At 37.9% G+C, this 236,756-nt stretch overlaps 8 protein-coding genes and 1 long non-coding RNA gene across 23 annotated transcripts; 4 read left to right on the top strand and 5 right to left on the bottom strand.

Moving 5' to 3' along the window:
• Positions 1–33,550: 33,550 nt before the first annotated feature.
• LOC129452643 (uncharacterized) lies at positions 33,551–38,596 on the bottom strand. Its single transcript, XR_008647200.2, has 3 exons — positions 38,171–38,596; positions 34,674–34,735; positions 33,551–34,558 (listed from the first exon to the last, which is right to left on the bottom strand). It is a non-coding gene; the product is annotated as an uncharacterized lncRNA (long non-coding RNA).
• On the top strand, positions 38,212–81,349 carry crlf1b (cytokine receptor-like factor 1b). Of its 10 annotated transcripts, XM_073862051.1 has the most exons (10): positions 38,228–38,312; positions 39,482–39,607; positions 76,012–76,079; positions 76,218–76,290; positions 76,448–76,577; positions 76,658–76,824; positions 77,631–77,788; positions 79,267–79,435; positions 80,095–80,276; positions 80,782–81,349. In XM_073862051.1, exons 2-10 carry the CDS (start codon positions 39,517–39,519, stop codon positions 80,803–80,805), a joined length of 1,062 nt encoding a protein of 353 aa, XP_073718152.1. In that variant the 5' UTR covers positions 38,228–38,312; positions 39,482–39,516; the 3' UTR covers positions 80,806–81,349. The 10 variants fall into 10 exon arrangements, with proteins under 10 accessions (XP_055072602.1, XP_073718152.1, XP_055072601.1 ...); XM_055216627.2 differs by having other exon boundaries at positions 38,212–38,305; positions 76,012–76,290; XM_055216626.2 differs by having other exon boundaries at positions 76,012–76,290.
• Positions 44,588–72,692, bottom strand: tmem59l (transmembrane protein 59-like). Its single transcript, XM_055216632.2, has 8 exons — positions 72,408–72,692; positions 70,217–70,322; positions 68,970–69,064; positions 63,620–63,772; positions 53,984–54,092; positions 53,687–53,801; positions 46,356–46,473; positions 44,588–46,207 (listed from the first exon to the last, which is right to left on the bottom strand). The coding sequence occupies exons 1-8, from the start codon at positions 72,570–72,572 to the stop codon at positions 46,049–46,051; spliced, it is 1,020 nt and encodes a 339-aa protein (XP_055072607.2). The 5' UTR covers positions 72,573–72,692; the 3' UTR covers positions 44,588–46,048.
• Positions 81,350–83,090: 1,741 nt separating the features above from the next.
• Positions 83,091–87,368, bottom strand: rex1bd (required for excision 1-B domain containing). Its single transcript, XM_055218738.2, has 5 exons — positions 87,215–87,368; positions 86,838–86,920; positions 86,549–86,753; positions 84,582–84,670; positions 83,091–83,780 (listed from the first exon to the last, which is right to left on the bottom strand). The coding sequence occupies exons 1-5, from the start codon at positions 87,215–87,217 to the stop codon at positions 83,708–83,710; spliced, it is 453 nt and encodes a 150-aa protein (XP_055074713.1). The 5' UTR covers positions 87,218–87,368; the 3' UTR covers positions 83,091–83,707.
• Positions 87,369–89,271: 1,903 nt separating this feature from the next.
• Positions 89,272–156,738, top strand: cpamd8 (C3 and PZP like alpha-2-macroglobulin domain containing 8). Its single transcript, XM_073861445.1, has 43 exons — positions 89,272–89,807; positions 92,225–92,376; positions 92,752–92,774; positions 92,878–93,043; positions 94,363–94,415; positions 95,137–95,154; positions 95,788–95,842; positions 96,720–96,840; positions 97,058–97,135; positions 97,220–97,328; positions 98,179–98,406; positions 98,512–98,682; positions 98,869–98,997; positions 99,101–99,296; positions 99,390–99,565; positions 99,662–99,811; positions 99,896–100,054; positions 100,946–101,088; positions 101,186–101,248; positions 101,524–101,755; positions 102,168–102,321; positions 105,884–106,023; positions 106,131–106,182; positions 106,294–106,592; positions 107,377–107,602; positions 109,790–109,966; positions 110,111–110,192; positions 114,563–114,719; positions 116,240–116,314; positions 119,820–119,985; positions 120,071–120,157; positions 121,652–121,788; positions 122,160–122,315; positions 122,592–122,654; positions 128,663–128,910; positions 129,236–129,323; positions 140,589–140,663; positions 143,025–143,130; positions 143,305–143,415; positions 143,615–143,827; positions 145,202–145,276; positions 155,277–155,469; positions 155,728–156,738. Coding segments are annotated over exons 1-43 (5,589 nt in total). The 5' UTR covers positions 89,272–89,721; the 3' UTR covers positions 155,729–156,738.
• A 9,441-nt stretch (positions 156,739–166,179) lies between these two features.
• On the top strand, positions 166,180–169,921 carry cimap1d (CIMAP1 family member D). Its single transcript, XM_055216594.2, has 3 exons — positions 166,180–166,518; positions 169,036–169,149; positions 169,290–169,921. The coding sequence occupies exons 1-3, from the start codon at positions 166,506–166,508 to the stop codon at positions 169,766–169,768; spliced, it is 606 nt and encodes a 201-aa protein (XP_055072569.2). The 5' UTR covers positions 166,180–166,505; the 3' UTR covers positions 169,769–169,921.
• A 1,574-nt stretch (positions 169,922–171,495) lies between these two features.
• Positions 171,496–173,422, bottom strand: cks2 (CDC28 protein kinase regulatory subunit 2). The gene is made up of 3 exons (XM_055217889.2): positions 173,194–173,422; positions 172,204–172,331; positions 171,496–171,981 (listed from the first exon to the last, which is right to left on the bottom strand). The coding sequence occupies exons 1-3, from the start codon at positions 173,256–173,258 to the stop codon at positions 171,938–171,940; spliced, it is 237 nt and encodes a 78-aa protein (XP_055073864.1). The 5' UTR covers positions 173,259–173,422; the 3' UTR covers positions 171,496–171,937.
• Positions 173,423–175,421: 1,999 nt separating this feature from the next.
• Positions 175,422–201,096, top strand: shc2 (SHC (Src homology 2 domain containing) transforming protein 2). 3 transcript variants are annotated; one of them, XM_055216584.2, is made up of 14 exons: positions 175,422–175,583; positions 178,855–179,094; positions 183,851–183,921; positions 187,440–187,500; positions 189,859–189,978; positions 190,215–190,268; positions 190,359–190,410; positions 190,947–191,073; positions 193,612–193,789; positions 196,671–196,764; positions 196,855–197,022; positions 197,228–197,517; positions 197,927–198,085; positions 200,353–201,096. In XM_055216584.2, exons 2-13 carry the CDS (start codon positions 178,954–178,956, stop codon positions 198,053–198,055), a joined length of 1,485 nt encoding a protein of 494 aa, XP_055072559.1. In that variant the 5' UTR covers positions 175,422–175,583; positions 178,855–178,953; the 3' UTR covers positions 198,056–198,085; positions 200,353–201,096. The 3 variants fall into 3 exon arrangements, with proteins under 3 accessions (XP_055072559.1, XP_055072557.1, XP_055072558.1); XM_055216582.2 differs by lacking the exon at positions 175,422–175,583 and adding an exon at positions 176,324–177,450 and having other exon boundaries at positions 178,308–179,094; XM_055216583.2 differs by lacking the exon at positions 175,422–175,583 and adding an exon at positions 176,368–177,450.
• Positions 201,097–207,612: 6,516 nt separating this feature from the next.
• ankrd24 (ankyrin repeat domain 24) lies at positions 207,613–233,448 on the bottom strand. 4 transcript variants are annotated; one of them, XM_055216577.2, is made up of 22 exons: positions 232,875–233,448; positions 232,133–232,263; positions 231,205–231,293; positions 230,765–230,829; positions 230,384–230,441; positions 230,215–230,285; positions 227,463–227,569; positions 226,424–226,602; positions 225,919–225,941; positions 225,643–225,726; positions 225,429–225,554; positions 224,880–224,999; positions 221,940–222,090; positions 219,244–219,407; positions 217,901–218,067; positions 216,938–217,659; positions 216,552–216,865; positions 213,995–214,228; positions 211,203–211,370; positions 209,939–210,097; positions 208,076–208,141; positions 207,613–207,982 (listed from the first exon to the last, which is right to left on the bottom strand). In XM_055216577.2, the coding sequence occupies exons 1-22, from the start codon at positions 232,935–232,937 to the stop codon at positions 207,911–207,913; spliced, it is 3,333 nt and encodes a 1,110-aa protein (XP_055072552.2). In that variant the 5' UTR covers positions 232,938–233,448; the 3' UTR covers positions 207,613–207,910. The 4 variants fall into 4 exon arrangements, with proteins under 4 accessions (XP_055072552.2, XP_055072550.2, XP_055072551.2 ...); XM_055216575.2 differs by having other exon boundaries at positions 211,203–211,379; positions 232,875–233,447; XM_055216576.2 differs by having other exon boundaries at positions 211,203–211,379; positions 225,643–225,723; positions 232,875–233,447.
• Positions 233,449–236,756: the final 3,308 nt, after the last annotated feature.

The following is a 236,756-nucleotide window of genomic DNA, read 5'->3' as shown; positions in this document are numbered from 1 at the left end:
AATTATTTCAGCTTTTTGGTGAAAATGTAAAAAAATATAAATAGGATGAAACTTTTTCCCGGTTTTGTTTGTTTGTTTATTGTTTGTTTGAAAGCAGAGGGTCTGTTCTTTCATTTTATATTTGTATGTTAATTTATTTAGAAGAAAATTTTCCTGGAAGGCATTTTGTGAAAAGTTTGTGAAAATCACAAAAAATGCGGGCGGGCAACTTTTCAAAAAATGGCTGGCGGGGAATGAGTTAATACATTTTTTCAACTTTATATTGAAATCCGATTGTCATTATAAATTCAATGATTGGCCTGTCAAAGTGTCTGTCTGTCTTTCTGAGTTTGTATGTTTGGGAGGCTGTTAGTGTGTGACATGATGACCTACATACATCCACATGACTGCTCATTAGCATAGACCCATAATCATCCTTCACATAATAAATAGTGTCATGCAGACAGGTCAATGAGAGAAGGCCATTTACAATATTTCCTTTATTTAACGGTCAGTCTTACAGACCCAGATGTTACTGGTCTTTCTGTCTGAATATGGTGTGCATAATTTTCCCTATTAAACAAATTAATAAAAATTGTGATAAATAAAATCATTCAATAGGAAAAATGTTGCGTCGACAGCATTTGCCAAGTTTAGACAAATTCCTTTTCAGAAGGTTAAACCTCTCCTTTCAACAAATTATTAAAAAATATACTGGTAACACTGTATTTTATGGTGTCTTTGTTACACATGTTAAATGTAATGTAACAGTAAATTATGCACAATTACATGCAACGTGTATAATGTATAATTACACCATAAAATAAAATGTTTGTTTTTTGTTAATCTCTTGGACAGATGATAGAATATTGATAGGTTTATTAGACAACACTGTTTCCATATCATCTCTCTATATACTGTGAGATAATGATAGTATGTTAATGAAATACAGTAATAATCTATATTTAGTTAGCGTTTAATGCCTTCAGAGATTTTGCTGAATATCTATTTTCACATAATGGCGTGTTATCAAATTAATTTATGTAAATATGAAGTGATTTCTAGTAAAACAAGTCCTTAATTTCTTTTAATTTAAATAAATGGAAACAATTACACTGATTTATATATAGATAGGACGGACGGATGGACAGATAGATAGATATAGACACAGTTAGATAGATATATACAGATATACCGATGGATAGATCGATCGATAGATAGATAGATAGATAGATAGATAGATAGATAGATAGATAGATAGATAGATAGATAGATAGATAGATAGATAGATAGATAGATAGATAGATAGATAGATAGATAGATAGATAGATAACTATACAGATAGATAGATACCCTACTGAAAAATCCAGCTAAAACCAGCATACAGATAGATACAGATAGATAGATCGACATAGATACAGATAGATAGACATAGATACAGATAGAAAGATATATACAGATATACCGATGGATGGATGGATGGATGGATGGATATAGATAGATAGATAGATACTGATATATACAGATATACCGATAGAAAGAAGTATGGATGGATGGATGGATGGATGGATGGATGGATGGATGGATGGATGGATGGATGGATGGATGGATGGATGGATGGATGGATGGATGGATGGATGGATGGATGGATGGATAGATAGATAGATAGATAGATAGATAGATAGATAGATAGATAGATAGATAGATAGATAGATAGATAGATAGATAGATAACTATACAGATAGATAGATACCCTACTGAAAAATCCAGCTAAAACCAGCATAAGCTGGTAGCTGGTTTTAGCTGGTTGTAGCTGGTTTAAGGTGGTTTATGCTGGTCCTCCCAGCCTGACAAAGCTGGTCATGCTGGTGGGCCAGCTGGTATTCCAGCATGACCAGCTAAGTCCAGCTAGACCAGCTTAAAATGTGACCAAAACACAGCTAGACCAGCTTGCTACACCAGCAAAACCAGCTTCCTACACCAGCAAAACCAGCCAAAACCAAGCCGGGGACCAGCTAAAACCAGCTCACCAGCTTATGCTGGTCTTAGCTGGATTTTTCAGTAGGGTATACAGATAGGTAGATACATATAGACAGATAGATATATACAGATACCGATATATACTGATATAAACAGATATACAGATAGATAAAAGGATGGATGGATGGATGATACATAGATAGATACAGATAGATATACCGAAAGATAGATAGATAGATAGATAGATAGATAGATAGATAGATAGATAGATAGATAGATAGATAGATAGATAGATAGATAGATAGATAGATAGATAGACATAGATAGATAGATAGATAGATAGATAGATAGATAGATAGATAGATACAGATATACCGATGGATAGACGGATAGATGGATAGATATAGATAGATAGATACTGATATATACAGATATACCAATAGAAAGAAGTATGGATGGATGGATGGATGGATAGATAGATAGATAGATATAGATAGATTGATACAGATATACCGATAGATAGATAGATAGATAGATAGATAGATAGATAGATAGATAGATAGATAGATAGATAGATAGATAGATAGATAGATAGATAGATAGATAGATAGATAGAGATATACCGATGGATAGACGGATGGATGGATAGATATAGATAGATAGATACTGATATATACAGATATACCAATAGAAAGAAGTATGGATGGATGGATGGATGGATGGATGGATGGATAGATAGATATAGATAGATTGATACAGATATACCGATAGATAGATAGACATACACATAGATGAATATACAGATAGATAGATATACAGATAGGTAGATAGATAGATATTATGCAGATATATACCAATATACCGATAGATAGATAGATAGATAGATAGATAGATAGATAGATAGATAGATAGATAGATAGGTAGGTAGGTAGGTAGGTAGGTAGGTAGGTAGGTAGGTAGATAGATAGATAGATAGATAGATAGATAGATAGATAGATAGATAGATAGATAGATAGATAGATAGATAGATAGATAGATAGATAGATAGATAGATAGATAGATAGATAGATAGATAGATAGATAGATAGATAGATCACTGGTGCTTCACCGGTGCTATATGGCACTAAAAATGGTTCTTCTATGATTACGATACAGATACCGATATATACTGATATAAACAGATATACAGATAGATAAAAGGATGGATGGATGGATGATACATAGAAAGATACAGATAGATATACCGATAGATATATCGATAGATATACCGATAGATATACCGAAAGATAGCTAGATAGATAGATAGATAGATAGATAGACAGACAGACAGACAGACAGATAGATAGATAGATAGATAGATAGATAGACATAGATAGACATAGATAGACATAGATAGATAGATAGATAGATAGATAGATAGATAGATAGATAGATAGATAGATAGATAGATAGATAGATAGATAGATAGATAGATACAGATAGATAGATCGACATAGATACAGATAGATAGACATAGATACAGATAGAAAGATATATACAGATATACCGATGGATGGATGGATGGATGGATGGATATAGATAGATAGATAGATACTGATATATACAGATATACCGATAGAAAGAAGTATGGATGGATGGATGGATGGATGGATGGATGGATGGATGGATGGATGGATGGATGGATGGATGGATGGATGGATGGATAGATAGATAGATAGATAGATAGATAGATAGATAGATAGATAGATAGATAGATAGATAGATAGATAGATAGATAGATAGATAGATAGATAGATAGATAGATAGATAGATAGATAACTATACAGATAGATAGATAGATAGATAGATAGATAGATAGATAGATAGATAGATAGATAGATAGATAGATAGATAGATAGATAGATAGATAGATAGATAGATAGATAGATAGATAGATAGATAGATAGATAGACATAGATAGATAGATAGATAGATAGATAGATACAGATATACCGATGGATAGACGGATAGATGGATAGATATAGATAGATAGATACTGATATATACAGATATACCAATAGAAAGAAGTATGGATGGATGGATGGATGGATGGATGGATAGATAGATAGATATAGATAGATTGATACAGATATACCGATAGATAGATAGATAGATAGATAGATAGATAGATAGATAGATAGATAGATAGATAGATAGATAGATAGATAGATAGATAGATAGATAGATAGATAGATACAGATATACCGATGGATAGACGGATGGATGGATAGATATAGATAGATAGATACTGATATATACAGATATACCAATAGAAAGAAGTATGGATGGATGGATGGATGGATAGATAGATATAGATAGATTGATACAGATATACCGATAGATAGATAGACATACACATAGATGAATATACAGATAGATAGATATACAGATAGGTAGATAGATAGATATTATGCAGATATATACCAATATACCGATAGATAGATAGATAGATAGATAGATAGATAGATAGATAGATAGATAGATAGATAGATAGATAGATAGATAGATAGATAGATAGATAGATAGATAGATAGATAGATACAGATATACCGATGGATAGACGGATGGATGGATAGATATAGATAGATAGATACTGATATATACAGATATACCAATAGAAAGAAGTATGGATGGATGGATGGATGGATAGATAGATATAGATAGATTGATACAGATATACCGATAGATAGATAGACATACACATAGATGAATATACAGATAGATAGATATACAGATAGGTAGATAGATAGATATTATGCAGATATATACCAATATACCGATAGATAGATAGATAGATAGATAGATAGATAGATAGATAGATAGATAGATAGATAGATAGATAGATAGATAGATAGATAGATAGATAGATAGATAGATAGATAGATAGATCACTGGTGCTTCACCGGTGCTATATGGCACTAAAAATGGTTCTTCTATGATTACGATACAGATACCGATATATACTGATATAAACAGATATACAGATAGATAAAAGGATGGATGGATGGATGATACATAGAAAGATACAGATAGATATACCGATAGATATATCGATAGATATACCGATAGATATACCGAAAGATAGCTAGATAGATAGATAGATAGATAGATAGATAGATAGACAGACAGACAGACAGACAGATAGATAGATAGATAGATAGACATAGATAGACATAGATAGACATAGATAGATAGATAGATAGATAGATAGATAGATAGATAGATAGATAGATAGATAGATAGATAGATAGATAGATAGATAGATAGATAGACATAGATACAGATAGATAGATATACCAATGGATGGATGGATAGACATAGATAGATAGATACTGGTATACAGATATACCAAAAGAAAGAAGTATGGATATATGGATGGATGGATGGATGGATGGATGGATGGATAGATAGATAGATAGATAGATAGATAGATAGATAGATAGATAGATAGATAGATAGATAGATAGATAGATAGATAGATAGATAGATAGATAGATAGATAGATAGATAGATAGAGATAGATATAGATAGATTGATACAGATATACCGATAGATAGATAGACATACACATAGATGAATATACAGATAGATAGATATACAGATAGGTAGATAGATAGATATTATGCAGATATATACCAATATACCGATAGATAGATAGGTAGATAGATAGATAGGTAGATAGATAGATAGATAGATAGATAGATAGATAGATAGATAGATAGATAGATAGATAGATAGATAGATACTGATAGATAGATAGATAGATAGATAGATAGATAGATAGATAGATAGATAGATAGATAGATAGATAGATAGATAGATAGATAGATAGATAGATACAGATAGATAGACACGGATAGATACAGATAGACAGATAAACATATATCGCTATACAGATAGATAGATATAGACAGACAGACAGACAGACAGACAGACAGACAGACAGACAGACAGACAGACAGACATATAAGTACATACTGGGAGGTCTTTAGTGTTTAGTGTTTTTAGGTCACTTGACTGAGAATAGTCCAGTGTTAATCTATTGCCTTCTTTTCTCTGCAGTCTTTCCCAGGACATTCATTAATCACAGACAGAAATGATAGATGTTCTGCACACCAGCAATACCATCTTACTATGCATATCCTTCTCTCTCTCTCTCTCTCCCTCTCTCTCTCAAACACACATTCTCCTTTGCAAAGACGCACCAGCAGAAAGATGCTGCGCTTGAAATTATAAGCAAGAATGATTATCCTGGTGTAATGGCGCATTGCTGAATCTTCACCGTTGCAACCAGGGATAAGAACTCTTGGTCAGTAGGAGAGAATGACATTTTTACATAGCACTAAAAAAACATGTTTTGTGGCCTTTAGTCTTTCGGCTTTGAAGCCATCCATCAGCAAGTGTACTTAAAAAAGTTGCCAGAATGATCTTTCAGGAGATCTTTAAAATGTCTCTCTTTTCCAGACCAAACCTATTGATGATGCACACTCCAAGCAATATCCACATCCAGATCCATTTTCTATTGCAATACTATCTATCTACGATGAGAACATGACCATGTGATGAGATGGCCATTTGTAAAAAAAAAAATAATGGTATAAATTGTTCATTTTGTCAGCTGTAGGGGTGAAATTCTGTCTTAATTGTAATTGAAGTGACGCCAATTGGAGTGGGTTTTGTTGTTCTGTTCCAAAAACTAATTGGTATTTGCCATTTGAAAAAAATATGTCCTGCCCCAACTTCCTGTTTTAAAAGCAAATACGTCAACGTGATAAAGAAAACTCAACTTTCAAGTGATTTAATTGGGTCTTTAACGTAATAAGACCCACCAACGTCAATTTACACCAATGAGCTTTCTTGCCAGAACTCAGGCATTTGCTGGGCCGCCTAACATGCTTCAATTCGATACACACGGGCTGATAGGTCACTTGGAGACCTCTACTCTCAGGGTGTGATTGTATGTTGTGGTCACCTAATGGTTTAATAGCTCCCGGGCATGGAGCTGCCTCGTTGGCAGCCGAGATATGTGGAAATAGCCTTAATAAAATACAGACGGATGTGTGTGTGTGTGTGTGTGTGTGTGTGTGTGTGTTTGTAACGGATGGTAGCTGAAGCACAGAATACACCGTACCGACAACAAAGGTTAAAACGACCCCTAACACCTCTATTTCTGTCTTGCTTTCCTCTTCGTTTGCTAGAGAGAGAGGCTTTCTTTTAATTCTAGTGGTTGCCGTGCTAAAACCGAAAAAAAAGATGTGCTGGCTCTGTTGAAGCTGTGTCCAATTACTCCGCTTGGGGGAGGGGCACTGCAGGAATCGCAAAGGGATTGTGACCCGCAGAGATCCGGCGCTCCGGTGTAGATTAGAAGCTAGAGATAGGGAATAACGTAGAGTGGGAGCAGTTTGTGAGGATTACTTACAACTGGCCCATCTCATTTGTTGATAGAGACTTTCTCTGGGCTTTGGGCATACTTGTTGTTTTATGAAAATGTTTTTTTACAGATCTGCATGACTTTCTTTGTTTTTTTAAGTGATTTTTTAAAGAATATCCATGCTTTCTATATAATAAAAGTGGGACTGGAGCTGTCAAACTGAAAAATGACAAAAAAACGATTTATGTATTTACAATATGTATTATACAGATTTTGTGTTACATAAATGAAGAATTTATTTTTTTTAATTTAGGGTGTACTGTCTTTCTAGAGAAATTTAAATATTGTCAATATATCACTCTGTTTGTTTTGTAAAACATCTCAAAGCCTCTCCCCGTGTCTTTCTACACTTACATGCAATCTTAACATGCTTAACATGTTTTACATGCAAGCCTAAAGACCGCCCCCAGCCCCTGTACCATAGCTCTCTATTTATCTCTTTATCTGCCAATCTGTCTCACTGCATGCACTACAGCATCATGTCTCTTCGGTATACCCATTACTGGGACAATGATACAGAATGGATAGCAAATTAAAAATGGTCCCCGTTTAATAAAAAACAATGCTTGAGTAGAGGACATCCCACTGAATTGTCCATATGCAATAATGAGACCGCAAACTTCCATCGGAATCTGGAGCATGCATGACAATAATCAACTCAATATGCTGGGTTATGTCCAAATAGATAAATCAAAAATAATTGTACAGCCAATTCTAGTTTACTAAGCTGAAGGTGGCAATTTAGGGCAACAGTGCAAAACAAAAGGATGCAACATTTTCATAAGTATGTGAAGATTTACTGCATCCCATTCGGTGTGAAACTATTGAGATAGAGCTAAGATACATAACTAAACCAAAAGCAGAAGGGTTTCAGCATGACATGGGGGTATTAACATATTTGCAGTCAATACGATACCACTATAGCTCGAGAGGAATAGGTTTTTTCTCCCTAGGACCCTTTTTTGAATAGCCGACTTTTCCAAATTGCACACTTGAGGATGTTTTCGATGACAAAGTATGTCTTAATTTTGTGAGAAAATGAAATCTTGAAATTGTATGTGCTCTTCTTGGTAAAGATTCAGAAGGAGGTCTAATTTTCAGACAGCAAAATGGCATACGGTAGTTACTGTAGCTCAATCAGTGTTGAGGGTAACGCATTCCAAGTAACGTGCATTACGTAATAATATTACCTTTCTGAAGTAACGAGTAAAGTAACGCATTACTTTATAAATGTACACATTAATATTTGAGTTACTTTTTTAAAAAAGTAATGCGAGTTACTTTTCAGTTTAATTCATTCAATTTAAAAATAAAATAACGTATTAATTGAAAATTAACGTAGAATTATGCACTCTGTGCGACAGTTTGAGTCAGAAACGATGATGGCAGGCCAGAGTTTGACATTTTTGCAATCATAAAAAACACCTGCAAGGCCTGAAAGAGATCAAGCCTCAGCCAAGTAAGAAAATGTAACGCAAAACTAACTTAAAAGTAACGCAAGCATTACTTTCCATGAAAAGTAACTAAGTAACCCAATTAGTTACTTTTTTGGGGAGTAACTTAATATTGTAATGCATTACTTTTAAAAGTAACTTTCCCCAACACTGAGCTCAATTGGTAGAGCATTGAGTTAACGGTGCAAAGGTCATGGGTTTGATTTCTAGAGACCACACTTAGAGGAATACACCACTGTCTCAACTTAGATGAATTAATACATACCTATCTTTTCTCAATGCGTGCACTTAATCGTTGTATAGCGCGTCGTGAATGTGTTAGCATTTAGCCTAGCCCCATTCATTCCTCAGGATCCAAACAGGGATGAATTTAGAAGCCATTAAACACTTCCATGTTTTCCCTATTTAAAGACTGTTACATGAGTAAGTATGGTGGCACAAAATAAAACGTGGTGATTTTCTAAGTGTAAAAATAGACCATATTTTGGCTTTTACTAATACTGTAAGTCAATGTGGATAAAAGTGCATGCATATAAACAAGCACACTGTAATAGTATTAAGTTTGTTTGTCTTTTGCAGGAGTAACATTTATATATGGCCAACACTTTTATCCAAACTGACTTACAGTCAGTGTTGGTGGTAACGCATTACAAGTAGCGTGCATTGCGTAATAATATTACTTTTCTGAAGTAATGAGAAAAGTAACGCATTACTTTATGAATGTACAAATTAATATTTGAGTTACTTTTTAAATAAAGAAATGCAAGTTACTTTTCAGTATAATTAATTAGATTTTAAAAAATGTACTTCATTAAACTGAAGTTCATAGTCACATATAATTACGCACTCTATGCATGCGCGCCTGAGCAAGAACAGTTCGAGTCAAAAACCAAGATGGCAGGCCAGAGCTTGACATTTTTGCGCTATAAATATGCAATTTCGAAATGCAGTCATTAAAATCACCTGCAAGGCCTGAAAGAGATCATCCCTCAGCCAAGTAAGAAAACGTAACGCAAAAGTAACTTAAAAGTAACGCAAGTATTACTTTGCATGAAAAGTAACTAAGTAACACAATCAGTTACTTTTTTGGGAATTAACTTAAAATTGTAATGAATTAATTTAAAAGTAACTTTTCCCAACACTGCTTACAGTGCATTACAAGCTATACATTTTATCAATATATGCGTTCCTAGGATCGAACCCATGATTAAGGCCCTGTCCCATTCCTACCCCCTTAAAACTTCCACCTGGTTTTGAGTGCCCTCAACAGTTAAGTCCCCTCAACGAGAGAAGTGGGGGTTCAAATCTTTCCCTATAAAATGGGACATCACTATATGGAAAGTAGTGTAATGAACGTGCTCACCTATGATTATCATGATTATTATTAATATGATTGAACTCTCGATAAGCCTGGGTTATATGTGTTCATGTGAATGCCGTAACACACATCCTGAATATTGACAAACTTCCCAGATCAGATGTATATATGATTATTGCGAAAATATAGTTGTTCTTTTCCAGGGGCGTCCGCCATCTTGGTCGAAAAGTTTGACTAGCTCGTTGAGCTCGCAAGGTATCCTGGGTAATTTCATCTACCACTTCGTTTGGCCTGCATCGGTCCTGATTACATTTTGAGGGTTGATTCTAAGGGTAAAATAGCACTCCGTCTCGCTCCCTAAAGTAATGGGACGCCCTACACGTGCACGCACAAAAGCGAGGGTTAGGGCAAAAATGTAGGGGAAGGGGAGGTATTGAGACGGGCCCTAACACAATGCTCTACCAGGTAAGCTACAGGAACATGTCCAATTTCATATTCACCCCTAAATGTCATGCAAAAAGTTAACAAATGTGATTGGTCGTTTTATGTGTCAGACAAGACTGCGGCTTCCTGCCTGAATGATGCTTTTTGTCGAAAATAAGATGAAAAATAAATCTGATGATGTTTATAATTTTAGCTTCTAATACCTTTGTTGCTGGAATTGTTATATATAATGCACATTAATCCAATGATCTGTTTTTGATCCTCAAACATCTTGACTTTATGTCTTTGATCGTGCTGCAATTATGAAATTGTGGAATCGCACAAAATCTCCACCCTCCAGCTAAAACAAGAAAATCTCAGACAGGTTGTGAACTTGTCTAAAGCCCAATGTTTCATAAGAGAGCGCTCAACTGCTTAAATTCATAGCTACAGGCGAACATGAGTGGAGGTGGTTACACATTAGCAGGCATCTAATTAATGCAGATTTTGAAGGTGGGGAGGAGCCAGGCTAATTAGAGATTAAACACGGGTTGTTATGTTGTTTCTGTTTGATGGGATTATTTACACACCGGCTTTTTAATCACTGCCGTCCAGATGTCATTGAAGGCACAACCTTTAGCCATAGCTGAGTGGTTGTTGAGACCAGACCTCTCAACCAAACCCTATCTAATTACCTCATTTCCCTTTCCTCTCTGGAGCTGTTCACGGGTTTTACTGTGTATGTGGTTCACTGAGCTGGCTTCGTTTCTCCGATGCTTGTTTGTTTTTCGCACCTGCCCGTTTTCTCAAAGGAGCGATCACAGATCGTTGATTGCAGTTGGAACGATTCTCTGCTCGTGAGCTGGATAACCTGCTTCATTCTCTTTTCTGTTTATAAAAGAATGAGAAATGTTGCAAAGGCATGTTTGTTGGTACAATGAGGCATATATTTGCGATAGAATGTCTTGTAAGGGATCAAAATGATCCTGATGCAGAAAAATTATATCGCTCATTGTTAGCAAATGCATTTACTAAAGCGTTAGTTCACCCCAGAATGATAATTTTGTCATTAATTACTCACCCTTGTGTCGTTCCAAACCTGTAAGACCTTCGTTCATCTTTGGAACACAAATGAAGATACTTTTGATAAAATCTGAGTTTTCGGAGCCCCTTTAGACAGCAACGCAACTCTTCTCTTTGCAACTATTAAGGCAACTAATTTTATTTCCAATACAACTTTTGTTCAAATAGTTAATGTGCCTACAGTGATTTAATCTTCATCTCATCAAGCAGCAAAGATGTTTTGGGTGCTCAAAAAGTTAATTTCTGACGCGTAGTAACAAAAGCAGCACACACATTTTAAACGACAACCATAGATATAAATATACCTAGATGCTACATCATGTGTCTACAGTGATTCAACATTCATTTCATGAAGCAGCAAAGATGTTTTTGGTGCTCAAAAAGTTAATCTTTGACGCGTAGTAACAAAAGCAGCACACACATTTTAAACGACAACCATAGATATAAATATACCTAGATGCTACATCATGTGTCTACAGTGATTCAACATTCATTTCATGAAGCAGCAAAGATGTTTTTGGTGCTCAAAAAGTTAATCTAAGACGCATATTAATAAAAGCAGCACACGTATGTGTTTTAAACGACAACCATAGATATAAATATACCTAGATGCTACATCATGTGTCTACAGTGATTCAACATTCATTTCATGAAGCAGCAAAGATGTTTTTGGTGCTCAAAAAGTTAATCTAAGACGCATATTAATAAAAGCAGCACACGTATGTGGTTTAAACGACAACCATAGATATAAATATAGCTAGATGGTCCATCATGTGCCTACAGTGATTTAATCTTCATCTCATAAAGGAGCAAAGATGCCTTTGGTGCTCAAAAAGTTAATCTCTGACGCGTAGTAACGAAAGCAGCACACACATTTTATACGACAACTATAGATATAAATATACTTAGATGCAACATCATGTGTCTACAGTGATTCAACATTCATTTCATGAAGCAGCAAATATGTTTTGGTGCTCAAAAAGTTAATCTCTGACGCATATTACTGAAAGTAGCACACACACGTTTTAAACGACAACCATAGATATAAATATACATAGATGCTCCATCATATGTCTACATTAATTCAATCTTCATTTCTTGAAGCAGTAAAGATGCTTTTGGTGCTCAAAAAGTTAATCTCTGACGCATATTAACAAAAGCAGCACACACGTTTTAAACGACAACCATAGATATAAATATACAAAGATGCTACATCAAGTGTCTATAGTGATTCATTTCTTGAAGCAGCGAAGATGTTTTTGGTGCTCAAAAAATTACTTTCTGATGCATATTAACGAAAGCAGCACACGCATGTGTTTTAAACGACAACCATAGATATAAATATACATAGATGCTCCATCATATGTCTACAGTGATTCAATATTCATTTCATGAAGCAGCAGAGATGTTTTTGGTGCTCAAAAAGTTAATCTCTGATGCACATTAACCAAAGCAGCACACATGTGTTTTAAACGACAACCATAGATGTAAATATATCTAAATGCTACATCTTGTGTCTACACTGATTCAACATTCATGAAGCAGCGAAGATGTTTTTGATGCTCAAAAAGTTAATCTCTAACACATATTAACGAAAGCAGCACACTACATAGATATAAATATACAAAGATGCTACATCAAGTGTCTATAGTGATTCAATCTTCATTTCATGAAGCAGCAAAGATGTTTTTGTTGCTCAAAAAGTTAATCTTTGACGCATATTAACGAAAGCAGCACACACGTGTTTTAAACAACAACCATAGATATAAATATACCTAGATGCTCCATCCAGTGTCTACAGTGATTTAATATTCATTTCATGAAGCAGCGAGGATGCTTTTGATGCTCAAAAAGTTAATCTCTGACACATATTAATGAAAGGAGCACACACATTTTTAAACGACAACCATAGATATAAATATACCTAGATGCTACCTCAAGTGTCTACATAAAGCAGCGAGGATGCTTTTGCTGCTCAAAAACGCATTAACAAAAGCAACACACGCTTGTGTTTTAAACGACAACCATAGTATACATAGTATGCGGCATCTTTGTAACATTGCCAACTACTAGCCTGGCATGCATAACACAGCATTTTTATTCGTTTTCACAGATCCATGTAAACACGGATCGTGTGGTGTGTACGTGAATTTTTTTCAGAAATACAAAGTATATGCAAGTTCAGTTTTTAACATCTTATGTTCTGCGTTTAGTATTGTTGTCGTGTAAATGTGCCTTTGTGTAATTTACAAAAAACCCCAGATAACCACAAGAGAGTAAAACAAAGGTCCTTGTTTCATCACAGCTAAAACGGCCACTACAAGTGGCAGGCATTGAATGTATAGCGACACAATTGAAAAACACCTCCTCAACCCTTCCAGTGTGCTCTATGAGTCCATTGTACTTCAATTGCCACGCGGTCCGACCTGTCTGTAGACGCTCCTGTTTGTCAATATTTGCATGTAGGATAATATCGCTAACAACATCCCCTGCCCTGCATCTCCTCATCTTATTCTCTTCACTGTATCAGATGTGTCAGTAAGGAGCTAATCCACACAGTCTACTTGGCCCCTTGTTTTGTTTGGTTTCTAATTTCGCCGCTGTTGGAAAATTGCACATAATTGCAGTCTACAAATGCTAATGCCTCCCTGCTATCAGCCAACCCCCCCTAAAAAAACACACACCCCATCCCCCTCGTTGCCTGTTTCTCCTCTGCAGCCTGTAATTGTTAGTGTTAAAGAAACTCTTCTTCAATAGAGACTATCCAAACAGACTCAAAACCAGAAAACCACGATCTGCTGATTGACAGGCTGGCTAGTGAGTTTGCTTTGGTATAAACGCGGCCATAATAACACTATATATTTGTATAGAGAAAATGAAGTAAGGATGCATAGATTATACCTTGGCGTAGTGTGGTCGACACTTAAATGTGAAATAAACTGACATTTCCCATCTATGAAATCTTACCCGAAAGCTCAACATACACTGCAAAAAATGACTTTCTTAGTATTTTTGTCTTGTTTCAAGATGCATTTTCTTGATGAGCAAAATGACTTAAAAATGTTAAAGTGAATTTGTGCTTAAAACAAGCAAAACAATCTGCCAATGAGGTAAGAAAAAAATCTTGCATTTTTTTTCTTACCCCATATTTGTTTAAAGCACAAATTCACTTAAAATGCATATTTTTTGTTTAAAAACTAGACCTATTTTTTAGGTCATTTTGCTCATCAAGAAAATACATCTTGATTTAAGAATTTGTAGATATTTGTACTGAAAACAAAACAAAAATACTAAGTAAGAAAGTCATTTTTTGCAGTGTATTAATCATTATTATGATCATTGTTATTATAATTATATTATTATGTTTATGCACTTGCTTAATAAAACATTAATTGTTTAATGTTTGTTTTTAACCCAAAAAGTTACAGATTGGAGCTGTACACCAAAGCGTTTAAACCAGACTGATCTCATGGAAAGTCGTGTTATAGTCACGCAAAATTTGATTAATTTATTCGTGTCCATGGCACAAAATTCACTTTTTTTGTGCCTTGAGGACAAATGTATTTTTCGTGACACTGAAATTTTATAAATAGTTTCTTGTGTTCGAGGCACAACTTTCTTTTTCGTTTTTATTTTATGGGTTAACTTAATTTATTGTTTTATCATTGTTTTTTCCTATTTTCTTACCATTGTTGCTTGGGGTTAGAATCACTTTCTGTTACATTTTTAGACATCCTAACCCAAACCCGAACACTAACCCCAATTCCAGCGAGAATAGTTTTAAAAGCGGGAGAAAAACATGTAGAAACCAATACATAAAATTACATACTAACCCAAACCCCAAATCTAACCCCAACCCCAAGCGACAATGATTTAAAAATAGGGAAAAAACAATGAGAAAACAATACATAAAATGACGGACACGAGAAACTATTTATAGAACTATTTATAGAAGTGTCACAAAAAAGACATTTCGTGCTCAAGGCATGAAAAAAGCTGAATTTCATGCTATGGACACGAAAAAATGTATTAAATTTTGCGTGACTATAACACAACATTCCGTGAGATCATGTTGATTTAAACACGGCTGAAAACGGCAGGCGGACGGCGATTGTTAGCTCATGCTGCGTTTACACCAGCCGCGGTAGAGGCGTGAAGCGCGAGTGATTTCAATGTTAAGTCAATGTTAAGATGCGTTGACGCGCGTCTGGAGGTCTCGCGGTGCGGATGAGGCATTTTGCGCGGCGCGGTAGATGCAATTCCGCCTCATTCGCGCGTCTAGTTCGCACAAATGGCGTGAATTGAGTGTTTGCCGCGGTATGGCGAATGGTTTTTTGTGCATTTTGCGTTTGAAGTGAATTTGCGGCTGACGCCCGAGTTTAAAAATTTGAATTTGAACATTGGGCTACCTGGTAAGTTGTAAATACATATTTCACTTTTGAGTCACGTGACGTTTATCGACCCACACCGTTTATTTTCCCCCTATATAAGGTAACTAAATACAAACCGGTAACTCTCTCGAAAAATCCACAACAACATCAGCCATCTTGCAAACAGACAACCGCATAGCACTTGCCCCTCCCACAAAAAGTGGATTTTGCCTCTGACGCGCTTCAAATGCTTGCTTTTTCCGCGCGTCTACTTCGCTCTAGATACGCGAATGCATTCAAACTGTTCAAGCGGCACAATAGGCACGGTAGACGCGATTTTGACGCCTCAAACGCGGTTGGTTTAAACGCAGAGCTTTGGTTGCTACTGTATAATACTTCTGCTTTGTTAATCAGTCGTTGAGCAATGCGGCAGTTGGTTGTTGTGATATTTGTCCCACCCCTCCTTCACTGTGATTGGACAGCCATGTGACATTGATGAGCTAAGCGTTTTACCCAAAGTATAACATTTTTCGTCTGAGTGCTTAGCGCGAAAAGAACCGCCAGCTGCTGCCATTTTTGAAAAGCATACCGATTCCATTGGAAACAATTAAAAACATACACCGGCCGCCGGCGCAAACGCCTTGGTGTACACGCCCCTTTAAAGCATCTACCTTTCAGTTACACAGAAGAGGTAAAGTCATGACTGGAACGATATGAAAGTGCCTGATTTTTCATTTTTAGGAGTAGCCTACTGTTTCTTTAATTCATGCACTACAGGTAAACATCTTATAAATGAGAATAATGAAATTAAGAGCATGAAACCTGACCTTGGAAAAGGGTTTTAAAAAGTCAGGTGCTGTGGGAGTACATTGAGACAGAGAGCGAGACAAAGAGAGAGTCAGTGAAGGAAGGCGTAAAGAGGTCATGAAAGTGGTTATGAAAGCAGTTCTGACCTAATCTTCTGTGTTTACGGCTTTTCGCAGTCGCTGAGAGTTTTTGCGGCCTGAAATTTGAGTGGGTGATGTCACAGAATCACATCAGAGACAACGGCAAGCAAAAAGTCATTACAGCTCACCGTCCCACTTGTTCCTACTGAATTAAAGTCAAAAAACAGCTGCATTACAACATCTCATTGTATGTCCATTTGAGAACTGCAGTTAACACGTAATAACATCGCTGCCAATGTGATTTTTTTCTTCTGTATGTTCTCACTTAAGGATTAACAGAATATACTGTAAGGACAAAGAAAAATACCAATATGTGACCCTGGTCATAAGTCACACGGGAATAGGTGTAGCAATAGCCAACAATACATTGTATGGGTCAAAATGATCGATTATGCCAATCATAGGATTTTAAGTATAAAGATCATGTTCCATGTAGATATTTTGTAAATTTCTTTCCGTAATAAAACTTTTATTTGTGTGACTGGATGCAGTGCTAAGGACTTCACTTGGACAAGTTTAAAAGCGATTTTCTAAATATTTTTATTTTTTGCACCCTCAGATTCCAGATTTTCAAATAGTTGTATCTCAGCCAAATATTGTCCTATTCTAAAACCATACATTGATGAAAAGCTTATTTATTTCATCTTTAGATGATGTATACATTTTAATAAAAAAAGACAAACCCTTACAACCTTTTTTGTGGTCCAGGGTCACATTATTAACTAACAGTAACATCACAAGGAATTGTGCACAATACGATAACAGACGTGTATTAGGAAGTTAATTAAAGGTGGGGTGCATGATCTCTGAAAGCCAATGTTTACATTTGAAATCACTTAAACAAACACGGCCCTACCCCAATAGAATCTGGACCTTCTTTTGATAGACCCGCCCCACACATACGCAACCCAGGCAACGATGTTGGTTAGTAGATATGCCCCTTACTGCTGATTGGCTACAAGTGTGTTTTGGTACTCCGCCTGATTCCCTTTCCAAAGTGTTTTTCAAAAATCATGCACCCCGCCTTTAATCAATTAATTATTAATTCATTGATCATGTATGCCATATCCCAGAATATAAATTAGAGTAAATATGAATGAGATATATCAGGGAAAAAAAACAGAATTGCATATGCCTGCGAGAGAGGTTTCGCTCTCCATCCGCATGCACTGTTGTTTCGAACTAATCAAAACCAGGTATTGCTAAGAGCAAGAAAAAGTCTTGCGAATAAAAAAAGTCCAACCACATTGTGGTGGACCACGCATGCCATTTCGGTGATGTAGGTAGATGGAACAGAGCCTCTTTGACTTAGAGCTGTCGGGGAAGAACAAGAGAACAATATTCTGTCTAAGGATGGCAAAAGACTCCTTAATGTCACGTCTTATTTTCTTGTATCAAATTATCAGTATTTTACCACGAATCAAATGAACCACAGGAATTTAAAATCCCAACGTCTAGTCAGCAATGAGAAGTCTTTTGCTTAATTCAACAAAGTATATTTAAGTTAAGGTTTTTAAAAGTTTATTGTCTGGCTGTATGGTTGCACAAATGCATCCACAAAACCTTTTTGTTGCATACAAGGTTAGAAGAAGGTTCTTCAGACTAAAAAAAAGATAAAAATAAATGGTAATCTTACATCTGCCTCCTGTGAGCACTGGTACAAAATTGGTCCTTAAAGGGGACATTTCACAAGACTTTTTTAAGATGTCAAATACGTTTTTGGTGTCCCCAGAGTACATTTCAGAAGTTCTAGCTCAAAATACCCCACAGATATATTATTATATCATGTTAAAATTGCAACTTTGTAGGTGTGAGCAACAATGTGCCGTCTTAGGTGTGTCCTTTTAAATACAAATGAGCTGATCTCTGCACTAAATGACAGTGCTGTGGTTGGATAGTGCAGATTAAGGGGTGATATTATCCCCTTCTGACATCACAAGGGGAGCCAAAATTGAACTTGCAGAGAATGGTTAACCAAAACTAAGTTACTGGGTTGACCTTTTTCACATTTTCTAGGTTTGTAGAAGCACTGGGGATCCAATTATAGCACTTAAACATGTTAAAAATCGGATTTTCATGATATGTCCCCTTTAAAGGTTTACAATAGGTCCTTAGGGTATAATATTTTACCTCAAAAGGTGCAACAATGAGATGGTCACAGGACCGGATATAGGGCTTATTCGATCTACGTCATCAATGTTCGTGGCGGCCATAAAAAAAATTGTTGACATAAAACTGTCAGTCTGTCAATTGACAAGCGAGGCAGCGTGGGTATTATGCATGGTATTATCGGTGTAATTTTTTTTAAACCGCGCGATGGTGTGTGGTGTAATACACGGATGTTCTAACAACAGCAAAAAGACCCCAGAATTACTTTTTATGCGATACCGACTGTCAGAAAACATGAAAGGAGAGGAGTTGAACCAGCGAAGGAGAGACTCCCAACAGCAAAGTCTGTCCCCATCATTTTACCCCAGGTAACGTTAGGGATATAGCCTATGCCTCACAGCAAAGTCTGTCCCCATAATTTGATCACATATGGTTAGCTGTAAGCAGTGGCTGAAACTGCTCTTTCAAATAAGCTGCCATAAATTGAGAGTGTTATTAAATTAGTATTAATAACTATATGAACATAATAATAGGTCTGGCATTGATACTAGGTAGGGAATTAAGGGCCGTTCACATAGTTTTGAAAATCGTTTTATATTAAACAGAATAGCGGAGCTCACACCAAAACTATAACGATACAGATACAATGAATGACATCATTGGGATCACTTTCTGAGCGATTTTCCCACCTGATGAAGGATAAACCATTGATAGCATTAAAATCTATTTGAACTTCAAGTGCACGGCCACTTAAAATGACAGTGAAGCTCATTGCTGAGCTCTATAACATTAGATTACCTCCAGTTGCTGTGAAAATTGACTACGTAATGCTTTTTAATCTATTACATTAACTAACTGTTATGCCAAAAGGTAAGAGATTACACAAACTATTAGATTCACTGTTAAGAGTTACTCGAAATGCAGCGTGTTGAGGACATCTGCAAAAGTTTTTATTACAGGCAATATTAAAGGCAAGTGATTTGCGCGAGTGCCGTGAGCGAATTAGCATAAACGTATTGTTTGGTGATGTGGACGATGATATAGTTATCGTTATCGTTATAATGTGAACTGCGCTTCAGTGCTTGTATGATGAATGCGGATACTGTATGAACGATATAGTTATAAATATCCGGATAAGTTACGGCTGGCAATAAGGACGGATCTTTACTTAAGGCTATTGGGTCTTTGATATTGTTCCACAATAATCAAGCTCATCTTCTCTTAATACAGACGAGATTGAGCCATTAGACTACTGCTCCCCTCGACTCAAATCTATGTGCGGCTAGGGGCAGGACAGATGTCATGTCAACAAGATGGTCGCGGCTAGCGACTTCCGGTGTTTGCGAATAAGCCCTATAGACGAGAAGTTGTGGTTTAAAAGTGCTTTTTTTTCTTGTCAAAAATGACAATTGTTTTGCTAGATGAGACCCTTATACCTCGTTTGGGATCATTTAGAGTCCTTTGAAACTCCGTTAAAACTGCAATTTTAAACTTCATTAAAACTGTTACGTGTTGGGGTCCATTAAAGTCCGTTAAAATAAGAAAAATCCTGGAATGTTTTCCTCAAAAACATAATTTCTTCTCGACTGAACAAAGAAAGACATCAACAGTTTGGATGACATGGCAGGTGAGTAAATTATCTGTATTTCTTTTAAGAAAAAGAACTAATCCTTTAAGGAAATATTTTGTACCAGTTTAATAGCGGTAGAAACCTTTAAAGGTACACAATAGATCCTTAAGGTACAGATTTGACCCTTTTTCTGACATTGTCTATGCAATTTATGCAAATTGTGTAGTTTTATATTTTTACTGTATACACTTTTATATTTTTACTGAATTATATTTTTTTATACTTTTTATCTGAAAAAGGTACAAAATCTGTCACTGCGGCGGTACCTTTTCAAAAAGTACACATTTGAAGAGTTTGGTTCTAAAACGCAATAAACAGCATTTTTAAAAATTTGTTACCGCCAAAATCAGTATTATATCAGGTCAATATTAAAAAGTAAATTCTTAATTTTACGCAAAATCTGATATCCGCCGTGTTATTCTGTCATCTTTTCTTCCTTTTTTCCAAACCGCAACAAAACCAGTCTTCCTTCTCTGCAGAATGCAATAAATTTGCTTAACTAATCACAGCACCCCATTCCACGCATTGTAAACAACAATGGTGCGCTTTGAATACACACCGAACCCTAGTTTTCCTCATCTACTTTGTACTTTGTGATCAACAAACAAACAAAAACAAAATAATAACTTGGGTGAAGGAAAAATGCCGGATGTTGCTTGTTCTCACAGGACAGCATCAAGCTTCTGTCATGCTAACACATTGACCACAGGGGATCTTATGAAAAACTTTCCATTATTTTGCGCAAAGTCAACGAAAATCAAGCAGGACAAAAACATTTTATAGCTGATTGCTGTCAAAAAAAGTTAAGCAATGACATCCCAAGTATAACAGCAGCAATGACAGTGTTCTTAATATGACAAAGTAAGCGTTTTTATTAATGCCATTAATGTTTATTTTTTTATTCAGTGTATAGCACTAGTCAACTAAATGAATATAACATGGCAAAGATGAATGCACTTTAATATATTGATTCAATAGATTTATAGCATTTTGGAAAAAAAACATACAATTTATTGCATTTTGCGGAAAAGATAAATTTTTATAATAAAGCTTCGAAAATCAAATGTTGGATTTGAATTTTTAATGTTATTATAACCTAAAGATGCACATTTTTACCGAAATTAGTCAAAATGGATTCATTGAATTTTGAAACCAAACTCTTTATTTGTACATTGGTACCTAAATGGTAAAAATAAGGACCTTTGTAAAGGGTACCAACCTAGTGACCGCTTTTGTACCATTTTTACTAAGAAATTTAAAGCAAATCTGAGACAAAATTTATTTGAAACATTAAACTCCAACTATTCCTGTAAACATAGCTTTGTATACTAAACTTATCTTTGACTCCTTTGACAAAATGTTAAATGCGCTCTCATGTGTAAGTTGCTTTGGATAAAAGCGTCTGGTGAATGAATCAATGTAATGTATCACCTATCCTAAGCAATGAAATCTTAATTTTTTACAATGTCATGTAAAAGCGCGTTTGATTTTCTTACAGGACATTGGCGAAGCAAATAAATTGAGCATATTACTCAAGGCTACATGAACAGAGCAAATCAAGTTTATGAACAATAAATGTTGGTGACATTCACCGTTGAAATGCCAGCTTAGGAATTAGGAATTTTCCCATCCTTATTTATTTATTTTTGCTGCAGTCTCGGCTGATATCAGCTCTCTTCTTAGTGCATTGTTGACTGCGTTTCCGTGGGTCGGTCCAGCTAACAAGATCTGCCTGTTCCCTTCCAGGGCCTCAACACCCCGAAAACTCTGCGCATACACACGTACACACATGCAACCCTCCCCCACTGCGCCGAGACGAGGCATGTGGACAAACCACAGGCAGGGAGAGGTACACAGGGCCAGAGCTGTACTCTGCCTGATTACTGCAGGAAAAATATCACTGCCAAGCCATTTCGCTCTCTCTTTCTTTCTCTCTCTCTCACACACACACACACATACACACAAACCACTAGCCTGCACAGACATGCGCGTTTTCTCCCCCGTTTTCATGCAGCACGCACACAAATGCCTTCACCAACACTGACAACACATAGACGCATAATTGGATACATGCATATGCTTACCCAACAGGCTACCAGCAAACACACTTACTGTACATACACACAGAGGTGTTCATTATTTCAACAGAATCACACACACACACACACACACACACATCACTCTCACATACTTCTACAGTGACGCCCGCTCTCATACACACCCTCCTCTTTGACACACTACAATGCTCACAACTATACACACCTTCACGCACTCTTATGACCAAAATGCACACGGAGACATTTAAGATTCACAAAATGCTTATTTTCTTCGGCACCTTTACACTTTCCTGCATAAACACACTGACACCTTTAATGACCATGCATTTTATACCACACAGCTGAGCTTACTTTGGCTGCATTTATTGTAATACAGTATTGAGGATGCACCATGAACAACAATGAAGCATGTGCACATTAACTCCCTCCCTATGTATATGCTTTTGCCAGATGGTTTTATCTGAAGCAACCAACAATGTATTTATCAGGGTTCCCACACCTTGGTTAACTTCAAATTCAAGGACCTTTCAAGGACTTTCCAGATCCAATACCTTCAAATTCAAGGACTAAATGTGGGGACACATTTCAAGTGAGACATCGTGTTACCTTTTTAGATTAATTGTTACAGTTTCCTTTCTGTGGTGACACTTTGGGGACGCATCTGAATGTGTATATCAAATTCAACCAATGGTGAGGCTTCACTACAAAGACAGGGTGACGCAGGAGCCAGGAAGTATATCGCTATCTGAAATATTGCCAAAGACGGCGTTACAGGGACGCAGGAAGTATGGCAATGGAGACGCAACATCTCATTCCCTTCTCAGGGAACAACAGTTACATAACGTAATCCGAGACGTTTTCATGTGTCAAACACAACTATGCAAAAAGGCATTTGGGTATAAATCAACATTGGCATACAGAAGATATAAGCATTTAAAGCGAACAGTTTAGCATGTGTGCTTAAAAGGGTAGAAACTTTATGATATTATCCTACACTACACAGGGAATAATATGGATTAAACTTCTTGCATAAAATAGATTCAAGCACTTTCAATGACCTGTATCTATGTATGTATATTTTCCCAGGGCCTTGAATTTTTCCCCCCAGATTCAAAAACTTTCAAGGAAAAACTGATTTATTTAAGACTACATCTTATCTGCATTTTCTGGAATTCGAACCTATGACCTTGGCGTTGCCAGCACCATGCATTATCAGCTACAGGAACACTATAGGAAGCAAACAGTGTTATTACACAAAAGTGCATTACATCTTTATTGCTTACAATGATACATATGTGTGAATCAGACGATGATAACCCAGCTATAGTAATTTTTTTGTGATTTACTAAAATCATCATACATGTAAAGAACATAAACATATAACATTGATATCTTTAATATTGACTGACAAAGGTCATGTAAAGATTTAAATCAATGATTGAAATCAAAATTTGATGCTCTTAATCTCATAATAAGATTATGAGACTTTAACCTGGACTTTACGGACAGGGTCACATTTATAACCAAACTAAGTAAAAAACCTAAAGGGGTGGCTTTGCCAAAAATGAAAATGTGTTATTTATTCACCCTGCATCGCTGTCTGGATCACTGATGGTTGTTTTCTATGACCACATCCCTCAGCCCTGTCACTGCCCTCCATAGACCTTTAATATGTCTTCCATCTTTATCAGCCCTCTGTGATTCATTCATTATGCCCACTGCGGCTCTGAACCTCCTCCGGTGGGGGTGCGTGCCAAATCCCAGCGTTCTTTTCCTTCTAGGAGTCTTCCGAAAGCATCACGTCCTGCTCAGTGTGCTCCACGCGTACATATTCACGCCTGTTTGCATATGCATGTAGGCATGTAAATGAGGGCGCGTGGATATGCGCTAGACGCGATACGCTGGGAATTGCCGTCTTGTGAGATTTGGGCCCATAATAGCCATAATCGGTTTCTACCCCTGCGCTTTTTTATGTATTCAGAGCTGGTTTGCATAAAAGTATTTTATCAGGTCGGCCTTTAAAAATGTTGGCTTTGCGAGTTTTCTTGTTCTCTTGAAAACTTCATGAAAGCCTCCTGCTCATCATTGCTGCCCCAGATGGATCATGCAGTGATTCGGTGTTCCGTCTGAATTTTCATGACTTCAAAGATGATTTAAAAAATATATATATATATTTAAAAATTTTTGGACTTTGAAAGTACTTTGAAAGTTTACCAGAAAGGAAATGAACTGATAAGTGTGGCTCAAAGCATTAATTGCTATAAAAGTAAATAAGCAAATGTGACACTCAAAACGGAAACTTGCGAATATGGTACATTTTGGTGTCCCATAACTTTTTTAAAGCAACAAAGACTGATTTTCGTTTTTTGAATGAACTACATTATCATGTTGACATAAGCTGTTTAAAAGTTAACCAAAAACCAAAAACATTACACTGTATGCAGCATGAAGTTTAAACAACTTCATTATGCATGTCATTTTAACCTACTTTTTTAAGTTTTGACTTGTGATACGTTGACATAACGTTAATTTATTAAAGGAGAGGTGAATCAAATACTCAATTTTAACTTGATAATTTGTTATATAAGAGGTCATTTCAGAACTGAAAACGTCCATGCTACTGAAATATAACAGTTTTTGGCACCAAGCCAGTACAAAAGGCGAGTGTGGAATTCGGAGAAATATGACGTCAGAGAAGAATTGAAGCACCTCCCCGAATCCAAATACAACAACCACTTTTGTAGCCCCACCCACAGCTTTGTGTGACACAGGTGTGGGCCAGGGACAAAAGCAAACCATGCAGTGTCTCAACAATCAGTAAACATGTCTTTAAAGATTGCCAAATGTAACCAAAATTACTTTTAAATACATTTTTTCTGAGAGACCTTTATTTTGACGCGGTGATCTGTTATGATAGAGTAACCATGGAAACGGAGGAAGAACCATCTATGGGAAGAACACTGACGCTGGATAACGAAGGCTCGGAACATAACATTACGAATGCGTGGATAAAGTTTGTTTTTGAATAAGTTCCAGCTCGCGTGGGGAGTGTTTGTTTATTTTGTGTACCGCAGATTCATTTGTAAAGAAGTCAATGCTGGATTTGCAGAGAGACTGTGATTAAACCACTAATATTGGATCTGACAAAAATGACACAGCAGTATACACAGTAAGTAAAACATTTTACTTTATTTAAGTTACTGCGTTTCACTATTGCTTTGTTAGAAGAGATTGCTTGATATGTCTGTTGTAACATCCGTGCCTAAACATGTATGTTTGACTGTTTTAATTTACTTAAAACATTAAACGATTAATAAAGGTGTAACAATAGAAATACACAAAGTTTAGTGATAAGGAAGGACTTACCAGCCGCAATTTAGAGTCTGATGCCCACTTATTGGGTTGTATACGGTAATTTTAGGCAAGTTGCGTTTGAACACTCCAACACTCAACAAAGCTTTTTTATCATATAACTGTGTTATGTAACGTTACGTGTATCTAAGAGCAACCTCACAAGCACAATAGAAATATACAAAGTTATTGATAAGGACTTATCAGCCGCGGTTTAAAGTGCGTCTTGCAGGTTAACCACCACTGTCGATTAATGGGTACATAAATCACTCAAGATATGTGGATAATTTTTAAAATGTCTCAAAAATGGTCTTAAAGACCACTTTTTTTACGTTTTTGGTATTAACGGTTTTTTTACGCAATTCTGCGATGACGTCACGTTGGGGAGAAGTGAAGAAAGCCTCAGCCTGAGCCATAGAGATAGATGAGACATTTATTGCTGTTAAATACTTACGTATACAATTTGGAAATCATATATACATCGTAGGAAATATATAATGTGTTATACTGCAAAGTTACCATGCTAATTATTATTTATGATATCTGTGGAGATAAATAAAACTACGCAAATCTGCTGATTTGATCCATTCATGTCCTGACCACCAGGCTAGAGATTTTTAAACATCCTTAATCCACACTTACTAGTCTATCAAATAATATCTCAAATATATTGTTTTGTGAAATAAAAGGATGCTTTGTTATATTGTTTATGCGATAACGAAACACACGATCATTTTATACGCAGCAGCAGCTGCAGCACACTCGGATCCGACCTCATACATACTGTAATAAACAGGCGTTCGGCGGCTTTTTACATCACGACAGAATATGCCATTTGAGGAGGAACCGCTCATTGATCACCGTATTTTTATAAATCCTGTACATGTTTGGACCTGCCGAACAAGTTGAGCACTTTCATATACTTTGTTGAGCAGAGAGGCTGCACTTGACCAGCGGGCTGCGGGAACCGGACGCATATCACGCCGCCAGACGGTGTTAACTCGAAATGTATAACTATTATCAGATCGGCCCACCGGGAAAGTCCCGAGTCTCCCGATTGCCATTCCGCTACTGGCTGTTAGAAAGTGAGTGCGTTTGGGTCGCTGGTCCCCGCGAACAGATGTGACGTGCCTCACTCAGCTTCCAGGATTAGAGACATGCTGCCAAAACCGTTTGTGCGGAAGATCGCATAAAGTTACACCCATTTCAGGCAGGATCATGGACCCCCTCAAGCCAGCATGCACGAGTATGTTAATTGTTTGTTTTCTTTCTACACGAAGATATGCTAACGTTATGCTATCTGGCTGTCTGTCTGCCTATCTCTCTATACTAGCCTATCCATCTGTCTATCTATCTATCTATGCGCTATCAGAACTGTACTTTACTCGTCTTTCTATAGTCATTCTCAATGCTCTCAATGCGGCTTTGGTAAATTCTCTCCCCAGCGTGACGTCATACAGTGCGTTGTGGGGGAAAGGAGAATCATTGCAAATTGCTGTACTTTTTCATACTTTTTCGGGTTTTGTGATACCCAACAACATAAAATACAATGGATAACAGTTTAAATGTTTATTATCAACAAGCAAATTGCACAAATTCGTTGAAAAATTTTACCTGCAAATCGCCCTTTAAATTCTGATGTGCGCTTACTGTGTTGTATACGGTAATTTAGTCACATCAAGTTTAAAGTTTTGTTTCTACTTTACTATATGCACTGTAAAAAATCCAACTTTAAAATGTTCATTCAACAAAGAACATTAAGTAACTTGAACAAAGATTTCTTTGATGAAGGGCGTCAATTGATTATTTTGTGTTCACTGAATGAAAAGAGCATAATCATTCAGCTAACAAATATTATTTTGTTGACTGGACTTAGATGTATAAGTTTTTTTCCAATTCGTTCACCCAACTTGCCAAACTGAGTAATCTGAACAAGCAATTTAAAAAATCAATGGTCGGAATGGTTCCCAGCATGCATTGTGACATGTTCACTTCTTTGGTTTATATTCACTAAAAAAGATGACTGTTTTAATTGTTGCTGGATTTATTTATGTTGTTATGTTGTTAATGTTAGTTATATGTTGTATTTAGAGTAATTTTTAAAGAATTATGTTTGTTCATTGTTACCATGATTGAGAAGTGTGTGTTCAGTGTAGAGGGCAGCACAATGAGTTAGCGCGCATTATTGTTGCCTACATTGAAAAAAATGATTCATTGAATCTAATCAATTTTTCAAGGTAAGTGGTTGCAATCAATTTATTCATATTTTATTTTACGTTACTAATCTTTTTTGTTTAAATGTAGCTTAAATAAATTGATTGCAACCACCCACCCCAAAAAATTGATCAAATTCAATGAATCATTTTTTTCAGTGTAACAGCAAAAAGGTCTCTGGTTTAAGTCAGACAAAGACTTTGTTTATGAGACCTTTCTGTGTACAGTCCGAAACATGTAGATTAGTTAAATTTGGATATACTAAATTAATCCAACTTAGTCACTAGTTGAGTAAACATAGAAATTTGCTTATTACCTAATCAGTTTAAGTTGGTTAAACTTTTTGCTGTAAGTTGACATTACTCAGTAATTTGAGTTAGGTGAACTACATCATCCAAGAGTTGAGTAAACTCAAAAAAGCTGTGCAGCAAGTTGCCTTGAAAATTTAAGTTAAGTCAACTTTCTATTTTTTACAGTGTGTATTGTCATTTATGTGTATCATCTTTAGCACCCAGAATCTTTTGTGGTTCAAATATATATGTGTTCGGCTGCTATTTTTACACATGAATGTTTTTAAAACATTTCCCCACATGTAATGACAGGGAATGAAGCTGTCCAATCATAGCAGTGGGCGTTTACATCCAGGTCTTCAATGCAGCCCGCCCCTTCAAACGAACCATTTCTCCAGAGAGCCACTAATCCATGTTACAAAATAGAAAATAGCCTATTACTTATTGCTTTTGATGTTTTTGAATGTAAAAACCACACGAACATCATAAGTAGACAGAATAAAACAACAAAATCGACAAATTCACCGCCCCTTTAAAAATTCTGTAGAAATGACAGTATAACTGGGTATTACTGGCAGCTAGTAATACCCAGTTATACTGTAATTTCAACTTACTGTAGATTTTACATTTATGTTATTTACTCAGTATTTTCAGTTCTTATCTTCTACAGTAAGTTACTGGCAACCAGCTGCATAATTACATCAAAGTTTTTACAGTGTAACATAAAAATATATATTGATATGATATAATTTTTTACAGTGTATGTGTAGCTCACATTTTGTATGCAACCTAATCTCATTACCTTTTTTCAATTTTTGACAGCATTCGGTCGAAACATTATTTTTGCTACCCAAGTTGTTGTAAGAAATTTTTCTTTAATTTTTAATACATTATCTTATATGTGACCCTATGAATGTTGATCTGCGTTTAAATCCCTGGGTCATAAAGCTGAACCATAACTTCTCGTTGCAATGACACGCGCGTCCTCACTACGGCACTCCCCTTACAGCATTTTTGCGGGGGGGGGGGTTCACACGCAATGTGGGGACTGTTTACGGGATGTTTGTGTTCACACAGAAGCCTGTCTGCCAATTTTACGGAAATTTTCTAGGACCAAAGTGATTTTGCCAAGTGGTTGATGTCCTCAGGGCAACATTTTGTTGACCCTGGGACAACATTTCAATCAACCAATCAGATTTCAGAAATAAGTTTACAGTTTGGTTTAAGTTTAAGCTTACAATCAGGATTAGCTGTTTCTAGACCATTGTTTTTCAGTTATCATGTCCCTCTGATTTTAGGGTTTGGTTATGGTTGGGGTTTGGGGTGGGTTTAGGTTTTATTTAGAAAAATGTTGTCCTTGGGTCAATACAATATGTTGCCCTGAGGACATCAACCACTTGGCAAAATCAGTTCGAGCGTGTGAATATGGTTATAATCTAATGATAAGATTAGGAGCATCAACGTTTGATTTCACATTGATTTCAATCTTTGACATGACCTAACTCAGTAAAGATATCAAGGTTATATTTTCCCACAATGTTCTTTACATTATGTAAAAAACAGTAAATCACAATGACTTTAGTTGGGTTTTTTTAGAAATATATTCATACAAATTAGCGTCGCACACCTGAAGTCAATGGATAGGTGCGTAGGATAAGACGACAAAAAGTCTCATAACACAACAGTTGCCTGATGAAGATCAGTTGATCGAAACGTTGCAACGCAACTATTATTAAAATTTTCAGCAAGCAGATAGTGTGCGGGAATTGTTTGTTGTAAGAAATATATTCATGAAAAGCTCCAGCGACAACTCCTCCTCCTTTGTATCCTCACTGTAATAAATGATTTGCTGCCTTAAATGTTTTAGTTGAATCTATTATTTATCTTAACTAGAAATTAGTTGTTATAACTTATAAAATATAGTCAACTTCATTTTATAAGTTGTAGCAACTCATCTCTTGTCAAGAAAAATAGTAACAGTAAGTTAAATGACTTGTAAATCTGAGTTGATTCAAGTAAAAATTTAAGGCAGCAAAGAATTTTTTACAGTGTACCATCAGTTTCATACAATTAACCCTGCAATTCCATCTCTTCCTACATCACGACAATCCTTTTAAACACAACCAAGCCCAAATTGATTATCGCCTCAATGTCCAGGTCCCAAATAATGAGATTTGGCTCAATTAGGCTCCTTTCAAGGTGTGACAGAGAAGTAAAGAGTCTCTGCGAGCCGGAGGCAGCTAATCCACACGACTCTTGGACTGAGCTCAGTGGATTAAACCCACTGCTGCTGTTTATCCTGTTCACACATCAACCGTCCACACCACAGATACCTCCTTGACAGATAACATCTGATCTGAAGACAGGGAATGTGTGTGTGTGTGTGTGTGTGTGTGTGTGTGTGTGTGTGTGTGTGTGCGTGTGTGTGTGTGTGAAATAGCAGAACTCAGGTTTCTCCTGTGACTCATCACAGACCCCTGTATTTAGCGCTGTCCACTTGCGACCGAATCCCAACACAGTTGTTAATACCAGATCTGTGATGAGTTCGCCTGTAAATACACCTGGTGTTAACAATCATTTTGGAATTCAATCACAAGCAGACAGAACTATAAACGGGTGTAAACGGGGTCCAAACCGTTTTGTGTTCCAATCACTCAAACCACGTATAGAAGACGTCGGTTTTCTTTACATTTACAGAGTATCATATATACATAATTCTCACGAAATTTTGTGATATAGTCACGTAAATTTTTGATTCTTTTTTTTGTGATAGTGTCACAAATTTCCTCGTTTTTTTCGTGACCGTATCATGAATTACTGTTTACGTGTCATTGTCACGTATTGGTTACTTAACTGCTTTTTCCTATTTTCAAACCATTGTTTCTTCGGTTTAGGGTTAGATCCACTGTTTGCGTTAGGATGTCACTTTAAGTATTGGTATATACAATTTTTTCAGATTTAATTTTTGGATTTTCTTATGTTTAAACCATTGTCGCCTGGCGCTAGGGTTAGAGTTGGGTAGGGATGTCATTTTATGTAAATCTAACCCTAAACCGAAGCGACAATGTTAAGAAAATAGGACAAAACAGCCGAGCAACCAATACGTGACAACGACACACAAACATAAACCTGCGATACGGTCACGAAAAAAAGCAGAAATTTGTGACACTATCACGAAAAAAGAAGCAAAAATTTACATGACTATATCACAAAATTTCGTGAGACTGGGCTGCATAGATGACATTAGATCAGATTGTTTGTGATTATTTGATTTCTTCTTTAAGTGTTGAAGAATGCGTCAACATTGAGTGATATGATTCAAATAAATAAAGATAATATAAATATAATGCATATTAATTCAGAAAAACACACAAAATGTCACTGAAAGTTAAAGGGATAGTTTACCCCAAAATGAAAATTCTGTCATCATTTACTCACCCTCACGTTGTTTCAAACCTGTATAAGTTTCTTTATTCTGTTGAACAAAAAATAATATTTTTTAATAAATGATGGTAAGCACACATTGACTACCACAGTTTTTCCTACTATGGAAGTCAATGGGTAATACATTGATAATGCATTATGCATTATTATGCATATTAACATGAAATAAGATTAATATGCTGTTGTTCATTGTTAGCTAATGCAATAGTGTTTTATGTGAAAAAACACACAAACGTTACCTCTTATTTAAAGATCCTGTATTGTGTGCGACATTTTTATAACTCAGTCGTGTGCTGCGCTTCTACATAGACAACATGACAGATGCCAAGGAAGACTGTTGTGTACACCCTGATCTGACGAATTTCCATGTTATAGTCACAGAAAATTTTTGCTAATTTATCTGTGTCATTCTCACGGATCTCTGCATTTTTTTGTTTCCGTACCACATACTTTCTTTTCCGTGTCAGTTTCACGTACACTGAAAAAATTATTCATTCAATTTACTCAATTTTTTGGGGTGGGTGGTCGCAGTCAATTTATTTAAGCTACATTTAAACAAAACTTTTTGTTTGGTTTTTCTAATTTTTTGTTTAAATGTAGCTTAAATGAGTTGATTGCGACCACTTACCTTAAAAAATTGAGTACATTGAATGAATCATCTTTTTCAGTGTATTGGTTACTCAATTGTTTTCCCTATTTTCTTAGCATTGTCGCGTGGGTTTGGGGTTAGAACAACTTTTTATTACAACCCAAACCCAACTCTAACCCTACTGTCAGGTGACAATTGTTAAAAATCCGGGGGGGAAATTGTATAAACCAATAGTTAAAGGGACATCCTAACACAAACCCAAATCTAACCGTAAAATCTAAAATAGGAAAAACAACTGAGTAACCAATACGTAAACTGACACGGAAAAGAAAGTCAGAGGTACGGCACGGAAAAATGTAGAGATCCGTGACAATGACACGGATAAATGAGCAAAATATTTTGTGACTATAGACGGTTTCATCGGACGCACGTGCGGTGAAGCGATCCGCATCTGGTCCGAACTTTACTTCCCGTTTCAGTTTTTTTAATGGTCTGACTAGCTGCTAAACTGAACTCTTGGACAAATACCTCGTCGAAAATAACAAATGTTTTGGTTTCCTAGGTAATCTACGTGTTGTTTATTTTGCTTGTTATATAAATAAACTATGTTTAAAGTAATTTATTCTTAGCGAAGTTTACTGGAAGTAAAGGGCTCGTTATAGTTGTGCGTAGGTCCTACGGCGTAGCTGTGACGGTGTAGGTTCCGCGTTGGTTTTCATTCATACTTCTGCATCGTTGTTTGCGTTGATGTGCAAACACAAGCGGAGACCGCTGGTAGGCAGTGTTCATGCGTGTAACCACAGTAGCAGTGCGACCGTCAATGAAGAAGCAGCTTGGCAAGTTAACACACAAACACACAAACAAAAATATAAGCACCTGACGTCTTTGTAGAGATTGGTAAGAAAACATGAAGAAATATGTTGTATTCAATGCAAAATAGTCTGATTAATTTTTGTATCAATAGTCACACTAAATTCACTCACTTAAAGGGACACTCCACTTTTACACGATGTAACTACAGAAGAGTCAAATTTTAAACAGGAAAAATATTAAAACTCTAAAGTTATTTTTGAGCGCGATGCTAATGGTCTAATCAGATTCAATGGATTATGCTAAGCTATGCTAAAAGTGGTACCGCCAGACCCGGAGATCAGCTGAATGGATTCCGAAACTGTAAAAATCAAGTGTTTAACTCTAAGGGAGCTGGAAAATGAGCCTATTTTCAAAAAAAGTGGAGTGTCCCTTTAAATGTATTTCTATAGCACTTCGCCCAGTTTGCATTGTTGCCAAGCAGCTTTACAGAAATATTTTAGTGTAGGAAAATTATGCAAAATAAGGCTTAAAATAAAAAGTATGCAAAATATGCAAAAGAAATCACCCAATAAGTCCAACAAAAGGCAGCTGTGAGAAGAACCATAAAAATAAGGTGCTAGTAAAGGTTTGGGTTAAAACAGGCTCAGTATTTTTCTGTCTGTACACCATGAACATATTAAAGACATATTACAGTACACGATCCCTAAAAAAAAACGTAAAACGTCCAAAAGTGAACTCATCCCAGCTTGATCACATGTTTTTTTGGAGGGGACATGGGGCCCTCCGCACTTTTACGGTCTATGTTCTAGGCCTTTTTTTCATTCTCCTGAAGGGGGAAAGATCTTGCAGGCCCCTCTCCTGGCAGCAGATTTTATTTGATGTGGAGGTCTCGTGTTGGGTTTCAGCACCAGTTAAACATATGATCTCGATTACGAGCTGGAGTAGGAAGGGATGACGGTTGCTGACTAGTGATGCTGGACAGATAGAGTCGGAGACGTTCGGAGTTAATACAGACCACGTTGACATCTCCTGCCACACTGGGGGTAAAAGTCAACAGTTAAATCTGACATCAAACACGCATTGTATGTACAGATGCGGTTTTATCTACGAGCTGAAGATTCTGACGGGGTCTTGTAGAGGGGAGATGCGTACCGTTACAGGTCATTGAAATCTTATGTCATGTTGCACCAACTGTGGGCACGGGAAGCACAGATCTAACAGAGAATAAATTACAGCTAGTATACGAATGTAAAAGCATGAGAAAAGTAACTCCATATAAATCTTACTGAATTATTCGTTGTTTTTTAATACAAGCTCTGTGAATGAGGGGAGTAAATCTTTGTCTTTAAACAGTATGCGCAGGATATGCACGACTCTGCTATCGGCGGATCTATCTAGATTAACCTTGATTTATAAGAGATTACTGATGCTGCTTATGCAACAAGTGCAACCAGACTGCTCAAATAAAAATGTGATCTATCTACCTGTGTGTACTGATGTGATGCGAGTTTGCACTTGTGCCAGATTTGCCTGGTTCTGGTACATGATTTCAATGATATGCTAGACTGATTCATGTTTGCCAAATATATGCCACATTAAAAAAAATACCATAGTAAATTGTAGTACACTGTAGTATATTATAGTGAATACTATGCTTTATTAATGTATACTACAGTACCTTGTGGTATTAACTATTGTGAATTGGTAAGTACTGTAGAATACTTCAGTATTTACTATAGTAAATTGCAGTATACTGTAGTATATTATAGTAATAACTACAGTTAATGTATATTATAGTTTTTGTAGTATTCACTATAAAGATTTGATTACTGTAGTATTAACTATACTATTTACCAGTAAACAGCGGTAATACATTGTAGTATAGTGTAGTATATTATAGTAATCACTACACTTTGTTCATGTATACTCTACTATTCCAGCCTGATCTCACGAGAATTTGTACATATTTTACGAGTTGGCTAATAGGCTTTATGCTCAGCTGCACTACTTCCTGAACTTCAGCCAGCTCCTTGTTTCCTGTCTGCCATTATTGGACAAACTGATTAATCCAGGTGTGCCTGACCTCAGTAGTCACAAACAAACTGAGCTGGCTGAAGTTCAGGAAGTAGTGCAGCTGGGCATAAAGCCTATTCGTGTGAATTCATACGAAGTTAACGTGCAAAAACGTACGATTCTATTGAAAAAAAACAAACGAAACCTGACCCCCGCACCTAAGCCTAATGTCACAGGGGTCAAGGCAAATCGTACAAAAACTTACAAGTGTGGTCGTATGAATATGAATTAACCAACTTGTAAAATATGTACGAATTCTCGTGAGAAAGCGTTGACTATTCTGTAGTATTAACTATAGTGAATTGATAAATTGTAGTAAATAAATACAGTAGTATACGTAAGGAATAATTGACAATGGGCCATTGAATTATACGAAAATAATGCACACCCACTGTGGTAATGCCGTTACACCACGAGTGGGTGATTCTCGCGAAATTAGACTTATGAGATGTCATGAAACATTTTGATAAAAAAGTAAATAAATGCAATACAAACATCTCTTCATGTACTATTTTGCACATGATTTCAAATGACATCATACAAACCAATTTTGTTGTTTTTTCCACATTTAAGGTGAAATTTTTCATTACTGCAATGTGTCCATGACTGGATTTGAGTTCTTTGACATGGAAATATTAATAATTAAAAAATCTAAAAAATAAAAAGCTTCAGTGCATGTTATACTATAAACATTAACAGTAAAGAAACATGTGGTATTTGGTGATCATTGGTAAATGTAAAGACAATAATAAGGAATATAAATGTGTCCATGACCAATTTTCTCACCCTCAGCAATGATTTTCAATCATTGTTTAGCCCTCAAGGAACTAACATTTTCAAAAATAAAAAAAAAAATTGTTGTAAGGTACATAATTGACTGTGACACTCAAGATGGCTACCAGGTAAGCAGTTCTTATTTTTTCTCTCCAGATAAAAGTTGAAAATTAGTTTGTCATAGTACCTAGACAACTTTTTAGTTCTCATTACTGAAACATGAGTTTGTAATGCATATATTTAATGTAATATCATGTTGCGGTAATGATAATTTTTTATATAAAAATGTAAATAATTATATAGGAAATATTTTTTAAATCCTCCAAAAATAATCTTATATATGCAAAAAAAAATGGCTTCAAGGGCTTTAAAAAAAATCTGATGCTGGACACTTTCTAAGTCTGGATTTTGTGAGAATCATCCGCATTTGCATTATTTTCAAATAATTCAAAGGACAGGAGTTTTTTCCGCTTATACCACGGTTACCACAAATATTGCTCTGGTACCTATTTTTTAAGACATTTGACAGGTTAGGCGTGCGGTTTACAGAAAAATAATTAACATCCATGGAACATTTCTCAGCCAACCAGAATACAGCATTCAACAGACCCATGGTATACTTCAGTATAAACATTAGAAATAAATAGTCGTGTAGTATATTATAGTAATCACTACACGTTGTTTATGTATACTCTACTGTTCTGTGTAGTGTAAACTACAGTGAATTGATAAACTGTAGTAAATACTGTTGTATACACCGGTTAGTAAACTTTAGTATAGAGTAGTATTTTTAAGTTTGTTAATTTATATTATAGTATTCTGTAGTATTAACTGTAGTGAATTGATTAGCTGTAGTACATACTGTATTAAGTATACTGTAGTATACTTCAGTATTTTCTAAAGTAAACTTGTAGTATACTGTATACTATACTTATATAGTACTTATAGCAAACTACACTTTCTTAATGTGTATAATAACACTCTGTAGTTTTGCACTGTGTATGATATATTATTTACTATGGTAAGGTTTCAAACACTATAGTATAAGAATTTTACTACAGTTTACTATAGCAAATGCTTAAGCATACTACAGTATTTTGTTATGTGCACTAGCTCATTCAGATGACAGAATTAAGGAAGCATATAGATTCAGACGTGTTATTACATGGTAGTTAACATGTAATAACTCACAAAGTAAATATTTAACACCATCCTCATTTACATTATTTAAATAACTCTGTAGGTAACAAACCACATCATTCCGGCAATGTTTGCTATATTGAGCCGATATAATAACTCTATTTAGATCGTCCAGGCAACGTTATCTATTGTTTCTCCTTCTGAAATATTTAGATCTCACATTTCCATAATATGATGGGACAGAAACATTCACATTGTGTCTTTATCCTAAGTCCATTCTCTCGGTAAAATCACAGCGGTACAGGATTTTATAACGCTCCCTTATCAGCTTCAGGGTTTAGTTATTTACTTTAAAATGGACTAATTTCTTATTCCAGCGGAGGGAGGAACGGCCGCTGACTTGAACAGCTGCTTCATGACCCAAAAAACTGTCAGTCTTTCCCTGGAATAAATTGTGGACCGTTCCATTTTCGCAAGGAGGGGGGAAAGACTGCGTGGAGAAAGACGCGCGAGAGAAAACCAAGCGTTAATACAGCTTTATTTTGCTTTGTGGCACAAATACGCATTAATTACATCCCCAAACACATACCTGATAGATTACCTGACAGACATATGTGAATTTTGTCCGATTAAAAGTTTATAATGCGTTGTGTACACCTCACCTCTTTCTCGCACCGATTCGGGTAGGCTCATAGTAGAATCAATTCACAGAGAGGGGAGCTTGAAACCGTCTTCTCGTGCCCGCGCGCTGAGTTTGTTGAGCGGCGTGTTGGGTATCTCAGAGCTGAACTCTGGCTGTAAGATGTATGATAAGCTGTCCATCTTCTCACTGTGTCTGTAGCGCGCTGGAAACGTAATCATTTATATGTTTAAATGTTTCGTCAATGAGCGTGAGATGCAGAGCAACAGCCACGCGCACGCTTTGCGCTACGGATCTCGACACGTTCTTGTTTGTCAAGTCGCAACGTAAAAGTTCTCCTCGGTTTTTATGTCCGCTTGCGTGTGGTGGTGCTTTAAAATGATATTTCGTCAAAAGCCTGTAAGATAAACATTAAGGTTTCTATTCTACCACAAGTCCACATAGGTCAGATACACACGTCATTGGTTTGATTGACAGGCGTCAAGTAGAACTCTTTTGTGACGTCACAATGCATATACATGCGTTCTATGCATAGTTATCATATTAAATGATTGATATTAGATGTGTGTACTGTGGGTTTTGGTAGGTTTGGTGGTGAACGACAAACAGTGACTCAACATATGCTGTATATTGTTTGAATCAAATTATGCACGTGACATTTTAAACCAAACACTCATAAATATGTACACATTTTTCAAATCGTTTAAGAAAATCGGATTACAATAAAGTAAGATTAATGTAATTCATAATTTGATTAAAAGATGTACACACTTGTAAGACTTGTAAGTATTATGCATACTATTTATTGATATATTTGCACATATTGTTCTATATAATAAAATGCAAGGTCGTACAATGACAGTCTGACACTATCTGAGCTTACAGAGCACATAAACTATTTGCCCACAATACTCACACACACACACACACACACACACACACACACACACACATATATATATATATATATATATATATATATATATATATATATATATATATATATATATATATATATATATTGCATATTTTCTTTTTCTTATTTTTGGCTATTGCTATCTTACCAATGTATGTAACTTTATCTAGACGTCTGACAAAAAATACATAGGCATACATATATTATCACATTTGTAGCATCACCATTTGTGCATTTTTGATATACCACAAATTTGTGAAACATATTCAGAAATATACCTACTTATGCATGCATGAGATGATTTTGGAAACTACCTGATATCACATTTATGCTATTTTTCTCACACTGTTTTTCATTCACCCTCTTTCTCTCCTTTATTATTCGGTACACTTCCACATGCATGGTTATTTTCACAAGGCCCTGTGTGGCTGTGAGTTCGGCTCTTCAATGCAATGCAGGCTGACTTTACCAGCAGGCTGGGGCTGATAAGGAAGTCGTATACGGCTGCCCACAGACAGTCTCCACACCTCGGCAACAATAAAGGTACTACACAAACTCAGCCCCACTGCACCCCCTATAGTAGCGCAATTGAAGTGTAATGCACGGCTTTAAACTGTGACACACAAGGTGATTGACTTGTTTGTCACACTGTACTTAAGCACGTCATACTGCCTACAATTTAGTGAACTAGAAGGAATGAAAGGGTTAAACTGACATTCTTATGTGCAAACTACAGAAAAATTGGACACGTCATATATTGAACACCTTTTGTGATGTTATAGTGCAGTGGTTCTCGGGGGGCCGCGAGATGGAGCCGGGGGGGCCCCAGTTTTATGACATTTTATAAAATACATTATTTATCATGAATTCTGTGTAATTAAACCTAAAAAATAAGGCTACTAACCAACAGCACTACTTTGAATAACATTATATTTTTTGTTTAAATAAAATTTTAGAACAGTTTTTTGTTATTAATTTTTTTTGGGGGGAGGAGGCGGGAAGGAATGCACCGTACACAAGGGGGGCCGCACGTAGAAAAAGTTTGAGAACCACTGTTATAGTGGAATAACATATTTAAAAAAACAGGTGAGCCGCGAAACAATGGTTAAAATGAAGCAAACTTAAGTTAAGATAACATATTGGACTGCAAAACATGATATGCAAATGAATAAATCAATAAAAACATATTTAGCCACATACACTATCAGAATTTTTTTTTTTTTAAATTGTCCTAAGCTGTTACTGGGGCAGTACCCTTTAAAAACTACCTTATATGTACCATATAGGTACAGATATGTATACATTTGGCATCAATATGTACCACTGATATGCACTCTGGTACCAATATGTACCTCTCAGGTACTAATATGAACAAAGATGAGGAGCAAAGATGCAGCTAGGGACCAATTTTTGACCTTTTTTTGACAGTGTACATAAATGCATAAATAAATATATGTATTAATTAAAACTGGCTTACAAGCTTTTTTGTTGGTTTTGTTGATTTAACTTATAAATAAATAAATAATAAAGAATCTTGAGCAAACTCAAATATTTGTGGAAAAAAAAGGTTTTCTTGTAAGGTGAATTTTTATCAAAAGTCATGATGCAGTGCATATATATTTTAAGGAAACACACATAATTTTTTTTGACATTGTATGATAAAACAATATTTCTCCTTTTCACAGAAAAATTACATCATACAGGTTTGAAACTGCAAATAATGACTGCATAATTTTAAATGAACTATTCCTTTAATATGAACAAATTAACCAGGATTACAGATGCCTATTAGATCTATCCTCAAAAGATACCCAGATGAGATGAGCCGCTGTTTTTCAGAACCCCGCACAGGTTTTTCATCACTGAAGTGCAATGCACTGTGGGATTGCACGGGGGACAAACAGAGCAGAACAGGTTGATCTCTTTGACTGGGCGTTCATGTAGGGTTGTTATTGGCTTTGTGCATTAGCACTGAGTCAAATGCTTCAGGAACTGACCATGTGAGTCATACGCAAACAACTCTATCTCTAGTTGGGTTTCTTTCGTATCCCAGCAAGCCTATTGTGTGGCATCAGAGGCCTGTCGACTATGTTAATGTTTGCACAGCAGCACAATGGTCTCTGATATCCACATCTGCTACCTATCAGGTTAATACTAAACTCAGGTGAGTAGATGGACCACAATACGAAGGCAATAAGATGGCCTTAATATTAGTGAAAATTTGGACAGATTATATATATATATATATATATATTTTTTTTTTCTTATAGGGTAACTTTAAAAACAAGCTAAAGGTCACAGATCCAGTACCTTACTGCATACTTTATCCATATAGTTACATACCATTAAATTACACATCTTCTCATATGCTTTGTAATTGCTGTAACGATGTACACATAAAATTTTAATAAAGAGCTCCATAGACAGGTGGAAAATATTTTATCACAGTCTATGGGCACCTGGAGAGCAGATGTGTGTATGCGAGACTATTTTTGAGGAACAATCTGCTGGACATCTCACCTAAAACTTGCCGCTGACCTTCACAGGTTCACACCTGCTTCGCAGCACAGGTGGTTTGTTTTCATAAAATACCTGTGAACGTCTCGAGACGCAGAACCTTTGTTGACATGTAAAAGTCAAAAAGTTGTAAGACTGATTTATTATATTACATAGCCAAAGGCAAAGATGTCCCACATGGAAAATACTATAGTATGGTTTATAGTGTTTACTTTAGTAAACCATACTGCAGTATATTTAAAAGTAATTGATACATTTTGTTCATTTATATTATAGTTGGATTATCTGTAGTATTAACAATAGTGAGTTTATAAACTGTAGTACACTTTAATATGTACTATGGTAAGGTAAGGTTCAAAGAAGACACTGTAGTATCTAAGAATTTTACTACAGCTTACTATAGTAAATACTGCAGTTGTGATTATACTGCGGAGTTTTCAATTAATTGTTCTTTAATATATTAAGCTGAGGTGAAATCGAAGGTGTAATATAACCAGTGATTCATTTAAACACTGCGAACGAAGGCGTCTCGTCATCTCTATATCAAAGTGTGCCATCTAGTGGCAGTAGTGTGAATGTACACTTTTACACAAATCCTTGACCGTTTCCAATAATCGCCACCAAATCAATATGTCCTCAATAATTAACATTCATAATTCTACATAATTATCAAAAATATGGTTATAAGATCATGCCTACATATTAAAATTTAAATCTGCCATTTATTGTCAGTTAACTTATCCTTAGTGATTAATTTCACTATAAGAAAAAACACTGTAGCCTAGTATGGCCAATGACGTGACGTTAATTATTTTGGGTCCATATGGTTCAGTTATATGTAAAAGGGTTAAAAGTTCAAAATAAATTTGCAGATTACTTGCATACAATCTCTTTTTTGAGGACCAAGTCTAAATTTTTTGGTTTTATTTCATTTCGAAACATTATTTAGGGGATAATTGCAAAAATGTCAATGTGGTGTAACCGATCTATGTCAATTGGTGTAGTTAGTATTTTTTTAATGAAAATATAAAAATATTCATAAAAAAGTGGATAAAATATAATCATCTAGTTTAGTGTAATATGATTTTTTTAACATAGGGGAGACCGGGGTTGGTTGTCACAATTTTTACTCATGCATGAATTGCTCATCTTCAAAAAATCTTTCAGCAGTAATATCTACATGAAATGAAAACTTGGGGTCTTGGCTTTAAATGTGTATACTTTTTACTTTTAGAATGTATTGTAACAGGAAGTAATTAATCATCAAAGACACAATGTGACAACCAACCGCATCAAGGTATGGGGTTGGTTGTCCCTATAGAGGTTCAATAGGATTTCAGTGATAAATTTGGATTTGAAAAGATAATGTGTAACTTTTTAGTTTTTTTAAGTTAGAAACTGCAAATAAGTTTTGGGTTATGATAGTTGTCATCAATGCCCATCGTGTTTAAACAATGGGATTAAAGTGGGTGATCAGTTACTCAAATTGTCTACTGTGTTGAGAAATAAAATGAAATAATTTTTAGTGTTAAAACCTCTTCATTTAATGCTTTATTTATTTTATTTTAACAGCAAACAAAAACAAACAAACCAACAGTCTTAAAAGGTCTACATGTCCAATACTCACATGTGACAACCAACCCCGCAAGCTATGAGACAACCATCCCCAACTGACTTCTTGACAAACATGCTAAGCTAGCTGCCACACGGCTTTAACTTGATAGCTAAAATATGACTCAAAATAAAGCTACTACTGTTTTGTTTTTGAATGACTAATATCCTACAAAATCTCAACACAAAAACAACACCAACATGAAAATTTACTCCTAACCTCAATGTTTTGTGTCTGCTCAGCAAAATTATTAGTGCAAATGAGTAAGCTATTAAAGGCTAACAAATTGATATCAAAATTGTACTACAGCGCCATGTAGTATGTTTGGAATAAGCAGTGTGACAACCAACCCGTGAGACAACCAGCCCCGGTCTCCCCTACATTTTTTACATCATTTGTCAAAGATGATTTAGAAAACAGAGCTGTTTTCAACATATGTCAGGACAAATATTACAAAAACGCATTAAAATTTACATTTAGAAATAACTAATAAAATGATATTTTAAAATGATTGTTTTATAATTACGCTTACATGCCATCAAGGTGGAAAAAATATTTAATATTTCTCATTCTTTGGCGCAATTGGTGGTTACACCATTTGACATTTTCAGGTCCATTCAGTCTTAACTTTCATAAAATGGTGCAAATGTATTTTTTTATTGCATAAATTAACATAAATAAATACACTATGTGCATTGAAATAAACCTGATGCATGTTTTTAAAACAATTTTTTAATATATTTTTAAATTTCTCATCTTGCCAATATAGGATACCTTAGTGAACTTTACTATATTGTAGTATATGCTACAGTATACCTACTTTAGTATTCTGGGTAGTATTCACTAGCAAATTGATAAACTTAAACAGTCAACCCTGTAGTATACTTTAATAATTATTAAGTAATGCTTTGCTATAGTAAAACACTATAGTATCTAGAAATGTACTAAATTTCTACTACAGTTTTCTATAGTAATACTAAAAACTTTACAGTATTTTTCATGTGGATGGTGGATCTCTAGCGCTCCTGTGTGGTGATTTACAGTAATTACAGCGCAAAAATGTTCAGTATCCTATTAGAGCGGATGGGTAACATCAATGACAAACTCTATTATAGTTATAACAAAACCTTATGATGCCAATAATAAGTCTTATTGAAGCAAAGACCCCCTGTTACATGCATAAATATGTAAGAGTTGCCTTTAAAGACTACCATATTTATACATTTAGTTTAAAAAAATGTATATTTTGCAAAGGCATTTAAAAAAAAAACATTTAACATTTTTTAGGCTGATTTTATGTATTTTTGTTAAACACATTTATTTCACATTTATTGGCAAACAAAGACACCTGATGTAATCGGAAGTCTTCAAACAAGAAGTGTGGCCACACCAGATTAATTACATGAAAACACTTTATTCATCTGATATTGTGGATTATGTAATGTAAACTGTTCAAAAGAGGAAAAAGATATTATTGACTTGTATTTCATACAATAATGACGTTGCTTAGAACCAGGAGTAGATATTAAATGGCTTATTAAGGTATAACACCTCTTTTTAATAATAATTTATAGTCATAATTACTGAACATTTAGCAAAAACACAAAGATCACAAGCCTACAGCAGTTTGCTTTCGAAGAAAGAGATTGGACAATATATTCAATGTCTCATAGCGTACTAGCATGCACCGTGGCTTGGCTTAAAAGTGAAAAATAGCTGCACAAGACAAATAGTGCCATGAAAGCTCCTCGATTCTACAGTCTGGTTACAAAATATGTATTTGTCAAAGCCTGGCGATACAGTAGGCAGACACAAACCATCCCATCTTAAACCCCACCCAGTTTTCCCAATAGGATGAAACAAAATCTGTAATAGGTCAGAGATATATAAGCAAGGGTTAATGCATTCGAATCATATAGCAAGCTATTGTTTGTGTCTTTCTATCTTTCTTACAGTGGCACTGAGTTATCTAAATGAGACATAAAAGACAACAGACGCTATACGTTGTGCTACTGTAAGCTTTGAATAAATACAGAAATAAATAAATAAATACACACCATGCTTCCTTAATGTAAATGTGGGTAGTTCAATTCGATTTTAGATGCATACGCATATTAAAATGTCCCTGCATTTCTGTATGCATATAAAAAATCAAAAATGTAGATTTTTATTTGAACTACAATTCTAATTAAAGTCTATTATTTTAAAAGTAATATTAAGGTTATATCAATTTAAAGGACGTGAACACAGTCATGTCCAATGTAAATGCTTTGTAAATGTCGTCTGGATCATCTGTTACGAAACTTGATCTTTCGCTAATCGATCGCATTTGAAATCGAAGTGTGTAAGAAAGTCAAACTCCTTGACAGATCCCCACTGAAGTCTTTTGTGATACTTGTTACTAAATAGGAATATCACTTTGACTGTTTAATATTATTCGTATTGCGTTCGGTATAATCTCAATGCTGTATGAGCCTCCAGAACTTGACAAATAATCCTATACTCTTCTTTCGAGGTTTTTATAAGCGGCATTATCTATCGTCTGAGTTCCCAGTGCGATATCACAACAGCGATAAGAAAAATGCTGAGCTCAAACGTAACTAGAGTTTTCGATGTATAATATATTATAGTTGACGATGCATAAGTTAGTACATTATGTAAACAAGCACCTAACACTATGATTTCATGAGGTTTGCCGATTCAACGGGTGAACTAGGATTTCGACAGGACGTACTTTTGTAACCGATATAATAAATGGCGTCATGCAGGTTTTTTATTTAGAAAAAACGATGTGGATTTCCTTTAAATCGGAGACTAGTTGCTCTGAGTACGTGCCGTCATCGAAAGTACTTCCTTTAAAGCGACGTTTTGCTGAGGTCGACCTTGACTGGAAGCGGACCCGCCTCCTTGCTTTCCTCCGATTGGCTGAGCGTCATGGCAATCACTGGCGTCAGGTGATAGGGGTTGACCTTTTGGGTGTCATCCAAGAACTCCTTATCGCCATTGATGCTTAGCTGTAAAAACATCATCTGCTTTAAATGTCCAACATATAGAAGTTTTGAACAACAACTAAAAAGTGCCACGCTAAAGTGGAACCCATTCTAAAAATGAAAGCGATGCTTTAATGCTCATGAACACGTTTAGCTCGTATCTGCGGTGTACCTGATTCTTGATGTGTTGCTCGGGTGCTGTGACAAGACTGGCACAGCTTAGCCACAGCATCACCATGATGGATAGGAAAAGACACACTGCTAATATCCAGCGTGGCAGACCTGAGCGCCTGCGGGAAATAAACACCAAAAAGTGATCTTTTAACTTTAAAAAGCACAGAAAGTATTTTATTTTACTGTTTGATATAACAATGGTCTTAGACTTCAGGGGTCTGGAGTATCCGTCTTACGTGAGTGCACATCGTTTTAAACACTTTGTCAAAAACATTACCCCGTTATCAAATATACACTATCAAAATGTTTCATGTATACTATTTTGTTTTCATTATGCTTATGTCATATGTTATATACAATGTTTTTTAAAAATAAAGAACTATGAAATTGTTAGCATATCCGCTAGTGATGTTTCATAAACCTTATTAGCACATATTGTTGATAGTATTATTCAAATAATTTTTGTGTAGTTTATGGGCTATTTTTAAAACAGTAGAACATAAATCTATACATACAAATGCAACGCTGTTAAACAGGTATTAACTTGATTTTGTAAACCTAACAGCAACCAAAATGCAACATTGTTAAAAGCTAAAACCCTTTTTGAGCTTGTTGTGTATTAATTTGTTTTTTTGCGCGCATAACCTGACTACAACCAAAATGCAACGTTGTTGAAAATTGTAAAACATTTTGTTGTAGCTGGGAATGAATTAGTTTTTTTGCGCACATAACCTAACTGCAACCAAAATGCAACATTGTTGACAATTGTAAAACATTTTGTTGTAGATGGGAATTTATTTGTTTTTTGCGCACATAACCTAACTGCAACCAAAATGCAACGTTGTTAAAAGCTGTAAACCTTTTTGTGCTTGTTGAGTATTAATTTGTTTTTTGCGCACATAACCTAACTGCAACCAAAATGCAACGTTGTTAAAAGCTGTAAACCTTTTTGTGCTTGTTGGGTATTAATTTTGGTTTTTGCGCACATAACCTAACTGCAACCAAAATGCAACGTTGTTAAAAGCAGTAAACCTTTTGTGCTTTTTGAGTATTCATTAGTTTTTTGCGCCAATAACCTAACTGTAACCAAAATGCAACGTTGTTAAAAGCTGTAAACCTTTTTGTGCTTGTTGGGTATTAATTAGTTTTTTGCGCACTTTACCTAACTGCAACCAAAATGCAACATTGTTAAAAGCTGTAAACCTTTTTGTGCTTGTTGGGTATTAATTTTGGTTTTTGCGCACATAACCTAACTGCAACCAAAATGCAACGTTGTTAAAAGCAGTAAACCTTTTGTGCTTTTTGAGTATTCATTAGTTTTTTGCGCCAATAACCTAACTGTAACCAAAATGCAACGTTGTTAAAAGCTGTAAACCTTTTGTGCTTTTTGAGTATTCATTAGTTTTTTGCGCACATAACCTAACTGTAACCAAAATGCAACGTTGTTAAAAGCTGTAAACCTTTTTGTGCTTGTTGGGTATTAATTAGTTTTTTGCGCACTTTACCTAACTGCAACCAAAATGCAACATTGTTAAAAGCTGTAAACCTTTTTGTGTTTGTTGAGTATTAATTTGTTTTTTGCGCACTTTACCTAACTGCAACCAAAATGCTACGTTGTTAAAAGCTGTAAACCTTTTTGTGCTTGTTGGATATTCATTTGTTTTTTGCGCACTTTACCTAACTGCAACCAAAATGCAACATTGTTAAAAGCTGTAAACCCTTTTGTGCTTGTTGGGTATTAATTTGTTTTTTGCGCACATAACCTAACTGCAACCAAAATGCAACGTTGTTAAAAGCTGTAAACCTTTTTGTGCTTGTTGGATATCCATTTGTTTTTTGCGCACTTTACCTAACTGCAACCAAAATGCAACGTTGTTAAAAGCTGTAAACCTTTTTGTGTTTGTTGAGTATTAATTTGTTTTTTGCGCACTTTACCTAACTGCAACCAAAATGCAACATTGTTAAAAGCTGTAAACCTTTTTGTGCTTGTTGGATATTCATTTGTTTTTTGCGCACTTTACCTAACTGCAACCAAAATGCAACGTTGTTAAAAGCTGTAAACCTTTTTGTGTTTGTTGAGTATTAATTTGTTTTTTGCGCACTTTACCAAAATGCAACATTGTTAAAAGCTGTAAACCCTTTTGTGCTTGTTGGGTATTAATTTGTTTTTTGCGCACATAACCTAACCGCAACCAAAATGCAACGTTGTTAAAAGCTGTAAACCTTTTTGTGCTTGTTGGATATTCATTTGTTTTTGCGCACATAACCTAACCGCAACCAAAATGCAACGTTGTTAAAAGCTGTAAAACTTTTTGTGCTTGTTGGGTATTAATTTGTTTTTTGCGCACATAACCTAACTGCAACCAAAATGCAACATTGTTAAACGCAGTAAACCTTTTTGTGTTTGTTGAGTATTAATTCATTTTTTTGCGCACATAACCTAACTGCAACCAAAATGCAACGTTGTTAAAAGCTGTAAACCTTTTTGTGCTTGTTGGATATTCATTTGTTTTTGCGCACATAACCTAACCGCAACCAAAATGCAACGTTGTTAAAAGCTGTAAAACTTTTTGTGCTTGTTGGGTATTAATTAGTTTTTTGCGCACATAACCTAACTGCAACCAAAATGCAACGTTGTTAAAAGCTGTAAAACTTTTTGTGCTTGTTGGGTATTAATTTGTTTTTTGCGCACATAACCTAACTGCAACCAAAATGCAACATTGTTAAACGCAGTAAACCTTTTTGTGTTTGTTGAGTATTAATTCATTTTTTTGCTCACATAACCTAACTGCAACCAAAATGCAACATTGTTAAAAGCTGTAAACCTTTTTGTGCTTATTGGGAATTAATTTGTTTTTTGCACACATAACCTAACTTCAACCAAAATGCAACGTTGTTAAAAGCTGTAAACCTTTTTGTGCTTGTTGGAAATTAATTTGTTTTTTGCACACATAACCTAACTGCAACCAAAATGCAACGTTGTTAAAAGCTGTAAACCTTTTTGTGCTTGTTGGATATTCATTTGTTTTTGCGCACATAACCTAACCGCAACCAAAATGCAACGTTGTTAAACGCAGTAAACCTTTTTGTGCTTGTTGGGTATTAATTTGTTTTTTTGCGCACATAACCTAACTGCAACCAAAATGCAACGTTGTTAAACGCAGTAAACCTTTTTGTGTTTGTTGAGTATTAATTAGTTTTTTTTGCGCACATAACCTAACTGCAACCAAAAGGCAACGTTGTTAAAAGCTGTAAACCTTTTTGTGCTTGTTGGGTATTAATTTTTTTTGCGTACATAACCTAACTGCAACCAAAATGCAACGTTGTTAAAAGCTGTAAACCCTTTTGTGCTTGTTGGGAATTAATTTGTTTTTTGCGCACATAACGTAACTGAAACCAAAATGCAACGTTGTTAAAAGCTGTAAACCTTTTTGTGCTTGTTGGGTATTAATTTGTTTTTTTTTTGCGCACATAACCTAACTGCAACCAAAATGCAACGTTGTTAAAAGCTATAATCCTTTTTGTGCTTGTTGGGTATTAATTTTTGTTTTTGCGCACATAACCTAACTGCAACCAAAATGCAACGTTGTTAAAAGCTGTAAACCTTTTTGTGCTTGTTGGGTATTAATTTGTTGTTTTTGCGCACATAACCTAACTGCAACCAAAATGCAACGTTAAAAGCTGTAAACCTTTTTGTGCTTGTTGCGTATTAATTTGTTGTTTTTGCGCACATAACCTAACTGCAACCAAAATGCAACGTTAAAAGCTGTAAACCTTTTTGTGCTTGTTGGGTATTAATTTGTTGTTTTTGCGCACATAACCTAACTGCAACCAAAATGCAACGTTGTTAAAAGCTGTAAACCTTTTTGTGCTTGTTGGGTATTAATTTTTGTTTTTGCGCACATAACCTAACTGCAACCAAAATGCAACGTTGTTAAAAGCTGTAAACCTTTTTGTGCTTGTTGGATATTCATTTGTTTTTGCGCACATAACCTAACCGCAACCAAAATGCAACGTTGTTAAACGCAGTAAACCTTTTTGTGCTTGTTGGATATTCATTTGTTTTTTGCGCACTTTACCTAACTGCAACCAAAATGCAACGTTGTTAAAAGCTGTAAACCTTTTTGTGTTTGTTGAGTATTAATTTGTTTTTTGCGCACTTTACCTAACTGCAACCAAAATGCAACATTGTTAAAAGCTGTAAACCCTTTTGTGCTTGTTGGGTATTAATTTGTTTTTTGCGCACATAACCTAACCGCAACCAAAATGCAACGTTGTTAAAAGCTGTAAACCTTTTTGTGCTTGTTGGATATTCATTTGTTTTTGCGCACATAACCTAACCACAACCAAAATGCAACGTTGTTAAAAGCTGTAAAACTTTTTGTGCTTGTTGGGTATTAATTTGTTTTTTGCGCACATAACCTAACTGCAACCAAAATGCAACATTGTTAAACGCAGTAAACCTTTTTGTGTTTGTTGAGTATTAATTCATTTTTTTGCGCACATAACCTAACTGCAACCAAAATGCAACGTTGTTAAAAGCTGTAAACCTTTTTGTGCTTGTTGGGAATTAATTTGTTTTTTTGCGTACATAACCTAACTGCAACCAAAATGCAACGTTGTTAAAAGCTGTAAACCTTTTTGTGCTTGTTGGATATTCATTTGTTTTTGCGCACATAACCTAACCGCAACCAAAATGCAACGTTGTTAAAAGCTGTAAAACTTTTTGTGCTTGTTGGGTATTAATTTGTTTTTTGCGCACATAACCTAACTGCAACCAAAATGCAACATTGTTAAACGCAGTAAACCTTTTTGTGTTTGTTGAGTATTAATTCATTTTTTTGCGCACATAACCTAACTGCAACCAAAATGCAACGTTGTTAAAAGCTGTAAACTAGGGTTGTGCCGATAGACGATAGTATCGTGTATCGACGATCTTCAGACATATCGCCAATGGCAGGCTTTCATGGCGATAGTCAAGACGATAGTTGGTGAATGGTTATTATTATTATCATCATAGTTTTATATTAACACCGACAATGCATGCTTTTCCTCACATGAGGGTTTGTTTGCTTCACTTTACGCGGAGAGCTTGTAAAGAGAGAATTCCTTCTTGCACGTACCTGCACTTAATGCGCGCGTCTTGGTCTCCTTCTACCACTAAATCCAGCGTGCCGCGTCATGAGCAGCTGCGCTTCTCTCTGTCTCACGTGCACGCGCTCTCGCGACAGTCCGCAGTCTAAACATAAACTGAAGTAGTAATCCTTATTTGTTCAGTTTAATGCGTTTCATGCGAGCTGATGCAAACTTTACTTTTTGTTTAAAATATGACCCGCTGCATATTAGCGCCTCTCTCTCACTCTCGCCTACGTGCAGAGAGCTGCGCTCTGTCTGAAGTCAGATCACTAGGTATTAATCCTGTTTATGATATGCATTTCAATGAGTTGTAGCAACACGTCCCTCGTGTTTAATATATGATTGTGTTTAAAATATGATCGCCTTCCGCTGGACCGATGCGTTTAAAAAGGCACCTCATGAGAGCACCACTGCTTGACACGTGTAGTCTTCTGCAACAGCACTAAATAAATGCATTGAATAGTTTGTATGTGCGCGCACTTGTGTGTGCGTGCGCAGATGCATGTTTTTACAGTTATTAAGTAATCATGATAGGGTTTTAATGACGCGCTCGCTTTAATGGCATCAGTTTTAAGAAGGTTGCGGTCACGACGGTGTTACGGTCTTGTTTTTTTTTTGTCCACACATCAAGTGACTTGTTATAATGAGTAAAAATTAACAAATAAAAAAAGAGTAAACTACTGCTACGCCCCCCGATAATATCGTGTATCGCCGATCTCACAGGCTGACGATAGGACGATCTGAAAATAGGGCATATCGCCCAACACTACTGTAAACCTTTTTGTGCTTGTTGGGAATTAATTTGTTTTTTGCGTACATAACCTAACTGCAACCAAAATGCAACGTTGTTAAAAGCTGTAAACCTTTTTGTGCTTGTTGGATATTCATTTGTTTTTGCGCACATAACCTAACTGCAACCAAAATGCAACGTTGTTAAACGCAGTAAACCTTTTTGTGTTTGTTGAGTATTAATTAGTTTTTTTTGCGCACATAACCTAACTGCAACCAAAAGGCAACGTTGTTAAAAGCTGTAAACCTTTTTGTGCTTGTTGGATATTCATTTGTTTTTGCGCACATAACCTAACTGCAACCAAAATGCAATGTTGTTAAAAGCTGTAAACCTTTTTGTGCTTGTTGGATATTCATTTGTTTTTGCGCACATAACCTAACCGCAACCAAAATGCAACGTTGTTAAAAGCTGTAAAACTTTTTGTGCTTGTTGGGTATTAATTTGTTTTTTGCGCACACAACCTAACTGCAACCAAAGTGCAACGTTGTTAAAAGCTGTAAACCTTTTTGTGCTTTTTGGTTATTCATTTTTGTTTTTGTGCACATAACCTCACTGCAACCAAAATGCAACGTTGTTAAAAGCTGTAAACCTTTTTGTGCTTTTTGGTTATTCATTTTTGTTTTTGTGCACATAACCTAACTGGAAACAAAATGCAACGTTGTTAAAAGCTGTAAACCTTTTTGTGCGTGTTGGGTATTCATTTGTTTTTTGCGCACACAACCTAACTGCAACCAAAATGCAACATTGTTAAAAGCTGTAAACCTTTTTGTGCTTGTTGGATATTAATTGGTTTTTTTGCAAGCACAAAAAGGTTTACAGCTTTTAACAATGTTGCATTTTGTTTGCAGTTAGGTTATGTGCGCAAAAAAACAAAACAAATGAATACCCAACAAGCACAAAAAGGTTTACAGCTTTAAACAACGTTGCATTTTGGTTGCGGTTAGGTTATGTGCACAAAAAAAAACTGCAACCACAATGCAACGTTGTTAAAAGCAAGTAAACCTTTTTGTGCTTGTTGGGTATTCATTAGTTTTTTTGCGCACATAACCTAACTGCAACCAAAATGCAACGTTATTAAAAGTAGCTAAACCTTTTGCGTTTGCTGGGTATTAATTTGCTTTTTGTCACATAACCTCACTGCAACCAAAATACATTATTGTTAAAAACTGTAAAACATTTTTTGCTTTCTCGCACATAATGTAACTGCAACAAAAATGCAACATCGTTCAATGTTTTAAAAACATTTTATACTTAATTATTATTAGTTTGTATTAGTATTAGTTTGGTTTTAATGCACCTTTAAGTTAAAACTTATTAAAAGGTTTGCAGTTCTAAGCAACCTAATCAATTATTTAACCTTGGCCAAATCAAAACATCAGCACCTGCATTCATCCCAATCTCACCTTGACATGCAGCCCAGGAAGTCATGCTCTGCAGCTGCATCCTCAGCGTGTTGGCTGACGTGCTTTCCTTTGGCTCCAGGTTTTGCCGCATTCCGCTCCCCGTGCGACCGACCACCTGCAATGATGCAGAGACAGCAATCGTGACCATCGATTTTATGACCCTCCTGCTACGGACAAACCACAGCAGCAAACAGAAGTCAAGGCTCGAGCTTCGGTCCACGACTACGCTTAAGAAAGCTATTAGAGAGAAAACCAAAGCCGTCAACGACCATCTGGCTCGAGGGCAGATACTCTTACCGGTATGCGGTCGCTGTGTGTGAGAGTTGACTTGGGGCCAGGGTTTGTCAGCCACATTGGAGCGTGGGGCTTGTAACTCAGGCAAAGAGTATTCGATCTCTGGTTGGCTCTGGAGAATCAACAAACACAGTGTCAAGAGCAGGAAACGGCATTATGGGATTTACTCAGCAGAAAGGCTTCTGAATGAGACGCCTGGGTCGGCGAGCGTTTTTGTTATGGTAAAGTTTTCAACGCCGTCATGCGAAAGATTCTCACAAATGTTCGGCACGGTTAAACACGATGACACGGAGAACACGTTTTAAAAACAAGAACTAAAACTAAGCGCCAACACAGCTCCTGCTTACATCTGTATCACCGGCAGTCCAAACTGGCAGAAATTGATTCTTGTGATTGATCGTTGACAGAAGTAATACCCGACACCATACCCCCATACATTTGACACAGCTTTTCTCAATAGGATCGTGGACCCCTTTGCGATTTGAAATGGGGGCCCATGGGGTTTGCAGAAAATTCTTGAATAATGGGGAAAAATTACAAGCAAGACTTTTCAGGAATAGTTTAACGTCATTAACTACAACTATGCATTAGTTATGATATTACATATACACTCACCTAAAGGATTATTAGGAACACCATACTAATACTGTGTTTGACCCCCTTTCGCCTTCAGAACTGCCTTAATTCTACGTGACATTGATTCAACAAGGTTCTGAAAGCATTCTTTAGAAATGTTGGCCCATACTGATAGGATAGCATCTTGCAGTTGATGGAGATTTGTGGGATGCACATCCAGGGCACAAAGCTCCCGTTCCACCACATCCCAAACATGCTCTATTGGGTTGAGATCTGGTGACTGTGGGGGCCATTTTAGTACAGTGAACTCATTGTCATGTTCAAGAAACCAATTTCAAATGAATCAAGCTTTGTGACATGGTGCATTATCCTGCTGGAAGTAGCCATCAGAGGAGGGGTACGTGGTGGTCATAAAGGGATGGACATGGTCAGAAACAATGCTGAGGTAGGCAGTGGCATTTAAAAGATGCCCAATTGGCACTAAGGGGCCTAAAGTGTGCCAAGAACACATCCCCCACACCTGCACAGTGGTAACAAGGCATGATGGATCTATGTTCTTATTCTGTTATGGCCAAATTCTGACTCTACCATCTGAGAGTCTCAACAGAAATCGAGACTCATCAGACCAGGCAACATTTTTTTACTCTTCAACTGTCCATTGTTGGTGAGCCTGTGCAAATTGTAGCCACTTTTTCCTATTTGTAGTGGAGATGAGTGGTACCCGGTGGGGTCTTCTGCTGTTGTAGCCCATCTGCCTCAAGGTTGTGCGTGTTGTGGCTTCACAAATGCTTTGCTGCATACCTCGGTTGTAACGAGTGGTTATTTTAGTCAAAGTTGCTCTTCTATCAGCTTGAATCAGTCGGCCCATTCTCCTCTGACCTCTAGCATCAACAAGGCATTTTCGCCCACACGACTGCCGCATACTGGATGTTTTTCCCTTTTCACACCATTCTTTGTAAACCCTAGAAATGGTTGTGCGTGAAAATCCCAGTAACTGAGTAGATTGTGAAATACCACGCTCAAAATTGCTTAAATCACATTTCTTTCCCATTCTGACATTCAGTTTGGTGTTCAGGAGATTGTCTTGACCAGGACCGCACCCCTACCTGCATTGAAGCAACTGCCATGTGATTGGTTGATTAGATAATTGCATTAATGAGAAATTGAACAGGTGTTTCTAAGAAACCTTTAGGTGAGTGTATTGTGATATATACACATATACACACACATAAATATGGGTCATAACACAATTCTGTTCCAAAAACACATGATCAACTTCAGTTTAAAAATATATTATTATGTAAATGCCAAATTAAGCTGGACCTTTATAACATTAACATTTGCATTAAAAAGCGTGTTCCTGATGAGTTTTTAAGGTTATCTGTAATAGAGCGAGTGTCCATTTGATACTCTCTTACCCAATTTATAAAAAAACTGAAGCAAAAAATTATTCATTAATTTTACACTCTGTGTACGTTTTGATAATCGTTCTCAATCTGATCTCTAACAAAATGCAATTATTTCAGCTTTTTGTTAAAAAAATTATTTTGAAAAAAAATACCCATATTTAACAGTTTATAAGCAGAGAAAAAATATATATATAATTTTTGTTTTTTTGTTTGAAAGCAGAGGGTCTGTTCTTTCATTTGATATATTTGTATGTTTATATATTTTTAGAAGAAAATTTTTCTGAAAGGCATTTTGTGAACCTTTGTGAAAATCACAAAGAATGCTGGTGGGCAACTTTAAAAAAAAAAGGCTGGCGGGAATGAGTTAAAAGAGGATTCAAGGAGATTTTATCACCCATTTATAATGAAAATTTATATTTGTCCATGTGACCAACCAACACCGTCCGCTGGTGAAACAGAGCACTATGCGCCAACTCACACAAATACTACTCGCCTCAAATGGATGTTTGTATTAGTCTACGGGAATACGTGTCTCTTTCAGCCTTTGTCTGGCTTTGTATGTGTAAATTACTGTATGTTTTAAAAAAGAATGCACCTATAGCTTTCCCTTGAGATCTTATTAAAAGAGGATTTCTGGCATCTTCTGAAACTGATTCAGCAGAGCAGATCTGTGCTAGCTCTCAGGGGAGGCTAATGTGAACTTCTGAAATGACCACAAAGAGGTTGGCAGAGGCAAGCACACATGGTTTTTCATGTCAGTGCATTAGCGGAAGAAAACCCTAAGGAAGCTTTTGAATGTCTTGCTATTCCTGTATTCAGATAACTAAGATATGAATGAATACAATGGGGCTTTATTAGCAGGGACTGTGTATTAAAAATTGTGTATGTTAGGGCACTTGGTATGCCAACACCATGTGTGTGTGTGTACATATTAATTTAGAAACCAATTAGATTTTTTTGTCAATATCACTAATATACAGTACTGTGCAGAATTAGATTTGTTGTTTTGCAATGTTATAGTAATCATATATAATTGTTTCTCAGTCTCCTTAATATAATACATAAAGAAAATACAGGAAATGTATATATAGTATTAAAAACTGTATAAAAATGTAAACTGTCATGTATTTAGGGTAAACTCCCCTTCCACTTGAGCAGTAGCAGGAAACTGCAGGATCTCTTAAACCTAAATAAAATTAAATCCTATTTTCTCATTTTATTTAATTTTCATTCTGCTCAAAAACGCTCAAGATGTGTTTAGTGCCAAGAGAGGTCACACTAAACACCAACGATGCCTAAAGAAGACATTTAGTCCTGAAAATGTAATTTTTTTTTGTACACATTTCCTGTATTTTCTATTTGTATCTTAATAAAATAGATTGAAACATAAAAATTGATAGACATACTTAAAGGTACAGTAAAGGTACAGTTTTTTCGCGGCATCTAGTGGTGAGATTGCAAATTGCAACCAACCTTAATTTGGAAACGCATACTGTAGCTGCCACAGGACAAACATGTTGTCGTCTAACCGTGGGTTCACACCAGATGCGTTTGGGGCGTCAAAATTGCGTCTACCATGCCTAGTTTGCCGCTTGAACAGTTTGAGTTTACTCGCTTTATTTGCGTGTGAAAGCCGCACATGAAAGACATTAACACGGAAATTTGTGTCATGGGAGGAGCTTCTGCGACTCTGCTGCCTTCCTGTAATCATGTCACCACTAGAGCAAGCTTCTGATTGATTAACATGTTAACAAAGTTAAAATTTTTGAACCCGCACATTTGCCGCGGCAACGCTCAATTCGCGCGAACTACACGCGCAAATGAGGTGAAATCGCGTCTACCGCGCCGCACTAAACGCCTCATTCGTGCCGCAAGACCTCCAGATGCGCGTCAATGCGTCTTTACATTGACTTAACATTGATATCACTCGTGCTTGACGCCTCTACCACGGTTGGTCTGAAAGCAGCATAAGACAACGTAGTGACAAAACACGATCTACTGACTGTCCATTTAGGGCTACTGTAGAAACATGACGAAGACTTTCATGTAAGATTTATGTAGATAAAACTGCTCATTCTAAGGTAATAAAAACAATAAAGTTCATAATGTGAGGTCTTATACACCACTGATAATATAATTATGTTTATTATATTGCATTTCTGTCAAGAGATCCTTTTAAAAGTTACACAAAGCACCTTTAATAGCATTATTACTGTGTGCTCACACCAACGAAAGCGTTAAAGTGGCCGGAAGGCATTCATTTTCAATGAGAGCCGGCGGCGAGCTCATGGACGGTGTGAGCGTCGAGGAGAGTTTAAATCAGCTCAACTTTATGTTAATTAGCTATGAAGCAGTTCGGCGGCAACCAATCGGAAGGCAGAAACCTTCGCTTGAGAAGATTTCAGAGAATGCATTCGATTGCAGACCGTCCACTACACTTTTTCTATAGCGTTCTTGGCATGGCAACCAAGGCGTTTTTGGCGCTCTTGCCGGCGGCAATGTGACCCAGTCTGTGACAAACCCAGCCAAGTCTGTTTTTGACATAAAATCATCCTACAAAATGTAAAGAACATTCAGTAAAAAATATATCCTTGACACCTTTACTATTGATGTAGTAAGGTCATGACAAAGATTAAAAAAAATGAAACATTGATGTTCTAAATCTCAAAATTAGATAATCAGACTTTACCGTGGATTTTACAGACCTATATACATACTCAAACATACATTTATACTTAAAATAAATGTACTACAACTAGTCTCAGTAATTGTCAAGCCCACTGTTTGACAACTAGTCAACCATCATGAACCATCCCTAACCAAAAGTGGCTTTGGATCAAAGCGCTGGCCACATGCATGAACGTACAACTCGCTGTTATGTACAATCCTAATTTCCAAAGATTAAAGGCAGACATGTAAAAAACAGACATGAAGGCGTAGCATGAAATGCAACATGGTATGGACAATTTAGCTCTGCGAAAAAGCTCAACTCTCACAGTTGGTTTAATTGAAAGGGATGCTGTCAAAGATATCGAGTCCAGATGTCTTCAAGGGACGAGAATCAAAGGGAGAGAAATGAACATCTGAGGAAGTTAATGTTGACTGGCCACAGACCAATGGAATCTTGCCATTAGTGAAAGCAGCCTGACGTGCATCTGTCACGCATTACTGCAGAACTCGCCAAAGGTGATCAACGCAGCTTACGGGACTGCCAAGAAGACGAGGCCGAGATTGTTGACTTAATAGTAAACAATCCCAATTCCCTTATTTGGAATTTGCTCGCTTTCTCCGAAAACCCATCTTTTCGCGTGTAGCCGCCCGTCCACGTTGAACCCGTCCGGAATTTAAACAATATGGGAGACCTCTTTCCAAACAAAAATCCATCCCCCAATCAGTGGCTAGTCAACGTCGGAGTCGTGTTTACCCTTCAGCTCGGAGGAAATAGACTGATTCCTGTTGATTACCTCTTAGGGACTTACAAAACCCTGGACAGGGAGGACACACATTAAGTCCAGACTGCAGTTTAACTGATGTCAAATGTCGGCCTGTTACTGATGTGAAAAGGATCACAGATTATAGTCCCCCAATGTTTGCAACGTGACCCCCGATCAATGTTTGGAAGAGAGTAAATTGACCCCCCAATTACACGCATGTCTTTATGTTTTTAATCAGTGTCGAATAGCTGAATGGTTCCTGTTACAGAACGCGCAAACAATGGAGGTGATGTTAAACTTTTAATCATTTTTCATAACATGTCGACTGAATGCACTGTACAGTAGGGGAGAGAGGGGCACAAACTAACACTTTTTGGCATTCAAAAACTATTTCAGTTCAATTAATCATTTTTTACACAATCAACACACACATCTCTGCCACAAATGAACACTTAGTTTGTTCGTGGGACCTTCCGTTATCCTACAATTACACCGAACGTGACAGAAGTGAAAACGTTACAACTTATCCCATAGGTGGGGTTCATTGTAAGAAACAGAGGGTTTGTTGTAACACCTGTTTAAACACAAATAATTCAATAAAATTCTGTCTATATACTAAAGGTGGACATTGTTTTAAGGAACAGTATGTAGGATTGTGGCCAAAATTGGTATTGCAATCACAAAACTTGTGGCTAAAACTGGTACTGCAATCACACAACTGGTGGCCAATACACAAAATGACAACATAAACATCAGTTGAGGAGTGCAACTTCACTTTTTAAATGACAGGACCACTGTTGTCAGTGATATAAGTATTTGAAATGAAAATGATTTCTTAATGTCTAGTGACATATCAGGGCCATTTTATGATTTATTGATATACATTTCTTACATACTGTTCCTTTAAATATCTGCCTATAATAGATAGATATCCACACATTCATCCATCTATGATCCTTCATCTAACCATCCTTGTATTATGCATCAATGCATATATTTTTTTTTCGAAACGGCTGCATAATTAAGACAATTTACAAAACTGATATATTGTATTAAGCGTTATCATTTTGATTAATACTATTTAATGTTACATTGTTTTCATTTTATTTTCATTGTATACCTGAGGCTTAATTGTAACACTGTGTGACAACTAACCCCGCTGTGTAAAAATTAGTGCTGGGAAAAGATTAATCGCGATTAATCACATACAAAATAAAAGTTAATTTTTGCATAAAATATGTGTGTGTGCTGTGTGTAATTATTATGTATATTTAAACACTCACACATACATATATACATTTCAGAAATGTTTTATATAAAAATATAAAAATGATAGTATATGTATATATACTATAGAATATATAAAATACAAATAAATATATATACACACATGTAAATGTTTCTTTAATATATACATGAATGTGTGTGTATTTATATATACATAATAATTACACACACAGCACACACATGTATATTATGCTAAAAATCACTTTTATTTTGAATGCGATTAATCGTGATTAATATTTTCCCAGCGCTACTAAAAATGTTTCTAATCCCAGCTATCAGTTACTAGAAGTTGCTGACATCTAAAAATTGTGTAATGGTGTTTTAGGTAACAAGATTAAAATAATATAATGTTGGATTTGATGACTTAAACACCCAACTCAGAAATATAAAAAAAACATAAGATGAAGAAATTTATTTCCATGCCTCCAAAACACTCTTTGTTCAATATCTTAATGGAAACACATCAAAACTTTTTTACAAATTCACAGAAGATCATCTTCTGACAGTAAGAGAAAAAAACCAGAAGCAGAGATTGCTTGGCCCTGTATAAATATGTAAAGTAACCATGTTACAATTAACCCTGCGTTAGTTTGTGCCCCACTCACCCCTACCCTTGGCTTTCAAAAAGCACAACTTTGTACCTAAAGAGTGCATATACAGCGGGGAAAATAAATATTTGACACATCAGCATTTTTATCAGTAAGGGTATTTCTAAGTGGGGTATTGACCCAAAATTTCCACCAGATGTAGCCATCAAGCCAAATGTTGAATTTATACAAAAAAATCAGAACATTTAAGTATACAAGTTGAGTCATAATAAATAAAGTGAAATGACAAAGGGAATAAGTATTGAACACATGAAGAGAACAAGGTGCAAAATGGCATAGAAAGCCAGGAGATCACATTAAATCTGTCAGTATAGAGGGCATGTATACAACGTCACCGTTGGCGAGAGGGACTGCGGTTGCGCTCACTGAGTGGCAAAAAACAGAGTGGCAGCATTTGAGTACAGCGTGACATCGGCGAAAACACTGTGAAAACGCGTCGAAATGGGAAAAAGCTGTCGTGCGATAGACTGTACTAACAGATTAACAAGAATTCACAGCTATCGTTTTACAGACTGACAAAAACACAGAAAGGAGAAGTAAATTGATCGTTCATTCCAACGTCCACAGACCACAGGTGGGTTGATGAATTGCTAGGGTCACTATCAAGCAAAGATTTTACATTCTACTTAAAAGTATTTTTCAAGTGTTGCCAAAGTGGCACCATTGTATATGTCGCTTTTGATAAAATGCCAAATGCATACAATTTAATTTAAATATTAAAATGTTAAGAAAAACACACATGCAATGTCCCCACATCTGTGAACAAAAAAGAAAAGGGAAATGCCCTCTACATGTCAATCATGTTGCATCTCCAGATTGCTGACTTCAGATTGGCTGACATGTCTTTAAAGGGCGGGGTTATTGAGAGAATGTGTGTGTGTGTATGGCTAAAACCACATATGCCTTCATCAAACACTCAGCATCAAAACGCTCAAGTAACAGGCAAATATTAACACTGCTGTCATTTCCACTACATTACATTTACACATTTGGCAGATGGTTTATATAAAGCTTGCAGTGCATTACAAGATGCATTACATTTTTTCAACATGTATGTTCCCTGGGTTCAAACCCATGTCCTTTTGTGATGCTAACACAATGCACTGAGCATAGCATTAACATTTAATGTACCTCATACGCCACTTTCTTATATCCACATTTGAACATAAATAACAAGACCTCTGTAACAAAAAATGAGCACAGTTTTGGGGAAGAAGTGTTTGAGAATATTGGACATCAATCAAAAGCTGAACAGGTTGGTTCATAAGGAATTATTCAAATTGGTTACTACAGACAACCGGATTCACCATGCTGGTTTCTTTTTGAACGTGAAACTTGCTCTTTCGGAAGTGTAAGAATTCCTTCAGAAAAAAACTTTCATTACTTTCTCAAGAAAATCAAACAGATTTATACATAAATCACATATTCTGTACTAGAACATAGAGCAAACCGAGAAGTCTGTAGCATCTGAGATCGGTTTTATTTTTTGCTTTCCTATTTATACGACTGTTGTGCAGTGGTCCAATAAACTGTGAAAACAACCTCAACGTTGCCAAATGCACACCCCAGCAGGTTCCTTAAAAACAATCAGATTTTTTTGTTTAGATGCCTGAGGCAAACACCTCATCATTAGTTATCCCTCAGAAACGGTGTCTCTCTTTTTTTCCATGTGCTAGATTTAGAAGTTAGCTACAGTGATGCTACCACCAAACCCTGTGTTTTTCCCTCTTCTGTACATTCTCTGACCCGAGTCGATCCTTCACGTGGTTGGCTGTCTGTCAGCTAACCGCTAAACACACGCTAGGCTAGCCGCAGGATGGCTGTGGAGAGCTCGCTCACGGCTGCTATTACACTGAGAACTGGTGAAAGTTCAATTTTTTTTACTCTTTGGTGCCACATCTCTCAACCTCAAAGATCACCAACAAATAATGGTTTACTTGTCCTCATGTTGTTGCTCCAATTTTTTAATACCACATACAAATTTTTATATTTCTGTATTCTAAATAATTTTTATATGGCCATTATATAGCATTGCAAAAACTACAAATCTAATGGTGGCATGAAACGTTTGCACAGTACTGTATATGAGGTTGTTTTTATGATTGTAGTTTGTTAAAAAACATCACAGAATCATATAAAAACTAAACTTGCAATTCAATGCAAGATCCCGAGGAACAAACAGTTTCATTTGTGTATCAACTGTACCAGTCCACTACTTTGATGTTTATGGAGATACTCCAGCAACCTTCGTAAGACAAACCAGATCTGCGTATGAGCCACTTCTGGCTTCTATTTCAAAGACAGCAGAGACAATAACATACTAACCTGGAACACAACAACCTTCCCATCATCAGCCTGCAGGTAAAAGGTCCAGGTGGAGGAAATGAAGCTCTGAGCGGAACTGACGATGTCGTTGCACCAGCTGGACAAGGCATCCATCACAGAAATGGGCTTGGGGCGGTTGGTCAGGGCCTTCAGCTATAGATCATATCAAAAGCAAATTGTTCACAGCTTGAAATGTTAGATTCAAATCGAAACACCACAACTAAGGATGGATTAGGCCATAGGGAGTCTAGGCCATAGGGTCCCCGGGTCTTTGGATGCCACAGACCTCCAACTAAGCTCATGGTGAGCTAACAAATGCAAAATTGTTTTTGTTGTTGTCATCACTATTGTGGTGAATTAAAGACTTCATGTACTGTATTCAGTCCTGTAATAATAATATTGAAAAATATATTGATGTATTCAGTCCTGACTTTATTTCTCACGCGCAATTTATTTTTTTAGATTTGTGATGCAATCTTTTGTCATTTACATTTATTTAGCAGATGCTTCAATCCAAAGCGACCTACAAACATTTTAATTAATTGTTTAACATTTTAACATTAAGTTTAAATTCTCCAAAAATTAAAATGTTTATTTTTTATGTAACATTGCAGCATTCATTATAAACAATTTATCTGTGTATATCATCATATTTTTTAATGTATGTGCCGTCATAAACTTGAATCCGTCTTCTCCATCTGTGAGTTCCATTTCTTAAAAAAACGCCTATCTATAGAGGGTATGCATTGACGTCACTTTTCCATGTGACCACGCCGGAACTCGCCCCGTCGAGTGGCAAACGTTCAACAAAATGGCTGGTTTTCATAGCGGCTGCTGCGAAAAACGGCAGTAAAACTGACTATTATCACACTGTAAAAAATCCAATTAATGAAATGTTGGAAGGGCAAAAATATATAAGTTAAACCAATTTTCTTGTTTGGGCTTAGTTGAGTAGACATATTATTTTAAGTTTACATAAATCTGTGTTTAAAACATTAAAGGCAGAATAGGCAGGAATTATCTAAAAAAACTTTTTTACAAGTTTGTTTAGACTGACTTTATATATCGATGCATAAGTAAAATGTAAGTACTCTGAAAAAGAGAGTATAAAAATCGAGTGTCTGTATTCCTCTCGGCACTGTTTTAAACACAGCTAACTTTTCCATTCACTCCACCCCCTCCCTTCTGGGTTTCTTCTTAAGCCACGCCCCCAAAACACATTAACGCGCGAATTACCTCAGACAAGAGGAGAGGAAGGAGCGCGGTGCATGTAATAACATCAAGTCACAATCACATGTAATAATACACCTAACTTTATCACTAGGAATATAAACAGATGGCTTTTATAAACGGATGGCTTTTAGTACTCACTCAGCCAGTGTTTTGCATGGAAGAGTTTCTGTGATGAAAGCATTGTTGACTCTGACGAGGACTACACTCCGCAGACAATACCGCTACCGCATCATCGACTCGAGGAAAAGCCACGCGATATTTACTCTCGTTTGATTGCTTCATTTATTCCTTTTTTGCCTTCGCTGACTGGATATGCAGGTACTGTAAGATGTGAATGCAGTTTCTGTGAGTTGTTAGTGCTATTTCTCTGCTGTACTATTGCTCTTCCTATTGCCTCGTGCACGTTCAAATCAATCGGGTGTCCGCATGTCTGGGCAGATCCCATAGCAACGGGTGGAGCCATAGTCACGAGAGAGAGTGATATTTGAGCAAGCTAATCATATGTTTCGTCCCGGATGGAAATAATTAACTGTGTTTAACACAGTCGTAGGAGGTCTGCGGACACTCGAGTTTTGTACTCTCTTTTTTAGAGTACTTATATTTTGATTATGCATTTGTATATAAAGACAGTTTAGACAGACTTGTAGAAAAGTTTTTTGGATAATTCCTGCCTACCCTGCCTTTAAGTGAATTGTTATTTTCAAATTCAGTCAACATTCAGAATGGCTATGTTGAGTGAACTAATTAAGACAAATCTGGTCAATATGTGGACTTATGACAGCTATGTTTCCTGACAACAAAATGCTCATAATATTACTGTTATTTGGTAACAAAATGTAATTTTAAGAGTTGTTCAGGCGTCAATGTATGTGCTTTAAGTTTAAATATGCGGTCGGTTAATATAGATAGCGTCTATTTAAAAATGTGCTCGGACACTTTCGGACGGAGAAGAGCTCCAGAAAATCACAGACACTTAAGTGCTCACACCCCGCCCAGCGCAGCCTCGCCTCGGCAAGCCCATCAGAAATCGACTGCTGGCTCTGATATCTCTGTGGCGTTTAAACATGCGATTTAATTCATTTTAATTTCTTATACTTAATAATAAAAGGTTTACCGGTATGTTTTAAATCATATTTTAGGATTGCACTTAAATGATATCGCTGTTGAATGATATTTCATATCTTTCACATTTGTTATAACTGGGCTGCGTACTGCCTCCGAATTTGAACTTCAGAGCTGAAGGTGCGAGTGGAGAAATAGTCCCAATATCATAACAATCTTAGCTTAAATTGAATTTAGTTGGACTTGAGAGCAGAGGTGGACAATACTTAGGGCCTGTTTACACGAGAACGCTCGAGGGTAAAAACGTAAAAATATTTTATCGGATGTGCCTTTCGTTTACACGGCGATGCGTTTTGGGGGCTTAAAAACGCAAAAAAGTGAAACCACCCTTCAGAGTGGAAATCTTAAAAACGATCTACCGTCGCGTTCTCGTCTAAAGAGTAAAAACGCAAAAGTTTGCTCACGGTGGCTCTCGTCGCGTACGCATTTACGTCACAGGCATGCGCCAGTTCAGGAAAATAACAACAAACATGTCGGATTATTTCCATACGTTGGACCTTCAAGTTGCCATAGCAGTTCTGATAAATATACAAGTCTTTCCAGCCGTTATACGAAATATTCACAGCTAGTATTACTGATCAGAGAAACTGTTGATGCGCCAATTCGTCGGAGGCAAACCAGACGGCTTTGGACGAGACCTGGGAGAACCAGGAAGAAGGTTGTACGCAGGCACACGGACTTGGTGTTGTTGTGTGTCAGTGCTTCACTCCGCTTGGAGTGCATACTACATCGAATATCACACACTTTTGCGTCACCATGTGCACGCAGATTTCCCCCTCAAAACGCTTGTATAAACGCGGAATAAAAAGTGATAACGCAACGCCACTTTTGCGGTTTCTTTTCAGATCGTTTCCATGTAAACGTAGCCTTAGTTACATAAGTTACATTTTCCAAGCATCTGTGCTTTATTAGGGTGTTTGTGTTGGGAAAATTGTTACTTCAATACATTCTAAATCATATAATCATACTGTGTATTTTTTAATATTGCATATTAAAATGTATTTAATACCTAATTACATTAAAATTGTGTACTTTTACTTTTACTTGAGTTAATGTAGCCTACTTAAATATTAAATGTAAAACAAAAACTTGTATTTATGAAATGTAATAGAGTAAAAATTATGATAATATGCGTTGGAATGTATGTTTTTCAAAGAAAAACACTGATAAAATACAATTAAATAGAAAGTAAAATACTTAAGTAGTGTCCACCTCTGCTTGATAGTGACCCTAGCAACTTGTCAACCCACCTGTGGTCAGTGGAAGTTGGTATGAAGAATCAATTCTGTTTTTTGTCAGTATGTAAAACAATAGCTCCGTTTTCTTGTTAAATCTGTTAGTACAGTCTATCGCACAACAGCTTTTTCCAATTTAGATGCGTTTTCCCAGTGTTTTCGCTGATTTTACACTGTACACAAATTATGCCGCTCTGTCTTTTGCCACTCAGTGGGCGTAACCGCATTCACTTTTGCCGAAGGTGACGTCACGTGCATGCCCTCTATATCCAATCAATTGAAAAACACAAGCCACGCCCATTGTTTTCATTGTGTGATATTCCGTTTGAATCTGAACTACGTCACAATACGTAAGTAAAGTCGATCACGACTTCCTCTTCAAGGGGACTTTAAAGATACAGTTTGTAACTTTAGCCTCTCTAATGCTATCTCTGTTAAAAACATAAAATTATCGGTTACTATATAGGGCTGTGTAAAAAATACAGACACAGCTAGCTATCGTGATAATTTGCCACGATAGTGTATCGATATTTCGGTCTCTACTATAGATATATATATATTTTAAATCCCTCTGTGTGCGTCAAACGTCCTCCTCCGCCGCTGCTGTAGTTGTCGCTGTCCAGTTGTCTGTTATATAAGGCCATTCAGCCAATGTCTCAGAAGATAGCGGGAGTGAGAAAATGGCAGAAAATGTAAAAAAACGCCTGCAGCTTTCAAAGCAGATGTGTGGAAGCACTTTGGCTTTAAAAAAATATATATATATTGCAATGTACCGCGTTATGCACCGCAACGCGACCATCTATCATGATATGTTTTGTATCGCGAGGCCCTTGCCAATACCCAGCCCTATTACTATATGTACTTATCTTTACATATCGTATGTTGACGTCACACTGACATTTCTTGTGGAATCGTGGCTGACGACTCAAATTTAAAGGGGACATTTCACAAGACTTTTTTAAGATGTAAAATAAGTCCCCAGAGTATGTATGTGAAGATTTAGCTCAAAATACCCCTTAGATAATTTATTATAGCATATTGAAAATGCCACTTTGTAGGTGTGAGCAAAAATGTGCCATTTTGGGTGTGTCCTTGTAAATGAAAATGAGCTGATCTCTGCACTAAATGGCAGTGCCGTAGTTGTATAGTGCAGATTAAGGGGCGGTATTATCCCCTTCTGACATCACAAGGGGAGCCAAATTTCAATGAACTATTTTTTACATGCATGCAGAGAATGATTTACCAAAACTTAGTTACTGGGTTAATCTTTTCCACATTTTCTAGGTTGATAGAGACACTGGGGACCCAATTATAGCACTTAGACATGAAAAAAGTCAGATTTTCATGATATGTCTCCTTTAAATAAATGATTATTATAAGCTTAGCATTGTGAATTGGAGTAAGGTGAAGAGATGGCTTTAAACACTACTTAAGTTAAATTAAAGCGTTAATAATACTATTAAGATACTACAGGCCTACATAAATTCAAATGCCGCTTCAGAGGATCACGTTTGCAAATAATAAATTGCATTACAGCTTTAAATTGCATGAGCTTTCAAGTATAATATTAAGATATAATGTTACAGCTACAAAGTCAGAATGAATCATTTTAAGTCACATCTGCAAAAAGTAATGTCGCTATTACGCAAGAGAAATCAAGGCCTTGTTTTCTTCAAGGAGGACCGAAAAGGCCAGTACACCGGGGCCTCGCGGGACCACAATCCGTCCTTGAGGAAACAACGAAGTGTAAAATGTTTTACCTTCCTTCTTTTGATCTCAGGCTCAGCGGGTTGGCTGGCACACCCGGTGCTACAGGCCTCCTGCTCCAGCAGTTTGCTATAGGCCTCCTGGCACGCTGCAAACAAACATACATAAAGGATATTACCTGTCCATCTGTGTCTAACACTCCCCACGGTCAAGCAGTCATCAATATAATCAAACATCAGATCATCTGCTTCTTGTGCCAGAAGCTCCGAATTGATTTTCAAGCCTAGCAGCTTCCCACTGACAGCGCTGTATTGAATAGCTGTGTTTGCTATAACATCTTCAGATAAAAATGAGCGCTATAAGGCTGTCTGCACACTCAATATATGTCCTTGGGCTACGCAGGGCCTCATTCTGAAACATTATTGGTGTCAAATGTTTGTGTCTGCTTCTTTCGAATGTAGCGAATGCATTTTGACAAGCGATTCACTTTAGAGAGATATTTCTAAATTTGTACAAGCTCACAATTCAATTTAATTTGAGTGGTTTTTATACTTCATTCGAAAGTTCTGGGAATATTGTACTTTAGAAAAAGCTGCAATAAATTGCTACATTCATGTCTTTCTTTTCATTTACTGACAAATGAAAGTGCTTAATAAAGAGCAAAGGATACGCATCAGATGTGTGATTGATTGGCTTACTACCACCAAGAATTGTGGGAAATGTAGTTTGGTGGTGCATTCCTGTAAAGTCCTTAAAGGAAAACACCACCGATTTTCAATTTTTTACTATGTTTTTACCTCAACTTAGACGATTTAATACATACCTATCTTTGTTCAATGCGTGCACTTTTAATCTTTGTACAGCATCTCGTGAATGTGCCAGCATTTAGCCTAGCCCCATTTATTCATTCAAACAGGGATGAATTCATAAGCCACCAAACACTTCCATGTTTTCCCGATTTAAATACTGTTACACGAGTAGTTACACGAGTAAGTATGGTGACACAAAATAAAACTTTTGTTTGGAGCCATAGGAATGAATGGGGCTAGGCAAAATGCTAACACATTCAAGAAGCTCTGTACATGCACTGAAAAAAGATAGGTATGTATTAATTCATCTAAGTTGAGGTAAGAACATAGTAAAATATAAAAAAAACTGTGGTGTTTTCCTTTAAGCAACTAAAGGCAATTATTCTTCCATAATAGTACACAAAACGCATACAAGCTCAGCAGTACCAATAATTAAAAGTACAAATGCTAATTTGACTCCATCCATGTAGTTTGCAGGGGTGAGGTCTTACCTCCCTGGCACTCTTCCTTGCTGGTATTGATGCCTGAATTTCCATTCACAAACTGGCAGATTGAGTAGAGCCGGCAGCCGCGGTGACAGGCGTTCATGATGGAGTCCTATATGAACAAGGCAACTTCGTAAAAGCTTCATTCAGAACAAATCGATTTTATTACTTTGTACAGTAAAAAGTGTATACAGATTTCAAGAACCAACACAAGTAGTTGTTCAATACTTTTGGTTATAAATAGAGATGCAATTATGATTAGATATAGGCTGAAAATCATAACCGAATCATTTGAACGTTTAAGATGTTCTGGATATGAGGAGAGATTAAGCTAACATGGGAGAAGTACCCTGTCAGAAAAATTGTCAAAATATGTACCCCAGCTGTCACTGAGGCGGTGCCCTATTAAAAAAGTACAGCTTTGGTCCTAAAGAATTCATCGTTGTACCTCAAAGGTACATATTGGTACCAAATGTGTATCTAATGGCACATATTAGGACTTTTTAAAGAGTATGACTGCCCTGTAACAGCTGGGGTACGTATTTTAACCACTTCGCAAAATTCGGAGCTGGAAAATCAAAGACCGGTGGTTCGAATCTATAAGGGTTACGACCTAAATGGTTGCAGAGATCACTGGTGTGACATTAAGCACATAAACCAATGTTGCTTCGGGTGTGTCCTTGCATGCAAAGTAGCAAGTCTGAGTTATTTTTGTCAGCTGTCCTGACTACAATATAAAAATTGGATTCTCTAAGTTCACTTTAATTGAATAGACTGAATTGTTCACTTTGAATTAAGATATTGAATTTGTTTCTATAGGAAGCATGACTGAAAAATCAGAAAACAACTGCAAAATATTTATGAGCATGTTTGTGTGACTTCTTGTATTCTTGTTCATTTGTGCAGTATATCCAAATAGATGCATTGTGCAACACCCCATATACTGTATATTTCATCATTTATTCTGCTTTTCTTTATTTTTGCTGTTTTCTTGTGTCTTTTCTGTTTGTTCGAACGTCCATTTTATGTAAAGCTGTTTTGCAACAATGCAAAACTTTGAAAAGCCTATCAGAATATATTTGAATTGAATCAAACATACAGTACAAAATATGTCAAGTCTACACGTGGACAGTCTATTAAAACGCAATCTCGTGCACACAGCTCACACCATACAATTTAGATGCAGTATTAACTGATAGGCCTATTGTCTTATTCATGTATTTGACAGTATAAAAAATAAACAAGGAGATTTCACGCTATTAAAGGCAAACAGCGCCGACAGACGGCTGAACCGACAATATAAGTATATGAATGCAATAATAAAGTAATTCACGGGTGCGTTACACCAACACCTCGTATCTGTGACGTTTAAAGCCATAATAATAATGCAACACGCCTTTATAACACTTTTCAGATTTCTATACACCCTCTGAAGCAGAGGAACTATGATAATGAAAGTAAAATAAACAGACAAAGACGCATTTAAACCAGAGAAATTGACCTGGTAAGACGAATATGATATAACCTGCAGTGAAAGGATAAGACGCCGTTTATGGCCAATGCACCGCACCTGCTATGGTGCATCATGCATTTATACCACAAATAAAAACATCCTCTATCCCATATATGAAAATACAACAAAATTCCTTAACATTACGTCAACTAGATAAAAACCGAATGATCGCGAAACATCAACCCACGTCTGGCCACCATCAAACAATAGAGACGCGCTCGCTTGGTTGTTAACGCGCTTAAATGTGTTCGTTTTGCGCATTTATAATTCAGATTGTTTCGGTTCGATTTAAACAGATCTGCGCTCCGGACACGTATGAACGGTATATTGTCATTGTCTACATATACAGCGCGATATAATCTATGCGTCATAACGCATAATTCACGGCCTTATCTATGCACAAAAGTACCGTTCCCATGCGGTGCCAGGAACTGGGACACAGAAATCTATGAATCGATAAGGAATCGGTTCGGGATGCTGCAAAATAACGCTCGCGTCTTTTGCGCAGTGCCGAAGCTGCGGACGCGCACACGTTTAGTGCAGTTTAATGTCATCTTACACGTTGCCTATTTGTTTCAATTGCATGTAGACTTTATCAAATGATTCTGAAAAGCAAATACAATCTTAGCTAAATCATTTATTCACTGGCCGTTACTGTAGAAGCATCTGGTACGTGGCACTTACTTTGGCGGGGCTTTTGTTTTTGATGGACATCTGGCATTGTTTTTTGCAGTAATTGATATCGCCCAGTTGGTTGTCAAAGAGATCGGATGATGCCGCCGCCAACGCCACTAGAATGAGAGAAACGAGCGCGGAAACGCCGCGCACCCTGCCGCCGAACTGGAGCATGTTGTTTTGCGTGATTCGGTAAGCACAGTCTCGGCGTGCACTGGCGCGTCTGCGGGGTCCGGTGCGTCTCGACCTGCCGAAGCTGCTGCTGCTGCTATATCGTTGCGGGCTCCGATCTGCCTTGGCGATCTCGTGCCTTTGATGCGCCGTGTCGTCACTCTTCACATCATCACGCACGCGCTGCTGTTGTTCTTACTGGCGCGTCTGCGTCCTTTACATTGAAGTACGAAATGAGGGTTGGATGTACACACCTAAACGCCAGGGAAACATGAAAATTATTCCAGTATTGCAATATGAATAAAATAATTTATAGTTTGTACCTAAAAATTGTTTCCTGAAAATTTAGATAAAGATATCCCACATGAAGCATATACCAAAGTATTTACTATAGTAGCCTAAACTGTAGTAAAAAAAATCTTATCATAGAGTAAATATTATAGTAAACTATATTATGCTAGTATTTTATTCATGTGGGATTGTAAAGCAATCCTGAGCAATTAAATACTGTAATATCAATAATGTGTGAACTTCTGGTTAAATGCATTTTAATAAAAGATAGTATAATTTTGTTCTATTCAATTATTAAGAAATATATATATTTAATGGCTTGGTGCACAAATACCTTTCTCGTGAGCATGTGGAGGCATATGCCTTGGCAAAAGTTTTAATTCAAGACTGTCCAACCTCAGACATGCATGATGTAGAAACATTTATTATGTATAAAGATGTTTGGGGGCACAATGATTGACATTTGTATTATTCGTTTTATTACAAATATCATGGTTAAACTATGGCTTTTGTGGACAGAGGTAATAGTTTACTACAAATGAAACCAACAATCTTGGTTACTATAGTTATACCATGGTTAAGTTTCTTAAGGGGCCTGTGTGAACTAAAAAGCTGAATAGGTAATTCAATCATACACAAAGATATTTAAAGTGCTAGAAATAATGATAAAAACAACATAGACACATACAATTAAAATATATTTATGAAAGAATGATTTAAAATCATAATGAATGTAAACAGGGCTCTAAAATATAAAGAAAACATATGCATAGCTCTCTAAACTAAAATGTACTTTTCATAACAAACTTTATTCACCTATTCATATATTGAAGAGTCACTGGGTGTGGATTTAACTGCACAAAGCAGGCCATAATCAACTGTACTCCGGACAAGAATGAATGGTGTGTATTGGCTATAGACCAAAGAGTCTCCAAAGAGAAGACGAGCCTCGTAATTATACGACAAACAAGTCCGTAGAGGAAAATTCCCTAAATTAATTTTTGGGATTCTTTTATTTTTTACAGTTGCGTTCAACTTTCAACAAAAACTCAAGGAAACATTGGCTGCTGATGCCCTGCTATTAATGACTTGTGGCTGTGTGGTAAGATGTGGGAGGGGCTTCAGAGGAACTTTTGAGGCGTGCACTTTATTGATTCTGGTCAAAAATTGAGAGTGAAGGTGAATGTGAGCGTGTTTTTCGCATAATGCCGCTTTTCTGAAGCAACGATGATTTTTCCTCAAGGTTTCTGCTAATTCAATGCTTTTTCGTTTCATGTGATATTTGAGAAGAAGAATGGATTGCCCGTGCGCGCGCTCCCATCAGCATGACAAGAACAGAGCCGAGAGCGCGCGCGACAGACAGAATATCACCATTTCAATCACAATGTTGTTTTTGGTAACGCTTCTCCCGTACGCGCTCACGGCACGTAAGTACAATTTTACATTACTCTTAACATCCATGCAGAGGTATTAGTTTACTTTCAAGGATAAATGAGGGAATTTTGTAAGAAGTCCATAAAAATGACATTTTCAACAGTGTCAATAAAAGTTCGTTACACAGATCAACGAAACAATACGAAAATAGGGGATAATTGTCACACTTTTATGCTTGTAAATATTTCTTAGGTTCATTTTTTGAGGTAAACTCTTGTGCACACTTTAATGTCCTGTTTACTTAAAAGCTGGAAAACTCTGGAAAAAAAGAAACAGTTTATTGAACACATGCTGACCTTTTGTGACAACATGCCCCAAAGGGGAGTTACGCAGTCTCACTATGAGGTAAATTGTGAAACCTGCCAATACGCACAATAAAGCAACAATGTAACAAACACATTATTGTAAAATAAAAACATTAAGCAATACATTTTAAATGTTTAACATGTAAAGCATATCACAACTTTTGACATCTTGCCTCTGCATTCATTTAATATTAGCATAGGTTGTGTAGTTTTACTCTGTTTGCTTTTTAATAAAACTAAGATATGGTGAATTTAAGTATGAAAAAAATTGTTCACATTTTTTAAACCCCCATTTTTTCATTTAGGAAGTTTTGTTTGTAAACCTTACAATTACTGAAATAGGCATTCTGACAACTAAACCTGCCCCATATTACACCTTGCAATAATTTATCATTGTAAAAATATCAAACTGCTTTACCATATTAACTGTAATTGTAGTAAGTTAACTGGAAGAATAGTTACTATAGCAAACTCATTGTAAATACACTTAAGTCAGTGTGTTTTCATAAAGAAATGCACATCTAAATATTTCATTATGTAAAACTATAAACAAAATGAGAGGTTTTGGCATTAGATTTTACTTACTGTGTACATTTTTCAAATTTCTAAAAAATAAATAACTAAAGGCATTTTCCATGCAAAGATTAAAGGATTGTGAACAATAGTTACTGGACATTCTGTTGTTTACCCCAAAGTTCATCCTCTAATGTCATTGGTCACTTTTTCCACACATTGTTTTAGAAGAATGAGTTGGAAATTTATTATTAAATAAAAACCAGACGTTTAACAACGTATTTGCACTTTCTGTGGTGAGGTTTAATTGTCATTTAAGCTTAACAAAGTATGTTTATGTAACAGGTATAGAGTATATTTGGAGTGCACTGTACATCACTTTGGATACAAGCGTCTGCCAAATGCATACATTTCAAATACCACCAAAGAATAAGATTTATTGTGATTACTTCAATCCATTTAATTTCAATGTTTTTCAAGGTTCAACATGCAAAATTGAAATCGTTTCCCAATCTGGTTGGGAATCACTAATCTAAATTATTTATTTGTCTCTGTCTTGCTTTCCAACTCCATCCAGGTCCAATGGCACATGTTAAAAAGCTTGTCCGCCTCCCACCACGAGCAGAAGTGATCCGCATTAACACTTGGTGTCCCTTAAGAACCAAAGTAGTAGTTTTTCCAAACGCACCCATTGTTCTCTCCGAACATTCATCTTTAACATGAATAAATATGAGTTCTGCGGACAAACATTTTTTCGAGGATGGAAAACCACTTAAGCTGTTGAAAAATGACCTTGCGAGACCTTTCCGAGCAATCGCCCAACTGTTAAAGCATAGCGGTCATAAATCCAGTTGTAAAGTTTCCTGAATCATGAAGTCTCCTCTTCTTTTGACCCCCAGACTTGGCCATCATATCCCCCCAGGATACGGTGCTTCGCATTGGCTCGAGCTTGACAGCGGTGTGCACGGTTAGTGCCGAGCTGGAAATAACAGCTAGATCTTTGTACTGGACACTGAACGGGAGACGCTTAGCTAGAAACACATACAGGGTGCTGAGCTCGACCGAATTAAGTGTCACACTACATCAACTCAATGGTTCATTGCAGCAATCGGGGGACAACCTGGTTTGTCACCGTGGAAACGGAGAAGTTTTGGCCGGATCGTGCCTTTATGTCGGTTGTAAGTGTCAAGTTGCAAAAGAGCAACTTGAGTTTTGATGGTTTCCGAGTTTGTCAACATTTTGTTGAGAGTGTCACCCTCTCTGATAGACTCATTGATCAAGTACAAGAAATATTCATGCAAGCTTTTCCTTTTTCCATTTTAATTCGATGTGCAGTGCCCCCTGAGAAACCTGTCAACCTGACATGCTGGTCACGAAACACCAAAGACCTCAGCTGCAGATGGAGTCCAGGGAGTCGAGAAGAGACGTTCATCAATACCAAATACATCCTCAAGTACAAACTAAAGTAAGATATTTTAGGATGAATGACTCGTGAGTGTTTTCAAAGCAGTTTTTTATATGTAACATCTCTCGATAATTTTATAGATGGTACGGTAAAGAAAAGGATTGCGAGGAAAACACTGGGGAGCAATATACATGCTACATTCCACGAGATTTGGCTATTTTTACACCCTATGAGATCTGGGTTGAAGCATCCAATCAGCTTGGATCTGCCACATCTGATGTCATCACTTTGGACATATTAGATGTGGGTAAGTACGAAACCTGAAATTTGCTAGTTTGATTAAAAAAATAAACTTTTCTTCTCCCTCACACGTTTATGGCTATAACTATCAAAGCGTCTCGCATATGGTGTGCACACACGCGTGAGAATGGATTTTTACAAACTATAAAATCAATTTATCACTTTCCAATACCTGAAATGTTTTCAAAGGCGGCTCATAAAACTGTGCTTTCAAGGGCAGTGGATAGCAAGAATGTCTGCCGTACTACATTCAGAGGCATACATTGTGTATATATAAACACGCACACACATACACAGAGTTTGGTAAAAATCGTACATTCCTTTGTCATTGTACATTGAAATCTTTGATCACTTTTAAATTTTAAGTGAAACAGAAAAGCTGTATCAGATTTTCAAAGTGATCTGTGACTTTTGGACCCCACTGCATGCGAATACACTGAATTGGATTTGATTGATCATGATGTGGGAAAGTTATGTATAATCTACACCAGTAAGAATTCCTATTGGATGACGCATCATCTTCTGCATTACAGAACCAATAATTTTCAGAGTCCTCTGTGATTGGCTCTGCCCTGAGGGTAAACTTGATTTCAAATAAAAATGCATGAAGCAGGTTCAATTTTAAACAAGGGAAATGACTTAGTAACAGATTTTTCCGGGTTTTAAGGTTTGATGTGATTGCTAATTCACAGGTCTTTATTTTGTTAATATTTGCCTTATAGATTATCAACAAAATTCAGATTTGTTACTGGCTTTAATGAACCGTGAGGCTTACGTCTAGTTTTGGATGATGTTCGATATTTTCCCATTTAGTAACTACAGATCCACCTTCCGATGTTTACGTAAGTCGCGTTGGAGATCTGGAAGATCAGTTAAGTGTTCGTTGGGAAAGTCCTCCTGCCCTCAAAGACTACCTGTTTCAGGCCAAATACCAGATACGATATCGTCTGGAAGAGAGCGAAGAATGGAAGGTATTGCATAAACTACTGGTTTACATTTATGCATTCGACAGATGGTTTTATCCAAAGCAACTCGAAGCTATATCTCTTATCAGTATTTATACTTTGTAGATTCATAGCAGGGGTGGCCAGTGACTTCTTTTTTCGAAGTTCATCACAACATGTATGCAGCCCGTCATGTGTGTGGTTCGTAATTTCAAAATATGTGTTCGGCGAGTGAACCTATGTGCATCACGCGTCTTGTCAAAATAAGTGCCTGCTGGTTTATGATAAAATAGACGCTCGCGTTTGCCAGATACTCACATAATCTCATGCATAATCAGAGTTTACTGTTAAGGGAGTGTCTTGCTTTTATTTTGTGAACGTGAGCGTCTCTTTTATCATAAACGGTTTTGACGCATATGCAGCAGGCACTTATTTTGACAAAACCTACCCAGTCTCACGAGGTTTCGTGATATAGTCACGTAATTTTTTTTATTCTTTTTTCATTATACCACAAATTTCCGCGTTTTTCTTGATTGTGTAACGAATTCCTGTTTTCGTGTGATTATCACGTATTGGATACTCAAATGCTTTTTCCTATTTTTAAACCATTATCGCTTCAGTTCACGGTTAGATTTGGTGCTTGCATTAGAATATCACTTAATATATTGGTTTATACTACTATTTAGGATTTTTTAATATATATTCGCCTGGTGTTAGTGTTAGAGTTGGGTTTGGGTAGTGATGTCATGTTATGTAAATTTAACCCTAAACCGAAACGATAATGGTAAGAAAATAGGACAAAACAATTGTGCAACCAATACGTGACAATCACACGAAAACAGGCACTCGCCAAACGATCACGAAAAAATGCAGATATTTGTGATAATATCACGAATAAAAGTGTCAAAAAACCACGTGACTATATAACGAGATTTTGTGAGACTGGGCTGGACAAAACATGTGATGCACATGACGCAACAAACACATATTTTGAAAACACGAGCAACACACATGAAACTCCGAACACTTATTTCGAATTTGCGCCCCTCTGAAGAGCACTCACGAGCGGCTACTGATTTATAGGTTTAGTACACTAAACACAATTTAACAGTAGAAATGTTAAAGGAGTAAACTTTGGATGTGAATGATTAACATACAAAAGTATAAACATAAAAGAGTTGGTCACACAAAAATGTCAATTTGAAATATAAGTCTTATTTGCAGCATTTTATTTATGTTTTATTTGTTTAAGAAACACAAGGCTTCACTGATTCAACTTAGAGAAGTGTGTTTGTTGCATTTAAATTTGAGTTAATTCAACTTAAAAATACTAATTGACATTTTTAGGTTGAATTAACTCAAAGTTTTGATGCAGCCAGGTAACTTACTTTTTTTTAAAAGTTGAACCAACAAATCTTTTTTTACAGTGTTTTACACTTCAATACCATCAAGTTTGCAAAGTTTTTGTAAAAATATTCTGTTTTTAATGTTATAATTCACTGTAGATGATCGATGATGCCGGCAACCAGACATCTTGCCGTTTAGCGGGTCTCAGGGCCGGCACGGTATATTTCGTCCAGGTACGCTGCAGCCCAGTCGGCATCTATGGCTCGAGGAAGGCCGGCATCTGGAGCGAATGGAGCCACTCGACGGCCGCATCCACACCTGGCATCGGTGAGTATTAAAATGCAAAGCCTTGATTCAAGTAGATTTCCTTCACGCTAAACGTCGCCATTGCGAGCTAACCAGATTCAAACCATATGCACACTTAAAAACATCACGCCACTAGATAAAGATCTCTCATAAGCAGATTCAAAAGACCTCAGCGAAATGTCAGAGCGCTTCGGGGGACGATTGACGTGTTTTTGGGAAAATTTTTTTTGTAGATTGATAAATTTAGAGCGCCCTCAGATTAAAGGAGCGCTTGTCCCGAAACTCAGTGAAAACAGATTTGGTTCATAAGAAATGATTTTCGTTACATGTCCTGAGTGGCACGTGAAAGGATGTTATTAAGCTTTGGTGAATGGAGTGCAATATGAGTTATGGCAAGTCTGAGCTACCCTTTCTTTTGTGCATTCTATGTTTATTGCTTTGGATCTCATTAGCAAAGAACTAGTAAATACCCTGTTATTCATGGGTATGTGCACATTGCTCAGGGCAACACTGTACACTTCCCAGTACTTTTGTCGACTGATTTTAATAAAGGTCTTTGCGAGTACACGGCAACATGGCCGGGAATGTTGCCCTTTCAAATAAAATGTATAGAAAAACCCTTTTTGATTCAGAAAAGATTAGCAATAAATGGGATCATGCACATGTCATTTCCCCTGCAGAAAGGTCGCACGGTGGTTCTTGCGATTTAAAGCCCAGTGAGCAGAACTCAACGCTACGACGGGAGCTCAAGCAATTTTTCGGCTGGATGCGGAAACACTCCTACGGCTGCACGGACGTCAGCATCAAACTCTATGACCAATGGCGCGTCTGGCTACAGAAAGCTCAAAAAACGCACGACCAGGTTGGTAAGGAGAAACCATGCCCTGTTTCATCTTTATTAACTATTTTGGCATGCATAAAATAAGGCCCGTGCATTGTTGTTTTGCGTGACCCGTGAAAAAGAAACACTTTATGCTTTTAATTAAATGGACTCGCATTTGCTAATTTGCATCATATAATCTTCAGACAGCTACCACAACAGAGAGGGAACGGCCAGTCGAAGTAATCAGAAGGAATGCTAATAAATTCCTTGTAGGTTAGACTGCATAGCAAAGATTCAGCTGTGATCGAGCCCAGAAAGCTTAAAGTGGCGAAGACCAACATCCGATATTTTCTCTATAAACCCAATAGCACTCTCGACTATTGGGAAACAAGGTTGCTTGATTAGTCACATTGTTCTTTTTGAAGAAAACAATATAACATATGCATATGTTACACTACAACAATAGCTGGTATCAATTACGATCTCTTTAGGGATATATCAAATCTTCACATTCACTTGTAAATGCCAATCTGTTGCCTTTTAGGTACTACAAAACGGTAAATCATAGCGAAACTACAAAAGAATGATCGGTAGATTTGTGGGGGATCGTGACGACAAGGATTTTATCACTCTCCAGTGCTCGGGATATTACGTTTGGACGAGCCAAGACTTTCTAAAGGAACCCGCAAGCAGCCTTCAGTTTGGTGACATGATCTACTGTTCTCCTTCTGCTGTAGACCCAAACAAAAACAGCAAAGGAAGTGCTTTTGTCTCAGATCAGATGTGTTATTTATAAGGGCATTAAAATACAAAGATATTTTTTGATAATTGGGGCTTTTGAAGATTCACGCAGCCCTACTCTGGAATAACACTTTAACAACTTCCTGAATTCTCTTCAAGGGAAACAAGAGAAATATGGTCGGGCTTATTTATGTACATTGTAAAAAGCAACTTTTTGTATGAGTGACTGATCCTGAAACATGTTAGATCAGTGTTATTTCTTAAATGTTAACATAAATATGCTAATAGAGCATTCTGAACAAATTATTTTACATCAAAAAACATTTTTTTCAGCATACATTGCGACATTAATAAATTATGCGGTTATTTGATTTTGTATTGCTGTTTATTTATGCTAATTTTGTTGTTTCAGTTATTTGTTGTGTGGTGACTATATGAGCTCATTTTTATGTGGCACTCATCACCTCATCATGTTGAGGTATATGTGCATCAGTATAAAACTATTGCATATGTATCATTGCAAAACAATCCAAAGACTGCAGTTTTTACTTAGTTTTATGACACTTTATGAGATGTATTAATTTATCACAAATTTTGTGTAATCAAATTTAAGAAGTTTGATAGTCTGTGTTTAATTTAATTCAACATAAGAAATAAGTTTGATTAAGAATAAAGGGCCGTTCACTTTATAACGACAACTGTAATGATAACTATATTAGTGTCCAGATTTATGCTAATTCGCTCATGTGCACGGCAAAAAGTGATCCGTTCATTTGATCTTTATCGTTATAGTTGTGGTGTGAAATCCATTATTCTCTTTAATATAGACGGTTTCATCGGACGCACGTGCGCTGACGCGATACACGCCTGGATCCGAACTTTACGTCCGGTTTCGTTTCTTTTTTAATGGTCTGACTAGTTGTTAAACAGATCTCTTGAACAAATGCCTCGTTGAAAGTAACAAATGTTTTGGTTTCCTAGGTAATCTATGTGTTGTTTTTTAGCTTGTTATATAAATAAACTACGTTTAAAATACTTTGTTGTTATTTATTCTTAGCGGAGTTTACCGGAAGTTATGTGCGGACCACGACAGCCGCTTGTTTATGTTGTTACTGCTGAAACAGTCTATAAAACAATTTATAAAACGCTATTTTTTATAGTTATCGTTATAACGTGAACGGCCCTTAAGGCTTTCATCCAACAGAACTACTCGGTATACTTTATGTTTTTGTAAGTTGTAGTCTCTACGGGTTGGAGGTATGCTAAAAGATCTTTTAAATATTACAAAAAAATGTACAGATAATACAAAGATGACATATAATACATTGTCTTGAAAGTTATATACAAGTTCAATAAGTTAAAATCTGTAGTTACCTTGATGAGAATTTACAAGCGCAGTATTTTGCTTCTACGTTGTAAAAAATGATGTAAAATCAACATAGATTTTAATGTTACTTTAGGGGAGTGGTCTACTCATTTTCAATACTAAAACATGTTATTACCTTAACTAAGAAGTCGAAGTACTCCCAAAAGTGCTATTACGCCATAAAATATAGTTCCTCTTTTAAATCCGCTTAGAAAAGCGCTACGTTTTATTTTGTACCACCAAACTTGCTCGTATTAGCCTGACGTTGTCATACTCAATTCTAGTCTTCCCCCGTTTTTCAAATTGTGGTGGGCGGGGCTAAGATCGGCTGGCACCCAGGCTATGCTCGTATAACTACTCGTCTTAAATAGGAAAAACGTTGATGTGTTTGGTCACTTCTAACTTTACCTCTGATTGGTACCATTGAATGAATGGGGCTAAGCTGAATGCTATCGAAGTGGCGCAGCGCTCCAGCGCTTACGTGCACGCACAGATGATGGGGGGATGTATCGGCAGTTCTTGGTTGAGGTGGTAACATGTTTTAGTATTGAAAATGAGTAGACTATTCCTTTAACTTAACAAATTAAGTTATACAATTTCAACTTTTTTTATAAGTTACGTCAACTTAAGTCAAAATTCAAAATATTAGGTTGAATTGACTTGCAAAACCAAGGAGTCAAAAATCTTAATGCATCATGTTTCCTTGTTCTTTTTTTGTTTATAAATAAATACTTTTTTACAGTGTATGTAATACAAACATTTTTATTTCCATTTACAAGCGTAACAATTTAAATGTGCTTCAGAAGAAAAACAGGGAAGATCATTTAACGAAAGAATTTTTTCATGAAAAGCTTGATTTAAATATAATTTAACATTTTGTTTGTAAAAAAATTAGGAAACATCAGGCATTGTTCTTCGGATTTGAACCTGAATACAACACATAAAGATTTGTTGGTTCAACTTAAAAAAGGAAGTTACCTGGTTGACTTAAAATTTTGAGTTCATTCAACTTAAAAATATTAGTTGACTAAAAAAGATGTCAAAATTGTTGTCAACTACTTTATTTTATATTTTTTGTTAAATTAAAGATTAAATTAGATTAGATTAAAATTTTAAGGCAACCAGGTAACTTACATTTTTAAGTTAATTAACCAACTTTTTGGTACAAAAGACTTGACATATTTATTTACACAACTGGCATTATGTTCGAAACCATGTTGACCATAACATATAAAAGATGCTAAACGCTCCAAAACTTTAAACTACATCAGTAGCTCAGTCTTAACAACATCCAAAGACCTTAACATGATACCTTAGATGATTCTCCATCAAAACAGAAAGTTCAGAAAGCACTGAATCCATCTCACTCCTGTTCTTCTGAGTCATACTTGAAGTCTTGCAGAATATCGGCCAAAGCTGCTGTATTCTTTATTATACTAACAGAGATGAAGAGGGTAAAAAAGAGATCTCTTAATAGGACCGTCCTGAAGAATAATAGGTCATCATCATTAACATGATATCTGATCTGAGCCTTGTTTGCAAAACACTCCATTAGAAAAGACAAGCTTAACAATGAGATATTACCATGTAATAAATACCAGGTATCAAAAGTACATTAAAACCAGGCTGGGAGCATTAAAAACGCAATGTCTAATGATACAGCAAGTGACATGTTGTCAGGTTCATTTGTTTCGTTGATTCATTACTTGCCGTTTGGCAGATGCTTTTAATCTGAAGTGAATTACAAGCTTAACTCCAGGCATTAGATACCAACACGGAGCCAATCGGCAACAACCACTAAATATCTACTAGTGTAAACAGTTTGGAATGGTCTACAAACCACAGCTATTCGAAAGTTCATGCTCGGAAGTCTAGCGTGAGATCCGGTGTCCGAAATGTAATTCTCGCGAAAGCCAAAATGAGTAAAATGTGCCTTTGGTAAGTAAATATGATGTCACTTGACAGTTTGCCGTTAATTTAATTGGAGACCGAAACATAATACGTGTTTTAGAAACAACAACTGGACGCGGCCTGATGTAAGGACATGAGAGATTCAAAACAAAGACATAGATATGTCTACAAAAAAGCATCAGTCACGACTTGGAAAATGTACCATTGAATGTATTTACATGGTGGTGACACGTGCAGTAATTCTTGCAATGAGAAAATAAGGAAGAATGTGTCATTTAATAATGTAATATTAATAAACTTAAATATATATATAAGGTTGAACTTACTCCCGTTTGATCTGATGAACTTTCTCCTGGAAGTCTTCATTTTCTGGGTGATCCTGGGCATTTTGCTTGGCCAGCTGTAACTTAGCTGTCTATAATAAATACAAGAAAACAGAGTTGTGTAATACACTTGGTTCAATGTATTTGCAGTTATGTGCATTAAAAAAGGAGGTGCGCATGCATTTAAGTGCGTTTCATGTACCAATATTGAATACAGCTGGTTTGAATGCAACTTGATGCTCTGTTTAAGCAAACTAAACTCCTGCGGAAGGGTTGCTAATCGGCCGATAGAGACACAAGCTGGACGTGGGTAAAATCGAAATAAACTTATGCTGTTGTTAACCACCCAGATAAATCTTTACACAAAAATTGCTTTAGGGATTTACTGGGTAACCAAGAATTGAACTCCAATCAGCATGTGCAACAGATCATATAGGATGTATTCGGGAAAAAAATCCTCCTTCCATTACACTCTTATGGTTTATACAGTACATAGCATGTGTAGTGTATGCATTGAATACCCAGATACCTACAACACATCTGCTAAAATTAGTGCAGTAGTACATGAAATAGTGTATCCCACAATGCAAAGCACTTAATTTGACCTGGCATTTTCAATGTGATTAAAAAAACAGACATTTATATTTACATAATGATAACTTACTGGACTCTAAGCATGCAGCAATTCTGTTACACTTACTTAAAGGATTAGTCTAATTTCTTGAAAGGGATCCAGATGGTTTGCTCGCCACCATGTCATCCGGGGTGTTGGTGTCTTTCTTTGTTCAGTCGAGAAGAAATTATGTTTTTTGAGGGAGGCATTCCAGGATTTTTCTCATTTTGATGGACTTTAATGGAGCCCAACACTTAACACTTAACTCAACACTTAACAGTTTTTTTCAATGAAGTTTCAAAGGACTAAACGATCCCAAATGAGGCATAAGGGTCTTTTCTAGCAAAACGATTGTCATTTTTGACAAAAAATAAATAAAAAATATGCACTTTTAAACCACAACTTCTCATCTATCTCTGGTCCTGTGAAGCACCAGCATGACCTCGTGATTGCGTAGTGACGTGGAAAGGTCACGTGTTACAAATATGAAACGCATATTTGCGGACCATTTTAAACAATAAACTGACACAAAGACATTAATTAGTATCATTCCACATACAACAACGTCTGAACGGTCCTCTTTCTCCACATTTGTAAACACTGGGGTGTAGTTTCGCATTCGTCCTCCGTGACCTCTTGACGTGATGACGAATTTGCGTGAGGTCGCGCTGGTGCGTCACAGGACCGCAGATGGACGAGAGGTTGTGGTTTAGACGTGCATATTTTGTATTTTTCTTGTCGGGGATGACAGTCGTTTCGCTGGATGGGACCCGTGTGCTTCGTTTGGGATCGTTTGGAGTCCTTTGAAACTCTGTTAAAACAACTGTTAAGTGTTGAGTTTAGTGTTAAGTATTGGGTTCCATTAAAGTCTATTAAAATGAGAAAAATCCTGGAATGTTTTCCTCTAAAAACATAATTTTTCTTAGACTTAACAAAGAAAGACATCAACATTTTGGATGAAATGTTGGTGAGTGAATTATCTGGAAATTTTTTTAAGAAAATTGACTAATCCTTTAAAGGCAGGGTGCATAATTTTTGAAAATCACTTTGGAAAAGGGAGTCGGGCCGACTACCGAAACACACTTGTAGCCAATCAGCAGTAAGGGGCGTGTCTACTAACCAACATTGTTGCCTGGGATGCGCATGTGTGGGGCGGGTCTATCAAAAGAAGGTCCAGATTCTATTGGGGTAGGGTCGTGTTAATTTAGGTTATTTAAAATGTCAACATTTGCTTTCAGAGATCATGCACCCCGCCTTTAATGTATTAAAAACACTAAGCAACAGAGTAGTGCACTGTACGCTGGTATTTAATTATTAGCATCCTTTTGAAGACAATAAAGCGATGATAAGTGCCCACCAGCTCGAGCTTCTCCTTTTCTTTAACTTGCAGTTTCTCAATGTGTTCAGAGAGGTCAGGCCGGTCGAAGTCTTGATGCAGTTGCTCTTTAATTTCCAGAACTTCTTTGGAAATGCCACAGAATGCTTTTGTTATCTCATGCACCAGCTGTTTGTAGTGCTCAAAGTCATAGTGCGGGCCCGTCCTTAAATATGCCTCATGACCCCTGAGTAAAGAAAACCACGATTACATTCACCTCAAATAACAGCACAGGTGGATAAAAGGACAGAGAAACGGGAAGAAAGCATACTCATCAAAAAGCTTGAATGCTTCCACTCGCTCAGCTTGAAGAACATAAAATCTTTGCACCAAACTTTTGAAATCTGTACATGCCTATTGAACGGGGGATACAATATTTAAGGTTAAGCCATACATATAACTCTGTAAACTGTAATGTAAAAGTACTGTTGTGATAGCATGGGAGTGTGATGGTGAATATATGCATGATACTTTAAAGCAAACCACGTGCAAATAACCATGGTACTGTTTGTTAGAAACATAGTAGAATTTATGTAACAGTTAGTGTTATTATGTTAGTAATATGTAGGAAGACACATAAAACATAATGCTAACTGCTATTGCTACAAAAACTTATTTAATACAAGATATACATCAGTCTTAACTTACCATGGTTTCCAAACAGCGCTATTGGTTATATATTTGGTTAGCTGAAACTCGTACTGATTTGCAACATGTGTATCATTTCGGCGCAGTCACGCTGTACTTCGTTCACTTCCTGTTTAGCTTCGCAGACGCTGACGCGCGGTGACGTCACACAGTAGCCTGTTCGTAATGTAAAATAGCAGCTTTTGCAATGTAGCAATAATATTATAAGAAATACCCTATGTTTTGTTTCCCTTCCTGCAGCAAGATTTTTTTGGTCTTCCGTATTTAATGATATATACTGGGATAAAACTTGGAAAATATTGAACAAGTTTTGTGTCAATAACAAAATGAAGGAGGTGTCTTACAAAGTTCTTCATAGAATTTATCCTGTACATGTTTTGGAGAGAGGTCAGGAAAAAGAAACATTTTTTCATCTGTTTTATCGTTATATCTACTCAAGAATTTTCTGGAAAGATGCGGAAAATTATATAAGTAAAAAATTGGGTCGTGTGGTAGAAATTGATGTGTTTTTTTATTTTGAGAGAGATAATTTGGAAAGTAATGAACAATATATTATACAGCTATTTATTGTATTAGGAAAATATCATATACACAAAACAAAATGGGCCCTTTGTAAACCAAACCTGTCACATTTTATAAATGATTTCAAATTATACAGTACCCCTTTGAAAAAAGTTAAGAACAAAAAAGCTCAGATAACATATAATATTTTAAAAATACTCACATTTTTGTAATTTTTTTTCTATTTTCTTTTCTGATAACCTGTGAACAATGTGTGAGTAATACCTCACGTTCATGTGGCATTGAACAAAAATTTGTTTTATACTTGTTGATGATATTCAATAATAATAAAAAAATGCTTAAAAAAAATGATGCTTTTGGGAAATACAACAAAAAAAAGAGAGAAAAAAACAGCAGATTTTGCATGAATTTGGATTTATTGTTAATACATTTTATGTTATATATGCTAATTTGTATTTCATATATGACATTTCTGAATTTTGAATTAAAAAATAGCAGATTTTGTTAAATCCATAAATGTACATTTTCCTCAAATAACACATAAATAAATTAGTTCATAACCTCTGTAGGTTTTTTTTGTTGCTTTTTCTTTATTGTTTTAATTGTTGCCTTCCTTTCCTACTTTATACTTTTATTATATGTCATCCATGATTGTTTGGAACTGTTTCAAGTTACTCTTGTTTATACTTGCAATAAAAAGATTTAGTCGCTTTATTTATTTATTTTTAAGTGTATTTAAAGGTCTAATTTAAATTCTATTCTGCAATAAAATGTAACAAAATCCAACAACCCTTACGAAAATTAACAATGGTTTTACTACAGTTAAAAAAAACATGGTTACCACAAAATAACCATAGTTACACCATGGTTACTGTAGTAAAACTATGGTTTTGCTGATAGTAATCAATACACCAAAAAAAACTATGGTTACAACACTTTTACCACAAAAAAACATGGTTAATTTTCGTAAGGGAAGTACGATAAGGCGTTGAGACATAAAATATTAAAAATATTAAATGTAATATTGTAATATTGATGAAATAGTAAAATTGTATAATCACTAAGTACTAGTAGGCACAACAATCACTCATATTTTATGAAGTATTTAAAAAATAAAGTACAAATATGATCTGTTGTTTCGTTTGTTGTTCTTTTTTACTCTGGTAAAACTGGTTATTGTGAGCTATTCTTGTTTTACTGTTCTTTTTTGGGGGAAGTGCTAAAGTCTCGTGCTTAAAAAAACCGTCTTTACGTGTTTCACCACAGGAGGGCGTCAGCGGCATATGACACATCAAAACTCTTCTTATGCCTCCGTATTAAAAATAGTTAGTACTTTTAACTCCACATGCTTTACTTATAAATCTAAATATTTTAGCATGATTTAATGCCAAATTTTAAAGAATCGTAAAATGTAACTATAAAAATTCTGTAATATTTCACGTGTATAAAATGAATGAAAGCCCTCGTTTAAATGAAAGAAATTTAAATTTCACACTTCTGGATCTGTAACCCTTCAAATCCGTGACCGGGACCGTCCGGTCTTGCCTCTACTAGTTCACAGGGGCTTCATGAGACTTGTTGTGACACACCATGAACGAGACAAAAGCCTGAAGAGTTCAAAGGGGCGAGGGAGCAGCAGCCGCTTACATTACTGAGCTCACAGAATCTCATGTGCATTAACAAATGCCCCGCTACTCCAGGGGTGGGGTGGATGGGGTAATTTTTAATGCTGAAATGTGAGCAATCAGAGCCGAGGGGGATAAATGAGACACGCCAAGAGGGATTGTCTTTAGTTTAAAAAATCACTTGCACGAACAGGATTTGGATAAAAGTCGCACGCGCTGAAGCGGACGGAGCGGAAGCTCGCGCTTACCCCTCGTGGATAGTTCGGATACTTGCATTCCTGAGTTTATACTGTTGCAACTCGAAATAGCAGCAGTAGCAACAATTTTGCCGGAGCACACGCAGAGAAAACTCAATGAGACATGATGCGATTGTTAAAGTGTTCGTGGACTCTGTCGTGGATTGTTATCATGTGCGTTAATAGCGGAGTTCATTCACAAGAAAGGCAGTAAGTATGCATGTCGTTTTAAGTGGTGCACTGTTATAGGTTGTATAGAAATATACATGCATTTTACCTTTAATTGGTGCAGTTATGAATGCAGATGTAAATCTTTTCATTTCTAGTTTGAATGTTTCATGCAGTCAAGTGATACCTGCATCCTGAGATTCCTGACTATGACTATACTATAATAAAGTCTGTGTGTTTCAGCAACAAACAGCACATCAAACTAAATGTTTAAAGTAAATGTTTACAATTTATTTTAAATAATCTTTCAAAACAAATCATAGCTTGATTCATGTATTTATACATAATAAGCATGGGTTTGTCATTTACACTTCTTATGCATGAAGGAAATGCACAAGTTTAACCCATTGTAGTTCAGATGCAACCAGAACACTTGACTTCATCATAGCCTCCCCAGTACGTGAAGCAAAAACTACTTTATAGTTTTTTAGGATTATAGGAAAAACATTTTGTTAATCTTCCTGTAAAAACAAACATACTGTGATGATTTAGTTGAGCTCTTAAGTCATTTTCTTAACATTTGGCACAGCTCAATGTCAGTGCCAGTACCTGTTCATGCGTCTGTGCCAAGGATTTAGAGCACCAGAGCTCACCAAAAAAGAGGTAAATAACCAAATGCCCTTTTTGACAAAGACCCACATTCTCATAAGCCAGCCAGCGGGTGTTCTTTCCTTCAACCAGATAGTGCAGAAGGAGTTTTATGCCCACTGCACACATGAGACTATTGTAAGATGGGTAGGATCAAATGCGATCAATTCTGCATAGATGCCTTGGAGGGGATTTTCTTATAAATTGCCTGTGGCTTTAATGCCAACAACCTGATATCATATCTCATTCAGGCATGCAATTCAACTTATTATGGGCACTACGCTCGAATGCTTTATTCGGGCATGTTGAGGGTCAGAAACAAGATTTCATTTGTATTCTTTTGCCTTGTAACTTCTTGGATGTTAGAGATTTTTAATACTTCCAGACAGCTTGAATTCCAAAGCGTCAAATAACGCCTGCAGAATTAGGTTAATGCATTTAATAGTGTTATAAGGTTGCCCTAACCCTTGTCATGACATGCCAACGTTTTTACAAGAATGTTTCGAGTCTGATAAGTTTAAATTACCTTGATGACCAGATGAAGAAATGTAAATGGTCAAATTTTTTAGGCTTTTATGCTGTCCAGACAGGCCGTATTGTTTTTCATATTTAAATAGAGGCTTGGTTACACCAAACAAACACATAAGGAAAAAGCTGAAAGAAAATCAACATATTTAAAGGGATAGTTCATCCAAAATTAACGTTCTGTCACGATTTGCTCACTTTTGTGTTGTTACAAACCTGTATAAATTTCGTTGTTCTGATGAACACAAAGAAGGATATTTTGAGGAATGTTTGGAACCAAACCGAATCAGTCAGAGGCCCCATTGACTTCCATAGTATTTTTTACTATGGAAATTAATGGTGCCTTTGATTGGTTACAAACAGTCATCAAAATGTCTTGGTGTTCGGAACAAAGACATACGGATTTGTAGCAACATGGGAGTAAATGTCGACAAAAGTGTTTTTTTTTGGATGAACTATCGCTTTAAATCTTGCAAAAAACAGATTTACTCTGTTATAGTAGACTGTTTGACAATTAAACCCCATTCATTCACACAGCACTTAAATTTCCGTAAAATTGGCAGATAAAATTGGCATCCTGTAAATGTTTTGGAATCACTCCCATAAAGCGGACTTAGTAACATTGCTGTAACATACACTGAAAGCATTCTGGGTGAGCAAGACGCAGAAACAGTGGCGTAAGGGGCGTGCTGTAGTGAGGATGCGCGTATCATCGCAACCAGAAGTTATGGTTCAGCTCTTTGACACATTTGACACTCTTTGGATTTAAACGCAGATTAAAATTCACGTCGAGAAATGTCGGAAAACTGGACTGAAGCAGAGATCAGGGAGAACGTCACTATCAGCACTGAAGCTGAAATCATTCACCAACATGACTGAACAGCGCATCACGTGCTCCTTATGATCTTTATAAAACTTATGCACGCACATAATTTCTCAAGGGAGAAATCACGGATAATTAGCAAACTTCGGGGGTCCTAGCAATTAGCTTATGGTTGTTGCTTTGGAACAATGAACAATTGTAAAAAGCACAATATAAATACAATTTTATTGTATTGTATGTGCTTAAACTTTTAAACTGACTAAATCATGAAAATTTTCATTAAATTTAATCATAAAACACTTGTCTGTTTGTTTTTGATCATCTGATGTTTGTTTTCAGTCTGTTGGCGGGTAAGACACCTTTGTTTGTTCGTCCTGTGACATGAGTTTTGTCTGCAATTTTTAGACAAAACATAGTATTAAAGAAGTAATAGGTACCTTAAACAAAGTCCTTTGATACACAGGGGTTACCTGATTGCTGCGCCATCGGTTTTTCGCGCCGGCGTGGAAGAGTCTGTGAGCGTCACCCTCTTCAATGCTGTGGATGACACACAAGTGCATTTGCAGCTCAGCGTCAAAGGCGAGATCGTAGCACAGAGCCACGGCACTGTACGAGGTGAGAATTATGCAGGGTCTCGTATCTCATCAGTTTACATATACATACATTACATGTACATTTATGTCTGTAGCAGATGCTTTAGTGCATTTTTTAGCATGCATGCTCCCTGGGACTAATGCAATTGCTTTACCAACTGAGCTTTAGGAACTTAAATTCTAGCTGAAAGTAATGCTTAATGCAGCATGTGCAGATCATGTCTGTGCTACAACAGCTGTGCTATCATGTGCTTCTTCTGAAGTATATGTCCATATTCATCAACAAACTTTGATGTTGAAGTATATAAATGTCTGGTTTGTTTGGAAAGGCAATAGCTTTGTTTAGTAGGATGCATGTACTGTTACGTGTTTTAACATACGTTTTTTTCTATTTCAGATAAAGGCACAATCAAAATAAAGGTAAGTCAACAGATTTGGCACATACATCTTCATGTTGATCCTTCATAAAAATAATTTAGCAGCTTAATAAGGGTTTTATGGTTCATTTTCACAATCTGCCCAGGTGCCATCAGATCTAAGAGGCCAGGCACATCTGAAGGTTTGGGGGAACCGGCAGCTCAATGAGGGTGGCTACATCTTTCACAACCACACCACTGTGACAGTGGACAGCAAAGGAACAACAGTGTTCATCCAGACCGACAAACCGGTCTATAAACCCCTTCAGAAAGGTCTCTCCTAGTCTTCACATTAAAAAAAATGTGTTGTGTCTGAAATGCTTCATGTCCATTTTAAAATGTACTCACCCTCATGCCATCCCAGATGTATGAGACTTCTCTTTCTGCAACAAAAACAATTTTATATTAAAGGGGACATATCATGAAAATCTGACTTTTTCCGTGTTCAAGTGTTATAATTGGGTCCCCAGTGCTTGTATTAACCTAGAAATTGTGAAACGATCAACCCAGTAACTTAGTTTTGGTAAACCATTTTCTGTAAGCATGTGAAAAAATAGGTAATTGAAATTTGTCTCCCCATGTGATGTCAGAAGGAGATAATGCCGCCCCTTAATCTGCACTATCCAAACATGGCACTGCCATTTAGTGCAGAGATCAGCTCATTTGCATTTAAAAGGACACACCCAAAATGGCACATTTTTGCTCACACCTACAAAGTGGCAATTTTAACATGTTATAATAAATTATCTGTTGGGTATTTTGATCTAAAACTCTACATACGTATTCTGGGGACACCAAAGATTTATTTGACATCTTTAAAAAGTCTTGTGAAATGTCCCCTTTAAGTCAACTGTTTCATTACTTTTGGCCTCTTTAAAAAGGGGGAGTTAGATATTAACAGCTGTAATTCTCCTAAACCCTTCATCCAATTTGGATGTGAATACCCTCTTAAGTACGGAGAGTGTCCAATATTCATTTTATGGCTGTACGTGGAATTAATGTTGGTAAACAGTGTTGGGGGTAACGCACATTACGTAATAATATTACTTTTCTGAAGTAACAATTAAAGTAACGCATTACTTTTTAAATGTACACATTAATATTTGAGTTACTGTTTCGAAAAAGTAATGAAAGTTACTTTTTTAGTTTAATTAATTTGATAAAAAAATATGTACTCAATTAAACTAAACGTAGTCACATTATGCACTCTATGCCTACACCCCTGTGTGGGAACAGTTTGAGTCAGAAACTGAGATGGCAGGCCAGAGCTCCACATTTTTGTGATGAAAAATGCAATTTCTGAATGCAGAACTTCTCAGTCATAAAAAAACCTGCAAGGCCTGAAAGAGATCAAGCCTCAGCCAAGAAAAAGTAACTAAAAGTAACGTACGCATTACTTTCCATGAAAAGTAACTAAGTAACACAATTAGTTACTTTTTTTGGGAGTAACTTAATATTGTAATGCTTTCCCCAACACTGTTTGTAAACAGCTAAAATAATACAAAATGTGCCCAGTTTCTGTGAGACAAATAAGAAAGTTATAGATTGAACCTGGATTCATTCAATTAATACAAATTTTATCTCCTCTCTAGTACGCATAAATGTGTACGCCGTCACGCCAGACCTGAGGCCGACCAGTGAAAAGGTAGCACAACCTATAATTAAAAAAATTCTTTGTAGGAAGGTGCATACAGTAATCCCAATTAGCACAGTACATTAGGTTACATTAACGGTAATGTATTTGGCAGACAATTTGATCAAAAGCGACTTGCTATGCATTCAATCTGCACAATTTTCACCAAGATGTATGTTCCCTGGGAATCAAACCCATGACCTTTTCGTTGCTATCACATTGCCCTACCAGTTGAGCTATAGGAACACCTTAAGGCCGAAGTATAGTCCATTGTTACGTATACGCGAGGGTAGTGCGCGTTACGCAATTTTCGTCATTAGAATATAACTATACATGCAACGCCATATGTATGCATTGTACGCGTAGGTCGCGCATGTATTATGTAGCCCAGGAGATGCATTGCATTTTGTTGCAGTGCACATGCGCAGAAGGTCTGCGTATAGGTACGAGTCAAATAAACTATAGTTTGCAAGGCTGTGCATTTGACCGCGTGCTTACGTTCGCGTACACGTAAAAACAGACTATACTCCGGCCTTTGGTTTACTAGGAGACCAAACTTCTTACAAACATTAGGTAGATTACAGTAGCGTAACAGTTAGATTTTTACCTGGCAATTCTTCTAATAGTATGCAGTGTTAATATAAATCTTCACAGTACTACAAAGGCATCTTTATCATGTACCTGTATGCATTGTAATTCCCCCACTAATCACATCTCATCTTTTGTTTTACAGATTGATGCTTACATAGTGGTGAGTGGAGGTCGTGAAACAGAGACCACAGGTTGAGATGTACGCTCAAAGTGTGTTTTTCCCCCAGCAGGGACCATGTTACGGAGCTATAGAGCTTGACAACTGCCTAGCAGTGTTGGGTTTGACCCTTGAGCAGACGCTATCGGGGGACAAGGGAGATGAAAGGGAACGATAGTTCCTGGGCCACCGCCCCCCACCGATCTATGCTTAACTTCCACTCCTTTCCCACATGCTGCTTTGGCTTTGAAGCGTCTTTGAGGCACTGTTGCTCGGTTCCAGAACATTCCTCTGAAAGCTGTGCAATTGGCCAAAGGGGACTCTGAAAAAATGTTTGCTATGTATACGATGTTTCATGTTCATGTTAGTTTGGCACCGTCAGCCTTTGGCTCTTGATGGAGAAAGTGTCATTCGGGGTATGCAGGGTTTTACCTTGATTGACGGGCTCCTGTATCGTTGCCCTTAAAGTTAGGGCAAGGTCAGGTTGCTTGAAAGCATCTGATGGATTTGGAGCGTGTTCGCTTGCGTTTGATTTTTGACAAGTATACCGTGGTCTCTGAATTTAGGCTAAGCAGATAAGCAGAATGCATGTGTATTTACTGCATACTGTTTAAGATTAACTCTTTGTGTACGCAGGACCCCAGAGGATCTCGCATAGTGCAGTGGAAAGATGTAAAGCCTGTTTGTTGTGGTAAGAGCTCTTACTGTCATGATACAAGACTTTTGTCTTTTGCAATCATGTCACCATGATTATAATACACACGTTTTAAAGGGATACTCCATTTTCTTAAATTCATTTTCCTTAAACATTTGATTTTTACCATTTTGGAATCCATTCAGCTGATCTTCGGGTCTGACAGTACCACTTTTTGCATAGCTTAGCACAATCCATTTAATCTGATTAGACCATTAGCATTGCACTCAAAAATTACCAAATAGTTTTGATATTTTCCCATTTAAAACTGGACTCTTCTGTAGCTACATTGTGTACTAAGACTGACAGAAAATTAAAAGTTGTGTACTCTCATTCTGGACTTTGCTGCCGTAACATGGCTGCAGCAGGCGTAGTGATATTACGCACTGCCTGAAAATAGCCCCCTTGGTAGCTTTCAATAGCTGGGGACTATTTTCTGCTGCTGCATAATATCATTGCGCCTGCTGCAGCCATGTTACGGCACCAAAGTCCTTGATTATTACACCAGAATGAGAGTATAGTCCCAACCATATCTGCCCAGAAAATCGCAACTTTTAATTTTCTGTCTGTCTTAGTACACGATGTAACTACAGAAGAGTCTAGTTGTAAATGGGGAAAAATATCGAAACTCTTTGGTTATTTCTGAGCGCGACGCCAATGGTCCAATCAGACTCAACGGACTATGCCAAGCTAAGCCATGCCAAAAGTGGCAGCGCCAGACCCGTTGATCAGCTGAATGGATTCCAAAACTGTAAAAATCAAATGATTAACTCTAAGGGAGCTGGAAAATGAGCATATTTTTGAAAAAAGTGGAGTATACCTTTAATCCATCTGATATGTATGTAGTGTTTACATACCCTGTCTTTGTTTTCAGGAATTGTCAATATGAGCTTTCCACTGTCAGACCAACCAGTATTCGGCGAATGGTTTGCCTTTGTGGAGATGCAAGGCCACACATATAACAAATCTTTTGAAGTGCAAAAGTACGTTATGCCATTTAGCATTAGTAAGAAAAGCAACAATATGGCAAAACAATGATCTTGTTGGAGAACGTTGTCAGTAAACCTAGAATTGCCTTGACTTTAAAAAATTATGTTGCATCCATTTGCTTTAGGGATGTCAAAAGCTGTTTCTTAAGAGCTTACAGTACATAAGACTTGCAGCTTTTTTGATCATTTAAATTTGCTGCTTCTTGTCTTGAACAGTTATGCCCAGGTTTGAAGTCATCATTGAGCCTCCTCCCTATATTCGAGATCTTAACTCGTGTGAGCAGGTCACAGTCAGGGCAAGGTAAGAGAAGGAATGTATTATATATATCGGAAAAATTGCTTGAGAATAGTTAACAATCTTTCCCCTTACCCTGATCTCCACCAGGTACACCTTTGGAAAGCCAGTGACGGGCAAATTAACAGTTAACATGACTGTTAACGGTGTCGGCTATTACAGGCATGAAATGGGACACCCAGTGATCAAATCAATGGAGGTAAGCGAAGTTTAAGGATTTCCATGCTGAAAAGACCAACATTGCTGTTTCAGGTTCTAATCCCATGCAATGGTGGTGGTATCTCCACGGGGCTACCCAACTTGTTCAGCCATTGAAATTTGGTTGACTAGCTTTACCAGCAAAGTATTGACTTTGTGGCTCAGTTCCTAATGCTACGCTTCTCCTTTGCCGTTAAGACTTTGACATAATGCTCTATCGACCGTTGGGTTGCAGTCCAAGTCCGCACCAGTGCAAGCTCTATAAAGGCAGCATTAAAGGGCACATATTATGCCCATTTTACAAGATTTAATATTAGTCTCAGATGTGCCTAGAATGTGTCTATAAAGTTTCAGCTCAAAATACCCCACATATCATTTGTTATAAAATGCCGGTACTTGGGTGGGAGCAAAAACACACTGTTTCATGTGTGTACATTTAAAAGCAAATAAGCTACAGCCCCTTACTTCCTTACCAACAGCGCTTTCTGTTAAAAACAGTCTGAGACAACAGTATCTTTATTCCATATTTAGTAACGCATTTAGAAAGGCTTTTGGGTAAAATTAACCAATCAGTCAATGGCTGTGGGCGGGGCCTTGTTTGTGTGACATCCATTAATGGGAGAATCAAAACTGCATGTCTAATGAGTGCTTTGGTTTAACGAGGATTAAAAAAGAAGGAGAGGGTGGATTTTTTCATTTGTAGGGTTGTCGTGTTCACAGTTGCCAACACACATGTATGTCTAAACACCTTGTAAAAGTGGATTTTGCTTAATATGTGTCTTTTAATGACAGGTCATTTCTAAAAATTGCCAATGTTTGATAACAGTAACTGTCTCTTTTCTACTACATAGATCAAAGACTCAGCCAACTTTAGCCTTTGCGTGAAGGACATGATGCCCTTAGAAGTCACTGACCATTTCCGAGGTGCAGTGAGCATGTGGGTGACTGTGAACAGCGTTGACGGTGGGAAGCAGACCGTGCATGATGATTCGACACCCGTCCACAAGCAGCTCATTGACATCAAGTACTCCAAAGACACCAGGAAGCAGTTCAAGCCTGGTTTGCCCTACAAAGGGATGGTGAGTGGAAGATCATCTTCTTGAGAAGATGCAAAGACTGCTCAGTTTTTCCGCTTTGGTCATCATAGCTAATTTAAAATAATCGTTTTTCACCACTGACCCCAGATTGAGGTCACCTATCCGGATGGGAGCCCAGCTGATGGGGTGCAGGTGCGGGTAAAGGCGGAACTCACCCCAAAGGACAACGTCTTTACCAGCGAAATAGTCTCACAGAGTGGCAAGGCCATTTTTGAGATCCCCTCCATCCCCACGGCTGCCCAGTACGTCTGGCTGGAGGTCAGTGGGAGGGTTTTTAGATTAAACATCTATTAGAGGTGGTTTAATGGATTAGAGTAGTTACCAAGAGATTGTTGGTACAAACCACACAAGGGGAGATCTATAATGGGAGTTATAGTTACTTTGCTAAATGCTTTACAAAAAGTATTAAGTTATCGTATTACTTTACCTTCTCTTTTCTTACAGTCAAAAGTGACAGCCATTAATGGCAGACCAGCAGGAGACCAGTATCTTCCCAACTATCTGTCCATTAGTAGCTGGTATTCTCCTAGCAAGTGCCACATCCAGCTCCTTAGCCCCAGTGCTCCTTTAATGGTAAAAAATGTCCACATGGCCATAGCCTGACAACCACTCACAATGCACCTTTGCATCGGGAAAGCTATTTCAAAAAATTAAAAAAGGCTCTTTTCGTGTCTAGATTGGAGAAGAAGCTGAGATCAATTTAAAGTCCACCTGTCCCTGTAACTTCACCTTACACTATGAGATCGTATCTCGCGGGAATATCGTGCAGTCGGGTCAAAGACATCCTAACAGCATGGCCCATCGCAGAAAGAGAGCTACGGTCACCTTTGACACGAACATACACACCACCACTAAACCGCCAAGTGACTCGGGTCAGTGTTACTACAAGACTCAGTGTTTTAAATTTAGAAACGTAAAGGCGCTTTTTTCTTCATTTTTTGTTTTTGTTTCCTCTCTCTGCCCAGACTCTGTTGCGTCCTCTATTCAGGCTGAGACAGACAGCTGTATGTCAGTTCTGCATTTCAATGTCACCCCTGCCATGGCTCCTCTCAGCCGTCTGATGGTCTACTATGTGAGGGACAATGGTGAAGGGGTCACAGACAGCCTGCAAATTCCTGTTCAGCCTTACTTTGAAAATCAAGTGGGTTTTCAGTCTCACTTTAAATATATTAAAGGGCAGATCACTTAATATTGAAATGAAAATCCTGATATTTACACGGACTTGTCTTGTCTTTAGGTTTCTGTATCTTTGTCCACAAATGATTCGATGCCCGGCAGTCCGGTCAGTCTGAAGGTCCAAGCAGAGGCTGGCTCATGTGTATGTGTAGCTTCTGTGGATAAGAGCATGTACCTTCTGAAACCAGGCTTCCAGCTCACACCTGAGAAGGTCAGCCTTCATTCAAGGATTTCTTTATAGATGTGATTTAAAATGAGTTAAAACTACTGGCTATATTGTTGTATGAATTTGCAGGTGTTCAAAGAACTGGGTGACTTTGATGTGTCTGAAGCCTTTGGAGTATCCAAGGACGAGGGACACTTCTGGTGGCCTGGATTGTCATCAAGGCGACGACGCTCTTCTGTATTCCCATGGCACTGGGATATAACAAAAGATGCCCGTTTTGCGTTTACTGTAAGAACATCACTGTTTTCACATATGGGGGGAATGGTATTTCATGCATTAACACATGATGTTTAACATGAGCAAAGGTTCAAAAAGTCTGTTGAACGTGTGACGGAGTATTTCTGGGCCAAACACAGTCCTCTTCTTTCTTACAAGTTTCGTTTGACTTCTGAATCTGTTGCGTAATAAATCCCGGGAGTACAGTGGAAGTCCTTATATGGGCACTTTAACCGGATTAGCGCATGAGCTGACACGAAATCAACGTCACCAAAGAAGTGTGTTGTTATTTGTAGGAAAATTTTAACTTGTTCAGTTTCCCAAAGAACCCAGCCTTGTGGAAACAGTGGATCTAGATTGTTTATCCGGGGTAGCAGCAGAGTTTTGCGTGTGTGTTTGTTTAACATTGAAATTTTGTTGAAATGGGGCGGTCCCAAGTGGGTCATGAGTCGCAAACTGCATTAAATGTCTCTGTCTCAAGATTCATACCTATCTTTTTTCAATGCGTGCACTTTTAATCTTTGTACAGTGCTTCGTGAATGTGTTAGCATTTAGCCTAGTCCCATTCATTCCTATGGCTCCAAACTAAAGTTTTATTTTGTGCCACCACACTTACCCGTGTAACTATGTAAGAGTATTTAAATAGGGAAAACATGAAAGTGTTTGGTGGCTTATAAATTCATCCGTGTTTGGAGCCATAGGAATGAATGGGGCTAGGCTAAATGCTAACACATTCACGAGGCGCTGTACAAAGTGCACGCATTGAAAAAATAGAGGTATGTATTAATTCATCTAAGTTGAGGTAAAAACATAAATATTGAAAACCTGTGGTGTTTTACTTTAACTGTGGAAGGAATACCATCCCAAATTTGATCCCAAATATTAAAAATGTACATGTTGTAGGAGACGGGACTGGTGGTGATGACGGATATGGTGAGTCTGAATCACAGGCAAAGTGGAGGGATGTACACTGATGAGGCTGTGCCCGCTTTCCAGCCGCACACCTCAACCCTGGTGGCAGCCATGCACGCCAGGACTGGGACACGGTAAACATACAATGTTCAGAAATCAGACTACGATTAATCTTAAAGGCAACTAACATATCCAAGGATTTGCATATTTTATGTGAATGTGTGTTTTTAGGGCAGAGAATCGCAGGCGTACATTCTTCCCAGAAACATGGATATGGCACTGCTTCAATGTCAGGTAACAACATATTGGAGCAAAGAGTTTGTATTTTTACATTATATGCAGTAATAAAGTGAAATAGATCAACATCGACCAGGCCACCATTAGACTACATAAATAAAAATAAAAGTAGTGTTTATATTATAAATAATTATATTATTAAAATCACAGTAATATAACAATTTTGGAAAAGTACATACGGGAGAATTAGGGGATGGTTTGGGGGTCTGTGACATGTAAATGAATTTTGTATGATTTAGCTTAAAACAAGTCTTGCCTTATTTCAATGTCAGCAATGTCACCGGAGAGGCTGAGTTACGATTGGATGTTCCTGATTCCATCACTACGTGGGTGACGGAGGCTATCGGTCTGTCTAGGGAAAAGGGATTTGGCCTGGCTCGTTCTGCAGAGCTCCGCACGTTCAAGCCTTTCTTCATCGACTTCACCCTGCCGTACAGCGTCATCCGTGGTGAACAGACCAAAGTCCCACTGACTGTGTATAACTACCTCCCTACCTGCGCAGAGGTGTGTGTGCGCATGTGTTTTTTAGCTTAGTTAGGTTGATGTCAACATTTGGTTAATCAACATTTAAAATAAACCAGTTACATTTTTGTAAAAGTTTGTGACGAATTGAGAAAGTAAGTTGATTGCCTTTGTGGATGGCCTGTGTGATGTTTTCTTGGGATTTTATAACCGGATTTGTGTCAGCCTATTCTTGACTTGAGATACTGTATGTGCAGAGAGATTTGCAGAGGGGTCTGGTGTCGAATCCTTTAGGAACAATGGGAGGCAGCATGGAAAATGTGCAATGCACCTCAGAAATTCCCCAGGATCCTTTGGGAGTCCTTGGGAAATTATATGTTTGAGAATGCAGGGAGCATGTGTTTATGTGCTATGGCAAAATGCCTTGACCGATTTCTACAATCATTCTCTCTAGGTCCATGTGAAAGTATTAGTGCCCAAAGGAATCAAGTTTGTGGGTCACCCAGGGAAACCGCATCTGACACGGAAAAAGTGCGTGGCACCTGGCGAGGCCACGCCCACTTTTATAGTGCTGCTTTTTTCGGAACTGATGACCGCCAACATTACAGGTTGGTTCATTGAATATTTTAACAATGCTTGTGGAGAAAAGTTAGCTGTGGTTGTTATTGCAGGCTAATATGAATTGTTTGGTTTTTACAATACAAAAGTAAGCTCATTAACTGTTTGGAATTTTATAGCTATTGAAAAGCTATTTGAATAAGTTTTTTTTTTTGCTATTTGAATAAGTTACAGGTTACACATGTTACACTATAAGTTTATTAAATAGTTCAACCAAATACAAAAATTCTCTCAAAATTGTGACCCTGGATCACAAAACTAGTTGTAAGGGTCAAGTTTTTGAGAAATTGAGATTTATACATGATCTGAAAGCTGAATAAATAAGCTTTCTATTGATGTGTGGTTTGTTAGTTTAGGAAAATTTGCTGAGATACAACTATTTGAAAATCTGTAATCTGAGGAAGCAGAAAAATCAATTGAGAAAATCAAAGTTGTCCAAATGAAATCTTTTAGCAAAACATATTACTAATGATAAATAAATTTTTTATATATTTATGGTAGGAAATTTACAATATATCAAATAAAAGAACAGAACATCTGCCTTCAAACAAGAAAACCTTCATCCTATCTTCATTTGTTCTTTTTTTTTCACACGAGCCACGTTTGAGGCATCAAATTTGCGTCTACCGCGTCTAGTTTGCCGCTTGAACATTTTTAGTTAACTCGCTTCATTCGCGCATGAAAGTCGTGCGTGAAATTGTAGTCATCAAGAGGGGATTTTGCGACTCTGTGTTCACTGCCTGTAATCACGTCACTAGTAGAGCAAGCTTCTGATTGGTTAACGCTGCGCGTTTTTCCGCCAACGTTAAAATTTTTCAACTTGCGCGTTTCCCGCGGCAATGCTCAATTCGCGCCATTCGCGTGAACAAGGCAGAATCGCGGCTACCGCGGAACGCTGAACGCCTCATTCGCGCCGTTATGGTGCGTTTACACCAACCGCGGTAGAGGCGTGAAGCGCGAGTGATTTCAATGTTAAGTCAATGTGCAGACGCGTTGACGCGCGTCAGGAGGTCCCGCGGCGCGGAAGAGGCGTTCGGCGCGGAGCGGAAGACGCGTTTCCGCCTCATTCGCGCGTGAAGCTTGCGCGAAAGGCGCGAATTGAGAGTTGTGCGCGGTACACGCGAATGGTGCTATTTTGCGTTTCACGCGAATTTGCGGCTGACGCCCGAGTTGAAAAATTTGAACTTTGGTGGAATTTCGCGCCGCGTTAACCAATCAGGAGCCTGCCTGCTGCTGCGGTGGGAGCCCCGCCCGGAGTCACTCACTCAAGCAGTCACTCGGAGCTATATGACACAAGTTGTTATTTCTATAGAGGAGACAGAAATCAAAAGGACCTCGCTTGGAAGAGTGTCAGTAAGGACTTTGGGCAACCTGGCAAGTTGTAATACACACTTTTGAGTCACGTGACGTTTATCGACCCGCGCCGTTTATTTTCCCCCTATAGTAAGGTTACCCAATACAAACTGGTAACTCTCTTGATAAATGCACAAGTAACATCAGTCATCTTGCAAACAGACACTCGCACAGCAGTTGCCCCTCCCACAAGAAGCGGATGTTGCTTCGGACGCGCATCAAATGCTTGCTTTTTCCGCGCGTCTACTCCGCTCTACACGCGCGAATGCATTCAAAGTGTTCAAGCGGCAAACTAGGCGCGGTAGACGCGATTTTGACGCCCAAAACGCGTTTGGTGTAAACCCTGCATTAGAACTCCAGACATGCGTCTTTACATTGAAATCATTTGCGCTTGACTCCTCTACCGCGGCTGGTCTTAACGCAGCATTATGCTGCGTTTTCACCAGCTGCGTTTGAGGCGTCAAAATCTAGTTTGCCGCTTGAACAGTTTGAGTGTACTCGCTTCATTCATGCGTAAAAGCCGCACGTGAAATTCTAGTCATCGAGACATTCACATGGAAATTCGCGTCATGGGAGGGGCTTCTGGGACTCCGCTCGCTTTCTGTAATCACGTCGCTACTAAAGCAAACTCCTGATTAGTTACCGTGGCGCGTTTTTCCAACAAAGTTCAAATTTTTCAACTCGCACGTTTGCCGTGGAAGCACTCAATTTGCGCGAACTAGACAAGCGAATGAGGCGGAATCGCATCTACCGCGTCGTGCTAAACGCCTCATTCGCGCCGCGAGACCTCCAGCCGTGCGTCAACGCGTCTTCACATTGACTTAACATTGAAATCACCCGTGCTTGATGCCTCTACCGTGGCTGGTGTAAACGCAGCATTAGAGATCAGATTCAGATCAATGATCAAAACATACACAAAGTTTTTACTCTTTGGTCTTAGTGGATGCTTCCTGGTTTTATAAGTTGTGTAAGAGCGCCACCTGGTGGATAATAGGAGAAATACGAATTGCCGTAAAAACTCGTCATTGGCAGGGAAGTGGTTTCTTTTAGTTAACTCATCAATGGCAGGAAAAGAGTTAATGTAATCTAAATGTAATCGAATACATTTGTCAGAGAAAACAATTCATATTTTAAGCTTATCAATATGTTGCATGGAAAAATACAGATCAGCGTGGAAAGTTCAGATATGTTGGTACTTTAATAACATTGAATCTGATTGGTTCTTGCATGTTTTGTGATGATAAAACACACATTACAACTAGTCATGATAAATACAAGAACCAATGTGATTCAATGTGCCATCATATTTAAATGTACATATTCGGTACTTTTTGTACTTCTTGTAGAGTTATGCAGTCTTCAAATGTATGGCATTTATGAAGCAACTTGTTTAAGATTTGTTAAAACAGCTCTGCAAACTTTGCATTCATATAACTAACTTTATAAATGCATCCTGGGATGCTATTTAAACAGTGTCCAAGGAACGCATGTCAATGCTAGCCACATGCTGACTGCTTTTTGAGTCTGTTAAATGTGACAAGTTTGACAAAGTTATATTTATTCTTTCCGCTGTTTGCAGAAGGTTTCTCATATTATTACATTGTCAAAAAAGATTAAGTTCTCTTCAAAACATACATTCATTGGAATATTAATGTTATATCGCTGTCACGTATTCCTACTTGACTTGTTTCAGCTTGAGTTTTCCTAAACATTGCACCATTTCAGCTTTACAAGAGCATCGTTGCCAAGTTAAACCCGTTTCATTGACTCGTACGTAATGACCCTTCCGGACAGCAATGATGTTTTTCGGGTAATCGAACGGTCTTGAGGAAAAGTACGTAAGGGGGTAGTAGGAGATAGTTTGGGTTAGTTTGGGGGTCTGTGGCATGTCAATGAATTTGCAGGTCAGTGCTGGCCAATAGCCCCCTACAGCTCTGTCCGAGTCCCCCGGCTCCACGTCCTTCCTTTTCACTACCCACATACAAAGGGACTTGGCTGGCAAGTAGCCATCCTGCTGGAGAGCCATGTGTGTATACAGGCCATCAGGATCCCGGAAGACATTTTGCTGCCAAATTGCTGCCGGGAGTGTCCCATGTTTGCACTCTTATTTGAATGTTTGATCAAATTTGTCCCGTTATTTGCACCTAAAATGCAGGTGCTCTCCATGCTCCTACATTTAACATTTCTTTTCCTCCGCAGCTCATGCTGTGGCCTATAGTGAGCCGAGCTGTTGCTCGGATGGACTGCAGGCCAGCAAAGGGGCCAAAGCTGGTGAAGAACAAGAAGACCGGAGAAGCCCAGCGGGCATTGACTATGTCCGCAGGAGCGTACTGGTGGAGGTGGGAACCTTGGATCTAATTGTTTTGTATCTCATGGGTGTTTTTTGGGTGCACACCAGGGTTAACAAGTTATTAATATCCTTCCCTTCTTGCTTTATTCCCTTAAGCCTGAAGGTTTACCTAGAGAGTACACATACAGCGTCTTCTTTTGCCCAAATGGTAAACAGATCTTTTTCATTCTTCATTAATTTGGTTATATTGTTGGTCCCACTATACAAAGTAGGTACAATGTAAGTTATTCCCTAATATTTCACTCCTGATGTATTGCAGAACGAATTCACATCTCCACACCCAACAAATACGAGTATCAATACGTGAAGAAGCCGGCCAAAGTCACGCACGTTCAAGTATCTGTCAAAAGCCACAATGATGCCCACATTGCTCTCTCGCCCACTGCGCACGACAGCACGGAAATGGTGGAGATTGTGCTGGGTGGTCGGCAGAATTCGCGCTCCTGGATCTCACGGGGCAAGATGGGGGAGCCTGTCACCAGTGCCCCAACGGCAGGCATCCTCTCGTGGGATGAGTTTCGCAGCTTTTGGATCAGCTGGAGAGAAGGTGGCGTGCAGGTAGGACAGTATTTGATTGTGTAGTTATAAGTTGTTAAAAATGTGCCTGCTATGATTCACTGATGGATGATTTTATAGCTGACCAGAATTTGGATTATCTTAATTTCGAATGCCATTACATCATGTTGTAGACTTGTTAGGTGCCTGGAGTGGCATGTGTTTGTGTAGTTGTTTGTGTTTGCATTTAATTTATGTTGGATTTGTCCTGGCACCAGGGTCAGTAGTTAAGGGTGTATTAGTGAGGTCATACTCTCCCGGCTGATGTCACCGCAAAGAGATTACATTACATTTACATTTAGACCCATAAAGACCCAGGCATCTGTGACTATTGCACTTATTGGCATTGGAAAGATTCTGATCCAACACCGAAATTACACCACTCACCAAAGGGAGCCATAATACAGCGCTGGGGTCGAATTTGTTAAGATAGTGAGCTATTTTTACTGTATCCATGATTCATTTTAAATGGTTTAAGATTTAATGACAAAATATGACTGGCCTGCCTGTTTATGGGACTGACTGAGTCTGTGTATGCTGAAGGTGAGCATCCTTTGCCAAGACTTGGCAGTTGTTTTTTATGAGTCCCCTGTGCTTGTAAAGTGCAGTATTCATCAAACTGCTTTTTGAGTAGAACTTAATTAGTTTCCATGTTGTTATTATTGCATTATAGTGTAGTCATACTTTGTTTAGTTTCCTATGAATGAGCACATGCAAATCTTGAATATGTCATGTGCTGATCGCTTCATCATTTTGACAGGGTGTTACTATGTCTTGTTTGTAATAGGTGGGCCACGGCCTAGAGCCATCCAGCGAGAGCCTGATCATGCAGTGGGCTGGACCACTTACAGCTCATGTACGGCATATCGGTTTTTCCACTGGCTGGGGTTCTGTCGGCGAGTTTAGGATCTGGCGCAAAGAAGATGCAGATGAGAACCACAATGAGGCCTTTACTCTGGGAGTCCCACAAAATGTGGTACCGGGCTCAGAGAGAGCCACTGCTTCTATGATTGGTGAGAATATTTGAAGAGTTTAGTTCCAAATGCGATAAACACCATTTAAAAAAAAAAGTTACGGCCAAAATCAGTATTGTATCAGGTCAGTATTAAAAGGTACATTTTTAATTTTATGCAAAATCCGATATCCGCTGTGTTATTCTGTCATCTTTTCTACCATTTTTTCCAAAACGCGATAAACGCCAGTCTTCCTTCTCTGCAGAATGCAATAAATCCGCTTAACCAATCACAGCGCACCATTCCACGCATTGTAAACAATGATGGCGGCGCTTTGAATACACACAGAATCCTAGTTTTCCTCATCTACTTTGTACTTTGTGATCATCAAACAAATACAAAACTTTCGTAATTTTGATGGCATTGATAAACCTTTGGTGGTTTTCTGTGTTGGGGAAGAAACGTTAGCAATCAAAATCGAATAATTTGCTTGAGAGGCACTTGGGCGATGAAAAAATGCCGGCTGTTGCTTGTTCTCACCCGACAGCATCAAGCTTCTGTCATGCTAACACATTGAGCCCAGGGGATATTATCAAAAACTTTCCATTATTTTACTCAAAGTCAACAAAAATCAAGCAGGACCAAAACATTTTACAGCTAATCGCTGTCAAAAAAAGTTTAGCGACGACGTCCCAAGAATGACCGCAGCAAGGACGGTGTTCTTAATATGACAAAGTAAGTGTTTTGATTAATGCCGCTAATGTTTATTTTTTTATCAGTGTAGACCACTAGTCAACTAAATGAATATAACATGGCAAAGATGAATGCACATTTATATATTGATTCAATAGATTCATAGCATTTTGAAAAAAAACTTCATGGATTTATTGCATTTTGCGGAAAAAATAATCAGTTTTTATAATAAATCTTTGAAACTCAAATTATGGATTTGAATTTTTAATGTTTTTATAACCTAAAGATGCTATGTGAAAGTTTGTAACAGTAAATAGTGGTTTTCATTTTGTCACTTTCTTGGTATAGAAAACACATTTTTATCCAAATTAGTCAAAATGGATTTATTGCGTTTTGGAACCAAACTCTTTACTTGGAGTGTCACTCAGTTTGGTATCTAGCCACCCAAAAACAAATTGTACTTTCATGTTCGATTATCCGAGATTTTGAAATTGAATTTGGTTTCACAAAAAAAACAAATTGTTCTTTCATGTTCGATTATCCGAGATTTTGAAATTGAATTTGGTTTCACAAAAAGGTTGTCCCAACCCAAACCTGTTCCATTGGTTAAGCCATTGTAACATTGAGGCTGTTTACACTTGGCATTAACATGCGTTTTCCTCGATCGGATCACAAGTGGACGACGTTAATGCCAGGTGTAAACGGTGTTCAAAACGTTTTGAGCTCGTCCACTTTCGACCACTTTCAACCACATTCAGAGGTAGTCAAAACCCCTTTAGATCGGATTGCTTTTGTAGTGTAAATGCACATGTGGTTGAATGTGTTCGAACAGCCGCACGCGAGACCCTTCTCTCCGCCCATTTATCTAATCTGAGGTACTGAGCACAATGTTTTACGTCTTTTCTGACTTCTGGCACGAACACACGGTGTAGAGAGCTATTTTTACCCTTTCATTGATAAAACTAAAGTGGCTGATCTCTGCAGTTTCATTTTGCAAGTGTGTGAAAGTTGTGCGATCCCATTTCATCAATTGCGCTGAAAATTCAGAAAAAGCTTTAACATATACATGTACAAACACTGTGCAGCATGTTTACTTACAAAAAACCAGTGGACTCTGACATAACATTAGTTCGCGTCCATAAAAACTCAGCATTACTCCCGCTCGCATTTTTGATAGCAGAAAGACTCGCCCACAGTCTCAACAGACCACCCCCTTACAATATTCAGGACAGAAGCGGTCGAAAGTGGACAAAAGAGATCGATTTAAGTTCCAGGTGTAAACTTGATGTGTCTCTCACGTCCACTTGTGATCCGATCGATGAAAACACGTCTTAATACCAAGTGTAAACAGCCCCATTGATATGTTGGAATAAACAACAAATAGAACATTGTTCGTACAATTCCTGTACTTTTAGTTGACTATTAGAAAGTATTTAAACACACAAGTCTGATTGAAACTGCAATTGTAAAGCACTGTAATTTGCTTCGGATCAAATGCGTCTGCCAAATGCAATGTAAATGTATAGTATCTAAGGTGACTGTTTTGTGTCCCAGGTGATGTTATGGGCCCAACGCTCAATAACCTTCACAAGCTTCTCCGCCTTCCCTTCGGTTGTGGTGAGCAGAATATGATCCACTTCGCTCCCAACGTCTTCGTACTCAAGTACCTACAGAAAACCCATCAGCTCAGCCCAGAGGTGGAGGCAGAGGCAACAGACTACCTACTTCAAGGTGCAAGACAGAACATGCCTTCTTTCTTAAATGTGTCTTCTCAGTCCTTAATCATGTAAAGAATTATTATTATTATATAAGTGATTGAAGGTCTGTGCATATGCAGTGCAAACAATGCCTTGGGTCTTCGAATGTGCCTGGCAGGTTATCAGAGGCAGCTTACATACAAGAGGCAGGATGGTTCCTACAGTGCCTTCGGGGAAAGAGATTCCTCCGGAAGCATGTGGTAAGCTTTTGCCATGTGAAGTCTGTACATGCCATGTCTGCTAAGAAGTTGGATTTAATTACAATAGCGCAAACCATGTTTTTTTTTTCTAGTTTGTCCTTTATTTAACCCACAGAGTCAGTCAGAGAAAGGTGAAGTACGCAAACATCCCTGTTTGGTTTTCGGGAACTCGTTATTTTTTTTCCAAATGTCCTCGTATCATGACTTTATGCTACTCAAACTGATTTATGATGAAAGGCTAAAGCTGAGGTTGGAAGTGCAATGTTTGTGTTGTCTGAGAACTCGAATGGAACACAGCATGGAATAGAAAACTTTATCCGGACTGTTTTGCTTAGTACAAAAATTAAAATGATTCATTTATTGGTTCTCTGACTTTTAATAGAGGCTTGGATTGTAAAACACTGGACTGTACCCTAGAGCCTTATTAACAAACTAGTAATAAGCTCCCTGACTCGACTCACCAGACTACAGATTTATTGGTTGTTTCGGGGGATTTCTTCCCATCGTCCTGAACAGCCATCATTCACTATGCCCCCTGTAAGGGTAAGAGTTTCTACCCCAATTGGACACACAGAAAATAAGGTTAGCTTTCACTCTTGGATAGGTTAATTGTCGGGCACATACTTGATCTGTGTCACCTCTCTATCCTGTATAAAGTAGTTTGTGTGGCATGTGGTATGGACTGTAAACTTTAAAGGTAGTTTGACATCTGAGTTCATTCAAAGTCTAAAATTTTTGCAAACCATTGTCAAACTAATCAAGTTATGAGTAAGACATAATGGGCCTCATTCGCTAATAATTGCATATGTGTGGTTGAAACGTTCGTTCGTACATTTAGAATACATTTTAGTACAAACGTTTTTGGTGAACCATGATTTGTTTGTGAAAACGTTTGCACATTTCATGCACAAGTTCGTGCATGTGCTTGCTTTGTGCATGCGTTTTGTATGGTTTATCCAACGTGATCTCACAAAGTTCCATGGGATAGTCACGGAATTTTTTGCAAATTTTTCCGTGCCATTCTCACGGATCTCCGCATTTTTTCGTGGCCCTGCTACGGACTGTCTTTTTCCGTGGCATTCTCACGGATGTCATTTCATGTAAATTTAACCCTAAATCGAAGCGACAATGGTAAGAAAATAGGACAAAACAGTTGAGTAACCAATCCGTGAGAATGCCACGGAAAAATTAGCAAAGAATTCTGTGACTATCCCAAACAAATTTGAGAGATCAGGCTGGGTTTATCTCAGCTGCATGGACATTCACTTGCGCAATACATTTTGGAAATTTCAAAGACCACCTAATGTTACTCATGCGAAGAACTTGTTGTCTGATGGCTCATTATAGTTGTGCGTAAGTCCTACGGCGTAGCCTCGGCACTATACTTCTGCATCGTTGTCTGTGTCCACGTGCAATTATACATGCAGACCGCTAGTAGGCAGTATCTACACATGTAGCCCACAGTAGCAGTGCAACAGCCAAAGAAGAAGCAGCTTGGCCAGTGAACCCACAAACGAAGAAGAAGAAGAAGCAGCAGCTTGTTGTGTATGATGTAAGAAGACAAGCAGTGTTGGAGGTAAATAGGCAGCGATTTTTGTTGCAGTTTGCATTAAATCACTCCTCCACTTGGCCCATCTTTGTTCTTACCATTGCAAGCGGAAATGCCTATGAAGAAATGTGACTCCGATTTCTTTTACCTGACGTGAGGGGTTCTAGAGGACCAGTCACAGCAATTGTGGTCCGCATAGAACCGACATGTTGTTAAAATTTTGGCGAGGTGTGTGTCAGCCAACCCAGAGCTACGCACAACCTATGCATAACCTATGGCGTATAACCTACGCACGACCATAAATTATACTTTAGGCCTCCAAGAATGACGTTTTCATTGTTGAGAATACCTTGTTAAGTAGATGTCAAAGTCTTATTCATTCTTCTGATAAAGCCTGAACAACCCTTCTTTTGTTTCAGATCCGGTTTTAGATATTCAAACAGATAATTTATTACTAGGTTAACAGCAGCTTCAAAGTTCTGTTAATGTGTCCCAGGTTGGGCTGAATGATAGGAAAGGAAATTGCAGTTCTTAATGAAAAGATTGGCCATAATGATGCAGCAAGTATTTAATGTCCCCATCAGCGCCTTGGTGCCCCAGTAATGCCAAGACCTTCTTAACTAATCTACTTCAGTGAAAAAAGCACGTAATGTTCTGGAAACTTTCATTTACAATTGCCTGGAAGGTGGATGCCGCTATAGTAGAGTTTTGTAATGTCTGAGGATGTTTTCTAATGGAGAGGGGAGGTTGTTTAGATCTCGGACCGGACCTGGCAACCCATCTTCTGGCATCACTGATTGGCATCAGCACGTATGGATCCAATGAAAGCCACATGCGGTAGTAATCTATACTACATCCCCTAGAAACCCCCAGCAGTCCTCCAAACTCCTGTAAGCCTGCTGCAGGACTTGCATCTTACTTTCCCAGCATTGTATGGGACCTCGTTTAACTGAAAGTGTCCTTTTAAGGCTGTTTTCCTTGGTGAAGCTGTTCTTGAAGAAAGAAATACTTGAGGGGGGCAAGGACTTTCCTTTAAGCTACCATTTTGGACTATGGTGGCCATGGTCAAGCCAAAATGTCTTCTTTGGGAAACCTGGTGCTTAAGTATACATTGGTGCTAGTTCACAGATTGGTGGTTTCAAACTGACACTTACCAAATCTCCACATACTGGACTTGAGGACTTTTGTTACATTTTTTAAACTTTATAAAGGGAAAGGCAACAGTATCTTGTTGATCAGGTGGAAATCAAAGTGGAATTGTTAGGTTCAGTATGCAAAATGAATTGAAAATGAAATGTACTCCACAGAAAGCAAAACCATGCATGCTGTGGCCATAGAGAACAACACCATATATCTTCCAACATTTGGTTGCAACTTTTTTAATAGCTTTTAACTACATTGATAAAACGGATACTTACATTTGGGGATCTTACTTAGTTTGCATGGTAATAGTGGTCTGCCATGGATGTTCATTTTAAGAGTGCTGTTTTTCTTGGGAGTCATTGCAAAGGTAATAACGTCTCAAAACATTGGTAATGTGGCTTCTTACAAGGAAGGCTTCATTTTGAGGAAAACCACCTTGCAGACCTTTGAATGGACATCTAGGCAAAACTTACTTGAAGAAACTGCAGATGTCCTCTTCATTCTTAGATGTTTTTATCATATCTACAATCTTTTCCTACACTTATGCAGTAAATGTTGACTCAGTATTTCTCAACATTATAAAAAATCCTGTAGGCTAAATGTTCTAGTCACTTGGGAAACATCATGTCCAAACATAATGACGTGCAATGACTCCATATTGTTGTTTGTGTGTTTTGTCCCCCAACACACGCTGTGAAAAAACTCCCTGATTGTTTACGTATTGACCTTAACTTTCAGTGATGTCAGCTTGTATCATCATTTGGCCCATTCAGGGAATGTCATCATGACATGCCATGTTGCTGTTAAAACAAACTAGCACACGCGTTGCATGTTTTTAGAGAACTTGAAAGGGTCAGATGACTCATGGACTCCATTAGTTGTTTCTGACATCTGTCAAAGTTCTAGAGTTTTGGAGGCTTCCCCACTTTTTGGGAAATAAGCATTTTATTTTAAGAGTTTTGGCTACATACAAAGAAAACAAGTTAGGAATCATTAACTGTTTGGACTGCCTGTTAAATTGAGAGTAATCTAGGCCACAAGGGGGTACCTATTTTTAATAGCTGTAAGGTAGTGTGACTTCACCTTATTAACTCTTTTCTTGCTAGCGTTTTTTTAAGTTGCCAGCCAGCGCCAGCATTTTTCATGATTTTCACAAAAGTTTAATGCCTTCCAGAAAATGTTCTTCTTTAAATATATAAACAACCAAGACAATCTGCTTTCAAACAAAAAACAACCTACCTTCATATAGTTCTTCTATACTTCGTATCACCTCTCAAATATGTGTAGGTTTCTGCAAAAACACCAAATTTTGAGAGATAATTCCATTTTTGTGAAGGACTTTTGAAAGAGATCAGATTCAGAGCGATCCTCAAAACATACACGGACATACAGCTGTTTGCCCTTGGGCGATACTTTCTGGTTTTACAAGTTGCAAATGAGTCGCCACCTGGTGGATAATAGCGGTATTACGGATTGCCAGAAATACTCGTCATTGGCAGGGAAGCGTTTCTCTTCATTGACGAGTTAACTTGTCAATAGCGGGGAAATAGTTAATATTCAAGAGTTTTCAATGTGGCGTCTAATCATTACACAGACTGATTTATATTTTTACGTTTTTGAAAACTTAAAAACAATTTTAAATTTAAGTGTTGGGCTCTGTCACCTCTTGCTCCTCCAGGCTAACTGCATTCGTGCTAAAATCATTTGCCCAGTCTCGTGGCTTCATCTTCATTGACCCTGAAGAACTACGTGCTGCTAAATCCTGGTTGATCTCTCATCAAAAAGAAGAAGGATCCTTTCCAGCAATGGGCCGGATACTCAACAAAGACCTGCAGGTACATGAACGGAGGCCATCCTGTTGTTGAGATTTTCATAATGTTTGAGATTTTGTAAATGTATACATTTTCTAGAAGAGGTCTGCATGGAAATGTGATTATTTTAAAGACCTTATCATGACTAGTCAAGCAAAATGTTTTAAAATAACTTCGACCTCAAGACCCCAGTATTTGTATCCTTTAAAGGTCCCATTCTTTCTGTGTTTTTAAAGCTTTGATTGTGTTTACAGTGCACAATATAACGTGTTCATGTTTCACATGTAAAAAAGACATTATTTTTCACAGAATTGACTTATCTGTATACCCCTGTTTTCACTGTCCTAAAAACGGGCTGATGTTCCTTTAGAAATACGTAACAAGTTCGGATTGTGTAGCTTGTTTAGTGTGTCGTGATTCGATAGCAGCTTAGCTTGCTGTTAGCTTAGCTGGTGACTGCCGTATTCCTGTGGGCGGGGTTTAGTCAACATTAGGCTTGTTTGAGATGAGCAAATTCTGCGCAGAATCGATCACCGGTGATCCGCGCAAGATGCATGTCGGTTAGAAAAGTGTCCGACTTACGTCCGACTTGCTCTGATGTCACGCTGACGTGTGCAAAATAACTCTCGCGATGGAGAGGCGGGCTCGTCGGATTCTACAGCCGAGCGCAGTTGCTCTCCACCGACTGCGTTGACGAAAAGCACGACGGGAAAAGACTTGCTGACGACACAGCTTAATGCTCATTGGCCAGGTTATGTCAGCTGATGACTTGTTAATTCTAAAAACTCTAATTCCTGTAGTAGTTTTTATATTAATTCAATTGTTCTTTACTATGACATTTATATTTTTTATGAATTCCTGTAAACTTCTGTATTGGTGTTGATGTATTTGTACTGTGAGCTGTTTATATTTCACACAACAGAAACGAATTTGTATTACCACTAGATTTATTCATCCCAACATTTACTAAGTAACCTTTTCCAGTAACGAACAGTTCACCTTCGTTGATTCTCATTATAAACATCTTTATGTAAATGAATTTATTGGTATTTAAGTTGCATCTATTTAATCCGCGATAAAATACGCGAACGTGATCTCTGCCTATGCTGACGTTTGTAGTCGACTGGACTGCGAGATTGGTGAAGTGTCTGACTTTAAAGCTCTTTTTTCACTCCTCCCCTTACTGCAGCCGTCTGCTCTCGTCTGAATTTCAGGCAAGGCAAGCTGCATCTCAAACAAGCCTAAACTGTTCTAGTGATGTCATTAATGCAGGAAGTAGATGGCTGTAGTCCAAACCGGCCGTTCGCTGTAGGCTTTGAAAGGCGAATTCTGTTAAAGAAAATATATTGCCTGGCAGTGAACTTTGACCTTTATAGTTTTTCAGGTATTATTTATGCTATTATAGCAACATTACACACTAACTAGGGTTTAAAAATTGGATCAGAAAGAACGTGACCTTTAACAAGCTGTCACCCAACTAGGAAAAATGAGAATAAAGTGTTATATGTCATCACTCTGCTGAAAGTTGTCTTGTCCAATTAAAGGGTGGAATTCATGGAAAGATCTCTTTGACTGCATATGTGGTGGCAGCTCTAATGGAAACCGGGATTATAACTGAGGTGAGAAAACTTTCACGATGGATCTTGTTTATCTTCTGTTTCATTAAACCACTTTTTAGCCAGATCTCTTAGACATCATTTTCGCACAAGTATCCGGGATCTGTGTTAAGAGTGCGTTCCTGCTTCATAAGATGATTGATGTTCTGGCAGGGAATCAACAATTTTTCTTTCAGCTTAGTGATGGGTAATCTAATATGGAAGCCTGCTGTCTAAATCTAAAGATCTATGATTGGAACATGCAGAGACAATGGAATTCTTCTAAATTCGTTTTCAGTCTTCCCACATTGCTGGTCTCAAACCTAAAAGACATTTGACATTTCCATTAAATGCACATGAAATCCATAGCACAGTCTCTATAGCAATTTCATTAATGCAGTCAGCGATGCAGTTCATCCATGTTTGGACAATAATGATTTTTAAAAATTATCCTTTAACTCTTTCCCCGCCAGCGTTTAAAAAAAAAAGTTGCCAGCCAGCATCAGCATTTTTTATGATTTAAATGTTTAATGCCTTCCAGAAAATGTTCTTCTTTAAATATATAAACGTACAATATATCAAATGAAAGAACAGAAGTTTTATCCTCCCTTCATTTGTTCTTATTTGATCACTTCTCAGATATCGGTAGGTTTCTTCAAAAATACCAAATTTTGAGCAAAAAGCTGAGATAATAAAATTTTTATGAAGGACTTTTGATCATATCAGAGCAATCCTCAAAACATAAAATTTTTGAATTTGAACTGTTTGCCCTAAGGAAAAACTTCCAAGTTTTATAAGTTGGGTAAGAGCGCCACCTGGTGGATAATAGCGGAAATGTGGATTGCCGTAAAAACTCGTCATTGGCAGGGAAACATTTTCTCTAAATTGACGAGTTAAATTGTCAATGGAGGGAAACGAGTTTAGTGTTAACTTGATCTACTGCCAAATCTTTCCCGATGTGTAGCATCATTAAAGGGATATTTCACCCAAAAATCAAAATAATGTCATTAATGAATCGCCCTTGTGTCGTTCCAAACCCGTAAGACCTCCGTTCATCTTCAGAACACAGTTTAAGATGTTTTATATTTAGTCCGAGAGCTTGTTGACCCTCCATTGAAAATCTAGTAACTGTATACTGTCCATGTCCAGAAAGGTAATAAAAACATCTTCAAAGTAGTACATGTGACTTCAATGGGTCAGTAAGAATGTGTTGAAGCATCGAAAATACATTTTGGTCCAAAAATAACAAAAATTACGACTTTATTCAGCATTGTCTTCTCTTCCATGTCTGTTGTGAAGCGCATGCGCAAGAACCACGTGACTGCAACTTTACAACAGACGTGGAACAGAAGACAATGCTGAATAAAGTCGTAATTTTTGTTATTTTTGGACCAAAATGTATTTTCGATGCTTCAACACATTCTAACTGACCCACTGATGTCACATGGACTACTTTAATGATGTTTTTATTACCTTTCTGGACATGGACAGTATACTAGTGTTGTAATTTTGAGATCGTCCTATAGTCAGCCCGTGAGATCGCCAATACACGATAGTATCAGTAGTTAGGCAGTAGTTTACTCATTTATTAAACTACTGCCCCACTACTTTACTTATGACAAGTCACTTTAATGGTGGACAAAAAAAGAAGCAAGGGCAACACCGTCATGATCACAACCTTCTTAAAACTGTTGCCATTAATCCATCTGCGTCATAAAGTCTAAAATTTCCTATGTGCCAGGGAGTGGGAACAACAAACTCACTGGTTTTAACCCTCTGCGCGCCTAACAATCTCTCTAGTGCAAGGAAATGTCAGAGCCACGCATATTACAAGTTCAGGTGCTATGGTTCAGGTCCATGCCGCACACATTCCAAGACGCGCGCATTCAGGTCCGAGCAAGAGTCCAGTACGTGCGCATTTAGGTCCGAGCAAGAGTCCAAGACGCGCGCATTCAGGTCCGAGCAAGAGTCCAAGAGGCGCGCCTTCAGGTCCGAGCAAAAGTCCAAGACGCGCGCCTTCAGGTCCGAGCAAGAGTCCAAGAGGCACGCATTCAGGTCCGAGCAAGAGTCCAAGAGGCGCGCATTCAGGTCCGAGCAAGAGTCCAAGACGCGCGCCTTCAGGTCCCAGCAAAAGTCCAAGACGCGCGCCTTCAGGTCCGAGCAAGAGTCCAAGATGTGCGCATTCAGGTCCGAGCAAGAGTCCAAGATGCGCGCATTCAGGTCCGAGCAAGAGTCCAAGAGGCGCGCATTCAGGTCCGAGCAAGAGTCCAAGAGGCGCGCATTCAGGTCCGAGCAAGAGTCCAAGAGGTGCGCATTCAGGTCCGAACAAGAGTCCAAGAGGCGCGCATTCAGGTCCGAGCAAGAGTCCAAGAGGCGCGCATTCAGGTCCGAGCAAGAGTCCAAGAGGTGCGCATTCAGGTCCGAGCAAGAGTCCAAGAGGCACGCATTCAGGTCCGAACAAGAGTCCAAGATGCAAGCATTCAGGTCCGAGCAAGAGTCCAAGATGTGAGCATTCAGGTCCGAGCAAGAGTCCAAGACGTGTGCATTCAGGCCCGAGCAAGAATCCAAACCGCACGCATTCAGGTCCGATCAAGAGTCCAGGATGCGCGCATTCAGGTCCGATCAAGAGTCCAAGATGCGCGCATTCAGGTCCGAGCGAGAGTCCAAGATACGCGTATTCAGGTCCAAGCAAAAGTCCAAGACGCGCAAATTCAGGTCCAAGCAAGAGTCCAAGATGCGCGGATTCAGGTCCGAGCAAGAGTTTAAGACGCACGCTTTGAGTCCATATCCATGGGCATTACAAGCTCCCTTGCGCAAAGTAATGCCTACAAACCCTCTCATGCGAGGAAAGCATGCAATGCGCATGTAATGTGAAACTATGATGATAATAATAACTATCGCCAACTATCGTCATGAAAGCCCACTATTAGCGATATGTCTGACGATCGTCGATACACAATACTATTGTCTATCGGCACAACCCTACAGTATACTGTTACTAGATTTTCAATAGAGGGTCAGAAAGCTCTTGGACTAAATATAAAACATCTTAAACTGTGTTCCGAAGATGAACGAAGGTCTTACGAGTTTGGAACAACATGGGGGTGAGTCATTAATTACATTATTTTCATTTTTGGTGAACTAGCCCTTTAATGTGTAGTCTTGTCCTTTATACAGACATAATGAGTTGCTTCAAAGACCAGCTTCTCGCACTCTCAAATCGACCTAATGAAAAGAATACCAGATTATCAGATTATCGTGCATGGTTGCTCAGGGCTAGTGTCCAGGTTTAATGAGAAAACCACATATGGTAGAGATAAAACTGAGTGCACTGATGCTAAACAGATCATTAACTGTGTTGTCTATTTGCCATTTTACCTCAAGAACAAGTTTGCACCAAATCTATCTGAACTTTAGTGCGAGATGCACCTGTTAGCTGTGTCAAAGCTAATCTGTGTCTATGTCACTACACTGCTTGAGGTACATCCTTCACAGCTAATGAATTGTTATCAATGATGCTTTTATTTAGGAGGAGAAGAAAGCCGTTGCTAAAGCCAAGGTGTTTCTGGAGAGCAACATGTATTCCGCTGATGACCCGTATACTACAGCTCTGACAGCATATGCGCTCACTTTACTTCGCAGTCCTTACGCCCCACTGGCTCTCCGGCGACTTAACCACATGGCCATCACTCAAGGTCGTTTTTCAACCCATGGTTAAAGATAGCTGTTGATTAAGGCTTTTAGATGTTGTTCATCTTGACTTTTCTGTTCTGGCCACAGATGGTTTCACTCACTGGAGTCTCACCGGCAGTACTGTAACTGATGAAGACACATTCATGGGCTTCAGTGATGGCCTCTCACAGTCAGGTAATCTATCCATTACATTAAATTAAGTACAATGTTGGTACAATGCTAAAACAAAGTTGTGACGGTTAAGTTAGTGCTATATGCTAGTTAATGCTATATACTAGCGTTTAGGCTGAAGATCTACAATTGACGTTACAGTTACGTTTTGCAGGTCCATAATGGAAACGTCCCTTAACGATCCACAAACAATTCATTATTTTTCTTATTCTGTATCTTCATCTGATACAGAATCAAACATATATGGTCTGTTTATACACACAAAGAGCTACTGAAGGAGCTGCTCTGTGAAACAGCCAATCAGAGCAGAGCTCAAAATTATTATTTATGACCCTTTTAAATAAGGAAATAACAGAATTTCATTCTAAAGGCAAATCCTAGGGTTGTAAATGGACATGTTAAATGTCTCTGGATATTTTTGCACATACCTTTTATGTAGATATCAGAGAACAATTTAACATGTAAGGAATAATTGACGACGGGCCGTTGAATTATAAGAAAATAATCCACACCCAAGGTGGTTATGTGGCCCGACACAAAGCGGAGTGGCGTTAAACCGCAGGTGTGCATTATTTTCGAATGATACAAAGGACCGGAGTCAATAATTCAGCTTATACCACGGTTACAAAAAATATTGCCCGTCGTCATTTATTTCTTACTTGATGCATTCTTTGGCACCTTTAAAGCAGTCGTTCTCAAACTTTTCTCTGTGCATCCCCCTTGTGTAGGGTGCATTGCGTTGTTGCCCCCCAAAGAAAATTCATGACATAAACAATTTCAGATTTAGAATTTAAATTGAACAAAAAAAAACTATGTAATGCTGTTTCTTTCTGAGGTTTAATTACACAAAATTCATGTTCATAATGTCATAAAACTGGGGCCCCCGCGGCACCATCTCGCACCCCCTAAGGGGGGCCCACCCTCAGTTTAAGAACCAGTGCATTAAAGTATCATCAGTCTCAGATATTCCCTTAAAATTCCTAGGAGAAAAAATAGACTAAATGAATGTTGTAGAAGTAGATTGTATGGGTATAATAATCTGGATTTGGGTTGAAATTATATTGAAATCTTAAATAATATTAACATGAGATTGCAGATTTGTCAAATCTTGTCACATCTGAGCTCAGTTTGTGACATTAGTTCTGAAGAGATATTAACAATCTAGACATTTGTGTGATTTCTGAGTCTTTCTCTCAGAAGAAATGCAATATGAAGACTTAAGTAAAAGTTTCCATCTGCATTCCATTTAAACTCATTGATGTCTTGGAGAAATAACAGAGATTAGAAATCCTATCTGTGATTTTTCTTTCTTATCAGTTTTATTGTCATGAACAGGTCTACCAATGCTTAATTATTGGTAAAGTTGTAATACAATGCTTAGTCCTTAACCACTTGCCACTTATTTATAACTAATAATAACTAAATATTTACATCACTAAAGACTTTAAAGTCAAATTACAAATTGTGCATAATGTTTTTCATTTTTCGCTTTATAAGTGGTGTCGGCTGAAGTTGAGATGACAGCCTATGGTCTTCTCACCTACACCCTTCTTGGTGATGTTGCGTCTGCCCTACCAGTGGTTAAATGGCTCTCGCAGCAAAGAAATGCATTGGGAGGTTTTTCCTCAACTCAGGTGACAAATCTGTTTAAACCTTTACTTTTCTTAAAATACAATGTATGTAATTGCATCAGCGTTAAAAGGATAGAACACCCAAAAATGAAAATTTTGTCATCATTTCCTTACTCTCATGTTGTTACAAACCTGTATAAATTCTTTTGTTCTGATGAACACGAAGAAAGATATTTTAAGGAATATACTATGGAAGTGAATAGGGCTTATGATCGGTTTGGTTACAGAAATACCTAAAAATGACTTTCTTTGTGTTCATCAGAACAAAGAAATCTATACAGGTCCGTAACAACATGAGAGTGAGAAAATGATATCAAAATTTTCATTTTTGGGTGAACTATCCCTTTAAATATGACATTTATATCTTAAAATAGGATACCTGTGTGGCATTGCAATCCCTGTCTGAGTATGCCATCCTGTCATATGTGGGCGGAGTTAATCTCACCATATCCTTGGCTTCCACTAACCTGGACTTTCAAGAAACCTTTGAGCTTCAGTTAGACAATAAGAAGATTCTGCAGAAGGCCGTGGTAAAGATAACTCATTCCATTGCTAATAACATACCAGTAATGCCATCTCCATATTCTCTTAGATATTTTTTCTAGAGAGATTTTAGTGAGGGCCTGAACTTGATACAGCATTCCTCTTAGCATCTGCTTGGCACATCATTCCATCTTGTGATTAGCAGTGTCAGTTTAAATGCGTGTAATTTGGACGCTGGATGAGTGCCAGTCAGTTAATGCACTGGTTTATACCTGTGGCATTAATCTGATTGATAAATCTTACATTCCCTTTCTTTTTTTAAGATCCCCAGCATTCCAACAGGACTATTTGTCAGCGCTAAAGGAGAAGGCTGCTGTCTAATGCAGGTATTGTTGGTCTCTGGTTAGACCAAACCCACATTCCATATCCACCATAGATAAACGATTGCTATTTGTATTCTTCCTACTCTAAAGGCAAATCCCTCCATGGCAACTGAAATCCAGTAGTAATGTTCACATTCCTGCCTTTAGGATGGAAGGATCTGGTAAAACTTATGCTATTGTATGCCAGGGGTATGTTCTTTTCTCTGGGTCTACTTTTAAAAATAACTTTTGATAGAAACAATAGTCTCGTTCTAACCGAGCCACAAAAACAGCTGGAACGTTTTTTTTCTTAGGTTGTTTGGGGTAAAATTTTAATAGCTTATCTCATCTGTGGTCAAATTGCAGAACGGATAGTTCCTAAAATAAATAACGCCAGGGGTTTATTACCAAGATTACATGTTATCAGTACAGTTATTGTATGCACTTGAGTTTAGGATTTAAAGTTTTACTGGAAGTTATAAACGGGGTACCTAATTTGTCCTGCACCATTTGTATTATGGACACTTAATTATACATCAAATGATACAGCTTGTTAAGGAGAACTGAAAACAACTCTGAGCACCTTAGCGACCGCATCACATCATGTTAAATCTAATCAGAATATCATAACGACTGCATAGCAACCTGCTAAATCTAATCAGAACACTTAAACAACTGCATAGTGACCACCCTAAACACCTTAGCGACTGCATAGCGACCACCGTAAACAGTTTCCACACATCAACATGAAAAACTACTCTGAGCATCTAAGCAACTGCATCGCAGCATGCTAAATCTAATCAGGATACCATAGCGATTGCATAGCAGCATGCTAAAAGTAATCAGAGCACCTTAGCAAGAACATAGCAACATGTTAAAACTAATCAGAATAAGTGACTGCGTAGCAACATACTAAAACTAATCAGAACACCTTAGCGACTGCATAGTGACCACACGGGACACTTGAGCATCCACACATCAACTTGAAAAACAACTCTAAGCACCTTAGTGACTGATTAGCGACATGCTAAAACTAATCAGAACACCTTAGCGACTGCAGCGACCACCCTAAACAGTTTTAAATCGACAAACACACATGAAAAACTACTATGAGCATCTTAGCAACTGAATCGCAACATGCTAAAACTAATCAGGATACCATAGCGACTGTATAGCAACATGCTAAAACAAATCAGACAAAATGGCTGTTTCTCAATTCCAAGAACGCAAAGAACGGACTTGCGTCCTCGTGGAGATCGAACTTGCCAGGCGACCTTGGAAGAACGAACTCAGAAGGTCGCGAGAACACAGAACGCACTTCTGAGAATTGAGACCTGACCTCCGCCATTGTTTTGCCGCAATGACTTCTGGGGCGTAAAGCGATTTCAGCGCGCAAGTCTGCACTCTATGCATCCTCGATATCAAGAACACATCCGGGTAGTTTTATGCATCCTCTGTACTTGCGTTTTGAGAATTGAAATGAACTTCGACTGTTAATTATGACGTAGAGCGAGGACACGAGAAGATAGCTGAAGAACGCATATTGAGAAACAGCCAGTGACTGCATAGCAACATGTTAAAACTAATCAGAATACCATAGCAACTGCATGACAACATGCTAAGACTAATCAGAATACCATAGGGACTGCATAGCAATATGCTAAAACTAATCAAAAAACCATAGTGACTGCTTAGCAACATGCTAAAACCAATCAAAACACATTTGTGACTGCATAGCAACCACACAAAACAGTTGAGCATCCACACATCACCATGAAAAACTACTCTGAGGACCTTCACCCTAAACAGTTTTGAATCCACACACACCAACATGAAAAACTACTCTGCATCTTAGCAGCTGCATCGTAACATGCTAAAACTAATCAGGATACCATAGTGACTGCATAGCAAAATGTTGAAACTAATTAGAATAGCATAGTGACTGCATCGCAACATGCTAAATCTAATCATAACACTTAAGCGACTGCATAGTGACCACCCTAAACACTTTAGTGACTGCATAGCAACATGCTAAAACTAATCAGAACTCCATAGCGACTGCATAGCGACCACCCTAAACAGTTTCCACACACCAACATGAAAAACGACTCTGAGCATCATAGCAACATGCTAAAACTAATCAGAACACCATAGCAAATGCATAACAACATGCTAAAAATAATCAGAATACCTTTGCCACGGCATAGTGACTACCCTAAACACTTTAGCATCCACACATCAACTTTAAAAACAACTCTAAAAACCTTAGCGACTGGATCACAACATGTTAAAACTAATCAGAATACCATAGCGACTGCAAAGCAACATGCTAAAACTAATTAGAATACCATAGCGACTGATAAGCAGCATGCTAAAACTAATCAGAACACCTTAGTGACTGCATAGCGACCACCCTAAACAGTTTTGAATTCACACACCAACATGAAAAACTACTCTGAGCATCTTAGCAACTGCATCAGAACATGCTAAAACAAATTAGAATAACATAGTGACTGCATAGCAACATGTTAAAACTAATTAGAATATCATAGCGACTGCATAGCAACATGCTAAAACTAATCAGAATACCATAGCGACTGCATAGCAACATGCTAAAACCATTCGAAACACCTTAGCGACTGCATATAGCAACCACCCAAAACACTTTAGCATCCACACATCACCATGAAAAACTATTCTGAGAACCTTAGCGACTGCATCACAACATGTTAAAACTAATCAGAATACCATAGCGACTGATTAGCGGCATGCTAAAACTAATCAGAACACCTTAGTGACTGCATAGCGACCACCCTAAACACTTAAGCATCCACACATTAACATGAAAAACTACTCCGAGCATTCTAGCGACTGCATAGCAACATGTTAAAACTGTTCAGAACACCTTATCAACTGCATAGCAACATGCTAAAACAAATCAGAATAACATAGAGACTGCATCACAACATGCTAAAACTAATCAGAAAACCTTAGTGACTGCATAGTGACCACCCTAAACACTTAAGCCTCTACTAAGGATGCACCGATAGGATTTTTTTGGGCCGATACCGATTTAAACAGACAACTTCTGGCCGATGCCGATACCGATATTAAACACTTGTATACAGTACTATACAGTTGGTCTATTTGCTAGTTTATTTCTGCATCAAATTATTTTTAATGAACATGGATTGGATCTAATTAACATTCAACTGACCAACATAATAAGAGAGGCACAAATTACGCTAAAACAAATATAATAAGACAGCATGACAACCTTCAAAGGTGCTTTTTGCTATTCAGCATTTATTTTATTAACAACATTAACTCGTTTTTTACATATAATGGATTTCTTTATGCAGTTAATTAATAAACAATCGATATCGGCCTTTCTCGTGCTATTGCCGATATGCCGATGGTTTCAAATTCATCAAAAATCGGCCGATAAATATCGGCTGCCGATACATCGGTGCATCACTAGCCTCTACACATCAACATAAAAACAATTCTAAGCATCTTAGCGACTGATTAGCAACATGCTAAAACTAATCAAAACTCCTTAACAACTAATTAGAATACCATAGCGACTGATTAGCGGCATGCTAAAACTAATCAGAACACCTTAGTGACTGCATAGCGACCACCCTAAACAGTTTTGAATTCACACACCAACATGAAAAACTACTCTGAGCATTTTAGTAACTGCATCGCAACATGCTAAAACTAATCAGAATACCATAGCGACTGCATTGCAACATGCTAAAACTGATCAGAATACCATAGTGACTGCTTAGCAACATGCTAAAACCAATCATAACACCTTAGCGACTGATAAGCAACATTCTAAAACTAATCAGAGCATCTTAGCAACTGCATAGCGACCACTTTAAACACTTTAGCATCCACATGGAAAACTGCTCTGAGCACCTTAGCGACTGTATAGCAACATGCTAAAACTAATCAGAACACTTAGGCGACTGCAGAGTGACCACCCTAAACACTTTAGCCTCCACACATTAACATGAAAAACAACTCTAAGCACCTTAGCGACTGATAAGCAACATGTTAAAACTAATCAGAACACCTTAACAACTGCATAGCGACCATTCTAAACAGTTTAGCATCCACACATCAACATGAAAAACTACTCTGAGCACCTTAGCGACTGGTTAGCGACATGATAAAACTAATCCGAACACCTTAGCGACTGCATAGCGACCACCCTAAACACTTCAACATCCACATCAAAATGAAAAACTACTCTGAGCACCTTAGCGACTGCATAGCAACATGTTAAAACTATTCCGAATACATTAACAACTGCATAGCGACCACCTTAAACACTTTAGCATCCACACATCAAAATGAAAAACTACTCTGAGCATCTTAGCGACTGATTAGCGACATGATAAAACTAATCAGAACACCTTAGCGACTGCATAGCAACCACCCTAAACACTTCAACATCCACATCAAAATGAAAAACTACTCTGAGCACCTTAGCGACTGCATAGCAACATGTTAAAACTAATCAGAACACCTTAACAACTGCATAGCGACCATTCTAAACAGTTTAGCATCCACACATCAAAATGAAAAACTACTCTGAGCATCTTAGCGACTGCATCGCATCATGCTAAAACTTATCAGAATACCATAGCGACTGCATTAAACCCCATTAGCTGGTATAAAATGCACTGTAACCCCACTGCTTCACGGGGGTTATTGCGTTTATAAAACGGTTACTTCATATGCATAACATTAGCGGGATTTTATAAAATAAAACACAAATAAGTTGTAATATTACTCTTCCGCCAAACAAAGTAGTTCCTCAGAATCAAGTGTGACTGAAACAGCACAGTTCCCAACCAACACAGACGCAGCAAAGACACAATGAAAATATGACTTAAGACTGCGGTGTTTATTTTTATAAATCACCATTCATCTAATTATACATTAACATTTATATTGTGCAACTGTTGAAGTGATGATCAAATATGCTTGCATGCTGAAATCTTTCCCCGTCAGCATTTTTTTTTTTTTTAAGTTGTCACCCAGTTTTAGTTTAATGCCTTGCAGAAAAATTATCTACTTTAAATAAACATAAAATCTCAAATGAAAACAAACAAAAAGATGTTTCATCCTACCTTCATTTGTTCTCTTATCAACTCTCAAATTTTTTTTGCTAAAAGCGGAGATAATTAAATTTTTGTTAACTTTTGTAAGAGATCAGATTCAGAGCCTGATCAAAACACCATGTTTTTAGTGTTGAGTGAATGCGTTAGTGTTTAAGTTGGGTAAGATCGCCACCCAGTGGATAGCGGAAATATGAATTTGAGTTAGAAACTCCTCAGGGAGAGTTGTATCTTTATTGATGAGATGAATCAACAACATTTATTGGAATTTATCTGGATATCACCATTAATTGTGCAATTCTATACAAATAAAAAATATGATTAAAGACTGAGGTGTTTATTTTCATAAATCAGTACGCAGCAACAGTGGCTCAGTGATACTCCTGTAATGCGGGCTGAACCGTGGGTTTACCGGGGTATTTTATCACCGCTTAGAAGGCGTTTCAACCAATCAGAATGAAGAACCAGAACTGCCCGTTTTATAATTGAAATTATAAACTTATTTTGAATATTGTGGTATTTTTAAAAATGACGTATCTGTGAGCTCCTTTATTATTTAAAAATTCATGTGACCTCATAATCTTTCATCAAAATGCAAATATCCTCCCCTCTTCATAACGATCTCTCTTTACCTCTGGTCACGAGGAATGGTGGGAGGGCAGGGCCCGGGAAAAGATTGCAGCGATTAGCAACATGACCCAAATTCCAAGTCCAGCTCTACCGTTTTTTTTTCTCATTTCAATTTGGTTTTACTCACAAAATTACGCCACGACGGGGAAAATAAGACAATTGCCATTTCTGTTTCATTGTGATTGCCTGATTGTGTCTGCCTGACAGACTGTGATGTATGATCGTGATTATTATTGACTACGATGATGTTTGTCCCTCCATTCATAGATCGATGTGTCTTACAATGTGCCCGATCCAGTGGCTAAGCCAGCTTTTCAGCTAAAAGTAGACCTGAAGGAACCCAGGCAGGAACGGCACTCCCCACCTTCCTCGCGTCACACATCCCTTCGCTCTCGTTCTCGAGATGATAACCGCTCAGAGCTGAATCGCAAGCGGAGGGCCCCTGTAGACGACGAGGACCCCGCAGCCCACCAAGATCACCTGGACTACCGTGTTACACTGGAGGTTTGCACCAGGTAATAACAGCATACAAGAGATCGTCATGAATTAATTTAGTATTTTAACAATGTTGCTTGTAGATCAAAGTCTTTGATGATGTAATTGCAATTAAATAATAATATACCTGTTCCTTTAGCTCAATTGGTAGAGCATTGTGTTAGCAATGGGAAGGTCATGAATCCGATCCCATGGTACACAACTACATACTGATAAAATTATCCATTTATATCTTTAGTTTTTTTTACTAATAAAATGAAGTAAATGTATTAATTAATCTTCTTAAAAATTGTTTTATGTAATGCGTAAAAAGGTGTGTTGTTTACTCCATAAACTCTCCGTCAGGTGGCTGCACATCGGCTCATCCAATATGGCTGTCTTAGAAGTCCCTCTGTTGTCCGGCTTTCGTGCGGATGTTGAGACTTTGGAGAGGGTGAGGCTTCTTTTTAATTGTTGTTGTTGTTTACGTTCTTTCTTACTGAACATCCTATCCTTAGGCACACCCATTTGTACTTTACATCATCTAGGCGAGTAGAGATGATCACAGTACCCACAAGGGTGTTGGTCTTATAGTAGGACAGTACACCTCTCTTGCTCTTTTTTTCTCTCCCTTTCTCTCTGCATGTGTCCTTCTGGCAGATGGACAGAGTTAACATCTGGAGGCCATTTCAAAGGAGGCAATATGGCGTGGAATTTATCAGTCTTTGCTTTCTCTCATGAGCACACACACATGTAAACAAACACGGCGATCTTACATTCGTATTTGTGTTGTGACAGATCGTTGCTGTTTGTGAACAGATATTACTGCTTTCTGCCCTTATTTACGTTAATAATCCGTGTACTGTCCCTATAGCCCTGGCATGACAAAAAATTATATTAATTGAAAAACGACACTAAACAATCCGACATGAGAAAATACTGTAGTACACTTTATTTACCATGGTAAGAATTTAGCTTCAGTTTATTATAGTAAAGACTAAAAAGTGTACTAGAGTGTTTACTCTACTTTAGTTAATACTACAGCATACTGTAGTAGTACACATTACAGTACAGTATACTACAGTGTTTAACAGTTTGCTAGACGCCTTAAGCTACATTCACATTATAAGCGATTTTGTCGCTGTGTGTCGCTCATCTTTTTCAAATAGGTTGTTAGGGGCCGTGTCTAAATCTGTTTTTTATAAACAAATAAATAACGTCTGCTCCAGTAAGTGACGAGAGACATGAACTCCACTGCTTCGTTTTCATTGGTAGTCGCTCATCATTTGCATAAAGTTAAACTTTTCTCAACTTTGTCGTGTGACTGGACACGCCCCATCAGGTCACCAACGGTCACTGTCGCTCGTGTCGCTTCCAAAATCAATGAGATTGCATCGCTCTGCTACTGCTAGTCGCTGCTAGTCTAAATGCACCTTGATTCAGTCCGCCGCCATGTTGATTCCAAACAAAACAAACAAAAGCTATAAGGGATGGACGTCCAAGAGCGTGTGCTTTAAACCTTTTGTTTTGTATCAGGATGCCGATCATTCAGCCATCAAAACACAGAAAACACATAATTTTACAAATTTTCACAGGACAAAGAACCTCAGAAAACATGAATTGTTAAATTATAAGGGACATATGACCTAATTTGAGATGAGAGCGTAGCTTATTGAGTACATAGTATCTGTTTTGGATATTAGCCTATTGGCTAATCGCTAATTTCTCATTTTGTAAGCATGCTTACTTTTCTTTAAAGTGCACCTATTTCATTGCTAAAAAACGATGTTATTTAGTGTATTTGGAATAATACAATGTGTTTGCGTGGTTTATGGTTAAAAAACACATTATTTTCTACACCGTACATTTTTGTAGCTCCAGATATACTGCTTTCCTCAAATGCATTGATTTTGTACAAAACTCATTGATCTGAAAAGCGCAGTCAGCCGGAAATGTGACGCTCCTTGCCATGTTTGAAAGATTCGGTTGCTAACAGGAGTTAACTTGCAGGCTGTGAGTCAGAAGTGAGAGGAATTATGATAATGTCGGTCTTGTCTACGTCAACAGGCCCAGGAAGTAAACTGTTGCCTACAATCCTTGTGTTTGTTGTAGTCCAAGAAAAGAGAAAAGTTTGTTGTGAGCGAATCTTTCAAACATGGTAGGGGCGTCACATTTCCGGCTGACGTCAGTGGTTTTCAAGCCAATCACAATGTACCGATCATTGTGTGTTTCAGGAAGACAGGGATATCTGGAGCTAAGAAAATGTATAGTATGTGGAAAATAATTTGAACCACAAACCACGCGAACACATTGCATTATAAAGAATACACAAAACAATGTTGTTTTTTAGCAATGAAATAGGTGCCCTTTAAAGATAAATTAAATTAAATCCTCATTTATAACTGAATGACTTCAAGTCATACTAAATACTGACTTATGCCTAAAGAAGACATTTCGTTCTGAAAAATGTTTTTAGTTGCTGGCCTAAGACTTTTGCACAGTACTGTATATTACAGTATATTTTTATGTACTACACATTATTGGTTATTCAAAGAAAACAAACGAAACACATTTTCACTAGTTGTATTTAATTTTTGGACTCCACTGTGTATAAACATACACATAAATTCATACATAAATCATACTTAGCCTAAATTACATGTCGAGAATGAGGACAGGTACGAGTGTGTGTTTTGTTAATATTATTGGTAGGCAGGTTTATTGCAGCGTATAAAAGTGCGTCTGGCCTCGAGCTGGTGTGACCTCATTCCCTGGACGTGACCAGTGAGCTCTTGCAGACCCTCCACAGGCCCATAACATTCACAGCCAAAGTCTAAAACAGGAAATGCTCAGGGGGTCATGCCGCCCCATCACCTCTGTCAGCTAGGAGGGGTGTAAATGGAGGTTGGTTCAGGTCACCTTCATTGTCCCTGATCAACTCATTGTCCCTCATTAGTCCTGTTATAAGCCTCGGGCCTCATGTCCTCCACACTAGTAAACCGACGCTACCACGGGAGCAATATAATGCAAACTGAGTCGGAACCGTAGCACGGTGGAACGTGTCTCATTAGCGCCATTAGCCAGTAACAAGCTGGCTTTACACGGCCTCCTCTGGCGGGCTCCATGTTTATTACACGACCCCGGCTGTTCACATTCCTCGTTTCGCCATGGGAAGCGGGATTGGTTACATCGTTGTGTCTCATTGTTTTAATTAATAGATATATATATATATATATATATATATATATTTTTATTTATTTATTTATTTATTTACTTTTGTACAATAAACAATGCAGTCTGGTTTCCGATTAAAAGTATTAAATGATTAGATAATATATTTTACTGTTACAATAATGATTGCTAATGCAACAACTTCCCTTTTTCCCAAGGCTTTGCTTTTTATTGGTTGTATACGATATCATGCACTCTGCTGTGACTTGTAAACCAATAAAATAACCATTGGTAGTTGGTTTGTCATTTATATTGTTTGTGAGCGTGTGTGTTTGACTATGTGGCGCCAGCTCACACTGAGTCTCTCATTAACTGTGTCCAAATGCCCACCACCTCTCTCTCTTTATCTCTGCCTCTCTCTCTCTCTCTCTGCCACCAATACACAGAGAGTGAAGGATGTTAGGATGGTAAACAACCGTTAAAGGTATAGTTCAGATATGAAACTTCCCTTCTTCAGTTGAAGACCAATAAATATATATTAAAATGCTGTCATTTTAATACCCGTCCCATATCGGCACGTCCCATATCGATGGAAATATACTTATTAGTGCGGTAAATAAAAAACGTGCCAAGCCGATAACATAAAATCTGATAAAATAGTCTCGTGACTAGTTGTCATTTCCGTGTTTCCTCATGAGACACGCAAGAACCAATAAGATTCCTTGTTACAAAGATATTGGATATATCAAGATTTAGCACTCATATTTTTATGATTCTGGTGCCGGCCCAGCAAGCAATTCGGTTGCCTGGTCCAACCAGACTCTCGTACATTCATTTCATTTGTACAGAGAGTCTGGCCACGCTCCATTGCAAAGCGTTACTTCCGTTAAGGAGGGTCCTCTGTTAAAGTTTAAAACTATTGGATCTGCCCAGAGTCACTCTGAATCTGCCATAACCAATCGCTAACGTTTGGTTGTTACGTATATCATGCACCGAAACTGGCCGGAAACAACAAGTAAGAATAATCAGACAACCAAAACTTAGCAAACCTGGTTCTTGCTCCGGCTTTAACTTCTGTATATTCTGCAGTTTTGCAACAATGGACCGAATAGATTTTCTCACGTCTTTTTCCGCTGCCATTACTGAACTACAACTCAAACTAACGCACGACCTCAACGTCATAATTCTTAGCCACCCCCATCTGTTCGCTGATTGGTCCTGCAGATTTTTGCAGGAGAAAACGAAACTCTACAGAGGAGTCCCAGAGGTAGTAAGGTGTTTTTAGCGCAATTTCAGCTTTAAGGGACACTTGTAATGGATAAGACGGGGAATCTTATGCAAGTAAAATGTTTATTAAATAAACAGAGTAGAGAAGAGGAAAATAATCCACAAGGGTCTCAGCAAAACAGCAACCAACAACACAATCCACGATGTATGGTAGTAAATCCAGAGTCTCAGAAAGTATCAGCAGGGAATACACAATCCTCACTCGCGGCCGGGAAAATAATCCACAGTTCTCAGAAAACCGGTGAATAGGCAGTACGGACGGTGAGATCACCACCACGCTCAATCGGATCTAGCCTGAAAACGAGACACACCGATGAGCAGAGAAAAGAGTCACATAAAGTTCACAGATGAGTACAGTACCGGTAAAAAGAGGAAACTGTCCCAGCCTAAATAAGGCTTAGTTGAGATACGCTGAATACTGCCACCGAGAGTCCACAAGAATCAAAAACAGTATTCCACAGCGGAGGTAATAGTGAATGCCGAACGACACCAATCTCTACCGAGTCCTGGAGGCAAAAACACACAATGAGAACAAAAACACGATCAAAAGACCAACGAGAGTCTAGCAAAACATGACAGCGATCACCCGGAAGTAACTCAACGAACGCGCACAGAGCACAGCAATCCCGGACCTAAAATAGAGGAGAACAAACACACATCAGCTGGAAAACAATCAGGAATAACGAGAAGGGAGGAGACTGAGAGTGCACACATGAGACACAAAAGGTAAACAAACAAAAAGAGCAACCGATCACACCGGGGTCCTGACAGTACCCCTCCCCCCACGTCCGGCACCAGACGGGCCAGGGAGGAACTCACCCTGTCGTCGACGGAGATCCTCGATCAGTCCGGGGTCCAGAATGTCCCGAGCCGGTACCCAACACCTCTCCCCCGGACCGTATCCCTCCCAGTCCACAAGATACTGAAAACCTCTACCCCTACGGCGAACATCTAGTAACCTGACCGTGTAGGCAGGAGTACCATCCACTAGTAAAGGGGCGGGGGGTTTAGGGGCAGAGACAGGGGAATTAATAGAAGCAAAAATCACTGGTTTAACCCTGGATACATGAAAAACAGGGTGAACCCGACCAAGAGAAGGAGGTAACTTAAGCTTAACTGTCACTGGATTGACCACCTTGACAATACTGAATGGCCCAAGAAATCTCGGAGCCAGCTTACGAGAAGGCTCGCGAAGAGGCAGATCCTTGGAGGAAAGCCAAACCCTCTGTCCACAGATATAACGAGGAGGAGGTCGCCGGTGACGGTCAGCCGCAGCCTTGGTTCGTCTGGAGCTTTGTAATAATAGGGTTCTAGCTTTCTTCCAAGTGCGTCTGCACCTTCGGACAAAAGCTAAAGCAGACGGAACCGCTGCATCGGGTTCTTGTGATGGAAATAGGGGAGGTTGGAAACCGATAGAGACTTCAAATGGGGACAGATTGGTCGAGGAAACGGGAAGAGAGTTATGAGAGTACTCGACCCAGGGGAGCTGTTGGCACCAGGAGTTCGGATAGCGAGACGACAGACAGCGGAGCGTACGTCCTAGATCCTGATTAGCCCGTTCACATTGCCCGTTGGTCTGCGGATGATAACCAGAAGACAGACTGGCGGTGGCGCCGATCTGTTTACAAAACTCCTGCCAGAACTGCGAGATGAACTGAGGACCCCTATCTGAAACCACATCAGAGGGAAGACCGTGTAACCTAAAGACATGGTTAATCAGAACCTGAGCCATCTCCTTGGCAGAAGGAAGTTTGGGCAGGGGAATGAAATGAACCGCTTTAGAGAAGCGATCCACCACAGTCACTATAACCGTGTTACCATCAGATGGTGGCAAGCCAGTGACAAAATCAAGGGCTATGTGAGACCAGGGGCGAGAGGGGACAGGCAAGGGTTTAAGCAGACCAACAGGCGGCTGATGAGAGGCCTTATTACAAGCACAAACCTGGCAGGCTAATACAAACTGTCTGACGTCAGGACCCATAGCGGGCCACCAAAAACGTTGACGGACAGCAGCCAACGTTCTCCGAACACCAGGATGACCGACAAACCTGGATTCATGACACCACCGGATAACATCAGAACGCAACGCCTCGGGAACCCACAGACAACCCGCTGGACACCCCTCTGGAACTTCCACCCCTCGTCCGGCCTCTCTCACCCGCTGCTCGATGCCCCAGACGACCGCCCCGACTACCCTTCCCCGCGGAAGAATGGTCTCGGAGCAGTCGTGTTCCGAACCATTGAACAGACGGGAGAGAGCATCGGGCTTAACGTTCTTAGAACCAGGCCGGTACGAGAGGGTGAAGTTAAAACGGTCAAAGAAAAGTGCCCAGCGAGCCTGTCTGGATGTTAATCTCCTGGCCGAACGGATGTAGGCTAAGTTCTTGTGATCCGTCCAGACCAGGAAGGGCTCCGAGGCTCCCTCCAACCAGTGACGCCACTCACCCAAAGCGAGTCTAACCGCCAGCAGCTCCCGATTACCTATGTCGTAATTACGTTCTGCTGGGTTTAACCGGTGAGAAAAAAAAGCGCAAGGATGCACTTTCCCATCAATAGGTGACCGCTGAGACAAAACGGCGCCTACCCCGACATCAGAAGCATCTACCTCAACTATAAACTGGTGAGCCGGATCAGGAATAGTGAGCACAGGTGCAGAGATGAAACGGGACTTTAATTCATCAAAGGCTTCCTGAGCTTCGTTATTCCAACGGAAACCTACTTTAGTAGAGGTAAGTGAAGTAAGAGGCTTAGCGATCTGACCAAAGTTTCTGATGAAACGCCGATAAAAATTGGCGAATCCCAGAAATCGCTGTAACTCCTTACGTGTGTCGGGTACTGGCCACTCAGCGACTGCTTTGATCTTAGCGGAATCGGGGCGAATCTCTCCCGCGGCTATAACAAAACCCAAGAACGAAACCGACTGCTTGTGGAATTCACACTTCTCCGCCTTAACAAATAACTGATTCTCTAAGAGCCGTTGTAAGACTAAGCGAACATGCTGGGTGTGTATCTGCACCGAAGGTGAAAAGATGAGAATGTCATCCAGATACACGAAGACAAACTTGTTAATCATGTCTCCCAACACTTCATTGACCATAGTCTGGAAGACAGCTGGAGCGTTCGCTAAACCGAACGGTAAAACGGAGTATTCCCAGTGTCCTGAGGGTGTATTAAATGCTGTCTTCCACTCATCGCCCTCCCTTATGCGAACCAAGTGATACGCGTTACGCAGATCTAACTTGGTGAAGATGCGAGCTCCCTGTAATAGTTCAAAGGCAGTGGACATTAAAGGTAAGGGGTATTTATTCTTAACAGTAATGTCGTTTAACCCTCTATAATCAATACACGGACGGAGGGTGCCGTCTTTCTTCTTGACAAAGAAAAAACCTGCCCCGGCAGGGGAGGTGGAACGGCGAATGAGACCGGCGGCAAGAGCTTCATTAATGTATTTGTCCATTGCCTCTCTTTCAGGACCCGAAAGGGAAAAAACGCGACCCTTAGGCGGAAAAGTACCTGGGAGAAGATCGATGGCACAATCATACGGCCGGTGAGGAGGCAGGGACGTAGCTCGAGATTTACTGAACACCCGGTGCAGATCAGAATACTCCGCCGGAACCCCCGAGACATCGGCCGCTGGAATCTGCAAAACAGGACAAACAGGATCAGAAAGAGCAGGACCAAGACAAGATACATGACAAGACGGTGACCAAGACAATACAAGACAACTCTGCCAATCAACGTGAGGATTATGTTTAGTTAACCAGTCATGACCTAAAATAATGGGTGACTGGGAAGAATGTAACAAAAGAAATTTAAAATCCTCACGATGATTGCCAGAAACAAAAAGACTTACAGAGGGGGTGCAATGTGTGATCTCTGCCATGTGTTGCCCTTTTAAAGTTAAAGCAGAAAAACACTCTGTTAGGGGTACCGCAGGAATACCCCAAGACTCAGCGAGAGAAGCGTCCATAAAACTCGCCTCGGCACCAGAGTCCAGCAAGGCCTGAGAGTGAAACACCGAATTATTATGGATGATGGAGACAGTCAACATGGTACGAGACCCAGGAGAAGACTTGAGTGGAGAAACGCCCACCGATACTCCCGGGGCTACCGGCGGGCGGAACCTTTTGCTGGACAGTTGAGGGCCTTATGCCAGTGCTTACCACAGTATAAACACATACCATTGTCGAGACGTTGTTGTTTCTCTTCTGCGGTAAGCCGAAGACGACCCAGTTGCATAGGCTCACCCGGAGAGATGGATGTTGAAGGAACATCGTCGCCCACACACAGCGAGGGATCGGATAGAAGATGGTGTAAAGAGCGACGAGCTCTCCGCTGTCTGTGGCGAGCCTCGACACGAAGCGCCAGATCAATGGTACCCTCCAGAGAGCCAGGTAGGTCATGGGATGCGATCTCATCTTGAATATGCTCATTCAAACCTCTGAGAAATTGAGCTCTCTGGGCGGAGTCGTTCCATTCACTTGACACGGCGAGGGTTCTGAATCTAATCGCAAAATCCGTAACAGAGGAATTACCCTGAGTAAGGCGGGTCAACTCGGCTGCTGCTAAATCGGCTTGTACACTACGATCAAATAATCTGATCATCTCCGTGCGAAAAGATTCGAACGTGACGCAGCAAGGGTGTTTGGCATCCCAGACTGCCATTCCCCAGTCTCGCGCTCTGCCCGTGAGGAGGGTAAGGACGTATGCCACCTTTAAAGCCTCCGAGACATACCTCCGAGGCTGGAGCGCGAAGACTAGGGAGCATTGAGAAAGAAAGGCTCTGCATGACTTGACATCTCCATCGTAGGTGGGCGGATTATTTGCATGGGGCTCGCGTTCGGTACCACTCAAATTCTCAGTAGAGGATGTGGATGCTCCTCTATCTCCAATGGCTTGCGCCACCTGCTCCATTCTGTTATGAATCTCCGCTAGACGACCCGACAGCACTTGGAAATCATGAGACGCTGAGGAAAGCATAGATGAATGTTGCTCCAATAGTGCCCCCTGCTGGGCTAAGGCTGCTTGGACTGACTCTCCACTCACCTGACTTGCAGATTCCATGTTGGCGCGTTCGATCTGTAATGGATAAGACGGGGAATCTTATGCAAGTAAAATGTTTATTAAATAAACAGAGTAGAGAAGAGGAAAATAATCCACAAGGGTCTCAGCAAAACAGCAACCAACAACACAATCCACGATGTATGGTAGTAAATCCAGAGTCTCAGAAAGTATCAGCAGGGAATACACAATCCTCACTCGCGGCCGGGAAAATAATCCACAGTTCTCAGAAAACCGGTGAATAGGCAGTACGGACGGTGAGATCACCACCACGCTCAATCGGATCTAGCCTGAAAACGAGACACACCGATGAGCAGAGAAAAGAGTCACATAAAGTTCACAGATGAGTACAGTACCGGTAAAAAGAGGAAACTGTCCCAGCCTAAATAAGGCTTAGTTGAGATACGCTGAATACTGCCACCGAGAGTCCACAAGAATCAAAAACAGTATTCCACAGCGGAGGTAATAGTGAATGCCGAACGACACCAATCTCTACCGAGTCCTGGAGGCAAAAACACACAATGAGAACAAAAACACGATCAAAAGACCAACGAGAGTCTAGCAAAACATGACAGCGATCACCCGGAAGTAACTCAACGAACGCGCACAGAGCACAGCAATCCCGGACCTAAAATAGAGGAGAACAAACACACATCAGCTGGAAAACAATCAGGAATAACGAGAAGGGAGGAGACTGAGAGTGCACACATGAGACACAAAAGGTAAACAAACAAAAAGAGCAACCGATCACACCGGGGTCCTGACAACACTCCACTTTTTTTGAAAATAGGGTCATTTTCTAGCTCCCATAGAGTTAAACATTTGATTTTTACCGTTTTGGAATCCATTCATTCGATCTCCGGGTCTGGCGGTACCACTTTTAGCATAGCTTAGCATAATTTATTGAATCTGATTAGACCATTTAGCATTGCGCTAAAAAATTCAGTGATATTACGCAGCACCGAAAAATAGTGCCTTTGGTTACTTTCAATAGCAGGGGACTATTTTCGGGCACTGCGTTATATCATTGCGCCTCCTGCACCCATTTTACGGCAGCAAAGTCCTTGATTATTACCCCAGAATGAGAGGATAGTCCTAACCATATCGGCCTAGAAAATCACAACTTTTAATTTCCCGTCGGTCTTGGTACACAATGTAACTACAGAAGAGTCAAGTTTTAAATAGAAAAAATATCAAAACTCTTTGGACATTTCTTAACGCGATGCTAATGGTCTAATCAGATTCAATGGATTAGGGCCGATTCACACCTGATGCGTGGCGTGTGCGTCTCAGCTGCGTGGCGTGTCCGTTTTTATTTAGGCTCCCATGTTAGCAGGTTTGACAGTTCACACCGCCTGCATGACACGCATGTCTCAGGCGCGGCATGCCAGGAATAGGACCGACGCCTATTTTTCACGCCACACGTAAGCGTCTTGGAAGCGTTTCCAGGCAAAATATATGTCACCTATAGCAACAACAGCGCGTCAGGGCCATCTCAGGCACGCTTCTGGTATGTACAGACACAGAAAACGCGACACAGCCGCCACACAACTGACACGCAACAGATACGCCGCGCAGCCGATGTGAATCGGCCCTTATGCTAAGCTATGCTAAAAAAGATACCACCAGACCCGGGGATCGGCTGAGGGGATTCCAGGATGGTGGAAATCAATTGTTTAACTCTAGGGGAGCTGGAAAATAAGCGTCCCTTTAAAAAAAAAATTATGGTACAGTTGATGTCAGATTTAATTGCTGATCAGAAATATGTTGCTTAATTGTGATTTTAGAGATATCTGTCTTTCCCCATTCAATTAGATAGTACTTTCCTCTTGCATGACTGAAATAACTACCGAAGGCGTTGCAAACATGGCCGCCAGGTGGCGCGACTTTCCTAAAGAGACTTTTATTCGGTGCTGATCTGTATGTTTCCATGGATACCCTTGATTTTTTTGCCCTTCGCCATGTTGTGCCCCATATGAGAAGATAACATGATGGAATTTTAAAATAAATTAGTTTGTATTCAACTGTAGATAAGAAGTTTGGGATGGCATGAGTGTGAGTAAAGAGAATTTTCATACTGTACATTGTGCTTATCATAGGTGTACTTTAAGTCACCTTACTTATAAATTGTGTTAAATAATCATTAGCATGGTCTGCAATGTTATATAATAATTGGAAGTTTTAATACTTCTCTTCCCAGTTGCTGTTGGATAAGAGAGTAGGTCTGAAGAGGTATGAGGTGGATGGCCGAAAAGTTCACTTTTACTTCGATGAGGTGAGTTTAAGCTATCGGTTTAAACCAATGTACAGTGTACTTGAATATTGTCTCGTATAACTGTATGTTTTTTGTTAAAGGAAAACACCACCGTTTTTCAATATTTTACTATGTCCTTACCTCAACTTAGACGAATTAATACATACCTATCTTTATTGAATGCGTGCACTTAATCGTTGTACAGCGCATGGTGAATGTGTTAGCATTTAGCCTAGCCCCATTTATTCCTTAGGATCCAAACAGGGATGAATTTAGAAGCCAAACACTTCCATGTTTTCCCTATTTAAAGATTGTTACATGAGTAGTTACACGAGTAAGTATGGTGGCACAAAATAATTTTTTTTTTTAAGTGGATAAAAAATGAGAACTGTACTGTATGGCGGAAGAGCACTTGGTTTGCAGCACTTTGACCTCTGGCGCAGTAACATCATCACCCCTCTAAACTGCTCAAACTCAATGAGGTCGAAGTGCTGCAAACTAAGTGCCCTTTTGTCAAACCGCGACCCCTAGAGTCGCTGGGTAATACTTGCAACTGTTGTAATTTCCCACCCCACGCTGTACACCGGTACCTGTAAGAATAGTGTTGGGCACGAATATGCACAGAGGGACTTTGAAGATAATGACCAGGTAATGTTTCACAATTTCATACAAATATTAGGCTACTGCATAGTCTACTAAACTACTAATGATGGTAATAGGATAATAAGAAGTTTATTTCAAGTGTAGAGTAGACCTATAATAATAAAGTAGCCTACCGCGTTTGCTGGCTTATAACATTTTTACATGATTGCAGCTAAATCACAAGTAACCAGTCTATAGTCTATGTCTACTGTATAATTTCATTTTTTTTTTTTTTTTGTTATGTAAACATTACAAAATGCCATGACAAAGTTGTGTACGTTGCATTATTTCATAACATTGGCCGTTATAATGTCACTATACATGATTATTGCTATTTATCATAATAGTTTGCAAATTGTGCATGTTTACACTATTTACAACCTCTAGGCTTATTTATGTCCTGATAATTATGTGAGATATTGACAACTGTTGTCATGATAATCGCATGACATACTACAAGCAAGCGCAACAACATACAACATAGACCGCAAACAAGTTTACAAATGAGAGATTTACTTACTAGTCCATCAACAAGATCGCCAGATCAGCATCCCATCCAGTGCTGTCTTTTAGCTCACGCCAACGAGTAAAAGCCTGACCGAGTGGGACTTTTGTCCGGTTCATAACGCAATCAGATTCTCTTTTCCTTTTCCTACTCTCTTCCGAACGCGCTTTCTTAACTTTTCCATCGTTGAGGATCACGTCTCAAATTTGCGCATACAGTTGTTGTTTATAGGCTTGTTCGACTTCCTGCGGCGAGGCAAGAACTGACAGCCGGATGACGTAAAAGTACCGCGAGAATGATCTGAGAAACCATACGAAGTGTAATTTCGTCTCGCTCTCGCGGCACTTTGACGTCATCCGTCTGTCAGTTCTAGCAGCGCTGCACGAAGTCGAACAAGCCTAACGTGTGTGACGTTGTTGCCGTAAAGCAAGTCGTGATTCTCTCGCGATTTATCAGGGTCGCTCCTCTCAAGCTTGCATTGCTGGTTTTTCCAGCGGCGTCCTCCCCGAGCTTCAATAGGAGAAAGATTCCCCCTACTATGACTTTGTTTACCACCGAAATAACTTTGAAGCTGTTATATTAAGGTAAAATAACTGCATAGTGTGTTTTAAATAGGGAAAACATGGAAGGGTTTGGTCAGCCTGGCTCCGCCCTCCTACGTTCTTTCGCTTAATTTTCATTTCGCTTCAGAACAACGTCTGGGACTGCTCTGTAGAGTTTCGTTTTCTCCGGCAAAAATCTGCAGGTCCAATCAGCGAACAGCGGGGAGTGGCTAAGAACGCAGACGTTGAGGTCATGCGCCAGACTGAGTGACATACGTCACGACCAAATGTTAGCGATTGGTTATGGCAGATTCGGAGTGACTCTGGGCAGATCCAATAGTTTTATACTTCAACAGAGGACCCTCCTTAACGGAAGTAACGCTTTGCAATGGAGCGTGGCCAGACTCTCTGTACAAATGAAATTAATGTACGAGAGTCTGATTGCACCAGGCTAGGGTTTGGTGGCTCCTAAATTCATCCCGGTTTGGATCCCAAGGAACGAATGGGGCTAGGCTAAATGCTAACACATTCACTACGCACTGTACAAAGATTAATTGCACACATTGAAAAAAAGATAAGTATGTATTAATTCATCTAAGTTGAGGTAAGAACATAGTACAATATTGAAAAATTGTGGTGTTTTCCTTTAAGACGTGATGTAACAGATCTCCTAAGGTCTTATATATCCCACAGATCCCTAGTCAGTGTATGACTTGTGTTACCTTCCAAGCCGTAAGGGAGTATATTGTGGGCAAAACAGCCCCGGTGCCAGTCAAAGTCTATGACTATTACGAACCAGGTGGGTACCATCTGGACCAACGGTACATTTTTAGCTCATTATGAAATTGTAGTTTGAAATAAAAAAGTTTGTACCAGTGTAAGGTTGTTTTAGGTTTTAGGTTTGCAGCAAGGTAGTTCATAGGTTATTGCTTGGTCCAACAACCTGCTCTAATCTGCTTGTGTGTTTATACAGCATTTGAAGCCACTCGTTTCTACAATGTAAGTGAGAGCAGTCCTCTCGCACGAGAACTATGTGACGGCACTACGTGTAATGAAGTTGAGAGCTCAAGCAACCATTGGACGGGTCAGTACATCTCCATCTGCTAGTTTTTTCAATTTTATTTCAACTGTATTTTATTTTTGCGTCTTGTTTTCGTGTCATTCCTTAAAGGCATCGTACCAATTCTGCAATCGCGAGCCATTACTCTGGCTGAGTCAATGTTGCTGTGTCGACCACTCAAAAAGCATGGCAGTGTTTAACAAAGACCTTTTCTCCTCTACAGGCTTTGTTCAGAGTGGTCAGTGTAATAACGTTTTCGACTGTCCAGAGGAGGAACACTACGAGCGCTGTACGTGTTATCGAGACTGCGGCTATGACGGCGAACCCGTCTGCGGTTCTGATGGTCAGCAGTATCAGAACCAGTGTCAGATGGAAGTGTCCGCCTGCAGAAACGGCACACGGATCGAGCAGATGCCCTTTAGTCACTGTCCACGGGGTATGCATCCACACCCTACTTTCTTTGCACATTTCTGAAGCATGCACAAAACTCTTTATGCCCCCTATACTCTCATTCACTATTCCCTACATTAGTTCACTAATTTAGTCTACTTGAATGTGGGAGCGAAAACGAGTGATTGAATTTGGATACTAAAGCCCATGTTATAGTCGTACGTAAGGTCTACGCCGTAGGTTATCTGTAGCCTGTGCGTAGCCTGACGTGCACCTTGCCGCGGACCACAAGTGATGTCATTGGTCCCCTCCCGTCAGTTAAAAAACTGCGCCATAGGTATTTCCGTATGCGACGGTGGGAATAAATTTTCTTTATATGTACTGAATTCGCATTTGGTGTGTACGCCCCATTAGAAAGGTTTGGCCTGATGGTAGAAAAGCACCGTAAGATCACAGGGCGAAGAGCTTTAGCCTTGTAGTGTACACTTGAGTTGAAGACCTACCTCAGCGTAACTACCACATGGAAAGGTCACATTTGCAACACCTTATATTTACAGCTTAGATGTGTCAGCGAGATAAGAGTTGAAGTTCCAAGTAACTCCTAGTAACTCTAAGAAACCGTTTCATTTCAAACTTGCTTTCGTCAAGATTTATGCCACCAGGTGCTGTCCTCCGCTGACACCCTCAGATGAAATCATGCTCGTTGCATAATTTGAAACATGTTTCTTCCTTCTCCCTAAAAAGTTCATATGCAGGACTTTCGGATAGACTACATACAGGCACAAACATGCGCCGAGGGAAAACTGCAGATGTTTAGGTCAAATAAAACCTGGTTCGGATCACCTTAATATGGGTCGGGACTTAAAGAGAGCCGATGCGTGTTTTCTTTATTGAAGTTTTGTAACATCAGATGTGAGACTAAAGCTTCACCCACTTAAAGGAAATCAAAGTGTTTTGAGTCCTTTCAATTCATGTCCAGGCATACCCACTTAAAAGAATCAAACTCCACAGTCCCTAACATGAAAGATGTGTGTACCTGCTTGGTAGAAACAGCTGTTCAGGTGCTGCTTTTGCAGATGATATAAATACACACACACACACATATACGGTCTATTAAAGGGAACCCCAAATAACAGAGCGCTTTTGTCCAGGGCTTTGACAGAAAAGAGGTGGGGTGGTTTGGTGCGTTAGAAAAATCCTGTCGCATTCCTTTCCGACGCACGAACCAAAAACAAAGAGGCTTTCTTGTTTTACAGAGCCTACCAGAATAGACTTGTGTACCATTTTTGGCTCTCAATCTATCGGTTAATGTATATAGGGTGTAAGCTATGTAAACATCAATTATCTTTTGTTGTTTTTTCGAGAATGTGTTGCATCAATCTGACTTGCTTGTGTGTGTGCGCATGTTGTCATCCTACAGTAGGGGTGGTCGTAGAAGAGCGAGAGCTTGCCACAGGAGAGGAACCCGAACAGGAACCTATACTCATTCCCGCAGGTATCATCTTCTATTCTTTAAAAGCCAGCTGTGCAAGTGCCCTGCAGGTGTGAGCGTGTGCCACACATGAGCAGGTGCTGGGGAGTTCAGCGATCAGAAGCTACATGCAGCAAAGCTTACGCGTGTACAGACCTGCGTATCAGCCCAGACTGCATTAATGCACGGATAATTAGTATCCCAGTCTCCTGATGCTCACTCTTCACCCTCCTTGCACAACGTTTGGCCTGTAAAACACTATTAGCAGGGAGCTGGGTTAACTTGGTAAGGGATAGTTCACCCAAAAATTCTGTCATTTACTCCACCTCATGTTGTTCTAAATGTATCAACAAAAGATATTTTGATAAATAATGATAAGTACAGTGTTGACTGTACCGATTTACTAAGGGACTATGGGAGTCAATGGGTACCGTCAACTGTGTGATAGCCACCATTTATCAAATATCTTCTTTTGTGTATACAGCGGGGAAAATAAGTATTTAACACATCAGCATTTTTTATCAGTAAGCGGATTTCTAAGTGGGCTATTGACACAAAATTTCCACCAGATGTAGCCATCAAGCAAAATTTTGAATTCATACAAAGAAATCAGAACATTTGGGCATACAAGTTGAGTCATAATAAATAAAGTGAAATGACACAGGGAATACGTATTGAACACACTTTATTTAATACTTTGTTGAAAAGCCGTTGTTGGTGATTACAGCTTCTAGACGCCTCTTGTATGGAGAGACCAGTCGTCTGCATTGATTCTGGCCCTTCTTCCACAAAAATGGTCTTTAAATCTTGAAGGTTCCTTGGGCCTTTTTTATGAACTTTGATCTTCAGTTCTCTCCATAGATTTTTCTATGGGATTTAGACCAGGTGATTGACTGGCCATTCAAGTAACTTGATTTTCTTTCTTTGAAACCACTTCATTGTTTTCTTGGCCTTGTGTTTGTCCACCCTCTTTTGATTTTCAGCTTTCTGGTAGATGGCAGCAGATTTTTATCCAGAATGCCTCGTTACATTTTCCCATTCATCCTGCCTTTAATAATATTAAGTCTGCCAGTACCCCTTGCTGAAAAGCAGCCCCAAACCATGATGCTTCCACCCCCAAATGTAACTGTTGGTATGGTGTTCTTGGGATGGTGGGCAGTGCCATGCTGTGTAGAATGACTGTCAATTATGCCAATTACGCAAACTTTAACCGAGCCTCAACATGCTTTTTGTTCAGTCTTGCGTGGTGAGTGTGCATGGATGCCATGGCGGATCAGTGCATTGCTTATAGTTTTCTTTGAAACAACAGTACCTGCTGATGCAAGGTCTTCCTGAAGTTCTGCCCGAGTGGTTCTTGGCTCTTGGAGAACTCTCCTGATAATTTTTTAGACTCCTCAGACAGGGATCTTCCGTGGAGCACCTGATTGTGGCCAGTTTATGGTGAAGTGATTCTCTTTCCATTTCTGGATAATGGCCCCCACAGTGCTCACAGGAACATTCAGCATTCTGGAAATGCGCCTAGAACCATTCCCCCATTCATGAAGTCTTTCCTGTGTGCCTCCTGGGTAATATGAAGCCTTTATAGGCCATCAATTAGGACTAAAGCAGCGGATATCAATTAGTACTGATAGGGGACAGGGTTTTCCTCTCAATACTGACAGATTTCAGGTGATCTCCTGGCTTTCTATGCCATTTTGCACCTTGTTCTCTTCATGTGTTCAATACTTATTACCTGTGACATTTTTATTTATTTATTATGACTCAACTTGTATACTTAAATGTTCTGATTTCTTTGTATGAATTCAATATTTGACTTGATGGCTACATCTGGTGGAAATTTTGTGTCAATAGTCCACTTAGAAATCCCCTTACTGATAAAAATGCTGATGTGTCAAATACTTGTTTCCCACGATGTATATAAATAAAGAAAATCATACAGGTTTAGAGTTAATGATGATTTTCATTTTTGGGTAAATTATCCATTTAAATCCAGTTATCAAAAACGAAGGAAATAGTTTGAATAGGTTTTTAATCCTGTAGTATATTGCTGAGTTTATACGGCTCAGAGTTTTGGTTTTATTACTCTCGCCGAATGTAGTAATATGAATAAAAACTAAATTTCTAAGAATCACTTGAGAAAGGGTAGAGGTGTTTGTGAGTCCACGTACCTTTAAACTATACTACCAATAGTTAAAGGTTAGGACATAACTGGGTCAATGACGTGACGTTAATTATTTTGTGTCTGTATGGTTGAATTAAATGTAAAGGGTTAAAATTTCAAAATAAATTTGCATATTACTTGCATACATTCTCTTTTTTGAGGACCAAATCTAAAATTATTTCATTTTGAAAGAATATTTGGGGGATAACTGTAAAAATGTCAATGTAGTGTAACCGGTCTGTGTCAATTGGTGTAGTTAGTATTTTTTTTTTATGAAAATATGAATATATTCATAAAAAATGTGGAATAAAATATAATCATCTAGTTTAGTGTAATATGATTTTTTTACATACATTTTTACATAATTTGTCAAAGATTATTTTGAAAACTGAGCTGTTTTCAGCATATGCTAGGACAAATATTACAAAAACGCATTAACATTTACATTTAGAAATAACTAATAAAATGATATTTTAAATTTTTTTTTTTTGAGGATTACGCTTATATGCCATCAAGGTGGATAAAATATTTAATATTACTCATTCTTTGGCACAATTGGCGGTTACACCATTTGACATTTTTAGGTCCCTTCAGTCTTAACTTTCATAAAAATGGTGCAAATGTAATTTTTTATTGCATAAAATTAACATAAATACACTATGTGCAATAAAAATACCTGAAATAAAACATTTTTTAATTTTTCATCTTGCCAAACTACGTTACTCCAGTGGTAAAATACCACAAACAAAAGTATGAGAATTATGAATAAATTAAAACTGATATTTTAGTGACTTTATAGTAGCCTTTATAGTATTCTTTCAAACAACTTCACAAGGGGCATCCTGGAATACTTTTTAAAACAATATGATCTTATTAAGTTCCTGTGTTTGTTGGTCACACGTAAGCTGTTTCCTTCTTCGTCTATATAAATCTATATAATCTATATAAATGTAACAAAAATGTTTGTTTTTTATAGGTAGTATTTTGCATTAGTCTCCGCAACAAATTTTAGTCTTAAAGCTCCCGTTCTGTCTGTGATTTAGAAGCTTTGATTGTGTTTACAGTGGGCAATATAACATGTGTTCATGTTTCACGTGTAAAAAAACGCTGTATTTTTCACACAACTTACTTATCTGAATAGCTCTGTTTTCACTCTCCTCAAAACAGGCTGATGTCTTCCTTGTTATGTGAAGTCCCTCCTTCAGAAATACGTATCGAGTTCTGATTGTGTAGTTTGTTTAGTGTGCTGTGATTCGATAGCATAGCAGAGCCGTTTGAGCCAAAGCTGGTGACTGACGTATTCCTGTGGGCGGAGTTTAGTCAACTAACTGTTTTACTGACGTCATTAAAGCAGGAAATACAGGGCTCTAGTCCAAACCGGCTGTTCGTTGTAGGCTTTTAAAGAGGAATTCTATTGAAGAAAATATATCGACTGGCAGTGAACTTTGAGCTTTATCATTTTACAGGTATTATTTATGCTATTATAGCAACCCTAATTACACACTAACTAGGGTTAAAAAATGGTATCAGGAAGAACGTGACCTTTAAAGGGATAGTTCACCTAAAAATGAATCTTCTGTCATCATTTATTCACCCACATGTTGTTACAAACTAGTATTAATTTCTCTGGAAGATATTTTTGAGCAATGTTTGTACCTAAACCCCTTTTTCAGCACCATTAGTTTCCATAGTAGTATTTTTGGAAGTCTACTATGGAAGTATACTATGGAAGTCAATCTTGCTTCTGTTTACTGCTTGATTACAAATATCTTGCTTTGGGATGGTTTCTCAGACAGGGCTTATCATAGTCCCAGACTAAAATGCATGTTTGAGCTGCCTTAATTTAAAAACACCTTGTACTGACATATCTTAAAGGGGTCATAGTGTGAAAATCTGACTTTTTTCATGTTAAAGTGCTATAAATGGGTCCCCAGTGCTTCTATCAACCTAGAAAACGTGTAAAAGATCAACCCAGTAACTTAGTTTTGGTAAGTCATTTTTGCAAGCATTTTTAAAATGAGGGTGTTCAGATTTCGCCCTCGTTTTGTGAGTTAGGTAGCAGGGCCAATTACAATGATACCGCCCCTTAATCTGCACTATCCAACCATGTCACTGCCGTTTAGTACAGAGAGAAAGAGAGAGAGAAAATATTTGACGGCACAGTTGAGTTTCAATCATTGCGATCAGTGGTTGCATTTTATCAGCTCATTTGCATTTTAAAGGACACACCTAAAAATGGCACATTTTTGGTCTGACCTACAAAATGGGAATTTTAACATGCTATAATAAATTATCTTTGGGGTATTTTGAGCTAAAACGTCACATAAGCACTCTGGGGACACCAAAGATTTATTTTACATCTTTAAAAAAAATCTCATAATATGACCCCTTTAACATACATCAGTGCCATTGTTTTATCTCAAGATGCACGCCAGTATTTTTTTGTTAGGTTTGTTTGTAAAAACTACTTAAATGTCCTAATATTACTAAGATCTAGTCTTGGACTCATCTAAACCCCGTTCGGGAAACTGCCCCTATATGTTCAGCTGGACAAAGAAATTCATACAGGTTTGTAACAACATTACCTGATGACAGAATTTTCATTTTTGGACTATAAGTCTTTAAATAAAAGATTGCTAAATGAAATATTTGAAAGAGACACAAAACCCGTGACCATTAATTATTATTGGGTTAATCAAACAGGGTAAGATTTACATTTATTACGTATCAGGCAGATGCTTTTATTAAAAGCAACTTACAGTTCATTCAAGTAACATTTTATATTTCATTGGATTTGAATTAACAGCAATGCAATGCAATGCTCTACCAATGAATCTACAGGAACAGTATACGATTAACTGTTCTGTAGCTATTGACCGAAGGCTGGTTATCGCCTTTATTGGGCTTGTAATTTGCAAAATGTTATGCAGATGAATTGGCATGTATGGCAAGTTAGAGGTACTCGTGATCTCACATGCACTTTCAACTAGGTGTGTGTGTGTGTGTGTAGGTATGTCTGTGTCCTCTGGAAAACTCCCAGACTTGATTAGACGGTCTCTTACAGAGCTGTTAAGACTTGCCCTGTGTTGAGCACAGAAAATGCGTCAGTGCTGCTTGGTTTGCATAATCTCTTCCTGATGCATTCAGATGCTACGTGCTTGCATTGCTCAAATAATGCAAAAACACACTATATTGGTTATTGACTTAATACTGAGTAGCCTTGATAAACATATGCAGTGATTTGCATTTGTTATACATTTTTTTGTTCATACACTTTCAGAAAAAATTGTACAAATGCTGTCACTGGGGCGGTACTTCTTCAATAAGCATTCGAGAGCATATTAGTATCTCAAAGGTACATATTTGTACCAAATATCTGTACCGAAATGGTACATATTAAGACCTTTTTAAAGGGTATTGTCCCAGTGACCGGCCGCTTTCTTTTTATAATTTTTTTATTATTTATTATTTAATAATAATACCTTTATTTAGTAATTTTGCTTTTTATAACATACACCTTGATAGTAGAAATGTGTGATTTGGATATGCCACAGTTTCACCGACACATCAGATAAATTAATGTCCATTTTCAGATCAAAGCAACATTTAAATGGTCTGCACATATTTACATTCATGCATTATATTTAGATTAATGCATTATATTAACATTCATGCATTATATTTAGATTCATGCATTTGGCGTACTGCACTGAAAAAAATGATTCATTGAATTTAATCAGTTTTTTTAAGGTATGTGGTTGCAATCAATTTATTTAAGCTACATTTAAACAAAAAAGATTTGTAAAGTACAATAAAATAAAACTTTTGTTTAAATGTAGCTTAAATAAATTGATTGCAACCACTTACCTTAAAAAATTTATTAAATTCAATGAATCATTTTTTTCAGTGTGTACGCTTTTATCCAAAGTAACTACCAAACCCTATTTTTATGCTCTTCTGTAACATCTGTGCTAACAAAATCAAAGATAATATAAAAACTATTCATTTTTTATTTTACGCGTATATGTACATATATACTTCTTCATCTTTAAAAACTGTAAAAAAAAAATGCAGCATGAAGTAAAAAACCTAAAATTAAGTTAAACAATTTCAACTTGTTTTTATAAGTTAAAGTAACATATATATACAAATGTATGTCAATATAATTTTTTACAGTGAAGAAGTTGGCCGTTATTTTTATGGTCTCATTTATGTACCCCTCCAAATTTTGGTCTATGCCTAAGGCTCTGCAGACAGAATTAAAATGAATAATTTAAGACAATGTAATAGAAATGCATTATTATCTAATGATTTAAGACTTTACTGCCCTCTAAATCAGCAATAAAATCTGGTCAAGTTGCTTCTTTATGAATGCAAAGAGCTCCCTCTACAGGCCATGTTCAGTTCTTTCTTTTCTACAACGATGTAAGTGTGACCCTGGACCAACCAGTCATAAGCAGCATGGCTATATTTGTAGCAATAGCCAACAATACATTGTATAGGTCAAAATTATCGATATTTTTACGGCAGTGGTCCCCAACCCTTTACACTTCAAGGCCCACAACACTATTTGAAGGCCCCCCACTCATTCAATTTTTCCACATAAAATTAACTAGAACTTGGAATGACTAGACAGATGTATATTCGCTACTAAAATGACCAAATAAGAACCATCTTGATTTTTGATTGTTTTAGCTTATTTTAATGCTTGTTTTGTCCAATTTTTTATAATTTTGAGTCATCATGAGGCCCCCTTGGAAATCTCCTGAGGCCCCCCTGTGGGCCCCGACCCCCTGGTTGGGAAACACTATGTTTTATGGTAATAATCTAGTGTTTTGTAAGATATTTTTTAAATATATATCAAAACATTATTTATCATAGTAATGTGTGTTGCTAAGGACTTCATTTGGACAACTTTAAAGGTGATTTTTGTCCTATCCAAACAAACCATACATCAATAGAAAGAGTGTATAAATCTCTTAACACTGGTTTTGTGGTCACAAATGTGACCCGTCACGGAAACCAGTGACACAAGTCGGCAGCACAAGTTTAAAATAATGAGAACGTTTTTTTTTTCAAAATTTGTGATTTTCGTTTGATTGCAGAATCTGTTAGTTGAGATCACGAAGAAGCCTCTCCATGTTTGAGATAGCAGTTTTTGTATATGTAAAAGCATACATTTTGCGGTTGAAATCGGCTTGTTTTTCCAGAGATTCTAGCATGTAGCGGGGGGGCGTCATTGTCTGTGTATATTTACATACTGGATAAGCGGGTGTTTTTGCCCCCGCCCCCAAAAGGAACAGCGTGGCTCCTTAATAAGGATAGTTCGCTCAAAAATAAAATAATGTCATTAATGACTTACCCTTATGTCGTTCTAAACTTGGAAGACCTCCGTTCATTTTCGGAACACAGTTGATGTTTTAACGTTAGATTTAGTCTGAGAGCTTTCTGTCCCTCCATTGAAAATCTATGTACCGTTTCCATGTCCAGAAAGGTAATGAAAACATCAAAGTAGTCCATGTGACATCAGTGGGTCAGTTAGAATGTGTTGAAGCATCGAAAATACAGTTTGGTCCAAAAATAGCAAGAATTACGTCTTTATTCAGCATTGTCTTCTCTTTCGGTTCTGTTGTGAACCGCGTGAAGTCACGTGACTGTAGTGACGCGGCTGACCTGTTCCTCAGACATGTTTGCTACGTTTTTTATTTTAAACTTACAGTTTAATTTCGACTCGCTCTCGCGGTACTTTGACGTCATCTGTCTGTTAGTTCTTGCAGCGCAGCATGAAGTCAAACACACACAAAAAGTCACACAGAGATCGTTGAATTTGTTATATTATTGGCTACATGTTTTGTCTATCAATATTTTCCATTAAGTCATTGGCTGATGGAGGAACAAGCAAGCGATTGGTTACATCCCAATGTCTTATGCGATCGCATGATTCAATGCATAATCAGCCAAAGTCTGCATATTTATGCGGGGGCTGCATTTTTTTTTAAATACGCCGCACTTTCGTCGAATAAATTGCCCATTTCTGCTTGCAAATGCGGGGTTTGCATGATTTCATAATCCCCTAATTTTAGTAGCAAAAAGTCATATATATCCTTTTAACAGAAAGTTTAAAAAATTAGCATTTTCGCACATGCGCAGCCATGCCCCATGTTGTCCTAGAAATGTTAGGAAGTGACATAATTACGCAACGTGAAAAAAAAGAAAAAAAAGAAAAAGAAAAAATTACGCAACGTGAACATCCATGAAAAGCTCCAAACAGTTTTTGCAAGTTCATGCAACTTTGGCAGGTTCACGCAATTTCATTGCATAAAATTGCATAAAAATCCTGCAAAAATTGACTCTTAAGACTGGTTTTGTCGATTTTCTCAATATTTAGATTTTTTTTGCACCCTCAGATACCAGATTTTCAAATTGTTGTATCTCAGCCAAATATTGTCCTATCTAAACAAACCATACATTAATGGAAAGAGTGTATAAATCTCAATTTCCCAAAATTTACTCTTAAGACTGGTTTTGTGGTCACAAATGTCTTTTGCGATCGCATGATTTAATGCATAATCAGCCAAATTTATGCGGGGGATGCATTTTTTAAATACGCCGCACGTTCACCGTATAAATTGCAGATTTCTGCTCGCAAAATATGCAGGGCTTGCATGATTTCATAATCGCCGCATTTTCATAACAAAAAGTCACATATATCTTAGCAGAAATTGTAGCATTTTCACACATGCGCAGCCATGTCCCCTGTTGTCATGGGAATGTTAGGAAGTGACGTAATTACGCGACGTGAACATCAATAAAAAGCTGCAAACAGTTTTTGCAAGTTCAAGCAATTTTTCACAAGTTTCCGCAATTTCATAGCATAAAATTGCATAAATATCCTGCATATTCCATCGCATTTTTTAAAGGCAATTTTCTCAATATTTCGATTTTTTTTTGCACCCTCAGATACCAGATTTTCAAATTGTTGTATCTCAGCCAAATATTGTCCTATCCAAACAAACCATACATCAATAGAAAGAGTGTATAAATCTTTTAAGACTGGTTTTGTGGTCACAAATGTCTTATGCGATCCCATGATTCAATGCATAATCAGCCAAAGTCCACATATGTGGGGGCCGCATTTTTTAAATACGCCACAATTTCACAGCATAAATTTCAGATTTCTGTTCGCAAAATATGCAGGGCTTGCATGATTTCATAATCCCTGCATTTTCATAGCAAAAAGTCATATATATCTTAGCAGAAAGTAAAAAAAAAATGCATTTTCACACATGCGTAGCCATGTTCCCTGTTGTCATGGGAATGTTGAATGAATGAATGTTTGAATGTTTGAATGTATGAATGAAGGAAGTGACGTAATTTCGCGACATGAACATCAAGTAAAAGCTGCGAACAGTTTTTGCAAGTTCATGCAATTTTGGCAAGTTCACGCAATTTCATCGCATAAAATTGCTAAATATCCTGCATATTCCATCACATTTTTTTAAGAAAACGTGCCGCATGATCAAGGATTTTTGCCCGCAACAAACAGAAAAAAACTCTGAGTTTTTCTGGAAGGACAATGATCTATACTCTTAGAATAAATGTGTTAAAAACAACACATTAGTGTTGATTCTGGGACAACACACTAAATCCAGAATCCACCCATCTCTGTGTTATTATTGAAACAACACATTTTGTATACTTTTAACACAACTTGTGTTATATTTTAACACAAAATGACACATAATGTGTTAAATATTTTACAAACAGTGATTACAAACAAAACCCTGACAAAAACACACCATTGAGGTGTGACTGCAAAACCATGGCAATGTTTTCATTCCACTGACTGCTGTTATTTTGTAGGAGGGGAGGAGCCAGGCTCCATGGCTGAAGTGTCCTACTATTCTTACGAGTATGACCCAGAAACAGATCCCTTTACACCAGAGAGCGAGGAAAAGTTAATGCCTATAAGAGAGGAAGATGAGGCAGCAGACGCTGTCGAGCCTATAAACGAACATCTCCTCACAGTGGACACAAAAGACTCGCCTGAGCGATGGTGAGATGCAAATGTCAACCCCTAAATGCGGTCTCTTAAAGCAACAGTACATGAAAATATGCTATATGCTAAAGTCTTATAATTTAATTATGAGATTAGGAGCATCAAAGTTTGTATTAAGTCAATATTAAAGATATCAAGGTTATATTTTCACAGAATTATGATTTTATGTAAAAAACACTGAATAATACTTTTAATATTTCTGTATCACAATAAATGCATCTAACTTTTGTTTTCTACTTTACATCCCTACAACAGAGCCCTGCCTGCCAGCAGCAGCAGCAAAGCCAAGAGCTCGACATTGTACATTCTCTGTGAATATGTTTGTGTGAAAGAAATACTGGAAAAGTGAGGTGTGTGTACCCAGCCTCTTGCTATGAGACAGCTGTGCGTGTATATGTCTTAAGAGAGAGAGAAAGAGTATAATTTCTCCTCTCATTTTTTTAATATCTGATGCAATTCGTGTAGTTTCCATAGCTCTTTGCGTTTAATTGATGGTATGTCATCTCGTATTCCTCTTGTAATCTAGTTTTAATAGTCCAGTATTTATGTTGTATGTAAGTATAATTGACGTAAAATCTAATATTTTATTGTTTTGTTTTCTATCTTTGGTATTTATTTGTGGCTAGTCACTTGTTGTATGTTTGTTTAGTTCGTTTTTGTCTTTTTTCATTCCTCGGGCAGAAGTTCATGTCTTTTCCGACCACAATCTACTTATGTGGTTTCACACCCTGTTAGTAGGTGTCACATTTAATGCACACTTCTGTGATGCACATTTAGGTGTCGCATTTATGAAAAAAATGTGTATCGGTTTCATTCATCAAAGGGGAAACCACGACCGTTAAATAAGCTATAGTCAGTAAAATAATCATAATTGCTTTTGTATCACACATAATATATTATTTTCATCCATATGCAGATTTGATAGTGCAAACATAAGCTATTTTATTTAAACTACTACATAACAAATCAAATGTTAAATTGCATTGAATTTAGTTCTTCTCGTTCCCTTGTGTGTTTATTTTATTAAATATTTTGGATTGCTAAATTGTGCTTTCAGCTACTAAGACTATAACACTTGCAGCTCTGTACCATATAAAACACAATTGCTTGTAGTTGTTTTCTGCCAAGTCAGCACAAAAATGTAAATAACAAATGCAAATTTTGCCAAATGTTAAATTTTGAGGACTTAAATTGAATGTAACCTACAATTCCTTCAAAAGCAAAAATTTGGAAATTCGTCAACAAGAATAAACTTTTTATTCAATATGTTATTCTGTGCAAGAGAATTTTTTGTTATAGATACATTTCAATTCACATACTTTCCATCCTATGTAATATACAGCAGTGGTTCTCAAACTTATTCGGCGTGCGCCCCCCTTGTGTACGGTGCATCCATTTATGGCCCCCCAAAAGAAAATGTATGAAATAAAACATTCCAAAAATGTAAATTTTAATTAAACAAAACACATATTCAATTATACAATGTGGTGCTTTTGGTTAGTTGGTTTATTTTTCTGAAGTTTAATTACAAAGAATTTATGATAAATTCATGTATTTTATAAAATATAATTTCACTGGGGCCCCCTGGCCTCATCTCAGGGCCCACCAGAGGGCCAGGGCCCCCAGTTTGAGAACCACTGATATACAGTATAATTAGGAGAGTGTCTCAAATCATAGTTTGCTTAAAATATTTTTGCATTCTAAGCAACTTGCAGTGCATTTAAAGGGATAGTTTGTCCAAAAATGAAAATTCTGTCATCATTTACTCTAGCCTGGCTCCGCCCTCCTACGTGCTTCCGCTTAATTTTCATTTTGCTTCAGTACAACGTCTGGGAATGCTGTGTAGAGTTTCGTTTTCTCCTGCAAAAATCTGCAGGTCCAATCAGCGAACAGAGGGGGTTGGCTAAAAACGATGACGTTGAGGTCGTGCGCCAGACACGTTATGGCCCTCCTCCCCAGAGGGGTCGGGAAAAGTTTGATTTGTTAGCGATTGGTTATGGCAGATTCAGAGTGAGTCTGGGCAGATCCAATAGTTTTAAACTTCAACAGAGGACCCTCCTTAACGGAAGTAATGCTTTACAATGGAGCCTTGCCAGACTCTCTGTACAAATGAAATTAATGTACGAGAGTGTGGTTGGATCAGGCTACATTTACTCACCCTCATGTTGTTACAAACCTGTTTAAAGGTACACTTCATTTTTTTTTTTAAATGTGCTCATTTTTTTAGCTCCCCTAGAGTTAAACATTTGATTTTTACCGCTTTGGAATCCATTCAGCCAATCTCTGGGTCTGGCGGTACCACTTTTAGCATAGCTTAGCATAATCCATTAAATCTGAGTAGACCATTAGCATGGCGCTAAAAAATAACCAAAGAGTTTTGATATTTTTCCGTTTTAAAACTGGACTCTTCTGTAGTTACATCGTGTACTAAGACCAACGGAAAAATTAAAGTTGCGATTTCTAGGCAGATATGGCTAGGAACTATACTCTCATTCTGGCATAATAATCAAGGACTTTGCTGCCGTAACATGGCTGCAGGAGGCACAATGATATTACACAGCGCCCGAAAATAGTCCCCTGCTATTGAAAGTAATCAAGGGGAGCAAAGTCCTTGATACTAAACGCCAGAATGAGAGTATAGTTCCTAACCATATCAGCCTAGAAAATCGCAACTTTTAATTTTCCGTCTGTCTTAGTAAACAATGTAACTACATAAGAGTCAAGTTTTAAAAAGAAAAAATATCTAAATTCTTTGGTTATTTTTTTGTGCGATGCTAATGGTCTAATCAGATTTAATGAATTATGCTAAGCTATGCTAAAAGTGGTACCGCCAGACCCGGAGATCAACTGAATGGATTCCAAAACAGTACAAATCAAATGTTTAACTCTAATGGAGCTGGAAAATGTGCATATTTTCAATATATATTGCGCTGCTAACACAATGCTCTAACAAGTGGGCAACATGAACACAACACAGAAGAATAACATGTCAAATGGTGGACTATTTAGGGTAATGCTTCTTTACACAATGCATCCATGCATGTTTTAGGCTAATCTTTTGATGCAATTTTATGACATTATCTTACATTATTACACGGCTCTCTGGAATACTTGATTCTGATTGGTCAGTTGAGACATTTGCAGGTTCGTTCTTTTCAAATAATAACCGCTCCAAAGTAATAACGCATAGCCGGTACTACTTTTACGAGTAACATCGCTCCGCGCCAATAAAGATTACTGTTTGGCGCCATCTTGTGATAAACACTGGACAACCACAATTAAGAATGGAAAATTTTGACATTAATTTTAACATGTACGGAAAAAACAAAACATTTAAACAGTGGATAGAAGAACGAACAACGACAAGACACAGAGACCTTACTGAGACTGAACTTGACAAAATAGAGCATGACAGCTACGAAGCCAACACACAAAAAAATACAGAATGGGCATTAAAACTTCTCGAAGACTGGCTAAAAGAGAAAAAAATGGAGACAGACAAGTATGAAGCAGAGGATCTTAATAAGGTATTACGATCATTTTATGCATCTGTGCAAAGTTTCGCAGAAGGATAAGAATGTTAATTTAAAACAAATATGCCAATAAAATGTTTCAAATTCATATTCATGTCCAGTTTTTTTCTTATGTGGCAAGTAGCTGTGTAATAAGCGGGATAATGTAGAGGCAGCCGGTAGTTATTGGGTAAATAAGCCCCTTCAGTGTAATACAAGACCCTCCGCTTCGCGTCGGGTCCTGATCACACTGTCGGGGCTTATTTCCCGATAACCGGCTGCCTCTACATTATCCCTTACTTATCACGTCATTCTTTAAAGCACATACTTCAACATCAGCAGTGTAATATAAACAGTAAAAGTTGGATCAACTATAAATATTTTAGGCATTACCATTTTTAACTAAAATTTTTCATTTAAAGTGAGAAAATTTAGGTTGAAATAAAAAGTCATTACCAATTGAAGTAATTATCTAAGTTGATCCAGCTTTTACTTTTTACAGTGTATAGATACAGTATGCATTATGTATGCACATTTCTATTAAGCCAAAGCTTTTTAGATCCCAGAGTAGATGTTTAAATGTGTAAATATATTAAGTATTGTAAACTTAATTTATGGAAGAAAATGCTACTAACTAACTTAAATATGTGGAGTTCCTGTAACATTTTCTGCCTTTTTAAGTTATTAAAAAAAAAATAACTTGAATATTTGCTGCTTAAGCAAGCATGAAAAAATTGTGATTTCACTGTACTTATTTTTATTTCTCTTTGCCAAAGAATAGGGTTGAAACATGAGGAGATGTTTGCGAAACTGCTTTAGTGCTTTATCAAATCCCACTAAATTTTTTTCTCATGGTAGTGTTGTAGTCAAGACCACCTAAACCGAGACCAAGTCATGACCAAGACCAAGACAGGCCGAGACCGAGACAAGACCAAGACTTTAAAGGGTCGAGACCAAGTCAAGACCAAGACAGGCCGAGACCGAGATAAGACTAAGACTTTAAAGGGTCGATACCAAGTCAAGACCAAGACCAGTGCAAGTCACTGCATTAAAAAACTTATGATAAAATGTGGAACATGCATATGATTAGGCACTTATTGTCTGTGTGTGCGTGTATGCAATAATCAAAGGCATTGCAGATATGTGGGAATTTATCTTTGTCTATGAGCAAATAAAAGTGAACAAACACTAAAGATCTGAAATCATCTTAACAATTTATTCTGAACAGTCTTTCCATGGCTTGCCATCCACTTAACACAATGCATGTTTTTTTAGTAATAAAATTAGAAAAATTGTCATTGGGAAGAACTTAAACAATGCTTACACAATGCCAACATCATGCCAAACCTGAATAAACTGCATAAAATTAATGATAAAAAATAAATTCATGATGTGCCATCAGTTGTGGTTTTGACCGGTCATGAAATAAAATTCTGAGTCCTCTTTGCCTGAGATTGAAACGAGACCGAGTAAAAATGCGGTCGATTCCAAGACCTTTAAAAAGTGAGACCGGTCTCGAGAACTACAACACTATGTCCATTCAACTCTGTGACCCCATGCGTTTCTGTCGCTTGGTCAGCTTGTGTGTGTTTTCCCATGTTGACAAACAGCTCTGGTTACCACAGCATGAACCAGCAGAGCCTGTTAATGTTTATTTGCTGTTCAACGCAGCAGTGACCAGTCCTCCTAGCATCTGCTAACTTTCACTTCCCGGGATTTAAAAGCACCCCCTGTTTCAAAGCATTCCTTGCAAATAGATATGGACGTATAGTATATATTCTGTTGGTGTAGTTTATAACTAGGTAAACTATCTCCTCAAAGGTAATGGGCCGTCCCCGTGCAGCATTGCAGGGGGGCCACCAGCTGCGGTCTCCCAGCCAAGCCATGCTTAACTAAAGCATGATGCTCTCCTGCACTTACTGTCCGTCAAAGCGGATAAAGAGAGGAGAGAATAGCTGATGGAGATAGTGTTACGCGAAAAAGTATTCAAGTGATGACACTTGTCTCTCAAATGCATTTGTATATTTAATGGGTTTGGATGCCCCTGATTGAGGCATGCAACGTGACTGCGGTCACGGCTTCTTGAATGAAGGAAAATGACTGTTAAGCGTTTAGTTTTCCAGTTGGAAGGTTCTGGCTTTGACATAATCAGATGGACAGTGAAGAACTTGACTGGACTTGTCACAACTAATAAAAGGTCAGGGTTAAATCCCAAGGGTGCTGCAGAGGACATGCGATCTAAAGACATGCAGGTGAACATAGTTCAGAAAGAGACGGATAATAGTAGGGTTTGTGAGATATTACCATCAGCTTTGATGTGATGAAGATCAGAAGAGTCTTACATCTATGTGGGCTTTTGGAAAATGGGAATTTGACTTGAATAACTTATTCATTGTGTTTGAAATAGCTAGATTTGTGGTATAGAGTAAATCGTTTTATAAATGCTATCACGACGATGAGTGAAACAGAGAGGAAACGTCCAAGCATTGCTGGCAGAGAAAAAGGTGAGTTGTTTTGTTTATATTCGGATGTATGTATGGAATTATCTCATATTAATAATACTACAGTAATACTACAGTGAAATTTATAGGAAATAATGCATTTAATCAATGTGTTGTTGTATTTTGTAACATGCACTGTAAAATGCTGGATTATTTAAGGGGACAAACCCGACCGTTGGGTTGAATTACCCAAGAAAATGTTTATATTTTTATAAAACAAATATGTTAATAGTGATGCACGATGTATCAGCCACCAATATGTATCGGACAATTTTTGATGAATTGGAAACCATCGGCATATCAGTAATGGCACGAGACCGATTGTTTATTAAAGGGGACATTTCACAAGACTTTTTTAAGATGTCAAATAAATCTTTGGTGTCCACAGAGTACATATGTGAAGTTTCAGCTCAAACTACAATATAGATAATTTATTATAGCAAGTTAAAATTGTCACTTTGTAGGTGTGTGCAAAAATGTGCCGTTTTGGATGTGACCTTTAACATGCAAATGAGCTGATCTCTGTACTAAATGGCAGTGCGGTGGTTGGATAGTGCAGATTAAGGGGCAGTATTATCCCCTTCTGACATAGACTGGTTCTACCAGACTCTCGTACATTTCATTTGTACAGAGAGTCTGGTGTGTCTCCATTGAGAAACAATCACGTCCTTGTAGGCGGGTTCTCTGTTAAAGTTCAACATTATTGGATCTGTCCAGAGTCACTCAGGATCTGCCAGCCAATCACTAACGTGTGACGTATATCATGCGCCGACCACACGTTAGGGATTGGCTATGGCAGATCATTGTTCTCACACTCCTTCTGTTCGCTGATTGGTCCTACAAAAATTTGATTTCTCGAAATGCTAGAATAGACCGAAACCCCAGACGTAGTACTGAAGAAAAATGAAATTGAGCGGAAGTGCGTAGGAGGGCGCAGCCAGGCTACTTCTGACATCACCAGGGGAGCCAAATTTCAATGACCTATATTTTCACATGCTTGTGGAGAATGGTTTACCAACACGAAGTTACTGGGTTGTTCTTATTCACATTTTCTAGGTTGATGAAAGCACTGGGGACCCAATTATTGCACTTAAACATGAAAAAAGTCACATTTTCATGGTATGTCCCCTTTAATTAACTGTGTGAAGGCAATAAGTCTGTTGCAGCACTTTTAAAAAAGAATGATCAAAATAATTAAATACTTCCCAAAACAAAATATAATCTGTACAAATTATAGTTTGTCAGACATGCGATGAGGAAAAAACAGTAATCACGTGAGCCATGCGGTCAGAGTAAGAGTATTTTGGGAAAATGTCTGCGATCTTGTCTTTTTTTCAAAATCTCAGAAAAAGACCAAAAATCAGCAAAAATTGTATCTTACTTTGTGCTTCTCTTATTATCAGTTGAATGTTAAAGGTGCAATTTGTAAGATATTTGCAGTAAAATCTCCAAAAACCACTAGGCCAGTGTTATATATTTTGTCCAGCTGATTACTATCAATATCTGTAATGTTTTCTACTACTTGTAAATCGTGAGAAAATTTCCATTCAAAACATTGACACGGGGCAGTGCAGTCTCCTGTCAATGACGTTAATATCCATGTGACCCTTTGTCACCGCCTTTACCGACGTAAACCACATGACCACACTGGTCGAGCTCGAAAAAATAAAATGGCGGCCAAGGAAGCGGCTGGAGCACAAATTTAGTGAAAATAAACGTATATTTTCACTTTTTAAGCATTTTAATTTCATTTCTAGCGAGAAATTAGTATTGTAGTTTTCAAATATGTGATTAGTTATCACAAAGGCGCTCTCTGTTTATATTTCAAACACGCTGCCTTTGAAGTGCGTCGGAAAGCCTTTCTCTGAGCGGCCTTCAGGCCTCCGAGTCCGAAGTCATGTCCTCATGAGGCAGCGAGGCCACAAGTCCTCACAGTCCTCACTGCCTTGAGTTTTCGGACGCAGCCGGTGTTGTGGACAAATGCGGAACTACGCGCTTGCTTATGGACTTCTGGATATCTCTGTACCGTCTGCCGCTGGTTGTGTCAGCTCTTGTAAGCGTACGGGCCAACCAAACCACCCAAGAAGAGTTTGGAACAAAACGAGGGAGGATCAATTTGTTGTTGCATTATCTGGATAGAGAGAGCTTCACGACAACATTTAACTAGACCGAGATTCTGATCCTGCTTGTGTTTTACGCGATGGGTGAGTTGTTTTGATTCGTAACCCTTCAAAAAAACGTATGCTATTATATTGATCACAACATTAGTGTGTAGACTGTAATCAGCGCGTCTTCCCGCGGACGATATGCACATCAAAGGTATTGTACAGCAATATAAATGGTCATTTTAAGACACTTCACAATAAGATTTGTACTGTCAATACATTATGTGAAAAATCATTGTAGATTGTAAGTTGAAAACTTAATTCTGAGCTGTGTTTACCATCGAATTTGGACTAATACTGTAATATCAATATGACTAACAATTTCGTTTTGAACATCACATATAAACTTACATAATGAAATAAACAATGTCATCAAACGCAACATTTATAAGACTTGATTACCTTATCCATCAACGTGATTTCTCGTTCTCGTCTGATTGATGGCTAAAGTTAAAGACTACAAATCCCATAATTCCACGCTGCTTCAGAGCGTCAGTAAACAACATCATTGTTTTTGTTTGATCTGGCGCCATCTTTCGGCACATAAATACAAATTGTATCTTTAAATAGATCCAATCCATGTTCAGTAAAAATAATTTGATGCAGAAATAAACTAGCTAATATGCCAACTGCACTGAAAATAAATGATTCATTCAATTTACTAAATTTTCTTTAAGGTAAGTGGTTGCAATCAATTTATTTAAGCTAAATTTAAACAAACTAATAAATAAATAAAAATAACTATTTTTGTTTAAAGGTGACATAGAATGATTGAACAGAGTATTTATCCTTTTTCTGTGATGTGACATGTAGACAAAACATTTTTTGTTTGGGTCTGTAATGCCTTAGAAGCTTCCTAAAAACCTCTCTCAGATAGCTCTATTAGGGTGGGGGATTTTAAACAAGTGAGTTTGCACCTATTTGGCTCCCCCTGCTGGCTTAACTTGCAATCTCATTACTGATTGGCTGACTTTGCTGCCACTCAAAAAATGTAGCCAATTATTTTAAAGTGGATGGGCAGTTAGATGCCTGTGATGTCATAAGCATCAGTTTTTCAGATTGGGCTGTTTTCTGGCTGACATTTCTAAAAGAGGAATTTCTATGAGACTGAGATGTTTAGCATGTTTAGCACTTTTTGTATGTTTGTGAATGTGGGTAGACTACCATTATTCAACAAAGACAAGGTAAAAATGTTTTTTCATTCTCTGTCCCTTTTAAATGTTGCTTAAATAAATTGATTGCAACCACTTACCTTAAAAAATTGAGTAAATTGAATGAATAATTTTTTATAAAAGTGTTTAATATCGGTATTGGCCAATAGTTGTCTGTTTAAAACAGTATCGCACCTCCCAAATCATATTGGTGCATCCCTAGTATAACCTGGGTTCGTCCCTTTTTGACCCTACACTTTGTCGAAAATAACCCAGCATTGTTTGTGACTCTTAAGAAACTTATGCTTTTCTTCCAATGTGTTTCTTGACAGGAATTCATTTATTTTTAAAATGTGTGTTTAAACTCATATTTGAGTAAAATATGGACAAACTTAACCATTGGGTTACATCAACGTTTCTCAAAGTGTGGGGCAGCCCCACTGGTGGGGAATAGGAACATTACAAGTGGGGCGTGACAAACGGGAGGACATTTTGTCATTTTTGTGATCTTTATTAATATAAGGTGGTATAGGTTGTAGTGTGTATAAAGTTAACAATGGATACATTTGTGACACAGAATGAAAAGAAAACTGGATATTCGGCAGCAGCAAAGAAAACCAAGATAGACAGTGGACCTAATCAACCAAAAAGTTATTATTTTTTACTAATTATTCATTATTATTATTTTTATTTACTTTGGAACAAAGACTTATTTAATGCAAAGTGATAATACATTTGCACGTTTATGTTCTCTATTGAAAGTGTTTAATGCGGTTATGTTTTACAATATGATGTGATTAAATACATTTCAACAGTTAGCCTTAAAGCCTACTTGATTACCATTTTGTAGCAGGTGATTGGGGACAGCTGGGGCTCGAAACCCTTCCCTAACTCCAAAGTGGGGAATGGCAGAAAAAGTTTGAGAATCGCTGGGTTACATAAACCTACACTTTAAAAAAGATTTGTTGGTTCAACTAAAATTTTAAGGCAACCAGGTCATTTACATTTTTAAGTTAATTCAACTCAAAAATACTGCTTAAAAATTTTTGTGTCAATTAATATTTTTAAGTTGAATCAAGTTTTTGTTACAGTGTATTAAATATATTTGACCTAAACATGTTTATCCATGTATTAGTCGTCCGTAGGTTGTAACACCCCAGCATTTATTGTAAAGATAAAATGTTCTGTAGGACAGCTATCTACTCCCTTTAAAGGTCACTTTTATTAGGAGGTTGTGATAACCATGTGTCCCGACCTGCCAAAACATGCTGAAGTAAATGTGAAAGAATGCGATGTGCTTCTAGTAGCCCTTCTCATGCACACAGCCTGAAGTCACGTCATTCCCTAGAAGTATTGCAGAAGATAGCCAAAGGCAGTGTCTGTCCCTCCACCAAAAAACAAAAAAAACGATCACACAAATGCAATGAGCTCACATCACATTCCTAATGGGCTGCATCTACAGGGTGGGAATCTCACTTGTTGATGTGTTGAATTGCCTGCCAAGAAATGCATCACTGTTTTGATTATAAGTACTGGGGCTGAACATATGTTGCACGCACATGACTGTTGTGTTTGGTCCTTGTGTGTTTTTCAATATTGTGTGAAGGACCGGGGCCTGGGCGATACATCCTACCACCGACTATTGGCTTTATAGGCCATGATTTCACAAAGCTGACTAGTCCTGCCTACACCTTTCATCGTAGGATGAGTAACAACAGTAAGTATGCGATTTTTATGGCTAACTGAGATATGAGCTCACAGCTTGGGTCTTTCAATTTAGTTTCCCAGTCATTACAGTATGTTAAACCTAAATTTATTAACCTGCATTTTGCTAATACCACCACTAGGGGGAGACAGACAGTTTTTAGTACATATCTTAGTTTTGGATTAGGCTAAATACTTTGTACACCCTGTACCTAGGGTTCATAAAAGTACCTAAAAGGTACATATTGGTAGCAGAGACTGCATATTAATACGTCAAAGGTACATATTGGTACGAAAGAGTGCATAGTACCTCAAAGATACATACTGGTACCAAAGAGCGAATATTATACCTCAAAGGTACATGCTGGTACCAAAGAGTGCATATTAGTACCTCAAAGGTACATATTGCTACAAAAGAGTGCATATTAGTACCTAAAAGTACATACTGGTACTAAAGAGTGCATGGGTGATTCTCACGAAACCATTGAAACACCACGGCACTAATGATTTTAGCTTTAAAATTTGTAATATAGTAACATTAAAAAGCATCAGAATTAACACAATACTGTGTTCTATCTTGCACAATGTGTGATTTCAACATAAGAATTTATAATTGGAAATTTTATCTCATTTTCTGCTGAAATTCTCATTACCGCAATGTGTCCGCCTATGTTTGAACATGCGTTATGTTGTAATTTAATCAAATTAACACAAAAATATTAGGAAAAAAAATAAATGAATGTTTTGCTAGACTACTTTAGATGACAGAAAAAAATATTTACTGAATATTCATGTATAATAATAATGAAGAAAAATTAGGAAAATTATGTGTCCATGCCTGATGTTCTCATCCTCCGCAACACTTTTTGAGAACAGTTTAAGCACACATACAGAATTTTAATAAAGTTTGATTTTGAGTGATCAAGCACATGGACCAGTTACTTCAAGATGGCTACAAGGTAAGATCATTTTTTTACAGTTAATTTGAAATATTGTCTTGTCAGAATGCTTACACGACATTTTGATTATCATTACCGCAACATATGCTTATTAAATGTTAATTTAATTAATAGAAGCATAATACTTTGATTTTAAATGCATGTGCAGAATCTCCAAATGATGTTCTTTCAGGTTTGTCATGTCATTTTGAAAATATGTCGGTGTTGATGTTTTCTGACTGTTGCGGTAATGAGATTTTTTAGGACTAATTTTTAAAATTATGTTACAAAAAGTGTTAAATGATAAGTAAAAGTTTTTAAAATAATGTTCCCATTTACTCCAGACTTTGTTTTTCAATGTCTGGTGGGAAAAAAAGGAAATTTAAGCAATTTTTACATTTTCATGCTTGACCTTTTTAAACCAAGTTTTCGTGAGAATCACCCGCATATTGGTACCTCAAACGTACTTATTGGGACCAAAGACTGCATATTAGTACCTCACAGGTACTTATTGGTACAAAAGAGCGCATAGTAGTACCTAACAGGTACTTATTGGTACCAAAGACTGCATAATAGTAACTTAGAGGTAGGCTACTTATTGGTACCAAAGAGCACATATTAGTACCTCAAAGGTACATACTGGTACCAAAGACCGCATATTAGTACCTCAAAGGTACATATTGGTACCAAAGACTGCATATTAGTACCTCACAGGTACTTATTGGTACCAAAGAGTGCATATTGGTACCTTAAAGGTACATATTGGTACCAAAGACTGCATATTAGTATCTCAAAGGTACTTATTGGTACCAAAGAGTGCATATTTTTAGAGTGCATTTTGCTAATACCACCATTAGGGGGAGACATAGACAATTTTTAGTACATATCTTAGTTTTGGCTTAGGCTGAACAATTTGTACACCTTTGTACCTAGGGCGCATATTAGTACCTCAAAGGTACATATTGGTACCAAAGAGCGCATATTAGTACCTCAAAGGTACATATTGGTACCAAAGAGCGCACATTACTACCTTAAAGGTACATATTGGTACTAAAGAGCACATATTAGTACCTCAAAGGTACATATTGATACCAAAGACTGCATATTAGTACCTCAAAGGTACATATTGATGCCAAAGACTGCATATTAGTACCTCAAAGGTACATATTGGTACTAAAGAGCACATATTAGTACCTCAAAGGTACATATTTGTGCCAAAAAGGCGCATATTAGTACCTCAAAGCTACATACTGGTACCAAATGTATTAATATCTGTACTTAAATGAAACATATTGGGACCTTTTTAATGGGTATGGGACCGTTTTTCTGGCAGTTTAGAACAGGGGTCCTAAAGGGAGCTAAACATTGCAGGACAGTGGCCTTCCAGGAATGCCCACCCCTGGTTTAGAATGATGACTTATTAAAATAATAAAAATGTGTAACTACAATGAGCTGAAGAAATCATTGCAAATTTGTAGTAATAGTAGGCCTATCACAAATGAGTAGTAATGTATTTATGCATACAATAACATACATGTTCATTAACATAAGCGCTGTAATGTAATGTAAAGTTGTTGTGTTTGTTTATGTAGTGCACTGCATAGACTGCAGTCCAGGACCTAAATATCATATTGACGCAAAGCTTACTCGTTTTGGAAGGGATGGCACCCCAGCCTATTCAATACATGGAAGAATGGAAGGTCGAGGTAAGACGTACGGTTCAAACTCGTTGCTTATTTACTGGTCGGTTAATCCACTCAATGTCAAAACCATTAGGAAACAGTTGGACTGAGTTTGACAGTTTTTTCCTAGCTCAACACCTAAACTTTATTTCCTCTATTTGCAGGAGGAGTTTTCTGCACTCCTGGACCAGGAGCATACAGCCCTGAGAAAGCCCCTTTTGGCAGCAACCATCGCAAACAACCATCCCACACTATGGGTTACCGCACTCAGTATCGGTCCGTCGACGCCGTGCCCGCCCCAAACAAATACAACCTTCCTTCTCTCATGGGCTCCCACATCCTGACCAAGACATCGAGTGCTAGCTACACCATCTCTGGGAAAAGCAAAACGGGAGGTCCTGCCGAGGACTTATCTAAAACGCCAGGTCCTGGTAGATATAACAGCACAGATCCCAACGTCTATCTCCCGAGACGGCCTGCTTTCTCTATGCTGGGCAGACACGATGCAAAAAGGGAGTCAACAGTAGTACCAGGCCCTGGAAGTCATAACCCTGAGAAAGTGACAGTGCACAAGCCCAGACCTCCTGCATTCTCTTTAGGCATCAGACACTCGGAGTTTGTAACACCTTTAGTTACAGATTAATACTAGTTTGAGGTTAACATTTCACTATAGATTACTAGTTGTATTTTATGAATATGCATTTACTTTTTAAATTATTAACCCTTGTGCATTGTTCAAATGTACATCCTTTTGTGTTGTTAGTGGATGACAACATCCACTAAATTCAACGGTTATAAAAATGTATCAGATTAATATTTTTTTTCCAATTTTTTTTACATAAATCTGTTAATCAACCTCAGTACTGATCAAAACTACCAAATCTTCACAAAAACTCCATGATTTTGGCTCTTTAATTGCCAGGTTTGTTAGTGGTGTGACCGGTTTGGGAAAAAACACAGGCAAAATGACAGATTTTCAATATAAAAAGTGATTGTAACCTGGATTTTTAAAACCTTTTTCATAGTCTTGAGCATGACAAAGATTGGTAAAAAACATTGGCTTTGAAGCATTTTTAGTTTTTGTGTAGCATCAGTTTTTATTTTTTTTCTCCCTCATTTATTGTTAGTGGCTGTTTTTGCCCCATTGACTTCCATTATAACCACATTTTTTGATTGCAGAGCTATGACACCTTTTTATCGTGCATTTTTTAATGTTGGTGTTTTTTTCCTTTTGCTAAGAGGTCAAATTTGTCATTTTTACTGTTGATCACCATTTGGCACTATTAACCCTTTAGTAGCCCTGTACAAAAACAAAGCTTAATTTCTGGCTTGTACATTGTGTTTTATGGAGTATAACTCCATATTAATGGCATATTATTGTTTGTGCGCGCGCGTGTGTGTGTGAAAAAAATATTTTCTGCACACACACACACATACACACAATAATATGCTTTTATTATGGAGTTATACTCCATATAACTCAATGTGCAAGCCAGAAATTAAGCTCTGTTTTTGCATAGACCTACTAAAGGGTTAATAGTGCCACATGGTGATCAACAGTAAAAATGTCAAATTTGACCTCTTAGCAAAAGGAAAAAAACACCAACATTCAAAAATGCATGATAAAAAAAGGTGTCATAGCTCTGCAATCAAAAAATTTGGTTATAATGGAAGTCAATGGGGCAAAAACAGCCACTAACAATAAATGAGGGAGAAAAAATAAAAACTGATTCTACACAAAAACTGAAAATGCTTCAAAGCCAATGTTTTTACCAATCTTTAACATGCCCAAGACTGTGAAAAAGGTTTGAAAAAATCCAGTTTACAATCACTTTTAATATTGAAAATCTGTCATTTTGTGTGTGTTTTCCCCAAATCAGTGACATCACTCATAAACTTGGCAATTAAGGAGTTAGAATCGTGGGATTTTTGTGAGGATTTGGTGGTTTTGAGTAGTTCTGAGGTTGATTAAAAGATTTATGAAAAAAATATTAATATGATACATTTTTATAGACGTTAACTTGAATTTAGTGGATGTTTTCATCCACTAACAACACGAAAGGGTAGTAAATTTGCCCACGGTATATCGTTGAGTTTATGATCAAATTAAAATATATGTAAATATAAGATTTGTCACCAAAAATCATTCAATTTGCTAAAACAGAGAGAAAGTTGTGGCCAAATCAAGAGTAAAAAAAACTTGCAGTGTATGAAAACATCCCCAACAACACATAAGGGTTAAAAATCTTTCCCAGGTGGAAACCCTGAATATCTGTTTTTAATGTATATGACATATACATTTTGTATAAATATTGTTTATTGTCATCATGTGGTTAAACTTAATACAATTATTACAAACAAGATCTTCCGTAAGCTAATAAAAATAACATTTATTTATTTGTCAAACAAATAAAAAACAAACAAGCATTTACTTGTTAACATGAGATGTGAGATGTTAACTACATTAGTTCTGTAAAGGGAAAGCATTGTAGTGTACAACAAAACATTACTCAAAACTTTTCCTTCTATTCAAACAGGGGCGATTACTAGATACACCATGAAACACCATCCAACTTATATAACGTCACTTCAGTGTATATCTAAACACTTCTGAACAGATTTATATGCCATCCTCTTCCCCTCGGAGCACCTGCGGCCAATTGTAAGGTTGTCGGGGAGAGGGCGTAACATTTCGTTACCACAGATCTGCAAATAATAAAACTTATATACAAATCATAACTTATGGAAGGAAATGCGCACACGGTCAGAGCCGACCACATCTTTTAACTTCTGATTGTAATCCTCCTTCATCTCATTCTTTGGGTAGTGGTCTTCGGAAAAGCAGAATATGGGGCTCTACATGGAAAGAGTGTATATTTGTATTTTAAGAATGGCAATACGGAAATGTAGGTACAGTTTAGTACAACACCCCTTTATTTGTCTCAAAACCTATCAAGCTGCCTACCTGGACAACATTTTAGTCTTCATAGGTCCACATAAAAATGTTGCACATGCAGGCAGCATACTAGTTCAAATTTGACACAGTCTGTGTCTACTGATAGATAGCTATATACTAACCTGGTTTATGTATCATGTAATGGATCCAGCCTTGACTTTGTTGGACACCCAGCCCTCTCCATTCCTCCTCGGACATTAAATGGGCGGAGGGCACCAGTTTGGACAACTGTTTAGGAAGCATGACATGTCTATGTGAAAAGAGAAGATTAAAATTTTTTAGTTTCAATTAAACTAAGACTTTGACTAAGTGTATTGTCTTCATAAACTGTCTGACATATTATACAGTCAAGTTATCCTTAAAGGAATAGTTTAGACAAAAATGAAAATTCTGTCATTATTTACTCACTCTCATGTTGGTACAAACCTGTCCTGTATAAATTTGTTTGTACTGATGACCACAAAGGAAGATATTTTGAGGAATGTTTGTAACCAAACCAGTCAGAGGCCCCATTGACTTCCACTGTAGGAATACAGAATACAATGGAGGTCTCTGATTGATTTGGTTACAAACATTCCTCAAAATATCTTCCTTTGTGTTCATCAAAGCAAAGAAATGTATACAGGTTTGTAACACCATGAGAGTGAGTAAATGATGACACAATTTTCATTTTTGGGTAAACTATCCCTTTAAGAAAATGAACTATGATTGAACTACAGTAACCATAGTTTAATTATAGTATTTGTACTGAAATCATAATAACACAAAAATTACCATCGTCTTACAACAATAACCATAGTTTAACCATGATATCTGTAGTAGTAAAACTATAATAAGTTAAATCAATCTGCCAAAAAGTACGGTTAACGTTACTACATTGTTACTACAATAACATGGTTAATTTTCATAAGGGTAGGACGATAGTCAGCAGAAAGTTAGTTTAAAATACAATTTCCGCAACGTTATATAATTAACATTAAAGTATTTTCAAAAAACAAGCTGTCAAATTGACAAAACATCGGTAAGTTAACGATAGTTAACGATAGTTAACTTACGCATTCTCGCGTCGACACAACACTGAAGTGAAACTGAGTAACGTTAAATATCCTCACCTGTACTCGAATTCCTCGTCGGAATACTTGTCGGAGTAGTAAATTTGCTTTTTGGCTGCAGACATTGTCGAGTAAAGTTATATCCAATGTTAAATGTTGAATTTTTCACGTCTTCAATCTCTCCACTCGCAACTGCCGGTGTTTTGCTGTGCGCGCGCAGCTTCAGTTTTGAACTCCAACGGTCTTTCGCGCCCTCTGATAGGTCCAGTCACGCTCTCCGTCCGTTCAGCCCCCGCCCCCTGTGCGCGAGTCTGCGTTTGACAGCACCTCTTGAGCACGCGCACACTAGTTTCTGTAATGCTGCAGTAGGTCTGTGATGTAACTGCACAGCGTGTGTAAAATAGTCAGATTTTTTTACGTCGTAACCGGAAATGAATGAATTATTTTTGTTTTGTCTGATAGTAGGCTATTATTTATCAATGATTTTTTTCTTGTCAAAGATAGCAACTTATACAAACTGTTCCTATAGCTCAACTGGCAGAGCATAGTGCAACACCAAGGTTGTTGTGGGTTCAACCACTGCGAGGATAAAACTTGAATCAAGGTATCAGCCAAATGCATTAATGTAAATGTGGGAAATGTTAGAAAGTGTGGCACAGATGTGTGAAACCTAAGGATATTATTTATGCTGAGAGAGTGTTTATGCAGTTACATTTTATAGGCCTAGCATAGCATTTAACGAGACAAAAATGATAAAGGGATTTAGCTATTCTTTATACTGAATTACATTTTGCACAATTTTACTTGTTACAATAATATTGAAATGAAAGTTTACTTTGAGACCTATAATAGCACTATTTTGTTTTTACTTAAAAATGTTTAAAACGACTTGTAGTGCATTTTTCAGAACATAATTAGCCACTGATTTAAAAAAGCAGCAAACAAAAACTATAAAAAGTAGACAATTTATTATACTTAAGCTCAAATAAGTAAGGAATAATTGACGACGGGCCGTTTAATTATACGAAAATAATACACACCCGTCTTGCTGTTACACCGCGGGTGTGCATTATTTTCAAACAATTTCAAGAGTCAGTTATTCCACTTATACCATGGTTACCACAAACATTGCTCTGTTGGTTATTTTAAGACATTTGACAGGTTATGTGTGTGTTTTACAGAAAAAAAATCAACACGCATGGAACATTTCTCAACCAATCAGAATAATGCATTCAACATCCCTGTGGTGTAAACATATGAGGTATAGCTATTTTTACAAGCAAAACCTTATCTGATGTACAGTAAGTGAATTGCTGTATATTACTGAAGTTGTAAATAAACATAATTGTATTTTGTGAAGTTGTTTTATATACGTTTTAATGTATACATTTTTATAAATGTATAGTTAAATCACCAACTCAGAGGTCTCAGATGCCGCTCTTTGCAAAACAAACTCAAACTCCCTAATTAAAAGTTTAGTCTAATCAAAATTATAATTTATTCTAAATTTGTTTGTTAAGAAATCAACAAAAAAGTTGGTTTTCGTTCTTGTTAGCGGTAGCTTCTTTCATTCGTTTTTCTGCCTTTTTACAGATGCTAAAACATTTAATGTCAGAGTTGCTGATTTGACCACAGTGTTCCTGTGACCTTTTTACCAAGCGCATATTGTTGCAGTAAACATTCAACAACAAAACAACAAGGAAGGCACTAGACAGTAACCGTACTTCACCTACCTACAGTATATTTTATTTTTATATAACTTATATAATGTTTTCTTTTTGCTAAGTAATATACTAACAGTGCTACACTTAAACAAATAGTTTTTACAAGTTCCTGCACACTTGCATTTTATTGCGTTTTTCATACCCTAATGTTGTTTAATACAAGTAATGGGATCTGTTAGAACTTTAACCAAAGGTTAACTTTAGTAGGTGACTTTTGTTAATATATTACACAGTTTCCGGTTCACAAATAACTTTTGTCCAAGGGATGAATTCGATGAGTAATGTCTAACACTACATCTAGCCTGTTTGTATGGAATCACCATGAATCTTTGTTCAACTGAAATATACTTTTCACACACTTAGTCACACTAATACAAAATGTCCCTAGTTAAAACGTTTCACGCAAATTTTAACAGCATCCACCATCATCATAGGTCTTATGCGACTTCACAAATGTGGACACATCAGTGCATACAACAAAAATGTAACACGATTGGACAAGTCAATGGAGGAGGCGTGTGAACTATGATGGTGGGTGTTCACGACTAAGGGCACAAGCAAGGTTCTAGACTGTGGTTTTAATGGCGTTACTCTCTTCAGACGTTAACTTAATTGTCATTCTTAAATCAATTTAACACACTCAAAAACACATGATCCAGATTACAAGAGGTTTTGTGACTTTGTTATGAAGAAGGTTGTCATCTGAACATCAGTTCAACTCTAGTGGTGAGTTATGTTTAATTTGTGTTTACCACTTTCCACATCTTTCATTTTTTCACTACGAGATTAGACTATTTTAGTATTTAAATAGCATTTTGTGTAACCTTGCAGTTATGTTGCAAGCAAGTGCTTGTCTTTCCTCTGAAATGAGGATGTGGTATGTGCCTGACATCTGGAAGGTGTCTCTTAATTTGGTCGCAGTTATTAATGTACCCTTTCACCCACGTTAACCACAATTTGATGCATAATGTCATGACAATCTTTTAAAAGCAGATAAGAGCCGAATGTTTAATGCAATAAATGTCACCTGTCATTGATCTATTTATGAACATGTGACTTTCATACTGGCGTATTTGGATAAGCGAAACATATTTTTGCCTTAATTCACAAACCAATACTTTAAATAGCGATTGTTACATCTTCACATTTGTAAATTTCCAAAGTGATGGCGTAATATGCAGGATATTTAGAAATAGTTGGGCAATCGAAGCAATTCATTTAAGTAAAATTTTTTAACATAAGTTCAACTTAACTTAATCGTGTACATACATTTTTAAATAAACATAATATATTTGACATTTTTTTACCAAAATTTTGTTTTGTGATCAACAATAATTGATGGATCCCCAGCGCAGACCTCAATTTGAAGACTTCTGATTATAGAGAGATCAATTCACATTAAAAGGGATAGTTCACCCAAAAATGTACTTACTGTCATGTTGTATACATTTCCCTGTGAGCCCCATTCACATCCATAGTATTATTTTTCCTACTATGGAAGTGAATTGGGCTCACAAACGGTTTGGTTACAAACGTTCCTCAAAATATCTTTCTTTGTGTTTATCAGAACAAAGAAATTTATACAGGTTTGTAACAACATGATAGCGGGTAAATGATGACAGAATTTTCATTTTTGGGTGAACTATCCCTTTAACTCACTTCTGCGTAGTCTAATGCCTCGTTCAGACAGCCAGCGACGTTATCACCGCGTGTCGCCCATCTCTTTCAATGAGGCGTTTTTAAATCTGGTTGTCATAAACAAATGAGTACCATCTACTCCAGTAACTGACGAGAGAAGGATGACGTAAACTCCACTGCTGCGTTCTCATTGGTAGTCGCTCCCGAAATTCGCTCAGAAGTTTTAAATTAGCAAAAAGCACCAAAGTGCTCTAGAACGGACAATATATGGTCCCCAGAGGAGCTGTCTGAAGATCTAGGGTGTAAATAAGTCAGAATGTTTTTTTTTTTAAATCCAATCTCTTTTGTGTTCTCCCCTGCCCTTAACTGAACTTATTGATCGTGACGGTGACCTCACACTTACACTCACGCTAATTGAAAATGGTCACAGTGACCCCATTCTTGAAGCTAAAATAACCAGAGCCAGCCTTGCGATGAATGCAACGAATGGAAAATCAAGATGAAATCTGTGCACCACACCCCGCAGAGGTCATCACAGAGCAGCTTGTTGATTTAGGAAAATACAGAGTTAAAAAAAAGTCACGTTTGTGAGTCACAAAGGTGGTGTGAGGCTTCGTCAGCACCACATGGCTGTGGTTTCCACGGCACGGCGCAATGTTAACGGAATATATAGAGTAGTTTGATGTTTCCTGTTTATTTTGCCTCGTGGACTCTATGCATTAACTTTCGGGCAGTTGCGAAAAAACTGACGTCAGAGCAAAAGGAAGAGACTGTTTGTCAAATTGCACTTGCGCAAGTTCTCTAAATGTGACAGCTCAGATCTACGCTTGACTGTGTTGAATACGACAGCAAGAAAATAGAGTTAAAGTCTCAAGAATATCCAGCAACCGTTTTATTGGCCTTTCTGCAGCATAATGAAGAACACATTGTGAAATGGTGATACTAAGTTTGAGAGGTATGTGAAAAGTTTTTATTTGGTGCACATACATATAGGTTTTTGTTCTTAAACTGTTGCATAACTTGTAATTCATTTCTATTTAAAGCTGAAGTGTGTACTTTTTAAAATAGTGTTTCTGTACCTAAATTTGAAGAGCGTTGTGTTAGCACTACTAAGATTGTTGGTTCAATTTCCAGGGAACACACATACTGATCAAGTGTAGCCTATAGCTTGAATGCACTGTAAGTCTGCCAAATGCGTAAATGCAACATAATAAAATACTGTGCCAAACCAGTTGGTTCCCCTTACTTACGCCATTGCTTGAGCCAATGTTGCTATGTCGGACTGAGTGGGATGCTCAAACAAACAATGTGAAAGCCACTGTTTCATTTACCAGTCTGAGCATGTGGTGTATTTAACTTTCAAACCTTTCACCTTTAACTAACGTTGCAGCACAGAGAGGCAGTGCATGACTTTGTACATTTTGGTTTGTCTGTTCATGTACAATAACATATGCATGAAGCTATAAGGAGCTCCTGAGGCAGATGTGCATTAGCTAATGTTGCCTAAATGCAGCTGGGTTGGCCAGGGCTAGAGAGACCATAACAGCATGACATCATAATGAGAGTGTGTGTGGGGGGGGTGAGCTGAGAAAGGGGGGCGAGCGAGAGAGAGAGAAAGAGAGGGGGGAGAAGAGAAAGTGGGTGGGCTTAAACCAGCCACTCGAAGGGACAGAAGAAGCTGTCAGTAAGGCAGCGAGAGAGAGAGATAGGGTGACGCTTATGTGTGCAAGAGGACACAGGGCTAGACTCAGTCCACAGAGAGCCGATTCACCTTCCAGTGGATTCCTGTGGATTTCTCCTTTCCTTCCACAGCATCTTTCCTTTTTCCCTAGCCATCCCCCCTTCCCCTCCCTCCTTCCCCCCACTCTCCTCTCCGATCTGGACCGCTCCTCCGGGCATGCTACTTAAGCCCAAGTATGGCCGCTTCCGGAACGACTCAGTGACCTCCTCCGACGACCTGATGCAGAGCCTAGCCATGAGCGGGAAGGTGGTGGCCACCCCGGTGGCCTCCTCGTCCACGCCTGGCTTGGAGCTGCCGCCCCTGGAGACCGCTGCTCTCCCTCCGCCCTCGGCTCAGGTGCTGGCCGACTCTCCCGGGCTGGATGGCGAGCAGGACGGCACCACCACCTTCTGCATGCTCATCCCCAAGATGCCCCAGTGGAAGTTCTCCAACTCGCTGCTAAGCCGTAGTCCCTCCAATAGCAGCTCCAGCTCTGGTTCCAGCAAGGACTCGGGCAGGGCCTCTACGGCCGATAGTTCTGCACCCAGGGGTGCAACTGCTGCTAGTGGTCCTGTGGCTAGTCTTGCAGCTGTGTTCAACTCCTGTGACCCTGTTTGTGTGGGCCCTTGTTCCCTACAGGCCGTTAGGCGGCAGAGGGCCATCGGAGGTTCAGCAAGTCACAGAGATTCGGGGGCCGCCGAGGGGAGTCCGGGGGGCTCTGGGAGCTTCAGGACAGGGATGAACCGGAGGACCAGGGTAGAGGGCATATGGCTGGGAGATAACTTTACCCAGAAGGGGAGCTTCATCAACAAGCCGACGCAGGGGTGGTTGCACCCAGACATAAAGATCAGCAGCACAGGAGCTTCCTACATCGTTAGGGTGAGTGTCTTGCTTATCAACTTGAAATATCATAGTGCTTTCCGCTTACTGTTTTTTCAGGTCTGCAATATAGCTCGAGACACATCTCTAGATAATCGTTCGTATCACTTGTTTATGATCACTGCACCATTTTATGCAGCTCTGTTGGAAAGAAGATTTGAATACAACTGCATGAATTCAGCTGAAAGCTAATACACAACAGCAAAATGTCGCAATTGGGTTTGTGTGAAACTGCAAATGATAAGAGAACAATGAGGCTTTCTTTGCTGCAGCATACTGGGTTGTGAGTGTCATTGCTTGAGGGTACCGGAGGAATATATAATTTAATCCAGATATACAGTATTGCTTTGTGTGGTACGTACAACGACTGCGTCAGAGCACAGGGCAGCGCTGGTAAACAAACTGCAGATATAAACAACTGAACTATAACTAAGGGGAGGTGGGGCAGTGGGGCGGTTCATTGTTTATGACAGTATATGGAGCGTTGACTTTTGCAAAACAACTATACTCGAAAGCAGGATGGAAAATGCTAAACTTTGGTTTTGGGATCAGTACAGTCCCTTCTTAAAGACATTGATGGGGAAATGCACCCCACTAATTTTAAATATGTGGTCTTGTCTTAAACCCTTCTATAAAAGCCATTATTAGCAAAATAACAAAGGTTTAAAGTGTGTGAATGTGATTTTAAGGCTACTTTTAATGAGCAAAACAACAGAATTAATTTAGTTAAATACTATTGCTGTGACATGCAACTAATGTTAACATTGAACGCTAATATAAAGGCAAATTGTTTATGCGTAGACGCATTAAAAAAGGCAATTTACACAGCTTTCAATTAGAGATGCACTGATATATCGGTCGATAAAAGCAATTTTCGCACTATTGGCCGATTGTTTCAAAAAAGCCAAAAGTCGTTGCCGATATATCCTGTCAATAAAAACAGAATAGGAAAATCCAATAAATTTAAGCTAGTTTAATGTTCAATATTAACGGTCATTATATCTTCATATAACTTCAGAATTTAGTTAATTGAAGTTAATATAACCACCAAACTATCGGCGTCAGCAGATATCAGTCTGAATAATCGGCTATTGGTATCGGTGTAAAATGTAATATCAGTGCATCTCTACTTTCAATTGTTTGTCCACATAATTCGTACTTGTATAAGTAAAAGCAGACAAATCCTGTTATAAAATCACAAGAAAACATCACACAGGCAAACAATATAAAGGCCTTGGTAACACTTACAGTAAAGCCTTAGCCTTTAGCTACTTTGACACTTCGTTAATTGTATATAGCTATAAACCGAAATCTTTCCCTCTTGGTCAGTAAAGGTTTACAAAATAATACTGGCAAGACGTTTGACGTCAATGACAGCCATCCTCCTTCAGCCCTGTTTCCCACCCATCCACTCTCCTCCACCCGAGCATCTATTGTAACCACACGGCTCTCTCTCCATTAGTGCAGCTTGGGCCTGCGAACGCTCCTTAATTGCGTTACACAGGCACCATTCATTCGTTTATTCAATTACGTTTAATCACAGTCATTTGTATCACATGTGTAGAAGAGGAAGCGGTGGGTGGAGGGGTGCAGGGGGCTCCAGTCCAATAACACTATGGCATGTTGGTACACCACAGAGATTTAAGATTGAAGTCGTCTACGCAAAAGCATTTAACGCGTCCTTTAAAATACTGACCCAGATTTCTATGAATCAATAGGAGTTTTGTTGCTGTTACATAAACCCAGGCAACATATGACACTTGTGCAGCTCCTAGATGACCAACTCTCTAAGAACAGAAGTCTATGCAAAACAATAGTGTGAAAGTACTTCATCTATACATAGTTGGAGAGTATCTCACTGCTCATTTCCATCGAACTTAAAGGGACACTACACTTTTTTTCGAAAATAGGCTGATTTTCCAGCTCCCCTAGAGTTAAACATTTGATTTTTACCGTTTTGGAATCCATTCAGCTGATCTCTGGCAGTACCACTTTTAGCATAGCTTAGCAAAATCCATTGAATCTGATAAGACCATTAGCATCGTGCGTAAAATGACCAAATAGTTTAGATACTTTTCCTGTTGACTCTTCTGTACTTACATTATGTACTAAGACAGGCTGATATGGCTAGGAACTATACTTTTATTCTGGTGTAATAATTAAGGACTTTGCTGCTGTAACATGGCTGCAGCAGGCGCAATGATATTACGCAGTGCCTGAAAGTAGTCCCCTTGGTAACTTTCAATAGCAAGGGACTGTTTTCGGGCACTGCGTGGTATCGTTGCGCCTGCTGCAGCCATGTTGCGGCAGCAAAGTCCTTTATTATTACGTTATAAGTAGTGGTATCGCCAGACCCGGAGATCGGCCGAATGGATTCCAAAACGGTAAAAAGTACATATTGGGTGATAAAGTAATTCAAACTATGCTATAGACGTTTTCATCGGACGCACTGGATCCGATCTGAATCAGAACTTTACTTCCGGTTTCGTGTTTTTAATGGTCTGACTAGTTGCTAAACTGATCTGTTGAACAAATGCCTCGACGAAAATAACAAATGTTTTGGTTTCCTAGGTAATCTATGTGGTTGTTTTTGCTTGTTATATAAATAAACTACGTTAAAAGTACTTTGTTGTTATTTATTCTTAGCGGAGTTTACCGGAAGTTACGTGCGGACCACGACAGCCGATTGTTTATGTTGTTACTGCTGAAACCGTCTATACACCGTCAGAAAAAATGGTCCCTATCTGTCAATGGGACGGTACCCTTTAAAAAGGCCCTTATACTGTATGTACAATTTAGGTACAGATATGTGTACATTTGGCACTAATATGCACCTTTGAGATACAAGGATGCACTCTGTGGGACCAATATTTATTTAAAGAGTACTTATTTTAAAAAAGTACCACCCCAGTGACAGCTAGTGACCATTTTTTTTCTGACAGCGTATTTGCATTTTATCATTCAGCTTCTTGAGGTTTTTCACAATTTCAAAGAGATGATCTTTAAATAGTATTGAAGGAGTCCACATCTGTTCTGGTCTCTTATTGGCTGATTTACTTAAAATAATGTTTATAAGACTTTACTTTTACAATAAAATAAATGAACATGTTTGATATTTACTTTGTCTGTCAAAGTTTTTAAAATCATCAGAAACATTTCAGTCAAGTGACCCTAAACCTTGAATGGTTGTGCATAACAAAGAGGTCTTTGACAAAAAGAGGAAGAGAAAGTTAAAAGGAAGATAAAAGTCTCATCACACAGATTGAAAATTTCCTGCTGTTGATTAATCTAGTTATGGGGCAAGCACGGCATTTTTGAAGTTAAGATCACTTCTGAGTAAAAAAAAGAGAAACATTACATGTTTAATAAAAAGAATATGTGAAATCCAAAGTCTCATAATCTAATTTTGATATTAGGAGCTTCAAAGTTTGATGTCAGTCATTGATTTCAATCTTTGACATGACCTTACTCAATAGTCAATATTAAAGATATAAAAAATGGACTGAGGCCATATAATAATGGAACGGACCTAAAAAGGATTTGTTGTTCATTTACAGTAACATACTTTGGTTTTGTGCTTTCGAAAGCCCAAGGCGTGATTGCAGAAAAACGTTGAGAATGCAACCTAGTGAAAACCGTCACACTTGGGGGCTCATTTATATTCATACAAAACTGTATCAAGGTCAAAAGAAGTTGTTAGGGCCTTCCCCTAAAGCGCAGTTATATGTGTTAAAGACAAGAGGCAAAGGAAATAGATTTTAAAGGGATAGTTCACCCAAAAATGAAAATTCTGTCATCATCATTTACTTACTGTCATGTTGTTACAAACCAGTATAAATTTCTTTATTCTGATGACCACAAAGAAAGATATTTTGAAGAATGTTTGAAACCAAACCGATTAAGAGCCCCAATGGAAGTCTATGGAAGTGAATGGGGTGGTTTGGTTAAAGCATTCCTCAAAATGTCTTTCTTTGTAGTCATCAGAACAAAGAAATGTATACAGGTCTGCAACTTTAAAAAGAAATCAATATATGACTTTTTCTATGTGTCTTAAATGTTGATATAAACAAAAACAAACGTCTCACACCACCTAACACGGGTAACTAAAAGGACATTCCCTTTGACTCAAACGTAGGTTGCTGTGGGTCGAGGTGGGCATCCCCAAATCTTTTACTCTCCCTGTAAGCACAAAACCCGCAAATTCTCATCTACGGCACTTTAATTAAGACATATGTGAAAGGGGGGTAGGGACAAAAGGCACATCAGCATCTTGCACTGTGACCCTTTAGGACACATTAGTGACTAATAACCGAATGGATATTCCCCAACACCTTCAACAGTGCACTTTTCAGGTCCCAAAAGGCCCAGATACGGTTATACCCAGTCCGCCCTCACCAGCCGTGATGCAGTTATTGCCGGCAGTCTCTTTACGCTTTGCGGTAATGACCCTCCCCAGCATGGTTATTATGCTGTCTTATTCAGAACAAGCTGCCTTGCCAAATTATACGTTTAGCATTTATCTATAATTACACAGCGTTAGGTTACAAGCACATATGTGCATCCTACTGATATTATTGTGCTGTTAAAGCACACTTGTTTGTGAGAGACAGTTGTTCTTCAGCACCGCAGTCATGGACCTTGACAGACAAATTAGCTACATATTTACATAAAGCAATGCTGACCTCTGAGAAATTACAACTAATTATTATAGGCATCATGAAAGTAATGTTTAACTTTGTTTTTCTCGTTTCTGCAGTACATGGGGTGCATTGAGGTCCTGAAATCAATGCGATCTTTGGACTTCAACACTAGGACGCAGGTTACAAGGTAAATCTAGTTTTTTGTTTGGGTTACACTGAAACTACACTGTAAAAGATATGCAGGATGAATTGGTTTTGCAGGCCAATTCAACCTACCGTTTTAAGTTTTGGCTTAAAAAAGTTGACATAACTTATAAATTCAAGTTGAAATGGTTTAACTAATTTTCTTAAGTTAAAGTAACATAAAAATATGTTTTTATTTGACAAAAATGCTACAAATTTTTTAAAGTTTAGATCAGTTTAACATCCATTTTTTACTCACAGTTTCACGCCCAGCCAGTATGTTTTTTACATCCAAAAGTTTAAGCATTTTTAATAAATTATCTTTTTTTTGCCTTTTTTGTGTTTTTACTTTAGTTTTTTCTTTAGTTCATCGTATTTTGCAGTACAAATATCTAAAAATTCTTAAATCAATTGCTTAAGAAACAAAATGGCCTATAAATTATCTTCTGAAACAAATAATTAAAATGATTTGAGTTTATAGACGTTTCATTGGATGCACGTGCGGTGACGTGATACGTGTCTGACTCTGGTCTGAACTTTACTTCCGGTTTCAGTTTTTTTAATGGTCTGAATAGTTGCTAAACTAAACTCTTGAACAAATACCTCATCGAAAATAAAAAATGTTTTGGTGTCCTAGGTAATCTACATGTTGGTTATTTTGCTTGTTATATAAATAAACTACGTTTAAAGTACTTTGTTGTTATTTATTCTTAGCGGAGTTTACCGAAAGTTACGTGTAGACCACGGAAGCACTTGTTTATGTTGTTACTGCTGAAACCGTCTATAGTTAAAACAAGAAAAAATCTGGCAATGAGGTAAAAACATAAACTTAAAATTAACTTAAAATCCTTACTAAAGATGTTATTTTTTTCTTACCCCAGATGTTTTTTTTGTTTTAACCATAAGCTCACTTACAGTAATGTATACACTGCAAAAAAATGATTTTCAAGAAAAAAAATTCTTAGTATTTTTGTCTTGTTTTCAGTAAAAATATCTAAAAATTCATAATTAAGATGTTTAATTAAATTAAGATTACCCCATTGGCAGATTTTTTTGCTTTTTTTATGCACAAAATCACTTAAATTTGATATTTTTGGTCTAAAAACAAGACTTATTTTCTTGGGTCATTTTGCTCATCAAGAAAATATCAAGATTTTTTAGATAGTTTTACTGAAAACAAGACAAAAATACTAAGAAAATGTTTGCTTGAAAATCCTGTTTTGCTGTGTTTATTTTAAATATATATAAACTATATATAAAACTCAAATTTTGGTCATTTTTTATATATTACGTCATTTGCATTTTGCTTTTGGTGCTTGATTTAAGAATTTGTAGATGTTTGTACTGAAAGATAAACTGGAAAATAAGATTAAGAAAAGAAATAACAAAGTACAAAAAAGGCTATAAAAATAAGATAAAATAAGGCGTTTTTTTATTTATTTATTTTATTTCATTTGATTTCAATTGCTGCCCATAAAAATAAGATAAACAAAAGAAATAACAAAATACAAAAAAGGCTATAAAAATAAGACAAAATAAGGCTTTTTTATTTTATTTAACTTATTTGATTTGATTTAATTTGCTGCACATAAAAATAAAATAAACAAAAGATATAACAAAATACAAAAAAGGCTATAAAAATAAGACAAAAAGAAGGTGTTTTTTATTTTATTTAACTTATTTTATTTGATTTTATTCATTTTCTGCCCAAAAAAGATAAAAGAAATAACAAAATACAAAAAAGGCTATAAAAATAAGACAAAAATAAGGCGTTTTTTATTTTATTTAACTTATTTGATTTATTTTCTGCACATAAAAATAAGATAAACAAAAAATATAACAAAATTCAAAAAAGGCTATAAAAATAAGGCGTTTTTATTTAATTTATCTTATTTTATTTTATTTTATTTCTACACAAAACAATAGATTATCACACCTAAATTCCCTTCAGGAATAAATCATTGCAGTATATTCATCTGTTCTCACATACAGTAGGCCTATGTGCGCATTCATATGTCACCACATATGCATTAGCTCATATGTGTATATGTCTGCGAGCATGTGCATTATTGCAGTGGGGGAGTAGGGGCGGAGCTTAACGGAGTCCCTCTCCCTGCCCTTGCTCATCGATTGACGGTAACTCGAACCCCGTGGCCCACGACTGGCTAAAGTGCAGATAGAACTGTGGAGATGGACAGAGAGTGATACAGCCATGTATTATTAATGACTCCTGCTAATGACTATAGAGGTCTGCTGGGACCCAAGATGATGCAGATTGCATAGGGAGGAGCTAGAAAGTGATAAACAGAGGACTGGAGACGAGTGGTTTGTTTTGAGTCGGGCGATAGAGTGTATGACATCACTGGGAAGGCACAGACTGGTTATAATGGGAATGTTGGAAACAATCTGTTTTGCAAGAGAAACTGATGTGAAAAAAGGCGTGTGGGTGGGCTAGCTCATCATTTGTAAAGGTACAAAGCAGTCACAAATTTGCTTAATCACACCCAGTCAAAATGTACAACTTATTATTAGAAAAATTCCCTCAAAAGTCCTCTGCCGAAACAGTTGGCACCTTTAAAATATTAATGGGTTACTTGATAGCAGACTGGTGTTTTGAAGTCAGTCGGCTGTCCTCATAACCCATAACTCCCCCGCAGAGGTTGCGAAACGCTTAACCACCATTTGCAGAGAACCATATGCTTTTGTGTAAGTTTGTCAATAAACCCAGCATCACTATTATTTACATTTATGCATTTGGCAGACACTTTTATATAATGTGACTTAAATTTAAGCTATACATTGTACTTTCCACTGATGTGGTTTGTTAGTTGGACAGTATTTGACCAAGATAAAACTATTTGAAAATCTGGAATCTGATTTTTTTGGGGAAATTGCCTTTAAAGTTGTCCAAAAGAAGTCCTTAGTAGCACATTACTACTATCACATATGGTGAACTCTATAGACATAAGATAATAACCATACCAAGTTACCATACCAAGCTACCCCATGCAAAATGCAAACAACCACTGCAGATAATGTAGATCCAGAACATTGATGGTACATTTCAGTTTGTTCTCATTAGCTTCTCATCACGCAGTGTTGTTGAACTCTGTGGTGACATTAAACTGAAACAGGCTGTTGTTTGTTGACCTGATTTGAATGCGCACTATAGGACTTATTTCGGTAACATGGTTGTCCGGTGTGGTCGGACTTTTTCCTGCCATACATTTTTTACACATCTTTGTGCGTTAAGCTTTTAACACATTATGTGTAATTTTAACACATTGTGTGTCATTTTGTGTTAAAATATAACACAAAATGTGTTAAAAGTAACACAAAATGTGTTGTTTCAATAATAACACAGAGATGGGTGAATTCTGGGACAACGCAAGTGTGTTGTCCCACATTCGTTCTAAGAGTGTATTTTCACACTGTGGTGTCGCTGAAGCAAATGTTTTATCGTGGGTTTTAGTAACACTTACACTGCTTATTATATCTTTATGTTTGTGCGTGTAAATGCAGAGAGGCCATCAACAGGTTGTGTGAAGCCGTACCAGGAGGAAAAGCTGCCTGGAAGAAGAAAGTAAGGATGTGATTTTCATTTTGATCTCAAATTAGATTCAAAATAGCTCTTAGCATCTGGTCTTTCTCTTCCAGAAAATGTAATAAGAATATTGATGACTCATCCTGCACTACACATATTTTTGTCCAGTCAAAATGCTCCCCATCTGCATGATTATATGAATTAAACATCTAATTGCTACACTCTAAGGGGTTGTTTATACCTGGTATTAAGATGCGTTTTGGTCTATCAGATCACAATTGGGCGAGAGAGAAACTGGCATTTTGATCCGTCTCTTTTGTACACTTTCGACTGCTTCTGTCTGACTACTGACGGGGTGGTCTGTGGGGGAGTCCCTCTGCTTTTGTTTAAATGTGAGCGGGAGATATAACAGGTTTAAATTGATCCACCTTAATATTAGGTCAAAGTCCGCTGCTTGTGTTATTAGTAAACATGTTGCACAACATTTGTGCATGTATATCTAACGCTATCTCATGGCAATTTGTACATATTTTATGAGGTGGCTTATTCATATTAATTCATACGACCACATTCGTTGATTTTTGTACCCTGAACCTAACCCCTGTGACGTTGGGGTTAGGGGCAGGGTTAGGGGTTGGGTTTCTTTATTGTTTTTTTATAATAATTGTAAGTTTTTGCGCGATTAACTTTGTATGAATTCATACGAATTAGCCAACTCATAAAATATGTAGGAATTCTCGTGAGATCAGGCTGGTATATCCCATACGGCAAAAAAGATATTTTAAAATATACAAAAAATGGCCAACAAATATATTTGCTGGAATATATTTTGGAATATGTTTACAAAAAGATATTTTTCACTGATATATTTTTTGGCCATTTTTTGTATATTTTTAAATATATATTTTTAAATAAATTTTAAAGCATTAAAAATATATTTTGCCCTCCATATTTGTCAATCCAAGGAAATATATTCACGTCGCATTGGAAGAAAAACTTTATGTTACAAACCTATAAACATAACAGTTTTAAAAAGGTTCAAATTAAATATATTTTCAATTTCAGAAATATACTTTGTAAAATTTTCTTGTATTTAGCATATATTTAGGCAAAAAATTAAATTTTTGCCATATGGGATGTAAAATTAGAAATATATTAGCTTGCCCTTGAAATACATTTTGAAATATGTTGATATATGAAGGTTAAACTAAATATATTTCCACATTAAAAAATATATTCAATTGAGCATAACATTGTACCAAATGTATTTACATTTATGTAAAATATATTTTTGGCCAGAGAATTTATTTTTTTGCCTTGTGAGATAAGTGCTTTCTTTGATATTTCAGAGCAATCGATGAAATAAGCTTGTTCAACTTTCACATGCTCGCATAATTAAAGAGCACCTATTTCATTGCTAAAAACAATTTTTTTTGTGTATTTTGTATAATACAATGTGTTTACGTTTTTTATGGTTAAAAACACATTATTTTCCACATACCGTACATTTCTGTAGCTCCAGATTTTACTCTCTTACTGAAACGCATAGATTTAAAAAGCTCTGTGTCCCTGATTGGCTAGTTAATCTGTACGTTGTGATTGGCCTAAATACCTCTGACGTCAGCCGGAAACGTGACGCTCCTTACCATGTTTGAAAGATTTGGTTGCTAACAGTTCACTTACAGTCCAAAGCAGGAGAAATTATCATAATGTCGGTCTTGTCTACATCATAAATCCCAGGAAGTAAACTGTTGCCTACAATCTGTGTGTTTGTTGTAGTCCAAGAAAAGAGATTTACATTGGAGATGATAAATCGCGTCATCATTTACTTTGCATATTGTTAACATGTACTAATATAAATTTAAAAATGTGGACAATAGGTGCTCTTTAAACAAAAATGAAAGAGGCGGAGGGCAGCCATAAAAGCATAAAGTTTGGGCTGTGTGTTTGCACTAGAAGTCAAATCTGATTGTGCTCGGTACATTACACATAAAATAATAGGCGGAGAGTAGGCGGTTTTTTGTAGCTGTTCAACCACTCGCGCATCACAAAAGCAATATGGCAGAATGCGTTTTCGACTACCTCTGAGTGTGGCCTAAAGTGGACAAGCTCAAAACGTTTCACACCACGTTTACACCTGTATTTAGCGTTGTCCACTTGTAATCCGATCCGACCAAAACGCATCTTAATACCAGGTGTAAACAAGCTCTAAAAGGTTGTTAAAAACGGTTGAACCACACCATTGGGTTACATTCACCCAGAAAATTTGTTATTTGACCCAACAACTCAGCATTTTGGGTTAAAACCAGTTGGGTTCGTCCTATTTTGACACAATGCTGGGTTAAAAATAACCCAGCATTATTTTTAGAGTGTAATTTGATTTCGTCTCATTATTAGGTCACCAACAAAACCCTCCAGTCCATCATGGGGAAGAGTAACCTACGCTTTGCTGGGATGAGCATCGGGGTCAACATCTCCATCGAGGGCTTGAGTTTGCTGGTCCCCACCACACGACAGGTTAACCCTCACCCCATTCCCCTGAATCATCAACAATGCCCCTCGGCTAAGAGTTCAGCTTATTACAATGCGGCATTTTCATTTTATATTGTCTATATTTAACACAGGATGCAGATGTCATTCTGCGGATGATAATGTTGGCGTTGTTTTGTCTGTTTCATTCTGAAGTACTGCTGATTTTATTGATTTGAACTGATGCAGACATCACACCCTTTTTCTCTCTCTCTTGCTCTTAGGTAATTGCACACCACCCCATGCAGTCCATCTCCTTCGCTTCTGGCGGAGACTCTGTGAGTCCTCTTACGCAGCTCTGCTTCTGTTCATTTTATGCCACCCAATCAAATTTGACCCTCGCTCTGACTTTTTATTTTGCGTTTCAGGATACGCCTGACTACGTTGCCTATGTGGCCAAAGATCCTGTGAATCAAAGAGGTATTTTATGATGTTGTTCTTGCATACATCTCACAAATGGTAAAAAGCCCCCGGTCATGGGTTGCTATAGGGACGATTGTTGTTGTAATGGACTGGTTTAAAACAGATACCTGGTTATGTCGTATATGTGACTCTGTCTATAAAATCCTGGCTAAAGTCTCGTAATTTGGCTATGAGATTTTAGGAGCATCCAAGTTTGATTTCATTAATTGATTTCAATCTCTAACATGACTTATACTCAGTCAGTTATCTAGGTTATAGTTTCACAATATGTTCTTTGCATTATGTAGGATGATTTTTGAAAACAGTAAATCACAAAAAATGACTTAAACTTAATTTTTACATAAGTCACATTTGATCTCATTAATTTAATGTACTGCATATGGTGTACAGATGATGCCTATAAAGTCATTGATTGGTTTAGTCTGTGACCCTCCAAGACATTTGGCCCCCTGTGTGATTTCTTTGTGTCATGGTTTACACCAAAGCCAGGTTTTTCACATGTAAATAATTTCACTTGGTTCTTGTTTCTCTAGCTTGTCATATCCTGGAGTGTGGTGATGGTCTTGCCCAGAATGTGATCAGTACCATCGGCCAGGCCTTTGAACTTCAGTTCAAACAGTATTTGCACAGCCCACCCAAAGCCATTCCCCCTATGGACAGGTGAGACACCAATCGATAAATTTTTTTAACGTTAAACTAGGACAAAACTGCAAAAAATACTTTCTTAATTAGAATTTTTGCCTTGTTTTCAGTACAAATATCTAAAAAGTGTTAAATCAAGATGCTTTTTCTTGATGAGCAAAACAATCCACACAAATAAGTCTAGTTTTTAGACCAAAAATATAAAATTTAAGTGATTTTGTGCATAAAACAAGCAAAAAAAATCTGCCAAACTAGACTAAAAACTAGACCTATTTTCTTGGGTCGTTTAGCTCATCAAGAAAAAACATCTTAATTTGAGAATTTATAGATATTTCTTACTGAAAACAAGACAAAAAATACTATTAGTATTTCTGTCTTGTTTTCAGTAAAAATATCAAAAAATTCTTAAATTAAGATGGATTTTATTGATGAGCAAAATAAGTCTAGTTTTTAGACAACAGATATAAACTTTAAGTAAACTAGTCCTTAAAACAAGCAAAAAATCTGCCATTGGAATTAGAAAAATTGTCTTGAATAAAGTTAACTTTTTCATAAACACTTAATAAAAAAAATCTTATTCCATTGGCAGATTTTTTTTCTTGTTTTAAGCACACATTTGCTTAAATCTTATATTTTTTGTCTAAAAACTAGACTTATTTCCTAGGTAATTTTGCTCATCAAAAAATCCATATTTTTACTGAAAACAAGACAAAAATAGTAAGAAAGAAAGTAAGACACGGAAGATGCTGCAAAAATGTGCTATTTGCGCATAGTTGGACACATACATTTTTTTAGTTTACTCGCTTCATTCGCGCATGAAAGTCGCACGTGAAATTCCAGTCATTCGAGACATTCACGCGTAAATTCACGTCATGGGAGGAGCTTATATAGCTTAAATTGAGTAAACTTACCAGATTGTTCGACCTCCTCACTTACTTTCTTCCAAACAAGATCTTCTAATTCCTGTAAAAGTATGAAGATATCTCGTGTAACAATGATGTCTTCCATTGTTGCTTTGTTTTTCTGCCTCCGCTCGCTTCCTGTAATCACATTATTGCTAGAGCAAGCTCCTGATTGGTTAACGTGGGGCGAAAATCCGCCACAGTTCAGATTTTTCAACTCACGTGGATCATGCAGCAATGCGCTCGTAACGTGCGTTCCGCACCATCTGCGCCATTCACACTTACCGCACCGCAGGATGCCTATTCGCATCTTTGCATTGACTTAACATGTAAATCACTCGTGCTTGCCACCTCTTTCATTTCAGACGCTAAAGAGACGGCACAAACGCGCTATTCACGCGTGGTTGGATGCTTGAACATTTTAAGTTTACTCGCTTCATTCGCCCGTGAACGCCGCGCATGAAATTCATTCCCACGGAAATTCAGGTCATGGGAGGGGCTTATCCGACTCCTCTCGCTTCATGTAATCACGTCAATACTAGAGCAAGCTCCTAAATGGTCAACGAGGCTCTGTTCTCCATCAAAATTCAGATTTTTCGTGCGGAGCACTCAATTCATGCATACCGCGCCGCAGGATGCCTATTCGCGTCTTTGCATTGACTTAACATGTACATCACTCACGCTTGCCGCCTCTTCTGTGTCTGGTTTGAACGCACCATTAGACGGCAAAAGCCTCTGATTGACATTAAAAGCAACCAATCACTGTATTATCTTTCTTTTTATAGAAAGATATGATCATGTGCACTACTTCACCTGTAATCCATGAAGGCCTTCAGTCCTAGACGAATAATTTTTCCTGTGTCATTCACATGACTGAAACCAGATACGGATGGGGTTGTATTTCATTTGGCCATCATGTTTTGATCCCAGACTGTTATTTAAAGCTAAACTCATTTAAGGGGCTCTCAAAAGCCACAAGATTGCTTTGTGTCACATCAGATAATTTGCTTTGCTCGATTCTTAAGTCATTGTTTGTATATGCACTCGCTTATCTTTGTAAATTTTCGCTCCATCTCCAAATCTAGACTTGCTGTCTATGCCCTTTATAGACATGATTCTCCAGTAACTGGAACCTCACTGATATAAAATGCTACATGGGCACAATGTCCTTGCGCAATACATAAATAGTACTGTATCAGCACATGTGATCCTGTAATACGCATAAAAAACGGACCATGCAAAAACTGGGTGAAATTGTCTACTGCAAATAGTGGGTTTAATAGTTTATATGTGTTACAGTTTCTTTATTTATACATTTTTAATTTGCAATGTTCCTAGTTGCATCTTTAGTGATTTTGCAACTGTTTACTATGTCTTGTCTAAAAAAGTGGATTTTTTAAAAAAGTCGACGTTTTTGCCAAAAAAAGCTAGCATGCACTTAGAGGGTTTTGCAGTGGAATTTCTTAAATACCAATTAAATTTCACTTTGTAAAAAAGTGTTACTGACTAATAAACGTTTCATTGCCATCAAAGTATTGAACCTAAACATAAGAGCCTTATACAAGAAAACACATCAGACGCACTTTTCGCAGGGTTTCGCATCTGAATTCAAAAGTCAATTGCAAGTAAATTGTTTTTTTAATTATTACGTTAGGAATATACGAACAGAGGAGTCAGCATGGGGTGATGATGAAGAGTCATCCGAGCATAATTATTACAACAACATCCCAGGCAAGGAGCCTCCAGTTGGGGGCGTGGTGGACTCCAGACTCAGGCCTCCAGTGGGCCTATTGGGTCACGCCCATACCCAACCACAGAACAAAACAGCTCAGGTAAAAAATATAAATACATACATGTGTATGGCTGACTGTAAACTGTGTGCAAGCAGCGCAACTTTCATAAGTTTGATTCCCAGGGAAAAGCCTACTACTAATAATCAAAATGTGTCCCAGACGTATGCAAGAGCTTGTAATGGAAAAGCATGCAATGTGCGTTGGTGTCGCAAGTGCAGGAAGATAAATGTGAAACTATGATGATAATAATAATAGCATAATTATCAGGGTGCGATTTGCCGGGGGGATGGTGGGGATTATCCCCCCTCTGGTGTTTTTATACCTGCCTCTGATGATTTATTTTTATCCCGGTGGGGACAAAATGTATCCCCCCCAATGATTAATGGTCATCAAACGGCAATATAAAAAGCCTTGCAGTCAGTGCTTCCGTTCCTGTGACAATAAGTGACAGCGGGTCTAGGTTATGTCATAATTCTTTTTTAATCCAATGTCCCGATTTTCCAAATATCACTAAGCAGTAAGCACCAGTGTGTCACACTGCAAAAAATTATTTTCAAGAAAAAAATTCTTAGTATTTTTGTCTTGTTTTCAGTAAAAAAATCTAAAAATTCTTAAATTAAGATGCTTTTTCTTGATGAGCAAAATGACCCCCAAGAAAATAAGTCTAGTTTTTAGACCAAAAATATCAAATTTAAGTGATTTTGTGCAGAAAACAAGCAAACAAATATGCCAATGGGGTAAGCAAAAAAATCTTGAACATTTTTCAATTCAAGAAAAATAAAGAAATATTTGCTTACCCCATTGGCAGATTTATTTGCTTGTTTAAAGCACAAATTCACTTAAATTTTATATTTTTGTTTAAAAACGACTTTTTTGGGTCATTTTGCTCATCAAGAAAATACATCTTGATTTTTACTGAAAACAAGTCAAAAATACTAAGAATTTTTTTCTTGAAAATCATTTTTTCTAGTGCAGTGAGAGCTGTGCAGTAAAATTAAACCCCAACCTCAAGAAATGATCTACACTGCAAAAAATGAATGTCTTACTTAGTATTTTTGTCTTGTTTTCTAATATAAATATCTAAAATTTGAGATACATTATCTTGGTAAGCAAGTGGCTTAAGAGTTTTTTTACTTACAAGAAGTCAAAATATCTGCCAGTGCAGAAAGAAAAATAAACTTAATTCCAGTTTCAGCTTAATACAACAAACTTAATTTAAGTTCATTTTTCTTACTGCGCTAGCAGATATTTTGACTTCTTGTAAGTAAAAAAACTCTTGATTTTCCTAATTTATAAAAAAACAAAAACAAGACTTATTATCTTAAGCAACTTGCTTACCAAATAAATGTATCTCAATGAAAGAATTTTTAGATATTTATATTAGAAAACAAGACAAAAATACCAAGTAAGACATTCATTTTTTGCGGTGTAGCGACAGACGTCTTAACCTCCTTGTAAGAGCGTTCGACTCTCATGTCAGACCAGAGCGGTTCGACTCTCGCTCGGGACGCGAGTACGACTGGTTACATCTCTATACATATTTTATTTCAACAGTTACAAGAAACAGCTTCACTGCCAAAAAATATTTTCAAGTAAAAAATATAAAAAAATTCTAAAATTAAGATGACCTATCTTGATGAGCAAAACGACCTAAGAAAATAAGTCTATAGTTTTTAGACCAAAAATATCAAATTTGAAGGGGCCATGGCACAATACTTTTTTAAGATCTCAAATAAATCTTTGGTGTCCCCAGAGCACATATGTAAAGTTTTAGCTCAAAATACCATATAAATAATTTATTATAGCATGTTAAATTGCCACTTTGTAGGTGTGTGGGAAAGTGTGCCGTTTTGGGTGTGTCCTTTAAAATGCAAATGAGCTGATAAAATTCAAACACTGATCACAATGATAGTGGTTTGTTGCAATTAAAACTCAATTGTGCTATTCTCTGCACTAAATGGCAGTGCTGTGGTTGGATAGTGCAGATTAAGGAGCGGTATTATTATAATAAGAGCTCCTTATGACATCATAAGGAGAGCCAAATTTCTACGATTTTTTCATGTGCTTGTAGAATGGTTTACCAAAACTAAGTTACTGGGTTGATTTTTTTCACATTTTCTAGGTTGATAGAAGCACTGGGGACCCAATCATAGCACTTAAACATGGAAAAAGTCAGATTTTCATGCCATGGCCCCTTTAAGTGATTTTGTGCATAAAACAAGCAAAAAAATCTGCCAATGGGGTAAGCAAAAAATCTTGAACATTTTTCATCTTGAAAATTTGCCTACCCCGTTGGCAGATTTTTTTGCTTGTTTAATGCACAAAATCACTTAATTTGATGTTTTTAGGTCTAAAAACGAGACCCACCCTCTTGGGTCGTTTTGCTCATCAAGAAAAAGCATCCCAATCCAAGAATTTTTGGATATTTTTACTGAAAACAAGACAAAAATCACTATTGGCCTTACCAACCACTGTTAATTTTATGTAACCGTAACGCATAGCCCATATGCCCTTTGTATGAAATGAGAAATTCATCAATAATCAATACATATCAAATCTCATCTTACTCCAACCTTTGAACCTTTTAACTGCATAAACCTGGCCAGCTGAACCATTCATCATCATCATTTGATTTCTGTAAGTACCCTCTGTGAATTGCTGGCCAGGGTGAACCCAATGCACCGAAAGCCCGCCTAAGTCTAACCTGAGCTCTGATTGAGAATGTAAACAACAACATCCCTAATGTTGTTTCAGTGGTCTGGTCGATTCACTAACTGCATGCATTTTTCTGTCTGTCTGTTCACATTCCACTTAATGCGATTTGTTTTCATGAGGTCCAAATGAGCTGAAGGTCCATGAGACCTATATTATTAAGCTTGCAAGCAAAAACTGATCTTAAAACCTGACCTTAACCTTTCAGATGGGGTCACCAGCCAAAAGAGAAGTAAACACCCTTCCTGCCCCCCACTTGTGTTATGAAGTGCACTGGGACACGGAGAACAACGGTAGCTCAAGTGAGACACCTAGTGGTTGATAATAAATATCAAGTCACTATCTTGATGCACTGTACTATTACTCTAATGTAACTTTTGTTCATACTGTAGGTTTGACTTCTGATGGTTACTTGCGAGCAGATGGTCACCCACCTGGCAGCCGCGATTATGAGGAACACCTGTATGTAAACACTCAGAATCTGGACACAGCGGAGACCTCAGCGGACACACGAGGAGGACGAAAACCCGATAGTCCTAAGAAAGACATATTTGACATGAGTGAGTCAGCTATATGATAATGCATTATAGGTTTAACACAAATAAAGTATAAAACATTTTCTTATTGGACGCAAACCTTAAAATGTATACAATAAGTACAGTGGACAGCATTAAAATGCAATAAAATAAATGCTCCACTCTTTATTTTGTTATCTTACTCATTTGCAAATAACCAAACCTGTTTACATTCTGCACAATTTCATAGGGCCATTCGAGGACGCTCTGCGTCTACACGAGGCCAGTGGGGTTTGTGTATTGGAGGACAAGTGGCCGAGTCCCCCGCGTCGGCGGGCTCCCGTCGCCCCTACAGAAGACCAACTACGACGTGAAATGTGGTACCACGGACGCATGAGCCGCAGGGACGCAGAGAATCTCCTGGTCCGAGATGGAGATTTCCTGGTGCGGGACAGCGCGACTAACCCAGGCCAGTATGTGCTGACGGGGATGCAGTGCGGCCTGCCCAAACATCTGCTGCTGGTGGATCCAGAAGGAGTGGTGGGTGATGCTTTGTCTTTGTCCCTTATAAACATTTTGGGGCAGTTTCCTGGATAGGTATTAGGTTAATCCAGGACTTGGTCTTAGTTATATTAGGATATTTAAGTAGTTTTTTACTAACATAATGGCACTGATTAACTGTATGTTAAGATATGTCAATTCAAGGTGTTTTTAAATTAAGTCTTGTCTGGAACTAGGATGAACCATGTCAGGGAAACCACCCCTTTATGTTTAACATTTTTAAAATGTTTTATTAGTTTTAAGTGACAGAAACTATTGGCAGTGCAACAAAGCTGAGCAGAATTCAATTTATTGCTAATGTACCGGGTCACCCTGCCGACTAAAACAAAAGCTTAATTTTTAAACGAGACCTGCACTTACACTTGTTATTATTTTATCTTATCAATAGGTTCGGACTAAAGATATGCTATTTGAGAGCATAAGTCACCTGATCAACTACCACTTGACCAACAAACTGCCTATTGTGGCGGCGGAGAGTGAGTTACACCTCCAGCAGGTGGTTTGCAGAAAGCATTAACCTCCACTTCGACCCTGTATACTGTACATGGTAAGAAGCTTAGCATTGTTTTTTTGTACACATGAGAACGTTTGGTTTGGGTTTAGACTTTAGGGTAAGACTTCCATTCATATGCATGCAAATGGGGTTAGGACCGGAAATGCAAACTCATGCTTTTCGCATTTCTCTGGTTGTAGCTAGATATGATATAGCTAAGGCCAAAATCTTGCGAAATATCGCCAGATGAGCGCTGTTTTTATCCTAATCCTACCCCTTAAACCCAACATTTTGCAAGATTTTGGCCGCAGATGTATCCCATCTAGCCACAACCCATTTCGCCTGGTGTGGCTAGAAGGAATACAGCAACAGCCAAAATCTTGTGAAATCTTGCCAGACGAGTGCTGTTTTATCCTAAACCAAAACCCAACATTTTATGGGATTTAGGCCGTAGCTGTATCCCATCTAGCCAGAACTGCTGTTTTCATTCTAATCTTTCACCTAAACCTTACCCTAAACCCAACATTTTGTGAGATTTTGGCCACAGCTGTATACCCCATCTAGCCACAAACCATTTCACCTGTTGTGGCTTGAAGGGAAACAGCAACGGTCAAAATCTTGTGAAATCTTGTCAGATAAGCGCTGTTTTTATCCTAAACCTAAACCCAAAATTTCATGGGATTTAGTCCGTAGCTGTATCCCATCTAGCCAGAACTGCTGTTTTCATTCTAATCTTACACCCAAACCTTACCCTAAACCCAACTTTTGTGACATTTTCATGGGATTTAGGCCGTAGCTGTATTCCATCTAGCCAGAACTGCTGGTTTCATCTGAGTCCTACTCCAAATCTAACCCTAAACCCAACATTTTGCAATTTTTGGGCAGCTGTATCCCATCTAGCCACAAACCATTTTGCCGGTTGTGGCTAGAAGGGATACAGCAACGACCAAAATATTGTGAAATCTCACCTGATGAGGGCTGTTTTTATCCTAATCCTACCCCCAAACCTAAACCGAACATTTCATGGGACTTAAGCTGAAGCTGTATCCCATCTAGCCAGAACCGATGTTTCATCCCAATCCTATCCCCATATCTAATCTAAACCCAAGATCTCACAAGGTTTTGACCGCAGCTGTATCCCATCTAGCCACAACCCATTTCGCCTGTTGTGGCTAAAAGGGATACAGCAACAGCCAAAACTTCATAAAAACTTGCCTGATGAGCTGTTTTTAATCCTGCCCCCAAACCTCAACCCAGCATTTCATGGGATTTAGGCCGTAGCTGTATCCCATCTAACCAGAATCGTTTTTTTTTCATCCCAATCCTATCCCCATATCTAACCTAAACTCAACATCTCGTGAGATTTTGGCCCCAGCTGTATCCCATCTAGCCACAACCCATTTTGCTTGTTGTGACTAGAAGGGATACAGCAACAGTAAAAATATCATGAAATCTCGCCTGATGAGACCTGTTTCTATCCTAATCCTACCCCCAAACCTCAACCCAACATTTCATGGGATTTAGGCTGTAGCTGTATCCCATCTAGCCAGAACTTGTGTTTTATCCCAATCCTATTCCCATATCTGACCTAAACCCAACATCTTGCTAAATATTGGCTGCAGCTGTGTCCCATCTGGCCGCGGCCCGTTTGGCCTGTTGTGGCTGGGAGGGATGCAGCGGTGGCCAAAATCTTGTGAAATTTCACCGGATGAGGGCTGTTTTTAACCCTAACCCTAACCAACATTTTGCAAGATTTTGTCCGCAGCTTTATCCCATCTAGCCACAACCCATTTAGCCTGTTGTGGCTAAAAGGAATACAGCAACAGCCAAAATTTCATGAAATCTCGCTTGATGAGCTGTTTTTAACCTAATCCTACCCCCAAACCTAAACCCAACTTTTCATGTGATTTAGACCGTAGCTGTATCCCATCCAGCCAGAACCGGTCTTTCATCCCAATCCTAAAACCCAACATCTTGCAAAATTATGGCCGCAGTTGTATCCCATCTAGCCACAACCCATTTTGCCTGTTGTGGCTAGAAGGGATGTAGCAATGGCCATAATCTTGTGAAATTCCAGATGAGAGCTGTTTTTATCCTAATCCAACCCTCAAACCTAAACCCAACATTTCATAGGATTTAGGCCGTAACTGTATCCCATCTAGCCAGAACCGCAATAAAAAAACAACACTTCTGCGTTTGATATCATATACAGATAATGCCTATATATTCATGGGTCTGTGTAGAAATTTTGCATGGATGACTGGGGTATAATTCATGAAAACATCCTGACGACAGCATGAAATTGTGTTTTGTTATTTCAGAGAGCGAGGCTGTACCCCGTGCCACAATTCCAGAGGCTCCACACTATTGCCTTAAACACAGACTCTGAGCTTCCACTGGGACTTGTGGGATTTCACTGTTCCTTAGGCACTGACCACAAACTACAGCTTTCAGCATGCCTTGCTCAATCATCCTCTTCCTCAAGCCAGAACCAACTGAGAAGACCCCCGCACCCCAACTGCGATCTTGACATTGGGAAATAAAGTGCTTTCCTTTTTGCAAACCGAACCCTACAATTTCCCAGCAGACTGTCATTGGTGATGACCGTGCCTGTCGAAAAAATGTGAACTTATGAGAAACACGAGACCAATCGTCTTATTTCCTTGTTTCCTCAACATCTGTATAAGTTTTGAATGGACTGCTAAATGTGATGTATTCAGTAACTGTGGTTATGATCTTTTCTGGTGATCATTTCTGTGGAACGACTGGACTCAGTATCTTGTTGTGCTTTAAAAAAAGTGATCAACAGTTTGTTCTCAGGATGCAGTATTTGATAAGGAAATTATATAAAGCTTATAAGCTCAGCTTTAATGCAGTCGTATCAAATGCACATGTTTCATTTACGAACTCTCAGGACCAAACATTGGGTCATGTGATGTTACCCTTTTTTAAAGCGACAGTGATCGAACATGCATTATACTTCATAGCATCTCTTTTGTGTTTAGTCAAATAAACAAATGTGTACCAATGGTATATGCGGCAAAACACAAACAACAAAGGAAAAATTTTACCAACTTTTTCATTACTTACTCTTGGGTCGATCTAAACCTCTGACTTTGAGTGGAACACAAAAAGACGGAGGTTAAGATTGGCTACGTCCAAAAACTTTGGCAGCTGACTTGATCATCAGGTAGGCTACTCCGTAAACAGATTCATAGGCGTAACCATTCATACATTACTTGAAATATGTTTCAGCTGCAACAACATAAGAGCCACTTTACCGAATCGGTGCCATTTGCATGTTGTAACTTTTCAAGATAACACTTAATCTAATAACACACATTAAGATGGACATTCACAGTCATAGCATCAGTATCATAAAAAATACAGAAAATGAGAAAAGTAACTTTTGATCTGCACATGGCCTTCAGAAGATCCAGATGATGTAATTTCCTCCTCAAAATGTGACTTGTGGAATATTCCTATATTTTCAGAGGGGGAGAAGGTGTTGGAGTAACAGGACTGAGTGAAATTTTATTTAAAATATGAGAACTTTTTAATGGTAAAAATATTCAAAGCAAAGATGGGATACGGACCTACACAAAAATGCAAAAAATAAAGATATCCGAAGAATATTATACTTTATATTTAAAGGAAAAGTATAGAGATAGAAGTATAGAGCAGGGACAGATAATTTTTTATTTTTCAGTGTTCTTTGTAGTTTTTATTAATGTTTTAAATTATATAGTTTCAATTTGGTGTTAAATTAACATGCAGGACACTTTGCTTAATATTAAAATGTATTTTAGAGCTTGTTTTTTGCTTTTTTATACATTATGGGGGCGGTTTCCCAGACAGAGCTTATTCTAGTCCAAGACTAAAATGCATTGCAAGTTTGAGCTGCTTGTTTAATTTAAAAACACCTTGTCCTGACTAATTTTAACATATATCGGAGACATTGTTTTGTCTTAAGATGCACACCTGTAGTGTTTTTTGTAAGGTATGTTTGTAAAAACTTCTTAAATGACCTAATATAAATAAGGCCTAGGCCTGGATTAGCCTAAACTCTGTCCGGAAAACTGCCCCATAATGTCTTAAAGGATAATTCCGGTATTTAACACTTTGAGTCTCGTTTCTGGTTTGTTTTGGATGAACTACAGTGATGGACACTGAAATTTTGACAATGGGTCGTGTCTTGACTTTTTGACTCGTTTAGAAGCGTCTCTTGACTGCTTCAGAATGGAAGTCAAGTGCCATGTCATTAAACATGTCATTAAAACAACACTTAACGTTCATTTTCAAAACTGTGCTACTCACCGTGTGGTTCGTGGTGTTCGTTGATGATTAAAAACAAATATATCGGCGCAATGTATTATTTCAATCCGTGTTATTTGCTATAGTGGATCTATTTTTTCAGATACCTCACAACCGCGTATATACTTCTGCTATACATTTGAGTCTTACAAAATGCCAAATAAAACACGACAGAAACTGTATTTCACTACACTACTTGTTTTTAACTATCAACGAGCGCCACGGGCCACTCGGTGAGTGGCACGGCTTTGAAAACGAACGTTAAAGTAACACTATGTAGTTTCCATGTAAAAGTGACTTACAGCTCCCCCATGTGGTTGAAAAGTGCAACAGTGCCTGGTATCAGACACTCTTCTGCAGGCAGGGGGGGGGCTGTGTGCTCTACCCTCCACCGCCACTTTCAGAGTGTGCTTGTAGCAGCTAGGAGGCTGCTCAGGTTGCAGCAACAGTACAATTTGTCCAGTTAAAAGTTGTTCTATCACTGAAATAATTTTACAGACATTAAAGGTAAAAAACTACATAGTGTTGCTTTAAGTGTTGTTTTAATGACATGTTTGTGCATGGCCCTTGACTTCCATTCTGAAGCAGTCAAGAGACGCTTCTAAATGAGTCAAAAAGTCAAGACACGACCCATTGTCAAAAATTCAGTGTCCATCACTGTAGTTCTTTCAAAACAAATCAGAAATGAGACTCAGGGTGTTGAATACCGGAATTATCCTTTAAGGCTTTTGTGGGCCAAACTTAACTTCTGGTAAAATCTCACAACAAGGTCCCTCTAAAGTAAGGTGACCGGATTATTAAAATGAAAACAGGTGGACAATTACTGGTTAAATGGTCAAAATATAATAGAAATTTTATTTGTTATTATCTACGAATTAAACAACGAAGACAAAACCTTTTAATTATTGTGGGTTTGTGGAGAACAAAACACCAAAAACCAGGACGGGGACATATGGTCGCCTCATTCTAGAGTAAATTATGTTAAATACCATGCAAAATAAATAATCAGTAACAGTTAAATTACCCTAGTTTAAATCAAAACCATTGCACTGAGCTAACGTTACTGTGTAAAATTAAATTTTGCCTGGCTGCCAATTCCACACAGCTGTGATCCATGCTCACTGTCTCCACTCATATTGCGAAATTTTCCATTTAAAATTTTCCGTAAGGTATTTGTTTCGGTCAGTTTAGTTTGATAGACAAGCACAGACCGGAAGTTAACTCTGGGCGAGACGTGTAACCGGAGCAACGCGCACTGTACACGACATTCGGACATGATTGTCGTAATGAAGTTTCAGTTTAATCGTAACATGGGAGAGAAGCTCATTCCAGCACAAGAGGCTTCAATCTACTATTTACCACAGTGAAACAAATAAATGAATAAAAATTTATGAAACAATAAACAGCTATGTATATATGTCAAAGACAAGCCAATATTTTTTGGAGAGAACATATGGAGATAAGATAATTAAAATAATAGCGTAAAGACCCTTTTACTGTTTGTACACAATTATGACGTAGCAACGTATGCGCGCACATCTTGGAAACAGAAGTATAGCGAGAGTCAGCAGCGGGTCAAGCTACGCGAACTGATAAGGCAACACAGACACAGAAAGTTATTTTAAAGGGGACAGAGAATGAAAAACCATTTTTACCTTGTCTTTGTTGAATAATGGTAGTCTACCCACATTCACGAACATACAAAAAGTGCTAGACATGCTAAACATCTCAGTCTCATAGAAATTCCTCTTTTAGAAATGTCAGCCAGAAAACGGCCCAATCTGAAAAACTGATGCTTATGACATCACAGGCATCTAACTGCCCCTCCACTTTAAAATAATTGGCAAAATTTTTTGAGTGGCAGCAAAGTCAGCCAATCAGTAATGAGATTGCAAGTTAAGCCAGTAGGGGGAGCCAAATAGGTGCAAAACCACTTGTTTAAAATCCCCCACCCTAATAGAGCTATCTGAGAGAGGTTTTTAGGAAGCTTCTAAGGCATTACAGACCCAAACAAAAACATTTTTGTCTACATGTCACATCACAGAACAAGGATAAATACCCCATTCAATCATTCTATGTCACCTTTAAAAAGTTGACTTTATCAAATGGTATTGGGCTACCAGATCCGTATACTATAGTGGAGTGGATAGAAGACGTTAACAGATGGCCAAATATATAATATATAAAATATATAATAAAAATATACAAATATTAGTCACTCAAATTGGGAAACTGTTTTGATAAACTTTCTGAGAACCACTGGGGAACAACACCACTTCCGTTGCCAAAATACGCATGCAACTATTTGGTCTATACATATTAAATTAATAATGTATTACTTATCAGTAATCAATCGATTGATTACAGAAAATTATGGATTCGCAGATGGTCGGGACCTTACACAGCCCATTTGCGACTTTCAATAGGGAATAAATTACTTCCGCTTTATTGGCCGTCATTGGTCGCGTGCAGTGAAAAGGCGGCTTTACTTCGCCCAAAGTCAACTTCCGGTCTGTGCTTGTTTAATGGTCTGACTAAGGGCTAAACTGAACTCTGAAACAAATACCTTGTCGAAAATAACAAATGTTTTGGTTGCCTAAAGACGAGAGAAGACGGCGATCATGGATCCCCGCTATGTGAAGGGAGGTTTGGCAGCCAGTCTTTAGTTAAATTGTATACATTAAATAGTACACATTTTACACAGTAACATTAGCTCAGTGTAGTTTTTGATAAGCTTTAGCTATGCTTTGAAGGTTTATTGTTTATTTTGCTTGTTATCAAAAATAAACTTCTCTAAAAGAACTCTGTTTTTATTACGGAAGTTACGTTTGTTCCACGAAAGCGGTTTGTTTATGTTGTTACTGCTGAAACGGTCTGTAAATAGAAAGCGCTTTGGCATAATCTTCAATCGTTAGAAATGCATTTAAAAGTAGTGGAAAGTGTAATTTAAGTTACATTTACAATATACGGAAATTGTTGTTCGACCACTTCCTCTGACACCATTTTAATTTTTAGAGCACGACCCTGCTCGACCAATCCGCCTCCCAAATGACACAAATGCACAGGATTGTGGGATATCAAGAGGAATGAAGAACACATCCATACCACTTCCAAAATTAGACCAGATAAAGGTAACCCAGTAGACAGGAAGTGAGACAAAACTAAAAAGGTTTTCATCATTATTATTAGTTTTGATATGGTTGAAAAGAACTTTAAACTACATTGTTTGCTGCTGTTGGTCACTATGAATGATCATTTTACAAAAACATTGTCGGAAGTACAAGGTCATATGGGTTTTGAGTAGGGGTGGAACAATACATGTATTCGTTTCGAACCGAATCGGTACGGGGGTCACGGTTCGATGCATGAATTAAAACGGAGAATACACGGTATGAAAATAAAAAAAACTTGCGTGCAAAATAATTAATGTAATGCGGAACTACTGTTAGATACGCGGGTTCTTTATGGACAGCTAATCTGTTGCCCCGCTTTAGCTCTGAATGGCGCCGATGCAGCCGAGCTCCGCCTATGGCTGCGTCCGAAAACTCTAAATTGCTGCCTTCTGAGGCAGCTTTCCAAGGCAGCAAGGCATCAAGGCATGTCCGAATTCAATGTTTGGTTTACTTCCTGTCTCCTGAGATACCTATGCGTGGACGTACATTAAGAATGTGATTGGTCGAGTCCGGTCGAGTTCGAAAAAATAAAATGGCGGCCAAGGACGCGACTGGACCACCAATTTAGTGTAAATAAAGGTATATTTTCACCTTTTACACCTTTTAATTGCATTTCTAGCGAGAAATTAGTATTGTAGTTTTCAAATATGTGATTAGTTATCACAAAGGCGCTCTCTGTTTAAATTTCAAACACGCTGCCTTAGAAGTGTGTCCGAAAGTCTTTCTCTGAGCTACCTTCATGCCTCCGAAGTCATTTCCTCATGAGGCAGCGAGGCAACGAGTCGCTGCCTTGAGTTTTCGGACGCAGCATATGTATGCGCTCTATCAGAGCCCGTCTACATTCTCTGGCACTCTGCATTTTTTTTTGTCACGTCGGCGCCGGTCCAGTCAGTGAATGAGCAGCCGACAGCGAGTATGGCAAGTGGTGTTTCACAAGAGTTATACGTTCCGCCAGCCTCTTTAAGATCGCAAGTTTGGCAAAACTTCAGTTTTCCAGTCAGTTACAATAGTACATGCGAGAGAGTGGTGGAAAAGACGAGGACAGTGCGTCGGCGTTGTTCAGCAGTTGTTAGGTATGTGAGTGGAAATACATCTAATCAGGGCTCTCAAGTCTCACGCATTCACCTTGACAAACACGCATTTCAGTCAGTTCAAATGCCACACATTGTATTTCTCACGCTGAGAAGTAGGAGCTAAATTGTCCTGCTATATTCAACAGGCATACGCAGGGCAGTTATGTCGAGTTCAGCTGCTTTTTTAAAGTGTGCTGTGCTCAACTTTACGCAGCGCCATCAGCGTCAGAGTACCGCGAGAAATCTTGCGAAGGAGGCTGATTTCAAATCGCTCTCGCGTTACTCTGACGTCATCCACTTGTCGTTTCTTGCAGCCCCTCGTGAAGTCGTACACACCTATTAATTCATCCTACAAGCCTATTTTTTTGTTCTTTAGTACATTAATATGAAATAAGGCCAAAATGTAATTTTAAAATGTATTTAGGTTACACTTGTAATACATTTGAACCCATATTTGTATGAAAGATGAGTACAAGATTACTTAAAGAGGTATATATTTTTGAAATACGAGATAGTATGTTAAATGCATTTCAGTTCATATTCATGACATCTGAAAATAACACTGATAAGGACACCTATGTTTTTAAGATTAGCTTAAGTACTAAAAAAAAAATGCCTTCTTCATTTTTGTATTGCTTTTCCCTCCATTGTACCGAAAGTGAATCGAACCGTGGCGCCTGAACCGAGGTACGAACCGAACCGGGACTTCTGTGTACCGTTCCACCCCTAGTTTTGAGTGACTTTTGAATGGGTTTTCGATTTTGTGTGATTTCCACAGTCCATTCATTGTGACTGTTTGTGGTGAAAACATGTAGTACGAGACTACGTTGAGCAATATAAAGTGGAGCAGACAGCCCATAGTGGCACGCTGTCATTTTAGCAACATGGAAATTTTTCGCAACATTCTGTTAACCACAAAGTGACATTTAACATACAGTAAGATGTCAACAAAGCCTGTGATGAATGCATCATCGCCACCACGAGTGACGTTTGTTCAGAGTTGCAAAAGAACAAACCAGCGTTTGTTGTTTCTGTGTTTATTGAAATGCGGTAAAAAATAATTCAGGTTCACCCTCTGGATCAATCAAATAATCGCGGTTACAGGAAATATATTCATCTCTGTTGTTTTCCAAAACTATATCTGCCAACATGGCAGTTCTCATTCACATCCAAATCTTTGACATGTAGGATACCTCGCCTTGGGTGTGCACAGTGTCGATACGATTGGGTGCAAGAGCGCTCTTGAAGTGTCAGATACTCTACGTAGAAGTCACCTCGCTTGAACTTTGCGTGTATTGCTGTCGGTTAAAGTGTTTTTATTAGTTTTGACCTTTTTGTGTCATACGAAGGATTTGAAGCAAAAGGGCCTGCACTTCTTCATCCATCCGACCCTGTTGAGATATACAAAGAGTATATATTATTTGATATATGACACTTTCGATGTTCTTGTTGATAATGTAAAGTAAGTTGGGGATGCGCGTTACCTGTACAGCAGATAATAGATGAGAGCGATATATGGACACTACGGCTTTGTGTTTGCGTTCACAGTCCTGAAAGAGAAGCAATAAGGCATCATTATTTGAACAAAAACACAGATAAAGAAAGATCGCATTCACCCCACAGAAAACGATTTCTTATAAAATACTTTAAAAATAATCTCCCAATTGGCTATTTCACATATTTACATTTTACAAGCTTTTATCCAAAGTGACATTACAAGTACATTTTATTAGTATGTGGGTGATTCTCGCGAAATTAAACTTATGAGGTGTCATGAAACATTTTTAAGTAAGACTATCAAAATAAAAGCATACAGTTACAAACATCTCTTCATGTACTATTTTGCACATGATTTCAAATGACATCATACAAACCAATTAAGTAGTTTTTTCCACATTTAATGGGACATGTTTCATTACCGCAACGTGTCCATGACTGGATTTGGGTTCGTTGACATGGAAATATTAATATTTTAAAAATAAAAAGCTTCAGTGCATGTTATACTATAAACATTTACAGAAACATGTGGTATTTGGTGATCATTGGTAAATGTAGAGACAATAATCAGGAATATAAATGTGTACAAGACAGATTTTCTCATCCTCCGCAACAATTTTCAATCATTGTTTAAGCCCTCAATGAACTAACATTTTCAAAAAGAAAAATTGTTGGCAGGGACATAACTGATTGTGACACTCAAGATGGCTACCAGGTAAGCAGTTCTTATTTTTTCTATCCAGATAAAAGTTGAAATTTTGTTTGTCATAGTACCTAGACAACGTTTTAGTTCAGGAGAGAAAAAATAAAAACTGCTTACCTGGTAACCATCTTGAGTGTCACAGTCAATTATGTCCCTTCCAACAATTTTTTTTGAAAATGTTCCTTGAGGGCTTAAGCAATGATTGAAAATTGTTGCGGAGAATGAGAAAATGTTTCTTGGACACATTTATATTCCTTATTATTGTCTCTACATTTACCAATAATCACCAAATACCACATGTTTCTTTACTGTAAATGTTTATATTATAACATGCACTGAAGCTTTTATTTAATGCATATATTTAATGTAATATCATGTTGCGGTAATGATTTGATAATGATAATCTAAAAAATGTAAATAATTCTATAGGAAATATTTTTTAAATCATCTTAAAATAATGGTTATAGTAAGTTCAGACCTTAATCTTATATGTGAAAAAAATTGGCTTCAAGGGCTTTTTTAAAAAATCTGATGCTGGTCACCTTCTAAGTCTGGATTTCATGAGAATCACCCATGTGTGTTTCCTGGAATCGAACCCATGACCTTTACTGCAAAAAATGACTTTCTTACTTAGTATTTTTGTCTTGTTTTCAGCAAAAATATCTAAAAATTCCCAAATCAAGATGTATTTTCTTAATGAGCAATATGACCTAGGAGAATAAGTCTAGTTTTTAGACAAAAAATATAAAATGTAAGCGAATTTGTGCTTAAAACTAGCAAAAAATCTGCCAATGGAATAAGAACATTTCTCTTGAATTAAGTGTTTATGAAAAAAGTAAACATATTTCAAGATAATTTTTCCTATTCCATTGGCAGATTCTTTTGCCTGTTTTAAGCACTAATTTACTTAAAGTTTATATATATTTTTTCAAACCTAGACTTATTTTTCTAGGTCATTTTTCTCATTAAAAAAATACATCCCAATCCAAGAACTTCTACATATTTCTGCTGAAAACAAAACAAAAATACTAAGAAATTAATTTTTTGTAGTGTTAGTGCTGCTAATGCAATGCTCTACCAGTTGAGTTCCAGTAACAAGTATATACTGTATGTATGAAACATATTATATTTTGTTATAAATTAACACCTGGAGTTGTTGTGTAAGTGCGGTCACACGGTTCTGCAGTGCCAGCTGTTGTCCAGGTATTCCTCCTGTGGATGGCGGTGAGGGCACACGACCCAGTGGGGGTGTCAGAGCCCCCAATGCCTCCTTAAGACGAAACACCTCCTTCGACAACTCTGTGATCTGTTTAAAGTAAAAATCATTCAAATCTACAACCAAAAATCTCCCATCGTGCAATTTCCACAAGTTCTGCATTTTACATAGAGGGTAGAACCATTATAGAACCCTATGTAGAACCTAGAACAGTGGAAAAGCCCCCTACACTGCAAAAAAATTATTTACAAGGGAAAAAAGTATTTTTGTCCTGTTCTCAGCAAAAATATTAAAAAAATTCTTAAATTAAGATGTTTTTTCCTGATGAGCAAAACCACCCAAGAAAACAAGTCCAGTTTTTAGACCGAAAATATCAAATTTAAATGATTTTGTGCATAAAACAAGCAAAAAAAATCTGCCAATGGGGTAACCAAATCTTTCTTGAATTTTTCCTGAATTTAGTGTTTTTAGAAAAATGTTCAAGATTTTTTTGCTTAAACCATTTTTTTTTTTTTGCTTGTTTTATGCACAAAATCACTTAAATTTGATATTTTTGGTCTAAAAACTAGACTTATATTCTTGGGTTGTTTTGCTCATCAAGAAAAAGCATCTTAATTTAAGTATTTTAGATATTTTTACTGAAAACAATTTTTTTTTCTTAAAAATCTTTTTTTTTTGCAGTGTACACCTTTATTCATCATTCCCTATATTAGTAGGAGAGAATGAAAATGAGTGAGTGAATTCGGACACTTCAGTGCCATCTTCCGCTGAGATGCAAAAATTATTTTGGCGGACGACTAGCGGCTAGCTGTGAGTGAACATTATTTGTACACACTCATTATGGCGGTGCATTGTGGGGTTAAATTAATGCACACAATAATATCCACTACGATTTAAGACACAACATAAAATGACTGTTCCCTCAAATAGTGCACTATTTAAGGGTATAGGGTGGCTATTTAGGACACAACCAGTGTTTCCTTATCCTGGTCCTCTCACCTACCCCCTCCCATGTTTTAGATTTATTTAAAACATACGATTCATCTCATCAGTTTGTTAGGAAGATATGTTAAACATTCTGGAAGGAGGCTGATTCGATGAATCAATGAGGTGTTGTAAATAAGAAGACATCTAAAACTTTCTGGTAGGTGGTACGCAAGGACCAGGATTGACCTGGAATATCTTCCATCCTCACCTTGCGATCCTTCTCTTTGACAAGCCCCTGTGAGTGCTGGATGTCTTGGTGCAGTTGTTGGATGTGAGTGGATTCAGCCTGCAGATCAGCAAGCTGTTTTTTAACTGTCTCTAGTTGAGCTTCAGCCACCTGACGCTCGCTCTTATTAAACAAAGCATCACGTTGCACCTGAAACACCTGAGAGACAAATAAACATTTAGTATGTACGAGAGCTGAAGAGCATCAAAGTTTGATTTCATGTGGATTTCAATTTGACCTTATACTCAGTCAATATTAAAGATATCAAGGTTAAAATTTCACTGAATGTTCTGTACATTATGTAGGATAATTTTATGTAAAAAAGTAAATCACAGAAAAAAAATACTTTTTATTTTTTTTCATAGACTGGGTCACATTTAAAGGAATAGCTCACCCAAAATATATTACATTGATGTAAAACTACTTGTAAAAATTAAACATTTTAACAATGCTCAAGACCCGTTCAGACCGCCGGCGACTAGCCTTGGAAGTGCAACATGATCTCATTCATTTTGACTTCTGGCGACATGAGTGACAATGATAGATGGTGACAGGAAATTGGCATGTCCAGTGATGTGACAAAGTTAAGAAAAGTTTAACTTTATGCAAATCATGGGTGACTTCCAGACGCAAATGAAGCAAATGAGACCACGTCATCCGTCTCTGATCAATTAATGCAGTGGAGGGTACTATTTAGGATTTAGGAACGCCTCCTAACGACCTCATTGAAAGAGATGGCGGACACATGGCGAGAAAATCGCAGGTGGTCTGTATGGGACATTAATCTGTACCACAGCTTCATTTGTGTTTCACAGATACAAGTTTGGATATACACAAGTAAATAGTGGAAATTTTAATTTGTAGGTGAACTATTCCTTTAAAAGTTACATACGACATCAATGTGGGAAAATTAAAGTCCCCCTGTATGCAATAATTTTATCAGTTAAAACTCATATTGGAGCATCATAATAGCATATGTAAAAGTTTTTCCTCTGACAGTCATTTCTTTATGCTTTAAGGGGCTAATCACACCAAATGCGCTTTAAACGCTTGGGAACGCAAGACGCGGCTTATTATTTTGCTAAGCAACCACCGAGTCAGCTGTCTTGTCAATCAAATATTGAAGCGTGAGCGCTCTTTTGCTGTTAACTGTCATATTAGCAGAAACTTTAAAAAGAGGGCGCTTGCTATGACCTTGGAGTCCAGTTCTTCAAAGCAACTGTAAACTTGCCTCACAAAAACGTAAGGCCCGCCTCTCAACTCATTGGATTGGACAATGGAAAGACGCACATGACGTTTGGCACTTCTCCGCTCTCATCGCTCCTTCAAAGGCGCGTGCTGCGGGTGGTGGCAAAAAAATCACAAGGCGCTCGGCGCGCATAAACAGCGCGCCAACACTCCTTGCCCTTCAAAATATCATTCAAAAAAGGTGCCTGCAACTGCCATAAACGCTTTTGGTGTGATTGGCCCCTAAAACAGCTTAAATGTAACTCCTAATTTAGTATACGTGAATCTATGAATATGCTAGTTAGACCCCTCCTCTACTTAAAGTGGACCTATTTCATTGCTAAAATCAACGTTATTTTGTGTATTTGGTATAATACAGTGTGCTTGCGTGGTTTATGGTTAAAAAACACATTATTTTCCATATACCATACATTTGTGTAGCTCCAGATATACTGCTTTCCTCAAACGCCCTGAATTTGTACAAAGCTCATCGATCTGAAAAGGGCCGTGTCTCTGATTGGCCAGCTAATCTGTACAATGTGATTGGCCTGAATAACTCTGACATCAGCCCGAAATGTGACGCTCCTTACCATGTTTGAAAGATTCGCTCAAAAACAATGCGGGAGGAATTATATATATATATATATATAAAAACAACGCGATCTTTGTAGACAGCCCAGACTCCTCAAACTGCAATAAAAACAAAGTGGCCAAACCTACAAACAGAAACCATAACAAAGTGTTCCAGCCAATAAACTACAAGAAGGATTTGAGGGTGGAGGTTGGGCGCATTCATGAAAGCACGGAAGGGAGGGGGAGGAGTTAGCTACAGTTCAAACATCAACAAAAAGTGATGTCACACAGATTCGTTAGAGCGCCTTTAACATGTACTAATACACACTTACAGACCAAAGGAAATGGAAAATCGTGAAACAGACCATAGTTGCTCTTTAATCATACAGCCCAGATCATAGATATGAATATGCAAATTATTCCTCGCATCTACTCTTTCGCACCACCTCGGATCATAGATATATATGTAAATAGATGCTACATTCGGCAGTTGCAGACACATAACTGCCAAGTCCGGTTACAAACAATGGATACGTTAACTGTGCATTTTCTGCAAATATTTATATCGCTGATTTTAACAGTTTAGAGCATCACAGAAGCAGAGCTGAGTCTATGCGGCATCCATACATAATATCTATGGCTCATACTACAGACCAACTCATTCAACTGTGTTGATATGATTGGTTACATGTTTGTGACATAGGAAACCAAGGCGATTTCAAACGGCGGGAATGAGACAAAATTTTATAAATAAATAAAGCATTTTAAAAACAAAAAAAATTATGATTTTTTTTCACCACAGGGGGACTTTAAAATATTCTTAAACACACAACATGCACATCTGCTTCGATCTAAAGAAGGAAATACTCACATGAAAGATTATGCATGCATCAGAGGAGAAAGAAGCTATTAGTGTATTGTCAAAAAGTGAACACTACACACACAATCACACACACACAAATAAACCAATATACCTCATTAGAAGTCTTTTCATGCTTGCGTGTAAGATCAGCTAACTGAGCTGTCAGGGTGTTTATTTCGGCTTGTAGAGAGAGTCTCTGGGCCTCGTGGTCTTCTTTAGACACCAATCCCTGCTGTAAAGCTTTCTGAGATCGCAACTCTTTAATCTCTGTCTCTTTATCGCTCAGAGACTCCTGTGCCGCTGCTGCTTTCTGTCGAATCTCCTCTAGAGAGCGCTCCAATTCTGCCTGTAGAGAAAAAGAATGCTGCTCAGAAAGTATGTCTATGATATATTAAAGGGAAACTCCACTTTTCTTGAAAATATGCTCATTTTCCAGCTCCCCTGGAGTTGGGCATTTGATTTTTACAGTTTTGGAGTCCATTCAGCTGATCTTCGGGTCTGGCGGTACCACTTTTGGCATGGCTTGGCATAATACATTGAATCTGATTAGTTGGTTACTTTCAATAGCAGGAGACTATTTTCAGGCACTGCGTAATATCACTACGCCTGCTGCAGCCATGTTACGGCAGCAAAGTCCCTGATTATTACGCCACAATGAGAGTATAGTTCCTAGCCAGAGGTGGAAAAAGTAATAAAATATTGTACTCAAGTAAAAGTAAAGTTACTTTAATAATATTTTACTCAAGTAAAAGTAAAAAGTAAGTCATTTTAACTTTACTCAGAGTAAAAGTTACTTTTTTACAGCGGGAAGAGGTGGAGGATTCTAGTATACACTGTAAAAAAATTCCGTAGAAATTACAATGTTATTGCAGCTGGGTTGCCGGTAATTTACCGTAGATTTAAATTTATGTTATTTACTGGCAAGAGTTTGTTCAAAGTAAAATGAATTTTAAATATTAACAAGTCTTTATCTTTACAGAATAAAACTATACAATAACAGCCTCATGGGAACCAGAAATCATCATCAACCTTTTTCTGTTTTTTTGCTTCAGATTTTGTTTCCCAGAATGTTTTGCTTGATGTTGTTTTTTTAGTTGTACTCTGTAAAGACAAAGACTGTTTAATGCTCATTTAACTTTGAACAAAATGTTGCCAGTAAAAAACATACATTTAAATCAACGGTAAGTTACCGGCAACCCAGCTGCAATTTCTACGGAATTTTTTTACAGTGTAGTTCAAAAACGACAAGGGAATATAAATCTCAAACTAGTTGTTTTTAATTGTAGGAACATCTTTACAATTAAACTGCAATAACAAAAAGTTAATAAAATAAAAAGCTTTTTAAAGTAAGAAACATTTATGGAATTGTTTAATGATTTTTACATGTGAGTTATGCACTTTTGAAGGTGGTCAGCAGCTTGTAAATACAATCACTATAGTCAGGTTGTAATTGATGTATTGCTGGTAACATACATTATTTTATTAAACTATATATAGTTTAAATGAGCATATAATGAGATGAGTGCCATGTCTATATACATTTGACACGTTTATTATCTTCTTACTTCCCTGACCTGGGTACCTGACCTTTATTCTCTCTCTCTCTCTCTCTCTCTCTCTCTCTCTCTCTCTCTCGCGCTCTCTCTCTCTCTGCAATGTCTAATGACCTGCGCATTCTCGAGGACGTTTTGAAGTTGTGTTTGACTTGACGCGAAGCTGCTAGACCTCGGAAGATAATGCGCATGGTATAAAAAAAAACGCGTCGTGCAATTTCGTACTTAAGAGCATGAATCCTACCTTTCATAGAAATGAAACACTTGCTTCGCGTCAGTGGAAAGTGGTCGCTTAAATATGACCAGTGGTTTCTTTCATAAGATTTGAACTGAGGCGGGTCTGCATTAGCGCGCGCCTGTCTTGTCCGTCTCCATGGTTCTTTTTGCGCGTTCCCTGGGCCCCGCCCATTTACATCCGTTGCGCGTCTTTATCACCTTGCTTTTTAAAATATTTTTTTACTCAGTAACAGATATGATTTAAAATGTAGCGAAGTACAATACTTTAAATAAAACATACTTAAGTAAAAGTAAAAGTACATATTTTAAAAACTACTCAAAAAAGTCAAAATACACAAAAAAACTACTCAATTACAGTAACGTGAGTAAATGTAATTCGTTACTTTCCACCTCTGTTCCTAGCCATATCGGCCTAGAAAATCGCAACTTTTAATTTTCCGTCGGTCTTAGTACACGATGTAACTACAGAAGAGTCAAGTTTTAAATAGGAAAAATATCAAAACTCTTTGGTTATCTTCCAGCGCAACGCCAATGGTCCAATCAGATTCAATGCATTATGCCAAGCTATGCTAGAAGTAGTAGTGCCAGACCCAGAGCTCAGCTGAATGGATTCCAAAACGGTAAAATCAAATGTTTAACTCTAGGGGACCTGGAAAAAGAGCATATTTTTAAAAAAAAGTGGCGTGTCCCTTTAAGTATGGCAAATTAGCTCATATTGAAAGTAAGAAAGTCTATTCCTGGTTTTCTCAAAAACACTAAAAGTGTAAAATAATTAATAAAAACATTACATTAGCAACTCAAAGTTCATTGGAACGATCACAAGGAACACACGTGCTTTTAAAATGTATAGCTTGAATTACACTTTAGAGTCAATCTCACCTTCACTTTCTCATGTTCTTCCCTGTTTACCGAGTCCTTTTGCGCCACCCGGAGCTCAGATTCCAATCTGGCCAGCTCGGTTTGAGCATGCTCACGTAGGGTCCTCTCTGTCTGGAGCTCTTTCTCAGTTTGAGCTAGCTGCTGTGCTACTGCAGTCAGCGCCTCCTGGTGTTTTTCCAGTGGTATTGCATCCCTGAGCTGTAATGCATCCTGAACTCTGCTCTCTCTCTCAGCGCACAGGCTGTCCAGAGCTTGTGCTGCCTCTTGCCTTGCAACCTCCAGCTCTTCTTTTATGGTCGCCAGTGTCCGCCCGCCTGGAAACATATGGAGTGTTTTGGTTGGTTGTGTTTATTTCATTATGGTTACATAACAGGTGTACTACTCACCGCATGCAATGGAAACCTCAGAGCTCTCAGATGGCTCCTCGTCATCTTCATCGTCCTCTCCATCCATGCGGGATGGGGGGCGGAGCCTCTCCAGCTCCAGCAAGGCCTGGTTGAGCCGCGTAGCCACTTCGGCGCGTTCTCGAGCTAGCTGGTTAAGCTGAATGCCCAAAGTGACCCGGACCTCCTCCAACTGCCCACGCGGGACGCTCTCTTTCAACTCTCGCTCAAGTTCCTCCACCCTTGCCTGCAACCCGTTCACCGGCGCCCCCTTGCCTTCCACCCTCCTTTGCGCTTCTTCAAGCTCTTTCACTCGCTTTTTAAGATTCACAACTATCTCGTCCTTTCCCTTTTTCTCTCCTCCTTTCTCCTTGTCCTGCAACGTTGCCTCAAGTTCCTCCACCCTCTGCTTCAGCTGTCGGATTGTGTCGTTGTCGCCTTTACTAAGCCCCGCCCCCTCTGTCTGTTTGCCGGCTAGCTCCGCCTCCAACTCCCGAACCCTCGCTTTCAGCTGTTGGGTCTCTACGTTTTCAGTTTCCCTAAAAGTCTCAGAACCTCCATCAGGCTTTGCCGCCGCCTCCTCCACAGAGTAGACGCCTAGTCGCATCTGTTCCTTAAGCTCGTCTAACTCGGCCTGGGCTCGGGCCAGCTGTTCCTCCAGTGCCCTTTGTTTTTGATGGTCCTCCTCTTTCTCTTCTCCAGTCTCATGTGGCTTCTCATCAGATCTGAGAGAGAAATGAAGCATTTTGGCGACTATTAAATATGTAAATGTGCATGAGTGATGGCAAAAGCGTGGATTCACATAATGTCTAAATCTTATATTAAACAAAAACATCTGCCAAATGTGGTTATAACTTCCAACAAGGGCCTTAATAGTGATGCATTTGAGAAAAGTGACACCAGATAAAGACTAAATAGATGTCTTGAAGGCGTCTAAAGTGTAAAAGGACATTTGTACTACATTACCCATGATCCTCTGCTATGCTCGATGCCTCAGTAGCAGTCTGGACTTTAGAGAGTTTCTCCTGTAGTTCTTCAAACTCTCTTCTCAAAGACTCGTACTGAGCTGTGGGAACAAAGTCCGGACCCGAGCTTTGCATATCCGTGTCATCCTTTTCAAACATCTCTAGCATCTGTAGGACACGACATAAATATGTAAATGTTAGTAAAATATTGCAATAAGAAGCACGGTTGCTGGCTGAGTTTTGTACTTTTGGTGCTCCTTGATCTGTTTATTTAACCCACTTACCGTGGAACCTTCCAAAAGCTATTCATTTATGAGAAACCTAGTTAATGTGTGGTGAATCGTCAGCAAATAGTTTGTCATGAAGATCATTTCCATTCGAAAATACGAGTTTCGTGCCAGAACACTAGCCAGGATTTTTCGTATTAGGGGGAGTGCATTCATCATACTAGATGCCGTACTATTTTTACAACTACAGTTGAATACACTATCTGTGCTAATCTAATATCAGATGTGTTCCAGCACTATAAATAAGTGCTCTGTATCTTTAGACCATGACATATCCCATTATAAATAGGCATTTCTGCCATAGCTTTTATGCAACATGAGCTGAACTGTATAGTGTGTAGTGCAGTGCATTTGTTTCCAGTGCACATTTGTTTCCTGAAAAAAAAAAAGTGCAAAACACGCTTGTGCAATGCTAGTGCGCTTTGGGTGATTACTAGGGCAGTGTTTTGCAGTTGTTAAAGCTGTTAAAGCAATTAAAAAGAAACAAAAATCAGTTGTTGAGCCTTAAACATGTTCACAATGGTAGGCTTATACAGTAGGGGGGAGCGAGACATAAACTAACGGCGCATTCACACGGGGCGTAAGCGTTAACGCTTAACGGAAGGCTTGTCTGAAGCGTGGCCAACAGCCAATCACAGTGGCCGCTACACATGCTCCGTTCTTCCATAAACGTAATTGGCTGGCTCTGTCTAGGTAATTTGCATAAGGCGATCTGATTGGCTGACGCGCGCGTTGCCGCTTGAAAAGTTGAGATATGTTCAACTTCTGCCGCGAGCAACGGCACTGACGCGGCGCCGACGGATCCACAATTCAGTTCGGCAACGCATGACGTCACCCATTAAAAGTGAATGGGAAGCGTTAACGCTGACGCCCCGTGTGAATGTGCCGTAATGAAGGGTTAATTGCAACAGCCCTTAAGAAGTTGCTATACAGATATCCATACACAGACATTCTGTATGTGTGGATCTACAGCTGTGATTTAGTGCTTTTCTCTGCATTCTTTGCCTGGCCTGCTTAAACAGTCTGTCTGTGTTGCGGTGTACGTGTTTGACTGCACCTGCACTTTTAAAACCAGTTCGGCATTCTGCGAGGTCAGTTCCTCCACTTTTCTGCGAAGCTGCTCTACAGGGGCAGGATTCCCCTGGGATACGCCCTCTTCTTTTTCATCTGACGAATCAGCATTCAGGCCTCGTGACTGCCTCGAAAGCAACTTCTCTGCTCCTGATATCACAAACAAACGAGAAAAGAAAAACCTTAAAGACCCACTGAAGTGCCTTAAAATGTGCAGCTTTGTTTGATGCATTGATGTAATTTCTATTCAAACGGGAAGTTGGAGCGAGGCATATTGAGTGGCTGCTCCTCCTCTTAAAACAGCCTATAGCATTTAGTTTACATCACAAGTGCAGAGTGATGTCATAAAAACAATGATCTGCATTAGCTGGACTGTAAGCTTTGAATGTTTATATCTTCTTAAAGGGAAACTTCACATTTTTTGAAAATATGCTCATTTTCCAGCTCCCCTGGAGTTAAACATCTGAGTTTTACCGTTTTGGAATCCATTCAGCCGATCTCCAGGTCTGGTGCAAAAAATAACCAAAGAGTTTCAATATTTTTCCCATTTGACTCTTCTGTAGTTACATCGTGTACTAAGACTGACAGAAGTTGCGATTTTCTAGGCCAGTATGGCTAGGAACTATACTCTCACTCTGGCGAAATAATCAAGGACTTTGCTGCCGTAACATGGTGCAACGCAGTGCCTGAAAATAGTCCCCTGCTATTGAAAGTAACCAAGGGGACTATTTTCGGGCAGTGCGTAATATCACTACGTCTGCTGCAGCCATGTTACAGCGGCAAAGTCCTTGATTATTACGCCGGAATAATCAATAATCGGATTATTACAGAAGAGTCAAGGTTTAAATAGGAAAAATATCGAAACTCTTTGTGAGCGCGATGCTAATGGTTTAATCAGATTCAATGGATTATGTTAAGTAATGCTAAAAGTGGATTCCAAAACTGTAAAAATCAAGTGTTTAACTCTAGGGGAGCTGGAAAATTAGCATATTTAAAAAAAGTGGAGTGTCCCTTTAATATGAATTTTGTCATTATTTTAAAGGACGCTGTTTTTCAGATAAGCTAACATTTATACTAAAAAGCCAAAAAATCATGTATTTTGGTTTCATGGATACTTTAAAGGTACACTTGCCCTAATGAACGTGTTCTACACATAAATGATTAGTATGATTTTCAAATGTTTAAGATGATGTACAAATAAGTTAAATATATAGTCATTATTTTATTCTTCATACTGATATTCTTCATACATATAACCAAAGCTTTTTACACAGCTGAAAATGCCAGGCGGACACCGACTGACAGCTTTTTTTCAGCCAACTGCCAGCTTTCTTCAGCTGAGGGCCTTTGGTTGCTAATACTTCTGCTTTGTTTATCAGTCGTTGTACAATGGGCCTGTTTGTTGTTGTGATATTTGTCCTGCCCCTCCTCCACTGTGATTGGACAGCCGTGTGAGAACTGACATTGACAAGCTGAGTTTTTCACCCAAAGTTGAATACTTTTAGGCGCTCACCGTGAAAAAAAAGCTAGCTGCTGGCTTTTTTGAAAATGCAACACTGGTATTGGAAACAATTGAAAACATACACCGGCCGAGGGCGTAAAAACTTTGGTGTGTACACCCCTAAGGGTTGTCTCCCTTTATGGTGGTCTCCATGTTGAAGTCACATTACCAGACAAACACAACTCAAGTTAAAAAGGATGTGGGTGATTCTCACGAAAACTTGGTTTTAAAAATGTCAAGCATGAAAATGTAAAAATTGCTTAAATTTACTTTTTTCCCACCATACATTGAAAAACAAAGTCTGGAGTAAATGGGAACATTAATTTAAAAACTTTTACTTATCATTTAACACTTTTTGTAACATAATTTTAAAAATTAGTCCTAAAAAATCTCATTACCGCAACAGTCAGAAAACATCAACACTGACAAATTTTCAAAATGACATGACAAACCTGAAAGAACATAATTTGGAGATTCTGCACATGCATTTAAAATCAAAGTATTATGCTTCTATTAATTAAATTAACATTTAATAAGCATCTGTTGCGGTAATGATAATCAAAGACAATATTTCAAATTAACTGTAAAAAAAGATCTTACCTGGTAGCCATCTTGAAGTAACTGGTCCATGTGCTTGGTCACTCAAAATCAAACTTTATTAAAATTCTGTATGTGTGCTTAAACTGTTCTCAAAAAGTGTTGCGGAGGATGAGAACATCAGGCATGGACACATCATTTTCCTAATTTTTCTTCATTATTATTATACATGAATATTCAGTAAATATGTTTTCTGTCATCTAAAGTAGTCTAGCAAAACATCCATTTATTTTTTTTCTTAATATTTTTGTGTTAATTTGATTAAATTACAACATAACGCATGTTCAAAAACAGCCGGACACATTGCGGTAATGAGAATTTCAGCAGAAAATTTGATAAAATTTCCAATTATAAATTCTTATGTTGAAATCACACATTGTGCAAGGTAGAACACAGTATTGTGTTAATTCTGATGCTTTTTAATGTTACTATATTACACATTTTAAAGCTAAAATCATTAGTGCCGTGGTGTTTCAATGGTTTCGTGAGAATCACCCATGTACTTACAACAATACCACTTTATTTGGCTGATAATTTTAACTAATGTTCCTCGTTTCTTTCAGTGTAGGAGACGTTCAGCTCACCTGGGAAATCCAACATGTCCTCCAAGTCCTCTCCATCCTCTGAGTCGCCGGTCGCTCCGCTCAACCGAGCCGCTTTTAAATCCTCCAGCTCAGCCAGTAGTCGGTCACGTTCTGCCTCGGTTTCCCTCAGTCTTACCCTCAGAGAGCTGAGCTGAGACACAATACAGAAACACAATGGTATAGAAATAAAAAGCTGCATTTTCTGTCCAAGTCTGTAGTTTTCCAAGTTGCATCACGTTAAGGCTGTGCAATTAATCGTTTTTCAATTTCAATTTTTGACTCCAACAATTACAAAAATAAGATAATCGAAGTAAAACAATTATTGTGCGATTAAAATATAAATTGCGTGCTGCTGGACAGATGTGTTTGTAAGGCACTTCGAATGCACCACTGCTTTGACATGTGTAGCGTACTGCAACACTTATTTAAAAAAAGGTAAAAAGGGTTTGAAAAAAAGTATGTTTTAATTGAGTAATTGCGTTAAAGGTGGTGTGTGTACATTTTAGCGGCATCTACAGGTGAGATTGTGATACTGCAACCAGCAGCTCACCCCTCAATTTTAAAACGCATCCAGTGGCCGCCACAAGGCAAACATGTAGGGCCCTATCTTGCACCCAGCGCAATTGACTTTGTCAGTGACGCATGTATCATTTCGTATTTTGCACCGGCGCACAGCGGGTTTTTCCCTCCACAGACGCACGTTGGCAAACTAGGGAATGAACTTGCGCTCCCTGGGCGGTTCAGCACTAAAAAGGAGGCGTGTTCTGGCGCAAACCATCCCTGATGCTATTTTGCAGTTTCAAAAAACAATTGCGCTACTAACCAGAAAAAAAATAGTCTAAAGTCAGTGGCGCGTTGCGCGTAGTTCATTATGCTATTTTAAGGGCGCATGCTTGACCATAATGTATAGCGTGCACAACGCGCATTGCTTATCTAATCTACACAGATGCAACAGTTATTTTTGCAAATCATTAATTGTTACAATAAAAAATATTAACACATGAGATAAGGGAAACCATTGTGGTGAGCATTGTGGTTATAGTTTTTATGTATGGTGTGTCTGCGTTAAAAAAAATCTCATGCAAATAACGATTAAAATATTTTCATAAGTTTGTTGTTTGGCTGTATTACGTTTATTTTATGTAAATAATAATTAAAATGTTTTCATAAGAAACCTTAATGTATATGAACTTGATTTGTAAGTGCACTTTGGGGTTGGACCTTGCTTGCGTTTCCGATTTCAAAGCCCCCAAACCCTTACAGCGGTGAGGGTGGACGCAGCGATGTCCTCTGCTGGCGTCAGGTCCTGTGTAGAGACAGATCCACCTCCCGTTACACGGCGTGCCCGATTTATGCTGGCAAGCTTGGAATTCCCCGTCTCCTGACATCATTGTAGCGCTTGGCGCAACGATGGGGAAGCCAGCTGATGAGACAATTGTGTCTATTTCCTCTCACGCCTGTTTAACCTACGCTGATTTGGGCGGGTTTCTCCCATCCCCATACAAAACAACTTCTCTGTCTTTGACTGTTCTTACAAGAACGTGGGTCTCCTCTGCTGTGAACCGCTCCTGGCGTGCTCCTGGTAAATCCGTCATTATAATAGCAACCCGCCATTGAACTTGTGCACTTGCGTTTAAAGGGAATGTTTGATAGCGTTCTGATTGGTTTATTTGACGTTACGCCCAAACCACACCTATGAATAATGAACCTACTTCAGACCAACCCCTTATTGATTTGCGCCTGGCGCAAGACTTATTTCTCCCGCCGGTAAAATAGCAACACCGCCCAAGATCCGCCCACAAAGTCACTTGCGATTTGCGCTTCGCACTTGCGTTTCAGATCGTTAAAATAGGGCCCGTAGTCGTCTAATGCTGCGTTCAGACAAGCCGTGGTAGAGGCGCCAAACACAAGTGATTTAAATGTTAAGTCAATGTTAAGACGCGTTGACACGCGTCCTGAGGTCTCGCTGCACGAATGAGGCGTTTAGCGTGACTCAGTAGACGCGATTCCGCGTAATGCCGCAAATTGAGCGTTGCCCTGGGAAATGTGCAAGTTAAAAAATGTGAACTTTGGTGGAAAAACGTGGTGCATTAACCAATAAGGAGCTTGCTCTTGTAGTGACGTGATTACAGGAAGCGAGCAGAGTCGCAGAAGCCCCTCCCATTATGCAAATTTCCACGTGAATGTCACGATGACTCGAATTTCATGCGCGGCTTTCACGCACGAATGAAGCGAGTAAACTCAAAATATTCAAGGGACAAACTAGACGCGGTAGACGCAAATTTGACGCCTCAAACACGGCTGGTGTGAACCCACAGTAAGACAGTGGGCCGTAGCGGTACTGCAGGGGGACTTGGCTAGGCTAAATCAAAATATTAAAATAATTAAAATATTCGAATTGTTCTGAAATGTGATTTTCTCTCCCTATTACATAAACATAAAGCATATAAAACATTTTTTTCCATTATAGTGAGGGGAGATACATTGCTTGTAAATGTTTTTAGTTTTTTTTAAACATAGTTATGTAATTCATTGTTTTTGGGGGACCCTACCACTCTGAAGTTTGAACAGCTCTTATCTAACAACGTATGGACAAAACGGACTGTGTAAAACCATTTGTTTGATTAAGGCTACTGTAGAAACATGACAGGGTCTTTCAAGTAAAGGACCCGTCTTGTATGTAGATAAAAACGGACAATACAGTTCATTATGTAAGGTCTTTATACACCACTTATAGATTATATTAGATTATATTGCATTTCGGTCAAGAGATCCATCTAAAAGTTACACAATACACCTATAAATAACGTGCTTATGAATTTTTACCCAAATAATCGTGATTATGATTACTACAAAACAACAGAATACTACAAAAGTAGTTTTATTAATATTTTTTATAAGTTGTTTTATTAAAGCTTGTTATGTAAGAAAGTGTAGTACCTCTTCCAGGGCAGTAGTGGCGCTGTTTTGCTGTTGTTCCAGAATCTTGATTTTCTGCAGCAGACGACCTCTCTCCGATCTGAGCTTACGAATCTCTTCAAATACCTCTTCATCTTCCACCTTACGGACATAGTTTATATATCATAATCATACATTGTTTTTACATGATAAGGATAAGACATAATTGCTTACTCTAACAGAAAATGTTTTTTTAATCTAAAAGTATTTTGTATACTTTATAAATATTTTGTTCCTAAATGTGCCCAAACAAAAAGATATAAAATGCAAACCATTAAAGGGTTAGTTCACAAAAATGAAAATTCTGTTAGCCCTTACTTAGTTGTACTTGGTCGTACAGAATTTTGTTGTGCACAAATATGTTTATGAATATTTAAATTTACATAATGTGACAGTGGATGGCGTTTTTTAAAAATTTCAGTCAATTTCCATAAAACATAAGAAAGAGTAAACAAAATTTATATTTTTGGTTAACTGTCCCTTTAATGATTACTGTATGTGAATGCATAATATTAGCAAATTAGCACTCACAACATTTTCAGATGAGGTCAGCTGAGTCCGGGGGGCGGGAGAAGGCGGGGAAGGACTCTGTGGCTCAGGTTGGGGGTGAGCAGGGGAAGAAGGTGTGCCTGAGGTTTTAGGGGAAGGGGGTGTGCCCTGCAGAAATGCACAATAAGCTTTTCCAAAAGGCCATGCATATGTAAGTGGGACTATAACTATGGGATCCTTAAATCCCATAATGTACCTGAGCAGGAGATTTTGGAGGAGGCGGGGCTCTCCTCTTGCGGGGTGTGCTCCCGCCAGCTGGGGGAGGGGCTGAAGGAATCTGCTGGGGTGGTCGGGTTTCAGCAGGTTAGTTGGTGGTTAGAAAGCAAAGCAAGCAGCATCGTTCAGCCCAAAATTATTAGTACTCTTAGTTGGCAACATAATGCACCCTTGACTGTCCTTGTGGGTTATTTGAGGTTATTTGTAAAGTTTTGGGAGAGCTTGAATCTTTTGAGAACCTATCGGTAACAATTACCTCTTCGTTTAAACCATCAGCAGCTGCGAATGCATAGGATAGAAATTAGAAACAGACAGCAGTGTGATGAGACCCAACAAACAACACAACATCACATCAAAATCACACGCAAGCCAACTATATATAATCTTTACAATCCACCACATGCACTACTTTAGTTTAAAAGATGCAACATAAAAGCAGATCACTGTCAGGTGGTACGACCACAAGGACCCCTTTATTAGCATTGATATTAATTTACAGCGCAGTCCAACATATGCTTCCCATCAGTCTGAAGTAGCTTTGTAACTCGAGTTAGCAAACTCATTTGTGTTTTGATCCGTCGAGCCAGCGTAACATCTGCTTTTCAGTCTCTGTTCTCAGGTTACGAGGGGATCCAAATGGACCTGGGGGCCAAACTTCAGAGGAACATGGCAAGGGAACCAACCCGGCTCCAGATGGCCCCATTCTTCGAAAGGATTTAAAGGTGAGGAGGACTATATGGGTGTTTGTACTGTTTGGTTACCTGTGGCACTGCCTCCTCCATTCTGCAGCAGCTGGGTTATGTTTTGGTTGCCGGCAGAAATGCTGTAGTGGGCGGAGTTGTGCCCCAGGGCGTCGGTTAGTTGTGGGTTAGCTCCTCCCTTCAGTAACACCTCTACAGTCTCCATGCTGTCACTCTCACAGGCCAACATTAGAGCTGATCTACCTCACCCAATACAAAAGAAAGTTTTCAAATGATATGTTACAGGTTATTATTTAGGCTACGTTTACACAACAACAAACCGTCAACTTGGTTAAACATCTGTAGAGAAGATTTCTTTTAATTTGCCAGACATAAAGAATCGATCTCTGAATGCGAATTAATGAATGAGGCTCCTTTTTCAACTAGAAGGTCAATATTGTTTTTCACTTGCGACAAAACAACAAATTATCCGTGCATTTATATGAAACTATGCTTCAGGAGCTATTTATCTTTACTCTCCTCCCTCCTTACGTCGCATTCGGAGATCGATACCTCTTGACTGGCAAGATGGCGGCGAGCGGACACCAAAACAACCAAGTCAGTTGTTCAAAACCTTTCTTTTTAGTAAACTCTGTGTACACAAACAATGTTCTCAATGCTCGAGTTCACATGTAGAGACACAGGTGATACTTCTTTAGTGTTGTAAAAATAGCGATTTTGATGCTCACAACATATTGAAGACATAGCTTCTAGTTCTTTTGCGACCACTTCAGGTACTCAAAATGGTGGAAAACAAGTTTGAGATGTGAGTGACGTCAGCTGATATTCATGAGTAGACTGAAATAACACATGCATATGATATCATCTTAACCACAGATTCACATTTTTGTAGTTTACACGGAGTCAACAAGTGTAAAAAACGTGCACATTTAAATAGGGCTGCAAAACGATTAATCGCAACTAATTGTTTGCAGAATAAACGTTTTTGTGCTAACTAACCAAATCAAAGCTATAGTAAGTTGTGCATTTTTATCTCCATTTGTAGTTTGTTTTAGGCCATCTGTACATGCACTATATCAGCTGATAAAAGCATATTCACCTGCCATGGTTGTCTTGTATATTAGGATTGGCTCCTCTGTCCAAAAGGAAAGCACACAACTCCACTCTGCTCATCTGGGCCGCTAAGATTAAGGGTGTTGACCCATCCTAAGAGAAAAATAAAGGTTATATTTTCACAGAATGTATGTAGATAACAGTAAATCACAGAAAAATCCTTTATTCTGGGTTTTCACAGCAAGGGTCACAAATAATCAACAAGATCTGTTAACTTAACCTCTACCAACATCAGCAGGGTCATTCTATGAAAAAGGTGGCTTTCCTGTCCCGGCCCCAACCACCAGGAAAAACACTTAAAATTGTCAGATATTGACACAAAATATATGTTTTTTGTTTTAATTGAAGTGTTTTATTATTAATAAAACATATGTAAGACAGTTATATTGCAAACCATTTTATATATATATATATTGTAGAACACGGTCAGTACCATGAAATTGGCTTGTCCCTCGGGTCAAGAGTCATGGTTTAGTGACATATTTTGAGTTAAAAAATATATTATTCTCCTTCATTAAATGTCATAATACAAAGGGAAGTAGTACATTTATTTAGTGGACTACTTAAAAAACTAAAATATCAACTAAATATTATAAATAATTTACAGGGAATACCTGTCCCCCAATTTCATGTCACTGGTGTTACAATTTATAAAAAAACACCACTTTGAAAAAAATCAACATCCTTGCCAACTTCTTTCTGGGTCAAATATTTATTGTAGGCATGGCTGTTTTGAAAAGCACATAGTGAGTGTGCACTCTCTCCTCATCTTTTAGCAATTTGATAAACAATTTGATAATTTGATGCGAGGACTTAAGATGTGTCACTGGTGTTCTACAGTTTATAGTAAAGGAATTTTTTTTATATAATTTTTCAAATTGCATGATTAAGTGATTCATTTACAATTTAAGAAGTGTGGTTTGAGCTGTGGCCGCAATCTTAGATATGCCATTGTGTCTGCAGATTTGTCACTGGTGTTATCGTCACTGGTGTTACTGTTGCTGCTTTCATAAGTAAGCATTTTAAGGATATCATCATTTAATTTTGATCACTCAACCTCAATTATTTCTAATGTTACAACAAAAACACAATGGTAGAAATAGAAAAAGGTCAACTTTATGCATGCCTGTTTAAAGTAAATTTTTACTAATCAAGACATTTTCAATACATTAACTTTTTCTGTCTTTGATTATGTATGCAAATAAAATAGTCAAAATACATTCTGGGAAGCCTGAATTGTCATCTAAAATATAGGTAACATCAGTGACAAAAAAAGCAGCACAAGCTTTGTTAATGTAATGTAGCACAATTTTTTATGTAATGTAGTAAAAATATATAAAAATACATTAAGCTGTCATTTAAGTTGATTTATAATGTTAAGAGGTTAACTATTATCTGACTATAAGTTTTGGTATAAAAAAGAATTCCATTTTTAAAAAGTTGTCTGTTCAAAAAAACATTTTCATAGAATGACCCAGCAAGGTCTTGGGTTGAATGCCAATGAACACACAAACTTTGCATATACACTCACCTAAAGGATTATTAGGAACATCATACTAATACTGTGTTTGACCCTCTTTCGCCTTCAAAACTGCCTTAATTCTACGCGGCATTGATTCAACAAGGTGCTGAAAGCATTCTTTAGAAATGTTGACCCATATTGATAGGATAGCATCTTGCAGTTGATGGAGATTTGTGGGATGCTCATCCAGGGCACGAAGCTCCCGTTCCACCACATCCCAAAGATGCTCTATTGGGTTGAGATCTGGTGACTGTGGGGGGCATTTTAGTACAGTAAACTCATTGTCATGTTCAAGAAACCAATTTGAAATGATTCGAGCTTTGTGACATGGTGCATTATCCTGCTGGAAGTAGCCATCAGAGGATGGGTACATGGTGGTCATAAAGGGATGGACATGGTCAGAAACAATGCTCAGGTAGGCCGTGGCATTTAAACAATGCCCAACTGGCACTAAGGGGCCTAAAGTGTGCCAAGAAAACATCCCCAACACCATTACACCAACACCAACACCAGTGGTAACAAGGCATGATGGATCCATGTTCTCATTCTGTTTACGCCAAATTCTGACTCTTCCATCTGAATGTCTCAACAGAAATCAAGACTCATCAGACCAGGCAACATTCCAGTCTTCAACTGTCCAATTTTGGTGAGCTTGTGCAAATTGTAGCCTCTTTTTCCTATTTGTAGTGAAGATGAGTGGTACCCGGTTGTTGTCCATCCACCTCAAGGTTGTACGTGTTGTGGCTTCACAAATGCTTTGCTGCATACCTCGGTTGTAACGAGTGGTTATTTCAGTCAAAGTTGCTCTTCTATCAGCTTGAATCAGTCGGCCCATTCTCCTCTGACCTCCAGCATCAACAAGGCATTTTCGCCCACAGGACAAACCATTCTTTGTAAACCCTAGAAATGGTTGTGCATGAAAATCCCAGTAACTGAGCAGATTGTGAAATACTCAGACCGGCCCATCTGGCACCAACAACCATGCCACGCTCAAAATTGCTTAAATCCCCTTTCTTTCCCATTCTGACATTCAGTTTGGAGTTCAGGAGATTGTCTTGACCAGGACCACACCCCTAAATGCATTAAAGCAACTGCCATGTGATTGGTTGATTAGATACTTGCATTAATGAGAAATTGAACAGGTGTTCCTAATAATCCTTTAGGTGAGCGTATGTAAATGCAAACTACACATTGTATTGTGCTTAAACTAACTTACACCATCTTGAGCATCAAGGTTGGCCTTGAAGTCCCACAGAATCTCACTGCAGGACAAGCAACCACTTACAGCTGCCCAAACACAAATAAATAAATACAAAAATACATACAAATGTAAAATAATATTAATTGTTTAGAATCTGTGGCAAGTGGTTTGTGGAGCAAGTTACCAGCATGGTGTAAAGAGGTTCTCCCAAAACTGTCTGTGGAGTCGACAGGTGTTCTCTCCTACAGGGTTACAGAAAACACAGCTTGTTGCAGAGCATTGCATTAGATGGACGAAGTTTATAGTGTTATCCTTGACAAATGTGTTTATTTCACTTTTTGTCGAAAAAATCAAATCAAACAAGTACAAACTGACGAAATGCATACTGTATATAGCATAAGCTGCTCTGAAGCATCTGCTAAATGCAGAAAGGTAAATAAACATTTAAAAAGCCATACATTGAATGTCTGTAAAGCGTACATATAATCTCCCCAACACAATTTTCCTCATACTAATAGAGTATTAGAAATGAGCATTTCATTGACTAAAAGTTTATTACTGTTACCTGAAGAAGCCTCTTTAAACAATCCACCTGTCCATTCTTAGCAGCAAGATGAAGAGCATTGAACCCTACAAAGGGTAAAAATACATATAACCAAAAATTATATGTGTAAATCCCAGATTTACGACTGCACAGAGACCCCCAACAATTCTAGGATTACCAATCTTAAACACGTTTTTACACACAGGGATGTCTCCATTACGGGAGCGATCTCAGTATCAGTTTCAGGACATGTTTGCATTCACACAGAAGTCACTTTGGCATTTTTTGTCCATTTTCTAGGATCAACACGCTGTGTGAAAGGGGTTTTAGGGGTGCAGAAAAATATATAATCAAATTTCAACATGCTAATACTACTGACAGATTCTGAAGAAGCTTAAGAAATAAGAGTATATGGGATTTCTACATAGTTTCAAATTGTGATTAGTAAACTATAAACGTACCTGTGCCGTCTGTCAAACTAATGTCCACCCCATGGGACAATATCACTTCTAGACAATCGAGTCGACCTCGAGATGCGCAAAGATGGAAGCTGTGAATCAGATAATGTCATATGTGACACTGGACCACAAAACCAGTCTTAAGGGTCCATTTTTTTGACATTTAGTTTTTAGGATAGGGATAGAGATACAACTATTTGCAAATCTGGAATATGAGGGTGCAAAATAAATCAAACTATTGATAAAATCGCCTATTACTAAATAACATATTACTAATGATAAATAAAGTTACAGTAGGAAATTTACAAAATATCTTTATGGAACAAGATCTTAACTTAAAGGGAAACTCATTTTATACTCATTTTCTAGCTCCACGAGTTAAACATTTGATTTTTACCTTTTTGGAATCCATTCAGCTGATCTCCGGGTCTGGCGCTACCACTTTTAGCATAGCTTAGCATAATCCATTCAATGTGATTAGACCATTAGCATCGATATTTTCCTGTTTAAAACTTGACTCTTCTGTAGTTACATCGTGTACTAAGACTGATGGAAAATTAAAAGTTGCGATTTTCTAGGCAGATATGACTAGGAACTATACTCTCATTCTGGCGTAATAATCAAGGACTTTGCTGATCGATCAGCTGAATGGATTCCAAAATGGTAAAAATCAAATGTTTAACTGTAGGGGAGCTGGAAAATTAGCATATTTTCAAAAAAAGTGGAGTGTCCCTTTAATATCCTAATGATTTTTGGCATAAAATTAAAATCATTTTGACCCATACAATGTATTGTTGGGTATTACCACAAATATACCAATGTGACTTATGATTGGCTTTGTGGTCCAGGGTCACATATCATGTATGCATAATTTTTTAAACAAGGTCAGAGGAAAATTTCACACCTAAGTTAAAACTAAAAGTCTACTCACGCCGACTTGCCCTCCACGTCTAGTTTAGAGGGACAGAGACCTTTCTTGATGAGCAGCGTTGCCACTTTCTCTGAGTCGTTTTGTTCCACTGCCTGCAACAATCTGTCATCACTTTTAGTCCAGTCTTGACTCTAAAAATACAGCAAATCAAACACACAGATTACGTTGTGATATACACCACCTTAAAATTTGACAAAGTTGAACACACATACTGATAAAATGTATAGCTTGTTTTGGATAAATTTAATATGCAATTTAGAGTTAGTTAAAAAACATAAAATGTGCATAATTTAAAGGGGACATGCCATGAAAATCCGACTTTTTCATGTTTAAGTGCCATAATTGGGTCCCCAGTGCTTTTATCAACCTAGAAAATGTGAAAAAGATCAACTCAGTAACTCAGTTTTTCTAAACCATTCTCTGCAAGCATGTGACAAAATAAGTCACTGAAATTGGGCTCCCCTTGTGATGTCAGAAGGAGATAATACCGCCACTTAATCTGCACTATCCAACCACGGCACTGCTATTTAGTTATTTTAACATGCTATAATAAATTATCTATATGATATTTTGAGCTAGAACTTCACATACGTACGCTGGGGACACCAAAGATTTATTTGATATCTTAAAAAGGTCTTGTGAAATGTCCCCTTTAATATATTTTTATTTTTACCAATCAAAAACAATGCAATTAAATGTCTTTTTAACTATGTGTGACTGACGGTAACAAACCTGCACATACCGGAATAAAGCCATAACACATGCAGAAGTGTTTCATTGGACTGAAGACGACATGAGAATCCATAGAGCTCAGAGAACATACAAAACCTCTGCTACCCTCCGTCAGCCAACCACATTACCAGATGTCCCGACAACAGCCAAAAAAGACTTCAAACTGCTCTAAAAACTGTTCCCTCCTTTATAAGCTATCATGCAATTTAAGATCAAGGTCAAACCAGGACAAGGTTAATTTTTGGATGGCCAATGCTGATACGTAAACGTCACTGTCATTATAAAGCTGAATGCAGAAATCTGTCCTGTAAACGCAGCTTTCCTGAGAGCAGCTCTTGTTTTCCGGTCCTGTTCTGCTTTCTGCAGTGATAAACAGTACAACACACTGCAGTCTCCGGCTGGCACATATATACACACACAAACCTCCCGAATCCAGTGTCCTTTTCATTAAACTCCATCGCCTTGCCTCTTTCTTCAGAGTCTGACCATATCCATTTATTTAATCGTTTAACATGTTCCCTATGTGTCACATCTCAGACGATTGCTCTTCGATGCCAAAAGCTACTGTATTAGCATGAGAGACAAGCACAATGGGAAACTGCAGAGTCAGCAGTAAGACTGTTTAAAATTGTTTGGGTACTGCAACCCCTCCCAGGGGTTTGTGGTCTTGAGGACCAACTCATTCTGTATTAAAATCTGCTTATGATACTGCATAAATGTTGTATGATAACAATCCACCTTAAAGCCAATATCAATAAGCTATTTAAAATTGATCCCATTCTGAAAAACAGATTAAAATATGGATGACTCGCCTTTTATTTAGGGGCGTGTCCACATTTATATCCAATAAAATGCTTTCTAGAATAAAAAATATCTGTTTTTACACACATTCAGACTTTGTAAACTTTATCTGACAGATCCATCACTTCATCAGACCCCCACCATTAGCAGATAGTATCACTGGACATCTGACCCACACATGAGGTTTCAATGAAAGATGAGATGAAAACAACCAACCCACTTTCTCTCCCCTATGGTGGGTCATCTATCTGTTCATCCCAACATAACCTCAAATCCGATACACAGCACCTCGACTGGAGGCAAACATACACGTGTTTGGGTTTCACCCAATAAAATGGGATTGCATGACATTATTTACTTTAGCTCAGTTGGTAGATCATGGGGCTAGCAACACCAAGATCATGGTTTGAGTCTATTAAGATGTAATTCTTATACTGTGGACTGTAGAATGTAAAAAGTTAAAGTTGGATCAACTTAAAAAATTGGTAACACATAAAAATTAAAAAAAAATTCAACTTAACCTTTCTCAATTAAGTGAAAATGTTTCAAAAGTGGTTGAAAATGTTTAAATATTTTAGGTGTAATTTTTTCACCTTACATTTTTACTCAAATTGAGAAAATATAAGTAAAAAAACTTCTTTAAGAGGTTGCTAATTGAAGTAGTTTTTAAGTTGATCCAAATTTTACTTTTTACAGTGTATAGACAAGTTTCCTTGGTGAAATAGGCGGGCCGCCATTAGCCTTTCACTCTGCCAATGACTTCCTGTTAGCATCTTTTACTGTCTTTGATTAGCGTGCAGAAAAGGTAAACTAGTAATAGTGCCAATTGGGCATCGTTTAAATGCCACGGCCTACCTGAGCATTGTTTCTGACCATGTCCATCCCTTTATGACCATCATGTACCCATCCTCTGATGGCTACTTCCAGCAGGATAATGCACCATGTCACAAAGCTCAAATCATTTTACATTGGTTTCTTGAACATGACAATGAGTTCACTGTACTAAAATGGCCCCCACAGTCACCAGATCTCAACACAATAGAGCATCTTTGGGATGTGGTGGAACGTGAGCTTCATGCCCTGTTGGTGCATTCCACAAATCTCCATCAACTGCAAGATGCTATCCTATCAATATGGGCCAACATTTCTAAAGAATGCTTTCAGCACCTTGTTGAATCAATGCCACGTAGAACTAAGGCAGTTCTGAAGGCGAAAGGGGGTCAAACACAGTATTAGTACGGTGTTCCTAATAATCCTTTAGGTGAGTGTATATATGCAATGTAAGTTACTTTTAATAAAGTGTCTGATAAATATTAATGATTTAAGAAATAGGGCTGTGCGATACTGAAGAAAAATGCGAAAGCATGCTAAATCAAGCGCTATTCGGTATGCGATAAAATATTTCTTGTTCTAAAATTAATTTAAATTGTAATAAAATATATATTTTTTCATTACATAACCAACACATGATTTATATTTCAGAGAAAAGAAAGCATCACAACAACTTCCGCATAAAACAAACAGACATTTTAATAATGTAAACAAACAAACAAAAATGAATAAAAATAAATATTACTACTATCATGTGCAGTTGCACATGCACACATACAACTTTGGCCATATGTTACTTTTTGAATGATTAAAAATAAATCTCATTTATTGCAAACCATAGTAGATAGCCCCTAAGGGGACATGGAGCAAAAATAAAATAAAGTTTAGTTTTGCATGCTCACGTGAAACTATCGCGTGCTTACGTGAAACTTTCGCGTACGCACGTGAAACTATCGCGTGCTCATGTGAAACTTCCGTGTTTAGTTTCGCGTGCTCACGTGAAACTTTCGTGTGCGCATGTGAAACTATCGCGTGCGCATGTGAAACTATCGCGTGCGCAGATGAAACTTTCGCTTTCACGTGAGCACGCAAAACTAAACAAAAAAAAATCTGCACATGAAGGTCTCGCGCGAGCACATGAAAGTTTCACGTGAGCACATGAAACTAAACTCCAGATTTTTTTTACTCCAATGTCACCTTAGGGGCTCGGTACCACTGCTACCCTGTACCACAATACCCTGATTTCAATATATTGCACAGCCCTATTAAGAATATTGCATGTTGTGAAATCACAAAAACTTTGAAACTTAAAATAAAATCTATTCATAAATGACACCTCTAAAACCATACAGGAACACAGTGTACACCACACACTGAGTTTGTGAGCATGTGTGTGAATGAGTGGTTTTCAATAATTGAACACTTGTAGAGATCTCTGGTTACGACCCTCGTCTACAGGCTGGCCTGATCCTCTACCGGTCAAAGACGTTTGCATCTGCCATGTCGTACTCCATATACAGTATCACAGTATTGATAAATACAGACTAGTTGAGTTCAAATGAATTACAAAATGTTGAAGATAAACGACTATAAACACATTCAGTATGTCTGGATCTTACCTCTGTCTTCTTAAACTTTGCCTTTAACGTTTTCATCTCGTCTTAAGAATGTGCATTAACTATAAAGAATAAAAACAAAGCATAAATCTTCATTGAGAGATTAATAATATATGGTTTATTCACACAAGTTTCTCTAAAGAATATGAACATATATGCATTAATACCCATTATAGACAGATCAATACGTCTGCGGTTCAGTCAAATTAAATTAGGCTACTACATCAAAACTGATGACGTTGAAGCAATAATATCTGTACACCAATATTTAGTTTGTACCATAGTAGACTGTAAATAGCAACTATTGCTATGATAACCACATTTATGTAGCAAACACAACAATGTGAAGCATATAAACGATGTTTTGATTCGGAAATAAAATACAAAATACTTACTTTAAATGTTTGTAGACCTGCTGTATGAGATGCCCACTATGGGATGCCCCGTCCGACAATGACGTCATGTGCAAAAAACACATGTCTGTTGGACTTGCCTGACTGGGCACAAATCTGACCAATCAGATACGAGGGGCGGGCAGTAGCGTGTTTGATTGGCAGGTGCGTGCACCGCATGTTGTACACACAGGTATCATGTGAGCGTTACGCTTATCTCTTTCTCTAACAGAATGTGTTGTTTATATAATC

The sequence above is a fragment of the Misgurnus anguillicaudatus genome, chromosome 23 (genome assembly GCF_027580225.2).
Source record: "Misgurnus anguillicaudatus chromosome 23, ASM2758022v2, whole genome shotgun sequence".
In the NCBI taxonomy this organism is placed as follows: Eukaryota; Metazoa; Chordata; class Actinopteri; order Cypriniformes; family Cobitidae; genus Misgurnus; species Misgurnus anguillicaudatus.
The sequence above is the reverse complement of the archived record's forward strand: the minus strand, read 5'-3'. Positions and strand labels throughout refer to the sequence as shown.

Excerpts from the sequence above, each read along its gene's own strand:
- crlf1b (XM_055216623.2), top strand. The coding sequence starts at position 74,155 with ATGGATTGCCCGTGCGCGCGCTCCCATCAGCATGACAAGAACAGAGCC. Across the intron at positions 76,291-76,447 it reads ATCGTGCCTTTATGTCGGTT|TGCCCCCTGAGAAACCTGTC; the intron begins GTAAGTGTCAAG and ends TTCGATGTGCAG. Across the intron at positions 79,436-80,094 it reads CGCATCCACACCTGGCATCG|AAAGGTCGCACGGTGGTTCT; the intron begins GTGAGTATTAAA and ends TTTCCCCTGCAG.
- cpamd8 (XM_073861445.1), top strand. The coding sequence starts at position 89,722 with ATGATGCGATTGTTAAAGTGTTCGTGGACTCTGTCGTGGATTGTTATC. Across the intron at positions 92,775-92,877 it reads AAGGCACAATCAAAATAAAG|GTGCCATCAGATCTAAGAGG; the intron begins GTAAGTCAACAG and ends CAATCTGCCCAG. Across the intron at positions 116,315-119,819 it reads AAACCGGGATTATAACTGAG|GAGGAGAAGAAAGCCGTTGC; the intron begins GTGAGAAAACTT and ends GCTTTTATTTAG.
- tmem59l (XM_055216632.2), bottom strand. The coding sequence starts at position 72,572 with ATGCTCCAGTTCGGCGGCAGGGTGCGCGGCGTTTCCGCGCTCGTTTCT. Across the intron at positions 54,093-63,619 it reads GGAAGGTTGTTGTGTTCCAG|AGCCAACCAGAGATCGAATA; the intron begins GTTAGTATGTTA and ends TTGATTCTCCAG. Across the intron at positions 53,802-53,983 it reads CACACAGCGACCGCATACCG|GTGGTCGGTCGCACGGGGAG; the intron begins GTAAGAGTATCT and ends GCATCATTGCAG.
- ankrd24 (XM_055216575.2), bottom strand. The coding sequence starts at position 232,937 with ATGGATTCTCATGTCGTCTTCAGTCCAATGAAACACTTCTGCATGTGT. Across the intron at positions 232,264-232,874 it reads TGTGTTATGGCTTTATTCCG|AGTCAAGACTGGACTAAAAG; the intron begins GTATGTGCAGGT and ends CTGTATTTTTAG. Across the intron at positions 208,142-209,938 it reads CACTTACACAACAACTCCAG|GACTGTGAACGCAAACACAA; the intron begins GTGTTAATTTAT and ends CTTCTCTTTCAG.
- rex1bd (XM_055218738.2), bottom strand. Across the intron at positions 86,754-86,837 it reads GCATTCAAGCTTTTTGATGA|GGGTCATGAGGCATATTTAA; the intron begins GTATGCTTTCTT and ends TTCTTTACTCAG. Across the intron at positions 83,781-84,581 it reads GTTCATCAGATCAAACGGGA|TATAATAAAGAATACAGCAG; the intron begins GTAAGTTCAACC and ends CATCTCTGTTAG.
- cks2 (XM_055217889.2), bottom strand. The coding sequence starts at position 173,258 with ATGTCTGCAGCCAAAAAGCAAATTTACTACTCCGACAAGTATTCCGAC. Across the intron at positions 172,332-173,193 it reads GACGAGGAATTCGAGTACAG|ACATGTCATGCTTCCTAAAC; the intron begins GTGAGGATATTT and ends CTTTTCACATAG. Across the intron at positions 171,982-172,203 it reads TTACATGATACATAAACCAG|AGCCCCATATTCTGCTTTTC; the intron begins GTTAGTATATAG and ends CTTTCCATGTAG.
- cimap1d (XM_055216594.2), top strand. Across the intron at positions 169,150-169,289 it reads TGGAAGAATGGAAGGTCGAG|GAGGAGTTTTCTGCACTCCT; the intron begins GTAAGACGTACG and ends CTCTATTTGCAG.
- shc2 (XM_055216582.2), top strand. The coding sequence starts at position 178,393 with ATGCTACTTAAGCCCAAGTATGGCCGCTTCCGGAACGACTCAGTGACC. Across the intron at positions 179,095-183,850 it reads GAGCTTCCTACATCGTTAGG|TACATGGGGTGCATTGAGGT; the intron begins GTGAGTGTCTTG and ends TCGTTTCTGCAG. Across the intron at positions 183,922-187,439 it reads ACTAGGACGCAGGTTACAAG|AGAGGCCATCAACAGGTTGT; the intron begins GTAAATCTAGTT and ends GTGTAAATGCAG.